General features: G+C 38.3%; 2 protein-coding genes across 2 annotated transcripts; one reads left to right on the forward strand and one right to left on the reverse strand.

Moving 5' to 3' along the window:
• The first annotated feature begins 27,433 nt into the window (after positions 1–27,433).
• sema3bl (sema domain, immunoglobulin domain (Ig), short basic domain, secreted, (semaphorin) 3bl) lies at positions 27,434–88,390 on the forward strand. The gene is made up of 16 exons (XM_072366655.1): positions 27,434–27,858; positions 49,407–49,567; positions 56,022–56,081; positions 65,271–65,390; positions 71,549–71,639; positions 73,762–73,878; positions 74,303–74,445; positions 75,741–75,855; positions 76,002–76,071; positions 76,222–76,366; positions 80,470–80,701; positions 80,823–80,914; positions 81,188–81,229; positions 81,357–81,582; positions 84,254–84,381; positions 85,873–88,390. Exons 1-16 carry the CDS (start codon positions 27,750–27,752, stop codon positions 86,383–86,385), a joined length of 2,364 nt encoding a protein of 787 aa, XP_072222756.1. The 5' UTR covers positions 27,434–27,749; the 3' UTR covers positions 86,386–88,390.
• A 14,517-nt stretch (positions 88,391–102,907) lies between these two features.
• On the reverse strand, positions 102,908–174,684 carry sema3b (sema domain, immunoglobulin domain (Ig), short basic domain, secreted, (semaphorin) 3B). The gene is made up of 18 exons (XM_072366337.1): positions 174,125–174,684; positions 124,556–125,087; positions 122,216–122,373; positions 120,897–120,959; positions 114,186–114,305; positions 113,671–113,764; positions 113,425–113,544; positions 113,144–113,286; positions 112,881–112,995; positions 111,011–111,080; positions 110,726–110,870; positions 109,056–109,275; positions 108,878–108,969; positions 108,616–108,657; positions 108,095–108,252; positions 107,947–108,002; positions 106,829–106,968; positions 102,908–106,557 (listed from the first exon to the last, which is right to left on the reverse strand). The coding sequence occupies exons 2-18, from the start codon at positions 124,737–124,739 to the stop codon at positions 106,045–106,047; spliced, it is 2,433 nt and encodes an 810-aa protein (XP_072222438.1). The 5' UTR covers positions 124,740–125,087; positions 174,125–174,684; the 3' UTR covers positions 102,908–106,044.
• Positions 174,685–232,287: the final 57,603 nt, after the last annotated feature.

Consider the following 232,287-nt stretch of genomic DNA (forward strand, 5'->3'; position numbering starts at 1 on the left):
TGTTGATAATCTATTTTTCTGCGTCGATGAATTCTTTAAAAAGTGTTCCCCTCTGACAGAATCTACAGGGTGTGTTTGAGCTGAGCAGTTGCTCAGTTTATTGCTGCAAATCAGGATCTCTGAGACCTTTAGTGAATCTCAAAGAAAAAAATGCTTGCATGGGAGACATTCCTATGAATGTTCAGGAAATACATGTTTCTCAAAGGTTGGCAGTATCTGTCAATCTGGGTGTGCATTTGTGGTGCCTTTTAAGGTGGCATTTTTATTCTTTATTATCACGCAAACGACAAGCCATCTTAACAACAGATTTTGGTGTAAGTGTTCATTTAAAACATACTTAAAATCTAAAAACTGCCCAAAGCTCCAGACTTCATAGTTAATTACTGCCCTAATTCTTTTATGAAAATTTCTAATAAATCACAATAGTGTTACCTAAAAAATGCTGGTCTGAAGTGAGTCTAGGTTTGAAAAACAAAAGGTTGCTCCAGGTTTAATGAGTTAAATGTGACGCAAAGGTGAAGCAGCCAGCTTGTTGTAAGTTTCTGCAATATAGTGATGTTTTTATTGACAAAAGATTGACAAAAGATTTTGCAATAGACCACCAACAAGCGGCTAAAGGGGTGAAACGCAACGTTAATCCTGAATCAAAATGGACAGAGTCCAGTTAGCAACTCTACACTCATACGGCGGATTGTTTTTCTCCTCTTGGCCACTTTCCAGTTTTCAGGGCAGAAAGGTAATCCTTTTAATTCGAAAGAGTATCCTTTTCTTTCTTAAGAGGTTAAAACTGATAATCCTTTAAAAGTGGTTTGTCTCTTGTTCTCTTTCTCTTCATCTCCACTCTATTTAAGACGTGTAGTGTAATCTGCTTTTAGTTTGCTGCCGGATTTTCATCCAGCTGATATTAGGGGATCTTAAGAGTTGGTCTATATAATGTATTGAAAGTATAAGTGGAGTGGATCAAAGGCCAATTTTTTAGAAAACGAAAGCCAAAGAGAGTAGGAGAGAACAAAAAAGACACAAGTACTATGCAGGTGAAACAGAGAAAGAAACCACTAAGGATTTTAATGAAATAGTGCACAAAAGGGTTGAAAGACATTAGAAGTAAGAAGAGTGGAGAGAAAGAATGTCAAATAAGCAGAAAAGGTTTAGGATGTAAAATGAGAGAACAAAATAAGTTCACAATCACACAAATACCAAACCACACAGGATATTGAGTTGGTGGTCAGTGGGAGAAGAATGATTTTTATGGAGAGGTGAAGTGGTTCAACAAAGCCTGCGTGCACGCATGTACGTTTACACACCTTAGGAAACTGAATCTCCCAGTAGGAGCCAGTGTGGTTTTAACCTTTGACTTTGCGACCTCGTCTTAGTTACGGCGCAGACAGCTTAGTTTCTAAAAAACTATCAGATACTTGTGGTAAAGTTGTGGCAGGGGAGTGATTGTATGTAGTTAAGCCATAAATGAGCCTGAATGAACTGCTGTTGTCGTAAACTTTTCACAGCGACTGGCATGTAGTGGCGTCATTTTGATTTTGTTGCGACTCTTTTGAAATAACCAGAGTTCTGCAGAATCAGATCCATTTTGCACACCGCAGTGAATTGGGTGGGCAGCCATTTAATAATTTTAGTAAAGACCCTTTACTAAAATGAATACCAAGCATATATGGTGAAAGTGGATGCATTAGACACTGAATTTTGCACAGTTTGTTCCACACATAAATTGGCATGTTAACATTTGTGGCACCCTTAGTCAAGATGTCAGTTCTTCTCAATATTAAAGGGAGAATTTATGGATTTCCAAAATAAGTTACAGATGAAACATTGTTTTAATCATTTTAACCGAGATTAGATAACCTTCATTTTTCTTTGAGCCGCCTTGTCAGGGCTTTGGCTGGTTCACAATCATTGCCGGGCAATTTTTCATAATTTAAATTGAACTTTTGGGTTCAGTCGACAAATGTTTGGATAAAAAAATAAAAAAAACATCGAAATATTTTTGGGGGATTTTGTGGCACTGAATTGACTTTCTGTACAAGAGCTGAAGATGAAAAAGTACAGAATGGTGATCTCAAATAAACTTTATAATACACAACCTCGAGGGGAGCAACTTAAAGGTTTTGATCTTATGCTCAGCGTCTCACCTAAACCTTGTCAAAACATGTGTGTAAAGATGCCGAAAGGAACAATGCTTAGAAGATATTCCTAGAATCTCACTGAACTATAATATTTTTTTTGTAGAAATACAGAAGATAAGAGTAGAATGAGTGTTAGTAGGATACAAAAAGAGGTGTAGTGAAACTTTTTAAATTGGTGTTACTAAGCACTAACCTCATAGGGTACCCAAACTTTCAGTGGGTCCTCCAGTCGATACGTGTATGTAGGTCAATTCTTTAAACAATCCCCATAAAGGCACCCTTGAAAGTATTGTTATTTCAAACAACAGGATAAACATATGACTTATATGAGTGTTTCTATATCAGACCGGACATCATTCTTAAATCTTTTGTTAAAAAGCCACCAAGTTCTCACCGTGTGCCTTTGTGGGATGTGAGATCAAGACCAACATATGACTGACCAATATTTTCTTTTCACTTCTAGTTTAGGTCTAATTAACAACATCACAACATTTTACTTCACCTTCTGGTTGGATTTATGCTATAACATTACTTGTTCAGAGGTAGAAAAAGATCATGGCAGGGGGAAAAATACATTCTTTTTACAACACAACCATTACCTTCAAGGGCACCGTTTTCACACTTTATGAGCAGCTGCTCTCGTGATCACAAGAGGGCACATAGTCTTTTCATGGTGATCAGAGCAAGTTTCTTCCTCTATAAACATGGCAACTCATGATAATGTTTTAGAGAGGAAGACAGTTTCCAAAGTTTTGCTTAACGTTGTCTTCCTTTTTTATAATTTTTAATTAGCAAAAATTCGTAAAGAAGTTTTCTTTTATGGAATACTAAAGAAATGTGTCTTCTTTCATGTCATGCCTTCTGGAAAACAGGTTAACTTTTACCCACTGAACTGTTCACATCTTTAGAAATGTCGTTGTTAAAACTTTTGTAAATACATTTACATGCAATTTGAGTCAAGAAGGCATACTTTTAACTGTACACAAAGAAATGTTGTTTTAAAAATTGTTTTATACAGGTTTGGCTTTGAACCTCTTTTGCTTGCTTAAAACTTGAAATTAAAACTCTATTATTTGTGTCAGCTAGGTTGCCAATGAGCAAACACATGCCTGCCAGGCATGGATTTAACTTTTCATTTAGAGCCGACATAGCCCAGAAGGCTTAAGACAAATTTGATAGTATGCCTAATATTCTCTTTGCAAGCATTCCTGTCGAGTCTGGGCGGTACATTGAAATGTGGATCAGTGACTGAACACATTTCAGAAAGCATCAAGAAGTATTTCTGCACATGGGTTTCTTTAAATGGCAGAAAGGTTAAGAGTAGAGCAGAGTGGTTTCAATGAAACCTCTAGAGACCAAACCCCTCACCTCTTGCTCACCGTTTCCATTTCTCATTTCTTGCCCTCTCTGAGGTCGATCCCCTTCACCTCTCGCAGACTAGTTTGAAGGAGAAAGCAATGAGCAGCATAAGGCAGTGCAGACGCACTGACTGAAGCTTGGCTTGCTTTTTGTGTGCATGTGTGTGAGATGGTTGCTGCACTCAGAGGGAACCTCTTTTCAAGGATAAAAATAAAAGCTCTGACACAACATTAGAACACCTACTCATCATCTAAATCCTGACAGACAAAGTATTACCTACATTTGTGAACTACATTGGAGTCACTGGGAGGTGGTTGAGTAGAAGTTTTTTTTTTATCAAGCAGGACTCCAATAGGGGCTTGTTAAAGGAGCTTGTTGGAAATTATAGCAATAGAGCCACAAGTCTCAATAAGGAGGAGATTGAGGTGGAAAAACTATTATCTAAACTATCAACACATTGATTTGAAAATACAGGCTCATACCAAGGTTATGTTTTATAACCCACATGAAAAGTGTGTTGGTGTATTTCTCTGTAGAAACAGTTTGCTTGTATTCTCCCAGTTTCTTCTTTCTTACTCAGGATATTGACAGTACGCTGGTGTAAGGACCAGAAAAACACAGCAATTACCTTTGCTCTACTCTCTCCACTATACTCCCTTACTTTACACGTCTATGCTATAGACATATATTTAGACTGTGTCAGCAGAACACAGAATTTCACATAAATCAGATGATACAGCACCTTCCTGCAGGATTCTGTGAGGATGTGTAAACATATGAATTTGTACTTGAAAACAGGACCACAGACAAATAATGGGCAAGTTAAATGTTATAAATCTGATTTACAATTCTGTCATGCGGCTGAATGCTGTGATTGCAACAAACATTGATAGAAACAAGTAATTTAAGCTTTTACACATGTATTGCAGCCTTAAAATGTGACACACAAGAACAGAAATGTCCACAGCGTTTGCTCCTTATGGCAACATGTTAATGCAACAATTCATCATCTATATGACCTATATGCTGCTTTCCACCCACTCATCAGTTCTGTAAATACATCCACATCATTGTGGTATTGAAATGAATATTAAAACAGTCATCAAGGAGGCTCATATGCCACTCTTGAGTGACCAAAACAAGGCAATTTCCACAGTAAACTTTTTGCATCATGTGCTGCATCTTCTGCACACTCATGTAGCTCCCTTTCTATTCCAGCAGTGAGAGCACATCTCCAGCATATGATTTTCTTTTATTTTTTCTAGCTGTGAAGTGCATGTCTGTACAGCAACTGCAGAGAAAGTCTGGACCAAATTCTAGAGGTAAAGAGAATCTCAGGTGTAAACTACTCTGTCCTTTTTACCATCTCAAATTGATGGGTTATTTACTTTGAATCATGAATCTTCCATAGCCTTCAATGTGTGTTTATATTTGTTATCATTATATTCGTGATCTTTTTCCAGATCAAACCAAATTGTTTCTGTGCTTAAACCTAACCACTCAGAGGTTAAACAAACTGGGTCAATGATTCAACTAGACAGTATGGGGCAAATAGCCTTTTACTTTCAGCATGGTTATTTGTAATATAATAAAGAGCTTGCTTCCAGGATACTCTGTTCTCAGGTGCACTGGAACAACAGTTAAAAAAGAGGAAGAAAAAGAGACCAACAAAAATGTGTGTGCGTGTGAGATTGTAGGTATGAGGGGATTAGTGGCTCTGGCCAAGGCTAATCTTTGAGTCCCCGGGGAGTCTGTGGAGCCCACCGCTGGACTGCGTTTGAGGAATGAATTGTATAACCTAAATGTGTGCGTCTCAGACGAACTACTCACCACCCCCAGCAGCCTCTTTGCCTGCCCTATGTGATTAAGACTTATCACATCACAAAGGGAAATACCAACAGTGCATCTGTCTGTGCCAACAGTGTGTATGTGTGTTGATATATTTTTAAGTCTGTGTGTCATAATTTCGGGGTTGTCACCAGTGTCATTGCTTCACCACCAACAGCATTTTGGTTTTAGATTTTTTTGACCATGACAAATTCTTTTGATACTGTCTTACAAATGGTGCTTTGCTTTTCTCTCATTGCTGACTATGCAGAGCATGGACATTATTTCATAAAGGATCTATTCACTCCTCACCCACTGAAAACATTTAATTAATTTAAAACAAATTTAAAACGGGGAAATGTTGGCAGTTTATTATTCAAACCATTTCTATCCAGTAGAATCCACAAGCCTTATTACACGTGCTGTATTGCACTAATGGGTGTGGTTGTGTTTGTGCTTTTCATTATCAACTGAAACAGGATTTTCATAAATAAATAGGTTTAAAAACTACATTCAAAGCTGTGCAATTATGTGGTTGCAAATTTTTAAAAGTGGCCACCAGTGAATACTTATGACTGGTGCATGGCTCAAATAGAACTCAATAAAAGTCGCTATTAAGTGATACAGATTATAAGTAGCCATAAAAATGTTGAAGTTTGCTTTGTTATCATGATTCATCATGTTACCTCAAAACAGTGTGAGGGTAATGAGTATTTGATCAATAATCAATGAATTCTAATTTAATTCTGTGAATTCATGCAACACAAACACGCCTACATCTGTGAGCAGATGCTGAACAGGCCTTGAGGGCTTCCTCAGGGGTGCTGATGGGAAGGTCGTACTCTTTATGTGTATTTGTGTATGAAAGACTGTGTTTGTGTGTATATGGTTTAGCTTCAGGGAGCCTTTTCAGCAGAGTCTAACCATGGATTAGGACAAGGCACCGTATGGAAATAGAAAATTAGCCTGAGGGCTGAAGAAGGGATTGTGTGTGTGTGTGTGTGTAAAGGTGCAAATTTATGTGTGGTCTGAAACAGGTTTGCATGAGGGAATTTTGGGCATCTGTAATGCTTGTTAAAAATAAAATAACCAAATATCATTCGCCTCACATATGATTTAAGACCTGTCACAACTGAAGCTTATTTAGTATCGAGGGTTACTATTTGTTCTACATCAAAAACAGATCTGGAGCCATTTTAACCACAAAAGTATTTAGCATCTCATTTATATTCCACTTTTTTTCATTAACTGATTAACTCTTAATCGTGTTTTCAACTGTGCACATTGTGAAGATACAAGTTAAGTGGAATTTTGCTAATCATGCAGTACATCACCCAAATCATCTTTTGACTGTACAGATTTATGGCTCATTCTGACTGGCTGGGCAAAATAGATAAAGTTAAGACACTTGTTGTGGCTGCGAGGAACCAAAACTTAATTTTGAATGTGTCATCAGAAATTCTTTTTGACAACATTACTCTTGTAATCCTTGCCTTCACCACTCCAGAAAAAGATGTGCTGCAGTGCCGAGTCTCAGCTCAAAATATATTATCGGTAAGTTTATCAACAGTTCTAAAACGTAATAGTGTCACTATCTATCTAGCAACATATCTCTAATGTTTTGTTATGTTTAGGGCGACGTCTGCATTACACAAAGAGAACCACGTCCAATAAATAAGAAATGTGTAACTCTCTGTATCTTTTAACCATAACCTTGCATTTTGTAACGTCTCGATTTACCATGTGTCCTAATTCCATTCGTCCTAACCATTCACAAGACAGAGCAAAGTAGGAAGGTAACAGGACGGTGGAAAGCTTTGTGTGGAGTCTGTCTCAAACTCTGCTAACACCCACATCCAGTCCTCCTTTTTTTTAAAGGTGTTTTTTGGCCAAGGTCATTGACGTTGTGATAAACAAAGCAGGACGTTACATCATCACATAGCACGATGTTTGCTGTGTCTATGTAGGGTAAAGACTATGGAATACAGTCATTGTACAACTATTGAGCACTGATTGGGAAACAGCACCATTTTGAGCTGTGGACCAACGCAACTATTACACATTCTATCCTGAGATCAAATTTTCACCTGTAACACAATTCAAGTGTTGATGATGTAACAGGACAATTGAATTTTAAGTCTTTATATTCTGATGTTAACAATTTGGAAGATGAGCAGAGTTTTATCTTTTAAACTTTTCTATGTTGTAGCTGCATCAGTAAGGTGTATGTTTACCTCACAGCATTAAATGCTGCAAACTCTTATCTGTTATCAATACAGTAACAAGAAGAATGAAATATCAATTAATGATCACTGTTCCATATAAACATCTTATCACTTCATGCAGAAGTGCTGCACGTAAGCTTAATTTGTCACAGATGTGTTTTGATTTTGTGCATATGGTTGGTGGTTTGTTGGTGCATGCACATTTTATATGTGCCTTTGTGTGTGTGCATGTGGATGTAAAATATGCCAACTATGTCATTTGTAGCTTTGAAACATTCAATTAATCACATGAGCTTCAGAACAGGCTTAAAAAGGCTTCAGTCACAAGATGAAGATGTTATGAGTTTGGCCTATGAGTTTGGCTTGTCGTAACATAAAAGCCAGACTTGAAGGTGAGATTGGTTGGAGAGGGGCTGTGAGGGATTAAAGGGGTGCTCTGTGCTTTATCAGCAGTGGCAGAGTCAGAAGAATAGTCAGAACCACAGAAAAAACAAACCCATATTTATACAATTAAAACCTTCCATCAAACGCACATTTATGTTTATGCGGGTAAAGCTGCTCATTAAATTGCAGATTTGGGTTTAGGAGGTTAAACCACAAATCATTAAATATAACTATGGAGCTTATTTTGTTAAAACCACTTATTAAAACACATTCATCTGTGTTTATGGTGGTTTAAATCCACAAATTAAGGTTTTAAAGTCATTCTTTATCAGATCCAGCCATCAAAAGGACAAGTGGTTACTCCAGATGTGTGTCCCAGTTGTTTTTCTTACTCTAGATTTTACCGTGACATTTTTATTACAGTCATTCAGAGACTGCAGTAACACTACAATTTTTATTTGAAATAAGAAATTACTAACTTCAGTGATCAGTACCTTAAAAAAGAAATGAAAAGTGATTGATTATGAAACAGCATTTTTTGTGTTTAAACTCAAAGAGACAAAAAATCAGCATAAGGGCAAATGTAAAGTTTTACCAAATACAGAGGATATGCCCTTCTCTCTGGGTGCATAGATTTTTTTAGTTACAGTTAGTTAAAAATCTGATACCTGCTTTGCACCCTTTTCAGGAGTGTTACTGAAGCAAGACTAAAAACATTTTCAAATACTTAATTTGGCTTGATTTATGTTGCTGCATAGGAGTGTAAAGATAAATTGATATGAATCTGAACCCAGTTTAACCTTGGAGATATAATTTCACTGGTATGTGGATGCCTGTATCAAATAGGATTACCATAAACCAGTTGATTTAGCCTGATTCTGCATTTTTAAATAGTAGACTAAGATTTAAATGCAGATCCTGCACAGTCAATACAAGATTTCCGCATCGATATCAGAGTAAACAGTGGGTTGAGCAGTGTCTGCACACCATTTAGAACAGCTGTTCGGCTTGAAGGCTTGCTGGATGCCAACTCAGATCTTGCTGTAAAAGCAGAGTACATGCCCACCTTTGTTGCATTTATGGTAAAAATGGTATCATGACAAATCTCAACACTTAACTGTTGAGACATATCGGTGAATCTCTGGATGCTAACACAGATAGCAAAAGTAGGACCAACAACAATGCTCGGGATAACGATGCAGATACTTTTTCCAAAAAAATGGAACTTTATATGTTAAGAACTGTATCAGGCTGCAGTGCATCAAAATTGCATGGAATCTAACTAAATTGTTCTGGAAAATATGTGCAATCCCTGATTACTTACAACTGAAAACTGCAACTGATAAAAGGTTTAGGTGGGGAAATTATGTCATCATCTCTTTTTCTTTACAGAGATTCGTAAAGCTTTTGAAGAAGCTACTCAATGCTCAACTACACCAGAAATCTGATAACTGTGACTCCAAAGTTATTGGATGGAACTATAATGAAGATGACAAAAGATTTTTTTTCTCAAAAAAAGTCATTGTCAGTTAACTTTTGTTAAACATTTTAAACCAAATGCAGTCATTAAAAGCACCTGAATGGTGCTGCTATTACTTTATCTCTGTGTCTTGGACAGTGGGAGAAAAATCACGCTTACTGCAGCTGAAAATTTAAATTCCTATTTTCTAGCTGTCTTTTCTCTTTCTTCATCACTTCTTCAAGTTTTCCTTTCTTGTGTTCTTCCTCTAACAATCCTGCGTTTGTAAATGTTGAATTTCTAGTCTGTTTGTCCAATATCTTATCTCAACTGTTAGTGTTTACCTCAATCCCCTGTTTTCCAGCTGTTCTGTTTTTTTCTACCAGTCATCGCACTCTTTTTTTACCCCAGGTCGTAAACCTTGTGACCTATGTCTCTCAGGTGTAGTGAGGGGTGCAGTAAAGTTTGAGAAGCATGTGCATCTGGGTGTGTTTTTGAGACTGAGTGTAAGAGACAAGAGTGATGTGTGCATATGGAAAAAGTAATTGGACTGGACACAGACTGTAAATCACTGAGCGTTTAGGTTCTTACAACGGGAGTGTATTTCTTTTTTACAAGCTCATGTAGATGTTAAAAAAACCCACACACCCGCTGGTATGATATATGTGTGAGTGTCAGTGGACATGTGGACAAAATGACTAGTTCAGGTGGTCAGGAGTGATGGTGGGACATGATCAGAGTTAATGAAAAGGTAAAAAAAAATAGATGTGATAAAAATGATTTCAAATGATCAGTTAATGTCTAGCAATGACTTTTCATGTGTAAAAAATGAATGAAATAATCTAAAGAACTGAATCAGAAAAAAAGATTAACAATATACAATCCTAACCAAATTCACAAAAACAAAAAGATAATCAACAAAAATAAAAGCATACTGTGCAAAATTCTGAATAGATGGATATAACCTCATTCACTTTCTTTAATTAATTCCATTCCCTTCCTCTTAAGCTGTCCAGCAGCAGGGAAAACGATTTATGTCATCTTTTATAGACATTCTTATGTGGACAAGTGCAGATTTATGCACACAGTAAATGTTTTTTATATGTATGATGTTAGAAAGAAATGGTCAGTCAGGAGTCTATCTGCAAGTGTTTGTATCCAACAGGGCTGATGATCTTAGATGTGAGAGCAAAATTCCCAAGGGCACACTAATAAGAATAAAGAAAATGAAAGTGGGGGGATAAAAAAGAGAGAAGGGATGAAAAGAGGAACAGGCACAGAAAGGAAGGAAACACTGAAGACATTAATGACAGAGTGAGCTTGTGATGAAAGGAAAGGCGGGGGGTGTGAGAGATAAATGGGGTCACAGGGGGGCTGGCAGTGACAAAGACCAAAAGAAAGACGACTTTAGCAAATTAAAAGGAGACAATAGCAGATAAAAGAGATACACTTTGACCTTCCAAAGGATCAAATTGCAATACAGAAAACTAGACATAAGCACTGACAAGACGCATAAAGACAATTAGATAAGAGCAGGGGAATAATCTAATGTTAAAAGAGCTTTTTATGAAATTTGTGAAAATCTAACATATGCAAGCAATGTCACATCAGTTTCTCAAAGTCAAATAATTGTTTCATTTTATTTAAACTTGGTGTTAATTCCAACTGTTGTGGCTCTATGGACCTTTGCTTTGCAGCTTTGCAAAAAATATGATTGGGGTGCAGGGTGTGGCTTTTAGCTCGGCAGCAGAGGGAGAAGCGGTTCAGACTGGTTCAGGGAACAGAACCAGGTGAGGCTGATTAGTGCCGTCAAAGTGTATTTTCTAATCAGCCTCCAGACGCCGTCCCGTGAGTACTTCGTTCTGCTTTGCGGCGCCACTAGATGGGCAGCTGTAAGCAACACAATGTATTTTGAGTTTGTATGACAAAATATTTTGTGGAAAAATAAAATGTATCATGTGTTCACAAAATTAAGAATCAAGAACTTTATTATATAAACTAATGCGGCAACAGTCGAGGATAATTATGGTTGAATCCCCCTTCAAATTTATTCCAGTCCCTCTTCATGGACAAAAAGATAACTTTAAACGATTAACAAGAAGGCACAAAGACAACAGCACACCCTGACAGACCATGAATCTCAGGAATCGTCAGTGATCCTGAGATTGCAGCTCTGCTGAAAAATGAAGAGGAAACGCTTTGCTTCCAAGGATAGAACCTCTTGATTCAAATGATTGTACACAAAAAAGTGGGTAGCCACCGTGGTGTCACCTGTTGGTTTGTAGATTGGATGCTTCAACTGCATATCATATGCACTACTATCTGCTCTCAGCTTTCTGAAGCTTCCTATTTCTTATGTATAGACAAACAGTCTACTTATTTCTTATGTGTAGACAACAAAAAACAAGCATAAGCAGTTCACATAGTGTTCATTAATGTGAAATATAACTGTTTAGGTAATTACCCTCATGTACTTAATTTACTAGTCTTACTTCATTACATTGTTAGAGGTTAATTGTTCATCAAACTATATCCCTACTTTTGCTTGTTTTACTGAGCATTTGCAAGAACCAGGAACAGTGTTTTTCATTTATTTACTATGCAGGTTTACTATGATCACAAATGAGTAAACACAGACACATGATTATCTAAAATAAAGGTTAAATCTGACATAAGTGACACGAGGGTTTGGTTTGTTTTGATGCAATTTTTGGGCAGAGAGAGAAAGACCATGACTACAGGTTTCTGTTATGCGGTCCTGGGGATGCAACATGGAGTTCAGAAAATGACCATCGGGGCAGGGATAGATTTTGAAGAGACCCATGAAAGATGTTACTACTGTCATCCGTCTCTTCAGCAAATATAGTACTTACCGCTGAATGTCATGGTTTCTCATCCTTTTTTTTAAAAAACAAGCAACATACAAAAGAAACATAATCAGTCTCCAGCCATGGATGATTAGTCACTCATTTTCTCCTTAATATGTATGCTTTACTTTTCATCCTCTAGAGTCTAGACCCACACAAAGTATATGAGCAGTTCTCTGAAAAACTATGTCGGCATGGAAAAATCCAGCGTTTTATATTCAAAGTCCAAGTGGAATATAGCCTCATATGGGCTTACTGAATGGTAAAGTTTCTCTTCCATCATTTGATTATATTTCTATTGGAAAGTTTAATGCAAAACATAAAGTTTAGTTTGTGTTTAATGTTATGAGGATTAGTCAAGGCAGCTTCATGGAACCTGCAGTACTAAACATTGAATTAAGGCAGGGGTCACTGACACGGTCACTTAGTGCTTGGCTGCCTGGTTTGGTTTGATTTCTCATTGATACTCTTTCTGTCTCATCATCTCACCTGCTGGCTCACTCTAAATGTAGTTGTTTTGGCTCACAGTTTCAGTGAATGGATTTGACATGTTTTGGTAACAGAGGAGCTGTCAACGAGAAGCTGCCAGGCTTTTGAAGCCAAGAAAGGGAAGTTATATTGTATACAGCAAATGTTAGATGATATGGTATGGTGTGTTATGGCATATCTCAGAACTGGTCAACCTTAAGCATGACTGACTATAACTGATGTAAGCGAGTGAGATCACTCTATTGATGGAAGTGGCATGTTCTGCTGTACGATAACATGACAAAGTCAGGATTCATCTGAAAAAACAGCCGAGTTTAGCAAGGCTGATAATGTGACCTTGATGAAGTGAGTCTGACCGTCCTAAACCGGTGACTGTACAGGAGATTGCCTGTCTAAGTCTTGCATTCACCCATTGATGGAAAGGCACTAGTTTCCAAACCACTGCTTAATAGTAGTGGAAAAAAACAAACCCCACTATGAGTCAGTTTGTATCCGTTTTTTGGTTTCTCAAATTAAGAAGTTCAGGCTTTTGCTGGAACCTTTTTGAAAAATAAAAAGGTTGGCTGATTATGTTTAGTTCGGCCTATTATTGAACTTGGCCTTCTTCTATCCATCACTGTCAAATAGATGCAAAAACAAGCTCCTGCGATCAAAGCCAAATCTGATGCTTCTTTTTGCTCAGTAATCTGTCATATTCACTTTTCTTTACAGACCACTGCCAACTTTGGGGAAAGGTCATAGAAGTCCTGTTCTGCCACAGTCTTTTCACTGAGAAGTGAAGTTGTTTTGCATTAAGAAATTATTTGTTGTATGGGAAGGGTGGGGCATGCACTTTGGATACACGCATTATCAATATCAAACACATGTTGTGATTTTGCCAACAGAGGAGCTGATACTTTTTGACTCATAGAAGTGGCAACTTTAAGTTCAGCTCGAAAGAGTCAAGCTTCATAAACTATTCTCTGTTTCATCTTTTAGTAAAACTGTGATCTTTCAGTCAGAAACCAGTGGAGGTTGTAATCGGCCTTCACTGGTCGCACACTGTAGCATCTGTTGGCTCAGTTTGTCGGCAGGGAAAGGCGGAGTTGGCTTTTAAGAGGAGAGGAAAGATGTTGCTGCTTGACTGGGCATCACCGAAGCAGAGAGACTTTTATACATGTGCTGAGAACTGAAAAAAGGAGAGTTAGAGGGTGGGAAGGTGAAGCAAGAAGAGAAGGACATCTATTTAGTCATCAGGTCACTATTAGTAACTACTTTTCTTCAGGGGTCCAAAGTGAAAGTATCAAAAGAAGCTGATGTCTTTGAATTCACCCTGCTTTTCCTCCTCATCTTGTTTCTTTTTTCTATCTGCATTTTCCCTGCTGCATTAACATAACTGTTACTGACCAGAAAGACTGAAGTTTTAATCTATTTTTGCTGCTAAAGGAAGATCTAAATGTATCGTGCCATGAGGTGAGATTTAGGAATTAGAAGAGGACAAAAGAAACAAAAATCTAATATCGTCTGACATTACAACAAATACTGTTGGCGAACACAAACACAATACAGTAGGGGGTGCAAAAATGTTCCCCTTTGTTGAAGGGGAAACACCAGCTGATGAAACACACACACACACCCACACACACACACACACACCTCTTTCTTGTGCCCCAGCCAAAACACCAGTTAAGTTGTTTTACAGGCGTAGTGATTATTTTGATAAGCCTAATGATGATGGATTGACTGAGATTTGATGGAAAAATCTTTTTTTACTTGTCATAAATTTTAAGGTGGCACCTTATTTTTCCTTGTTTCAGAGGTTTGAAAACCATTACGCTGTGAGGGTTACGGGACATTAAACAGCCACCTTTAAAGCCTGCAGAGGGACCACAGCAGGAGCAAGACTGCTGTTTATCACCTTCCAGAAAAACCGTGCATTTGAAATGAGATGCAGGAAATTTGGATGATTTGGTGATTCTTATTTAATCGAAAGTGAAAAGTTTATTCTAAATCACAAGCTTTCTTTTGTAAATACATACAACGAATTTGATTAAGTTGGCCAGAAACCACCAATGGTTTGTTGCCTTGAGACTGTGTGCTCACTGATCGCTTGTTAAGTTTAGAAAAATATGATAGAGTATGTAAACCAGATAAGTAATATTCTGGTCAATCTAATTTAGTTAGTTTGTTTTGAGATTGTGACTTCCAGACAGCTGAAAAACACTGAAGGTTAACATGTGGCATCAGCGCTCATTGACAAACGGGTCAGTGTTCTCAGGTGACAATTAACCAAAGCATACATTGATACAGCAACTTCATTATAAAAATATTAAATAAATAAATAAAAAGATAATAAGAATGATACCCCAAATAAACATTCTTAATGAGAGAAGTCGCTGATGCTCTATTAACCTATTCTGACTTTCTGTTATGACTGGCCCAAAACTTTGCCAAATAGATGACAAAGTGTTCCTTTTATTTTCCTCTTGTTCTAGCATGTTTTCTATTAGTCTTTCGAGAGTATTAAAAGTTTGTGAATTGTGTGTGTTTAGTCTTTTGGGAGTGCTTAGGATTTGTGCCTACAGGGGAGCAGTGAAGATGACTTACGAGATTAAAGAGATTAAGACATGTTTGTAATTTATCATACTTATATATGTATATATATACTGAAAGGTTCATGCACATAACTCTTTTCTTGTGAGGGCTTTCGTTAGCATAATGCATTATTTAACCCTTCATTCATCACAACTGCTGTACTGATCACACCTACTTAAAAGCAAAATTCGACTCTGACTTTTTAGAAATATCCTCGTTCTGGAGTCAAAACTTCAAACTGTCCAAGTACAAGAGCGCACACACGCTGTGACCACCCATGTCATCTCTTAAATTTTATCAGCACTAAATATTGACACACCGCATATCACTCAGCACCCATGACGCAGCATGAACACTCACACACCCCACCACGCGCGCTCCTCCATCCATCCTGACAGTGATGATGGATGTCGTTAAGGATGGAAGGAATCAGCAAATAAACATCTGGTGCTGTGATCTGTGGGTCAAGAGGTCACAGACCATGGCCAGTGTCTGCGTGTGTGTGTGTGTTGGCATCTTAATGACACCATAATACTGATCAGCCACATTAAGGTCCTGACCCTGGCATGCTGTAGGAACCACACAACAGTCATCACTTTGTCCTCACAGAGTGGACGCACACGACCAGGCTCTTTGTTTTAATTTACTGATTAAGTCTTTTCTGCTTCAGCAGAGGTAGGCAATGATGAGTGACAGGATGGGGACCACTGGGAGGAGAGTGTGAGACACTAACACAGAGGTAAAACAACCAAACAAACAACAAGCAGCTGTTGTAAGTTTACGTTTTTAAAGTAACTTTGTCTAAGCAGGCAGTGAAAACCGGTAATGATGCACATGTGCGCTGAAGCGCTGGATTAATAACTTTGATTACAATTAATGAACAGCATGTTGTATCATACCCAAACGCTGAGTACCACATTGTGCAGAAGCTCAAACTTCAAGAGAAGATTTAAAAGCAAATAGTGGTTTAATTCAAAGTTATAAGTAATATTAAAAGTATTATACTTTTGGCCTCTTCTTGTGAACCCTGTTGGCTCTGTATTTCCAAATTTTAATCAAAAAGGTGGTTTACATTCATCATTTTCCTGCTATAGTTTCTGTAGTTCATGAATTACTATCATGCATTATTCACGTCTCTCTCTACAGTGAAATCAAGGGAGCACGCTTTAAATCTTTGTGTGCTGAAAAATGCTAACTAAAGCAAAAGTTTTCCCAGCACACTATTAAAAAGAATTTATGTTGGCATTTCTGTTGATAAGGAAGTCACTGCTAGTTTGTCTCCTCACAGTCGTTCAACTGGAAACCAACTGAGTGCTCACTGTGGGGAGAACAGAGAAGAGAGGAGTGGATGATTTACAAGAGAAAGAGAAGCGTGAGGACAGGAGAGGTTTGTCCTTTGGGATTTCACGCTAGCAATCTTTGTGTACACGGGGGCATGTGCCTCTGTTTTCTGGTATGTGTGCAGAGGGGTAGGGCATTAAGACACGCCTCCGAGGCTATATTCAAACTCAGAATGAGGCTTAAGTACATGAGGTATTTGTTAGGGACAGGACAGGAACATCCTGTTTTTTTTCATGCATGACCTGATTTTGTTCCCTTCACCACAGAATACAGATGCTTCAAAAAACTGGGGTGAATTTTAAATTAAACCGGAATCATTTTAATTGTTTTTCAGTTTTATAATCTAAACACATATGTACATGACACCATTATGTTGGGAATTTTAGCAACTGTACAAATTTTAGCATCTGTACAAATAGCAAAAACAAGGAGCCGTATGGTATATGATATGATCCCTACTGAGAGTGATGTCCACTCATGCAGAATATACTTAACCTACTGCTTAGAGTTAGTCAAACACTGATTCTTGATATTAGGCAACACTTCAGCAATTACAAAATACACTCAGCGATCTTCTGCAGTGATGACATCTGTAAATGACCAAATCACACCCAGGAGAAAGAAGTATAAATTCAATATAATGACAATTGTTTGGAGCTAAAATGAAATCTGACTGAAGCCATGTTCTAAAAGTTTCTGAATATGCCACTATTAATCATAAAAGCATTTAATAAGTCATTCATTCGTCATTTAGAATCTTCCCTTTTGTGGTGAACTGGAATTGCAGTCAGTTTGAGCAGAACAAGAAGCTTTAAATGACTTCCTCATGCAGCTCCACAGCCAGGGTTTTTCATTTTTTTTCTGCATAATGGAAGTCCCCATGTGGTCTCTTAAGTATGTCAGCTGTGTTTTATCCTGGTCTGGGAGTGTTTAGTGTCCAGTGGTCAGTGGTAGGGTCACAGCTTAATCAGGACAGGCAGGAGTTCTCCCTGTGTGTGATTGTGAGAGTTCACTGCCTAGGTCACCCTCTAATCAGTCTAAATTGAGACGGGGCGCATGAGGTGTCCTAAAAGAGGCCTGTGGTGTATGTGTTTGAGCGCGGGAGAGCGGTCCCGAATGTCAGCCTTTTATGCACAGGCCACATGTGTTGAAAGACCTGTGTTTGAGAAGTTTTATTCATTCTTCTATCACTGTCGCCTCTCTGTCACTCCCTGCCATTTACGTCTCCCTCCTACATGGCTCTCTTTGATTATTCCTTTCTGTCTCATCAGTTGTCTTTAATCTTCTTGGTTCGCTCTCTCATTACTTATTGTCCTTTCCTCTGTCACGCCATTTTACTTTCTGCCCCCCTTCTTTTTCCTCATCATCCTCCCTCTGCCTTTTATTTAACTTACTCTTCTCCTCTATAGACGTCATTTGTCTCCTGTTTTCTATCTTTCCCCCCTTTTTCGACCATGTATTCTGTTTTCTGTTTTTTTTGTTGTTACTTTCATAGGTCTACTTTTCTTTTCATTCTTTCCTCTTCCTCTGCAGATTATGGTGTTGGTGATGGTGGCAATGCATGGATTTTTCATAAAGAAAATAAATGATATCAACAAAAATCCCATCTCACTTCTTCCTTGATTATCGTAAGGCTTCTTTTCTGATTTCCTTAACCCTGAACTATCTAGCTGTGTTCGTGAGGTTTCTTGGAAGCTTCTAGAGAAGCCAAAAAACAGGGCGGGATGTGATGAAGGTTGTTGGTCGTTTGGGTGTGTATCCTCATAGTCACGTTAACATGGTAGAATACTAAAACAGAGTTATTATTGGCTTGTTTGCCTCCCTGTTCCTTCATATCCAAATAGATGTCTACTCTGCTGGTTGGCTGAGGGAGAGCATACATACGTCTTCATACATTCGATTTGAGCCAAATGAAATCAGCAAAACAGCAAAGCAGAACGTAAGCAAACTAAGTTTCAAATGATCACGTCACAATCTGGGTGTAACACATGCAAGGAAATGACATGAACAGCAAGAAGGGGAAATAAAGATACAAAATAAACACCCAAAACTGCTGTAAAAATCTTAATCAAACAAAAGATATTGAAGTTACAACCCACTGCCTAAGACAGACTCCTTTGTTTCTAAATATGCAGCCAGATATTGGAAGGTTGTGAGGAAACTGGGTCAGTATGCTCCCTGCTTACAGATGCAGCAGCTGCTGCGGAACCATTTTCCTCGACTGAATTCTTTATTTCTGTCGAGTTTATTCCTGCTGCTTATGCTCATCTTACTGGCAATGTTTTCCAAGTCAGCTAGCCGTTCAAGAGAAAAAACAAACAAATGAAAAAAATAAGAGACTAAAGAGCCTTTAATTTTTTCTTTACTTTTACAGGTCTACGCGACTTAATCCTAATTGAGCACTGGAGGAAGATCAAGTTGAAAATTAATATATAAAATAGATTCATAGCAAAGTTATCCCTCCCAGTTACAGCCTATGACCCTTCAGAAGTGTATAGCACTTTATTTATTTGCAAAGATGCTGCCCTTTGCCTGTATTTTCTTTGTTTTCTTTGTGTTCAGGACATATTTTAGCTGTGGTGGTTATGTGCACACCAGCTAATGACAGCGTCCAGGTGAGGCAGCTATAAAAAGGTAGCCAGTCATTTAATTTCCATTTAATTTAAGCTGTTCTTACATTTTATTTTATTTGCTGACATGGGTGTGCGGCAAAATATCCTGAAAATACAGAATAACCTGGATGACTTGTGTAAGGTCAGGTATTTGAAAAAAGACCAACCATTCCTTTAGGTATGAATTTGTGCTGCTTCCATCAGGGAACAGATATTAAATGTATTACACAGTGCAATGCATTACAAATCAGTTGCTGTAATCAGTTTTGTAAATGGCAATATTCAAGTGCCATCTGTGTTTGTTGTGTGCTGTTGTTTACTCTTTTATATCAAGTATATCAAGTATTAGTTTGTTTGAGTTTGTTTGTTCTCACTTTGCACGTTTCTTTAACTCCTTATTCTAAAACTGGCCCTAGGTGTAAGTGTGAATAGTTGTATTTCAGAGTGATAGCCTGCCATAATCTTACAGGATGTGTTCCACCTATCTATTGCCCAATGCCAGCTTGGAAAAGTTCTCTAAGGTGGGAGAGGCCTTCATTTCAGGACTCCATTTTTGTTCAACTTGAATCGAGGAATACAATATTTTATTAATCTCTTAGATTACCAATTTCTGTCAAGAAATACATTTTAAAGTCTTTAGATTAGATTTATAAAGAAGTAAAAACAAAAATCTTGTACTTTGGAAGATAGAAAGCATTCATTTGTTTAACTGATGTTTACAACCTGTAGCACACACCTGAAAATGAATTGCATCTTAGTTTATTCTTGACTTTGTGTGCCAAATGTGCAATGAACACAAATCCTTCAGTTATCTTTCTTTTTTTTATAAACGAGTGCAACTGACAATGACACCCTTCTGTAACATTTACACATTTGGAGCAGTGGACTGAGGGGTTTCTTTGCTCATGGGAATTTTAACAATGATCATTAAAGAAGGGAAAATCGCTGGTCTCTCACTCCACACACTCACATTTAGAAACAAACAAACTGACAATCTTTCAGTTCCAAGCTCGTTGCTCAGCCTGTTGGCCATGGCTGACTTTGTAATCAGAATGCTTGTGATGTTACTCACCACAAAATAACATCCTTAACTTGAACCCACCATGACTGACTTAGAAGAGCATTTTCAAATGAATTTGGCTACTGGGGCATTGAATGAAAATACATACTGCACTGTTTAAGCAGAAAATGTGCCATCCTGACTGGATATACATTCATTTTAATGCATGAACAGAGGCCAACTTTGGTATCCTTTATTTTTCAAAGAAACAAGTATTCTACTGTAGACAGGTAATCTACTTCATCTGTTGATCTAGGAAATACTGATTCATGATTGTTTGAGCAACTGTCTTAGCCGTTGGAGCTGAAAGCAAAATGCTTGCACTGTCCTTCTTGATGAGCGTTAAAAACACTCTGTGCTTTTTACTGTGCTTTGATGCTTTGTGTTCAAAAGGAAAAAAATGACCTTTTGGAGTTTCCATCAGCACAACTTCACAACAAAACCCCAATGAGCGGGTACTGAGGATGAGCTAAGATAGGAAAGACACGCATCACCTTGGTAGAACCATACAGTTCCAGTGGAAAGATGATAGCTGTTCTGACATGTAACACCCACTTCTTTACAGCAAAATGGAGCAGAGATGAGGAAGCATGGCCTCTGGAGAGTATGAGGCCACAGTACTGTGGCCTACTGTGGCCTCATACTCAACATCCCTCACGTTCATCCTAGTGCTTACCTCACACAACAGAGACAAAGATACACATATGTTGAACAAAGTTGAGAAAATGTATTCATGTCACAATTGATTTCAAAACTAGTGTGTAGCATTGTGAGGACTAAGTTCACCAGCCTACGCAGATGTCTAGAATCAGCCTCATCAAAGTCATCCAGTTCAAAGTCCCTGAAGCTTCAAACAGAAAAGAAAACACAATTTTCAGATTTACTGTTCCTATCTTTCTGATTACAGTTAAAGTTGGGTGTATTGTGTGTATGAATAACTCACTGCACTCTCAATCACCTTAAATGAAAAGCTGTTTATTCTACTAAAACCTCAGGCATTCAGCCAGCAGTGCAATCTAAACAACAAAGATAAAGGCTACAGTTTGGAGATATTACCCCTCTATTTTGGTTTGGTGTTGACAGGATCCTTTAGAGGGTCTTACTTGAGACTCATGAGACCTGCTGATGTGCCAGCAGAGCCAGCAGAGCGCATCATTATGTCAAACAAGACCTGTGATGAATATACAATTATTTGGACTTTCCACATCTGAAACTGTTTACAGTCTAGTTAAAGACAGCTCTGCATACCCCGATGTCTTGTAGATTTCTTCCTTCAATAAACTTTATCGAAGTTCTGTTACTGTATGTGTATGTGAAAATAATGAACGTCCTAGCTGTGAGGGAATTATCTCTTCTTTCATAAAGGATGGACCAGTGTTTCCCATGCTAACGGGGATAATAAAAGAAGCACCATATCTACTTTCCCAGGTATTTCGAGAGTTTGACCAACTTTATATTCTTTTCACCACTTAGATTCTTCCTGGATATTTCACTTTGGAAGGTTTCTAAGCAAAATAGATAATTCCACCAGACCCTCCGTGTTCAGAGCCTTTACACAATGCTAATGATCGATAAAGAGACAAAGAGAAGGTGACTGATTTGTCATACCCTGCAGTTACACCAATCAGTTGCTCCCTGAACCACAAATCCATTTTTCTCCCCTGGCAACCAAGCTAGCAAATCTGTAATTTGCAGATTCTGTTATCCAAATATGGTCACTTCTGGCTCAAAAAACAAAGAAATTAACAAAAAAGTGGTGAAATCTAAACGCCAATTCTAAGGCAATAGAATTGTGTGTCTACTGACAGCTCCTGAGAGAGCAACCAGCAAATCCATGCTGCAAGATAAAATGGATCTGATTCACAACACTGAAGCTAAAACTAATCTATGATCTATTCGCGGCCACAGTGCCCAGCTTTTTCCATTTGATATAAAGATTGTTTCAAGATATACTATAGTGTCTGTTATGAAAAAAAAAAAATTCTCAGAACTTTATATGTGCAAAATCTTCTGATGCATGTTCTGTAAAGAGCCGTGACCACCCAAGTGAGAATGTTCAACGGCCTCTATTTTTATACATTCTCAAGGCTTCTGAAAAATACCAAGCTAACAGCCTATGATCACAACAGAAGCAATGTAGCCGTCATTTTGTTACAAAATATTGCTTTCCTGTTGGTGGTGCTGTGTGTTAACTGTCCCGTACAGTTCTACTGTGTTTCCCGTGGAGTCGAGTATTTGTTTGACTCTTTCTTATTGGACACTGTGTTCAACACTCTCTCTGTAATGGTCCATCTCTGAATATTGATATCTATCTTTACAGACCAAAGTACCTCTCCCAAGTCACTTTGTCCTTTACTGTTTCCACTCAAGCAAAGTCCATTATATTATTTTCTAGTCCTATTTAGCACTAAAGATGAAAAATTTATGAACCCTGAGGCACATACACAAACACACTGTCTCTTTGCCTTTTCCCTCAAAATTGTTCTCCATTCATTATTTCTGCCCTACCTCCCACATTGTGAATTCATGAACTTCTGCCTTGCCATTCCCAATCACCTCTCAAGAAGCGGCAGCCTGATTTGCCAAAGTGATGCAATGTCAAGATGCCGCAAATAGTTTTACATTTCATCTGTACTGACAGCCAGAAGAGCATAATATAATCCTGGGAGAATTTTGTGAGGTGCAAAGAAAGTCCTTCAGTCAGACAGTACAATTCTAAAAGAGACTAAATTATGAGAAGTATGGCGTACCTATCAGAATGAATTACATTGTTCAACAGTTTGGATGTTGAGTCTAGGACACAAGAGGATCTTTTGTGGGATTTTTGAGAGCAAGCAACATGTTTGAAAACCACATGAGTGTTGCTGGTGATTGGTAATGACGCTGAGGAATTTAAAGACGGGGTTATAGAAGCAAATGCTAAAACAGAGCAAAGGAAATTCAGTTTGTTTAATCATCCGAGCTACTCATGTTCCTCAGAAAACTTGAATTTAAAGTACCGGTCCTCCACTCAGGTCATTTCAAGTTACCAGTTCCTTTGACAAATACGGGGAATGGTTATCCACAATGGTGGTAAAATGGCTGCCGCTTTTACAAATTAATTAATTCAGCTCTTTAGCACTCACCCTACTTGTGGCCTCTTCTGCTGGGTTCCCACGTCTGTTTGCCTTTTAAAAAGAATCTGCATTTGGACAAGTGTTGTTCAGTCATGAGCCTCTGAGGTCTGAGAGCACTTCACCCCAGAAAGGGCGCCAATCAAAGCGACTTCAGTGAAAGTTGGCCACGAATTTGTCATTGATGGTTGTAAAATAAGCAAAATACCAGTGTATAGAATTTACAAAGTTTTGCGTTGTCAACTGTGCAAATTGTATCACATTTAGTTTGCAGTGTGTTGTTGTTGCAGCAAAAAAACATTGTGAACTATTTGAATTGATGCCCAGGTTCAAATTACTAAAAAAAAAGGCAATTTAGATCTTTAAAACTACAACACACCTTTTAAAAAATGTTTGTTCTTTTGTCTGCAGAGACAGACAGAAAAGGAAATTTAGCTTTAGTTGACTGCTTTTTCAAATTAAGTTTGTTCAACAAGTTAAACACAGACAGCATTTGTTGTTTGGGTCAAATGTTTAAACTTGTAGGATGAACTGAGAATCACAACTTTGGTTACACATGAATTTATTCTATATCATATATTTTTTATGGTCAATTCACGAACATCCCTATCCATCTTTTCATCGTCAAGAACACAATTAAGCTTTTACCACACCAGTGGTGACAGACAGCATATACAGTTCATTACTGGCAGCCTCCTCTGCCTTCCATGTAGGATGTATATATGCAAAGACCTATTTGTGTTCAATATGTCGGATTTTGCTCTGTGTCTGCTGTATCACTTTATGGAACAAAACAAAAAGCAGACACAGATAACGTTTCATGGTTTCTGGCAACATAAAACCAGAGAATGTCAAATGGAAGGATCCTTCAAACATGTTTTTCCACAAAAGATAAAAAAGATTGCTGAGGAGATATACAAGTAGCAACATCTTTTTTTCATCAGTAAGCATCAGTGTTTATTTGAAACACAATCTTAATTTCAAGAAGCGCAGTGTCAGTGGAATGAGATGGAGCTTACCCACTGTCAGTACTGTGGTCTCATTTGACAACAGGATGTTATATTTTATTCATTTTCTCAGTGATGTATACATGTTTAAACCAAGAGGTTTTTGTAAGGTATCCATGAAAAATACATTTGATATGTCTTTGTTTAAAAAGAAAGTCTTTTTGATGTATATGAGACTCTCTAAACTCCTGAGATACTGTTGTGCTGCACACAACTGACTTTTGTGGGACTCCACGAGATGAAAAGTTCTCATAACATGAATAAACACGACTTGAGGAGCACAAGTGAGTTTAAAAAAAAGTCCTCAGCACAGCTACAATATGAGATGCATTGTTGCTCAGAGCACCCAGCATTCCCAGCAACACCCTGACACCCCTCTCCTTTCCCACCCTCTGCCTGTTAGCCTGTATGAACCATGTATGGGAGTTTCTTCCCTGCTTCAAACAAGTGTTTCCAGAAGACACAGGGTTGCAGCAGCACTGACACCTTCAATGGTTCTTTCTCACTCTGTTCTTGACCCCTCTGTGCATTTATAAGCTTGCTTGTGAATAGATGCATGTAGGAGGGAGGTATTGAGAAGGTACCCCACAACTTAATTAAACTACTGAGCATGTCACAATGGTGTTGTAGGGGTTAAAGAAGGTCATTTGCACAAATGTTTAAGGGGGGATCAGATGGAGGTGCATGTTATTTTTAACTTTTTGATTATTTACAACCCATAATGCTATGGGACTCTTGTTGTCTTTATTATAATAGAAGTCTGATGGTGTCACATCTTCCCCCCCAATTACTGCCATAGCTCTTTAAACTTTGCTCTCAACAGATCACACCCCTCCACACTGTGAAGACCCTTTACAGTCCACTTGGACCGCACTTTGTACTGTTTAAGATTGATTTTCAACCTGCAGGGTAAATGTTATGGAAGGGAGAGTTTAAAGTCAAATCATGAGCTTTTCCAAACATCAACAGACTAATTTCAGTGCGTAAAACTAAACAAAAAGAAGTGACAGTAAACAGAGAAAAGCATGCAGGATTTCCAAAAGAATTTAAACACAGTTTCTAAAATTTTGGAGAGAAAAAATTACACTGTATTTCATATGAGTCTACAAAAAAAAGCCCTGAGACTATTTCCATTGCCACCCCTCCTGCTTCTCTATGCAAAATGTTGGTGGTTCATATTATTGTTTGCATGTGATATCAAGTATCGCTGCAACCAGTTCTTAACTAGTACACTCTGCGTATATCAAATTTTACTGATTTTGACAAAACTGCAGCATTTGATCCGTCTCGTCACACAGAAAAATGTGAAATAGTCAGGAAACAGAAAACGTTGTATTCATGCTGATAAAGGCAACATTTACTTTATTTCTTAATCTTTTTTTTTATTTGAGTCAGGTTGGACTTTTTAGTGCACGTGACCAACATATTTTGTGTATTTAGCTGACGGGGCAGGATTTTTCAGCCAGTAATCCATGCAAAGGATATTTTGATGCCATATTTTACAAGTATCTGTTTTAACACAATCCATGAGGATTTTAATGTCCAATCATAACCACAGTTTTGATGTCTAACTTTAAGTGGTCTCTTGTGTGTAAAGTAGCAATTGCACAGCAGCTAAAAGTACAATGACACAGTGAATGACCCCTAAAGTAATTCAATTCAATTCAATTTTATTTATATAGCGCCAGATTACAACAATTGTCATCTCAAGGCACTTAAGTAATATAGTCCAATTCAAGCCAATTGGAATTCAATTCATTGTAATCATAATCCAATTAATTCATATAGAGCCAATTCAAAAAATTTATATCCTAGCTAAGGAAACCAACAGATTGCACCGAAACTTGTCTTCAGTCCAATCTCCCGTCCTGAGCGTGCCTGAGGCAACTGTGGAAAGGAACGACTCCCTTTTAACAGGAAGAAACCTCTGGCAGAACCAGACTCAGGAAGGGTGGCCATCCACCTCGACCAGCTGGGGTTTGAGAAGACAGAAAAGAGGGAAAAGAGGGGGGAAATACACCATAACGCCATTCAAAGGATATCTGTTGGAACAGGGAAACATACGTTAATAACCACAATAATGTCACATGTACATAAAAATCAATTGTGAAATTAAACAGGGGGAAAAAGAGAGCAAAGTGAGGAAAGGTGTGACAGATGAGGTCCCCCAGCAGTCTAAGCCTATAGCAGCTTAACTATGGGATGTTTCAGGATTACCTAACGATTCAAAGTAATGTTTGAAACATGAGTGGTTGGGATGGAATTCAAGCTTAAGTCAGGTCGACAGTCGTTTTTGTTGTTTCATTCCCCAACAGTCCTCATCTTCAAATGTGGACTTTATGGCTTCTTAAATATGATTCAATAGACATTTTGTTACTTCTTTGCAAAGTAGTCACGATGACGTTGTGTCCCTTTAAGGAGTTATTTTATTGTCCTGTAGCACAACAAAACATGAAAAAAAAACATTTACTTTTTGTGACTATTCGGCATTTTGCTGTGAGATGGTTTGACACTCTGAAGATGAGAACTGGACCAGTTTAAGAAAAACACACGCATACACACACAGAGAAGAAAATATAACAGTAACTGATGCAAACAGGACACTTAGGCACATTCAGAAATCAGGAACAGTGTTACTATTTAAGCGTGGAATGTTCGGCAGTTTGTCGTGAGTTTGCCCTGAATCCATCAATATCTACATCAGCTTCAGAACATCTACCTCTGCTGTTCCTGTTATTTTGTGTTTCCGTGTGTTATAATTGATAGAGATTAGTCTTCTTAATGTTGCCTCTACAAAAGTTTCTCTTGCTGCAGCTTGCTGATATTTACCCCTAAATGATAATGAGTTTAATTTTGAGTCATCCGTGGGTGCGCTCCTCCAGGTGCACCTTGTTTGGAGAGTGCTGGCTTTTTTGCGTAAAGGAGGGGCGAGTTATTGCGAGCCACACGGCTCTCTCTCTCTCTACTGGAAAGGCGTGGTATCTCTCTCTGTCCCTGGCTGGAGTAGGCTTCTGTTGGGCTGCTGCTGGAAGTGAACTGTTAAAGCCCTTAGAGCCAACTCAGTGAATCTTCTCAACAGCCCGGTCAGAGTGGCAGTCACTCTGTGGGGAGGACATCCTGCCGCTCGGTCAAAGACCCCTTTACGCACCGGGGAAATCACCAGAAGACTCAAATGCAGGCACCGTGATTAGAAGGATCAAAGTAATTTTGCCTTTCAAAATTCCTTGGCTATATTTTGTTTGATTGCTGGAAAGTCAACATCAGTGAGGAGGAAGAGGACGTACAGTCAGAAGAATGAAGGGATTTACACCTTTCTTCTTCAACATGATTGTTATTGCGCTGCTTATCGCCACCGTCTCTGCAACCAAGATAAATGTGCCACGACTGAGACTGTCGTACAAAGGTAATCTATCATTCTTTCAGAGATGCTCTCATGACTTTTTCTGCGCGCGCCTGTCCGCAGGTGGCATTAATTGTCAGCTCTCTGTGAGGTGAGAAATATTTATTCTAAGTCATCGCCTCTTGATATATACAGTATGATTTTTCTTTTCCTCTGTTAACACTTCTACTTAACACCCAGCTCTTGTTTTAATTTGGACACTTTTCTCTTCGCGGTGGTCTGAGCTGGAAGCATTTAATCCGGGTCGGTGTTTTGGCTACTGTTTCGGGGGTTTATGTGTTTTAGGAGGCACAGATGCTTTGCAGCGCAGGCAGTATGTGCAGCCGGAGGAGATTTTGGCGGAGGTTCATCTTTCTGCGGTGAGATCCACCGGGGTGCGTCCGTCTCATTATACAAGTTTTATTAGGAACGGCAACCGCAGCGAAATGCTTTGGAAGCGCATAACTTCATTATCATTTAAACTGCTAAATTGTAAGCCCTGGAAACATATCAAACTGATATTTTCTTCCATTTTCATACATTATTTAGGAAGATTTTGTGCTGCTATTATGTTTTATTCTGATCGCATGAACCTTAAAAATGTCTTTTTCATATTTTGAATTCCAGTGGTTTTGCTTTTACACTGATTTGATTAAGATTTTCCAACTAACTTCATACCTTTACCAAACGTTGCTATTGAACCACTTCACATACCATGCCTCCTTTTCTCCTCACCCCTCTCTACTCTGGGCCCTGTTGTTAGTCATGACTCATTCATGTTTAAGGATAATAAGCCAGTAAAGTGTGTGTTTAAGCGATGTTGTGTGTTGTTACTAAGCTGGGCTCATTGTTTCATTTTATTCAGCCTGAAGCGGTTTAGCAATCACCATCAGTGCTATCTCACAGGATTTCCTCCTGTTGAGTTTGCAAGGTAGAAGTCACCATCTGAGCTTATTGGTCTTCCTGTTGGCTGGACTGGATGTAAACACTGTGCATTGGAGAGAGAGACTACATGGTCTAAAACGTGTGAAGAAATAATTTTGTTTTGATATCAATCTTGAAGAAAAGAATTACACCAAAGGGAATATAACTTTTTGGAGGATTTGATTGTCTTCAACTTTTTTTGTGCATATCCCAAAAATTTCAGAGTTTTCAAGTCCAAACGAGTCCTGAGCTGTCAGAAACACCTCGTTTTGATATATTTACTGTTATATTCCTACATCACTACGAAACACGTTTGCATAATGTCTGTGTAATGGCTTGTTTAACAGACCTCATACAGACAATTAGCAGCTGTCTTGATCACATCACTCCAGTCAGATCAGACAGGGCCTACCAGAAGGCAGACCATCAGTGTTTTATCTTGAAGGTAATAGAGGAGTTCTAAAGCAATGTACAGATGACAAAAATACTGTCAAATTCCAACAGTTGCCCAAAGTGAAATTAGAAACCTGTACAGGAGCTTCATATGGGCTCTTTACATTTTTGGATGCCCTATGATCCTCCATAACTCATGTGTTACTTGTCAGTTATTGCAACATTGTCTGATTGCATTTAAGCTGACTGCAGTCCTTTTTATATAATCATCAACATTACTTATGCATCGAACCTGCTGGATAAACCTAGTATAAATTTCATATTTTCATGACACTTCATTTTCCACTGTACAGGGTTTGACTGCTGCTCTAAGTCACAGCCACATTTTGTCCCCTGGCCCTACATCTTGCAGAGGTATTGTGCCCCTTTTCGTTCAGGAAAATTGGAGGAGTGGTAATTCAGCCCTTTATTTTTGGGCATTGGGGGCTATTGGGATGGCTGGATTACAACTGTATATTGATCTCCAAAAGAAAAGAAATTCCTTACCTCCACAAAAAACAGGGATAGGGCCAAGGGGAGGAATTGTGATCATTGTGCCTCCATCTTCTGCTGTGGTTAACAGCTGGCGCCACCAGCTGTTTATCTAGAGGCACTTAACTCATAGCATTTGAATGACTGCATTTTGATGAGTTATGGATTCAGTTGCTAAACCAAGACCGCTTGGTTTACATTTTGCCTTCAAGACAAATGAAAAAGTCTACTAACTTGGAAGTGATTTTTGTCAGATTGGCTGTGCAAAGGGGGCGCTCACACCTCAACTCTAAATCTAATCTAAATATTCACTGTGGACCCTGAATTCTGTGGTTTTTAAGCATACAGAGTTTACTGAATTATATTTTTGGTCTCCATTAGATAATAAGGAAGCTCCTGCAACATATTTGAGGAGTAGAGAGAGTGCAGAAACTTCCCTTATTGAACAAAGTCAAGTTCTGTGCAAACATGACAAGTGGAAAAAGCAGTGCCCATGATTATGAGTCACTGCATTTTACTCACACAAAGCGTCTTTTACAAAACTGTGATGGAACAAAAAATAGCGACATATAAAACAATTTCCTTCCATACTTGTGATCAGCAGCACTCAACTCTTGCGTCACGAGGATTGTGGGAAGATCTCTCCCTCAAAGATTCTCATTATAGACATTGCAGTTCCTTGCTTCCTGTCTCAATGACCTTTAAGTTTGACCTCACAGTTACCCTTTTTGACATAATTTTCCACTATATTAAACTCTTTCCTTACTTATCTTTCTCAGTAAACTCTTCTTACATCTCATGTATGTTGTGTTTTTACGCTTTGTTCAAATTTGTGTAAAAACAACCATCCTGTTCAAACTCAGTCTCACATTTGTCTTTCTCCTCCGTTTGCCTCCCCCCATCAGCCTCTTCTGTCAATCCAATCTTCAAAAGCCCCGGGGTGTTTGTACTCCCAGGAGGATGTAGAGGCAGGAAAAGCAGCCATTATCTTATTTCAATCAATTACTTAGTTGAACTTCTAGCAGGAAAAAGGGCTTTCTTTCTTTTTTTACCTCCCAACTATGCAAGCACTTGTGGTTCTCTGAGCTCCACTCCTTATCACGTTGTGGTGTAGACCTGGTACTTATCAGGAAAATACAACCTAAGAGGAATGAGGATTAGATATACATGCTGCATAGTTATGCAACAAAAACATTGAAAATGCAGAAGCAGCACGTACACCCTATGACTCAATAACCCTTCTCACATATTGGTTGCGGCTTCTCTGCAAAAAAAAGACAAATGAATAAAATGAAAAGATCTACTTGTTAACCTGCCAGTGTTTTGTAATTCACACATGCCAGACAGAGGGAGCACTTGCACACATCAAACTGGTGTCACAGAATCAGCTCAAGGATGACAATATTATTGCTTCGAGTAGCGAGTTATGAGATGCTGGCTTGTATTTGAATGACTTTTTCCAAAATATGTCCATTTGTAACTTGATTTGATTTAATCTTAGAATAGCTATTCACTAAATTTATCAACAAATGGTATGATCAGAGAATTTTACAACTTTTGATTATTTTCAAACCTAATTGAGTCTCTGTACTGCAACAGTGTCCTGTCTGTGTTCATGCGTTGTCATAAGGTGACACTGAAGATTCATGGTATCTAATGTGTGTGGGACTCCCAGCCGGCTACATTCACATACAAACCTCCCATCATCCATCTGTCTGTCTCACTCTTTCTGTCTTTCTTTTTTTTGTCCTCTGTTTTCTTCAATTTGCCTGCTTCTTTTATTCATTTAAATCTCTGTGTCTACTTGTGTGCTCAGAATTAACACACACCATCTTTAGTCACACTGTCTGTCTGATACAATATTCACTTTGTCTCTGAAACCGGGGGGGCGGGAGCACTTGAAAACACAAACGTTCAGATTAGTGTCCCAATTTAATCACATTGCATTCGCTTTGAGAGCGAGAGCGTGTTTGTTTTTGCTACAGCTTGTGAATTAATGAGTTTGTTTTCTCAGTTGGCATTACGAAGATGCTTATACAGACGGGTGTTAGTTGTTCTTGGGCAGAACCTGGTAAACCGTCTCCAGGAGTCAGATGGAGGCTCTGCAACTGTTGGAATGTAGGGCGTCTCTGATCCTGTCATCTTTCAACTCTTTTCTTTGTCCATTCTCCATCCATCTTCATCCATCTTCTCTGCCCTGGATCGTGTAATAGCTCATTCAATGCAAACTCTCCTGTTTTTCTCAAGTTCAGCTGAACTGCTCCCAGGGCTCTGATCTGATCTAAAACCCAGATCAGAAAAAAAAAACTGAACAATAGAGAGAAACTTGAAAGCTTAGTATGCAAGCCAACTGGCTTGTTTCACATGTTTTTCTCTTTCTTTCTTTCTTTATTTCTTTCTTTCATTTCTTTCTTTCTTTTACTAGAATGTGTATATAAGCTTGTTAGAGACGTAGTAGGTTTTAGTGTTTCTGTAATAGTTGACGTGTGTTTGAACTCTAAAATGTCTCTTTAAAACAAAATCTATAGTCGAGGGGATTTTTAGCCTGCAGGCTCAATTGCCAATATTTAAAGTTTACAATACCTGAACAATGGTCCAGAAAGATCCATAAAAGTAAGAACATGTAGAAATGGTAAGAAACACACTCTTAAGTGAAAGTAAAATGGAATTTTAACTGTATTAGAAGAAAACTTTGATACGTTCTTTAAAATTTCAAATAAAGCTTGTCTGCCAGGGCAGAGTGAGGGGCTTGTATATTTTTCTTTCAGGAAGATTAGAAATGACCAGGAAATTAGCAGCCCAGTCAGTAGCCACATTACACCTAAAGGTTCTCCGCTTCCTTACCCCCAGTGTACTACATTAAGAACAGTAAACACTCATTGGTGTAATAAACGCGTGGTATTTTTTAACAGTACGGTTCTGATGTCAAATCCTCATTACTGCTCGTATTCTTATTTCATGATTTTTTTAAAAATATGAATAAATCTGCAAAAAATCTTACAAGACATTGTAAGACAGTATTTTTCATTTAGATGCTCTTTATGGCTGTGCTATGTACTCGCAGTGCTACTCATGTGTTACTGTTTAAAGGTATATGCTCATATATTAAAACAAAAGTTACTAAAATCATTTGAAATACACATCCATATGTATGAAGTTCTGCTTCTGATAACCCTAAACCTGTTCTTGAAAATATCCCATATCTAGTTTGGAGGCTACAGAGACACCATGAGAGGTTTTCTTTCTGGTATGTAGAACCGCTGACAGAAGTAACACACTTCTTGTATCTGACACCACAGGCATGATGTGTGAGGTGAAGAAAGAGTGTGTTAGAGGCAAAGAGACAGACTCTATATTTGGTGTAGATATCTTTGTGTGTATCTTTGTTAGTATGTAGACCTTTTACACCAGTTTGTATGTCTTTGTTTGGGAGGGTAAGGCACCAACGTGTTTTTTTCATGCAAAATGTTCCTGATTAACATCTGTGTTTACTGATTTGCTAGAATGTGTGTGTCAACCATGTGTTGCTGTGTGAGAGTGTTGCAGGCATAAAGAGTTTTGCATTTGATGGGCGTGAACGTCTGGTGAACGTCTGTGTGTCTCAACACATCACTTGTGTAGCGTGTCAGCAGCATCTCTCATGTAACGGCTCTCAGATGGTGACCTGGCAAGTTCATAGACAAGATGCCGATGGAAGAATTAGAGGCAGGGGAAAGGAGCATTGACAGTAAATGTGTGAGAGATGAGGAGGTGGAGATAAACACAGAGCCAGATCAGAGATCACAGATGGAAAGGAAGCTGGGTTGGGAATAAGAATATGTTTGAAGGAGAGGCTAAAGAATAAAAAAGTGTGAACAAATGAAAGTGAAAAGGAAACTTTTCAAAAAGAAAAGGTCAGACACCACCAGAAGAACGAACCAGATAAACTGAAAGTGAGAAATCCTTGATTGTTTCTCTTTGAACTGAACCACAACTTCTCATGCTGATAAAGAATAAATCCCACTGCTGGAAGCTTTTCCTGCTTATGAATGAAATTAAATGAGGCTCATAACTTGGCAAAGCAGACTTTAAATAGACCTTGTCACAGTTTATTTTTATTTTTTCCACCTTAACATAAAGTGAAAGCAGGTGCCTTTAAGGCTGCTATACACACTATTTTATCTTTTATTTAATATATGAAAACTGTTTCTTGTTTTGTTTTGACTATCAATGTTATTTTGATAAATCACGGTTTCATATGAATATAGAATTACATTTGTTCAATGCTACATTAATACTGAACTGTTACTATTAAATTAATCTAACCTTCGATTACATATATTTCAAATTATCATGTGATAATTGCGATTCACTGGACACAAGTTTTGGTTTTCTTTTTGGCTTCATGTGAAGCATAATAGCATTTAAGAAAATGGTCATCCACTCCCACAACTGGATTTCTTGTCACTTTTTTATAGACTTATGGACTGTCTTTTGATAAACACCTACAAGCTAATCCTGAGAGATAAATCTAACACCATGGTACATCCCTTAAAGTCCAAGGCTAGACTGATAAACTCATGCTGGATTTAGATGGCTTAGCGTTGGTGCAAAGCATGTCTAGATAAACACTACATTGATACCCTGAAAGGTCAGAGTGCACAGGACCTACAAGATTCAGCTGCCTCAACTAGGACTGCTGCATGAATTAAAACATGTGCCCCTAAAGCTGGCAGGGATAAACAATCTGAGGGTTGAACTGAAGTGGGGAATGCCCATGAAAGAAATGATTTCAAACCGCAGCTGGGAAGGTAATGAATTAAAAGCAAATGACAGCTCTGTCAAAGACTGAATGTAGAAGGGGAAAACACTGAATGATAGGAGGAAAAGGGAGCCTCAGACAAGATGGAAATACCAGTGGAGAGTAGATTAAAAAAAAAAGGTCATGGTGGCGGAGAGATAAATGGATGAGGTTGAAAGAGTAGAGAGGAAAATGAGAGCGGTGGAAGAATGACAGATAGATGGATAAAGGAAGGAGAGGAGCTAACCTGAAGGCTGAAAGACACTGGTCTCTTTGAGAAGCAAAGGTTGTGGGTTCAAGTCCTAACAATGTGGCTTTGACAATCTGTCATGTAGATTACTAAGTACTCCACTTACACACAGGAGCAATGAGAAAAGTGTGTGTGTGTGTGTGTGCATCTAGACTGCAGTATCCTGTATCTTTTCTTTGTGAAATCTTTATGGCTATCCAATGTTATTTGACCAGTGTGTTATGTGAAGGGTAAAGAGATGCATGTGTGGGTGTGCTAAGAAACTGGCCAAAACCAACCTCAGTGTCCTCAGCAGTGATGGTTGTTTTTACATGAACCTTACAAATCACAGCAGTTGTCCCTCACCAAGGAGGGTTCAAGTCTTGGACAACTGTTTATCAATTCTTTCCATACTCTGCCACACCCTTAAAATCGCAGATAGACAGCAGCTTCTCTCCCAAGTGTCTTACTGTCCTTGAAAAGTCCCCCCCTCTCATCTGTCCATGTCATAGATTTGGCTTTTTGTAGGAGCATTATTGGAGATTCTAATATGATTACATTTCTACTTATTGTTGCCAAAACAGCACGTCATGGTGTTAAGACCTTCGTAATGATTTATTACAACTCAGTGGGTAGAAGCCAGCGTAAGAAGTTTAAATGGGTTGGATTTAGGGGGATCTGTTGGCAGAAGTGAAAAATCAGATTTATTTCTGTTTCCAAAAGAAATTAAGAATTGTTTTAAAATGAGCCATTTATATCTGGATAGCACTTATGCCATGGAGTTAAAATGTTAAAATACAGAAGCCCAGAATGAAAAGAAGAAAAAAAACTGCAGCTAGAGAGAGACATTTGTATTTTTAGCATCCAGCGTGGTCGTCCCTTCATATTTTAATGTACAAAAGGAAATTAGAGATTTCAATTAGCCTGCAGTCTACAAGTTTGCAGCGAGATGATACTAAATCCCACACATAATACAAAATTCCCATGGAGAATCACCACAACTTTTTGTCAAACTTTGTTGCTTTACACAAAAATCCGACTGTTTTGTATATTTTTAAACTAATAAGAACTGTTTTTTAAAGACTTTTCAATATCATGTATAAGAGGTTAAAAAGAAATCCGTCTCAAAATAGTGCAAATTACATCAAATTCACCAAGTTTGCAGTTTATAACATTAAATGGTTTCTTTCTTGACATGCAACATGAGCATGAGCAAGTTAGTCCTGTTTGATCTGCAAATTGGTGCGCAATTTGTGAGACACAAAGAGCTCATGTGGTGCCCATAATGAAAAAAAAGTTTTTTTTTTCATTGTCCTTAACTTGCCAACAAATACGGGATTTAGATGATCTGACAGCTGCAACACTGAAAATCTGTGCAACTGTTGTATCAAAATGAAAGTTCACTTAATCCACATGGCCCTTTGTGGTACATGATTCTCCCAAAGCTTCACAAATCACTTGAAAACTTTATGCTTTCTTGAATGAATGTTGATCTTGGACTTACATGTCACAGTCCGCCAAATGCATGCAGTGCTGTGGGGTTAAAATGATACATGCCTTGGCTGGTGTTTTATGGTAAGTTTTGCTTTTCCAGCTTGTGGAAGTAAGGACCTTCCACCACTTCTTTTCTCTGACTGGGATAGACAAACAATGTCATATTTGCTCACATATTTTCAAATGGAGACATTAAAGGATGACTGTGGGCCTCGTATAGTTCAGCTTGGACCCTAATGGAGAAATCAAACTCACAAAAAGTAAAGCTGAAAGAGAAAAATACACACAACCCCTTTTAAAAACAAAAATGTTCTTTGTGTCCTCTCATGTTATTTTATTGTCTTACCATTTGGCATTTTGGCTTAGAGCCAATGTAAAGGAACAGAGAAACAGGCCAGAGGTGATGGGAACCCTCTTTAATGCAAGAAGAGGGAAATTACACATTACACACACTAATATGCTGCACTGAAACAAATACACCCTTTCATGTAGAAATCAATTAGTTCCACTGGAACTGCAGAAAGCGGGGGCCAAGTACAAAGGACTCTACTATGAACTGATGTATCAATTAAACAGCAGCTGAAAGACATGCAAATATTGCAGTTAACTGATTCCAGAGGAAAAGCTCTGTTCAAGACTGTATGCATGAGTGAACCTATCTATCTTACTATTACTGATAAAGTGCTGCCAGATTTGTATTATAACCAGCTGTTTAGCGTTTAACGTTCCCTTTGCAATAATCAAATCCCGACTTTGTTTTGCTAAAACCAAACAAATCAATCTATATCTAGATAGATTTGTAATGCTCGTTGGATCCTTTTTTTGTGCTGAATATTTTGTTTTACTCATTAAATAGTAGTTTATTCTGAGCTCTTTCAAGCAGAAACTCCTTAAATCCATTAATGTGGCTTTTTAAAAAGTTTGAATGGAAATGATTCATTGAGTAACAAAGCTGATTATTTATCTTAATCAAAAACTTTTGCATTAAAAATTAGTCAAATAATCTGTCATGGACTGGCGACCCCGCCTCTCGCCTGATGACCACTGGTATAAGGCTCCAGCCCCCCCGCGACCCGACCGAGGGATTAAGCAGGTATAGAAAATGGATGGATGGATGAGTCAAATAATTGCTATGCAAAAGTATATCCATAAAACTTAAAGATCTGACTAAACCAAAGAACACAGAACTGAAATGTCAGACGTTCCTGCATTTAGCTGGTTTTAGTTAAACTGTGTGAGGTCTCTGGCTTTGGCTGAAAGGTCTGTCCTGAAACACTTCCCACAGAATTTCACAAGGAGTCGAAGGTCTTAGATGAGCCACCAAGAAGGTGATTAATGTGAGTAAAGTAATTTGTTAGAAGACTGATGTCCAAGAATGAAATCAGTGAGAGACAGTGCATTGATCTGTGTTTAGGGTGCATTATGCAGAAGTGAAGAAGTGAGGTGAAAGGGAAAAGGGAGTGATTAAGAAAGGGAAGATGCAGGGATTAGAAAAAAGAGGGAGGGAAGTAAAGGTCAAGTTAAGTGGAGTTTTTTATGGCTCATTTTGGATGAGATAGATGAATCGAAGAAGTGTGCAGTATGGTTGAGTAATGGTGTAAGAGTGGATTATAAAGGAGAGGAAGAGAAGATCAAAGCAGGCAAAAGAAGAAGATGGATCGAGAGAAAGCAACTAGCTGTCAGGGATGGGGGAGATAAAGAGAGAAAGAAGGCAGGCAGAGATGATGAAATAAGGGAGTGAGGAGAGGGTGAGGCTCAGGCTGAGGGTTGATGAGGACCGAGGGTGATGAGGTAACACCCTGTGCTGTGTTTTGATTGGCCCAAGAGGGAAGATCAGGTAACAGGAACATTGATAGGCGACCTGAGACCACAGAGGGAGTAGATGTCTTGAACATGTCAGTGTGTGTGTATATGTTTGTGTGAGAAAGATGGGAAACAAAAAAGAAGGAGAGAGTAGAAGGGGTAGAAAAAGTCTGATGTAAAGAAATGATACTATCAGTACCAGCTGTGATACTCATCTTACTTCTCATGTTGTTATCACATGATCATGTGTGCCTGGCTGTGTTAAAATATGAGCTGTGTGGGTCAAATGACATCTCCAGCGAGGAGCAGGAACAGTTTGGCAGGATATCCCAGGATTTACTCCGTCATCAGTTATCCGGCATGCAGTATTTCTGCCAGTACAATTCCCTGCAAGTTTAAACAATGAGAGCAAACATCTGCCGAGTCCTAATACCTGGGAATTAATACCTTCCAAAGATCTTTAGAAATAAATCTGACAGATATAGTTTGAGTGACAACAAAAAATACCTGATACTGTTTGTAATATGCCTGTGTGCATGAGGCAGATGGCCAGCATTTCTGGGTCTGGTCACTTCCTCTTAAAAGGAAGTTCTTCCTCTCTACTGTCACCTGTCGTCTCTTGCATGCTCAGGACAGGAGACTAAATCAAAATGAAGATTTGATGTGATCCGTTGATTTCCTTTTTTCATGAATCTGCAATTTTTTAAATAGCATCATAGGGAGGACTGTATTGAATGGATTTGAAATTAATTTGTTTTATATTTGTATCGTAATTAAATTGAATTGGACTGATATGTACATGCTTAAGTCCTATGTAAGAGTCACCTTGTAAAAAGAATGTATTTTATCTCTAACCATGATTGTTTTCTAACCTTAACCAAGTAATCATCTAAACCTAACCAGGAAGATGGAATCGTTTTAGTAAAGTGTTAACGTGGTATTGACAGAACGTATGTTGGTTTTGATCTCACATTTCACAAAGGCCCATGGCTGAAAGCACAGCACTTAGCTGCTCCACCCTACCCCTACTTCTTGTCATCTTATGATGATTTTGTGCCTTCTTAAATAAAAGAATTGAGAATGATGTCTGCTCCGATGTGGAAACTCTCATATTATCCATATTTACTGTCTAATAGGAGTGGTACTTCACAGGACACCGTTATGAGCTGTACGGAGGGGTATGAACCAACAACTTACGTAACAATTTCACTTGGAGGACTTGCTTCAATCATGAGAAGCCAGTCTAAAACAAAAAAAGTGTATATTTTCTTCACTTTAGTGAGACATTTTGTCACTTCCTTGTTAAGTTTGGACAATAAATTTATTTGGTCAGGGATTGAAATAAAAAGTACTTGATTAGAGTTAAGGAAAACAATATTTTCACGATAAAAAAAGGTAGACGAACACTAAAGCAGTCAAATTCACTGCCTGGAACCTATGAATGTATAAAGAGGGATTTTTGCCAATCCGTGATGAAAATGATGAGAAATATCACTACATAAGTCAGGTTTTCACCAAAAGAGACACTACAAGAAGAGGAAATGAAACAAGTCATTATGACTCATAGTTTGTGGACCACAAATATTTGTTCATGATATTATATTTGCCATATTAAAAACTGATCAACCTGTATTTGGATTTAAAACTCTGTTTATTAGTATATGGACTGTTTGTTCTAATCTCCAAATACCTCATTGTTCAGACATTTTTGATATTACCTTAATTCTATAATTAGCTCTCGCATACATTGATACTTGGCATATAAAAAAGATTAAACATGAGAAATTCATAGCCATGATTTAAGTGAGTTTTCTGCTCTGATACATGCTTCTCCAAAAACTATGCCATGAGGCTAAATTCAGGGGATGAGAGGCAATATGAGGCTGGGAAGAGGAGGAGGAGTGGGAGTGGTGATTGGATGTGAGGTTGCTTTTTGTGCACACAGCAGATTCCAGAAATATTTGACACTCTGCAATAATATACAGCCGAGATCTAATGATACCCTGGGAAGTCTGTCAGCGGTGTAATGAGTCTAATGAAACTTTGTGAGTATGTTTGTGTGTCAGAGCTCAAGAAAATAAAATGTAAAAGAGCAATATTTAGAGAAAAAAGCCTGATGGCGAGTTTTGACTGTTCAGATGTGAATAGGTGTGACTGAACTTATTGATTCATGATGGTGTGTATGTATGTGTCTCTGGTATGCTTTGCAGGGGATCTAATAGGCTTCAGATGTGTCCCTCTCTCCCACTAAGCCAGCAATAACACTGATTCTGATCATGTATGTGCATGTGCCTACAAATATGCATAAAGCTGTCTGCAGTTTTACATAGCTTACACTGTGCCTGTGGGCAATTTGTACATTAGAGATGTCAGCACAAGATTAGGGGTTCTTTGTTACTCTTTGGCACTGTATCAGTTAATCTTAGTCTTTTTTGTGACTTCTAATCATGCCTTGCAGTGAAAACCTTAATTCTTTTTTTACATTTTGCTAAATGCAGCCATAAATATATCAGCTGGAGTTTTTATATGGTATCTGTTGGAGTAGTTGCTGCAAATAAAACTATTTTAAGAGTTCACTACTGGAAACACCATAGATTATGTGTTGGTTTTTAAAAAAAAAAAACTTTTTAATTCGCTCAAAACATTGAGAAGTATCTTCTGAAGCTCTTCACAGAATCCTTTTGAATTCTGTGTATATAAATTGTACAAACTAGTATTTGTGGCTTGCTTAATTTTCCTTCACTTCAAGAGAATTCCAGTAAAACATAACAAGACCCACATGTAACCACTGCTGCATGTTTTGAAACAGGAAAAACCCCTCTGCTGTCCATTGTCTGTTGCTTTTTTTAGCTGTATTTTTTAATTCATTACTTTGATCTGAAGCATGCAATACTGCAGCACTTCAACATCAGTGTCTCTTAAGATTTTTTTGAGCAACAGATTGTTTCTTTATTCAAAATACAGTTTGACGTTATGCAAAATATTTTGATGGGCCTTCTAGCTGTGAGTTGGATAAAAGCAAGTCATCAAGAATTTAGAGGGGTGCATTATATTTGCTTTGTTAAGTCTTAGAAGGAGGGAAATAAGGAAGAGGATCTGCATGTAAAAGTTCTGGCACACTAAGAGATCTTACGTTATAGACACCATAACTTTCACCAAGTTCTCAAACCCAAAATAGAAAATCAAATCAAATCAATAGAATTGTGCAAATTGTGCAAAACTATATAAAAACTAAGCAGTAGGTTATATAACTTGATGAAGTGATAATAATTGATGATGCAAAGCAGAGGACGGTTTTTAGAAAAATAGCAAAGCATGAGTCGGGTAGGTGTTTCTTTACTTTGTAATATGAGTACTAATAGGTGTGGGTGATAGAAACTGAGGGAACTGCTTCTAGGAATATTAGAAAATGAGTGCAGGAAGATCAAACAGACTCTGGTGGCGCACTGCTCTACTGTACCATGACATCTCCACAAGAGGATTTTTTAGACACTGTGAGCAAAAGCATATTTTGAGGTCTAAAAGAATAATTCTTCAAAATTAAGTATGCTGACGTCTGCAACAGGATAGTGACCCTAAACCCAACTCAAAATCCACAGCGAAGGTGAAAAGAGGTGCACGCTGTGGGTTTTGGTACGACTCTCACCATCCAAGCCCTAAACATCATTAACAATTTGTGAATTGGCAGCACTGAGAAAAAGCAGTATAAGAATCTTACAGAGATTTATTATGTAGGAAGTTAAGAGAAGTAAAAGACTGGCTAAAAAGCTAAAAAACTGGCTTTAAGCTATGATGTTTATGTTACCAAATGTATATCTTATGTTATTTTTCATTATTTTTAAAAAAAATACAAAAGAAGAATGTCTTTTTCAATTGAAATCAGGTCCTTTAATCACTAATCACAGAAACAGACATTTTGACTGGGGTGCCCAAACCTTTATATACAATTGTTTTTTTAAAATATTTCTTTAAAAATTTATTTCAATCTCTTGTGGGTGCTTGATAACGATTGATGTGAGAATCATACCGACTGTTCCTTTAGGGATGACTTCCTGTTGGCAGAATAACGACCGCTCTGGATGTAGAATTCAACCTGGATACTTCTGCATGTGTTCTATAGTCACCAAAAACCTAAACCCCATGTTTTTAGATCAAAGGGTACACCTACGCAGACAAAAAGAATATCCAAACTCCATGCAAAGAGGTTATAAAATATGATGGAAATAACAGGTGCAGATTAAAGTTTGCTCCGAAAACTTTTTAAACTTCCTTGTTGGAGATGAAGTTCAAATTCTCCAGTACTTATGCTGCTCTCACTTTCCTCACAGCTGCAATGTGTGTCATTGCAATGACATTTCATCACAGTGATGTTCTTGTAATCTTCATTCAGAAGTTTGATAATATTTAACTTGTCCTTATGTGCGGCATTGTCCATGAAAGCTCTCATACAAAATGATTTAGGCAAACATCAGCAGTCTACTGGAGTGCAGTCCACATGTCTCACTCCTACATTTGACAGACAACAGGGCAGCCCAGTTAAGCAGAACGCTGACAATGTAAACAAATCTCTAAATTAATTATTGCCTACACATCTTTGTAGTTGCTTCGACTTCTTCATTCGATAGCTGAGGTTTGACACAGTGAAACCAGATGCTGTTTCGCGTGTCACTTTGGTTTGGAATGGCTGCTGTTTGTCGATGCAGCGTCGACCAGCTGCCTTAAGGGAAATGATACACATTGGAGACAGATGTTTCACCGTGGATGCTGTCAGGTCTTTGCAGCATGGTCTGTGGGTACAAGATGGATAAAAAGAAACACAAAGGAGAAAGATCAAGTTGCATATGGGGAAAGAGTCAGGAAAACAGATAGACGGACACAAGATGAAATGGAAGATATGGTATTTAAAAGCGACTTCAAAAGATGAGAAATAACCAGAGAGGGTGTTAAAGATGAATAGACATAGTATGATGGAGAGTTAGGAGAAGTTAAACAGATAGATAGAAGAGAGGTGGAGATAGATAGTCAGCAGGAGTCAGAGTTTTGTGGAAAGTGAGCCGTTGGTGTGATTTCCACCGTGGAGTGATAACAAGCTACAGATGGAAGCTGTTACCATTCCTGTGTGTGTGTGTGAGTGTGTGTGTGTGTGTGTGTGCTGTAATATTTATGTGCTTACATTTTTGTTTTGGTTTGAAGGAAATATGTGTATACATGTAAATGATTTAAGAGATTTGAAGGCTGAAAGGGAGAGAAAGAGACATCATGCAGGGATCTGCTTATGGGTCTTAGCGGGTTTGTATATGTGACAGAGCAAACTCAAAGGAACAAATTCTGCAATAAAAAGAAGATTATAAAACTTTAGCTTTGCAGGGGGATTAGATGAATAACATCCCAATTTATGGATGAAATTACAGGAAACTGGAACCTACACATTGCTGTGGCTAACATAGTGAGCAAATGATTTGTCAAAATCAACTTTATGGATAATGCAACAAAAAAGTTACCTCATGCGTCCCTTTGGTGTAACTTTGGACAAAACTTCATCCCAACATTAAAGCTCAAATAATGAAGCCTTCTACTGACTGAAGTGACAGCGACGGTTGTTTATCTGGAGCAAAGAGGTTTGACCCTAGAGACAAACCAGACGGCGGTCTGCGGTCTTCACTGCAACGCTGTTTTGTTCCATTCTCCACGTGGCTTCATACAACAGTGGGGGCTGTTTTAGATGCAAAATGCTTTCCCTGCCAGAATCTTCTGTAGGCACTGCTAGACGACAATCTTTTCACGACCAGTCGTGATGTAAGCCTTTCCGAGAGCATTCAAGTAGATGGGAGCGTTCAGTTAAGCACTTTGTAGGCTAACATCAGTGACTTGAATTTGATGTGGGAGGCTAAGGGTAGCCAGTGGAGCTCGACGAACAGAGGGATGACATGTGCTCTTTTAGGATGATTGAAGACCAGACACACCGTTGTATTTTGGACCATCTACAGAGGTATGACAGCACAGACTGGGAGACCAGTTAGAAGGAGCTCTTTGGTCTTTTTTTACTTCTTGCCTTTGATCAAATCCTAAAGACTGTTGCCACTGAATTTGCTCATTTAGGAATGATATTTAGTATCAGGGGCCTGCATAGGAAGTTTGAGTTTAAAAAAATGGACTGGATTCTGTATACTTCCTCATGTCTGGCCTCCTGCCTGTCTCATCTGTTCTTTGCAACTTCATGTGGCTACTTTTAAAAAAATGATCATGTGTGTGTCTTTGGTGAAGAGACGCTTGAAGAAACATACAGTTGTATGTCTGGTGGAATTATGAGCGGAATCTTTAGTAGCCTCACTGAACCTATGCAAACCATAGGATGGGAAAACAGTTTAAAAATGTATACATGTAATATGGTCATGTTGATATGTCCAGTGTTACAGAGGAAGGGGATTAGCAACACATTTAGATTTTATGATTTAGAGCACTTTTAAGGCTCACACTAGCTGTAATGCGTAATATTGCTACCAAGAATCATGAGAACAACAGGCAGATAATATATATACATTCCGAATGCAGTCAGAGTTCAATATAAGTGTGAAAAAATCTGTTTGTAAGTACTTTGTGGTTATTTTGGGATTTGGCATACTGTCTAATCATAAAGAGGAAATAGCAGTTTATTTGGTTGTGTATTAACTACTAAGCAAACAGATACCTCATATTTTTTGAGAGTTGTTGAGGACTTCATAAGGGATAAGCTACTTTTTTACTTGCTCACTTTTAAATGTTTTTCATCTTCATTTTTGAATAGAAGGGACACACAAGCATTTCAGAATGATGCCCTACAATAACCAAACAGTAACCATTCTTCCCAATCTTTGTTATCAGAACAAAGAGGTGTGTTGTGAACATTAGATCTCATCCCAACTCCAACATTATCTGTTAAAGGCTCACTCTACAAGTATACTCACTGAGCCACACGCTCTTGTTGTGAAGGTCAATAGGTTTTGTTATGTATCGCCTTTTGAATTTCTATGTTTAGTCTTAGTTAGTTTTACTTTCTGTTCTGGTTTGTTTGTGTTTTTTTCCCAGTGAAGTTTGTTGAGTTTGGCTTCCTGCTGTAGTTTCACACCAGGTCTCACTTGCTGATTACTTATTGTTTTTGATTGTTCACCTCAGTGTGTATATATACCTCTTGTGTTTCATAGCCCTGTTTTACATCCTTGTATTCTGCCTGTTTACCCCGGCTTGGGTTGTTGTTCTCAGTAACGTTGGATGTTTGTTCGAGCCATTTTGGATTTCCTGCTCTGCAGCGTCTTTGTTTTGTAACTCTCATTAAAGTATCATCTGTTCTAATCTCCTGCCTGCTGTCTGCGCTTTGGTCCTCCCTTAACCACATCCTTATGACGCTTGTAAGTTTGCCACAGTCTCTCTCGGAATGGAGGTCATCTCAGGGCTCAGAGCTGCTTGGACAGAGTTAAGCTTGTGGAGACTAACAGTTGGCTGAAGATGTGAGGTCTCTGTATGTTATGCTGATAAGCAATATAATAGAATTACTGATTTCTTCTTCCTGCCATGACTTTTGGCCCAATCAAGCAGAAAACCATGGGGTTATAACATGAAGCCAAAGCAGAAGTGCCAAAATTTGAAACTCTTGAAATGGCCTCTTGAGGCTTACTCCAAATGCTGGTTAGCCCACATTAACACCCCCCACCTCCCAAAAATGCAAATTTCCACTCTTGTGTCATAACAATTTACCCCCCGAATATGACCACAAACAACAGAATTAGATCCATTTTAGGATTTGTATGCACAGCAATGTTCCTTTTTGTAAACACTGTGATTTTCAATTCCACTTGTGAATAATCAGCCATGCCATTGCTTTTGGTCATATTCAAAATCCATGGTCAGGAATAATTTGAGGATCTGGTAATATTCTTACCATTTTTGAAAAATAATGATTAACATGGTTTGAGCTACAAAGTACTGCTATTTTGCTCCCCTGATGCTTTGTCAGCCAGAAAACCTTCCACGGTCAGTGTGTATCTGCATGGACTACAGGTGCTCCTCTTTAGGGTTTTCCATCATATTTTTTTACTTACCCTGTCAAGTCCAACAAATCCATCAGAAATCATTATTGCACCCACTAGCCTTCCCTGCATTTCCCACACATTATTTTCTTATTCTTTCCAGCTGCTGAATGTTGCATTACTCATCTACTATTCCAACTTTATCTTTTGTTCTCCAACTTTGTCTTACTCCCTCTCTTATCCCTGTTACCTCCCCATTTTATCAACCTCTTCATTGTTTTAGAGTCAAAATCTTTCCTACACAACTGTTCCTCTCAATTCTGTCTAAGGAGGATTTCTTTGTATCGATATTTATTAGTCTTCAACATTGGCAGGCCTCAGCAGAAGACAGTTTCACCAGTTATATTTTTTTTTGTCCAGCATTATGGCAGCAGAATTGTAATCTGAATACCATTTATGCCAAACAGATTTGCTTTGCCAAGGGAAGCTTTATGAATGTAAAGCTCCCCTTGATGTCCATGAACTGCTTATTTATTTATTTTTGTTACAATATTTTACGTAATAGTGCCGAACCAGACCGGGGGATAGGGAAAGAGGAAGAGCAAAGAAAACTAAACGGAACAGAAATAGAAAGAAACAATAAGAGAAAACAATGAAAAATCAGACAACCAGCTGCTACACCTGTAAAAATAAAAGAGAAGACAATCCATGGCCTCTGTGTGGAGTCCAGCCTTAGAGCCACCAGGAGCACCTGAAAACAGACAAGCAGAGACAAAACCAACAAGCAAACAAACATTTCATTCTGATTTTAATTTGCCAGCTGAGAAGAAAATGTAACGGAATAAAAGATGATAAAGTTTTGAATCGTTAAAAGGTTTTTTTTACAACATTGCAGCAGTTTCTTCTGCACTGGTAATGAAGATGATGCGGGATGAGCATTTTTACATTTGAATTAGTGTTCCTTAAGGTTGTGTCTGTCTGATGAAAGAGTGTGCTTTTCACAATCAAAATAATGTATTTACAAAAAATTGATTTAGAAATAATAATTGAAATTATTCCTTCAAAAGCACCAGTGTGTGCCTTTAACTTCTCCAAACCAAAAAAACTGGAAGTTTGTGATAGTTAATTTTACTTTTAAAAGTTAAACAACAAACTATTGATCTATCCATCAGCTCTACCTGCTTTGCCCTGAAGATTGAAGATTGTTGCTGTGGGCTGGAGTCTCTCTATGATGACTTTGGTTGAGAGGTAGTTCTAGAGAGGTCACCACTACAATAAATTAAGTGATCTAAAGCAAGCAAATGACTGAGAATAATCCTTACTTGCCTGTAAGGGAGTTTATGAGTGTGAGAAAAATAAATCTCTAATAAAAACAGATCAAATGTGTGTGAATGTCTGCTAGGCCCCATTGATGGACAAGGTGTCGTGGGGCCCTTGTACTTCTCTGTCAGTACCCTTCCTCAGTGGTGAGTGACTCAAGCCCTTTTCTCACCATGTGTGTGTGTTTGTTTCTGCATTTTAGCCTGTGTATATTGGGTTGAGTGGCAAAAAGTGTGACGAATGAATGATGAGAGATGGGCAGAAAGCCGATTCAGCACCACAGCTCCTCAGCCAGGAATTTGGCATTCCAAGGATGTCTTCTCTCACACTCACACTTCTCTCCTGATCGCTTTACCTTGACAGAAAGGGAGAGAAACTATGTGATAAAGAAGATGAAACTGGACAAAGAAGTAGGAGAGTCAGATTTGAAACATGTTTGAGTGACGTTTAAGTTTTAAGAGACTGAGATGCAGTGGGCTTGTGGCTAGGCTTATACTCTATTGTGTGCATGCCTGTGTTTGTGTGTGTATGTGTTAAGGACTGAGAGGAGACACCCTGCGTCTAGTTGAACTTCAATTCAACCCAATCACTACCACTCCTGCAGAGCCGTCGCATCAACCTTTTGACTTTGAAGCTGCTGCCAGATTGCTGTGGATTAGTTATCTTGATATTTTTAATGAATTATTGCCCATTTTTCTTACTTTCAATTAGAATTTAAACAGACATACCAAGACAGTGTTGACCGCTGCTGTAAATATTATTGGAAGAGTGTGTTGGGTTGAGCCACAGTTACAGTTTGACCTGGCCATTTAACCACAACACCGAGTATACATACGCAGGAGCAAAATTGCATAATTATTGACTGAAATATGTCCGATGCTGCGATGCTTTGGACTGTGTGAACTAACATTATCAGTGGGAGTTCAATGAGTAAAGCTGAATTCACTGGAGAGACGTGTTTCTTGACTGGAGATTTTGTCAGATGATGCTGTGGTTATAAGATCAGAATTTTATTCAAGCAAAGTGGCACGCTGGGAATTTTTTAAATGACTGCAAGTTGACACGTAGTCTTAATGGGCTGATTTTCAGTCACATTTTCTGATGCGTCTAGCTGCCTGACAAACAAAGCACAAAAATATGTGAATGGGTGCAATTTTATTGAGAATTCAACACTTCCAGCTGACTTTTTCTAAAAGAAGATGTAAAAAGTTGGAATTGTGGAGCATGTGAGGAGCATCTCGGCTCATTTGAGTGGAATTGAGTATGTACAAGCAGGAGTTATTCGACCTCCAACAGCACTGGTTGTGTTAGTCTGGCTTTCAGAGCTTCAGTTTAGTCAGAATTTGATTTGACTAACATGCTTTCATGCATGTTTAACTTTGGTTTTGGTTTGATTAATAGAATAATTCTCTTTTTTGTAGTGACTGTCACATCTGTATTCCCACAGGGTTATCGACCTTGCAAAGGTTTCCCATGGAAATCACAGTATCATAATCTGGTCCACATTGTGGGGCTCCAAGATATCAAATTATGTCCCAAAACCAAAAATTAAGATCAGTCAGCCTCCAGTAATGGTACTGACTGGTTTGGTGTGGTACTACTTGGTTCACCTTATCTGTTAAAGTTTGCCCTGATCTTGAGTGAAAGATGCTTTATCTAATGACCTAACTCCTTATTTATTTGTCTATTTTCTTAAAATGCCCTTTTGCAAACTGTTTCTATGGATGACTTCCATCTCATGTGACAGGTTTGATTGTCATCAGACAAAGGAGACAATTTAAAATTTGTTACATTACAAAAGGCTGAAGACTAAGAGTGAGTTACTTAACCCATTAACCTCAGAATTAAGATGCATCATGTAAACTCAAAATGATGGATGTGTTCATGTTTCTTCAGAACAACTTGGTACAAATTAGTGTGCCGAAGAGTGGATCAACAGCATTAGAGGATGTTGAATCTCATGAAATGTTATGGAAAGAGTATATCCTCACTGAGTCAACATGCACATTAACAGAACTGGGGCAATGGTTAAAGAAATGTTTTTGGTCGCCGGAGCTCATCCCCCTCTCCTCTCTCTCTCTCTCTCTCTCTGCAGACCTGCTGTCCACCAACAGGTCATCCATCTTCAGCGGTCATCATGGCCAGCTCTCTCTTAGCACCGTCTTTCTGGATGAGTACCGTGACCGGCTCTTCCTGGGAGGGAAAGACATTTTATATTCTCTCATGCTGGGTCCTGTCAGCAGTGAATCCAAAGAGGTGAGGTTTCTGAACACAGGCAACAATTTGTTATTAGATCTAGAGCTCTAATATGATTATGGATAGGAAAGTATTTACAGTATTTATCAATTTGTCTACATGACTTAAAATATGCTGGGTTTTTTCTTCCTTTTTTTCCCCTTAGAATTCTTCCTGAGTAGAACATCTGTTTAAACATTCTTTATTATAAATCAGGCAAAAATGTGGAGGATGAATGACATCTGTCACTTTATACAACTGCCCACGAAAGAAATGGTTAAAATATGTATACATATTATGAAAGTATAAAACAATGTAAGAAAAGATCCATATCACACATTTTTGGGGGATAGATTTGTAGCTCAGTCAAAAAAATGACATGCAGTATATCTGTCTGCACCACCAGTTCTTGCTTTATGAACAGGGACCTTCTAATCTAAACTTCTGTCAAATTTTATGTCTCGCTTCCTTTGCCAGAACATGTGTACCCTTCCTGATGTAGGAACACCTGTAAAAGTGCAGATACTCATAAATCAGTCAAGCACAGAGCTTTGCTTTTAATCTGCACATGTACTTGCTTTATCATTGAGGCCTGTTAAACACAGTAGTAACGCTGTTACAGCAAAAACAGAGAGACATGAAAGGCGAATTACTTTACAGTACGATCCAGATTTCCTCTCAAGCAGTCAGACAAACAAGAAGAAAGACGAGCAAGAAATTATTTTAAAATGTCATTATGATTTCATAGTGTAATCATTCTTCACACTGCAGTAAATACGGCAATTTTGTTTACTGTAAAATACTGTAAGGAATGTAATTAATGGCTATTGCCATAATACATTCATGCAAAACTGTGCATAAATGTGTAATATGTGTAGATTAGTGTATTAGATGGATGTACCCAAGAATATGATGATAAAATGAGGGATAAATATATCAGACATTGCCAAAGGCTTTCTCAGGGAGTAAAGTTGTATGGTCGAACTTTAATGTAGTAACAGACATGATGTGCCTGAATTCAGTAGGCAAAGAGTTTCACAGCGTTTGGGCTCTAATGGAAAATACCCAATGTTCCTTTGCCAAAACCTGTAACCTGGGAACAGTTAGCAGGGTAGAATCTGTGAATCTGAATGTTTGGGAGGGAACACATCAGGTCAGTAAGTCTGACATGTATATGGAGGCAAGGCCATATCAGGCTTTGAAGGTGAATAATCAGATTGTAAAATCAATATAAAAATCAACAGGAAGTTCGAGCAGAGAGGCAAGCAAAAGGGTGATGTATTCATGTCTTTTTGACCCGAGAGAGAGCAGCGATGCCTCAGCTTAATTCAAGAAGCCTTGATATGGCGTTTTAAAAGCAAAGGAGAGATTTATATCTCCTATTAGAACTAAATCAATAATTTGTTTAATTCATCCTGTGGAACAGCAGACCCTGATGAGCTTTGGTATGATTTGTGGAGTTAGGGAGAATTATCTTGAGAGCTTTCAATGTGTTTTTGTTGGAAAATTTTGTCATCAAGGAAATTCGTTCACATTGAAACAACATTTCATTTCACCAACGTGTGTTTCCTGGATTGTGCAGAACAAAAATAACAGTCTAAAACTAAAAGCCCCAGCATGCTCCAACACTTTAGTAAGATCTGCATTGTGTGCAGTTAAAGTGTGGCTACTTGTGACGGGTGAAAGAGGCTGTGATGACACAGAGTGCATGTGCGAATGGAGAATTCAAGTACACAAAAACAACAGATGTCCACCTCTTACTTCTCCCTTAGAACTCTCAGCTTCCTGTCACTGTGATATGTCTCTTATTACGGTCACACATAATGCTTGTTGACTTGTTGGGAATTATAACACACCATATGTCTGTCAGAAGCAGCTTTGTCAGCTCAGGAAAGAAAAGTTTATTAAAGGACACACATCTGCTAATAAAACATCTCCAGAAACAAACAGAGGAAAAAAAACACAAGATAATTCAAACAGTGTTTGTCTTCACATGGTGGGTTATTTGTCTAAGAAATGTTAATATTGCTATGACAACCACCATTTCAGCTGATCCCTGCATCATTTTGTGAAATTTGAGGTAATTTGCATTTTGAAATTTTCAGAATTTTTGGAAAGTATACGCCTGAGGTTGAAGTTTTCTGCTATTTCTATTCAATTATTTCAAAGAGTGAAGTTTAATAACTATGCTGACGCAGCGAGACTTTAATCTGTAACACTAAGCTGTGGTCCTCCAGCTCAAACTCTGCTTTTGTATCTGATATTTAAACCTAGTTTATCAACCTTTCCACTCAATACCTGAGCAGCAATGTTGTTATGGGAAATAAATGTAATTACCAACAGCAGGAATTAGTTTAACAAAAGTCAGATGGCATTAACTCAGACCATGCAGCCTGTTTCCACTCAGAACTGTTTCCACCCCTCTTATTCAAGGTATCGAAATTCCCTTGATGATAATTACTCTGAAAAATTAAAACAAACTGCTGATCCAGTTCATTGCAGATATTTCATCTGATGTAAAAAAAAAAAAAAAGTTCCATTTTGTCCGTGCTGAAAGATAAACACATTTGATTGGTATTTGATATCCTACCTTTGGCTTTTCTATGTGAACTGTTCAGTCTTGCTTTTTAGCCTGAAAATGTGATTGGCTATCACAGACGTTTCATATGTTTCAGCACATTCAGACAACTGCTTTACTTTCTCCAGTGTTTGGTTACGTTCATTGAATCGAGTGAGGTGTGCTGCTTTGGTGATTCTGGAGATGGCATCTAGCCCAGCTTACTTAGCATTGCTTAACTCCAGAGTAATCCCTCTGGCCTGAAAAGAATACGGCGTTAGAAGTGGAGTGTTGATAAAGGCTGAGTGTGTGTTGAAGTTTAATGTTTCTCTTTGGGTCCACTTTTCTTTTGTTTTTCATGTTTCTTGAGTGAGCTGTAAGAGTTTTACATTGTTTCAGTTCAGTGATTAAATTAAGAAAACCTGCCCATGTTTCATCCTCATGGCATATTTCAGTGTACATAGGGTGACCTCAAAAATACAAGAATTTTTGATATTCATTGTGCAAACAGAGACTGTCAAACCTCTGGCAGGCGATGTGCACATGCATATAGTTTTTCAATGACCAAGGTTTATAAAAGAAACCATACATACACTAAGCTTTATAAATCTGTAAAAATTATGCATATATACCTTATCTGCCTTTGTACTTACACACAGCTGTCATGAAACTACACACAGATATGTATCTGGCTCTTGGTTTTTGGCCTAAAAGTTCAAAGTATAGTGAAGGATTTCATCTATTTCATACTCTATTTGATGATTACTGTATCTTCATTGATCTTGGCTGATTGTCTCAAGTACTGTTTCTGGATCAGCTGTTCCTATAGAAGGTCTCGTTTAGCTACAGATGCAGTTTAAAGTTCCAGTTTGAAGTTAAAGGACAGTCTGTGCTTGTTTGTAAAATGAATAAAATGAATACACAGCATATGCTATAAAATGGATTTAAAATATTAAAGAAATTTCCATTGTGTATTATGTCTTAGGGTGAAGACTAAATTAAACAGACCTTTTTTGAGGTAGACTCAAAGTCATTAAATTAGATAGTCTAAAGCTTGCAAACTGAGACACTAGACTGAATGTTGCAAAACAACAAAACAGATCATTGCCAGTCAGATTGAGGGCAGGGCTGATTTCACAGTGTATCAGTACCAGTCAGGCATGCCAAATCAGAGTTTGGTGAGAGGCCGGCTTTTTGTCTCACACACAATAATATGAGGCAGGATCATGCCAAAGAAATTGCCTCAGAGATCCAACCTACCTCATCCAAGTTTTAGTTTTAGAATTCATTTCAGGAAACATTTTGTTGTTTCTCATTAATCTAAACTTTTGGAAGTCAGCTTACTGACAAAATCATGTCAAGTGTTAGACAAGCCAAATGATGCTCTGAAGGTCGAGCAACTCTACAAGCGGTGCTTCATCCTGTTTGTCTAAATGATCGTTCATGCTCTTTCTTTGATCCTGTACTTTATTAATGTTGTGTTCGTAATTTCTGTCTTCTGTGTGAGCAAACTGACAGCATATGAAAAACTTTTCCACTGAAATCATACAGTTTTTTCATTGAGCCTCTAGCCTTTTTATTAAATCTTTGATTAACATGTTTATTAGCCTGAAAATTAAACATTCAAGAGACATTAAATTATCTATGATACACTGTCAAAATTATGTTTCTCTTTTGCAAAACTCTTTCCCCAAATGCATCCTAACTGCACACTGAGGCAACCTTTTGACATGAAAAAAAGCACCATTTGAACTGTACCAGACTCCCAGGAAGCTTTTGAGCCGGAAGGCCAGTACTGCAAAGCATCCTCACGCACTGAAAGAAAATAAAATCTGGTTACTATAATGTTTCACTTCAAAATGTATTGATTTTTTTCAGTTGGTTGGATACAAAAGTGGTATCCAAGAGAAACGGTTGCTAACTTAGGTAAACAAAGACTGCAAGAGCTGGTCTAGTTACCAAAATATGCCTGCAAAGATCACCCATTCAACACTAAATGTGCTACATATTTAGTGCTTTTATTACCTTAGTGATTTCAAAGTACAATACACTGTTGTCAAGAGTTCAGGTTTTTTTTCCCTCTGTGTGTGTTTGTGTGTGTATGCTTTATATCACTACAATAAACTGTATTTTATTTCACGGTTAAGAAAAATTACCATTTCCGATTCATAGGATTCAGATTTCATGTCTTTATACACCACTAATAACCAAGTATGACCTTGAGCAATATATGTGCTGTTTTATCTTTCAAGCCTGGAGCGACACGCTCATCACATCAAGACACACTTTTTCATATTGTTTAACCTGATGGCAAAATCAGTTGAATAAAAGTTGAGGGTTTGAACTCTCCAATGGTTATTATTTCAAATTATTTTATTATTTGTAGTTTCTGTAGACGCTGTGACATAAGAAGTTTCCCAGAAAGCCCTCAGGATTTAGAAGGCCATTCTAAACACAGCCTTAGGTCTGAATGAGTTAAAGTTTAAGGTAGTGTCTTGCTTTCAGTGTCACATATTATATGCATATAGGAGTTTAAGCTGAAATGACTCAGATTTGTAATTGTGGAGGCCAGTTTTCAGTCATTCTGACTTACAGTCCACAGGGCAGAGTGTTTTGACTCCAGATTTATGACAGAGGAGATACAATCTCTCATACAGTTTTACTGCTGACATGAAGTACATGTGATAAGTTCAAGAGGATAATGTGGCTCAGTTTTTAAGCCAACAAGGCACTTTACTGCTTCTGATTCATACTCTCTCTTTAATATTATTGCAGCTACATGCATATACAGTCCATACGTACAATGAGTCAAAGTAATGTTAGTCAGCATAATTTGATTTCCCCTGGTTGCTTTTCTCCTGGTTGGTCAGCCAAAACAAAGGCAGTTTCCTTTTAGACCAGACAAAGACTTACTGTCTTAGGTAGTCTGCACGAAACAACACTTTTACCTACGTCATTGAAGTCCAACAGAGATTAATTCAGGCGTTCCTCTTCAAAGACAGTTTAATTTCATGTCATAAACACAGAGAGCAGTGTGAAAAATAGTTCCATTGTCTCTGGTCCATTTTTAATTCTCATGAAATGTTCGAATACGAGGAAGACTTTAAGGCTCTCCTGATCAGACAATGCGGGATCTCCACTGTGAGAACTTGATTTGAAAACCCTCAGGCTTATATGGTCACTTGAAATGGTACTATAAAGGTTAATCCTATTTTCATTTTTTGGCACAAAAAAGATGAGAATTTTAGGTCATCGATCGCTTTACTATGTAAAACATGTTGACCCGACAGCAGGATGAAATTTCAATGTAGGAAAAACAAAAACACATGCAAAAGATGAGAAAAAATGACTTAATTTATATTAATTATTGTGGGAATTATGGTTGTTCACTTTTGAACACTAAGTTTTCTCTCATTAAAACTTTGTCTTTGCATGAAGATAATGTCATCTGTGAGAACCACAAAAGAACTGTCTTTTACTGCCATATTCAAAAACTCAGTGAGTGAGAATATGTTCATTGGCGAAGGCCTCTGGAGTTAAGATTGGAGTAATACATCTGTCTTGTTTCAAACAAGGTTTCAGATTTGCCGGCCAAAAGTTCCGTCTTTGGCTGCTCCTTGCTCAGCCGTTGTTGCATCATAGGTTTGACGATCTGCTTTGCTCAATTTGGTTCTAATTTCCGAAAAACTTTAATTTTTCTTGAGAATAATTCACATTTAATGACACCAGGGCTGATTGTAATGTTTTGATTGCATCCCACAAAACTTGCGTGGCTCCCCCAAAGCAATTACATTTTAGCGTGGCAGAATAAGTTGACTGTTTGCATAATTTCACAATTATGATGTCATTAATCAACAGACACTCCTTTTCTTTTTCTTTCTCTGTTCCCTCTTTTTTCCCTTTCTTCTTCCTTCACAGATCTACTGGCCCCCGTTACCTGGTAACAGAGAAGACTGCATTCAGAAAGGGAAGGAACAGGTAAGCATTTGACTGTTTAGTCGTGCCTGTTTTCACATATTACTTCTGAAAGATGATTGAGGATAGTTTAGTTCATGGAAAACTGAATAAGGTCAAGCATTTATATTGCTTGACAGTGAGTTGAAAAATATGCACTGATCACAGATTTGTCAGGGTCTCAAATTTTGTCAACTCCACCTAGATCTAATCGCTTTGTGCTCACTTGTGTTGTGCCATTCATTCTGCTTCTGCTCTCCTTGCTTATAAACTTTCCATTGCAGTTCATATGAACACACCCAGTGACACTCACTAGTTTCCAGTTTCCATTTTCTCTGTTTCTGGACGTTTTCCTGTCCTGTCTTGCCTCAGCTATCCTGTAACTGCCCTCATATTACCATTTTTCAGAGATCACCTGCCTGCCAACTTGCTCGCCCTGTTTTCTACATCTACTTTGTAACCAGCAATGTTGCCTACTTCCTGTCTGCCTGCAGAATTTTGATTGGATTTTCTTGCATGCCAACATGCTCTTTTCCTATACCAAATTGATCTTTGTGCCTGCAGAACCTTCAACTCTTACTGTATGATGTTGCCAAAAACAATGCAACAGTTTTGTAAGTGAAGGGTCTGTGCTGAGCTAAGCAGCTGAACAGCTCTCTACTTGCCAGTAAAATGTTTCCATTGGAAGCATTCTCTCTATGACAACAGCTTGTCAACCTGGTGAAAGATTTTGATAGCTCACCAGCTGATTTCTACCTCTCACTCTACCTGTGTCTTTCCTTTATCTCCCAGTCCTTTTCTGCTGACTTTACTGAAAGGCATTTTATGCAGTTTGAAAATGGTAATGAAAGACATCCACTCACACTTGGCAGTGTAATAACAGTCCCTACTTATGAAGAGAAGAGCAGAAGGTTCGTCTGGCAGTACTGTGTATGCAATGAATGGGATATTGTAACACCTTAGTGCTGTGTTGTGTTGTACTGCTTACACTGCCCTACATTAAGTAGCTCTTTTATATCTACTTCTTCACATCCTAAACAAGGTCCAGTGGTCAGTTTTGTTGTTAATTAAGTTTACAACATTTATAGCGGAGCTGCAGGTAAAGACCAATGTTTCAGATGATCATTGCAACTGAACAACTGAAGTTATTTAAAGGGGAGGGTGTTTGATTGTATGTGCTCCTGTAGGTTTGGAAACAAAGAATTAGAAAAAGAACAGGAAGGACCTAGAGTTTGTTCAACATCAGATGCTTATGAAGCAGTCTTTGTGTGTGGATTATTCCGTCCCCTCCGTCGGGTATAAACTGTACCTAAACCAGGTTGTGTTCTGAGTATGCAGGGGGTTTAGTGGTGGTTTCAGTGGCACTACTGTGAGTGAGAGCAACGTGAGCATACAGGATTTCTCTTTAATCCGGTGTAGAATGTACATTAGTCTACACTGGTACTTTGTTTTGTCCAAAAGCTTTTTCTTTCCAATCCCCAGAAATTGAGAGTAACTCCAACTTAATTAAAATTAGTGGAAAAAAATGCCCTTTAATTTGTTCATGTCACCACATGAGTGATGTTTGTGCTACTTCAGTTCCATTCGACATTCCTCCTCCTGGTCACCCTTCAAGTCAGATTCAGGAGTCACATTTCTGTATCTAAACTTTTACTGGTATTCTTCTCTGCATTTGTTCTTCGTTGAGACACTATGATTAAGCAGGATCAGGTAATAGATTAAGGGGAAGAGAAAATAAAAGCTTTCTTTTCCTTGATGTGGGACATTTTATTTAATTTTATCCCAGTTGGAAGAGAATCTCTGAGCGGCTTTAGCTTTGCTTAGAATACATGAATGCTGTTGCTGTACTGATTCAGTGAATACACACTGTTATAAGCATTGTAATTTTCGTACCTTCTTGTGATCACAGCAAGAATCCTGACAGCCACTTCCATCTGGAACAAGTTAGACTTTGTGTGTTTCTGTGTGTGTGTGTGTATGTGTATGTTCTATGTTTTTGAAGTGGCAGGTGTGTCAGGGGTGTCTTATATCAGTTTTATTAAGTGTTTCCTATGTGCTGCTCACAGAGCTCACACAGTTTTTCTCGTGTGTGTGTGTGTGTGTGTGTGTGCTGTTCTACTGTCTGCACCGGAGTGGAGGAGGCACAATGCATTTTTAGTGAGGTCTTTGCTTATGTGTAACCTTAACTTACTTGTACCAAAAGAGCCATAAAGAGTGTGTGTTTGCGTTGAATAGATTGAGATGTTTGTCAGCTTTTGTTAAGTTGCACAGACATCTTTTGGCATTCCTTCACGGATCCTGTTTCGTGTGACTTCTTATTGTCACATGGATTACTGCTATACTTTGTACTGACATACACACGGCCACATGGGTTACATCTCATATGTTTGCTGTGCTGGTCTGTTTAACACAGACACAAACAGAAGGGTGAAAGATTAAAGTTTTTAACATTGTTTATTTTTACTTTTCTGTATGAGAGTGTGTGTGTGTTTGTGTACTTGGTGATGCAATGAAACATATGGAGTTTCATAAAAGAGACAGACAGAGACTTCTAAACTAAGAATGACTTGCCTTTAATGGCAAAAGTAAGGTTTGTGTGCAAACATGCATCTTGCCTTTCTCAGTTCTACTTGGCTCTCTTAAATATGTACATACATTATAATGAAAACAGGCATATCGTTTTTAATCTCTTTTCTTTTATCTCTTTGTCTATGTGTTTCACAACCTTCTGCTGACAAGTGTCTACCACCTTCAACATGTTTTCACTGCTAGAGTTTCCTCCCAGAGTCACAACCTCATGACCGCCATGATCATTAATCACAGTTCAGACAAATAAATACCAGGCAGAAGGAAGGCATTTAGTGACTTCAGCCAAACATGCACTGTCTTGCTCTGGCTGTTAACACATTTTTCTGCTTCATTTGTTTACATGTTCTGTTAGCAACTCGCTTGGTAATCAGATCAGCTTATGACATCCCTGCCTGTGATAAGACTTTTTGTCCCAGTCTCACCAGAAAATTTGTAATGAGGACATTTGTCCAAATGTCCAAAATGTAATGGTGTGACAATCGATGGCATAACACCACCTTCCGCATCCTCCCATTTCCTTTAAAGCATTTCTGAAAATTATAGTTCTTACATTTGTTCACTTTTGACACAGTGTTGCATGATATAAACTGTACTGTAACAATTTGGAAAGGAAAATATAGAAAATGTAATGATTGGAACTGAAATTACAACATTCTGAGCTCCGGACCAATTTTGCTATTCCACATTATGGGTGAGACTGTGCTAATTTTTGACACTTCATATTGTAATATTGTGCACCGAAAAAAAAAAAAAAATCAACAAAATATGGGTCTGTAAATTACAGTTTGACTGTAATTAAGAGATGTCCAAAAATGAATCTAATGAAAGTCTCACTTTCAAAGGTTCTGCTTAATTTCAGTCTCATCTAATTTCAGCAAGATATTAAAAGACCAGTGGAAAAAAAATTCTGGCTTTAAGTCAACATCCCTATATTAGGAGATTTCATTTGTTTATCATGTCAGCATCAGTAACTGAAATTACGACCTCACAATGTCAAGGCAGGCTTTGGAAATTTTTTATATTTTATTTATGATCTTCTTTAGACACAATTAATTCTAGTCAGCGTCACAGGGGGGTTGGAGTCTATTTGAGTTACCTTCGGGTCAGAGGCAGAGTTCGCAGGGCCAACACAAAGACATGCGAAACAAACAAGCATGCACACTCACTTCTAGAGTCAGTGTAGAATTAACCAAACATTTTTTAGCATTGTGGAAGTAAGCCAGATTATCCAGAAAGAACTCTACACAGAAAGGCCCAGAGATTCAACCCGGCTTGGTGTGAGGACGCAGTGTTTGCCACCACACCACTTTCCAGCCGCTCTGTCATATTTAACCACCATTTGGACATTTGTGTTAAATTAGAGGTAATCCCTTCAAGGCCGATTAAATTTGTACTGTATATGGATGGATAAACATCTTGGTTGTTGACTGTGCTGAACTAACTGAATGAAGCAGTTCCAGAATTTCTAATGCCATTTCAGTGCTATTAAAAGCGGATGCCAAATGTCAATGTTTCCAAGCTGAGACTGTAAATCTGTCTTGAACAATTATTAATTTTAAGGCAGGGGTGATGGTGAAACATTGATCTCTGGATTTGACTTAGCAGCAGCTCCTCTATATGAGTTTTCACTGCTTTTTAAAATATTAATCAGAAAAATATGCTACAATTTTGGTAAATGTTTCGTGCATTTCTTGTGTCTGCCAGCGTTTGTGGTTTTCTTTACTAAAATGGTGGATATTAGGAAAAATCCTCTCATTCTGTTTGGCAGGAGTTCCTTACCATGACTGAATATCATCAGTACTGTCTGGAAATCCATCAAGAAAACTTATTTGAAGATCAAACAGCTGCAGAGACCAAATAGACCAGTTCATTTAGCTGTCCAGCTTTGAACTGCTTTCATGTTGTGTGTGTGTGTGTGTGTGTGTGCGTATTCCTGTTAGTATTACAGAATCAGAAATTTATCTATTGAACATTGCTGTTTATACTGGAAACCACAGTGTCCAAACCTGCCTCTCTTTACCCATGTCAGCCATCATTAAACACGTTTGACTGAGGCAGCCTCCATTGCTTTTAGTTCCACATTAACTGTACCACTGCACTCCAAGGACATTGTTGATTGTGGCTAGGGACCACATGCATAAATTCCTCTGAGCACTGGTGACTCAGGCTTTCTGTGTCCCATCCTGGTGTCTCAAACTTCATTGTGCATAAAGTTAAGCCTTATGATGGCAGTGACTCTGAGCACACAGTAGAGGTGACCTTACAACAATTAAAAAACCTTAGTATGGAGACTTCTAGTTAAAAGTATGTATTTTTACTCTAATTTAGCCTGTAGTTGTTACCTAGCTCCTCATTGGTGTCAGCTTGGCAGGGACAGAGAAATATAAGGTGACTTATCATCTTAACATTGCAAAGAAATGTTTGGAAGCGATGATTCTTTTGACGCACAGTTAGGTAGAGGAACTATGTAGTCCACATGCTGTTGCTAATGCAGACACACTAGGAACTATTCCTTTCTTGTAAAAGTTGACTTATGTCACTCACACAGGCTATTCACAATGGTGCCTTTCTAAGGGGTAAAATGAAGGGTTGGTTACAGCTGAAAACACCTAAAAAATCCACCAAATAGCTGTAAAGTACAGGAAACAATGTGACCAAGAAGTTAAGTTTTGATCAGCCAAATTTAAATACTTTTTGTAAATAAATCACAACCCAGTCACCAAAATAAAAAAGTTGCCATACATATTTCAACAAGCTAAAAATTAGTTTAATTAAAAGTCTGAGCCCACTATTGTGTGCGAGGAGATTTTTAGCATAGATGTCATGATATACTGATCTTTGCTATGTTTTACAGATACAGCAAAGTCATAAAGTACATTATCTATGTACAGTGTCCTCATGACCCACTGCCCTGCATGTTGTTGATGTTTCCCTCAAATGAATGGCTCCTTATCTGGCCACTGCATTTGGTATCATTTGAATCAGGTGTGGTGGTGGAGGGAAACATCGAAAACATGCAGGCAGTGGGTCCCGAGGACCGGAATTGAGAAACATTGATCTATGATGTTCACATTAGAAGGCTGACAGTGGGCTGGTCGAATAAGTCATAGACTCATCTACAGGATGACCTGGGCTTGAGTCCACTCTTTCGTAAGATGAGATAAGACATATTTAATTGTCCCATAGGAATACCTTAAGCTCAAAGACCCTGTATCATGTAGCACACATGCAACAGCATCATCATGCTTAATCACATATTTAATGGGATTGTACAAAAGAAAAAAAGAAAAAAAGCAGACTCAAAAGCAGTCGAGCCTCCAGAGGAAGAACGCATTTACTTTATTAAACTGTAAAGTAAACTTAAGGTGCTGCTAAGCAGGTGTCTAAGAAAACAGAAAAATACTTTGCATGAACCTGATAGAAATAAACTAAATGTGGACGGAGTCGCGACACAGAATAGAATGATGACCCTGGCACGGAACAAAAGAAACATTTACTCAGAGGGAACTAATGACAAATAAAGGCCTTGTGTGGCAGTGGGCTAACTGAATCCAGGTGTGCATGGACTGAGACAACCCCAGGAACAGACTGAGGAAATTAAACAAGTACATTGGACATTAAACAAAATGGAAACCCAAGATGAACCTTAAAGCAGAAAGCAGAGGAATAAGAATGACAAAATAATACCAAAACGTTACAAAGACCCACACATTAAGGGAGAATATCTTCATGGGAAAAGGGAACAAAGAAATTCTTAAACTGGGAAGATTTACAGGTTGGAAGATTTTATTTTTCTCTTAGCCTTCTTCTTACTGTATTGTTTAGTTTGTTTTTGTACCAAAATGTGGTTTCTGATTACATAAAAAAACAACTGGGTTAGAGTAAGGAAAAGGTTGTGGTTTGGCTTAAAATGTAGCCTTATATAACCACTTCATTAAAGCATTGGCATGATTCTGAGCCCTTTTTTCATTTAGAAACCCTAAGATATTATGAATTTGTGGTCTGTAGAAATCCCAACATTTTCTTAAGCAATAGAGCTGAAAATCAAACCATAATTAAAACTATATGAAGTCTGTGATTAACTAACTGCTTTTGCTTATCGCTGTTTCCTTTTGCCCAGTTCACTTAGAAATGACAGGAAAAATCAATTTTAGAGAGGTTAGAAGATTTGTTATTGAAATATGAGAAGTCAGAGTAAAACTTACACATGCCAGACCTGATGTGATTTCTTAACCAGTAGCAGGCTACACTTGTTTGACTCTTGTGGGAAGTGACTTTGCTGTTGTATGTTTACCTGCTATTGAACTCTTGAGCTGTTACTGGAAGCACAATGTCTTCCTGTTGTATGCTCCAGATAAATCACCACATTCAAAGGGAACTCACTCATAGTGTTGTGAATTGTAAAGGCAAAGACAGGCTGTCAGAGGTCTTGGCAGTGTGCCTGTTTGTTTATGATAATGATTCATGTGCCTCAGAAGAAGTACTAATACTGTGTTTAAAAAGCTACATTGTGTAGTATGTACTCCAAGAAAGATGTCAAATGTTTTAACTGTGTACAGATTACTGTAGAATATTTGTGGTCGGCAAATATTCTCTCAACAATCAAAGATTACTAAAAGGAACATTGGAAGCTTTTGTTTTCACCAGCTTGCCCTGACCTTGGCTATTTATGCTGGGATTTTCAATTCTGGCTCAAAGGCTATACTCCCTGAGATCTCCCCGTGTTTTAGTAATCACACCCCTTCATTTTCTGTTAAACACCACTCCCTTTGCTGCCACTTAATCTCAGAAAGACCACACAGAATTGTTAAACCCAAAACCCCAGGCTGGGAGAGCAGAGACATATTTCCATATTTCATTCCACTCTTTGGTCTCCCAGGCCGCACAGATCCTCAAGACAACTCCCTGAGTGGCAGAACGGAAATGGAGGAGAGGCAGATTTTAACACCTTATGAGTCAATACCTTGAGTTAGACCTTGTATATTTTAGAACACAAAGTAAATCAAATTGATCAATTATTGTCTTAGTATTTATGTCTCTTTGAATCATTGGCCTGGTTTTGTTTGGTACATGCTGAGAAGAGGAACATTATGATGTCAACTGTGTCTCGGGGTACAGTTTCTTGGTTTATATCAGGTCTGCAGTGTTGCCAAAGCACTCGAAGAAATGATCAACAATGGCTGAGGGTCTAAGAGCAACTTTTAAAGGGACGGGGGGCCACACACAAAGTGATAGCTTTACTAGACACATCCACTTGTCAAAACAACAAGACTCGTTCTTGTGCACATGTGGGAATCAGGATGCAGACAGACAACACTTTGAAGTAATGTAAGGCAAAGAAACGCAACAATGCTCTGAGATCAAATTTAGTTTATCTCATTCATTATTTTCTCATAAATGTACGTACTTGTGTAGAAATACAGATGACAGTACACTGATTTACATTCATTCTCGAGAGAATTACCACTACTCACCTAATAATAACCATGTCTTAACCTTAAACAAGTCTTCAGCCTAAATTTGAATGATTTATGTTACGACGATTTGCTTCCCCCTGCTATGTATATTATGTAAACAGATTTAGGTCCTCACAACATGAGGAACTTGGACCACACACTATATGGTAATTATACTTATATGAGATTGACCTGGTTAGCTTCTTGGAATGACATCTGGCTGATCCCTTTCTTGTGGCCAGAAACAAATTCTGTAAGCTAGTGTTGTTACAAAAAGGAAAAAGGAAGTAGTCGTGCAGCCCTGCTTCCTCTGGATTTCTGTAGTGTACAAATGTCATGATACTTTTTTCCTTAGACACAACTTGTATTGTTCTTATTCTTGTTAGTCATCGGTGCTTCTGTGTGGAATGTTTTACACGTGTCCTCAATCTATTTTTTACCTACTTTAGATCTCAGGTACATTTTGAAGCAGTGGCAGCTTCTATCTTTGTTTGGCCTGTCGTTCCTCTGCTATATTTAATGTTTCTTTCTTTTTCATCAAAATAGCTTGACAATAAATTTAGATTTATTGTTGTCAGGGTAGGATTAAGACTATTACTATAGCTTTGTCATTTTCACAAGACTAACACTTGAAGTCAAAAGCTTGAAACTGTCTGCTGCATGCCCTGGAACACAAGCATTCTTGGTGTTTCTGAAGTTTCTTTAAGCTCAGGGCGTGTTGGAGATTGTTATTTACCATTAGCATGCCACTGATGACTGACATCCAAATCTCAGAGATATGAGTAGTGCTAGGGGAGCTATCACATTTCATCTGATAAAAATATTTTCTTGGCCCTCATTAGAACATGTGGGTTCAATAAACCTTGCTAAGAATCATTTTGGTTCCCTTCAATAGCATGAAAATCAACTTATCAGCATTTGGATGAAAGTTAGTATGTTTCAATTTATTCATTGGCTCTCCAATATTATGTGCATGTGTTTGTGTGTGCAATAGCGAGTGATTCATCCTGCACATGGGCAGAAGTTTTCTGTTAACTTAAACATTTAATGGATGCTGCGTTGACTTTTTTTGTATCTGTCAATACAAAAATCAAGAAATCAAGACCCCTAAAACTTATGGTAGTAATACTGAAGAAAAATGTTAATATATGTTTATATGTGCTTGCAGATGGAGTGTGCCAACTTTGTTCGTCTCCTGCAGCCCTACAACCGCACCCACCTGTTGGCCTGTGGCACCGGTGCCTTCCAGCCCATGTGTGCCTTCATCTATGTGGGGCACAGAGGAGAGGTAAGCAGAGAGTGAAGCTGGGCTGTGTGTTTTCGTGTTATGGGGCTCCCACACAGAACTCTGAGGGCCTGAATTTTGGTAAGACAATTGTCTCAAAACATCAGTTATTCACAAAACCACAGATGCAAATACTTTTTGCAATCAGTTAGTGTTTTTCAGAAAAAAACTGGGGGAGAGCTGTCAGAGTTGTGCAAGAAACATTAGAATATGCATGCTTAGCTTTACTTTCTCTACCTAAAGAATAAGTGATTTTCTCAGGCACTGCAGCCACTGCTCAGTTTGGAGTGTGCCTTTTAATGTTAGAAATTTAAAATTTTAATTTATATATAAAATATGAAATATAGAATATAAAAAAGACTTGTCATGTGCACACAGCTGGCCAATTAAAGCATACAGTGGTGGAGGACAAGGAGCTATTCAGTACTCAAACGTACTACAGACTGTACTCTTTCAACCAATCAGCATAAGACTTACACACCTTTTGGAGGACTGTGTGCAAGCTCGTCTGTGTTTGTTGAATACCCCAAATAATTTAGTTTGCATTTGATGCTGGGTTACCAAAGGCTGCCACTGAATTGAGTTTTCCAGCAATCAGCAGCCTATTGACTTTTGTTGTACCATCCTAATTCCCAAAAAGTTGGGATGCTGTGTAAAATGTAAATCAAAACAAAATGCAATGAAATGAAGAGGTTAGAAACCCATATTTTATTGACAACAGAAAGGAAACACATCAAATGTTTGCTTTTTCGTGAAAAATACAAGCTATTTATAAAATTGACGGCAGCAACATGTCTCAAAAAAGTTGGGACCAACTTGAACAATATGGCTGTATTTAATGTCGTGGGATAATAATGGATAGTTCAGTGTGAACTAGTACACATCATTCTACCCTGAATTATTGATGAATACAAAGATTAAAGTATCATTACCCAACAGGAAGACTATATATGAGAGGATATGCTGGTATGAGGAGGCAATGGTCCGGTTGAGGAGACTTGATGCTGATTGAACAAATGTAGCATGTAAAAGTATCCTTTTTTATAAAAACACTGTATAATTTGACTGGAATATGAGTACAGATCGCGAGGTTCACTATAGGCAGCTCTGCTGTGAGTTTTTCTTTAGCAGTACTCAGCCATGCTATGAGGATCTCTATACATCTTTTCAGCTGCACAGGCTGGCTCTTTTTCACCACCACTCACCTCAGTGGGACTCTCTGCAGTGTCTCACTCTTGGACCCATTTAAAGAACAAGAACCAATGAATGGGGCCATTAAGACAAACTCGTAGCTTTCTGTTTCAAGGCAGTTTTCCAGAAAGTTGCCCAGTGTGCAGCCATGCCCCGCTCAGTGGGAGGGGGTCAAAATTTGCATTGGGAAAAGGAAACGCTAGATGTTGGCAAAGAGATGTGTAGGGGAAATGAGTGCAGTGGGTGTGTGCCAATCTTTTAGAGAATGTGTAGTGGGTTGTGTGCACAAGTAAAGTCCATTACAGCATTTCTCATTTTCCATATTGATTTTGGTGCTCAGTACAGTGTTTGCTCTCCTTGAGGTCATTGTCATTGTGTTTTTTGGACTGTGGGTTTCATGGCACATCATTAAAAAAACTGCTTAAAAAAACTCTTGATGCAAAACTAAGTCTACAATTCTTAAAAAGTGTCACTGCCTTTTAGGATAGAGCTGACATGCTACAAAAAGTAGGTCACCTGCATCAGTTGTTGCCGTTGAATCATGTAGGAAAGCACTTGAACTTTTTTGGCAACAACTGATATCAAGCATATGTAGCATTTAAAGTATGATTTATGGTTTTATACTTTGTGGTATATTTCACCAAATGTCTGTATGCAGAAGTGGGACTACTCAGATTATCCTTTAGTATAATGCTCAGCCATGTTTCTGAATAAATAATAGTTTGACCTTATAGGCTAAAATGTAGAAACTGTGATGCTACTGATGCTACTAAGGTTTTTTTTTTTATGAATGTAGTGCATCTGTAATATATCATAATTACTGCTGCATTTGCTTTATTTTGTCCATACTGTATGTTTGTGTCTGTGTCTCTGTTAGAAGGTTGGGTTTGTGTGAGTATCTGTGTGTGCCGAAGTGTGTGTGACATGACTCAAACAGGTTGTGTTAGCTGTTTGTGTCAAAATGTTGCCTGACTGATCTTGAGGTACCAGCTGCTCTTCAGCTGCAAACGCATTGCAGGTGAATGTGTTTGCAACAATTATTCAGACCATAAGCACATCCTCTCAGGTAGTCAGAATGTCTGTGTGACAGGACAACACTAAAGGGAGCCTGTTCATTTATTTAAACAATCGTTAACTGGTGGAGAACACACATCAGGTCTGTTTGTGTGACCTCTCCAAGGAACCGAGGCTCGGAGGCCTTGGACTGGACTCTGGGTGGGATGACCTTTGACGTTCTAGGTGTTTCATCTCTGTTAGGGGTAGATGTACACATATTCTATCTCTCAGACACCACCCTGCTTGCCTCTTTCGAAGTCAGGTTGTTATACTGTTGTTGAAATGTCACAGAGGAGTTTGACAAAATCTATGAGAACTTGTGCGAACTCTGGGTTTGGTTCATTTCAAAACAGCTGGCTTTAAGTGAAGAAACAGGCTCATCTTCAAACAATGTTTTGTCAGAATACATTTCGATTGGACTTGCGGTTGTTGTTCTTTAGCATTAGGTAATCCTAACAATATTTCATCCTTTGTAAATGCATGCGACAATATTCTAGTCCACTAACCACTAGACACACCCTCGTGTGAAGGGGATGTCAGTGGTTTTGATATATCTGGGAGGTCATTGGGAACAGACAGCAGTTTGAAGCCACAAACAGCATTTTCTAACTGTTGTGTAATGAAGCTGAATTTCATTTGGCCTGTCAAAAACTGACATTATGGGCTAGTTTAGTGAACAGATATTTATTTCAAAAATTATTTTTTATAAAACCAATGTTTCACTTAATTGTCATCATATGGTATTCCTCTTTATCCCTCTCAACATATAAGCCCACACTGTGTTTCTTTAGTCTGTGTTTTGCCTACTTCTGTCTCTCTCACCCACAAACCCACACTCTTACTCTGACATAAAGCGGCGTCCCCGTGGTGACTGACGCTAGTGCCTGAGCAGCGTCATAGATGTGAAAATAAACCATCTTGATACTGTGACGACACAAAGGGGACAAGACCACACACACACACAGTCAAACAAAACAAATGACACCAATTTGGACATATAAATATGCGGGAACACAGACAGAAACACACACAAACATGATGAAAGACATATACATTGAGACACAAATATATAGAAATGAGTGTTTATCAGAACACCGATGCACACAAAGACAAAACAGATACATCCACCGACCAAAAGGTGATAGGACACGATGGAGAAAATGGACATTTAAAGACTTAAAATGCTAGAATTTTGATCAGTTTCACAATTTTTAATGAACAGAAATTGTTGTTGATATTCTGAATAGAAACTTGCCAACTTCTTCCTCAACTGTGTGCTTAAAATCATCCATTTATTATTCCATGTATATTGCATTTGGATCAGAGCTGTTCAAACACCAGATAATTTATGACCATAATTGATCTAATATGGGTTTAAAGCTAGTAGAATTGCTTTAATTTTTCAAAATACAAGGTTAAATAATGGATAAGGTGGGGTTAAAGAAATAACAAAGAGAAAGATTTTAAGAGGTTAAGTGATTATAATGCTTCTTGTGTGTCCATGTGTTAGAACGGACACTTGTCTCAGTGGTTTTGTAGTTGGGTTATGTTGCATTTTGCTTGGCAGAGCTGAGAACAAAGTGGCCTTAATGTTTCTCTGTATCACAGCACTCTTGTGTGTTTTGGCAGAGTTTGGCCCAAGTGACTCTGACAGTTCAATCTGCTGCACCATTCTTCTGGATCACAATGAGAAAGCACACACACACACACACACGCGCACACACACACACACACAAGGAATTTATAGAAGCAGTGATGTTATCTTCTGCAACAAGAGAGCAAAGATGTGTTGAAAAAATAAGTATGACTAATGAATGAACTAAATAGCACCTCTGCAGAAAAAGAGATGCACAGCAACTGTAAATAATGGGACATTTAAGGCATTAGTATTTGTGTGATGCATAGAATCATTCTTACACATGAAATGTGATTCTCTGCTTGCTTGTGTTTTATCAGTAAATTACTGAACTAAAAAAGTTCATGAGGTAGAGACAAATGAAACTTAAAAAAATCACAGTGATGGAGGACTGGGTGACAGGCAAGTCAAAACGGGATTCAGAGTACTTTTAAATATCCCTCATCATGTCAAATTCAATAAAGTGAAGCCTGTGTTTAAGGATACTGTTTGCCGGTGGGCTGTACATGTTCACTTTGCCACCTGTATAAGTCATTCAAACCTCCTGATGAACATTTAAAAGGTTACATGTGGATCGAACGGAAAAAGTTAACAGTGTCTACTTATTTCCTGAGGTCTTCCAGTCTATGAATGATCCTGCTGTATGTAGCATTTTACAGTATTCATGCTACTCAGTATGTATTGTTATATTTCACAAATGAGCGTCTGGTGCACGTACTAAACATTCGTGTGTGTCCGTATGTGTATTGTCCACTGTACTTTTATCAAGCTGATTTCTATGTCATCATCTCCCCTGTGATCTCTGCTCAGTAAGGACTCGCCCACTTTGTAACAATACTCCATTGTCTATTAGAGGAACAGAGACTGTGTCACAGGGTTCACTGTAGGGACACTGAAATTTGTAACATGGATTGCAACAAACTGGAGGTTTTAACCGTCAGTCTCGTCACCTCCCATTCCCCTTTTTATCCTGAAAGTGGACTGTATTTGATCACAGTCTGGCGTCTCTCGTAGAGACAGCCTGGCACATTGGTGGCATTGAAGTGGAAGAAGAAAGGCTAAACACAAAAGGTCCTTTGTCCATAGTGACCCTTTTTTAACCTGACAAATTACACAGTCCAAGAATGTGGAAAGTATTCCGCAGGTATAGTTGACCAGCTTGTGAATGATTAGAAAGAACCCCTTCGGTTATTTAATTACTTCCTTACTTCTTCACTGCTTGAAATTGAATAAAGATTGATGTAAAATGCAATCAATGAAATCCTTGGAAGTATCAGAGAGTTTTTACACTGTTTTGATACGTACACAGTACAAAGTGGTTAACAAGGTGACAAGCACTAAGTTTTATTTCAAAGTCCACTGTTGCTGCAGCCTAAAGCTGCATCAGTTGTCTTGGACCAGGGAAGAAGAAATACATCTGGCATGCTGCTGCTGAAATGAAACGGAAAAATATTTCACGATTAGAGTGCTAGTTCAATCTGTTATTTGGCAATGGAGAGTGGAAAAAAGTTTATCTAAATGTCATGCAATATGGCCTTACATTTATACTTTGTCAGTGACTGCAGGGTACTTGTTAAGTTGGTTTTATGCTTTCTGGAATCATAATGAAATCTGCAGCTATTAGCATTCCTAGTGTAGATAAAGTCTGAATTTTAAGTGGAGTTTTTATTAGATAGCAGTGTTATTCTCTGTGTTTTCCTTTATTATGCTGTTGGACTCCCAAGATCCAACACTCTGAGGACAGATCTGCTCTGGGAACTTGGTGGGAAACTTGTCTGAATTCTGGCGGCTTCACTGATCCTGCATTTCCTCTTATCTCTGACAACGCCTTCTATCTCAGACGGACAAGAGTTCGGTGAAAGGACGAACATGTCTGAAAACTTAACTGAAACTAAAAGAAAAGCTCATAGTCTGATTTGTGTGGACAATGGGAAAAAGAGGCAAAAGAATGGCCTGTCAGTAAGAAAAAGCATGGTAATGTTTTATAAAAGATTTGCATTGATCTGCTGTGCAGCCATAGATGCTGACCTTTCATTAAGCAAGATGATCAGCGGCAGGTGGTGGGTTGGGCTGCCGGTATCTATAAAGCTAAGAAAAACTGATGAAGAAAATATGATTCGGTTATTTGTTTTACCTCAGTAATCTGAACCATTTGATGCAAATTGTTACTATATTTATAGGGTTTCTGGAGAAGTGATTAACATCCAGTTGAAAGATCCCTTCTCAGGGACCACCTGCTGGAATTAATTACTCGTAACTGTGTCTTCTTCCTCCCCAGCATGTGTTCACCATGGACCCATTGAATGTGGAGAGTGGGCGAGGGAAGGTTCCCCACGACCCCAGCTTCCCCTTCACCAGCACCTTCAATGGTATGTCCCATTTATTGGCCTAGATTTCTATACATTTTCCCAGGTGGCCACATCTGAGTATTCAAAATGCCACACACAGATTTGTTCCTGCCCCCCCTCACCTCTCTGCACAGACCTTTATTGTATTTAGAACTATACAGAACTCTGCTAACAGCAGCTAGGAAAACTTTTTTTGGCTCTGACAGATATATAAATGCACACATTTTGGCCTGTGCCGACTACATTAAATAGTTCTGGGTGTTTCTTTCAAAATGTCAAAATGTCATTAGGTATTTATTGTAGCTTGTGAAATAACCTTGATTCATGCCAGTGACAGACAATCCTGGGATCTGTTGAGGGTGGAGATATGTATGGTGTGTGTGAGTGTGTATGCATCCCTTCCTCCCTCCACAGCTGGGTGACTCCAGCATCAGAAATCCTCCCACAGTGCTCTGTGTTTGGCAGGAACCTTTCTAAATTAGAGCCAGGTATTTAATAGTTTGGAGCACAGCAGTGATACAGTGGCCACATGGACTTTAGAAGAATTTAGAAGTTCACTGCAGGAGAAGGGACAGATATAGAGGGAGCCATACAGACAGAAATATATGATAATGAGGATTATAAATTCTGGGAGAGAGCAGTGATATGTGTTTAATCACTTTTACTATACACAGAGATAGTCTAAAAAGCTGACTCAGCAGCTTTCCAGACCTACTCCAGGTCAGTAAGGTTGAGTTGGACAAAAAGACTGATTAAACTCAAACTATTGCTACAGGACTGCCCCTGACTCTCTGCCCTTGAGTACTGAACTCTACACGGCTTGTCAACATGGGAGATCAATATTGCACAAAACTAAAATGTTTCAGATTGGTCTTTGCAGCTTATATTGTTAATTTATTTTTCTCTGGTGTAAATAAGACAATTCTTGAGCCAGTAAAAATGTCTGAAGGAACAGGAGACTCAAATAGGAGTAGATCTTTGAATCCCAGGATGAGAAAGATAAACAGAAAAAGAGATGCCAAAAAGGAAACAGTAAAACTTGATGAAAGTTCTCACCATCAGTTATCAGCTCAAAAATGGCTCCTATTAAATTTCAAGATCTTCTCCCAAAATACACAAAGCGTAACTCCCCAGGTCCCCTGTCAACTCTGTCATATTAGGATCTGTTTATATTTGCTTGTGAGATAATGTCAAAGCACATAAGTTTGAGGTGACTTTAGGTTTTCTGTAATGAGTATGTTTCTGATACTGTTATTTTAGCCAAATGAAATGAGTAAATCTTAACTGTGATGTCGCATGAGAGTGATCTGTGGCCAGATTCAATTTCTACACTCCCTGTAAAAAATTAAAAACAGTTGAGTATTTGAAAACAGATAGTTGCAATAAAAACTACCTTGAATAAATCTAATAATCATTAATCATCTGACAAGTGTGGTTTGGGTTTTCCTTCCCTGAGTAGTTTCCAAGTAAGCTGATTCAGCTGTGCTAACTAATGACAGATAACTTTGACAGCTACGCTGTATTGTTTTCTCCACATATAACAAACATGCCAGGGGAAAGATTTAGCTTTTAATTTCCACTTGCCGGGAGTCATTGAGTCAGTGAGTCATTGAAAGTGAAAGTTGGTCTATTCCTGATGGTCTCAGTGTAGAATGTACTGTGTGAAGTGCGTCTGACCTTCAAAGTGCTCCAAACTCTCAGTCTGTTCAGTGGTTGGTTTTCTTCTTTCCCGTCCAGCTTCATTGCCTAAACCACAAAATATTTCTGTCGCTCACAATTTCCTTCATGTTCTACTGCACCAGACATTTTTTTTTAATTTTCACAAATCTTTTCTTCTTTATTGCAGCTGTACCTAGGATAAAAAGTCTTAAGTTCTCCAATTAACGTGACTATAGATAACAGTATGCAAGATAAATAGATGTTTAATAAATTATCTTGTGCGTGAACATGATTTCTGTCTGATTCAGACAGATTTTCATTGGTACCATGGTAAAGAAAAATTATCATGTGGTAATTCAAACGATCCTCAAACTACATATTTGCCATGACTGAGAGATCGTTAAAAATGAAACACTGTGCTTTGGAATGTTTTATCTCTTTCCTACCTTTATGTCTATCTCTTTATGTCCCTGGTTCTCCACAGGTGGGGAATTGTATACAGGACTGACAGCAGATTTCCTCGGAAGAGACTCCGTGATTTTCAGGAGCATGGGCGGTCGCTCCACCATGAGAACAGAGACTGACCAGAAACTCCTTCATGGTAGTTCACAAATCATATTCAGTTTGAAAATCAAACAATGTAAACAAAATGATCTTCTTGCCTCTGAGTTGTTGTTTTTTTTGTTCCAAATAAATGCATAAATTTAATGAACTCCTACCAAAGGAGGTTAATTGATAAAATCTGCTCTTGCTCTGGTCACATTGTTATTTTCACTGTCTTTAAAGTTATAACCTGCATGGTAATAGTTGGCGACAGGGCACAATAATCGCTGCTGGTATAGCGCAATTTATTATCTTTATAGAAGCAAGAGAAGTACAAATAAAACATGGAAAATGGAGGGTCACTTGGAATAACTGTATTTTAAAATCTAACAAGACTACAAGAGTTGAGTTGAGTTATACTATTTAAATAGATTTTTCTCATCTATCTGCTCTCATCTATCTATCTCAATTTACCCGTGCAGACCCCAAGTTCATTGCTGCCCACCTCATCCCAGACAATGACGACAGGGACAACGATAAAGTGTATTTCTTCTTCACTGAGAAAGCTTCCGAGGCAGGGGACAGGGAGGGGTCCATACATACACGAGTTGGACGAGTGTGTGCGGTGAGATGCTCCTTAACTGTTTTTTTTTTATTTCGTTGATACTGCAAAGGATCATGTTTCAGACTGCTGATGTAAGCAGTAGACAGCAGAGTTAGGAAACTGCTATCACTTTGCAGGTGCTTTTTCTTGCTGCTGTTCTGAAAATTGACTTTGAACTGAATTAATATACTAATGAAAAGCTCATCCAGAGTAAAAGGTGCGAATAATTAGACTTAAGAACTCTTTTCTGCATGGTCACATACAAACGTCTACAGGAGTAACTTTCTACAACAGGAGATTATGGGTTTATAGGTTAATCCTTTTATTTATGACATTTACAAACCCTCTTGTGGAAAAGACAAATTTCTCTTAGGGTAATCTTATATTTACATTTCCCCAATGGAGTGTGAGGGTATCATCAAATTCCAACTTAGATGAATGTTTTCTCCTCCTGAAATGCACACAGCTGTCAAATTTCCCAACCACAGTCTCCATCTGCTCTGCACGCTCTGTAACATTCTTTCACGCATTGATTTGTCTTATGAAACCACATGTGTACTGTGAGAACTACACACATTTAAGGTATGCATGGGGGAATACACACAAATACACTTACACACACATTCAAACGTTCAGCTGCAGGATTTCAGGGGGTTGAGTCTGGTGGATTGTGCCAGAAAGGTTTTAGACAAACTGCTCCAACAAAATCCCACCTAAACCATCTAATTTTAACTTTTCTTGTCATCTTTATCTCTGCTCATGTTTCTCTCCATCTGTTTCTTTCTCTTCCCCATACTGTACGTGTGTTATGCCATTTTGTCCTGAGGTCTCAGTTTTCCCCTCGGGCAAATATGAGGAGTTGTCAGTACATCTATCACACACACACACAAGCACACACACTGTGGGCTGCATCGTTTTAAGCTGTCAATTGAAAATTACTGACACATTAAACGGGTATGGTTTGAAATGGGCCAGTGCTAATAACACACCTCCTTTTAAAGTTAGGATGTTTTAAATATCTGGTTCAAAGCCACAGCTTCCTTGTTGGTGCTCTTGCTGTTTTGATCTAAAAACTCATTGATTGTTTGGAATATGAATGCCTTATGTGTAGAAAAAGAAATAAGTCCTGCAGTGTTTAGATATATAGATGGGAACACCTAAAATGATAGCTTAGGCTGGAAGTCAACACTTTAACCTCAGCCATTGATTACTAAATCCAGTGTGCTGGAGCCCAGAGACAAAACAATGAATAACGTCTGTTTGGAAAAATATACACAGCTGTGTTTAATAAATTGTTTCTCTGTATTTTCTGCCAGAATGATGTTGGAGGACAGAGAGTTCTGGTTAATAAGTGGAGCACCTTCATAAAAGCCAGACTGCTCTGCTCTGTACCAGGACCTCATGGCATTGACACACACTTCAACCAGCTTGGTGAGATACACTATTAAATTCATATCAAGGGCATGAGAATTAGCATTTGCATGCACATCCATGCAGTACCTCCTTTTGACATATCAAATCTATACTCTCACAATACTGACACACACATTGACTAGCATTGTCTTAATGTGGAACAGAGGATATTTTCCTGTTAAGGACCAAGGATGAGAGGAACCCAGATGTCTATGCAATCTTCAGCACCATCAGGTAAACACACATACAGCATAATGTCTTATGTGCAGCTTGATGTGTTTACCCTCCTTTTCTTATCGATGAATAGACAGTAATACAACATGATATAACTTTTCTTGAAGTTTTTCATTCCCAAACTATGTATTTGCTTTCTTTCGTCTACAGCAATGTGTTCCAAGGCTTTGCTGTTTGTGTTTACCGCATGGCTGACATCAGAGAGGCTTTCAACGGACCTTTTGCTCATAAAGAGGGTCCTGACTACCAGTGGGGGGCTTATGAAGGGAGGGTGCCCTACCCAAGACCAGGCGTGGTAAGTGATAGTTTACTAGTTATATCACCTCCAAAACAAAATGTACTCCCATGTTGCCCAGCTTTAACTGAACCACATTTTGTACTGTGCTTACCATTATCAGGGCTGCACAGTTGTGTGGGGGTTAGTTTTGTTGCTTCACAACAGGATGCTACCTGCTTCCAGTGCCAAGTGGGGCCTTTCTGTGCGGAGTCTGCATTTTCTGCCCGTGTGGGGCTTCCCTCTGAAAACTCACGCTTCCTCCCACAGTCTAAAACTCTACATATTTGGTTAATTGGTGATTGTAAATCAATCCTAGGAGTGAGAGTGAGTGTGCATGGTGATGGACTGACAACCTGTCCAGAATGTTCCTTGCCTTTCACCCAGTGGGAGTTGAGATAGGCTCCAGCCAATTGGATTAAGCGAGTATAGAAAATAGGTAGTTTTTTTTTACCAGAATCATAGCATAGGCTGCTGCTTGGCAGTATTATGGGGAAACATAATTTTTTTCCTCTGCCCTCTGTCATCTAAACCTCTAAAAGTTACTTTTCATTCTGAGACATATCAAAAATTTATGAGGATTTACATCTCAAAGTGAAACTGGTTAATTGATTGACCCGGCAGTGGTCCAACAAACTGAGGCCTCTAAAAACGCCCATAAATCTGAATTAAAATCTTTCTAAAGTTATTTCAACAAAACCTGGAGCTCGATTAAAAAAAGTATTTATTGCTGGGCTGTTCGATAATGCCATAGCTTAAGCTACACCAGGTTTTTCCAAAACATTCAAGTTACTGCGTATATGGTAACAGAACTACTACAACAGACAGAAGAGCACTCAAAGTGCTGACGGACTGACCCTGTCAAATACAGGATTGTCCTCACCACAGTGTAATAACTGGTACCATTTCCCCCAAAGCAGTTTTGTGTAAAATGACTGTGATGACTCTATAATTCATGTTTCTCTGAACATGGTTACTTAAAGCAGCAAGTAGCTTATAATTCGAAACAGTTCCACATTATGTACAAAAACAAAAGAGAAAAATATTATGGGATAAAAAGGCTATGCAAACATCAAACATTGAGTGTTGAAAGTTTCCATATCGGTAAAGTAAACTACTGTATGTTGTAGTGCAGCTGTGGTGACTGTACACAGTGCAGACCCCTCTCCTGGTTTACATCCTGACTCTCAGCAGAGTTCTCTCATGTTCTCTTGACCACATCACCGTAACTCAGCCGTTTTACACACACAAACCCATGTGTCCACAACGCACGTACACATAATTTGGTTATGTGTACGATTCCACTTCATTACCAGAGTGAATAAGAGCGCACAGAGGAAGAAGAAGATGAATAATGTGAGAGCAGAGTAGACACCTCTGTGGTTTCCCTCTGCTGACTCTCTGATTAACAGGAATGTTTTGGCTTGAAACTGAGAGTGAAACAGGGTAAAAGAAAGAGGAAATGATGGTAGAGAAGAAAAAGGTGGTGACTCAGAGGAGGCTGGTGAGGAGGCACAGATGGTGAGAAGAGGTGGTTGTTTCTTTCCACAATTTGACATCCCATCTGGACTTTTTGGCAGGAGTTGAATTAGTTATCGTTATTAAATTGTATCAAATCAATTTCATTAACTCGATTTTAAGAGCAATCAAGCCCTTTTCATTTCTTTGGGTGTTTGATTGTAGTAGATTTAAGCTTGATACTATGTAATACCCATCACTGCATCTGAAGTTTCATTTGAGAAAGATATTTGTATTGGATTGAAATATTACTGTACATCATTTGATTTATATCACAAGTCAACAGAATAATGGGCTACTAGAGCTTTAGAAGTAACCCCACATGGACTAGGCAGGGAGTTTTTCCAAACATTACAAACACTTTAAAGCTCCATGATTTAAAATATATTTTACCCTGACCTCGATCTTGATTCTTGATCCATATAAAGCACTTGAGTTACACTTGTGTTTTTCCTGGACTGGGGGCTGATTCTTGACATGAAGGTAAATATAATTTTATTACAAATAAACAAACCATGTTATACCATGTTATATCAAGAAAATGAGATTGAATGTCAGCCAGGGGGAAAACATCTCTGCAACCTTATTAAAGGATTCAGTTGCATGGCATGGAATCCCACTTTGATTATTTTAAGCTTTTTATTGCTCTTGAAGTTCAAATAAATTTGACCAGAAAGGGATATTTTAAGGTGAAATAGTGTATTCATGCAAAACAAATGCTCATTTTCAGCCATACGTTTCTGCAAAATATACTTACCTGTTTTTCCTGAAAAAAAGCAGTTATCCTGCTTTAGTTTAAAGTGTGTATAGGTAACACTTTTCATTTTGCATATTTTATGAGCAATCCATACATGAAAGGTATTTAAATGATAGGCTGACATCAGCCATTAGCTAATCCATAATCAACTCCTTAAAGAAAATCACATATATATATTTTTTTTTTAATCAATTTATTATTTTTATTTTTGTTCCAGAAACACGTTTTGAGGCCTATCATTTATTTTATTCACGCATACATTTGGGCAGTTGATTCAGCAATTAGGTTTATCCACACAATTTTAAATGGGTTTCTTAGACGTGTACTTCGGTCATTACTTATCGTCAGAAAATCTGTGTTTGGATTTGACATTCTACATCTTCTGCAGCAACATGAAATAAAGCAACCTCAGAAGAACAGTCTATTATAGATCAATGATTTCATTGTTACTTGAATGCAACCTCTCTACACCGTTTAAATACCCTTTTGAATATAAATCCACAACACTTTTTTTTTATTGTGTGGATAATTTACTGATATGATACGCTGAAGTAACAATAATTCTTCCATACAAAATTGCAAACTCAAACAGCTATACTATAGCAATAAGATTGTATAAATACCCGTCCCTCAGTGAGATGATTAATTGATGAATTGCTCTTTTGTGTTGAAGAGCGTCTGTCTCAGTTATTTGCTTTCTTTTTCTAAGCCTCAGTTTATGATTTTTGGCTAAACTCTCAAGCTCATCTGTCATTTTAGTCATTTGTTACAATGTTACTTTTCCTCACTGATGGTGCTTCACTCAGCCAAACATCTTAGTCATCCCAAATACCCTTTCTATGAAATCACCTTGCTTGGGCTCATACATTCATGCTTGTATGAAATTCTGTTAAAATGCAATAGTCAAGCCTCAAATAAGAATATAATTGTTTCATGATAAAAGTTCATGATAAAAGTATTGCCCATGCCCACTCATTATGACTTGATATTTTCTTATTGCAGCACTGCAGTAAAGCTCCAAATGACACTGTTGAAATTAGCCTGACAAGCAGTCTTTGTGGGAGTCTTTTAGTCTGGTCCTCCTATAGATGAAGTGAAGGTCTGCTGACGACTGACGCTTCTAAATATCTCTGCTGGAACAAACTAGCCAACACTCTTGATGTCATCAGCAGAATGCATGGAGCCAATTTTGCTTGCTTGCATTTTTCTTAGCCCTCATTGTTTTAAACACACTGTATGTTAAGCACTCGCGCAGGGATTTATGAAAATAGCTCTGCTCACTAAGACTTTCGCTGCTCCACTAATAAGATCTGAATTACGACCAAAGTCAGAGGCCAAGTAGTTCATGTAAATGCTTTCATCTGGACATTGTTCAGCTCACTTGATTATATGAGCAATACAGTATTACTGCCAAGTGCCAACATGTTCATTTTCTCTTTCTTATGGTGGTACAGATTGGAGCAGTTTTTTGCTGACAAACTCTGCTTCTTCAAAGAGGTTTCTAAGCACTTAATGTCATAACATTAGATGTGAACCTTCATCCAAAGCTTTAAACTCTATAAAACTCCTAATGAAGGTTCTCAAAGAAAATTTTAGGACCGTAATTAGGTTAGTTTTTTTGGAAAGAACACCACCAGTTTGGTGGAAATGGTGGGAAATTACAGTCACTGTGGAAACAGTTGGCATTTTTCTATAGATTCTTATTTGTGTCACATCCTTCCTCTATTTTTCTTATCTCTAATGTGCATTCAAATAATCTGCCAATGTATATCAGTTTGAATTGTTTTCTCTGTGACTTGATCACATGTCCTTTGTTCTTTGTGTGTCTTTCCTACCCTTGTCTCTTCAGTGCCCCAGTAAAATCACCAACCAGCCTGGCAGAGAGTTTGGCAGCACAAAGGACTTTCCTGATTCAGTGCTGCATTTTGCCCGCAGTCACCCATTGATGTGGCGGCCGGTGTACCCGGCTCTGCGCCAGCCTGTGCTCGTAAAGGCAAACATTCCTTACAAACTGAAACAAATTGTGGTAGACCGAGTTGAGGCAGAGGATGGGCAGTATGATGTCATGTTCATTGGTACAGGTAAGAACGTGTACTGGTCAAACTACCAATTATGTTGGTAGTCATCTTTTATATCCAGCACAAAAGTGAGATTCTTGTTTTTCAGTGTTTCAAATTTTGTATTTATCTGCTTGTATTTCAGATGTTGGTACAGTATTGAAAGTAATTGCTCTGAATAGTGGAAATAGTTTGGAGACAGAGGAGGTAACACTAGAGGAGCTACAAGTCTTTAAAGTAAGTTTTACTTGTATGTAAATACAATTCTTTGCTTCCTCAGTCTTTTGCCCCTTTCTTACACAACAAGCCATTAATCATTATACATGTAGACAACACTTCTTTCTCTATGTCTCTTAAATCCTCTTTTGAGGCAGCAGATACCAACTCTGAAAGAGTCTTTTTAGTCTTTACAGAAAAGCTACTTTAAATTCTCATCACCTAATTCTCTTCACAAGAGTGAAGTCTTCTAAAAATGAAAACATCAGAAGATAATGACTTTCTTTATTGCAGGTGCCAACTCCAATTACATCAATGGATATATCTGTGAAAAGGGTGAGTTGATCCAATGTGGTTGCTGTGATAACTTTAATCCCCACTTTTGCAACCTTAAATCAATAAATAAAGTGTTGTCTTCATAATGTTTTACTCGCGTTTTTTCTCCACTCATTATTTCAAACAGCAAGCCTTGTATGTGGGCTCTCCAGCAGGTGTGGTGCAGGTGAAGCTGCATCGTTGTGAGACTTATGGCAAAGCCTGTGCTGAGTGCTGCTTAGCCAGAGACCCTTACTGCGCTTGGGATGGATCATCCTGCACACGATTTGTTCCCAACAGCAAACGTCGCTATCGTAGACAGGACATCAGACATGGAAATCCCGTGCTGCAGTGTGTGGATCAAAATCCGAGCGGTGAGTTCACTTCACTCATGTTTTGAGACCTTTTTGTTGGATCTGACCCTTTCTTGGCCAGTCACAGTGACTTTCTGAAGTATGTTTTGCAAGCCTGGCAACCTCATAGTGTTGGCAAGGATTCCAATCACAACTGTTTATGTGATTTAAACAAATGTGTTACTATGCTTTGATTAATTCTGGGAGGTGCACCTTTGTTCTTTTGACAGAGCCGTGTTAGCTGTTTCCAGACGTTCTTCTTAGCTGACATGTGCATATAATTACCAACATGTCAAACTATTTGTTTATTATTGGAGACAAATCTTCATATATAACTAGTCAAAAATGGATCTTTTCAGATTGACAGTAAGAAGACTTAGGTTAAAGGAATGAAAGGGAAATAAGTATATACTTTTTCAAGCCTTTTATCTTATTCTTTTTACCTATATTTCTTGTCCTGCGCTTGAATTAATTTCACAGTTAATGCACAGATTGTCTTGCTTTTGAGGTTGTGTTCTAAATGTTTTTAATTCTCTCAGTGCTTTGACATCATTTCTCACTTTAGAAGAATGTTTTGCCTGTTTTGAAAAGAGAAGAGCTTCCCTTACTCTATCTAAACTATTTAGCCGGAGAAAGAAAAAAAGCCTCTGTAGGTAATGCATCGTCAATACATCGCAGGATGTGTTTGTAGGATGTGTGTGTGTGTAAGAATGTGTTTGTATCTGTGAGGCTCTGTATCAGGACAGGAGTTTATCTGAGGAGGTCACTCTGTTTGTCTTGAGGTGCGTGAGACACATGCTTAAATGTGTTTCACCAAAAATACATGTCAACAACACATGCTCATTTACGTGTAAACACTACACAGATGGTGCATATAAAACAAAACCTAGTACTCAATTCACACTACAGTGGCTACATTTACATGTGCATTCTGACTATTGATCTTATACTACAAGTGTTCCAATTATGATGTTTACATGAGTTTTAAATAGAATTTTCATATTTCTGGAAATGTCTTACTCAGAGCCGTTATTGGAGGTGTTATGTGACATTTATGTTGAAGAAGAAACCAGGTAATAGACCATGAAAGGCAAACTTTGGCAATAGTCAACGCTCCTACTGAGAGAAGTGCACGGAAGAAAAATGTATAAAGAAAAATGTATAAAGCTGATTTTGAGTGTGAAGACAGACAAGAAAATGAGGAAAGAGTTTGTGAATGTGTTTTCTCACCTGAGTGCTTGTATGGAGGTGAGGTGATGATGAATGCATCCCTGAAAGCCTCTGGGTGAACCTCTGTTGAACAAGCTGTCTTTGTTCCAGGTGTCAGGTCTTTGAAAAGGTTTAAGAAAGGTCTTCCGGAGCTCTTTGTTTTGTTCCTGAGATTAAGAATTGAGCTAAATACGGACATTCAGTATTTACTCACAATTTGCACTCACATGGCATGGTGTGAGTGTTCCTTCCACTTTTTTTAAGTGAGGTCAGACTTTTAAACATTGCTACTGCAGAGCTTTTTTATGTGTGTGTTTGGGGTTTGTTTCAGGAAGCCATAGTTTTCGCACTGCAGTGGAGAACAGCAAAGTATATTTTCTGGATTTTTTTTCCACATTACAGAAAAAAAAGTGTAATTAATCAACTAAAAATTATTTTAATTTCAGTTTCCTGCTAATTTCTTATAATTTTGTATTTTCTCTGAAACAACGAGGCCACTGACTGATGTTTCTAACAATAAACAACCATAACAATACTATCTGGGTAAACTGATCTAAGTTCACTTTAATGGAACTAAAAAAAAAGGTGAGATCAGCAATCCAAAACACACATTTGATACAAAATATTGTTATGACTTTAAAGCTGTAGAAAAATGTACCTAATAATCAACTAAGCACACGAGGCATTTTTTACTTAACGGTGAGCAGGTAAAGCCGATGATGCTGCACCTGGAATGAAGGCTATGAGAGGATCTTGACCACTAACAGCAGCTTATCCAAGAATCCCATTTGTCTTCAGTTAAAGTTTGTAAATCTTCCAGGAGTAAACTGGCCACAGGCTGTATTTGCTCTTCATTAACACAGAGTGCTCAGAGCAAAAAGATAAAACCCATGTGAATGGAAAATATCCTTACTCAGGCCTAGTTTCCTCATACCTCTTTCATGTGTCTGCAATTCTGTTTGATGTATGAATTATCCACAGAGTTATCATTGTAAAGAAATCCAATTTTATTGAGTGAAATGGAAACCTCACTACAGTAAAGGGACAGAGGTCCTTTTGAGCAGCTTTTTCTTACAAAATGTGTTCAAAAGGTCAGATTGACCTCTATGGACAAGTCATTAGTTTGTTGGATGTTTGTTATACCATATTCAGTACATAATGTTTTTTTTTTCTCTTGAAAATCTATTAAAAAAGTTTTTTGATGAATGCTTTATCAACAATGATATGTGAAATGTGCCATTTAGTTTGAAGAAAGCAAAAACAATAACTCTCTACTAGTTTTTCTACATTTTGTTGATTTATTATAGACTCACAAAAAAAAGATTACTGACATTTTACTCAAGAAATCTTTGGGATACACACATATACATGAAATTTACAGTTTATTAATAATTCAGTGCTGTACCTCAACTGTGCTTCACAGACTAAGTCTTTATTTTCATCCTTTAAAATCTGTCCTTTCATTCTTTCTTTCAATGAGAAGACCCGGATGTGACAGAGGACAAGGTGGTGTATGGAACAGAGAACAACAGCACCCTCCTTGAATGTGTTCCTCGCTCACCACAAGCTACTGTCACTTGGCTAGTCCAGCGTGATGATCGCAAGGAAGAGGTAAGATGATCAGAGAGTTGCAAACCAAGATAATAAAATGCACATGTGATGGGAGGACAGAGGGGAAGCTTTAGGAGATGGTTGAAGGGTGGAATAAAAGCTTTTGGCAAACAGTGGCCTGAGTAACTGCCTGTAAAAGTGAGATTTCTGTGTGCATTTGGCACATGGCTGACACATTTGACAGCCATTTGACATATGGTTGGAATTAAGCAGTTTTATTTCAAAGCAAAAAGCACAATTACTCTGTCTCTTGAATAAACAGTGAATTCTTCGCAAACTTCGACCACATGCCACTGACAGATCACGTGTCACTCAATGTCGGCTGGCCACTGTGACTTAAACACGGAGCTGCAAGGTCGTTTAAGCCTATATGTAGAAAATGATGCTGTGTGTCTCTGCACCCACAGAAATCTCTCATCTGTTTGAGGTTATGTTCCTCCGGGCTCAACTGAGTGCCTCGGTCAGCCATGCAAGTATTAAGGCATTACCACCCCTCTCCATTTCCTTACAAATAAACATTTGGCTGCCACTAGCCAAGGTTGCCATGTTTGTGTTGGCACCAAGGGGCAGTTAGAGCGCCTGCAGCAAAGAATCTGAAAAGTGAGGGGAGGCAGATAATGTATGGAACAAGGGTATAAGGGTTGCAGAAAGGCATTGGTTGAGAATTGTAAGGAATGAAAGAAAAAAGAAACCATGGTTCCATGGTTCATTCCTGCTGCTGCAGTCTGTGCTGAGGAAATACCACCAGTCCCTGTTCTCTGTCTGTCTTTTTTCATGTCATTAAGTGCAGATAACTTGCGCTATCCCTAATCTTTCCTGATTTATATGCTTATACTGTATGAGACAGTGCTGTCTTCAATACTTTCCCTTCTCCAGACACATCAGATAAACATTCTAATTCAAGACAAACCAGGACCAGAATGGGAGCTCTTTTGAGGCTGCTTTTAAAAGAACCAAAAGCAACAACTTATTGCATGATAGTCGGACCTTCATAAAAAAATGTAGACAAATATCTCATCACAATCATTTGAAGGATAAATAAAATATGATTTCTTATAATATCAAACATGCACAGTCATTACATTCATTTATAAACTGTGAAATATGTAAACTGTGAAAAACTGAATGACGGATGGGAGAGACTTTGTGTTGGTTATGTTGAATTTTGAAAATATTTAACTTGGTGGAAACATTTTCATTCTAAGTGTAGAGTTGGGGATTCAGATCTGATCCACTTGCCAACAGATTGAACATGGATAGTTAAGTCAGGAAATTTTTGGACACCAGCACAATTTCTTTTTGTTTCATCCATTGATCAAAACTTACAGTTTAGACCCAGCTTTAACTTAAAGGCATTCCCATTTAAATGTGTGAAAACAACTCTTTAATAAGTAGTATTCAGTATTCACTTTTCAGTCTGTTTCAGCCAGAATAGATGTATAAAATATATCATTTAAGCATAAACACATATTCTCCGTCTGCCACTTTCAGGTGAAGCTGGACGATCGTGTCATGTCAACGGAACAGGGTCTGCTGTTTCGTCGTCTCTTCCGCCAGGATGAAGGTGTTTACATCTGCCGCTCTCGAGAGCATGGCTTCACGCAGACCTTGGCTCGCCTCACCCTTGAGGTGCTCCAGGGTGACACTGTTGACGAACTCATGGCACGTGACAACGCAGGCCTCTCTGATACTTTCAAAGACAGGTCTACAGGAGGATACAGGGCCTGGATGCCTTGCAGCACATACAGCAGGGGCAGCTCATCGAGCCAAATCGGCCAATCACGCACATGGTTCAAGGACATCATGCAGCTCATTGGGCCGTCGAACCTGGCACACGTGGAGGAGTACTGCGAACGGATGTGGTGCAATGACAAACTCAAAAGGAAACACAAGAGCATGCTGGAGAAATACCGCCAAGCACAGGACAGTGCGAGGAAGACTCGTAGCAAGAGCTCTGGTGAGCGGAACCGAACACCACGGGATCTGAGGGCATGGGAGGAGTAACAAAGGAGAATGCAGTGAGACACGATCAAAGTGGAAAAAAAGAGACTAAGGTTTGGGAATGAGATCAGAGAGGCAACATAAAAGACCACTCTATTAATCTTATTTGTACAGAATTTGGTAGATCAGTCTTCTTCGCCATTAAACTGAATACAAATTCTGAAATTATTGTAGAAAAAACTGTTTGATTCACCTGAATATATGACAGGTATGTAGAAGGAAATCACAGCTTAAATGGAAAAACTCCAGCAAAATGTTAATAGTCATATTCCAGCAGTAAGCAAAGCATGTGTTGGAGGTTTTCAGTCATTATGAAGTCAGTGCACTAAATTGCTGCATGCAGATGTTGTGGTCCTGGCTGTCACCCAAGAAAAGGAGAAGATTTCATTTGTGTGGAGAGACAGCTCAACAACAGGCCACAATGCTGAAGTGAACAGATCGCTGCAGATGTGATGATGTTAGTACAGAAGAAAGAAAATGTTCAGTTACACTCCAAGGATGATTTTAAAAATCTTAATTAAGGACTTTTTCCCTCACACACCTTTTGTCCTTATGTGCTGTTGTCACTGAGATGATTGACTCAGCTCTTGTTTCATCATGTTTTTCATCTCAGAGAAAATCGTCAGAACTTCTTGGACCTCAGATTTAAAAACAAATGCATGATTTTGGGCTGACTTTACTGACAACAGGCCCTCTCTCACGCTTGGTAGTTGTCCTCGTAGACTCTTTTATGATTAATTCTTGTTGGCTCATATTAAATTCTTTGTTGTATTTTGCATGTAGTTCAGACACACTTCTACACACGTTTCTTTTTTGGATGGTTTTCACACGATGCAATCACTGGATTAATTTTCTTTTCAGTTTATATTTAATGGTTCAAGTCTCTTACCTCGCTCCTCCTTGGACTTATTATGACATCAGCTCATACCCTGATGCTGCAGTATATTAATGCGAGATATACACAGTTTTAGAATGATAGTATATCTGATCTTATGCATGAACACACTCATATTAACTGAAATCTCTGTCACCCAACACACTGAATGCATAAGCTCAATTAGCTCAAACTAGAAGTTATGAGACGATTGTTGATGGTTCAACTGATTAAAGGCACATTGCTTTGTTTTCACTTTTGTTGATCAAACTTTCATTAGACACCAGCTGGGGTTCAAAAACCCAAAGGCACTAACCCAAAATGGAATTGTTAGTTGTTTGGGGTTTGGTTGAATGCCTTCCCACCTCCTGAAACATACACCAATAAGTCACAACATTAAAACCACCTGCCTGAAACAGCAGTGCTGTCAACACGACTCTGACCCATCAGATGGACTCAGAACCTCTGCAGCTGTCATGTGGTGCCTGACACAGAGATATTCAGTGGATGTTTTTGGTTGTGTGGGGTCTCTGCGGATCATATTTGTTCAGGCTTATCTCGTGGTTGCCTAGTTGGAGAGATTTGATGAGTTCCTCAGGCTGTCCTACTCGAGGAGGCTGCTGTTGTCACAAACTGCCATTTCTTTGGAGGTTTGTGCAGGTCTGCGGCAATGTTTAGGTGGATGATACATGCTCAACATCTTAGGGTCCAAAGTTTTACAACAGTACATTGCCTTGTAACAAGATGTCCAATGTTATTCGCTTCACCTGTCACTTCTGAACCTTATGCACCACAGTGCAACGAATAAGTCTCACTAAGTGACATTCAACATAGGAAGACTGTAAAGAGTAATTATTTTCTTGGCACACTAAATATATGCCCTTATTTTTTTATAAATAACTGTTTAGTCTTTGAAATGTAGGCAAGCATTAACATTTTACTTTAAGATTTTATTTCCAACCGCTGGCCAAAAAAAGCCATTTGAGAGGAAATTCAAAAGCAAGTCTCTTTGTTGTGACCTAGCCTCCTAATTCAACCATCCACTAAACTCTTTCCCAGTGATAAAAGAGATCAAAAGAGCGGGTCAAGTGTAAAGACAAGCTCTTCTTGCGCCCTCTGCTTTTTTTTTATTTTTTATGTTTCATGTCTTAAAAAGAGAATAATTCATACCACTGTTTAGTGGAACATGATTTTTGTGGTTACTTAAACCAAGCTACCTTTGCAAAGGAAAAGGCACAATCCTCCAATTTCGACACCGAAATTCATTTTGTGTAGGTCCTCTTTAACAGCACCCCTCATACCGGGGCATTATTTGCCTGTGCCTTTGAAAATCCATCACAAATCTGCTGAAAACGTTTACTTCAACATGAACATAGTTTAAGTGTTTTGGGATATTTGCTGTACAATCAATTCTGGCATTACAAAAAAAAATAATTGAAAGGCAAAGAGCATAGATACCAAGCTTTGGGTTGTACATAGATGGAAAGGAGGCTGTTGGAGCTCCCGTAACACAAGAAAAACATCAAAACAGTAAGACCAATTCATTTTGTTGCCTTCATGATTTGAGAATGGGCAGTAAAAGAAGTGTGAAATTTTGCTTTTAGAAAGGTACGTCAGTATAAGCATCTTATGAAGACTGTATTTGAAACTCCCAAAACCCTGTTTTTACCCTGAGCTGTACAGCACATTTAAGCACGTGTTTTAAAGTACTTGCTCTAAAAAATATTCAGATATATCTCCCAACTAAAGTGAAACAACATGAAACATTTGTAAGAAGGCACGATCTTCAAAGATCATTAAATAAAGTATTTCTTTAGTTGTGGTGCAATGAATTTGTTTTAACTTCAGTTTCTTGTTGTGAGTAACTGTCAGCAGAAAAAAAGAAGAAATGTGTTTGAATAACTTTTTAACCATGATTATAACATTGTTGTGCTAAAGATGCAAGTGTAAGACAAGCAAGATTTCATTTTACAACAGTTGTCATCAGGCAGAATTGCTAAAGTAAATGCTGATACTCACTGGTTAGTGCTTCGACAATGAACCTGTACAGTGAATTACACTAAATGCAGTTTTCTGTGCATGTTCGAACACTATGAAAATCCACCAAATGCAGTTTTTGTACAGTTGAAAGCATGTTGCTGTATTGCATGTGACATTTTATACTTTTAACTTAATCCTGTGTCCACTGTAGCTAGCTGTGTTCATTGTAGTTTATTTGCTTCGTAACTTTTTTCTGCCACTGTTTGGACTCACAGCATTTGTTGCCTTAACGTCCAACTGTGGTATTCTTTTGGTGTGTATATAAGAACAACTGATGGATTTTGTCATTAATATAGTGATACTGTATAGAAATCGGGGGCAACAGGTTTCACTCCAGCCAAATTGATTGGTGGTATTTCAAATACTTTAGGACTCTTTTGACCTTCACAACCGCTCTGCATTAACAAGAAAAAACACTAGAAAACGCAGTAGTTATATTTCAAATGGCATTAAAAATGTACATGATTTACCTTTAAAGTTGTGATTAGTCCAGCTATAGCACATAATCATTTTGAACCTTAGAGGTTCAATAAGCACGCCTTTTCCATCAAATACTGCTTTTCACAAATATAAAGATAACACTGAATATAGATTTAGACTACGAAATGTGAAGATCAAAATAAATATCTACTCAGTGAAATGTTTCATCATTTGTGGCAGAGATGTGAGCTGGTTATGGGGTCTTTTTAAGAAATTCAATGTGTATTTATGTTTTATTTAAGTATGTTTCTACAGTGCATGCTATGAGCTTGTATGCTATTTAACACAATTAAAAGTTGATCTTTGTAACATGAAGCTGATGCCAAACAGATTTTCTTGTTGCTTGTATGGAACAGATAGAATCCTATAGGCTTTTGTCTATTTTGATAAGACTAGACTAATGGCGCCAATGATGTAAACACACAAACAGCAGTCCTGCGAAATGAGTCATTCTTCTAAGCTGTGCCGTTTACTGCACTGACACACTCTATTTATAACAAAATCAACAACATGCAGACTGCACACCTGCAATGAGGTAATTTTTGGCATTCAGTGCTGGGGCAGAAGCAACTAGTTCCATTTCCTACGTGTTTGATTTGTTATTTCCAAATGTGCGTCTTCTGTGCATGTGAGGGGCAAGATATCCTTGAATAAAAAGCTAAAACAGAGACAACTTACGCTTCTTTCTTATAATGGGAATTGCATTTCGACTGATGGAATTATATGTATATAAGTCACCATACAGGTAATGGAGGTTCCACATTGTACTATAGAGGAAGCAGGAAGCATGTGTGGGAGTGATTGGGGAGTTATGGGCCCACTGTTGACTCATTACGATACCCAGTTACTGTGTCTGGCCATGCATGTGATTGAAGGGTAATTGGGCTGTAACATCTGTGTAAATGTGGGTAACAATGGTTGCTTGTCACTTCAACAAACAGACCATCTCATAAAAATCCAACCTGCAACCGAACCCACTAAACGACTTCACACCTTGTCAATGGTTGCAACCATGAGACACACACAAATCCAGAGTAGATGACTGCACGTGCACACAAGTAAAGAGTTGCATGCAAACAAGCCCAGGACTGACACAAGTGTGTTGTTGGGTTCTAACTTCAGTCACCTATGTGTAAAAGCCATTAAAGTGGCCTCAGAGTTGATGTTAGGCTGAGAACTTTCTCAAGCTTTCATGACAAACAAATGGGAGGTGGCTGGAAGCTCCGTGAGGTTCATTGAATTGTTGTAAAATACGTCAACACTGTGGGCCTTGTCTCATGTACAGTACATGGGCAATAAGTCATCAAACTAAGTGGAAAGGTGGTCCTTTAAAGTGTAAGACTATAAGAATATCTGTAAGAAACTGTATGACCAGTTTTCGAGCCCAGTCCAGAATTTGTAAAAGCTATCTGTAGTTTATCCACATTGCAAAAGTAGCAGTGTCAACCATAAAAGCTCAAAAATTTGAAACATGAAAACTCCAACATGTACAGTGTTTCTAAATTTGTAAACCTAACCATATAAATCTTTATATTCCATACATTAAACCTCTATTGTTTTTCTATTTCAAACCTGAAGCACGTATTTCTAACTTCCGTGAAACAAATTTATATCTATTTTTGAAATGTTTGACAAATAAACTAATAAATTATTACTATGCATAGCACTCAACACTACCTTAAGATAAAGTATGTCTTCTTAGAAAAAAGTATGTGGTCTGATCCATTAGATACATTCAAATTATTTTACAAAGTGGAAATATAAAAACTTGAAATGGCACAGGGCAGCGGATGTATATTAGATGGAAATATTGTCCATTATGATGAGTAAACAAGAAAAAAAGGGAACTGAATCAAAGGTTCAGAACCCATTTTTGTCTTCTCTTTTAAACAAAACATCTTTAAAAATCTAAAGTTTGCCAGATTTAAATACAAGCTAATATTTTAAGCAGAGTTGATAACTATAAGGTCGCAAACCAAAACACTAATTAAAAATGTGTCTTCGATTTTTAAAAAACAAAAAAACATATGGTGCAAATCTGGGGCAGGACATGGTATGCAGTCAGTCAGTGTGAGAACTGATGCTTTCCAGCACAGCAACATGAACAGAAAGCCTCATACACTCCATCAGGATCAATAAGTGCTACAAACTTCTACAGTGGGTGTCATCAGAAACAACATAACCTGTACAAAAGGAAACTTTATAGTTATAAAATAACTCTAGAGAGGTCAACATGCTGGTTGTAAACTAACTCTGAAACTATAATGCTGCCATAATCTACTCTAATAAACCCAAATCAGAAGTTATGAAACAACTCTGTCCCACAGTTTTAAAACTAAACTAATATGATATGATATAAGACATTGAAACTGATTGTGGCTTCATGCCTCTTGTGAAAATATGACACAGGAGCACAGCATAATGTAGGATCTCAGCAAAAGGTCCGACAGTAACCGAGTTAATACACATTTTTCTCAACACACATAAACTGGGGAGGAAAAAATTGTCCTGGGAACAGCTACTTTTCAGCAGTAATCATTATAGTCAATATTGAACTTAATTGTATGCATTTAACTGGGGTTTCTGTCAAATATTGTTTTATAAGCTCTTTTTATATGAAACTATTTATTGGCAAAAGCCCCACATTGCATTATGTGCTAAACAAAATGCGTTATTAAAGTAATTTAAAGTCCTTTCAGTTTGAGCCATTATGTCTATTAAATGTATCCAATGTTGAATAATTTAATGCTATTAAATGAGAATTATTCTTATAAATCTAATGACTAAACAATTTAAGTGTTTTTCCATATGCTTTCTTTAGGTTTTGACTGGCATAGATGGACTTTGGAATAATATGATATCATCAAATATGATGCTATTTGCTAAATACACATTAAATACACACCAGTTACATTTTTGGCCTGTCAAAAAACACGGAAATTAGGTTTAGCCTTAGGTTGAAACCTCAGTCAGAGATGTTTTTTTTTATGCTGCTGTTTTAATCATTTGTAAAAGACGTGTGACCTCAGGAAGTTAAAACCCATCTCCCTTTGGGTATTCATTGAAATCCTCAGAATTTTGATTAGCACCAAAAAGAAACAATGGGTTTATAAATGCAATGATGCCAGGTGTCCTGGACAGCTCCAACTACATGTGTAAACTCATTTAAAATGTAACAAGATGCACTAAGACTGGAGATCTAAGACCACATTTGGAAGTGGTCTGTGATACATTTATCGGCATTCTTATAACAGTAAAATGTGTGTGTCCTGGGACACACTGAGGGACCACCTCCTCACAAGCAGCAGGCTTTCTGTTCTGAAGTTATTCTGTGCAAAGCCCAGCTTAAATGCCTTGGATGCCTCATTAAAAGAAAACCTTTTTGTTTATGTTCATTTCTTCAGCAGCTGTGTTCAGCATATCTTGGAACACAGTGCCTAAGTCATAATATTTCATCATGCTTTGTGCATTCAGCACATGGGTGAATTACAAGCAGCAAAGGTACTTTTTACTGTGAGCAGAGCTTTAGACATTTAGACATTCTTTAACTTTCTGCAGAGTTTGGACCAGCAGACATGGACTGATCCTAAACAACCTTTCAAATTTTCAATAAAAAAGTGCATCTTTTACTTCTTTCTTGTATCTATTATATAACACATCCTATAAAGTATAAATGTGACTAAAGTGAAATGTGATCATATCTGAGTCTGCATTAAGATTCCATTCATACATGTCAGCATATCTTGGTCTGAGAAGATGAAGTCAAAGAACCTTTTTCTCCTGATTCCTATTTGCCTTGAAATAGCTGAGAACATAATCATTCTGCAGCTTTTAAAGAAAGTGGTTGAGCCTGTGTAAGCGAATGTGTGTGTGCACTCCAAAGTCCAAAAATGGGAAGCCCACTAGTCGTGGTGTTCAAAGACTCTTGTGGGAATGAAATAGAGTTCGAATAAGGTTGTGGTTAGGTTTAGAGAACAGGTTGGTATTCAGCTGTGATGGCAATGATGAGGGTATGGGACAGGGGAATGCATTATCCCTGTGGTGAATCACCACAGAGATAGAAAAACAAGTTTGTGGGTGTATGTGTGAGGGGAGGGTGTATGCGAACATGCACACACGTGAGAAGAGACATGCCTAAGAAAGCCACAGATGTAAAGTCTCCACTTCGACTGATGAAGATTAATCCACAAAATAAAAGAAAGATCCTGAACTGATGTTTTACTTAAAAGTATTAACTTTTCTACAGGAAGTTCCAAAGAATAAGGAAATATAAAGTTAACAATAAAACTGAATGTAATGTGGACTCAAAGCAGCAGCACTTAAAAGATAAAAAAATTGTATTTATGGCTATAAAGGATGACATTACTTACATTCTGTATTTGTTGTAAAACAGTAATGCTTGATGTGATGATTTTCCTTATTGTGAGTTTGGAGTTAAATGTGTCTCTTGCAAAGAAAACGCAGCATAGAGAATATCATTTTTATAATTCTAAACCTACATTTTACCTTTAATTTTTTTTTCCAAATGTAAAATAATGGAAATGATCATTTAAATGCACAGATCAACAAGAAATGTGAAACAAGTACCTCTCTGCTACTTAAGGAGACCTCTTGCCAGCTAAGTTCGAAAGGCCCTTCCTTGCCCGTGGTGTCCACCAGGAAGTAGGTTGCTGCCAACAGTAGGCACTGATGACTGAGCACAGCTCAAGCCAGTCAAATCTGCAATGGTGGATGTAAAAGTGGCAGTTCTTCTGGGATTCTTTTCAATATTAGCAGCATAATACACACTACTATGACATAGGATCATTAAGATGACAAACAACATGCAGTATGTGCTCATGGGGAACATACACTGAAACATACACTTTGTGTCCCAAGAGTAAGAAACAAGAGAACAGAATAGTATAATGTTATGAGAAGGCATTGATGAAGGGGAGAAGAAAGGAAGCTGAGGAAATAAAATGGAGAAAGAATAAGAATGTTTTGGTCCCAGCTTGTTTGAACTGGGTTTTTAAGGCCTCAATAATTAATCAGTGTGCATTTGTGTCACTCTTTCACTGTCTGTGAGGAAACACAGTCCATGAACATGCAGCAAACAACAAAACAGAACTAAGATGAGACTCAAGAATACAAACCAGAGTGAAACAATGAACCCAGAACCCCAAGACCAAAGTCCAAAAAATACTCAAACCCTAATACTATAAATTCTATAAAACCTAAAGTTTCAGTATTCCAACCCGCATCATTTATCACTCTCTCTTGCTCCTTTATGTTCCACACAGCTACAGCAACCACACTCTCTCATGCTGAGGTCGGGAATGTACTTGGCTGAATTGATTGCTTTCAAGGTTTCTGCACAAAAACCACAGCATTTCCCAATGCAGCCTGATTCTTAATTAACAATGGTGGAGAATACAGTCGAACGCAAGAAAATAATTTCTTTTGAAAATTAAGAGGGCTCATTAGAGAGACATTAGAGAGATAAATCTTGTAACAAGTTGGTTTCAATAAAGATGAGACTACAGCAGAAGAGTTAACAAAGGCTCTGAACAACAGAAATAGGTTACTATTGTTCCAGGGTTGCCTTAAACATAGCAAAGAATAATAACAGTTAAATCTTGTTTCTGGATGTGTAATCTCAAGCTGTGATACATTACATCACATCAATTTAACATTTGTTGCAACAAAATTAAAAGTAGCATCAGCACAGCCTCACGAACCCACTTAAAGACAAAGTTAAACAATTTGATCAAGTTATTACATTATTTAAAAGTTAACATCGAACATTATTTGTGTGTTGCTCTTGAATATTTCTCGATGCTCAACCTATGTCATGAAAAAGTTTGGAATTTGCAACCTGTTGAAACAATGTAAGCCAAGGTATACTGTAGTTTATCATCCAAGAAAATATTCTACTAAAGTGCTACTAAATGGCATTGAAATAAGTCAAATCAGATATTAGCTCTTAAAAGTTGTTTGAACTCCTTCATATAAAATGTTGATGCTGCTATCAAACTTCATTTCAACATTGGTCTGAAATGTATAAAAGCTACAGTAGCTGGTGAGTAAACCGACTGTACCAGCCCATTGTTTCTTTGTTTGGGTGAGCTGTTGGCTTGGATGAATCTAACCTACTCTAAGGTTCTGAGGTGGCATTGATGTTCAGTGTCTCTTATTTTCAACTTCATGCAAACTTTCAAATTCCCATTCCTGTAAAGTCAAAATTTGAGACGGATACATTGAGGTTTGGCCATCTACACATTTTTACTTTAATAATCTAGAATCTAGATTGTTGTATTCAGCATATGGCCTGTTGTCAAGAGACAGAGCTGATGATGAGGGGGCCTTTTAATTTCCTGGCATTAGCAAGATCCTTGGCAACAAATACAGGAAATCTATTTGACCCTTAAACAGATGTTTGTTGCATCACAGGGAAGAACATGTGTTTCCAAGTTTCTGAGGCAGTTATTCTTTTGGTTTATAAATGGATGAATTGAACACAAAGTGGTGTTTTCATCAAAAGCACAAAAAACCATCAAGAGGTGGACAAACACCTGATTATTTCAAGATGGAAGTAAGTTGCACGGTAACAATCATCTTGTTGCATGGGAACTCTCATCAGTAACTCACATACCACTGGTTGCTTACATTTACCTACACTTATGATTCACTTCCTGTTTAGGATCAGTGCTAAAATTGGATTTGGTCCCTTTCCAGAATGCCTGATTATGCCAGAGGTAATGACCAGGCTGACAGGACAGGCCAATGGTGAATGATGGCTGCAAAAGCTGTGCTGGATATTATAGCAGGCACCTCGGGAACTGCTCACCTGGGACCAAAACCTTTTCAAACAGACCCCTTATAGCTGATGTAAAAATGTTGATCTAATCCCCGATACAATACTGCATGATGTAGTTCAACCCCAATTCCAGATTGGATGCTGTGTCGAATATGAATAGAAACTGAACACATTTACAAATCTTATAAACAAATATTTTATTCAAGATACATCCTTAAAATGTATATCAAATGTTGAAGGTGAGATTTTTGACTCGTTTATGAAAAATCTTAGTGTTTCTTGAATTTGATGGCGGCAACGCATGTAAAACTAATTACAGAGCTACTGTGCAGCATCTGCGCCTCTGTTAACAAAAGTCCAAAAATGTCTGTGAGATGTGGTGACCAATTGCTGGACCTCTGGGACTGAAAGTTGGAAGTGTTGTAGAGAGAGTGAGAGAAGGGGCTGAAATCTTCGAAGATCACCATGAATGCACTGGGGTGTTGTGTTTGTCACCTGGCAACGGCTGAGGCGATGACATCACAGACCGCATTTGCAGCGGCACAGGGTAAGATTTACATTACTACTAGAATACAGAGGAACATGAGAACAAGAGAACACGGGTAAACCCTCTCAATAGATAATACGGATGTAAACTCGCAGCTAACAGTTCAGATAGTTTTCATGACCTATAAATATATCTATATATAGATATATCTATATATATCTATCTATATATATAGATATATATAGATACACGTAAAACAGGTTGAAATTCATCTTGAATGTCATTGAGGTAAAGAAAACCAAACAATTGCTGATACTCTTTCATCACATCTTGCTCTCTCCTGCTTCACAGTTTCCATTATACACACAATGTAATTCAATCAACTTGTCCCCCCAAACTGTCCCCCAAACAAACAACCCCAGCCCCACCTCGGCGTGACGCCTCACAGTAAATGAACAACCGCAAGTGTGTTTTGGAGTTCAGAGAAGTAAATTAGTTCTATGTGTATTCAACTTCCACTTACGTGCATGCCAGGAATAATTCATTTACCATGTGGGTAGGTGTATGTTTGTTATAGGAGCAGGAAGTGTCCCAATCCATTAGTCATTCAGCTGCTTCCTTCACAAACATGTGGCGACATCTTGACCACCAGGAATCTGTGCTCCCTGTAACTGGAGGGATCATTGTGCTTCTTGTTGACTTTCAGAGCTCTTGATCTTTTGAATTTTATATGATCAAGTCTTAAATAAGATAAATCCTCATTTTTTCATATTATCATCTTAGACATAGCTGACAGGCTTGTACAGCTTTTTCATGTTTTAGTTCCTATTTATCTTCCTTTTCATACTTATCTGTTCATTTATCTCTTATTCATGATGAATTGGTGCAAGTGTTTCTTCGAATAGTTATTCTAAAGAATGATTTGATTGTCCTCATGATTGTGACTTTGTTTTAAAATATTACCAGCCGCAGTGCTATCTTGGTAACTTAGTTTCACTATTCCTCACTCAACAAATCTATGTACAACACGATAGACACAGACTGTGGACAGTTGTAATCATATGTATGTAGAATAACTTCAAATGAAAATGTACTCTCAAAAGAATTCGTGAAAGATTTTGTTTGAAGAAAAGGTAGAGGTTGTGTGATTTAACAAAACAGAAAATTTCCTTAAAAGCTCTTAATATCGTTTCTGACCGTGGAGATCTCAGTATGCATTTATGTCCTCTAAAATGGTTTCTTTCAACCATAGACGTGATCTTTCCAAACCTTTACAAAGTAGCTGCAATAAAAGAGGCAGGAATCTTTTTTTTTGGAATGGTTTGACATTGATTTGGTAAGAAATGAAGAACCACCTATTTTATCATAGGGTATGAGGTAAGAACTCCTCCCCAAACCCAAGTTTTCCTCTTTAAAGAGGTGTTCAAACGAGGTGCAATTTTGGAACAAAGCTGTCCCTTCTCTGGCATGAATGACTCAATACCTTGATTTTGCTCAAGAGACAACTCATTTTGGCAGAATTTGAACATTACTGGTTAATTTACCTTTTAACAGAGCTAAAAAACCAAAGTTTTTACTTTCTCGTGGTACATGATACATTGTTTGGACAAGCCAATTTAGTACACATAGTGTCTTTACCATAAAGCCTTGTTTGAACTGTAATGTAATCCATTGGGTGTCGGTAAGCAGTAACTGGAGAATCTTTGAGGTGTTTATATCTGAGTAATGATAAACTATCCCGGACTGTCGGTTCTCTCAGAATGACAGGTCTAATAAAACTTTAGAGAAATTAGTCTAAATCTTTTTCTTCTCTTTTTCAAAAAATATCTTTCCTTATTTATATTCTTTTCTTTTTCATGTTGAACCCTCTTGTTTTCTGTAGAAACAATTGTTGTTTGTTTGGGATGTCAAGGTGGTAAAGTTCCATCACTGCTAATCTAAGGCAGTGCTTGAAGTCTGTGTTTGGGTGTTTAAAAGACTGGGTATGGTTAGTTAGTGTGGGGGCCCTGTCTCCTTTGTGTCAACATGCTTTTTCACTTGCTGAGGCTAATCACCCAGGTAATTGCTCTTAATCAGCCTCATAAATCATCAAACCTGTCCGTTTTCTTCACAGCGCTGTAGCCTGTGTGTGTTTACTGTGTTTATTCTCAGAAAGACTGGCAAGAAAGGGTTTATTTAATTTCAGATAGTATTTTTGAAGGATTTGAGTTCAGGGATCACTCAAGTCACTGTTTTAAAGTCAGAAAAAATAACACTTGAAATGAGTTTGCTAATGAAAATGAGTTTTTTGTGTTTCCACAGCTATCTGGGTCCAGAGGGGAGGGCGTTGTAACAGCAAAAAAACAAAAGAAAAACAACAGGGGCAAAATTTGACAAATAAATATGGCCTGATTTATTTAAAAATGTCCAAAGGGTGACAGTGATATTATATTGAGATGAAACTGAAGTTAGATAAACATCTAATAAAATAGAAATGTGTAGATTTACCTGAGCTTAAATCTAGTGATGCAGCACCTTTCAAGCAGAAAAGCAACACTTACAGAGCAAAGGGACATAGTTCACAGTTTAGTTTCAGCAATGTCAGCCACAGTGTGACTTTACTGCACACTGTTGACTTACTCTAAAAGGGGATTTCTCATTTAAAACTCAACAATAGTGTTTAAATTTACCATTTTATTCTAACAGCACTTTACTGCTACCTCACAGCTAAAAGATTCCCGGTTCACACATTTCTCTGAGGAGTTTGGATGTTCTTGCCGTTATTTCACAGGTTTTGTAAGCATGCTTTAGTTTCCTTTCACAATCCAAAGGCATGCATGTTAGGTGATTTGTAAATAGTCTACTGTATCTACATCCCTATCTGGCACTCTCACAATATTTGCATCTTAATTTATATATATTAACTTAAGGTCTCACATGATAACAAACCACTTGTTACCTCAATATCAGGTTAAAAGAGCCAAGAAGTTACATTAGACTCCTGATTATTGAGTTAGAACTGAGGAAAGCTCTGAGAAGTGAAATTAATAGGTTTATAGGTTTAGTTATTGGACCCTCTATTCATGCACCAAGAATCACAAAATAAGAAAACAGAATATGAACATATTAATTCAGAATGAACTCCATATAATGAACACATGAACATTTAACTTCTTATGTTCCATATATTCAAAATCCTTGTTTTATAATTCCATAAACTAAAATAATATTGCCTCAAAATATGTGTTGTGAGTTTATTGAAATACATGATATAAAATGACATGGCAATGACTTTAAAAAACATTCCTTATTCTTGTTTAAAGCAAACTGAAATGTAAACCTGCTACAGTACAGTACACATGCCACCAGAGTGCATGAGTGTTGGTTTCAGTGTTTTCATGTTTCATACAGAAGCCAATTACCCTGTTATGACTGAAGTGAAAATGAATATTTTTTGTTTGTCTTGAGAAAAACACAGAGGCACCTGAATGGCAGTGATAAACACACACACAGAGATATGTATCTGGGAAAGGGAACTTCAAGAGAAAAACACGAGTACATCAACACTTGTAAATTCAGATTATTGAACCTCATTTCTGTCATATTCTTGTGCAAAACTGCGTAACTGATGAGGGATAAAGTGTGTTATCACAACTTTATTTCAATTGGAGAGACAAGTCACTATTGATGTGTGGGATCTTTCTGTCCATCTGTTCACAACTTAATCAATTTGGACAAGCAAGGAGTGACGTGTCAAAGATATCCTTACTCTCCAGGTCTAAAAAGAAAAATGAGAATGGTAAGAGCTACCAAGTAAAATCAATGTATGGGAATGAGCCCTCAATTAGGGCCCCACAGATCATTTCAGATTCAACTGAACACGCATACATTGTACCGAAATGCACTTGAACTAATGGGTTGCAAGTGTGAGAAATACAGACCCTTTTTAATTTCCTATGAGTTTACGACTGGTCACCAAATAATGCATGTGTGTGTGCGTCTAAGCATCAATAAATGCTAAAACATATGTGAGTGATCATGTGTAACGGAATGCAAGTGCTCTCACTTATTGCACTGTGTGAATGTGTGTCTGTGTTCCCGGTGCTGACAGGCAGGTCATGATGGTATTAGTGTGAAGAATGCAGGTCTTAATGTCAAAGACGAAGGGGCTGATAAACAGATGGGAAAAAAGGTAGTGAACGAGAGGGGAAGAAAAAGAGAAAAATAAAGACTTACCCTCACCCTGCAAGGTACAACAATCCGGAGAAATTCTTTTGAGATAAGGCCGATTTTTCTACTTTTCTGTACCTTGATGTCATCTGTCGAATGGTCTGCTGGAACTTTGTCATCACCTAACCTTATTATGGAACAAGCCCGTGAGCAACTCTTCTTAAAGCGGAATTTTCCATCTGTAACATGGTATTAATTCAGTCAGTCTGTCATGAACTCATACAAATCACATGGTAAACTAACCTTAAAACCAAAAGCAAAATAAACATATTCAATTAAGTATGGAACTTGCACATGTAAAAATAAATGATAAAATACTGAGTGGCAGAAAAGGCATTTATTGCTTTCAGCTGAAGTGTATGTATTAATGCTTGGAGGCAACTTTTGATGTTGTCATGAAATAACTTAGAAATCCTGTTTATTTGTAACAATGAAAAAAGGTGGTCATATGGTATAGCATATTAACAGTCCTTCGCATTTCATGTGTCACGTATACTGTGTTTTATATCTGGTTTAGTGACTTTAACACAGTTTGGCTCAAACTTCCAATAGTTTTTCCTATACTGAACATTGCTTTTAAACTCTTTCAGCGCAGGCTTCCACTCTCTTTTATATGAATTGTTCTGAGATATAACTGTAGAATCTAATTCTAGGGTTTACACTGCCACCATGTGGTAAACACATGTATTGCATTGTCAACAATTTCTAGCTATTAAATGTTGTACTAAACTCAATGAGTCATTTGCTGATTAAAAGGCCCATGATTTATGCTCAGGTTATGTATTGCCCAGACTGCCAAGCAAACAGGCAAATCTAAAGGAAACAGATGACACAACCCCATAGAGATGACATAAACTGTGCTAATGTCATGGCACACACCATTTCCAAAAACCTTACACTTTTCCAGTCTTCTCCAACTGAGGTGGCAATCAACGCATTGCTGTAACGGTTGACTATTTCACAAAGTGGTCAGAGACTTACCGAAGAGCGAAATCTGCAGAAGAGGTGAACATTTTGTGATGGAAAATGAATACTTGCATTGTCTTAACTCAGTACATGGGAACATTTTATGTGACCTTCAGTCAGTGTCTCAAATCAACAAAGAACACTGTGTGAGCAAAGCATCTTCTCACAGTAACCGGCAACACTGTGTTATCTTGCCCAGCTCATGTATACAAACACTCCCTGCAGCTCACCCTTTGTCTCTCACTTTGCAGGCTGCCAGACTTTCTGTATGACGATGGACTTTTCTTGCAAGAAATAAATACCGGTATGTGAGCAACTCCAGCGTCCAGCTGTGCCTTCAAAAATCTCCTGAAGACTCATCTCATCTCCTCTAAGAACATGTCTTCCTCTAAAGATTTGAACACCGTCACATGCCGTGTACGCCCAGTTTGCACTCATTCTGCACATTGTCCAGATTTTGCTCTTAATGCATGCACCATGTTTTACCGTAAAAATGCCTGAGGGGTATACTTATTAGCCTTTTTAATGTTTAAATGCATCATAATGTAGTTTCTTACTACTAATAATTCCTCCTTTTTTATGCATTTACTGTAAGCGGTGACCTCTAATTCAATTACATTTTATGAAAATGAAAACATTTGGAGGGGCGTTCAAAAGAGTTACAAGCATATCTTGAAGTAACTGCATATTTTTTTTATTGTGTTAATCAAAAACAGTCTGACATGACATTTCACAAAGACCTGGGAGTATTACAGTGTACCACATTTACTTTGGCCTTCGACCTTTGAACCTTCAACTACATACCTCTCTACACACCACCGCTCCTTTGCCATTATATACAAAGCGCTACTGTCCCCTAAATCTCACACACAGACACACATAAAGCACACTTTTCTCTCTTACATGCACACACACACACACAAACACACAAGCCTCTCCTTGTGAGCTTTTGAACAATGATGCGTCACAGGGCATAGGATACAACAGGAGTGTGGATTGAAGAGCTGTTTGAACAACAAAGACTCTAATTGGACACTGTCTTTAGGAAGGGCTTTTCCATTGGCTGTGATGTACAAAAACTTTCAGGATGAATCCTCGGAACATGAACAATACAGATGTAAATCTACACTTATAAGAAAAATAAAAATCCACCACAACATCAGCTTATCTTTGCACATAAATACATAGGAATAATAATAATAATATTCAACATTGTGCTTTCTGTCCCTCGATCTTTCTTGCCACTACACCATTGTCAAACGCATTAGCCACTAACATTAGTCATGCAAATTCAAGCACAAAACAACAACTGGCTTAAAAGGGATACTCAGACACTTTGACAGCACTACTAATGTAATTATCTGTCTTTAAAGAGAATGTATTCAATAAGTAATAACACTTATCTTTCAATTTAGTGAATTAGTAGTCTTAACTAAATTGATCTTGTGGTTTTAAATAGAGGCATGGGCAATGCACTGCCCATGAGCATCTTTCTGTAATTAAAATCAGTTTATTGATTTTTATCACTTTTTGCAATGAATGCTGTCTTTCTGGATTATGTGTCAAAATGCAGAGTGTCCTTTTTGTAGGCGTCAATAAATTCATTTTAGTTTACTGAGTTAGTTACATATCTATAAGGAAGGTATATAAATAACAACGACAATGACTCCGTACATCTAAAATCCACACACAAACCTGGTTTATGCTGCTTTATTTTGCCTGTGTGAATCAATGAACCTGCCAAAGTCAAATTAGGCAGTTTCATTAAAAACGCAATACTTGGTAGCAGCAGCACAAATCAGATGATCTATTAAACATAAAAATCATATTGAGATTTTATGACTGCAAAACATGAATGCATGTAGTATCCTACAAGTTCAGCCAGTTGCTTTCTTTAATGTGGAAATACTATGATATATTAATGTATCGTACCACAGGTGGGCTATTCATCTAAGCCTATACACACAACAAACACTAGGGGGTAGGCTACACACACCATGTTAGCACAGATAAGCAACAAACAAGATTTCTTTCCAGATAACACACAGAGAGATTAGACTAAGACATGGAGAAGGAAGACATTATAGTATTAACTGTCCATTATGTAGAGATGACATCCTTAAGCAGCAAAAGTTGATGAAATTAATGACTGTAACACTACATTAAGAAGTGATTACAACAGTGTTTGAAACCATTTTTTTCTTTTTAGAAACCGTGGAAAATCATTGTGGGCAGCACAGAGGAACAGCTCTCCATGCTTTTGCGACTCACACATTTCATATTACTTGCATATCTATCATCACAAACAATTTATGCAAGAACAGTGTAAAAGAAATTAAGTACCACTTAGAATACCAAAGAAAAAAATCATAGTTTCACTCATAAATATCATGCTAATATATATACTGTACTGTAGCCCAGAAACATGGGTTGTCATACTTGGAGTCCGCTAAAATCTCCGCCTCTTCCTCCTCATCCTGCTCATTATAGTAATCCTTCTCACCCCAACCGCTGCAGTCATAGTTTCTCTTTAATGTTAATGGCCAAACTGTAGTGAACATAACAAACTTTAGGATTAATGTTTTGGATTGTGTCAAATGTCTTTTATCTAATTGCACTTCCAGGGCTTCTTCTAAAAAAAAAAATAAAAAAAAACATCTACACAGGAGATCCTATATAAAACGTTTAGATGTAATGCAATTCTTATTCAAGTATCTATCTTGCTTTAAGGAACTGATATTTTTTCTCTTTTTGCTTTGACAATGTTATGTAAACATCTCACCTTTTTCTCATATTCTGGAAAGTGAGAAGATTTTTCATTACTCACGCTCTAGTGGTTTGGACTGGCAACATGACGTATTATATCTGGCCCTATGTGACTGCTCTCTAACTATGACCACCTGCACTGTCTTGTGGTATTTATTTTGCTATGACATACCTAAATGTGCCTCAGGAAATTGCTAAAAAAAAAAAAAAAAAATTACAACATGATATAGCCAGTTTTTCAACATGCTGATTTGTTCCACAGGTGCTTGCATCTCTTTTTGACTGCAGACAAAACTTGTGAAAAGTGGCATTAATGGAAATATGTGCGCCAAAAGGGCAACAGGAAGATGGTCATCAGTTAACTGGGTTCCAAAAAATGTTATTCTGTCTGCATGCTTGTGCAATCAAACATAAATGGTCACGGTTGTCCGGTTAGAAACACATTGCTCCATTTCGTCTCCACTTGAGTCAGCCACATTAATATGAAACCTTCAGATAAAAACATTTGTGAGCAGTGATCATCCAAACTTCAGAAACAGTTTTTGAGTGGTGCAATCCAGAGAGTAGGTGTGCATACTGTGACCCACTAAGGACATGAACCGTGTGGTTGACTTGTAATAGGCAAAGTTTAAGAAGTGCTCATCTTTTGTGAACACACCTTCCAAATACAGTCATTGGCAAAAGGAATGGCAGGTGAGTGTAAGTTTATTGCCTGCAGATAATGATGCATATCCGCTAGTACTTGACTTTACTTGAAACCGTGTAAAGGGATCGTGCAGAATCAATTTGGGCAGTAAGGCAGCACATGCAGGGGCTGGTCAGAAGGATGAGGACTCAGGGAATGGTGTACCATATAGTGGGGGCATCCATAGATAAATATACACAGTACAGGAGGTGCTGTGTGTGAGAGTGTGCATGTGTGTGTGTGGATCTGTATGTGTGAACACCTCCATGAGTTTTTCATCTCTCAGTCTCTTTCTTTCACATTCCTCCCTCCTGTATCAGTCACTTTTTTCTCCCTCCATCTTTTTCTCTGCATCGCTACTCCCCTGCACTACGTGGTGCCCGAGGGTTCGGTTTCCCATCGTGGGTCCTGCGGTTTCTCCCCTTCCTGATCTCTTGGAGATGCTTCCACTTCTTATTAGTTGGGCGGACAGCGGGTCCCACAGGCAGGGTGTCCTTCCCTGGAGCAGGTAAACCCTTATTTGCCGGGTCACCACCAGCGTTCTTGCGTGCCCAAACTTGCTCACAAATCTGATCAACGGTGCTCAGGTTAGGGTGGTCCACCAACTGCATAAAATCCCTGTACCAAAGCTTTTGATTGGTCATTGAAGACCCACCTGCACTGCGGGGTTCTAATCGGGCAGGAGCATCAGAGGGTAGATTAGAGATGGAGGAGGATGTTGAAGGTACAACTTCCAAGGTGATGCCAAGTAATGTTTGGGTAAAACCATGCTCCATAGCATGACACTGGTAGACACCAATATCCCTCTTTAGGACACGACGAATCAGGAGGCCCCTGTCTGTCTGGAGGACTCGTTCATCCAGACGTACCTGGAGGATAAGAAATATGTATGCCTCAGTCAAAATACAAAAGTTTTTTTAAGTGTTCTGTCTTAATGTACAAGCGCATGTTTTAACACAAAGCCGTGCAACATCAAGATCTATGAATGACTGTAAATAGCACCGCCCATCTTTTGCTGATTGTACAATAATGGTTTAAAACCTGTGATTTGATGCTGACACCAGAAGCCTTTTTTGTGACATCAGACTAAATCATTACAAAATGTCTTGGTCATCATCTCTCATCCACTATTCTTCTCACCTCTTCTCGTGGGTTCTGTGGATGTTTCTGGAAGGTCCAGGTGACTCTGGCTTGAAGTGATTTGGGGATACACTCCAAGAAAGTACTACTTCCCTCAACTCCATACAGCTTCCTCTCTGCAACACGGTGCTTATGGTGGTCTGTGGGGGGCAGTAGAGACAAAGACATAATGGGTGGGCTTCACACGAGGAAGTGCTCACTGATAAAAATACAAGTCTTGGCGAGTGTGGGAACAGCTGAGAATGATAAGAGTGGACAAATATGTAAATACGTCAGGAGAGGAAAAGAATAGAAAAGGCTGGGACAAGAGGAGGATGGGACATGCTAAACATAGACTTCAGGGAAAGAATGGACTGACTGACATCACAAGAGAACTGTAATGACTGGTGGGGAAATACGCAACAATCCCTCATTATGACGGCATTCTGTTTGAATAAGCGTCAGAACTATCACATGTTTTATGTGAGATTTCTTTCATGTAATTCGTTTTGTCCTGGCAGCACTTATTCATTGATATTACTAACATACTAATAAAATGATATTAGTAAATTTACCAACCTCTAAAAGTTCTCAAAGAATTAAAGAAACTGCACAGCTTATAGGGGTAACAACGGTGTACAATCTGCCAAACAGACTGATCAGCGGTTTGGGGCAGGGCCAATCACACCAAAGACAATTACTCTGACCTTTATTAGTTTTACACAACTCGGCTTGCATGCCATATGATGTAATCGTATTACCAGGAGCTGCTTCAGTTTGAGCGATTAGCCTGATTTGATTGTGTGGCAGAAAGACAGATAGCAGCAGAATACTGGTATTGTGATCTAAGAGGACAGAGGTCACTGGGGGTGAAGGAGGAGGGGATTTTTGGATTTTGGATGTTTTGGCAAAGAGACAGTAGGATATCAGGTGACAAAAGTTTCTGTGAGTCATAGCAGGATCAAACTACTGCTCTATTCCTGTCACTTGAATCTATATCTATAGCTGCCAACCTTCAAAGACAGTTTTAGTCCCGAGAAATTTAATGTTTTACTACCAAGACTAAGAATATTTTTACTGATAAATCAACATACTAGAAAAATGTTTTAAAATATGTGGCAATTGTTAATTGGTTTTACCTCCAGAACAAAGGGTGTTGGGGTCTCCGTTCCGTACATCCTGGCGGCGGAAACGCCTGTAAAGAGTTCCACAGTTTACAATTCAGTTCATCGTTTGTTTTTAATTGAGGACTGATCATGTGTATGCCATATCGTTTGTGCCTCATGCCTCTTTGTGTTTGGCAGGTAGCGAGTACAGGATGTTCCGTCCCAAGCACAATACGGGTCTCGGGCCAGGCAGCACTCAGCGCAGGCCTTCCCATACACACTGCAGCGGTGAAGGGGAACTTGGGCAATGCCTGTGTCAGAGCCGACATACAGCTGTTGCTGTGAAAACACAGTGAGCAGAAGAAAAAAGTTTGAAAAGAGGGTTTCAGGAATGTGTTCTTATCGAAGCTAGAAACAGCTTGAGTTGTTATCAGCCATCAATCTAACCATTCAAGTCTCTGGGACTGTGACGACTTTTGTAATTTACGATGCCTTCAGGTTATTTTGAATGTATTTTTATTTAGTTTTTTTTTTTTACATTTCTATGCAGATATACAGTTTCTGATCCATATCTAGGATTAAAATCATGTGAAATAAATTTTTCTAGGACTTTTTTTATTGCAAAGGTGAGTATTCTATCAAAAAAGAAAGCCACAAAATTCCATGTTTTCATTGGGATTTTAAGGATCAAAGCATACATACCCGTTTAGAAGAGATCTGCATGTTGATGATAGATGAGGCATCCTGAAGAACAGAGCAGATGCAGCAAATTAATGAACGTGCTATTTACAGATGCTGTCAAAAATGTAAGACTGGAAAGGGTACTTTAGTCATGTAGACATCTATAAATAAACATTAAAAAGAAACTATTTATATTGAATGTATATGATGTATTCCCACAGGTACACAGTAAAGTACAAGTGTGATTTTATCTAGACAGAAATTTGCATCATAATGTTCTTACTTTGAAGACTTCCAGCTCTTCCAATAAAAGTTCCTCCATGTTGTTCCAGCTCTCCTTAGGGACATTGATCACCTTCAGTACCGTCCCTTTGTCTAAAATAACACACACGTAATCTTTCACTATCATTTTATCACTGTAATGATTAAATTTAAAGGTGAAAGAAAAACAGATCATTAACCTGTGCCAATAAACATGACATCATACTGTCCGTCAGCAGCATTGACCCTGTCCACGGCGATCTGTGTGAAGCTATAGTCCATGTTAGTTCTAACGAAGATGGGCCGTCGGCTCATGGGGTAGACTGGGTTGTACATTAGTGGGTGGTGACGGGCAAACTGTATCACATCGTCTGGGAAACCCTTTGTGGACTCAAAGCTGCCGAACGTCTTGCTGGGACACTAATGGAGTAAAGTAAAGTAAAGTTTAATTTCTGTACATATTTAACTTTATTTTGGTACACAGTTTGGTGAACTTCAGTGTGGACACAAGCACCATGAAAAGATTAAAAAAATCAAAAATTGAAGCCACCATCCAAACACATGTTGTGTCAGGCTTTTGCCACTGAAATAATGTATCTGTAGAGGACTGAGTTAGAGGACATGCTAATCTCAGACACTCTTTACAATGTGTGCGCTCACCCATTCCAGAGAATAACTTGGCTTTGCTGAGTAAATTTGCTTTGGCTCTGTACATGCAAACTGAAATAAAAATGACTGACTTGTCAGCAGTTCAATTGGCCTGAAATACACTAAGCCACAGTTCAGCATACCAGTGAGGTGATTATAGTGTGATGGGTCTCAGGGACTTGAAAGAGATTTACTCCAGTTCAGAGTCCAGCCTCTCTCTTTAATTAAAATTCCATGCCTGGATTTTCTGAATGCTAAAGTGAGCTTTTGCAAACTAAACACACTGTTATGTTTTACTTTCATTAATGGGTGCATTTTGATCTTGTAAATTCTGTCGCCTACTGTTGAAAATTTGCTCAAGGGGTTTCACCTGTTTTATGCATTTAAAGTCAGAATAAGCGTTACAAGCAGCTTTGGCTCATTTCACTTGTGAGGACCATGGCTTTCTTGAAATTTGATTTGTTCTGCTATTATTTTACAGCCCATTGAGCTGATGATAGTGTGACAGAGGGTTTACTGTAGGCCAAATACGTTCTCTATTCTGCACTCATACAACGGGGTCTGTTGCAGTAAAAACTGAAGCTCAGCATCACAAATCCTGCTGATTTGATGCTTGTGTGCCAAGCAGGATGTAAGAGCTGTAATATTGATTAGCTGAACTGGGGAGAAGTTTTGAAAGACAATAAGGTCTAAAAGTAAGTACTTAAGTACTTACAGTACAAGACTAATGACATAATGATATTACATAACATCAGTCTATGAATAAAAAAAACACATCTTTATAATTTACAACTGCAAATAGAAACGACAGAAACACACAGACCATAAGTGAATGAAAAAGTCTTAATAAGGTACTTCATAGCATATTTATTTGTTCTTTCTCAATTTCTTTAATAACTTTAAAGTCTACTAGAGGGATTTTTACATTAGGCTGTTATATTATTATCTATGTTATATAGGTGCTACACTATGTTTTATGAGATGATATTTCACTCAAGATTAAAATTTACAATGCAACTACAACTGTTTAATGAATGTTATGTAGTGTAAGTGTAAAGATGTAATAAGTGCATATATCTCATAAATTAGTTTAAAACAAAAGGGAAAACTGTGTGTAGAAAGACCCCAGAAGAGTACACAAGTAATGTATTTACTTGATTATATATCATCTCATCACATTGGAAACTCGTGTTACTGTTGTTGGGTCATTTTGGTGACATACCATTCCGGGGCGGGGATAGGGCACTTTTCCCTGGAAGGGGACCCACTGGTAGTTGGGTCCCTCTTTGTGAGCAAAAGGCCCCAGGAAGGCCCTCCGGATGTCATTCATGGAGTAAAGACACACAGCTGAGCCCTTAAATACACTGCTGCTGGGACACAGGGGAAGCAGGGTTAGATACAACAAATACAAACATAACATGCATGCACTTTGTTGTCTCTCCTTGCACACATACAGACACATGCACGTGTGTAGAAACAAACACGCAAAATGTGAATTGACACTGACCTGGAAGTAGAGAAGACTGTGTAGACCAGGGGGTTCTTTCTGTCCCTTGTCTGCAGCAGGAACACGTCGCCTGAGGACGGACACACACACAAATGAACACACTGAGGTCAGGTGGCGTTAGTACAGAGGTCAAAGGTTAGAAGAAAGATAAATAAAGCCCAATGGACATGTCTAACCACTTTAAAGAGACATTTTACTGATTACTGAGGATTATAAAAAGGAACAAAATCGACTGCAGCTTCATGAAAGTGTTTGCTAAAATAAATTTTGACAAAGATAAGTGCTACATAAACATTTCGGTCCACTTGCCAGGTGTTTGGCTGCCACACACAAACTTTAAACTAAGTCATTTTAAACTGACCATAAACTTTTGGCCCGAGAAGAAAGAAAATAATAAACTTTTAAACTATTCCATCTGGTATGTAGCAATTAAAAAAGGAACAGATTGCATATATTTTAGAAGATTTGCTTCATATGATCACAAACTCATGGCCAAGATAAGAGACTCATTGGTTATAAGGAGGAATGTGACTGACAGATGTTGCCTAAGGTGGGGTTAGAGTTTGGACAAGGTTTTCCACTTAGTTAACCTTTCACTCTGTCATGAGATGAGCACAAAGGCAGATCATGTTATAGCCCACAGATAGGGTCAGACAGATCTATCAGAAACATCTTTAGAGATGAAGCTCCTGCAGCTCCTGGGCAACCACATGACTGAAGGTTTGAGAAATGTTATATGTTACATAATAAAGTCCTAGTCCTTTCAACATTGAGTAATGATGCCCTTAAGGACGGCTTACTTTTCAGACTGAGGTAAACTAAGTTTTCAGTTGACATACAGTAACAGCACTCTTTCTTTTTCACAGATGTAGTTAGCTTTTTACATTGACAAAGTTAACATTGTTCTAGATATTCAGTTGAAAAGCTGTCTAATTCTTTGTTTTCAGTTCAAAACACTTGTTTTATGTATATGCCAATTTCTTCTATCTTACTGTCCTTCCTGCTGTAACATGATGAATTTCCTCACTGTGGGACTAATAAAGGACTATCTTAATAAAGAATTATCTTATCTTATCTTATCTTAAATACTGGAATCAAATAGTTGTACCCCGCACAGTGGGTTTAGGACAAAAATAACTGGCTGTATAACTTGGTGCATAACTATGTACTTGTACACTCACTGTTCAAAAGAGGGTTTTGGTGAAGAGTTCAATTTTGCTGAGGAAAACATCAATAAAAAACCTTTGAGCAGTTTCTGTGTTAATCTACTCAGGCAAATAGGCTCCAGACAACTGTGGAGGTCTCCATGTGAGTTTACTGTGACGTTATCTCTTCTTTATCTCAAAGTATTTCCTCTAGCCTAAGTCTATGATTTATACATCCTCACTTATGCATCCCACCTTATGAAAACACATTATTGTTTCTTGTCATGTGAGAATTCACCAGAAACAAGCCTGTGGGTTACTTTGAACCCACAGCATTAACACTGGCTTCTGTTCAGGACAGGATTTCTAATCATTGAATCCTTTACTCATGGTTTCTTAAAGTCTGCAGGAATGAGAGACAAGAAAGAATAATTCATTATGCTCTCATAACAAGCCAACTTTTAAATTCTGCTTTGATTTTTTTTTTTTGTTGATTCTGATTGGACAGTTCTTAGACCAGTAGGACATCTGCTGAGGCAGGTGGGAATTTAGAAATGGACCTTCTTCATGATTAAAGTGACTCATGATAACTTTTACATGAGTTTTCCACAGAACATGTAGTTCACACTTCACTTATATTACTTTATAATTTACCTGGCATTGCATAGTCATAAATGGGATGTTAAGAGAATTTGTGCCTCGAACTGTGTGCACAGTATACTTACGCAGCTCGTCAAAGTATGTGTCACTGCCATCAGCTCCTGGTACTGAGCAAATCAGACGAGTCTTGAGGAATGTTGTCCACTTGTTAACCAGACTTCGCTGACCGCCCATGTCATTCTGAATCAAGACGTGACAGTTATTCAACAAGAGATTGTGTTTGATTTGTCTTATCTGCAATTTGACCACCTAACCAGCTAAGATTTCTTTAAAGACTATGATCTGATTATGTTGATTGTTGGACTTGACTGGTAAAACAGTCTCTCACCCTGCACAGTTGTCCAATACGAGAGTAGGTGGACTTTCCCAACCCTTGAGCCTCAACCGCCGTCTCCCGGAAGAAGAAGAATACTTTGTCATCGTCAGGATTTTCACTTTCAGGGACCCAAAAGGAGCCAACGAACTTTGGTTCTGAATGACAGAATTAAAGAAGAAACAATGTCAGTCTGTCCCAACAACAGACACATTTTTAAATTGATACTCTTTTATGTTAACTTGACTGAATTAGTTAGAATTTGATCTGATAAATAAAGAGAAAAACATACACACCATTCAGCCAGCGCGAGTCGTGCTGCTCAGTGCGAATGGAAGGACGTTTTCCTAAACTCCTGAAGATGGTGAAGTCCCGTCCCATTAAGTCTGTGGCCACACCTGCATATAGCTCATCACCTAGGAGAAAGAATTACACAATGACGGCTGGTCTTTTGATAAATTAGAAGATTTATGTGACAGACTATAAGGCTTTTATCAACATCAGCACAATAAATCCGTGTTAATGTATGTTGGTTCAGTTACCGACGAGCACAGATGCAGCATTATGTCGAGGATCATATGGACTCTTCCCTTTCCCATCTTCCACCTTAGAGGGGTCAATCCTGAACACGTGGTCCTGAAGGAGAGCAAGGACAGAAAAATGAAAGGTTTTGAGATGCAATTACTCTTCATCGCATTTTTCTCCCAGAAATGTATAGTAAATGGGGTTGAAATTACAGGTTTAAGATGTTGAGACCATGTGGAAATGGAAAATGATTTCAAATCAAAGCTTCAGCTGAACACAGTGGAATTTACCTTCACTGCAGCATCAGTCCAAACTACAGCTCTGCAAGCATGATTTACTGCTGAATGCCAGAAGTAACTTCAATCTCTTCACAAACATAAATCTTCTGTTTTTAGGATCTTTCTTGCAGTTATCTTTTATCTTGAAATGAACATGATTGTGATTTGGTTGGCATATGCAATATGTGTCATTACTTTTTCGACTATACACCTTATATTTAATTAAAGATGGTTTGGTTTAGTTTATTTCTCACCTCCATCCTGTGTCCCACCTCCACAAACGCACAGGTAGGGTGAAAGGCCCCAGTTCCACAGGCATACAGGTGGGTGCGGTTGTAGTGGTGCACAATTTTCACATAGTTCACACAGTCAGACTGAAAGAGACACACACAGAGATTCAGTGTTGTTTTAAGTATGAATGGGAATGTTCTTTTGACCTTACATTTATGATGTTAATCCTACCTCAGAGCATCGCAGGCAACATATGAAGAACACACTTGTACACTGTCAGCTGTACCATGCTCAATTTGGACTGTCTGTGCTTTGGTTTAGTGATGTACATTCCTCACATAGCTGATCACACTCTTGTTGGCTGTGACAGCCCCACTTCTGGCACACTGTTGTGACACCCTTTGTTTTCTGGCTCAACACACACGTCTGCAGTTTGTGTTGTTGGGAATGTGCATAACTACCAGTATAATGGTCACTTGAACTGCCATGCAGCACTCAGCAACATTTGCTTGGAGTTTTATTTAGATTATTTGCCTTTCTTTTATTTAATTACATTTCTTGTTAGTTTGTTAGCCTTTTATCCCATTCATGTTGTTTTTTGTGCATTGGTCAATTCTTTCTAAGCTTGTCTTCCCCATTTGCCCTTCTTTACATCGATAGCTTTCAGTCTCCTGACCTCTTTATCTTCCCTCCTTGCCTTTGCATGTTATTGGTCCACAGGTAAATCTGTCCATCTCAGAATCAAGCTATAATATACTCCACTCAGTATACACTAAGAGGCTACAGATGGTACATCATGTTTAAAATCTTAGAACACAAGACCTCAAAGAGGGTTGCCCGTAAAAGAAAATGTGGACCTAATAGTTACCATCATTATTACCATGATTAATATTGTCCCTTTATTCTAAGGCTCCGTCATACATAATGAGCGAATGAGAAAAAAATGGTCAGTTTTTTAAAAGCATAATTTGAATAGTTCAATGTTTAAAATAATTTCAAATAACTGCATTCTACACTATGATGAATATCGCATTAGCTATCCCTTATCTTCTCTGCTGTCAACATCTGCCCTTACAGGACACTTTAACTTTTTGTCAACTTTAACAGTTGTCAAACTGTTGAATTGCAGGAGGTTACTGGAGACTCATGAAGACATAAAACTGACCATTTATCACATAATAACTATATGTCTGAAGTTCTGGGTGGGTGAAAGTCTGATGATTCTTTCAAATCTACATTGTGAAAGTTCCCAGTTCAATGAAATGATAACAAACGGCATGTTATTTAGCTTTGGTCTTAATAGGGTCTTAATAATTAAGATAATGGTTTGGGTTAAAATACAACCTTTTCGCAACTCAGCATGTTCCCATAACATAAGCTCAAGATTTATTGGTTAATAAGATCTGGCTGTTTACCTATTAATTAATTTGCTTATTGATGTCATATTGTATTGTATATAGCATATGGCATTCTGTTCATTGTGTTTTCAGAAACTCACAATGACGACATGTTGTCTCCTAACTAGGCTGCAAATATAGCATTTATTTTTATTTTATTTTTTAAGATGAATGATTAGTGCTGCTTATAGGAAGTACGTTCAAGCTGGAATCTAAGTTTTAATGAGCGACAATCAGTTTATTTCTCACATTGCTTATGTTACCCCCTTCTTTCATCTTGTGAAACAAGCAAAACAAGCTGACCTGTAGCTCATTAATCCCTACATGTGCACAACAAACACACACAAATATCTTTCACAAATGTCTTTCAACCTTTAAAACCCACCAGGGATTTAAAGAGGTACGTGTGCAAAAAACATACATCAGCTTGGGTGTGAATGTTTAAATTTGAACATGTTTCAACAATCCACAGGTTTGTTAAGTTGCTGACAAAGACATGAGACAATGAAAGATAGAGGTAAACAACCTCTCGCTTTCACATGGACACTACTTCCCTCTTTCAAGCACACACCATACTAAAAAATAAATGTGCAACGTTTCAGTTAACCTTTTCGATCTCCAGATTTTCAGTGTCTGTCTGAAGCCTCGACCTCCTTCTTCTATCTCGCATTGTATTTTAAACCATGTTTTGTGTGTGTGTCTGTGTGTGTCAGGGAGCATCAAACAGTGAGGTGGTATGAAGAGCAGCAGCTCTTTGATGTGACAAAAGAGAAAAAGAGCAGGAGGGCACACAGAGGATGCTTGAAAGACTTTGAAAAGATCTGAAAGCAAGGAAGAGAACAAGGAAGGTGAATTATGCCAGCAATTACATTTGTGTGTGGGCGTGTGTGTGAGAAAAAGTGTGGTAGTGGTGGGTGTGAAAGGTTTCCGTGATTAACCTTTGACCTACCACTGACTCATTAGTTGAAACAGTGAGCAAAAAGCTGGCTGTGACCTTACTGCGGCCTGAGTTTTAGGTCTCTGCGTCGTGTGTTTTAAAGCCGTATTATTTTGTTGTGGACGTCTTTTTCTTCTTTGTCCTTTTGTCTTTCCTAGAGATGATTAACCTGATTTGTTTTTTCAGCTATTCATCTATTCTGTCCTTTCTCCCATGTGTCCAACAGAAACTAGAGTTTATAAAGCATTTTACATGTTAACTGTTATTAAGGATTATAAGTAACATATACTGTCATGCGCACCAATGTAAATGAATGATACAGTTCACTTAATTCTGAGGTCATTTTTTATTCCTTAAATTCCTTAAAGTAGGGGGGGTCGCAGGGGTCTGTGTTTGCATGGCACACATTATTCTTCATAATGGTTTCATTTGCTTGTAATTGTTTCTCTCCTTCTCTTATTTTTATCTGTCATTATATTTTTCAATCAGTTTAAAATGCATTTTTTAAGTTATATAACTGTGTCTTGATAGAAAGTCTGTCCTCTGTTTTCACTGTGACTCCTTATGATTCAGGAAACTTTAATAAAGTTGATGGCTGAAAGGGTTTGACTGGACTAGAATGGTGGAGCACAGTTGATATCCATTAAATACACAACACAGCACAGTGTAATAGCCTAGGAATGCCTTTGATCGCTCCCGCTGATCAGAAAAATGTAGTAGTGTTGACATTTGTATGACATATTTTTCCTGGGGTTAACTAATTTCTGGAATCTGACTTTCTACAAACTGTTCATATGGTTGATTTCTTATTTACTTTTATTTCCCATTGTTTCATGTGTTTATGTATCCAAAGATTCAACATGATGCTGTAGACCAGCGTAGAGACACAGAGTAGAGACACTGGTCTACCTTAACACTAACTAAGATTGGGAAAAACAGCAAACAATGTTATTTCTACTTAACATAACCATATAACCGTTGTTACTGTGCACGTCTGAGATTGTGAGTGCTGACCCACTGAGCTGCCGTTGTCTTTGCATACTTGCTCTCGAGATAGATTATCAACCATTTGTATGACAAAATAAACAAATCCTGTAGATCATGAAGATCATGACCAGAATAGGGACCAGACTTGAATATTCAGAGATTTGTACAGCCATCAATATATAGCCCTTCATTCGTGCTTCATTCGTGCTGCTGTAACAATGTGAATTCCCCCATTGTGGGACAATAAAGGAAATCTGTGGTTTGTACCAAGACCTTATAAGCTTATTGAAGATTCTGCTGTTTAAAATCAATATTGTGTTTTGTTTGCAAGTGAATAAATGAACATCTGTGCAATTTCTATACAGAAGATTATCAAAAGCCATCAAAGTAAATGTGCAATGCTTGTTTTTGTAATGAGGGCAGTTTAAGACTTTCAACACTCTCAATGAGTCTGTCTCCCAGGACTTCTTTTTTCTTTTTCTTCCCCAGTAGGCAACCAGGTTTAAAAGGATGATATTCAGAATGCAGATTGTAAAGCGTAAATTGCCGTTTTGTGAATCATCCATCACCCAGTGATTGTTACTGCGGGGGTGTAGTTTTACCCATAAATGGTTTCTGAAATATGTACTCAATGATGAATCAAACTGTGCTATTAATTTCTGCTGAATGATTTCTGTGTGGATCTTGGAGGACGGAGAAAATGGCAAAGAGGGTGCTGACATGGCACCATAATCACACGATCCATCACTGCTGTGGACTTGAATATAACAGTCTTAAATTGATGCCTCAGAGTTCTGAGTCAGACTGAGTGTCTGAGTTATGTGTCAACTGTTTACCACCACTGTCTGTGTTTATGGATATGATTGAGTTTGTTTAAGTGTGTCTGTGTGATGTTAATTAGCTCTCTGGTTCTATATGTTCTGCAAACATATATACATACATATAAAGTCTCAATATCTAGGGCCATTACTGAAAGGATGATTATCCTTCACTGGATTCCCACCTGAGAACTTTATACAACGGAGGATTGCAGCAAACTCTAAGCCTCTAAGAAACTTAATCCTTGTGTTGTATCCCAGTATATAAACACAATATGATGTCATGACAGTGGAAAATTGTTTCCCAAATACTTTGTATGAGTGTAACTGTACACAATGTGCTATCTGTCAAGAACAGATACAAATATTTGTGATTATTGCTCAGTATTCAGATCAAAAGAAGTAAATGAGAGTCAAAAGAGGGAAACTGTATTTAAAAAAAGGAGAAGAGAATTACACATTATTTAGACTGATAAGAGAACGTTGAGGAACAAACTTGTAAAAAGCAGAGAAAAGGACTGAGGGGGGGAAAGGAGTGTCGAAAAGAAAAGATCCAAAGAGACCTATATAGAAATACTTCTCTATAATTAGTGTCACAAGGGAGAGGTGAGCTGAGTCCTTGTGTGGGTGAGTCTTCACCCAGAAAATTAAAATAAAGAAAGAAGAAAAGAAGAAAAGAAGAAAAAAAATCAAAATAACACTTCACAAGCCATAAAAAGCAGGAATAACTGACCAGGGTCAAAGACGTTTCAATGCAACCTTTGTCCTCAGAATTACCCAAAACCTTTATTTTCTAGTCTCCTTCTTGCTTTCTCATCCTGCCTTCCGCCCCTAGATTAACTTTACTAATTCTCCTTTCCATTCACCGTCTTCACTGTTACTCTCTCTTTCAAACACACACAAACAAAACACATACACAATGAAACCTGAACACATACGTATTCTCCTGGTCAGGTGAAATTGGAGCCTGGATTTTCGAATGAATGGAGCTCGTTGTCTGTCTGCTACAGCTGTGTAATCATACTGATGGTGGGTTTGTTTTACACACATACAAAGACCCAGACATCCACACACACACACTGGATATTTTCAACATACAGAGGATAAATAAATGTAAACACACACTGTCAAAAACTCAGTACAAACACAGTATGAACAAACCAATGGGCGGCATGTCTTTACATGCTGGTGGAACAATATCATTCTGCACAGAAATATACACACAAAAAGCACTTTTAAACACATACACACATATGCACACAAACTTACACGAATATATAGGGCGGTGTGTAATGGAATCCTGGGTGGTCTATTGGCTTTTAGTAGCCACCACTTCTTGACCAGTGAAGCAGAACCCGAATTAAGGCACCTTATCATCATAAGCTATCTTTATTCAGCATATTACTGGAAAATGAATGTTATATCATAGTTCAAAATAGAAAATCTTTATGCTAAAACACAAGTTGGTAGCCAAAAAAAAGACCACAAAGGTGGTTCACATGTGGACAAACTGACCACTGCAAGGGGTCATGAGTGTAGAGTCTGCGTATGCAGTCAATTCTTCAATGTTAGATCAAATGTTGAAGTTACCCAAGGTTCTCACCCCTTGTGTTTTGTTTAAATTTCCATTATGTTGACTCCTTGTTGCTTTTCATGACCGCAACATACTTTTATAGCCACAGCCAAGTCTTCACAGCAACCTAATGTAAAACAAATCAAATTTCTCCCACCCATGACTATATTTTGTAACCATGATTAATGTATTTAGTATATTACATTTATTACTGATATGATGCTTCTTTATCCAGCTGTGAATAGAATGTAATGGAGACAGAGTTTAGAATTCTAGAAACTACTAAGTGCCATTTCAGTATTCACATAATCCTGTCTGAGTGCTGTCAATGCACCTCGCTGACATTTCTGATACCCATGTCTTCTTGCAATAACACTGACCGAAACTTAGTGGTGTGGATAAGCTGTCAATGAAGTCTTTACCAGCAATAATGTGCCAATCTCTCTCCTTATGTCTTTAATCATTTAAGCCAGCAAAGAAGTTTTTCTTTTACACAATGTGAAAAAACTATTATATCGGATACAAGTTTGGTTTGCACAGTCCAACTTTTAAACACCCTGAGTCCTAGCTGCAGAAGAGTAATGAAACAAATGTCTGTGACTTTGCAATAAAGTCCGTAGATCATACGGGAGTTTGAAAAAACAAGATTTTGAGGAAGTAATCTCACCAGATGGCAGGTCCAAAAGTGGGAGTGCTGCACCTAGTATTATATGTTATCGGTTTATATGTGGGAATTCTGTCTTGTGATGACTCCCATGACTCCAGTGGATTAAAAGGTAGCATTGTGTTGGGCCTTGTAGGAGTAGACAGTTAAATGGGAGCCTTTTATTTCTGTGTTCTATGTAGGATGATGTCTGAATGCTGATAAAGAGTCTCTCTTTAGGTTTGAAATAGGAGGTTGTGTTATGTTATACTATTATTTGAATTGATAGCTAATAATTCAAAAGCTTTCAGGTTATAAACTAGAAGAAAAACTTGGTGGAATAACATAAAGCAGGGTAAAGAGTAATGAGGAGACTTACAGTGATATCCTTGCCAGCCCAGTTACACTCCTCTCTCCAATCAACAGGGGCGGGCCAGTAGATCTGAAACATGGCAGGCAAAGTTGAAGTAAATCTGTCACAATTCATTCCACAAGAAATATCAACTTTTCAAAATCTCCAACTAGTATGACTAATTTGACTCTTGAGCAAGGTGCTGGATTTCTTAGAAGAGAGCAGTCTTCATAATGAGACTCTTCATACCTTTATTCAGCTCACTACTTTTTTTCTTTTCCCATCTGATTCTTAGTCTGACATGTTAACGTCTTCATCCCACCCACAATCGACCACTCTACATAAATTACTTCAACTATGATGAATCTGCACACCCTAGTCATAAAACACACTTGCATATATACAGAAAAAGAAGTTTCAGATCTTACTCCCCATACATATAGTTTACTCCAAACTGCTGTGGACAGCTGTTTCTGGTGGACTGTATTCATATATCATAGCTATAGTTTTCTCTGTGTCTCTATACATTCTAAATGGGTCTGAAAGTGTTTGAAGCAGACTGTGTACTTCAGTGTGTAGTTTTAAGATTGTGTTACGTGTCCCTCAGTAAGATGTCGGACCGTATGCATGTGTGCATGCTGCAGAATTAACATGATTAACATGATCTACATCTTGAGCTCTTAGACGTTCTATAAAAAAGTATATTAGGACATGTGCACACTTTAAAGGCAGTCATCTCAATTTCTTTTCAACCAATAATTTCTTTTCATCCCAGTCCAGTTCCTTGAGTTTCCACCTTTTTCTATCAATGCCACATTTGTCTGTCATCCCCTGAGGTTGCTCTCTTGAGTCATCTCATATGCCCGATATGCACACATGTCCACACTTTCTGCCATTTGTTTAGGTGCACGTGAATACAAAGAAATGAAGCACTTCTGGCCTGGCTTTCATAAGCAGGGTAATAAATAATTCCAAGAAATCAGACAACATGGCACCGGTTGTAAATAAGATCTATTTCGGAGCTTTCATCTATTGTCAGTATAATCACTTAATCTATTTGGTGATTAACACAGAAGAAAATAATAACGAAATCTTATAATATAATATATAAGCTATTTGAGTGCATCTCTTGAACATGTAATACAATGGTTTCCATTAAGAAAATGCAATAAATATGCAGGAGCATTTGTATGTTTTAATGGACATTGTTGAAAAAGTCCAGAGCACTTAAAACCAAATGTACCTCATTCCCGAGTTCAGAGTTTGTTGAAATCTCAGCCATATAAAATTGAATGGATCAACAACCTTCCCTCATCCCCATATATCTGGCAAATATGCATGTTTACCTTGTGTTCTTGTTTGGCAATGTTGTCGAGCGAGAGTGACAGCAGGAAGTTCTTGGCCCCCACAAAGAGTCGGCCCCTCTCTTCATCCAGCAGCAGGGAGCTGAAGCAGCAGGACCGCTCCAGCTCAAACCGCCGCACTCCGTGGAACTGCTGCAATTCTAAAGAACAGGAAGTGAGATCACAGCCAGCTCAACAATATACTGTTAACACCCAAAATTTTACAAAAACTGATAATTTATGTGATTTTAGCTGTCTGCAGTTTAAAGAGGGTTCAACATTTTAAGAGAAAGATTTTATGTAAAATGTGTGTTTGTGCATAAAAATGTCTGCAGTGATTGTGTCCCTTTGTTGCAGTTTGTTACCACAGGCCATGCAAATCTCAGTCACGTTGGGACAAATGAGCAGAAGATTGTTATATACAACATGAAACTTAATCAAGATGTTAACAGTTCGACCTTTTTTTTCTGGCCAGCACACAGATGCTCATTTGCTTCTTGATAAATTAATAATAAACAATGAGAAAGACTCTGTGCTCAAAGTACCAATGAGTCTTTAGATCCAAATCAGCTGGATGGCTACAGGCCTGTAACAAGTCATATTGTTGATGAAGAAGATTACAACATAATTTTAAGATATTTGAATAACATTTCAAAGCTATGTCCTAAAGCCAATGACTTGTGAAGAGGCAGGACAAAATGATTTCAATGGAAAAAGTTAGTGTCCTTGCTGTTTCCAAACTGGCAAAAACCAATTCTGGAGGAACACTGCCCAGGAAAATTCATCTTGTATTTGTAAATTATAGTTAACCAATGGAAAAAAAAGGATTCTTGGCCTGAGAAACCAGAAAAAAAGGACTTTATCCTCCTCTGATGTCCCAGCTTAAACCATGAGCTTAAGAAAGGAATACAAAGCCCTATGCACTTACACATTTAAAAGGCTTTATTAGTCTGTTATTGTTCTAACTCTGACGCCACCTAATAGCTGCCTGCATGACATCAGGGACCTTATTACTTACTCCCACTACACTGCGCTTAAAATAACCTTAGGCCTGGGGAAGACACATATTAAAAATGGTACATGCTGAGGGTATCTATAGACGAGTAAACCAAAAAGAATGATGTTGTCAATTTTTAAAAGGATGCGAAAAAAAATTGCATTTACCTGAAGACAAATGGATGAATGAGGAGCTAAAAGCTGATAAATCTTTAAATAGTAACTATCTCCCAATCAAATGAGTGAATCGTGAGTTTACAGCTGATTGTTAAAGACACGAATTAAAAACAAATCAAGAATGAATACGAATCAGACAAAAATATTTACAAGTCGTTATGTAGTACTTTCCCAATAATTCCAAATGGAGGACTAGTAAAAAGTGATCTCACTTGGAGATGTTATAGAAATCGAACCGCTTGTAAAGAAAATGATCATTACACTTTGATTTACTGACACTGATAAATAACCAGCTGTACATGAGCTAAATTGTATTTAACTTGCATGTTCACACTTTAGTACTGCATGGACTTGTCCTAACTGGCTTCATTGGCTGCTCCCGTGAAGGCGTGAACCGAGCATGTTTGACATGTCTTGCAGGGAGATCATCACTTTTGCTGCTTCTCATTGTGTTGTCATTTCTTTTGGTTATGGCAAATCTTTTAACTTTCTGGGGTTGTTTTTTGTCTCCATTTTATGTTGCAGCCCAACAAGCTGTGTCGTAACAGACAAAAACTTCCTGGCTTTATATACTTAAAAGCTATTGCAGCAATAACATGGGTCTTGTTTTGACCTCCATGAGTCAGAAAAAACTTAAACAAAAATTAAACATATTTCTACTGGGCAGACAACCTTCAGTAAGCCTCTTGTCCTTGGTGAGTAAGTTCAGGCTGTAATTGCCAGCTTTCAGTGATGGAATATATCCTGGGTTTATGTGGTTGAGTTGGCTATTGAACTGCCTTCTTCTAACATACAAAACTTTGAAATGAAACACGAAACTATGCTACTGTGTGTTGAAGCTCTGTGTGTTAAAGCTCTGTGTGTTGAAGCTCTGTGTGTTAAAGCTCTGTGTGTTGAAGCTCTGTGTGTTGAAGCTCTGTGTGCATGTTTGTGGTTGTGAATCACACCAACCACAAATTACTGCTGGCTACTGCTCAGGAGTGTTTACCTTGAAAAGGATATGGCCAGCACATAAAATGAAACAGATGAAGTGTGTGTAGGTGTGTGTGTGTGTGAGTGTGTGTGAGTGTGTGTTTGTAGCTATTTGGGACAGTGGAGAACACAAGGACTCACACACATTTGTGAACAATTGTCTTTTTAGCTATAAAATGCTGCAGCTTTTGTTCTTACCTTTGTAGGAAAGCTTCATGCGTGGTGAGGAGGATGACGACGAAGAGGAGGAAGACGATGAAGAGGAGGAAGAAGAAGTGCGGCTTATAGTGCTGGAAGACGCATGAGCAGCGGCGAGCCCCAGCAGTAACAGAGAGCTGCAAGTGACCATCATGGCCACCATCATCATCATCATGGTCATCATCTTGGCACAATTAAAAGCAAACTCCTTTCTTTGAAAAGTTAGGATTAAGAAACCTTCTGTGGCTTTCAATGCCCAATATCAGTGTTGACATATGTTTTATTTATAAAGTTCTGTTCTGGTTCTCGTCATCGATGAAGGAGAAATCCACCTGCCTTTTAAGGATTTTTTAAAGCTGAGTTTTCTAGTTCGTGTCTTTTTCAGCTTTCTTTTTCAGGTCTCAATCAGTGTAATCTTTTAAACACTTTTAAGAGTTCTCTCTCTTTATTTACTGGTCCTCTTGTGAAGAACGATGCAGTTCACTTCTCACATCTAAGACGGGAGATGAACATCACACATGGGCATAAAGACCTAAAAAAAGAAACAGAGAAGGAGGGGATTTAGAAATGTACACTTCTTTTGCCAGGGATGCCCTCATGCACACACACACACACAGACACACAAACACTCTGAGGTATATTTAGTCAGAGTCAGATTGATGCTCGTGCCAGGCTGTGTTAATGCCAGCCTCCATTATGGCACCAACACTATAATCTCTTCACATTACAGCAAGACTCAGGGACAGAATCCAAAATAGACACACATGCACACACTGACCATAGTGATGAAGACAGCGAGTATGAGATAGAGATATGCAGAATCCACTGCCAACACAAGCACAACCTCTCTGTGTCTGTGACACTGCCAACTCCATCCACACTGGCAGACTGTGTCAGATCTCTCTGTTGCTGATGACTGATGAGCCAAAAGTGATGTGAATGGATAGATGTATGCATTGGTGCTTTGTCACTTGTGAACATGTCCAGTTACTTAAAGTGAAAAACTGCCAGTTGGTAATAAGACTTTGAGATGAATTACACAGTAAAAGAAAGAAAAAAAAACAGAATTACAGGTTATTCTGATTTCTGAGTGTGTGGGGGACTTGCTCAAATTGAATGTAATAGATTTCTTCATTGTCTCAAAAAACACTACAAATAACTTAATCCCTAGATTATGTACATACCACAGCTCTTTCACAGCCAAAGCAAGGTCACTGGTTTGTAAGTCTGCACATATATGAATGTTGTGTGGTGAGAAGTGTGCAGAGGACACACACACACATACACACACACCTCTTTCAGTACTTTGGACTCTGCAGCCAGGCAGAACAATAAAGCCTTTCACTGAAAGCAGTCTACTTTATTATATTGCACCTCACAGTTGGCACTGAGTAATGACAGACAGTCAGCTTTTCCTTCCTTTTCATTCTTGTTCCTTCTGCCCGTCCTAACAATTACTCCTGTCACTGCCCTTCATCTGTTATGCTGTGTAGACATCCCTCCTGTGTTTTGGCCTTGAGATCAGCATTTTAATAATACTCTGCTCTGCATAGCAGAAGAAGATTCCTATTATTGACTGAGGCAATATCAGACATAGAATAACAGTATCTTTCATTATAGGGCACTTTTTGATAAAAAAAAAAAAGGTTTTGCATGTTTAAGCGGAATCATATTGACAAAATTTAAACAGTAGTCTTACTTAAGTGACACCTTAAGCTGATTCTTAAACGATCCCTTTAATCAAAAGAAAAATCATCCTTCAAGTAAAAGATGACATGATTTCCAAAAGACACTCAGTTTAAGAACATGTCTTTAAAAGCGATCTCTGTAGAAAAGTTTCAAACATCTAAACTGTAACTACAGCTATGAACATATTTGGGAAAAGTAATGCCTTTGAAGTTCCATCCATCCATTTTCTATACCCACTCAATCCATCAGTCGGGTCGCGGGAGGGCTGGAGCCTATCCCAGCAGTCATCGGGCGAGAGGCGGGGTACACCCTGGACAGGTCGCCAGTCCATCACAGGGCCACACAGAGACAAACGAGACAAAGAACCACACATGCTCACACTCACTCAGGACAATTTTAGAGTTACCAATTAACCTAGCATGCATGCACGGTGGGAGGAAGCCGGAGTACTTCGAGAGAACCCATGCATACACAGGGAGAACATGCAAACTCCACACAGAAGGGCCCTAGGTGGGGATCGGACGTGGAACCCTGTCACTGTGAGACGACAGTGCTAACCACCACACCACCTTTGAAGTTATATAAAAAAAACAAAAAAACAACTCTATACTATGCAGCTGAGATGAGAAACTAGGGTCGGACGTGGGACAATCCTGTAATACCACTTTGCGCAGATAGATGGGTCATGAGTCACCATAGTCTCTAGTCTGCACAGGAGCCAACAAAAGAACAAGAATAAGCAGCAGTTGGCACTGGTAGTAGAAAACAAATAAACCGCTGGCCAAAAGAGCATAGAGACGAGTAATAGATTGTGAAGTAGTTATTCTAGTAATTACAACAATGGAAGCAACTGCTGAAAGTGAACATTTCCATTGTCACCCCTCCAACAAATAAACCACATTCAGCAGCAAAGATATGAAATTACAGAAAAAGAGATAAAACAAGTGCAAATTTTGGTGTTTTTTTCTTCATTGCTGAAAGATTTTGGGCAAGAAAGGATTGAAATTTGACACAGAACTCGAAACCCTTTTTCTGGTTTGACAAATCGAAAGTTTGTATTGTTAACATTGTGGATAAAGCTTATAGCTAACTAGCTATAACTTTTGTCCTCGTTTTTGCATGCCCACTGACTGGAGGGTTCGAACCATCAACTTAGTTTAGGTGGCTATGTGATGCCCTATGTATGATGTCATATTTTGAACTATAGTTACATAATGATGACCCAAAATTTGCTTTCTTTACGATAATACAAGATTGTTTGTATGTGTGTAGTGGTGGTTTTTCTCATATCATTTCTCTAGGAGTTTAAATGGGTGACTGGCATCAAAAGTTAACTTTTTTTTTCTTAGACTTTAGTTGTTTAAAGTCAGCCAGGTTTCTGAGAAAACCACATCATCATTATCATCATCTAAATCCTCTTCAAATCCTGCTGAGTTACAAACAAATCTTCCACTTTTCTTCTTCTTTTCCTCTGGGACAAATATCACATTAGTTTGCAAATTTCTGGTTGAAGTACCACTGACAAATGTGGAGATGACTTTAGAGTACTCATATGAATACCAAAAAAAACACACAAAGATGTAAAGATACACACACACACACGCACACTCACACACTCAAAGCTGTCAAGGCTGTTGGCATGGAGTTTTATGAATAATGGGGCTATTGAAGCGTAGAGACAGGAGAGCTCTCATAAGCTCATGGCTGCCAGGCCACAACACAACAGGACAGAGCTGATGGGGAACATAAACTCCTTCATACCCTTCAGTATGTAAACACACATGAATAGACAAAAGTGTACATGCAAGCACTGGCCAGAACACAACCTCCCATCTCCTGTTTAAGGATCTGAAAAGGCCTGGGGTACTTTTACAGACATGGCATGGCTGATGATTGATGGGAAAAAAAACAAAAAAAAACAGCAAATTCTCCCACCATCAGAAATATGAATGAAGTTATAATACATGCAGTTAACAGCATGTTTGTGTGTGATGCAGACAGAGACAGACAGTGTGGGTATGTGGGGTAAAGGTTCTGCACTCAGCTGCAAAGATGCTGCAGTGTTTCAAAGAGAAGGACGTCAGCACTCTCGTCAGCTGAACAGAAACAGGCTCTTGCACAAGTCTGCACAATTCACGTCACAGTCCCACAGTAACGAGGCAGCAGTAAAGCTCTTACACTCCTGTCAGCTGCTATAAAATGACCGGTACCATTGTCCCTCTGAGGCTCCTCTAGCTGTGTGTGTTGCAGTGTTGCAGTGTGTTCTCTAGATCTGTGATCATGAGTTGAAGGGACCATTATTGTTCCTCACACATCCTCATCTAATTGCAGAGCCCTGAACAGGGACACAGAGAGCAGGGTGCTTATATTCATCTACAAACTTCTTCCTGTCAGCAATTAGATCTGAAAACACAGTCATGCTCACACATATGCAAACGTCTTGCATGTTTCATAATGCATTTTAATAAAAAAATAAAAATAAAGGCCACTGGGCCCACTGACACTTGCATTCATTTCAGCTTCAATGGACATGAAGCAGCACTATGCCAATAGGGAATGGATTAAAAATAAAGACAGAGACAGAGATTCATGAGGGGACATGGGGCCAATCCTGTCAAAAACCAGGCTAAATAGAGACAGGCAGACAAAGCCGCCCCCCTTCAGGGTGAGACAGGCCTTAGAAGAGTGGTGTTAGAATGCAACTCTATAATACTGCTTGTGTAATTGAATAAATGGATATCAGCAGATTAACCTGTAGCGCTCCACAGGTCAAGCCAGAGAGGAAGAGTGGGAGTGGGAGACACTGATGGTTGGGTATATTAAGTGACAGAAGGGGAAAGAAGGGAGAGGAAGGTAATGATGAAACAGGGAAGAATATAAGAAGAACAGCGCTGCCGATGGGGGCATGACTGAAGGGTGTAAAGAGAGAGGGCAGACACTTGAAGGAAAATAAAAAGTTCAAGCTACATAAAAAGTTAACAAGAGGAGGCAGGAGAGAAGTTAATGAGGGGGTTACGATATGTGATAACTGGGGGAAAGATTAATGGAAAGAGAAGAATAGGAAAGCAAAGAAATTTTAAAAAGTAAAAGGGACGGGGAGATGGGCATGAAACAGTATGGAAAAACAAATAAAAGAGAGAGGAAGGGAGAATTGTTAGAATATGGTAAAAGAAACAGAAAGGAAGAAAAAATTGAAAAGGCAGGGGAAAACAAAAGGAGCGAGTGAGAGCATAAGCAGAGGGAGCCTCTGAAAGCACAAGATGTAGACATTTAAGCACTTAAACCCTGCAGCATGCCTGCGTGTATACAGTCCCACGAAAAGAATGGGAATTTGATGGAAGGCGGTAGGCATAGAGAAGAAAACGAGTGAGGCGAGAGGTGATGGAGAGAAAGGAGCCAATTGTTTTGCCTGCGGAGAGAAAAGAGTTTCCCTGGCTTGTGACCAACAAGTCTAAGCCTCGCTGAAACAGAGCAATGAAAGGCGGGAGGGATGGGTGGATGACGAGGAAGAATAAGATTGAGATAGAGGGACAGAAGGAGGGCTCTGAGCTTTACAGAGCAAAATGACTGGAACAGCAGGTAACTGGTGGCTTTTGCACTGATTTGATTGGCAGGAAAGCAAGAAAATGGGGCAATAAGAGGGTGGAAGCAAAATAAAAAAAACTGTGAGTTAAAGTGGTAAGATTAAATGAGATTTCACATCTTTGTTCAATGATTATATGCTATCATATGCCCTGCACTTTGATTTTTTTTTTTTTTAATTAAAAACTTATAAAAAAGTGTGTGGTGGGGGGGTAGGAGAGGAAGAAGAAGAAAGGAAAGATAAGAAAGATGACAACATGAAAGAGCTGGGATACACTCAAACAACAAGTCCTAAAATCCAAATGACCATTAAGGTTGTTTGTTCACAACCTTTATCACAACCCATATCACGTCCTGTAAAGTACCGTCCATACAAGCTGTACGTGGAAAGTATGACTGATATGAGCTTTTACACATCAGACCAAGATCCATTCATTCATTCAACTATTTCCTTCAACAAGCAACAAAATCCTTATAAAGAGGCAGGAGGGGTGTTTGATGGCATGGTCACACGCAGTGGTTATGAACAAAAACTACTTCATTAAGGCTGATCACGGTCAGGGATAAAGTACATCCTTTGTTCAATGCAACTGTCATCCTCATGTGCAACATTTAGCTGGTTGCCTTGGTTACATGTCGTCACAGAACTTTATCACTTCCTTGATTGCGTTAGGGAATAATATCACATGATTAGTGTTAATAAAACAATCATCGGTATGGCTAAAATACTTTTTACAATAAAAGTCTTTTTATAACATGAATGCTACCTTTGTGTGAGCTATTTTTACAATTCATATGCAGTTGCTCCCAGGTCACATTTTCTTTCTTTCAAATGTAGTTATAGGTGATTTTGGCCTGCATGAGCAAATGACCCATGGGGTCATATTTGGGAGGAGGTCAGTCTTGACTCAATAGGGTGAAAAAAAAGCTGTATCCTGAAAGAGAGAAAGTAAGATGGATAGCTAGCAACTGCTGCAAAGAAAGCATCAACTATAGATGCTACAAAGGTTCTGGTTTTGGGAATGTGTGGTTGCATAATCACAGTTAAATAGTTACATACTGACTGAACAGTTGAATTGCGGCCCAAAGTTCATGCCTCTTTGTGTTTTCAATCTTGTAATTTATACTAAAAGGCCTGTATTATGTTCACTTATGGCTTTATGGTTCTGTTTTGGGAATTTAACAACATAGGTTTACATGCTTTTCATTTTATCAGAGGCTGCACGGTGGTGTGGTGGTTTGCACTGTTGCCTCACAGCAAGAGGGTTCCAGGTTCAACTCAGAAACATGCATGTTAGGTTAATTGGGGTCTCTAAAATTGTTCCTAGGAGTGAATGTGAGTGTGTTTGAGGTTGTTTGTCTCTGTGTGGCCCTTTGATGGACTGGCAACCTGTCCAGGGTGTACCCCACCTCTCGCCCAATGACTGACCAACAGATTATGGATGGATGGTCATTTTTTCACTCTCTACATTGCTTGGTGCCTCTTATTACCTTTTGTATAATACCCTCGCTTACAGCGCAATTTGTCAAAGATTTGTGAGAGGCTGTATCTCATCCTTTATTTGAGGCAAGTCAAACTCACTAGGTAGGCAAAATCAGAAATGGTTCATGGAGATATAGACAAGTTGGAGAAGAAATGGTTGGACCATAAATTAGTCATCATGGGAAGTCCAGTAACAGTGACTATTATCATAAATTGCTTTGCCACAAATCTTACATGAGTTTCCATAAGAGTGCCTCTATAGCACGGTACAGTAAAATGCAAAGGATTACTAGTATGTATGACATTGGTGATACCAATTTGATTTAAGTGTGAAATGTAGTACTCACAATGGTATGTTAGGTTTAATGTTTTAAATAAGAGCTAGTTTACTACTAAAGAAGAAGTTGGTGTTCAGCCTACGACTGTGATAGCCAATGTTGGAGAAACCATTCAGTGACCGAGTGTTATGTCCTCACAAGCACTGCAGTACAAATGCAGCAGGCATCTAAAAAGTTGGAAATAATCTGTTAAAGAAATTCACATTGTAGCCACATTCTTTACTGCATCGTTTTGTTTTGGTTGAGCTAAGGTGTTCTGTATAGCAAGGTGACGTGGCCGCACGTCGACATACTGCACACTTTTCCAAGCAATCTCTAGAGGGGAGTAGAAGAATGCAACAAGCTTGAACAAAGTGAGAGTTTTTAACCTCTCTGATAACATTGTTGGTTCAAAGAAAGAAAGAGTTTTGTTTTATCCAGAGTAGCAGTGTGGTGAGCAGTGCCTCATTTCCCCTGAATGTTGAAGTAAAAAAACAAAGATAAAGACAGGGCACTGATGGTGAGAATAAAAAGTAATTCAGTGATGTTTAGTGTTATCATTCTGATGTAAATGACTCATTCATGTTATTCGAAAAAGATTTTAAAAGAGAGTTGGAATGAAAGTAAAAGCTGGGTTTAAACAGCCTGTTATACTGAAAAGGGCAAAGCTCATGCAAATACATGAAGTCATATGAAGGTTCCGTAGAAAATCTAAAAGCAGGCTCTGTATCCACAGCGTAATGCAGCTTAGAAATATAGTCTTGTTCTCCAAGATGAGTCTTGGAGCAATACTTGGTACAGCAGTAAATTAAAGCTTCACTCGCAACATGCGAAGTAAAGCAGTATAAGCCAAAAGTAACAACCAGTGTTTATAGGATTTAAGTTGAAACAAAGTGAAACAGAAAAAGTGAGACAAATCGAGGCAGAGACCCTGGTTGTCCTGAAAGAGACCCAATGAATGAAGGAGCCGGGGAGGCTGTAGCACTCTGCTGGTTGCTGGTTTTGAGCCATCTGGCCCAGCATCAAGAAGGGAAAGTTTCCCATCCTGCAAACTCGTGGCTAGCATTTGTTCACTTTGGATGAATTATTCTTAGTATTCAAAGTCTGAATGAGAAAGAGAAATATTACAACTGGAGATGAAATCTGCTGAGTTCTGCTTCTTTACAAGTTTGAGGTGATACAAGTCTTACTCGTGATAATAGATAGATTTTTTCAGTCAGTTTTGCTTGCAAGGGGTTTAATTGTGGATAAACAGATGTAGTACAAGAGAGAAATGTATTAAAATACGGGGAAATTGCCTTGCTGTTTAAATTTCTTGTTTGGTACAATAAAGTAAAAAAATAGAGACAATGAAGGAGCCACGATGGCGAGGGCAGCCTGCTGGTCACTGGTCGCCAGCCATTTGGCTCTGTTAAAACTAGAAACAGCAGTGAGTCAGGACCTTACAGAGCTGCCTCTAGTCTCCTGACTGGATCTGCTCCAAAGTGCTCTCAGAGGAAAGACAACTCACTCGACTAAATGAAACAACAGGGCTGATTTCAACCCAGTTCTCCGAAGAAAACCCCCACAGGTCATCAGCATGACTTCTAAAGAAATATATTTTGGTTTGTAATAGCGAATAAATAACAGAGCTTCACAAGTTCAGGTTAGAAAAGAGCAGGCTAAATAGAAATTTTACTTCAATTTTTTGGTTGGCACCAGTCATAACTGCCCCTTTCCTTCCTGTAATATATGCAAACTAAACTTATTTTGTGGTGTTGTCACATATAATACAATCTTGCACTGTGTCACAGTAACTCATATTAATTGACAACATTAACTTAAATTCATACATGAAAACAGTTCAGGGATATGGGCAGTAAGTTTCTGACAGGGCTATTCAAACTTACCTTCCTGTCCGTTTCCAAGGGAACCAAAGCCCACAGGAGCTCAGAACATTCCAGGTTTGGATCAGCATCCACCTGAGCCCAACATGCCTCTGACAGCATAAACAGTTTTCATTGTGACAACTGTTCTGTTTCTGTTTAACGTCTCACAGTCTTTCCATTGCAATGTAAAAAGAAAGCAAATGTGCCAACATGAGTCAAAACTTCTTGCTGTATGCACACCTAAATACACCCACAGAGCTCTGGTTATTTGCTTCCAAAACACCCATTTTCAATTTCTAAGAATAATAAAAAGTTCTGGAATCAGGTGAAACTGAATCTTGAAATATGACAGTCCAGAAAAAAGAGGGGAAAAAACTAACTTCAAGACATATAGGAATTCCTTTCTCAATCTGTGAAATAAAATATAAGTAATTCCAATGATGGGAATGTTGCCTAGAGAGCAAAAAAGAGCAGCAGCGGAGTCCCAGTTTGGTGCAAAAGGAGAAAAAAAGTCCAGTGAGTCTTAAAAGAAGTCCAATAAGCAGCTGGTCTGTGAGTTAAAAAGCGGCACAGTGAGATCTGAGTATTCCCCTGTCTGCAGTCAGCTTCACTGATGAACGGCTGCACTTCAGCTCCACTTAGAAAAACACACAGCCCTGCGCACACACATAAAACTCCCCTATTAACACACACACGCAAGAAGTTTAAACACACACACAGTTTTCACGGGAGTTGAGCAGAGTAGAAACGCTTAGAGGGAGAGCAAGCTGAAAGAATGGACTTAATTCAAGAGGGGAGGAACAGGGAGGGAGGCAGGGCAGGAGGGAGGGGTTGAAAAGAAGAGGAAAAGGTGGGAGATGAAGAGGAGGGGCGTGGAAAGGGCCAGAGACATGTTGTGTGTTGTCCTCAGTGTCTGTGTAAATGCTACTGTATATCAGTGCTGGTACCTGAGTAAAACCATTTCTTCTTCACAGTCTATCATTGTAACCAACTTTAATCAACTTCTATTGAAAGCATTAAGCCTGAGTTGAAAAGAAGATACTGTCTGCAATATGCACTTGGGACTAGGACAGCAGCCACTGTTACATACAATGTGCAGTTTTGTCCTAATTATGAGAGAGCCATTGGAAAATCTTTCAAAAGTCTAAAAAGAACAGTTCTTCTATCACATCCTCATCATAGTTTCCATGTGGTTTCCATTGTTTTGGGGTTATTGCTGTTCCTTAAATCATGCAATTTCATTGTGGTCTGTGCAATGGCTTAACACCACGGAACTGGAAAATTTGTGCGTGGAAATACATTAATTTGCTTCTCTTTTTTCTCTTTTTTTTCTTAGAATTCAAAACCTGCATCACATTTACATGAATATTTGACTCGATATGTCTCTCTCTATGTGTGGCTTTCAAAAGAAATAGTGATGAACGTCAACACGCCTCTAAATGATGTTGTCTGGAAAAGATTGCAACTACGATTTTCCGAGAACCACCGCACACAGTGTGACATGCAGTGAACTGAGTTATCTGCGGCACAACTCTCATCCCTCGAGGCTTGCAACTTGGCTGTGATTGCTGTAAGACGTGACTTGACACTTATTCTCACTGACTCATGACTGGCTTCAAAAGTCTTTGTATATTGATGGATCAAGATAAGACAGACATTTAGATACAAATCACTATAAACATACAGAGAAAAACAGAGATTTCCAGATACATAAGAATGACTTACAGCGACACCATATTGACTGATAAGCTACTGTCAGTACAGTAAGGGGGTAATTTGCATACATTTTTAGCAAATGAGGGTATACGTCATCCTGTGCACATGTCAGAGTTGAAGTATGGGTCAGCCTTTCATGATGCCCAGCTTCTGTTCGCATAAATGTATGACAAGCACAGAGAAGTAGATAAAAGTTTGACCAAACACATTTGAAAATTATATGGAGGCATAAAATAATACTTTCACCCATGTTTAATACCACGGTTCTTTAAGGTTGAAGTTATTAAAGTTCTAAGCAAAAGACAAGGGAAACAAGCTAAAAAAAAAAACCGAATTTTCCTTTGAGTAAAATATTCATAGGCAAACAGATCTTTGCAATGTAACCACCTAAATCAGCTGAATATTCAGCCATGACATGTAAATTAATTAAAGCTACCAGTTCCCATACAATTGCTAATATTAATGTGTAGGTTAGATTAGAATCAGCATAGTTTGTTCTGTTGGAAATATCACATACAATTCATGAAATGCTAATATTAGAAGAAATTAAACAACAAAATGGCAAATCACTTTCAATGATGTTGCAAATCCGTATTTTTTACCCTGATGCACATGCTTGCTAATTTCTCAATATAGCCAGCAACAGTGTTTACTTCAATTATATGTTTTATAGAGAGAAATAAATCCATTCAACATGTCAAAAAACTCCCTAAGTTGGAGCCAGTCTTCTACTTCCCATTCGAACAGCTCAGAATATTTCAAACACTAGTGTCACAGCTTTGTGGTGGGAGACAGTTGCCTTGCCTTGTTACTTTTTGGTGATGTTTTAGTGAGCAAAATACAGTTAGCAAAACCGCATTTCACTGACAAACCAGTGAAAAATGTTACAACTGTAACTTTAGTAAATGTTACAATCTCAGCAGTTTTGTGCTGCATGATTTTTCTTCTTTAGTCTTCATTCCTGTAGCAGGTGTTGTACTGCGCCTGGCAACCCTCACTCACACATACATCCACAAAACCACTCTCACCAGGTCATAGGTCTCACATTAGGGGGGTCACTAAAGTAAGGATGTATGTTGTCTCCAAGTTTGCTGGCATTTTTCACACAATGCTCACTTATATTCAGGTCTCTAAGCACTTTCATGCACTTTAGGCGTGTGCACAATTAAAGCTATATGTATGTCTCAGCCCACTGGCCACCCCATGCTGACCTGTCTGTCATAAACCAGTCTGATGTCTCTACAGGCTGCGGAGTAAGCTCTGTGATGCTGACAAAAGCTTTTGTCTCAGCCAAAGCCTCTGTGCTATTGAAACAGATGAGGGCTCAGTATCCTAATAGTCTCCTACTGAATCTTCATTTTGTTAGAAGTCACTGAACTGAGATGATCTTTAGTTTGCAGTGAGATGACTATCAGACCAGTGTCTGCATGTCGGAGTCCTCCTGCGGTCATATTGTCTGATCATTAATCAATTTAAAGGTTACAGAATTAGATGCTTAACAATGAATAACAAGAGATACTAACCTTAAAAAAAATGTCTTGTTACAACAGATGGGTCTGATAAGTTAAAAACGGTCAGCTGGGCTGTATTTTGTAAACGGATAGTGGGACTGTGTTGTGTTTTTTCGTGTGCTTCATATTGCATAATCAGAAGGGCAAGAATGCTCACATGGCAGCTCTAATTACTGTGCTTATTTTAGACTTTAAGAAATGCCAATTATGTGTTTAAGAGTGCTCTTTAGCAGTGTTGTCGTTCAGTTTCTCTTGAGGAGGTTTTCCTTTTTACACCTTTTTTTCACAAAAGGAAAAGAAAAAAAAATCACAAAATACAAATAATTCTCATCCTAGACCTAATGAAACCTGTAATTCCAATAGCCCATCTTTAACAGGGAAACAATCTACTCAGCAGTTACTGTAACACTAATCTGAATGTCACAGCACAATGGAGACTGCCAAAAGGCTCAGCAACCTTCTGCTTTTGCTGCTAAGAGGAAAATACAACCAGGCTGGATTTTGGCTTCTAATACCTAGGACCAAACCTAACAATAGGTCTAATAAGCATTTAGATTTTTTTGTGACATTAGCCATGCTTGTGTGCATATTATAGAAATGCTAATGTAGCATCTGAAGGCAACCTTTAAACAAAACATCCAGGATAATAAGATGAAAATACCAGCAGGAAGTGTTGGAAGGTCATGCTTCACTGAGCTTAATGATACCATTTTTGCTTTATAATGCGCACCAATTAACATGAGTGCTGTGGAAGCAGAGTGTTACTGTTGGAAGAGAGACCCTCAGCAAAATATTGAATCCAAGCTTTCCTTTCTGCATTTTTTTTTCAAGATGCTTTTACTTTGCAACGGAGTTGGGAAACTCAACCCATCAGTGGCTGGATTCGCTAAAGACAAATGATGAATTCAGAGGTAGGTATACCTTTCAAGAACTTTGATATATTGTGATTACACTTTCAAATAAAGGTTTAGTATAACTTTTAATTGAATTATGTTCAGATGTTAGAAAAACTGTGAAGTCCTGGGAGACAACACCTTGATGTAATCTACAATACATTTAGTTATGTAAAACTTGCTTTGTTAAAGCTATGCATCCCATAGAATTAACATTAACTCATTTTACTCTGCTGTGCCCAGACACAATCTTCAATGTCTCTTTCAAAAGCTGAGATGAATCCACACAAACACATTGTATTGTTGCTACACCCTAATGAGGAATGTTGTGAAAAATCCTGGTGGACAGATGCGGAGTCAAGCAGACTTCAAAAAGCAAGATGGGAACAATAGACTCGAAGGGCATGCATCAACAGCAGACCCACCATCCCCATTAAATGAATCTGACATTGAGATACTTGCCAGCACATTTGCTCAACAGTTGCAGAAATATCAGAGCCTGGATGCGATGTTGGTAAAATTAGTAGCATGAAATCAGACTGACCACAACAGGAACTTTTCTCTGTGGGTTTTCAGGCCTCTGTGGATGTTAAAAACTACATAAAACAAATACCAGCACTAAGTGGATCATGTGTTTCATAACAGCTATGAAGCCAGTCTTCACGTTGTAATGGCATGCTAATCTCATCTATCAATGTGTATATGTTTGTGCATGTGAGCAGTGAATGTATCTCTTTAAAAGCAAGTGTGGCAGTGCATCAAGGAAATAGAAGACAACAAGGAAGTTTAGATTCTGTTAATAAAAAAAATGCTATTTTGATGCTTTTGTCCTAGTTTTTGCAATTCCTGGTATCTATTAAGAGCAATGCCCTTGTTGTGTTAATCTTTGCTTCCTGTCATTGTCTGTTTCACATTCACTTTGACTGTCTGATTGTTCACACCTGTATCTCATCTCCTCGCCGCGCCCTTCTGTATGCTGCATTTGTTGGGAACTGATTATTTGGAATTTTCATTCTCCAGAAGTCTGGTAAGTCATTCGTTCAAGCTGGTCTATCCCCCACTTTCATCATTTGCCCCTGCTTCACCCTGAGTGAAACGTGTCCTTTTTCCCTTTTCCCCTTTGTCCTTTGCAATTTCATCCACCTGTTTACTCACATACATGTACCCAGTCTCTTCCTTCATTCCTTATTTCTTGGACTTTATTGTGGACTTGCCAGCCTCTTTTGCCTCTCCAGTATCACTACCCATTAACTTTTCTTTTCGCTTGCTGCCTTTTTGCCTATTTGGGTCAGTGTTTTACATAATGAACATAGTAATTATAACAGGTTTTGGTGAAGTAACAAGTGGGTATAAAGTGGAAAGAATCGGAAGTAAAAGAAAAAGAACATTAAGCACAGAACATAAGGAAATGTTATCGACAAATAAAAACAGAAAGACATTCGACTTTAGCATACAGCAATGCTAACTACCCATGTAGCATTTAGCTGTATTATATTGGTGCTGATGGGTCGTCAGTGACGTGGTCTCCTGACCCCTGACACCAAAGGGATTATGGGGGCCCTAAGGGAGAGTGGCAGGAATGAAAAGGGGTGTGAGTGTACGACAGTTAGAGAGAGGGAGAGGGGTCTTGCCTGAGACCCCTTGGGACACAGAAACCTGTAATCCTCCCTGTTTCACTTTGATGTGATCACACCCAACTGAAAGGATGGAGGATGGAGGAGGGGGCGGTTGGATTGGCGTGTCAGGAGGGCAGCCAGGGTTGGACGTACATAGAAACTGACTGCGGTGCCAGGAGGCTCAGATTGGGACTCACTCACACACACTCTCAAAGGCATGCAGTCACACACCATCTGGTTCAGAGGGTCATTGAGTGGATAAGACCACCTTCAAACACAAGCATGGCTTTGGTGACACATTTGCACATACACACAGAGCAGGTTCTAGAGGTCACTGAGTGGATTATAGCACCTTGCATGACCACAGCTTTGTCTATTTCACACAAATATACATTTACACACACACACACACTCGCAGTGACAGCATTTTTCAGTACAATGCACATTGCTGCACTTGTTCCCACCGTTATTAAACCTAGTTGGTTGAGCAGAACATAATGAAGGCCTGTTTCTGTTTAGGTGCTTTGCTCCTAAATCAGAACAAACCTGCCAAGTATTGAGGTTTTATTGATAATTTTCTTAATTTACTGTTGTTTTTGTGTTTGCTTTATTCAATAATTTTCAGTAAATGTCTCTATATATATACAATAGAGTTGTAAATTAATATGCGAATAATTAAGAAAAAACATTACATTAACAAAACCAGACAAAACAATAATTTCTTCTTTAAAATCAGACAAGGCTTAGATGTGCAGCTCTATGCAGGTTGTGAGTCAAATGTACTGCAAAGGGACCTGTAATTCTGAACTACACTCTAATCAAACATTGCATGGATCACAAGGAAGTCAGATAAAAGACAGAAAACAGGGAAATCACCTATTAAAAAACAGTCTATAAACCTCAGCCCACACACAGACTGTGCACTGAAAAGTACCTCATGCATCCATTACTTTCTTCACGTCACTCAATCAAGCAAAAGTCTGCTTTTATTTGTGTAGATGGTTTGAAATCATTCCTTTAATATGTTAAACTTGTTGCAACTGTAATAAACATTGCATGGCCTATTTCCTTTAAAATACACATCCCCTGCTCCTAAGAACCAATCAATGTCAAGGGAACTTGTGGTCTGAATCAAGGTGTATGTTTTTATGACATTGCATATCAAGCATAGGTTTTATATAGCAATTATGCAAAAACAGTAAAAAACTTTATCAGATATAAATGACCAGTTGTCATACCCATATGGGCTCCATCTCATCATGCTTGATACTGATTAGTTTATATTGGAGATGTCGCAGTATTCTGGAATTAAAGAGGACCATGTTATTAAAAGATTAAATGTCAGAGTAGTGTCAATTCTAAGGATGTCAACACATTAAAAAATGTATGATTGATTGCATACGAAAAATATATATGTATGAACCAACACTCCTGGACATGCTCAGATGTTCTTTGTCCATGCCCTGGCCAGTAAAAGCTGTTTTTCAGCATGAAGGGCACCTATTCAGTAATAGTTGGGTGGTCATAATGTTATGTCTGATTGGTGTAGAGGGTGGACTTGTAGGTAATCTGGTTTGTTGGCCAGTAGTTGCAGAGGAAGATAAAGAATATCTGTCAGTAGCTCCTTTAACTGTAATGTAATGTAAAGTTCTTCACATTTAGCCAAACAGTAATACTGCAGTGAACAAAGTAAAAGGAGGTGGATTGAAAATGTGTAATATAATCTGACAGACATTTCTTCTCAAAAGAAAAGCCTCAAAATCATTGAGACATTTGGATTTCCAAAGACTTGGATTTATGAACACATTTAGCAGATAAGATGCACAGGGTGCATGTGAAGACACACACACAAACACACATTGCAGTGCTGCTGTGCTGGCTCATTAAGACCTGAGATGTGATGGCAGTGAGCAGACCTAACTGATCCTGACGGGCACTGATCCAACCAGACAGGCTGCTCTCAGCACCATCGAAGATTAATAACGCACTCACACAAACACACACATGCAGAAACATACGTTTCCTCAAGGGGCTGTTGAAACACTAGATTGTGCAGTTATTAGTGTGCTAGTGTGCACATGCAACCCCAGGGGAAATCGGAGACAAGCTCAGCATTGAACAGATTTCACCAGCACATTAATGGTGCTCGCTCGCACAGGTGATACTGCAAGTAACAATATGTAAAAACATATGCACACTACACCCTCTGTTCGGCAGTACATGCTGCAGTGTGGACCAGCACAGTCTCACAGTAAAACATGAAATAGACATGTAAATTCAATTTACTGATCTGTGTCCACAGTTACAATTTTTTATTTCTTTTTTGCTACTGAACACAAAATAACCTCATTGAGTAACACAGCATCAGAGCAGAACCTACTTACTATGACTGGTGCCCCCATTCATAACAATTCAATTCAATAAGGTTAGAGTAATCAAATTACTCTAATAAGGTCGCAGTAATCAGATTACAGTAAAAAATAATACTATAATCAGGGTAATCAGATTACTGTATTCAGCTTACTCATTACTTTAATCAGATTACTGTAATCTGTAATAACTCCGATTACTGTAATCAGATTACTGTAATAAGGTTATAGTAATCAGAACACAGTAATAAGGTTACAATGACTTTCGATGATGTAGTTGTGTAGTGCAAGTGTTTTGTGTGGTGAGGGGGTGTGAATTATGTATGCGCCTAATCAGTAACTTGTCTCTGTTATTGATCATATCATTTACACATGCAGAAAAGCTGTTAAATAAAGAAAATGCCTACTCAAAATTATTTTTAGTGCATACCCACTTTTTGCGCCACGGTGTCAGAGCATTTAATGAAATAGTCCTATTTTGACTATTACATAACATTTAATAAACTCAAAAAAGTCTATATTTGGAAGTCAGCAGGGATGGGGGAGGTGGGTGACACGACACACTCATCTGTCAAGTCAAAGAGTCAAGATCAACCCGTCCTAAACCACTGCTGCCTTCAAGTAACTTAATTTCAATGTGGTTTTTCCTTCAGTCGCTGTTTTCCATATTATTGTGAATGCAGCAGATAGAGTTGATTAGCACTCTGTGGTTGTTGTTGTCTGATTCTCCTCTTTATGATGCACCGTACGTTTTCAATAAGACACAGATCAAGCACACACACAGTAATCTATTAAATCGCGCTTTTGTAACTTGTGCAGACAGAATTGTGGCATTGTCCTGCTGAAACAGCCACTTATCTAACAGGAAAATAAGTTGCCTTGATGGTAGCAGAAGTTTCTCTTCCAGTATACACCTCTGCATCAATGATACCTTTACGTTTTACCAAGTCATCTATGCCATATATACTGATGATCTCACTTACCATCACAAACACTGGCTTTTGCATATTTCACTTATATTAGCCTTGAAGGCTAAACTAAGGTAAAACCATGATGTGTAATTTTTTTTTTAATCAAAGGCAGCTGAAATGTGGACTTATCTGAACATAGAACATGTGTCCATTCTGTCCGCCAAGATAAGCTTGTGCCCAGGGAACTGGGCAATGTTTTAGCGCAGACTTAATACATGATTTCCTGCTTGTGTAATACAGTTTCAGGTTACATATCTGGATGAAGTGGTGGACTATGTTGAGTTAAAATGGTTTGCTAATGTACCCAAGCCCAGTTGGCAAATGGTTTGCCATCTGAGGGCTCAAAGGTCATGCCCATCCATCAGTGGATGGCCTTTAGATTTCCCCAGAATATTTAACATCATAGATGTTTAAAGCCAAGTTATTTGCAATCTTGCATTGAGAAATTGTTTTTCTTTTGGAACTTACTTAGAAAGACCAAATCTCCAAATCTCCTTTTAATACCCAAATCTGAAACCTTTATCCCTCACCTGTTTGTCTGCTGATTGAAGAATCTCCCAGAAAGCTTGCACTTGTATATTCTTTGAACTTTTATGTCTGTGGTTGCTTCTCTCCCAACATATTTGAAAAAATGTGTTTCGATTTTTTTTAATACAGTGAAATTAGTCAGTTAACACACTGAGAAGTATTTCCTTCTGTTAAATAAAATTTCAAACAAATAAAATGGACAGTTTGAAGTCTTTAATGCATTTTGGAATACAATAAAAGCTTTCTCAATAAAATCATCAACGTTACTTTTATTAATATTTGTGTCAAAACAAAACAGCAGGAATTTATCACACTGCTGAAAGAAAACAACTGCCTTTTTTGATCCCTTGTACACACCAAAACCCTAAAGTAAACATTCGCAGACAACTTTTCCAAAGTGAGGCATGCAAAAAATGCAGCCACTCACTGCAAGGCATCCAGAGCAAAACCCACACACACCTAAAGTGACACTCTCACTTTGAGCTTTACCATAATTGTAATTTCACTTTTTGATGTGAAAGCAGCTGCTCTCAAACAAACCTTTAGTTCCGCGGCACACACACGTATGCACATACATCACAGGTGCGCTAATGGCAGTTTGTGTCTGGTGGGTCAGAAATCCCCACCATAAACCAGCAATTGAGCATAGTTAAAGTGGGAAGGATAAAAAAGAAGGATGATATAAATCATGAGAGGGAAGGTGCCAAAAGATGAGATCATATGTAATTGGTATACTACCACTGAATCTGAGGTGCAACTCCTCTTTACCAACAACATTTTTATAGTAAAAAACTGTAACTACATACTTTACACACACACAAACATATATATATATATAATATGCAAAACCTACTACACTAACAAGAAAACATAATAAATTTAAACAGGAGAGAAGAGCAAATAAAAAACAACACAGCTAACACACTAAAACTACTTTCACCTTTTTTTTCATTTTGTTTTTTTCAGCTCATATCACTGTTTTGTTAAACAACTACTACTTCCTCCCTCCATCTCAGATCCATCATGGCTCGGGAAGCGAACCAGCAAGAGATGATCTCTCAGTCAAGAAATACAAAAGGTAAATTGCATTCCAATTCTCCTCAATAATCCAATCACCATCAACCGACTGGTGTAAGCTTAAGATTCCATGAAGTAATGAGAGATATCAAATCAGTGTCAAAATGAGGGCAAGTCACTGCTGGGTTGTCCTCTTATTATGGTACTGTTCAGCTAAAAATATGGGAAACGATAAAAGCTGGCTTTAACTATGTCATTGTAAAACAATCTGAGATTTCAGTGCCGTCTAGAATTATGTTTATTTTCATATTACTCAATGCTGTCCCATGAATTTACAACAAATAGTCAAAAACTCATGAATAAACCCAGCCAGGCAGCATGAAATCGAAGTTTTGTGATTTAAAATAAATAAACTTGTGCAAGTAAACGTTGATTAGTGGTGGCATAGTTGGATATGCCATTAGATCCGTGCGTAGAGTGGAAGCTGCTTAAAGTTAAGTCCATACTGTGCCATTTGGGATGTTCCAGGAATCAAGAGATCATTGTGATAACTTTGAATATGACTCCAAAGCAGCTAAAATACTTTTCACTTTTAAAAAAGAAATGTTAAAACAGCTGTTTTAAACAGTTCCAAAATCCAAAAATCCAGTGATAACATTGATGACATTGTCAAAAATCAAGGTTGACCATATGTAACTGTATATGAAACTTCCTGAAACAAAGGGAACACACGCTGAAAAGTACACTGAGTACACTGAGGTCAAACTTTGAAGGGGTTTTCTTTCCACATCAAACAATGAAGAACTTGTAGAGATTGCTGAAAACCAGATAATCTGTGTCAGCAAAATCCTTGTATGTTTGATGTGTTTGCAAGCTGTTCCATTACCACACCAAAGAGCAGAAGAATGTGTCTTAGACAACAACTTGGTAGGTGTAATGATCATATAGTCTGCAAAGGTGAAGTCCATACTCAAGTTTATCAAATTGAATGATAATGAAATGATTTTTTGAAATCTTACAATATGATGGCTTTTTATGAAAAAAGAAGTGTCATCATTATGCAAAATACACTTTACTTTAACATTGTAGATTACTGTGGGGTTACAGCAAAGTAACAGAACTGGCTAACAACTAATAGCTGGTAACAGAACCAGTTTCTTATTACAGGGAACTCAAGAAAAGGACCAGAAAGACTAGAATTTTTCAGCAAATGGTTTGTACTGACAATATTAGACAACAAAGAAATTAAAGTACTGTATCTGAACATCCAGTGGGATTGAAATATGTGGTCACCTGAAAATCGCCTCCTTATGTTCAAGAGCAGTATGAAGTATTCGGACACCACAATTTTAAAATCAGATACATAGTACTGGTCTTAAGACTTTCAAATGTAAATTGATCCCAGACTTAAATTGATCAGCAGTGATTTTTTATTTTTTATTTTAAGAGACATTTTTTTCATGGTGTATTATGAAATGTATTATTTCATGGGGTATAATACATTTGACTTATTCTGTAAATCCTTGTGAAACATGAAGAGGAAAAACTGCTGTGTCGCTTTCACTGACTTGCTGTTGACCTGCAAAGGCACAAAAAACGACTCACAAAAACAAGAAATCTTACCTCAAATTATAATACAAATTTGGCTTTCAACAAGAACAATTCACTATGTTAAGGATTTTAAACACTTTATAATTGAAAGATTGTAGAAATTCTGATCAGAGAACAAAGGCTTCTAACAACAGCATACAACTAAATGGTAAGACCGTTAAGGAACAATAGGGTTCATATTTAATCCAGACACAAAGCAGAATAAATAAGAGACTGTCAGCCGCCTTACACACACACACACACACACACACACTCACCCACACACACACATCCTAACAGTACATGACATTGGGTGTGATTTTGGGTTACCAAGGAAACCTGGGAAATCACCTCAATTTCACAGAGGCAACAGCTGTCATTAACATATCCCCCAAATCACAGAGAACAGACACATTCACACACATGAAGCTTAAACACAATAAAATAAAATCTGGAATCTATGTTCATGAAGAAATATGCACCGTCTGTTATTTCATCTGTTGCCAACTGTTTTTTTTTTTTTGCCAACAGCAAAAAATAGTAACCTGTTCTGCTTTAGGTCAGCACATCAACACAAGATGTCCAGTCACAGCTGCTAAACAGGAGGCATTACTCAGGCATCAAAAACAATTTGAAGCTCTCTTAAGGATAATGTTCATATATTGTGATTCTGCATTAGTTTATCATTTTTGCATAGCCTGAGTAGGCCATTGAGTCAGCCCTTTTCCTCCTCATTTGCAGCTGTGTTTTACCTATTTTCAGACTGAAAGTTATGGTAATATGGTGCTGTGCCTATTTCAAGCAAGGCCTGGTAGTTTATTCTATTCAAGCTCCTAAGCAGGGTGAAATATACAAGTTAATCCACAAATACACAGAAATGAACTCATCTCTCCACCACAGCCTGTGTGTCCAAGCTCAATCCATCCATCCTGTTTGAGGTTACAGGTAGTCGGCCAAGTGGAGGAAGATTAGAGTGTTCTAAGTAATAGACTGTCTTGACAAACCCTCTGTTTTGGCTCAACCCTTCTTCTACTTCTTCTTCCACCCCTCCTTTTACTCCCTCCCTCTTTTTGGAGCCAACGTGTCAAGGGGAAAAACAAAGCTGTTTCAACTGAGAAGTGCAAAATGCTAGGAGGAGGGAAGAGGGAAAGAAGAAAGGTTCAAAGAAAGAGCTTGAACAGGGACACAAAGTTAAATGAAAATAACCAATAAAAAGAACACTTATTCCTCCAGAACAAGCTTTGGAGGTGACAAGCTGCAAAAGCAGAAAACCGAAAGTTTAAACAATAATACATGCATGTCTTACAAAATGAAACCACCTTTGTTTTCATAACAAGTCGAATTTTTCCCTTTTCAGTCTTTACAGTAAATATATCTCCTTGTGGAGTGCAAGGACACCATAACATGGGGCATCTGAGAAAATCTATTGTTCTAAGGTAAATAGAGATAAATCTAAAAAGTGTGGACATGACATGTAACAACTAAAGTACCAGGTCTTAAATTTGGTTTAAGCACATTCTGTTGTAGATTTGATGCTGTATTTGGGATCACTGTCCTGTTGCTTGACCCAATGTGACCCAATGAGGCAGATGGCCTCACATTTGACTCTAGCTTACTTTGGTATAGAGAGGATTTCATGGTCAACTCAATGACTGCAAGGTGTCCAGGCCTTGTGGCTGCAAAACAAGCCCAAATCATCACTCCTCCATCATGTCGCTGAAATTTGCTATGAGGTGTTTTTGCTGAAACACTGAGTTTGTTTTTTGCCAAACGTGGCACTGTGCATTATGACATATCATCCCCACTATGATCTGGTCTGTTCAAAGGATATCGTGTTATTGTGATATTGTGTAAAATCTTGTGGTTTATCTGTATGCAACTTTGGAAGCCTAAGCTGTGCTGCCATATTGTTTTTTTGTTTTTTGTTTTCAGGCTTCCGTTTGGCAACCCTTTCAAACAAACCACACTTTTTTATTCCTGTTCTAATTGTACTATGATGACGTTTAACATTTCATGTGCTACTATAATTAGTTTGGCACATACTGCTTATGTCTTTTGGCTTAGTTTTGGTGCATATATGCAGACATTTGTTTTGTGTTTTTGTTCGCTGAGGCTGTACTTACCTAATTTTAAGGCCTGGTAACGGCCAGGTGATATTTCATTATGTCCTGACACTCAAAACCTTATAATTTAAAGTGGGTGTACTTCCTTTTTATCATGGTTATATAAGACAAAGCAAAAAGAACTATCATGCAAAATGCTGCAGTCCACAGGAAACAGGTGACAAATAGAGGGATGTGATTTTAAAGCCTGTGCTGATCAACAAGTACAGTACATCCACACAGAGATTTAGGACCTAGAGGAGCGGGCACAAACTCATTGTTCCCGATGGGATGGATCAGGCTAATGCTCTATAAACTACAGTCAAGTCACATACACACAAACACACTATTACGTCTTTTATTTTAGCTCTTAAAAAGATTATTTGCAAAACACGTCATCAGTCCAGTCAGCCTGCTCTCTGCAGAGTAAACGTGTAGATCCTGTAGGCCACTGTTCTCTTGTATAAAATTTATTTTCCCTCAGAGCTTCATGCAGCAGCAGTAACACATCTGTGTTCAAGTTTGTGCCATCCTTTGAGTATATCAGTGTTGTATCAAGGTAACTTTTCTTTTGTTAATGAAAAACAACAAAATTCCACAGCTGTTCCACTGAGCAACCCACATATTAAACACATGCTAATGAATTAATGCAAAGTATTTCTTCAGCAATGACAGTTGATCTGTTTTTAAGAAGAAAAAAAAAACGTGTTTAAATGCGTTTAAATGCGTGTTTCCATCTAAACCTCGTTTGCCATTGCCTCAAATTCTCCCAATTTGGAGAAGTAAATGCAAAGACACAATGCCCTCTTAGGTGGATACTTGGCTACTTGGCTACATTTAGATACTTTACTGTAGTGCTGATATATTCAGGGAAAGAAGACCCAAGGTCCCACTAATATCCCAAGGCCATTTATGCCAACATACTGCAGCCAGCTTGGATAACAAAACCTCCCAAAAGCATAAAATCCGCAGGCTGCAGCCTCCCTCTTGCAACTACAGCACACCACATAAATACAAAAACACAACAGCCACTCTCCTCATGTGCTATTGCTTAAACTTGAAATTGCTATGTGGGCTAAAATCAAATAATCCTGCCTATGGCTTCCAAAAAGATGAAGTTGAAATAAAATAACATAAGATGTTTTGGAAAAGTAGAGTCTGTGAGTATGTATGGAGTGTTTTTATATGAAACAGGTAAGAACATTATCTAAAAGTGAAGTTGAGGGTTGATTTTCGGTATAAAATCAGATGTAATAGGTTTATAGGCCAAATTTTGTTGTGTGTCCTTGAACCGCATTATGGGGACTCTCCCATGAGAGAAAATGAGCTTGTTCTTACAAGGTCAGCTATTATTATTTATAAGATACTTAGGACATTCCTGCCTGCTGTAAATCACTCCCACTTCCGCATTTTGGTCTATCAGACCATGTTTTTCTGCTTCCCCTATCAACTGACTCCCAGCTGAAAACAAATGTGTTTGTTTTTAATTATTATTTTGTCTTTGTTCATTGAGTGACTTTTACTTTAATTTCCACTTTCTTTGTCATTGCGTATTATTATTATTGCTATTAACTAACCGTGTATTCCAGCTGGTTTGGTACATGGAACAATTTGGAAAGTTGTCCATTGGGCAGTATTTGGAAAAAATGGCCACATTGAAACAGTATTTAGCTGGTCATTGGAAGAACTATCTGTGTACCAACCAAATAGAATTTTGAAAATCTACCAGAGTTACAGAAGCCATCTGGTAAATCAAACCATTTATAAAAGATAATTAGGAAATGAGCAATAATTCCTTCTCCTTGGAAACAAAAAGCAGGAATGCTCTCAGATTCAACATAAATGTTGCTATTCATTTATGCTAACCACTTTAGAAGCCATAGGTGTTGCATGTCATTATACCTAAAACCTGCCTGTAGTTGTGAGTAAAGGACATTCATTGATCTGAACCACTGTGAATTAGACACAGGCTCACATCTAAAAGCCTGCCAAGATGCATGCTTTTGTGATCATCAACCTGCAAATCTCACAAAAATCTGGCTGGCTCGCAGGACAAATCCACCAATTAACCACTGAGATTCTAAATGCTCAACTATATTTACCGGCAAGCTGTTACCTTTATTGTCTGCCCTTTAACAACCCGAGAGAAGGTTATCACTTTTTAGAACAAGTCAGTAGCAAAATGAAGTTTTCCCTTTGTGCGTGTGTGCAGCTGATCATTCTCAGCATCAGACTGGTCTCATACATCTGTTCATCATTAGTGGGATTCTCCCTCTGATACTTTCTCAGTCCTGCTCTCTGTCTTGCTGCACGTTCCACTGCTTGCTACAGTTCCCTTCAACCTCTTTTTCCCCTTTGGCATCTGTGCTTTTACCATTTATCATATTAAATCTCTTTGATAGGTGATGTCATATTTAAATATTTTTGTCTCTCTTGAATGTTTCTTTTCTTTTTCTCAATTTGCTCCTGCCTCTCAATTTTCCATCTGAGCCTCTATGCTGTCCAAAACCACAATGTGTTGTGCTTCCTTTTGGAAAGGATTTGAATTAATGTGATTTGGGTAGACTGCCCCAAAGAAAAAATATTTAACATGACATATAATATTTATTACAGGTTGCTTGAAAACCTTTTGCTGACAATGGGACACCTGACATAAGAAGGTGCACAAGGAATGAAAGACGATGCACAAGATGTTTTTCAAATATCTCTTTTTCAGATATCTCTTTTGAGACTCTCCTCTCAAATTTTACCCCACTGTTCGTTTTTCCCTGCAGACAGAAGCAATCTAAAAAAAATTTTTAAAAGCGATATTCGGCCTCTTCTGGTCGTGAAAGAAACTGCATGTGAAGTTTGAAAATGGTGTCCATTGAGGAGATGGTGGCATTTTACAAAAGATGTTTTTCAGTCGTAAGCATGATGATTTTTGTACCTTCACCAAGTATTTTTGATTTCTGACTCTAATCCAATAATGTTATTGTCTGAACCCAACCAAGAAAAACCAAGTGTTTTAGTAAAGTGTTTTCATGTTACTGACTGAACGTTAGCCCAGAAATGATAAAGTTAGTCGGTAAATGTCGGTGTTGAAGGTGTGTCTTACGGTTGAAGGTGAATAGTTGGAAGATACCCGCATGTAACCATACCATTCACCTCTCCTCCATTTCTGCCTCCTAATGAGGGCTTTGTGCCTTGTTAAAGGAAACATTGAGAATATGATCAAATATGCTCCAGAATATGCTTTTATTTTCCTATAAGTAATTCTCATAGGTGCAGAAAAGGTTTGTGAAACTATCTAAATCTACCACTATTTCTTTAACTTCTACCCTCATCCTACTCCTTTGATGTGTCTTTTATTTGTGCCAGAAATGTTTGCATCATACACCAGCATTGAATTGACACAAATGTAATTATGATTTTGCAGTGAAATCAGGCTGTAAAACGAGTGAGTGTTTTTGCATCTCTTAGGATCACACAACCAATTTGAAATTTCCAGCAACCACAAGAGTGTGTTCACACTGCATGTGTGTGCTGAATGTAGCCTTTGTACCATTACCAGATTCTGACGAGAGGTATCAAAACAACAACTGTGAATTGTGACGACAGAAATATTGTGCGAAAATTTTCATGTAAAATTGTGCTGTGAGATAATTATTTCCTTATCAAGTTGCCCACCAAATTTGTCTTTGTTAGATGTGTAAGTGTTTACATTGAGCCTGCCAGAAAAAAAAAATAAAGTGGTTTAACTGCAGTGGGTTAATTCTTAATGTAAGGCAGCTGTGTGAGGGGAGACGTCCCACGTGTCAGTGCCACCACAGTGAACCCTGCTGCATGTTGGTCAAACTTGCCTTGTGCTTGAGGAAAGATTGTAAAATAGGTGGTGCCCTTCAACATTGTAAATGTGTGGTCAGGGCTTCACCAAGCACTGGTTTGAGGAAAAAATGAGGGAACAAAGTTGTGAATATAAAGTGTACACTGGTTGGGAAACCACACACACACTAACAAACATACAGGCAGAGTGTGGCATTAGTCCACAACCACAAAAGCATGAAGCTACGAAGGGTAGCACACAGTACGATTGCCTCCAGTCTTTTCTCATTCCTGTTAATTTTCCTCCAACATACCCTATTTTACTGTATTTTCTTCAACTGTTGCCTCCTTGTCATTCCATATTTCCCTCTTCTTCCTTCTCTCTCAGTCTTTCTTCTCATTTTTCTTCTGCACTCACTGATGACTGATAAACATTCTAGGCTCCATGGCCTTAAATTAACCCTTCTTGTTTGATATCTTCTAAAATAGTTAATGAAATGAGTTTTAAAAAGTCTGAATTGAACTCAATGATAATGCAGCCCATGCCCATTGTGGTTAATTATTTTTCTCTCACTCATATCCCTCTGCAGCTTCTCAACAACACGATCCTCAGATGGGAAATGCATCAGGCACCATGAAAGCAGCTCACTCTGACAACCAGTTGTATCTGCACTCTTGACTAAAGCTGGATAAACAAACTACACCTGCCAGAAAGATCTGTCTGGGAAATCTGCACGAAACACAAAGATCTTGAAGATTATAAGAAAATCAGTTGAAATAAGCTTCACATTTTGTGACTTCCCAACTGGTATCACTTACAGTATAATGTGTTTTAAAGCCATCAAGTAAATCAAATTTTCCACTTTTAAGAAGACTAAACTGAATCCATTGGGGAAATTCAAGATAAAGGCACATTTACACTCATTTTATGTGCTGCAAAATAAACAACAAGCAAGAAATACTGCATATTATTGAATAACTTACAACTATGTCAGTGGGTTAATTCATCAGTGTATAAAAACTAAATTTCCATTGCTCTTTAGCCATTTTATTATTTCAAACCGGGTTTGTGTAGTTCATATTATTCAGAATAATACAATGATCTAGATACAGTGATCCAAGGAAACGATATGTCATGTTTTATCTGATGTGTTATTACAGTGTCTGTTTGGACACAAGACATCGTTCTTTCTTAACCTTTACCATGTGAATTAGAGCTGTTCACTCCACAAAATTTATTCATGTGGCATACGTCCATGCAGGCAGATATAGCCAATAACTCCTTTGAAGACATGGGAGCAGTGTTGTTGCATTCAATAGCTTTAACTATTAATGTTTTCTAACCTTAACAATGTGATGTTATTTTCTAATGCCAAACCAGTTTGTTTTATCCCAACATAATGGCGTCAATGAGGGTTATGTTTGAACTGTAAAAAAGTTTGCAACCAAGTCGTGTTATTACCTCAACTTAACCAGGAAGTGACAAAAGTGTTTTTGTAAAGTGTTGTTGTGTTATTGCCAGAAGGTAAGTTGTAAACTGCGTCTCTGATTTACATGGACTGAGACCATACCCCTCATATATGGGAATATTTTTAGCCGAAGACAATGAGGCACTTGGTTAAGGAAAAGCTGAAACTTTGCTTGCTCGTGTGCATAAGAGACTTTTGAACCTTGTCTTGTAGCCTTTTCACTTTTGTCAAAGTGGTGATATTAATCATATTCCATGAGTATGAAATGCTTTTTTTCAGTAAAAGGTTACAAAGCCTTGAATCAAGACAGTCTACTGCATACTATAATTATCTCCTCACTATGACAGCTCATCCGAAATGCTGATCTTTGGTTTGATCTGTAATTTGATCTCTTGTGAGGGTTTTAAAGTGGCTCATGCGTGACATAATGGAGCTACTGTGAACTCTCATCAGAGAGGGTTTCAATAAGAGTCTGAGCTGTAGGCCAGACAGTTAATTAGGTTAGTCAAACAACATGTGTACTATAGACAGCTGGGAAATGATAAGGCCATGGAGCAGAAAGAAGAAACAGAGAGGAGAGGGATGGATGATAAAAACAGTAGAAAAACGAGTGGAACACAGCTGAAGAGAGGAAAGCGAGAGCGAAGACCCTGAGGAGTAACCGAAGAAAGAAAAATACTGCCTGCTCATAAATCATTTAATTTCTTTTTTTTCCCCCTCCCTCCTTCCTGACGACACCTCTTACTCCTCTGCCACTCTGTTGCTCTCTGGCTGCCAAATACCAAAGTCCCATTTGGAACATCACATAATTACACCAGTTAGGGAAATAGTCTGACATTTTACTATACATTGTAAATGTCTGGATTTCTAGTTTCTTTCACCAGCTGGTATAAACTGCACATTAATCTACACCCAGACAGATTTAATGGCCAAGTCCTTTAAAACTCAAGTTTATTGCCTTTGCTGTGAGTGAATATCTTCATTTATATTGAAGATAACGATATCTATAACTGATTGTAACACTTGTGACCTTGGTAAATAATTAGGGCAATGGTCTGCCAGTGTGTTTGGAAGTTATACTTTATGATTTAATTTGGGTTTTTTGGGAAAAAATAAATAAAACAGAAAATTACGGAAAACTGCGCCAGTATAACCTCCAAATTTGACTGACATGTGCTGCCTGGGACTGAAACACCACAGTATGAGCTCATTTTATATCTCCTTTCAATTAACTTTGTTGATGTCAGCAGTAATGTTCGTACAATGCTTATCCCAGACATCCAGCACCAAAGAGCAGAGAGGAAATATCGCAAATTCTGAAGGCAATAGAACACACAATAGAACACACAAACAGGTCAGAGCAAAATAGGGTCAAACCAGTGTTTCTCTCAGATCTTCATGCGTATTTAACTTAAACATTCACAGACAACAAAACTATACTTTTTTCTGTATCTGTACTTCACTCCCAAGACAATCAGAAGCATTTAAGATGCACTCGACTCACTTTAATATTGTTTTCTTAAATCAGTTTTGGCCCTTTCATTTTCTCCAACAGTTAAACATTTGACTGAGCATATATTTGAGAAATATCAGTCTCCTCATTGTTCACTCAAATCCATGCATAGCTAGGCTTTGCCAGAACCCTTACTACAATACAATTAAAATTTAACTTTCACAATGTAGATGATAATATTCCAGTAACATTGTTTCCCTGTCAGATATTTAGTAGAAGGTTTTGATAACCACACCCTGATATAAAAGGCATATAGGAAGGTGGTGTAGTTGTTTAGAAGTGTATAGTCATCCTTCCCAATGCAGCAGAACCCTAAATGGAGGGGGCTAATTAAGCGTTTTAGCACCCAAAAAAAATTAATAAATAAATACAATTTTTTAAACATACTTTGAACACTGTATGTACTTGTAAATACATTAACCTAGACCCTGTTTTGTGATCTATAAATCTGGAAATAATAATATGCATTTGCACTTCAATTTAGTCTCTGGTGCTTAAGACCAAGCTGTGTGAGTTCACCATTCTCCTGCTCCTCTCATTTACTCTGCCTCATTAATCAACACACTTAACGAATTCATACTTAACAAGTTCAGTCTGTACACAGACACTAATTGGCCGTGTCAAACTGCATGTGTCCCATGCTAATTGGCTCTTTGATAGGGGCTTCATAGAGTTAATTAGCCAATTAACCAGTTCAGTATGCCAGTTCAGTTTCACTGTGGCTCATGTCCGTGATTTTTAGCACTGCAGGGGAAAATCGAGAAAATATTCCGCTTGACCTGGAACATTAGAAAAATGGAAACATCTAGACTTTCTCTGAAAAGTAAGGTTTGGTGGATAGGAGAGCTTAATAATGTACAGGAGATATATGTAGCATGAAAAATTAATGGATCAAAAGGTTATTTTGCAATACTTTAAGACAAGTCATTTAAGTCTTAACATGAGCAGCAAACTTCTGAGAAAGAAACATTACATGTTTCTACTAATTCCCACAAGCTCTGCAAACATAACCAAGATGCCTTACTGAGACCAAAAGGGACAGCTAGGGGCTAACATAGCCCAACTGTCCCTTTGGTCCCCATGAGGAATGCTAACAATGAGTGCAAGCCTTTGTGGGCAAACTGAAGGTCACAGTGTAGCATCACATTGTGAAATGTACTTGATCCCTTCCATACCAAACACACCCGTTAAGAATTCTTGTGAAGTCATCGCATCTGATTTTAAACCACGGCCATTTAATGACCGGAATTTTATAATGGGTATGAATGTCAGTGCCATGGTGGTGCAGTGGTTATCCCTGATGCCTCAAAGTGTCTTATCATGGCTACACAAACTACACAAACTACAAAAACCGTTAAAAAAAAAAAAATTACTTTAACGAGGATCAACAGATTTGAATTTGAAGAAACTTGAGCAGCTGGCAGATGAGATTCCATCCAAATCCAAAACAGCTCTGGCTCATCTAATTTCCTAAAGTGACAGCATGTGTGAAAGATGGTTGTATTTGTAGAGGTTGCATCACTTGAGATGTGACCCAGGAGTGTGATCAGTTTGGAATAAGCACATATCTGTGTGCTACAACTGAATTTATTTTCCAGACAGTAAAATGACTATTTGAACCGCTTGGGGCAACATTGTTTTTTTTTTGTTTTCTCAAATGCAAGCGTATTGTGTATATTCAGATCACTAGATGATTAAAATGAGCGTATGTTTATTCTGCTAGATTTCTCCACACCATTACTTTTGGGGATGTCACCAGGTTTCAGTTAGAATTTAGCTTATATAGGCAGTAAAAAGTGAAATCTGCACCTGTAGATGGCTTCAGTCATACTACAGCTCATTATCCTCTCACTGGTATATAATCCAACAGTGCAAACTGGGATTTAAGACCACTTAGGAAGATGACAGATGGGATTGGTAACAAATCCCCTTATCCTCAGCTCACTTCATTACCATAAGTGTCAACATGTTTGAAATCATGAGGGAAAGGAGAAGTTACAGCAAAAGAAGCTTTAATGCAGGGGTTTTGTGAATTAGACCAAAATACACAAAGCTAAGTGCAGCATGCTGGAATATCTATGCTGTGATGTACATTAGTGAGATTCAGTACCACCACAGTTTGTTTGTTGTCACTAGTGTAGGAAGGGGCTGTGTACAGATGAGCATGTCTTTAATGATAAAGTCACTTTTTACTGTGAAGGGATCTGAAATCCCTTTTTAATAAGAGTTGAAGGGAGTTCTTGCATGCAAGCATGGCACACACAAACATACACTGAAACAAGGTGGATATGAACATTCACAGAGGAATGCCAGGAACACACACTAATTGTGCTCTGTAAGCAGCGAGAAGGTAATATGCTTCACCGTGTGTGGTGCTGTCATAGTGAAGTGATTCATGCACACGGGGGAACGGATTAGAGGATATCAAGTGTCTCCTCTGCGATCCCTGCCTCTGTTTGCACCACTGTCGATACGTATGGGAGTTTTTCAAGGGAGAAAGAATGCAGTCAGGAATTCTTTTAATTGTCCAAACTCCGCCTCAGTGCTCAGCCCACTCAGCCATCTGACACACACACAGCCACATGCACACACTAACTGTCAGTACATACACATAGCAGTCATTCTGTCTGCACAATACTCCATTACCATCCTCCATAGTACTCTCTATCTCTGGAAGCTTTTCCTGGCCAGCCTACAATCTCAGCTCAAGACACTATTAACAAAAACGATTCTATTGAATATTTTTCCATGGTCTCATCCAAGTCAAGTCAGACTGATTTATGCAACTATCTCAACACAGCAGAGGACAAGTGTGTGTTTTCATCTGGTGGCTCCCATTTGACGTTCCTTGCTCTTTATTCAGATTTCAGATTTGTTTTTATTATTTTTTCCCCCTATTTTCTCAAATAAAGTCAACTATTAAACAATATATTTTATTCTGTTTAGCTTTTTAACTGCACCCAGTACATCTACATAGAATATGATTTGAGTCATTATATCCTGAAAACAAATTAAACAGACATTTTTTTTATCACATCTCTATAATACTATTTACATTATTATTTAGTCATAATCCTTTCCAGTTAATAGTTGCTTGTTGTTTAGTTTTCCTAAATATTTGTATAAATTGCATGCAATTAACCAAATTTCATTCATTTGATATCAATCAACTTGGAACAGATTTATAGTTAGGGTTATTAATGGGTTATTAATGTTTATTGGTTATAGGGAGATGAAAACCATACAGTGTTATGTGCTATTGCACATTCAGTGAAGAGGTGTTCAGCTTATCCAATGTTTACAGCAATGCTTTCCACTTTGTATTTTTAATTAAAGAAAAAAATGTCTGAAGCTAAAGCAGCAAATGTAGGCAAGCTTAGCATTTGTGCTTTATCATTTTCAGTGGCAAAATTATTATTATTTTTTTTTAAAAACAGTGGTGGCAGATTAGATCAGCTTAACGGCTCACTTATGGAGCCTAAGTAACCCGAACTATTCGTGGTTGAAAGTGAAGGTAGAAAGAGAAGCCTGCAAGTGAGAGAGAAGCAGAAAGTGAAAGAACTGTGAAAACATTTTGTCAGATGGTGTCGACCATGTGATGTCTTGCCTTGAAGTATCTGAATTAATGTCCTCCTTCCACTTATTAACGATGAATGACGGTGTATGAAACAGTTGTTATCCTCACATATTGAAGAGCCGTGGATGAAAAACATACATACATACATCACTTAGTGAAAAGTATGAGTATGCTGTCATCATGCAAAAACTGTTAGTGTCCATACTGAAAAAGGGAAAAGAGGAAGAAAAACATTGTCATCGTACAATTTCTATGACTGGGATTTTTTTACACAGTGGATCACAAAACTTTTGCACATTCTGCTGTGATATCGGGTTGGATAATGACAGAGCAAATGACTGAAGAAGCATAAAGCGTAATCTTTGATTTCATCATAGCAGTTGTAATGATTCATAATTGCTGAATTATCACAAAAATAAAATTAACATCACGTTCTCGTTTACACTTATTTATTGAAAGTAGTATCAATAAGTAGGCTACAACTACTGGTAAAGGCCTACTGATATCTAGCTGCCCTGCTGCTTGCTCTGATTTGTTGTCTATTCAGTTATGTCCTGTGGCACATTGGTTTGTGCCCTGTGATAACACCCCTTGGAAATCTTTTTTTCAGTATTTGCACATTTTTCTGACAACCCCAACTAAAAGTATGAACCATTGCAGAAAGCACTACATTTCTCACACACAGCAGAGTGAAGTTAGCAGTAGGAATATTTTAAATCTCACACAGTGGTATAAATATAAAATGTTAAGAGGCTTTCAGTAGTGCCTTCACTTTGCATCTTTCATCAGCTTTAATCAACAGTCTCACCAGATTTATGGTACAACCAGCAGTCATAAATTTACACATACTATTTAGTAATGTTGTAGTCAAGACTACTTAACCAGGACCAACTTGATACCAAGTGAAGACTGATCTGGAGTAGTCCAACATTATCATTTAGCTCCTCCTGTAGTTTGCCTTGGCTTTCTTCTCTACTCACAGCTGTCCCACTTAAAGCTGCCCTTGGGGTAGGATTCATTTTGCCCAGGTGTGTGTCTCGAACTCTATGTGTGTGCTGTGTATAGAGTTACCAAAGGGCCTCTGAGTACAGCTGTCTCAGATCTGGTTGAATCAATGAAATGGAATACTGGCAGATAGGTGACACTTTCATTTGACACACTGTCATTATAAACTCAGCATGATGCTGAGCAGAGCACATCCACTTCATCAAATACAGGTGTACCTTTGCTTTGTTGTTTTTAACGTATGCACATACATTTCAGTTGTGACATAAAGGCATGCAGCCTGAAGTTAGTTAAAAGGCAGTGGTCTATTATGCAAAACACAGTACATACGTAAGTTGGAAGACAGACAAAGAGGAGGCAGTGACAGAAACCTGACATCAGATGTCACCTTGTGGTGTCGTTCCCTCGTGTCTGACCTTCATCCATTTTCTGCCACACCCCCACCACTCTGTGTCTCTCTTTGTGACAAGAGTTCATGTTTCAAAGGAGAAATTACCTCATTTATACATAAGATGCACAATGCCAACAAACCATTATTATGCCCTACAGCGCTGTTTCTCTCCCGTTCTTCACAGCTCTGCTCTGTTCCTGCTTCGTAATGACAGAGATCTATTGCTGCTACTGCTTGGCACTGCTCACAGCAGCTAAGAAATGGAATGAAGTTTTTATAGATTAAATAACCTAAACAAAACAAGGACATCTAGAGGAGAAAGTGATGATTGGAGTTCAAGGTGAACAGACTTTTCTCTATCAATTTTGTTCTCTTCTTTTCCGTCTTTCCTTCTTCTGCTCCTCCTCTTCACATCCCTTTCTTGTATTCTTTCCTGTCCTTGTCTCTCCTTCATGTATCTCTGTCTTGTCTACTCCTCTGCTCCTGCTTGTTCTTGGTGCTTTTATTATTTAGCACCTGTCGACCATAGAACAGAAAACCATGTCATGCCAAGTGTCTGACGTAAAAACACACACTTGTGCTCCAAAGCTGCAGACCTGACAAAACCACACACTTCAGAATGATGACACACCAAGACCTGCATATAGAGGATTAAAGATACTGTATATATGAACACACATTACACACATACAGACAGACATACACACTCCTGACTTCTCTGATGTACATTAGCTAACGTGAAAAGACGGCTGTGCTGAATTACCACTACACCTAATGACTATTTCATGTCTGGATGGAAACAAGAGCAGTGAAGAGGACGAGAAGCCAGAAACTAAATAAGGGGTTAGATTCAGCCAATGTGACTCTCTATTTCCTCTACTTTTTCTTCTTTGGCTCTTGTTAAAATGAACCAACCCCAGAACTTGTGTGTCCTTTTTTTATTTTTATTTTTCTGACTGACTGACAGACGAGATGGTGATGACTGATATTTAGTGGTTTCGTAATTTTCCTGAACTCCCTTCCCATTAAAACATTAAAAATCACATCTCAAACTTGTTAATGGGTCGATGAGAAGTTTTTTTTAATGTATTTTATATGTTACAAGACATACAAGCCAGCACTAGCCGCTAGCTGCTTCTGGCAAAGAGAGATGTAAGTGCAGTGAATTGGCATAGTTATTGATCTCCATTCACTGGATGATGAGAAAGGTACAGAGTTATACCCAAGATGTTTAAGCCATTTTTTTCAAGTTAACAACTTTGCTATCTTCGTCAAGCCCTGCATGAGTCAGGCATGGCTGCCAGTAGATCTCCCAGTCTCCACACTGACCGCATTACAAGTGTGCCACGTGGCTCCCAGCAGGGATAATAGATATATAGTTAAACAGAAATTGTCTAAAAAATATACTTTTGGCTATGTGTTTAGACCATTACTGTTGTAAAACAAATCACTTTATAGATAGTGTATACTTTAGTCCTGTTCTCACATGATGTTCAGACCAGAACAACTGATTGTAATTGTTTTTTTTAGAAGTCCACAGACACCTTAGTCTTTCTAAATTTGTAGATTTATCAAAGTATAACATCATGCCCAACTTTACTTCCTGTAAATTATGAAGACAGATATGCCACCAGATACACCAGAATTATCTGAAGCAGAAATAATTGAGATTAAAAAGCCAATCATTTGGAGCCGTATCATTTTAAACCTTTGACTGTGGCCCCAGGTGACCCAAAGCCAAAGATCCTGAGGTTGAGGCGGAGTCAGCTCAAGAGAGAATGGGACAGGGTATTTAAGTGGTTAATTAGATTGGAAAGAACATCTGTACTGCTGTGAAAAGTACAAGTTTAAACCATTATGCATATTAAAATATTTAAAAATATAATACATATTTATATATAATATATATATATAAATATTATATATAATATATTTGTGGAATATAAGTAAGTCAGCATGTTTAAGATAAGATGTGGGGAAATTCATCATTCATTCATCATTTGACGACAATCCTAATGTTTTCAAAATTCTCACTGAAGGGTGTGTGTTCACAGAGCTTGATCACCCTCATCTGACTAAATAGCTTTAAATTTGTTTTGTGCAAAGTACATTTGATTACTTTTACAAATTTAGCTAAAACGTCTACACAAGCGCTGATGTATAGTTTATGACTTTGTTTACAACACAAAAATAAGGATGTTCTTACTCTTTAGTACATCATTTGGCTACAGAAATTATTCAACAGATTTAAGAAAGATATTTTAAAGTATAGTGTTTATTATACCCACTTGCAGTGTCATTTCAAGCACAAATTACTTTGGTAGCGGGAGTTCACATGGAGAATGGATGACAGGACCTCCCATAAGGCTCACTAAGAGATCATAACACACTGATGGATGTGGTTTAACTTTTACACACCATTGGCTTTCATTGACGTCTCGCTTGCTTGGCCAATAACTGTGCTTGACATTTTTTTTTCCCTGTTCAGGAAGAGAACATCAGTGTGTCAGCATGTAGTCATACCCTGCTGTTCAACCTATGCTTCTCCACTGAAGCCCTGCAGGACTGATGACACGGTTTTAGTATGGTGTGCGTTTTCTCTTTTTTTTTTTTTTTTTAATTTAAATACAGAATATCCCTGTACTGTTTTCAAAAAGCTGTATGAACTAAACTGTCACTTTAAGCTATCCGAATTATAGTGTCAAAAGTTATTCTTGTCTTGTCAATAAAAAGCACACATAATTTTACATGCTGAGACTGAGGTTATCGTACACTTTTATATTTTTTTCATATTTTTCTACACAGGTGACTTCTGAAAGACCTGTATGAGCTTGGTTGGTTTTGGCGCATCTTTTTTTTCTGTAGTGTGAAGGTGTGTTCAGGTATGTTGGTGAAACATAACATGTCGCAGCTTGCCCCTCCCCCACCACTAATATTTTCAGAACACAGACTAAACTCCTCGCAGCATGCTGGCCAACATTGTGTCCAGCAGAACACCACATGCAAATAGAAGAAAAAAAAACAACGAATACCTCAAAACACCAATCTTTGTAAGTTCTAAAAAAATCTGTTCAATTTGGAGATATTTTTGCATTCATGTACATTTCTGCCAACAAAACAAATCTTTTTCCTAACATGGACAGTCTTGGACAGAGAGCAGAAACTCAGTCTCATTAAAAGTTTTATGTGGCCAAAAACTGACAGTGAAAACAGTGAATGAAGAAGCAGGAATGAATGATGGAGGACCATGAGTATGTGTTGCCCTCAGGTAGGTATCACTTCTTCCTCTGACCCTATCAATAAACAAGTACAAATAATGATTTTATGACCTCCTTCATTACGCCTCCTTTGCAGCTGTGTTTCCTTCCTCTGACTCTTCCCACCTATCCCTTTCTCAAGGCCCTAAGGTGCAAAACACAACAGTGGACAAACATACCAATACCAATATCAAAAATACAACATTTCAGAAAACAAAACAACAAATCTGAAAATAAATCTTAGAAAACACAATGGCAAAACAAAATTCACGGCATTTCAAAAAAGATTTTCCTTAAATGTGTTTTTTCCTGAAATATTGATGCATTTTCTGAGATGTGCTTTTTGTTTTGTTGTTGCGTTTTTTGGAATATGCTTTTTGTTCTTTTTTGGGGGTGTTTCTGAAATGGGGTGATGTTTCGTTGTTGTATTTTCAAATGTTTTTTAGTTGCTTGTTTAGTTGTTGAGTTTAGAAAAAAAAAAGAATAAAGGAAGGAGTCAAGGAACGAAGACTTAAGCAGGTCCTGCTTCAAACAAGTGAACAAACTGGCTTTTTTTTTCTCGGATCAGTATCTGTAACCACACTGGTGTCCAATGTTATTGCATCGCAGAAATAGTTTGAAATGTATGACCAGAAACAACCTGTTGCAGCACATTTCACAGTAATCTATCACTGTTTTCAAAAACTGTTCTCGTCTCCAGCTAAAAATCTCATCTGCCTATTCCTGCTCTCCTTCTCCTCCTTCTGAGCTATTCCTTCTATAAGCAGTCACATTCAACATCTAAGTAACATGTCAAACATATTTCCCAGCATTGAAAATATAGCATGAAAATGCAAAGTCTATGCATGTGAATATTCATGTGCATACATTTAATAACTAGCTGCTGCATGAGACTTTCTCCTTTCTTATCAATAAAATTCTAATTTTACGTGCCCATTGAAATGCATTTACACACACAAAACCAAAGCTAATGAGGAACATAATGGCAGTGTATCAACATATGGGGTCTGATGCATGGAAGACTACTGTTTGAAGCCTCCTCAGCCTCACATTAGACACCATCCAACTCTCTTTTCCATCTTTTCGTCAGCAGCCACATTAAACACTGTCCAGCACATGAATATCTACTTAATTTCGATGTGAATTTGTTCATTGCTATTCATGTGGGGTATCTAAATAAATTTTTTCGGGCCAGTACAGAAACATGAGGGAGGTAAGTAAAAGAAAATGCATAAAGAAAAATCTCCAATGAAACAGCAAAGAGTCAGGTCTTATCATATATGTACAAGCTTAGTCCACGTGAACCTTCCATTAACTTAATTATTTGCGTCACCTCATGAAATAGTTTAAACTTACTGAAGATGACAACTGCACATCCAGCAAAAAGATCACTTTAGATCAGGTTGAAGCTACAATCTCATGTTATGGGTCTGCTTTGGGATCTTCTTGAGTTTTGCCAAGGAGAAATCCAAGAGACATCCAAATCAGATGCTAAACCAACTCAGCAGTCTCTTTTAAAAGAGAAGAAGCAACAGTTCTACTGCACACTCCTTCCAGATCTTATCAGCATTATACTTATCAGTAAAACGTATTAGTTTCCATCAGGAAATTAGTGTGGGGTTTGAAAGCCCCAGTCCCTCATAGTTTTCCCATGCACGAGCTGGGCAACTCCATCTGGTCATTTCTGTTTCCAAAACTAGTAATGAGACATGCATATCCAGTTCATACGCTGACTGATTGGCCAGTTGTGTGGAGGTGAAAAGGCAACTTGAAACTGCCCTTCAGACAATATTTTGCCTTCCATCATGGGCAAGTGGCACATTGTAAAGGATCCTTTTCAGGAACACAAACTTGCACCTACAATCATATATTCAGAAAGTGATATGCAACAATAAAATGGGACAATCTAGCTCCAACTCTGACAGTTAGAAAAAAAATGAACACAGCTGTCTTAACATCACCAAGTTTTTTTTTGTTAAAAGTACTACTTCTGAAATTGGCCCCCTGCTGTGGTGGCCAAGAAAAAAAACTTACCCACTCCACCTCACGGCAAACTTAGAAACTTTGTGACTAATTGGGCCCATCTAATACATCTATAGTCAGTAAAACAGTAAAAGGCTTTTGGAGCCCATTGTGTTACATACAGCTCTCCTGTAACACTAAATTAGAAAAAGCTAATCCATATACAAACTTATTACTCTTCCCAGTGCTTACATATTATTTACATTCAGGGATGCATTTTCTATGCTTTTGTGAAGCTGTAGAGTAGGTCTCATGTCTCTCTGCAATCTGAACTGTAGACAAGCCTTAACTGTTAAATGTCTTTTCCACAAGATCAGACGACCCTGTGCCTTTGACTAAAATACCTATCTGTCCATCTGAGAATGTAATTTTGCAAATGGACATAGCTACATACCAGCTTTCCTTCCTTTAAATAATTTGTCGGGGTGTCTTTGAGCTGTGCCTTTTGTGTGCATGTGTGTAACTGTTAATCAATGTTAAGTCATTGCAATGTAAAATTCCTTCTTCGGCCAGTTCTCTTAAGGTTCATTGTACCTTTTCTGGCAGAGACAGTGCACATTCTCACCCTACCTCAAATTCAAATAATTTATATTGGACATTCAATGCATGCATACAACCACTGTTAGGTAGACTGAAGTACAAATAGCTCCATCGTATTCAGATGAGCAAAAATACTCATTTAATTTGTTTGATGTAGAAAGGTTGAAAGTAAAGAATTCTGATTGTTTTGGCTGATTCTAAAGATCACTAACAAAGTGGCTTTGTTCTCTAGCAATGTCTGCTTGTTAGTGCAGTGAAGCTTAGTTTTTGCACACACATGCACCAACATACACACAGCTACGCCCTTTAAAGTCCCCAGGTGTGGTTTGTAAAGATGGAGGCTCTCTGAAGGTGAACCCCATGGTGAGCAAAGGCGGGCTGCTGTGATTTGTGAGTGTGTGTGTGTGTGCGTGTATCAGTCCTTTCATGTATTCACTTGTCTATAATGTCTGTATTTGGGGCTGACTGTCATGTAGTCAGTCAGCTTGAAAAAAGAGGCGTACAAAGGAGAAAGCCTGAAACTGGACAAACACAAATAAATGATACGTTTTTCACTCTGTTAGTTTCCTTAACTGAAAAATAATTGGAAAAAGCAAATAAAAATTCTGGAGATTGAAAAATGCAGCAGATTTCAAGAAAAAGGTGGGGGTTGAAGGATGTAGGGATGCAGCTTTTATCTAGAGGAGGAGAAGCCAAATTAGAAACGTGGCATGATCCCCCCCTCCTGGGACTGAGTCAATTAGCTTGCCTGGAAGAGCTGCCAAGAGGCTAGGGCTGGGGGATGGTGCTGATAAAGAGGGTGGTGGTGGGCGTGGGATGGAAGTGTGGGGACGGGATGACACAGGACAAGGCCAAGGGCCTCAGCAGAAAGGTTTTCATGGGATGGTGGGAGGATAGCAATTATACAAAATGTTGTGTGTGGTTCTGCAGGTGGAACAGGCTGCTCACTCATCTTGTCATTAGACGATCCAGAGTCCCTAAGCTCTCTGTATTTAAGTGTTCAGTAAGAGCCAAGATAATGATCCCCAAATTATTCCAGATTGTCAGATTATCATTTAAATAATACATGATGACCTTGTTCTAATGAGGATGGACCACAAGAACTGTGGATGAAACTACGGTAACTGGAAGATACAAAAAGGAATTATGAAGAAAAAAAGGACTGCAGGTCTGATGGTCGATGTGTGACAGCAGCTGTGCTGCAGGATAAAACTGGAGTGGAAGGAAAAAGAACAACGAGAGGCTTGAAGCTCTGACAGAATGCCTTTTTTTTTTTTTTTTTTACCAGATCATGCATCAAATCACAGCTGGAAATGTAGAAAAGCTTCTGCCAAAACTGTCATCGAAATATGAAGCATTACCAATGAATATGATATTCAAAAACCTTAGAAAACAATCTATTTCCTTAATTCTTTGTCTTTTTCCATCTGTGATACTGAGCAGTTGTAGAACTGCAGTAAGCAGGATTACAGGTGGTGATAAGGGGGGGAGTGTGTAAAAAGCTGGGATGTGTAAAGTAGACAGGGAAAAGGGAGGAGGCAGTCCTGAGAGTAAGGGAGGAGGAGGGGAAAGGAAGATAAAATACAGGCAGGCAAATATATAAAAACAGGGGAGCAGTAGAGACAAAAAAGGTTGAAAAAATTAGAAGTTAGGAAGTTAAAAAAAAAAGAAAGCAAAGCTAATGGTTATGCTCCAAACAACAAACCTTTTACTTACTGATAAAAATGAATCAAATCAGTCTTGTGGACACTCATCGATGAGCTTCTCATTAGGACACCCACAGTAGTCAGTGACAAAGAGAGGAGGTATGACGGGATTCAGCATAAAAATCCCAGTAAGACTGAGTATGTGTGTGTTTATCAAATGAGATGCCAGACAGCCCATGTATGTGGTATCATCACCAGTGGCAGTAGAGGGTGGCAGGCACTTGATTGACAGGTTAAAGAGAGAAAAAGAAGGAGAAGAAGCTGAACTGCACACGCTCAGTAACGTGTCAGCAGGCAGGCCTGCGTCTCCGGCCTTATCTGACAGGCACACTGCAGAACAGCAAAATCCTCTGCATAAGCCCCTCAAGCACTCCCCTGGGACATACAGTGTGTGTTTGCGTATGTGTGACAGAGATGGTGGGAATCTCGTTATTTTTCCATCTTTCTGTGTAAAGCTATTAATTCCCCCTTCACCTTCAACACCACGTGACTGCTCAAGGTGATGAGACAGGAGAGGCCTGGAGTCCAAACTCACAGGTATCCCTATGCACATAGATACACAAATTGAAAGTGCAATTACAGGTCAGTCTGGCAAAGGAAAGGTTGTTCTGCACCAGCAACTGATCATACTGGAGCATTCAGGGAAGACAGAAGATATTAGAAAGGAGGATAACTGTTCAGGAAGGGAAAGTGGAGGGCAGGAAGGCTAAAGGAAGAGACAAGTAAAGGACAAAAAGCATCAGGGGAGCAAAAAGACAATGGTGGAGACATCTTTGGAGGGGAACTTCTTGGTGCCAAAAGAAATTCTTACTCATTTTCAAAACAGTACATTAATTTACCTGTTTGAGGTGAACTTGACATTTTTCATTAGTGCTGATACCAAACAAATTTTATTACAGACATGATGTTACAGTGACATATTCCAGCATTTTTAAATATTGCCGATTTTAGTCATATCTTAGTTACAGTGTTAGAGGAAACAGGATTCTATGACTCTCTGCTGATAGAAAACTCTAATGATTTTACTTTATCAATAATTTGGATCTTTAGATGTTCTTAAGATCAATTTATAATGGTTTTCTTTGACTGTTGATTCCAACTTGAGCCTAAAATATATCAGTTAAGCTCTGGATGGATCTATCAAATTGATCTATGTACCCACGGAGTTACAACTGAAGCAGGTGGACCTGCTTCTATTCCACCAGATCTCCAGATCATTGTAAAAGCAAGACAGAACCAACGTTCCTGATAACAAAAACACAACATTTCAACCATAGTATGAGAAAGTGACTGACTTTTCTTTAATTATTATACATTTAATGTTTTTGAGCCTATGGTTTCTAAAATCACTTGCATTTTGACCATGTTTTATTCACATATTTGGTTGAATTTGGAGCAAAAAGGGGGTCTCCAAAAGCGGGTGTGTAACTTAAAATCTAACATCTGGGTTTAACAGAGATCTATTTTATTCTTCACTCTGCTTATTTAATGACAAGAGAAAATCTGTAACTCCCTTTATCTAACACATTAAGGCCTTTTTGCCAAATAAAGAAGATACAGATTTATTTCACTTCACTTTTTCAGTTAGTCTGAAGGCTAAAAAACATTGGATTTTCATATGATTATTTATTGTTGATTGCCTACAGTATTCAGTGCATGGTGTCACTTGTCTTTATAACGTCTCCAGAGAAAATTCATTTTTAAACAGCACACTCTCTGACTTGTTAACAAGTTATATATTTACAAAAACATTGTGCAACAATGTGATATTTTACATATTTCATTAGGTCTTAATTTGGATTCACTGCTCCATCACATTGTTAGAAACCTGACACCGAGATATATTTTTGAACACTCCGTTTGTTATCCTGGAAGATCTCCTCACATTAAAAGCTTGAACTTGAACATTCGTCAAGGTACTACCTACATCCTTTATCTACCTCTTGAAACAAAGTGATGAATTAGGAAAACTATCCTTTCTGACCTCAGGCTCAACCCTTTAGTTACTCATCCATCCATCCATCCATCCATCCACTGGCTCAGGTTATCCACACATATCAAATGACACCTTTAAAACATGAGATGTGTTGTTTTCTATGGTGTCTATATCTTCCTTTATGTTTAAAACTATTGACTTGGTTATCATGCACACTTCACTGATCGGTTTCTACTCAAAGTAGTAAGAACCAGCAACTTATTTGTAAAAACACAATGACCAGCAAAAAGATCATAATCTACCAGGAAAACTCCAGAAAATATGTGCTTTATTTATATTTATTCATTCTATTCCTACATTGGAATATTCTGAGCTAACCATGCCATTAAGGTATCAAATGTACTGGAGACTACAGACAAAATGTTTGTGTATGTGAATATAGTTCCTCTCTTTTACCTTTAGCACTCAGGATATGAAAACTGCACATTTTGCATGAAACTGCAGAGAAGCATTGTACACAAAGTTTTCAAGCTCTGAACACATTTTTTTTTTTAATGGTAACTACACAGAGAAACGACAGTTACCCATTAACTTTCTAGCACACACACACACAGACTCACATTATACCCTTCATTAGTTGTGGCTTCCAAATCCAAATTCAATCCGTTTTTTTTCCAAATCAGAAGGTTTGAAAAAGAAAACCAAAAATAAATAATAAAAAGAAACTGATGAAAGTTTGATGCTAACAGCCTTTTGCTTTTTATTTGAATGAGATAACAACCTCCTCTTCCGTCTGTCCCCTCTGGCTATAGGGGGAAAAGTCAATATTTTAAGAGAGCAGAGACATTCATTAAATATTTCAAACAAAGGAAAACTGGCATTGCAGCCAGCTCTCTGCAAACAGGCAACCAACACAGAGAAACAGACCAACACTGGCAGTCCATGAGAAGATTTTTATCATCTGGCCAACCCAGACGGATTCAGTATTGTAACATACATTATTTCTTTAAATATTTTATTTCTGCTTTGTGCATTTGCTACCCACTTTCTTCTGAACTTGTGGATATTTTGCCGTCTGAGCCTAGGGTTAAGGGAAAGGTCAATGTGTTTTTTCCGCCTTGGAAGGGTTGAGTGAGAGGTTAATGGGTTTCAAGGTGTGACAGTGGATCAGTCTATAGCCACTTTAACTGTAGAGTTACCCCGGTGGTCCATTCATCACCTGACAATCAGTACACCCAGCTTGAAACCAGAGAAGATGCTCCGTTAAATAAATGTCCACTTTGCTGCTCTCTGATGTTAAATGACTGCACAGGTGAGCGAATTCAGCCTGTGAACATGTGGTCAAAACGATTATACTGAGCATTTGCTCTTAGATGCACTGAGGCTGTTTGTCTGAGGCAGAAATCCTGTGACACTAAATAAACCGTGTATTTTGAATACAGAGCGTGAGAGAATGATTACCATGAGTAGCAACAGACCTCACGTTGAACAAAGATTAATCAACTATCACCTCCAGATACTCAAGAGAAACAAGCTGTCCTTTTTATTTATTTGGAGGCCATCATGCATAAATCTTACCACGATTTATCTCCTTGTGACTTTTACTTTGAACAGTAAACATGGGGCACAACACAGTGGAACACAGTAAGAGCTTTACAGGCCACCATTTCTGTGACACAATAAGTCAATTAAAAAGAAAAAAGAGATTAAAAAAAAAAATCAGTATTTCAATTGCTCCAAGTGGTTTATCTGGTTTTTAAAAATGCCAGAAATGCAATAGAACCACCAACACTTCTGATTGTGGCAGCTTAAGCCGAGAAATAAGGTGCAGGTTTTCGAGCGCACTCATTTTAAAGGCGGCTACAAAGTGTGTGCTTTTCAGCTGTCCAAGCTGAAGAATGCCAAAAGTTACAGAATCGTGGCAGTATCTTTGATTGTGGCTGGAATTTTGTTGTCAAGCATCAGTCGGCAATAGAGGTTCAAAGACAGCTATTGCATTATGCAACCAAAGATAGCAAGTGACAATTTTCTAACTGCATCAAACATTTAGGATGATGATCCTGTAGTGTGACTGCTGCTATGACCTAATCTACTAACCAACAAATACAAATGTGGAGTGGTGTGTTGATCAATGCAACATTGGCACTGTTGACAATCGAAACAATCAAAAATCCCAAAGTGTGCATTCAGTGTAGACTCTAAGCAAAAGATAACATGTGGAATTCCAACAACCAAACCTGGTTGAGTTGAAGCACCAGAAGACTCGTCTGTGATGTTTTCTCTAGCTCAAACTATGACCACAGTAAAAAGAACCCAGCGGTGACAACATACGCTGTAATAAACAGAGCAGTCATTTTTCTGTCTGTCAGGTCAAAAAAATCCTTCTTTATGTAAGTATGATGCTTGAAATAAGTGTTGCTTTTCTGTCACACAGCCTATGAATTAGTAGGTATCCTAATCATACAGTCTGCATACATCGAACATGATGTTGTAGCTAAGTTCATTAGAAGCTTCTCATGTATTGCGGCTTGCAGTGAACTTATAAGACGGCAACAACTTCACAAAATGTTACCGCCTCAATGCTAACCAAAGATTATTCATTTCTGGGCTAAAAATCTTTAACTACAACTGAATCATCATCACATGGTTGGATGGTCATCTTTCCTATACATAGAAAATAGAGAGGATATATCCATTGGGATACATTGATTTGTCAACTGACATTTATCTCTTGCCATATTTTTAAGCCAAAAGTGAGCAGCACTAAGTAATGAGGTAGTGATACCACGGATGATTTGGCTTGTTTAGCAAGCTGTGCCCATGATTCACGGATTTGACATCAACTGAGATACTACTATCTAATTAACAACTCTAATTAACTGAAGAACATACAGCAAACAGAGGCAAACTAAAAGCAAAATTGTAGAAAAGAATATATAAAAAACATAATTTCAAAACAATGCGCATGTGTCTAATGTTTCTGTGGTATTAACCTCCCGAGTTGTAGTCTATGACTCCCAATGACTCAAAGGCATGTCAAGCCAGTCACCCTCCCACTGAATTATGGACTTATTTTCAAAAGGACCACAAGCACACTAAGCAGTCAAAGGGCTTTCAGCTAATGGCACCATAATGGCATGTGGCAAAAACTTACCGGGAGAAGTTAAGGCGTTTTTGAATGGGGGTATTTTTTGGGACAGCAGCCTTCAGTGGTATTGTACTTTATGGAGCTGCAGACCAGCTAGCTAAATCATTTTTTCATACGGCCTATGATTGAAACAAATAAAAATCATTGCAACCAAAGAACCATTTTTACCAGCGTCCACTTTTGTGAAGACATCTGTAAGACTGAAAAAACAAGCCTCCAACTAAAAGCAAGGTCAGCTTTCAGTCTTTTTATTATATGTTTCATATTTATAAAACTTCCCTCTGTTCTAGGATATTTATGTTTCAGTGACCTCGTTCCAAGAAAATCTATGGGCCAACCTTTATCTGCAGTGGTCCGCATAAAGTGCAACAAAACCTGATAGTTAGAAAACTTTATTCACCAGGCAAGAAGATCTCATACAAAGTGATTCAGTGCCATCTTGATTCCATTGTACAGTAACTACAAACACATCAATGATCTAAAGCAAATGAAAACGCTTTTAAAAAAGGCTTTATTTACACAGGCAAAGGGAACCAAAAAAATAGCTTGCATGATGAGCTCTCCTTTAAAGCCAAACTATATCTGCAGTGACTCACAGATACAATCATCTAGATAAAATATAACACTTCCGAATATATGAAAGTTAACAGATGACGCAGTGAGTGTTATGTAAGCAATGTGTTGGGCCAACAACAAGTGCAAAGTAAGGGTTAATATGCGGGCTCAGTGGCATTGTAATGGGAGTTACTGTGCAGGTTAAGAGAGCTTTGGGGTGGAGGGGCTATAAAGACGAGTGAGACCATGGATTATAGGACTGAATAGATTAAATGACACACCTGTAGGACAGAAAACATGTATACACCTATTTGCACACAAAACAGAGGATCTTCTGATTGACAGGAAAATTAGAAAGAAGGAGCTAAAGTACATAAAGGAGGACAAATACACAAAGCTTTATATAGGTAGGTAAGTGAATAGTTAGAAAGATAGTGATAAGGAAGAAAGAGGAGAGGGTGGGAGAGAGGATGAGAGCGAAGCAGAGTGACATGGAATAAGCCTCTGTCATTATTTGGGGGATTTTGGTGAAAAACTGCAGAAAAGACTGAAGGAAATAAGATTAGACAGAAAAAGTAAGAGTGTGGTGGGATAAGGTGAGAGGTAGATAATGATAGACTAACAGCAGGTGTAAAGAGAAAAAAACAATGATTTATGATCTTTAAAACTCAAAACATGTTTTATTGCTAAAGTAGGAATTAATGGCTCTCAACCTCGTTAAAACTTGTGATGTTCTTAAGCTAAAGAAGAAGTTTAATGTTTCATACCAATGCCACATGGAAAAAAAACTGTCTGCAAAAGCAACAATAACTCCCTCCAAATCTCCCACTTCTACTGGTGGACCATCAGGAAATAAAACATCCAAGACATGTTCCTGCCAGCATGCAGACTCCTTGCCTTTATGCTCAGATAAATCACCAACTGATCAAATTCAATCACAAATAACAAACCCACAAAATGCTCCCACTTGTATATTCCCTGTGAAAATGAGTCCACACATATGCTGTCCAGCAATACTATTATGCTACTCATAAAAATCCCCCTTGTGAATAGCACAGATCTGAAACAACAACTACAACAGATCTGACAGATGTACATGTGTATAATCCATTACAACACAAACCCACATAGGGTATTCCCCAGCTTCAAGAGACTACTTTGCAGGTTCTTTTAAGTCTCAGTTATCAAGAACTGTTTTGGAAAATAAAAATTATTTTTTTAAAAACACCCATGCACACATCACTATGTCCCAAAGTCAAACACACACTTCCACAAATCATTTACTCATTTAACTGAAATCTCTGATAAATACATTTTCCTGAGACAATACTGTTGTGAAGGACAAAAACCAGAGCCAGAGCTTCATGAATTCTGTAATTCAATCACAATCTCACCTTCATCAGCTGCTTGCACTGCTTGTGTCCCGTCTCAGTCCTCAGCCCCTCTGAGTCATTTTCCCTTTGGCAGGTGCCGTCATGGTCAAATAGTCCAAAGGGCTGGAGAAGCTATTCTGTGTTTATTTTTCTCTGACTCTCTTATTTCATTCAGTCCTTCTCTGAGTCCTGTTGTGATTTGAATCACCACAAGAAAAGCTATATTTATTTGTAGGTGTGTGTGCTCACAACTCCAAAGATCCTGGAATTCCTGAGTCCTGCGCTAAAGAGAGAGCCTGGCTGAGCTCCCTCTCTGTCTCTCTTTCTGCACTCCTTTTCTTTTTTTTTCCTTTCCCTCCCGTCCGGAGAGAGAGGAGGGGAAGAAACTCAGGGGGTGGGACGGAAGACAGAAGCTGCTTTCAGCCAACTCTTTCTCTATCTGCTCTTCCTCCCTTGCTTTCTCTTCCCATGTCCTTTTCCCTGCTCTTCTTTCTTTTTGCCTTACTTTTACGCTCTGTCTTTTGGCTTGTCCTCTGTGACAGATACTCTTTCACCGCTCAGCAAGGCGTGAAAGCAAAGCTCTCTCTGTCACACACACATGCACACACTTCCCTTTCTTTCAATGCCACTCCCTCATCCACAGTCCAGAGGTAAAGTCGGTCCCTTGTTCTGTCACACAGCCACAGGACACTATAGTTTGAGATATTTTTAATCTCTGTGATACTTTTCTGGTTAACTAAAGGTTAGATAAATAAGAAAAATAAGCTTTGTTCATCTCCTGCTGCTGTGCACAATTTATCCCTAAATGGTCAGTTCATTGCGAGTTCATGAGTGCTCGTCATTGTGTGACTTCAGTCCAAAGTTCTGTCTAAAATATCACACATTCTTTGAAAGATCAAGTCATCCGTTAGTTCTTTGTTCTTTATTGAGTCTGCTGTATTTTTCCAAATTGTAAATTTTGACTTGCTGAACATGTTGAAATGAACAGTCAGTATTTAATAATCAAACCCATAACACTGCTACACTTGGTATTTTATCTGCAGACTGTTCTTCTCTGGACTAAATGAAATGTATTATGTTATATTTATGGGAATATTATGTTATATTCATCATATTTGTGGAGGGAACACTGAGGATGCAATTTACTCCAGTGAAAGTAGATACCGTATCTAAAAAAAACAACAAAAAAAACCCCACTTAGTTTTGATATTATTGATATTACATCATTAGTGACGTTTCTTGGAGTCAATGGATGTTTTAGGTCTTTCAACATCCATAACCCTGTAACCTACACCAGCTACAAAACTCATGTCCTGGCCTACAGGCCCCTGTGATGACCAGGATGCTGAAAGACCCACAAAGGAACTGACCTTGCCCAACCCCTAAGGGCTTGGGTGCTCAGTATTAGGAGCTCAGTATTCTTTGCCCTCTTTCTAATATTGCTTTCCCAGACATTGTCCACCCAAAGAACTGTGTGTTAGAAAAAAAGGATTATGGAGGGTTTCTAAAATTGGCACAATGTCTGGTCTTTGCAGAGTTATTATAGCAGTTTCTGAGAACTTCTGCTACTTCTTTAAGTCAGCCTTAAGTCCAGGAGAGATGGTCCCATCAGGTGTTGTTCTTCTTCAGCCACACAGAGGGTGATGGTCAGACATGCTTGCAGGTTTCCGTTATGGCTTTCAGGACTTGATCATGGTACCCAGGCTAATGCCTTTCAACAAGGGCTTCAAAACAGATACTGAGGTTGGGTTCCAAGGACCATATCTTCATGTATAGAGGGTGAGCAAATGACTCGTAGCCTCAGTAAACGATCTTATCTACTCTTACAGATTTCCACATATGATGACACCAACATCCACACTACAATATAATAAGTGTCAAAGAAAGACTGTGGTTATGGCAAATTATTTGCTTTGCAGTGGCTTGGTGAGCTTGAGGTGATTAAAACGCTTTAATCTGCTAGTTTGGCCAAGTTGGGGTTTTTTTTGTTTTTTTTTTCCATATTTGGTCCTTTGTTATTGGAACCCCTTGTTTATGGGTGAAGTAGATACACCAAGCTTAAACCAGAATTTCCTGTGGCAATTTTTGGAGCATCAGAGGACAGGTGGCTGGCAATTTCCTGCTCTAAAGTGGCAGAAGGAATAAGAAGCTAAACATTTTTAATATGGCTTTATAGAGATATTATTGCAACAACACATCTTCACAGCAGTTATTGATTTACTTACACAACACTTACCCTCTGGACCAAAGCAGTTTATCAACATTTTTTACAAAAGTGAATTATGATAGATTTTAACTGAGGGATGACCTGAAAACGAATTTAAAAAAATGGAAAATAGTTCATACAACCATGGTGAAAAGTTACACCTTGTGGGACACACTCATACAAAACAATGACCAGTTTATTGCATTCACAATCAAACCCAGACAGTGGGACGCGACATAGTATCAGTGATGCACACACACCCACATTATCATGTGGACACTGACATTATGGACATTCTAACTGACACTCGAGGAGCCACATTCATGCTGGTACACACCCAAATACACACCCATGAGAGCTCATAAACACTTGCTGAAGATACTTTAATCTAAACAGCAATGCATGCAACACTTGACACAAAATGCACACACATACACAGACACACTGTAAGCCGCCTCTCTGGCGTCGAGCTGGCACCATTCAGACGGCCATCTCTAGAGGCTGAGGAGGTAGCCAATCACAACTGTCAGTCAGCAGCTTTCATTATCACACACACACACACACACACACACACACATAGGTCCTTAGAGACTCCACAGTGGGAGAAGAAATGTGTATACATGGGTGCGTGCTTTTCATGTCTAACATAACAAGACAAATCAAAACAAAAGAGCACAGAATTAGATGTGATAATGAAACAATTCAACTGCAGGAAAGGGACAGTTATTACAAATTCTTACAATATGGACCAAACAGATGTGCTTTAAGCTGGTGTTTGTTTTCTATTTCTGCTAGCATCTGTTTTCATCCAGCTGTGCGGAACGAAGCTGCAGTTCATTTCCACATTTCTACATCTACATGTGAAAATGTTTTTCTGTTTTTTTTACTTTAAACCATGTAAAATGGTTCTCGTAAACATCCAAAAATGACACGATGAACTTGTACATGGAAAAAGAATGCTTACATAATGAGTGTAGTGTCCCTTAAACACAAACCATTTGTCATTTTCTCAAAAACGGGCCTTTTCTACTTGCCTCAGCTCTTCACTGTTTTTGAAAAACAGCTGCTTTTGTTACGCAGCAACCAAGCAGATTTACCACAAAACAAGATCTCATTAAGCAGACAGTGCCAATGCACTTCTTAATAGTTTTATTTGTTTACAGAAATCAGCCCTTTTCAGTTTGAAATTATTATTATTATCATGAATGCATTTATTACTGAATAAATATTGCTGGTAGTATTTTTAACAGAATGTGTAGCTCTACTCCAGTTGTCCCTCACCATTATTCAAATCCCCTCGTTGGACTTCAGTTCTTTTCTTCCGTCCTTCCCTTTCATTACTCAGCTGCACGCCTCTGAATGAGGTTTCACGGAAACTGATATCTGACACCTGACACATAGCCCGATAAGCCTGTGAGTAAAACACTCTCTGATGTCACAAACCGGACATGAGCATGTAAAAACGTCACGCCATGCTGAAAACATCAACACCTACACAACTGAGCCGCCACATATTTTCCATCGCAACAAAAGAAGCAACACACACATAACTCTCACCCCCTTACACATGTGCACTATGAAGCCCCCATACACTCATTTTTTCCCTCTTATACCGCATGAGTGCTTGGATCATTTGGTTTTCCTGGTTCCTTTTGAAATTTTGTGGCTGATGATTTATTTATCAGTTATTGATTGGCTACTTCTACTCCACCGACACACACTCGCATACGCATTGGTTTCCCCTCATATTAACTATCACACGGAAACAGTGAAGTATGTGAAAGGCAAAAATATTCTCTCGTCCCTTTGTGTTTCTCTTTCTCTCACACACACACACACACACTTGACCCTGTTGCCACTTTCTTCCGTCACAGCTAACCTTTACTCAGAAAAGCCCGTGGTTTTTCGCTCTTCTCTTTATCTAAAATTGCTTGCACACCTTTAAATCCATCCGTCCCAATCATTCTTCCAGTAATTCTCAAACTGCCTTCCACCCCTTGTCCTCCCTCTCTCCCTCTTCTCCACCTATCCCTCTTTTTTTTTAATCATCTTGTTTCATATTCTGACTTCATCTGCCCCCTTCATACCTCTTCCCTCTGCTGCCATCCTTCTCCCTCTGCTTCGCTACCTCCCTAATCCCCCTCTGCCTCCACTTGTCTCAGTTTCATTTGTTCAATTTTCCCATCTATCTCCATTTAATTTCCCGTTTTTCACCCATGAACCCCTCCATGCAATCCTTTTCTCCCTCCACAATTCCCCAAAATGCCATACATCCACATTTCCCCAATTTGCACCTTTCCCTCCATTTTTCCTTTCCCTTGTCCCCCACCAATGGTTGCCCTTGCACACATCCCTCCCGCCAACCTTCCGTCTCTATTCTCTATTTGTTCAAGGCCTCTTTTAACGAAGCCAGTCTCCTCCCAGGTCTTAACAGGCTATTGTCAATACTGACGTCTGGCCTCACATGCACACTCAATGCACACAGTGAGACTTATGTGTGAGCACGAACACACAAACTCACAGACTTATAAATACGCTCACAAAAGTACACAGGGCTCTCTATAAAGGTCTCAACCTCTTCTGTCCTTTGTCCTGCATCTCAGTTCCTCAAGTTTAGCCTTTAACACTCTAACCCAAAGTAAACGACAGTCAAGTTCACCTGTTCTGAATTCTTTTCAAACTTGTATCCAATGGTTTAGATGGACAAGACTGCAGAAAAATTTGGCACCAAATTACAAATACTGGCTAAATAAAAAAAAAGATGTAAGCAACATGTAAGCTACCACTCTGAAACTTAAAACTTTACACATTTATCTTGCTGAAAGGTGGGACAGACAATTTTTTTTCAGAACCTGGCAACCTGGTACTCATTGACAAACAATGTTGAAGGCATATAAAGGTTAAAAAAGAAAAGGTTTAGTGTTTAGGAAGTAAAGAAAACTTTATTTTAAAGATCTAAATTACAGATTTATCCCCAATTTCGTTAAAGCCTGACAAAATTTCTGAAGACTTTGAATTAGACAAAATAATATGGCAAAATCCTTTAATTCAATTCAGTAATGGACATGCTAGGCTCTCTGGATCTTTGCTTTTTTGTTGTGTAAACATGAGTTCATCCCTCTATTCTCTTCTCTCTTTCTCTCTAATCATTCTCCCAAAGCATCACTCCTGTTTGTATAAATATTTCACATCCAAAAGTTAAAAAGGCCTGTTACTTTACACTTCAAAGACCCCAGTGTATGCATCACACACGGCACATGTGTATATGATAAAATCAAAATGGCATGGCAGCAAGCAAAGAGACAATAATTTATTGTATACAAGCATAGAGAACGAACAGCACACTTGTACACCGATACTTAAGCACATGCAGTCTCATGCACAAACACACACACTGCAGGCCCAGGACTGGCCATGGAGAGGTGTAGGCAGATCCACACATCTCATTAATGTTTCATAATATGAGGATGAGAAGAGAGGAGCCGATAGATTCTGCACTCCAAAACATTCCTGCAGCACCCCGCTTGGCCAAAAAAACAGATACTGCAGAGGGCCTCGTATGTGCTGATGTTGATAGCAAAAGCAGCCAGTGAATCACCTAAGAATGAGGTTTCCTACAAAGCATCACTATGCAGGGTCTTACATTTCATAGCAATAAGAAACAGAGAGGGTTCCGTGTTTGTAAGTTGAGCCAAAATGTTAAAAAAGAAATGTCCAGATTTATTTAGTGTGCTAGCTTCATTTTGTCATACTGTCTCAGTAGGAGAATTCAATACACTGATCCTTCTTAGGTCTTTGGGAAATGAGTATCATGTAGTTTTATTCCATGCCTCTCCTATAATTATACAAAATTATTCAACACTGACAAAAATACTCTTCACACCAGCTGACAGCAGATAACTCTCCACTGACCATGAGATGTAATTTGAGTGACTTCAGCACTCTGGTCTTGGGTTGGGGTTTGTGTGATGAGAATATGTCATAACTGAATTCCTCAGAACCTGTAAAACCACAAAATTATATAAAGGTCCACTTTACGAAAGATTTTGGGATCAAGGGTTTTTCTGTTTTCGGATGTTTGAGACCCCCCCCCCTGCAACAGACTGAAAAATAATATTTCAGTTAGAGCACTAATTCCAACCACACAGAGAATAACAAGACTGAGTGATCCCAACGATAACATTCGTCACTCATGATAGCGAGTACTGTAGCAGTGTTGGGTAATCATACTTGAATGTAACCAATTACAGGTTTACTGCCATTAATATTTAACTGGCTGCATTACTACATTAGCTACTGAGAAAAATAACTAATGAGAGTACATTTGCATTAACAAATGTAAACGTCAGGCTAAAACATCAGGGTACATCTACCTTTGAGGATACTTCACCTCATTATATAGCCAATTATATGCTGTAAAATCCTAGACTCTGGAAGCTAATAGAAGGAATAACAAACATATAATTTATAGTTCTTTATCCATGCATATAGCTGAACAAGTTCAAGGTATTTGGTTAATGATCTTACAGAATGATGGTGACTCTGCAGTTGGTATTGATTGCATGACAGGCTGTTTAGCCAAGGTGAAATCCAATCATTATTGCTTTAAGGCCGTAGCCCTAGCATCACTTGTGTTGTAGAGGTGTGCTTAACATGGCGGCGATTCTTCAAATACGAGGCAGATTGCTTCTCTGCTGTCAGACACTATAAGTCAGGCATAATTTACATTTTAACATGAAGTTGTGCTTGTTCTTTTCCCTCACAAATAGAAAAAAAAAACAAAAAAAAACAATGACTTCCTCAAAGTAAACATCATCCTCCCTGCCATCATGCTAGCTGAGTGAGCTACACAATTTGTTTTGTGGCAAAAAGGTGCAGGCAAACACTGTAACATTTGCACATAAACAGATTGCTTATAACCATTGCTTAAATGGTTGCCTAATAACTGGAATTTAAAAACTTTTTGATTACATTAATGGTTCCATGTGCTTTGAACTTTCCTTTAGTCCGGTCAGCCTTTTCACATTCATCTTACAACAGCGGGTATCTATTACATTTTCCATCTACAATGTCACTGGAATAATGTTGCATACTGTCAAACCACAATTACACATGGTAGAGCTGCTTGTTAAATTTTCTGCACCAGACTTTTGCAAAACATCCACAGAAACCCTTGATTTTAAGTACACATCAAATTGTTGTGACATTTGACCCTAATTCTCCACTCTCTATTTCAAATCAGCAGATGTGCTGAATACTAGCCCACTAAAAACAGTCCCATCATTAATCAATTAAAAACTTCTCCGGCCACTAATCACAACTTATGGACCATCTATTCTTGCTAGTTTCCCATCTACAGTGTCAACACGCACAATCTTGGCCTTAGTCACAGTTACTTTGGCCACAATTTTAACTTGACTGCCTAAATTTGCTAAACTGTAATTCGTTTTTTCTGTTATTTTGACGTAAACTGAGGCATACAATACATTTATATATGGATGCAAGTGATAAGATGATGGAGCCAGATGGACAAAAATATCACTATACTATTTGCACTAAATGTAAGAAATTTTGCAGTATTTTGCTGTTGTTCAAGGTAAAGTTAGGAGGATTACAAATTGCAAGTGCAAATTATGAAATAGTTAAGATATGTAAATTACATCTGCTCCAATCCTTCTGTGGACTGGATTTGCAGTTTTCTTTTTTTCCCCCACCAGCAGCAAATTTGCTGTGTTTTCATCTTTTCATTTCTTAAAATCATTACAGAAATTCAAATACCTTATTTCATCGCTGGTCGGCTAAGGATATTTTTCGAGGCAAGCAAAGAACCACTTACTTTTCCCCTGTACTCTCCCATGGTCTTTAGACGTACACAAAAATGTGCTTGATGTGTGAGTACACACATACTCACGCACAATCAAGCAGGTGCATTTGAAGTGCCTAATAACAGTCAAGCAGCCGTTTGTCACAGTCTTTGTAGGCAGATAGAATGAACCACAAGTCAGCAGTGTGTTAGAATCATCAAAGCCTGCCAACAGTGGACCTAAAATCATTTTACTGCTCTGGAGGACACACAGCTGCGTTGATCTGAAAACCACCTGACTTCACAGAGTGTGTGTGTGTGTGTGTGTGTGTGTGTGTGTGTGTGTGTGTGCGTGTGTGCGTGTGTGCGTGTGTGTGTGTGCGCGTACAGTCCTCAGTGTGAGTGACAGGTGGTCACAAAGTATGCATGTGGGTAGATTTGGAAATTTGGATTTTTTTTTAAGTGCAAATCTTGTGGTTAGACGGTATGCTTCTGCTGTAGTGATTTTCTGTATGTAAATGTATGCATGTCTGTCAATGTGTGTCTGTGTGTGTCTGTGGGGGGGGGTCTGTTTTCCTGCAGTCTGTAATTGCTTGGCTGGGAAACCCTTGACTTTCTGACATTTGAACCCACAGTAATCTGTCAGTGATCCATGCAAAAAAAGACAAAGAAAGTAAAAGAGCGAGAGAAAGAAGCTGGGAAAAATGAAAATGGCAGGATGGAGAAGAGAGAAGGACAAAGTGTTCCCTGTACTCCCTCATGAATCCCAGAGTTCTGGATGATTCTCCCAAGACTGGAGGGTCAACCAAGGTCCAGAACCAAGAGCCAAAACAGGACTAAAAGAAAGTGAAGCTTAAAGAAAAATTTAAACTACCAGAAAAAAAAAGGCAAGGCAATAAGACAATTTATTGGAGAATTACTTGTAAACGCTGTGACCAAATGGTCTCAGGTACTGGGGAAATCCTTTAAAAGAGGAGGCACAAGTAAGCAAAAAACAAAACAAAAAAAAGATTACTTTAAAAGCATTAATGCTAAAATAAAAAAAAAATAAAAACATATTTGCACAAACATGCATACATCTCAAAATATTACATTCTAAGTGCCTGGAGCGTCCATTTTCTTATCAGTGACTATTTCTATGTCTGAACCTCCCCTTTCAGGGAGAACAAGAATTCAGATAGGTCCATAGGTAAACACACTTGACTGATCATGCTTCACTCCCTTCATAGTTCACTGCACAGGGCCCCTTTAATTAGATAAACTGCCTGTCCAGGCACCGAAATGACAAGCTACTGTATCTAAACTCTACCCTTCCCATGTCCTCAGCTCCTCTTCTCTCACTTTGTCTTTCTCAACTGGTAGTCTCATGAATTTTCTCTTTAGCTTACCCTTTGAACCCTTATTTGCCACAAATCCTCCTTATCGAGAGCGCCTCTCCAAGGGGAATGGCAGCAGCACTTATTTCAGGAAGCATGTTTAAATGATGAAGCCCTCAATCAAATGTAATGCGTATGACTGGAACTGAGGCGATGTTACTTTAGAAGAGCAAAGTCTAAGCAGAGAGGGAGTCAGAGCTGATGGATGGATTTCAATAAAGAAGACCACCATAATGTTTAAGAGAAATAAGTCATTGACCAGCTTAAACATGTTTATTGTCATGATGTCTGCTCTGGATGATAAGTAAAGTTACAACATTCCTGGAACATGATGATGTTTCTGTGAGGTATAAGCCAAGAGAAGACAACTTTTCCAAAATGTTAAACTCTGCATTTTATTTTTTTCAGTCCGTATTCCTCCCACACTTTTCCTCTCCATAACAGAAAAGCTGTTAGGGCATCACTGCCACGTGTGACAGTGGCCTGATGATCAGTGCAAGATGATCCAGAGGCCTTTCACTGACATTGTGCTTCATTTTCCATCGGTTTTCTTTTTTCCACCTGCACAACTCAACTCATCTCACTTTCTGAAGAAGGGTTTCTTTGAGTCTGAGATTTTAGGTGAGTGGAAAATAAAAGAAAAACATATTGAACATAATATAAAGGAGAGTCACTATTTTTTTTTTTGTCTGCATCATTTTCTGTCTCAGCTTACTGTTCTCCCGTCAGTCAGCTAGCAACAGCATGGAGACATAAAGTCTACAACAATAGCCTTTGATATATCACATTTACACACAACATGACCCGTTTACATGGAAGTGACCTTGTTCCCTCAGTGTAGAGAAAAATGGAGATAAGATTCATTTATTGCTGGCAAGCCTCTGTTAAAAAATTAGATAAAAAGGCACCGGATATGAAAAATGACTTCTGTAAGCTTAAGTTATACCTTCCAAACACTATCAATTCCAAATTTAAACTTATCAGATCTTATTGACAGCCATCTAAATTCACCAGTTTTGATAGAAAAATCAAGACCTTAATGTTATTTTTCTGCAGCAGAATGGGCAAAGTATGTTCACTCTAAAACCAAAATTAAAACACAGAATAAGAATAAGCTAACTGAAGCGCCAACATTTAGTGCAAAGCTCAAAGGAAGAATGTGAGGGAATGTATTTCTGTGTCAACCCTGTGAAAGAGGAGAGGGCACGTGTGTCAACTTTTATTCATCAGCTTTTGCAAAGAGCTGAAATGTTTCTCAACCAACGTGAGCAAAATCTCTGGTAGTTGACTGGTAGAGCAGTCGCCTTCCAAGTGGAAGGTTGACAGTTTGATTTCTTATGCATTCACGTGTCCAAGTGCTTTAAAACTAAAACCCCACATTGCCTGTGATACGTTCATCTCCGTATAACTGTTGAAAAAAAACACGCTGCATACTGTATATGGAGTGTGTATATACTTAATGAGATTCGCTGTAGAAGTAACTGTGCGACTGCTGTAGGTAAGGTGCCGATGACTGAAATACTTCAAACAACCCCCCAAAAAAGAGAGATTTGAGATTGCATCACTTGGACTCAATAGCTCATTATATAGTGAATTAGCATTGTACAAAGTAAATGTGTGGACGTGTTTGCATTTCTAGATGCTGTCAGGAAGTGCTGCTATCTTTATGTGTATCATTACTTCCTGTATAAGACCCTCTTTGACCTTTCAGGAGCCAAGTGCCCAATCTTTTCTGCATGTCAGTATGTTTGTGTTAGCATATGTCCTGCTGAGCAAACACACACAAACTTACAGGGTTGTTATGACACCACAGACAGATAAGCCTGACGCTAACAGACCAAATACACACGCCCTTCGCCGTGGGAACCAAGTGAGGAAAATAAAGCCTACATGTCTTTATTTTCCACAGTACAACCAAACTCTCTTTGTGTGTGTGCGTGTGTGTGTGTGTGTGCGTTGTTTATCCTTACATACTCATCCTTTTTGTGCATCGCCTCTTTCTTACTGAAACATGCCCAAGGTGAACACAAACTTGCTTGCAAAAATATGTGAGTCAGCCAGGCATGCATGTGTGTTTTTCAGTGTTACTCAAGGACACTTAAATGCTGATAAGTGGCACAACCCAACAGCTCTACATCTAGAAACCTTGAGAGCAGTCAGCCAAAGTGTCTCACACGCCAACAGATAAACACATACACCTTCACACCAACACATACAAGGACACTGACACTTAAAATGGTTATAAAGCAGGCTGCTACTGGGAATGAACACAGTTTTTAACACAGGATGGGATAGTGGAACATAAAATATATTTATGTAATGGGTACCGTTTAAACAAGTAAAGACACTCACGCACACATAAGAAATGTCACGAACACTTCATATGTGCATTTTCCTCAGTAAGGCTAATGTGATAAACAGGTTGATGCAGCACTAATATTAAAAGATACAAAATAAACTACCAATATGATACAACTCTCCTTGACGCAAAGAGATTTGATAAGACTTATTCATATGATGCTAAAGAAAAGGGTGTTAAGTAATTGAATGTGTTACAGATTGATTTCTTCACTTTGGTTCTTGAATGGTCAGAAAATGAGAAATTGACTTATATGTCATTTGTTCTTATGATTTCCTTTATGCCATTTCATTTTTGCAATTAAGGCACCAGCCTGCTGTATATATTGGAAAAATATCCATACATTAGAAACCTGGACATTCAAATGACATCCACATAGCAAGATATCTGCACAGAGATGATCATTTCAGAACTATTGAATATCTAAGTGGTGTGTTTATCTCCAGGTGGCAATGTTTTTAAAATGTGTAAAACAGCCAGACCAACTCAACGACACCCACATCTTGGACTAGCTGGCACAGGAGTTCCACACAGTTTCATAATTATGATTGCTGTGATAATGTGTAACTGAGACAATAGGAAGATAATACACAGTTGTGATCACATTTTATTTTTTAAATTTAAAAATTAAATTAAGCTGATGGACAGTTTCTGTTAGAGGCAACTTCCCTGTATTGTATATATGAGTTTATGTTTGTGAAGACATTTTGACACATGGGAAAACAGCTAAACTTTAAAACACCAAAAAAGGTTAAGTGTGCAACTTAAAGTATGAGCCTATGCTTTGCCGACTTAAAGCCAACATAGAAGAATAAAGCATTTTTTTCTTTACCCATTCATTTTGTATTCCATCTGGATCTTTGTTACCATGTTATCTCGTTCCTGAGGATTTGAGAGTTTTTGTCCTCAAAAGTGTAAAATGAGTAATTAAATATACAAAAGCTTAAGACTATTTCTTAAATATGAAGGTAAACAGCCTATTCTAATGTTTAAACGTAAATAAATGCAATGATTGCAAATTAGATGCTAAGTCTCAAGAAAATCTAAAATAGTATCTGAGGTAATCACTTTAATCAAGTCACTTCCTTCTTGAAATGCTATTGCACTGATTCAAATCTGTGAATCTTACTATCCTTGATGAATATACACAATAGGTGCCACTCTGCTGTGTCTTTTTCTCTTCCTATTTTCATCTACTTGACTATTGTCTGCCAATATTTATTCACTCCATACCTTCTCTTTTCCTTTTTTGTCCTGTCCTTGGTTTTAATGTGTCCTCCTTCTCTCAAACCACTTTCTCTTTCATTTCCCCTCTCTCCTACCCTGGGCTCTCATCCCTTGTCCTGTCTGTTCCTATTATCATCCAGAGCTTTGCCATCTCCTCTGCTTTATCTCCACACACAACCACCATGTACTGAGACTGCACTGTGTGATGGCTTATTACAGGTACAGAAAGTGTGCAGCTGTGTCTGTTTATGGAAAAGTGTGCATGTAAAGTCCAAAAAAAATTTGAAAATAAAGATGGAGAGGTAGAAGCCAGAGAGGGTGTGAAGAGAAAAAATAAAATATTCCAAACTGAAGTTTTGGAGACCAGCATAAAAATCTACAAACTCACAAAAATGATGCATCATTTCTTAACTTGTACAACCCTGGAATTAAAAAAGTCCAAGTCTGCTCCAAACATCTTAAATAATTTTGGATTTTATTTCAATGTTTTCAGTGACAAGGATTAATCCCATCTGTGTTCTCTTGGAAAACTGCAGGTTTTCCATTTTTTTTTTTAGGTCTTGGCTCATCAGTGTGCCATTAGATCTCTTCAGTACTCGCTGATGTATCACCTCTAACCTCAGACATCTATCCATCAATTTTCAGAACTCATTTAATCCAATTCAGGGTTGCAGGAGGGGACTGGAGCCTATCCAGCTGGGTGAGAGGCGGGCACACTCTGGACAGATCATGTGTCCTTTGCAGTAGCCTCATACATTATTGAGAAAAGATAAAAATGTTTTTGAAAATAGACAGATGTTCAGTCAACAGAATGATATGAATAGCTTACTTTACAGAAGAAACACATCTACATCACTCATCCACCCTCATTATACCGACATGGATTGACTGAAAATGATTGAATCCATTAAGATGTTAATATTTTGTGATTTAGATTTCAAAAAGTGTACATGTAGATAACGATAAGCTCATAATTCTCACTAGCCCATGCAAGTAGTGTACTGCAGGCAGGGTTGGGAGGGTGGACAAGAACAAGAGACTACATTATCATGTTTGGTTGCCAGTTGCAGATGCATTTACTTTGAGTTGTAAAATAAGCTTTCATTTTCCTGGGAGATTTTGGACTCAGGCATAAAAAAAAAAAAAAAAAATTGTATAGCAAAACCGCAGGCTTATCAAGAACCAAACTGAAATCATTTACTTTATAAAACATTTATCTCGTACGTTTAAGTGTACAAAACTTATCCGTTGCCATTTCTATTAATTGAAAATAAAGAGGAATTTTGTTTTGATGCAAGACTCAGGACAATTTGCACAAATTTAAATATTCTTTTGAATTCATCAAAAGATGTAAGTAAGGAAAGTTAGGCAAGAACCATTCAATAGGATACATATATCCCTGGCTATAAGTAAACAATGAATAGATATAAGTAGGGATTCATTCACACATTGTTAGGGAAAGCAGCTGGATGGAGGGATTGGTTGGGAGTGCTTGAGGGAGGGAGGAGGAAGGTGAATGTGCAGGAGGATGAAGGGATAGAGGCAAAGGGTTGATGAATGGGGTTTTATGGAGGATGGGAGAGCTTGAATGTGTGCAGAGGGGATAAGAAAGTGACCTAGAGGGGAAAGAATAGTTGCCAGACGGATTGGATAAGAGATTGAGACAGAAAATGAGATGGAAAGAGGAGAGACAGGATATGAGAGATGGAGCTGTACTGGGGATATATATCACTATTGTTGAAGACTGGATTTGTGCCAAATATGATTAGAAACTTGGCCAAAAACCCTTAAGCATGGGTAAAATCTTTTGTTTAAGTCTATGAACTAAAGGGATGAGTGGGCGGGTTAGTAGGATCAGGAGTTAAAAGAAGGGAATGAGGAGGAGGGAGGAGAGTGAAGCGTTAGGTGAGGATTCCCTTAAGAGGCAAAATAGGTTTATGTAAGGCCACTGCACAAGAGTCATGACCATTTACTTCTGTTTAAATGCACACACATGCTGGCTAGGATCCCAGAGATCTCTCCTGAGTACATGCACACAGTGATACACTCAAACAAAAGCCTGGTTCTGCAGACACACTCTCTGCAAATACAGAGATCCATAGACAGTTGGGGGAAAGAATATAAATCAATACCAAGATAATGGCATAACAAGCAGTTGTGCAGAAGCCCATAAATGCATTAAGTCCAAACCTAACTATTTACATTTAATAAGGTCTTTGGTGAAGAATATATCTGCTGTGTTAGCTAAGTGGTTGCAAATAAAGAATTTTGAAAGAAGAGTGGGAAAATAAAAACACAATTCCCCTTTAAAATTACAGCAACCTTTAAGTTATTTGGACACTGACAAAATGTTTCGTCACAAAACTTATAACATTACAGTTATGTGTAAATATTGGCTTAAACTACAGACTCCCAGCTTTGATCTTGTGGGTATTCCTGGAGGAATCACTATATTAGAAGTTTTTCCATGAAATCAATATTCAGTGACATGTGAACATCTGTCCGTAAGATGCTTAGATGTAATTTGACAAAGAAACCCAAAACCCATGGACCTCCACAAAGAATAGTTTTCCTCCTTTGCAAAATGTTAACAGGCCTTTACTACAGCTGTCTTCACTTGTTGTTTGTGGGTCTTCTTCCATGGCTTTGTGAAATGCTCCGGCTGAAAACATTGGTATCTACATGTGCGAAATCTCTGTCCACCATTGGAGACAGCATGTGCTCTGGATGAAGGCAGGTGCATGTTCAGCTGTATCTGGGATTGAAAAATTCATGCTTACTTCACGATGAAATAAAGGAAGAGTCCATACCTTTTCATGTAACAGCTTCTAAGTAAAGTGACTGAATACTGTTGAACTATGAGCTCCTACAATTTAAAACTCATTAAAAAGTGCAACTGTAGATTTTGGTAAACTGTTAAAATAACAAATATTTAATTTCCAATCATTTTAGGCAACAGGGAAGGATATAACTATTTTCTGGGCAGAATAGTTTGAGGTAACTTGTAGTGCATTTTCATTTGCCTAGGGTTATTTTTTAGCCTTAGTATGGTTTTGCTTCCTTCCGTCACTTGTTTTAAAGGGATCCTTTGTTATTTTATTTTTTACATCCAACCTCATTTCCTATTCAGCAGGAAGTGAGAGGTGTGACTATGACTGTTAATCTTGCAGTAAACCGACACACCTGCAGAAACTTTTAAGACAGGCAAAAAAAAATAATGGAAAAACAAAGGAGAAAGGAGGAGGTGCAGCTTGTGTGAGCAAGTCTTTGGTCTTGAATCTTGGAAAATTCCCCAAGCCTTTCACTGAACTGTTAGTCAAAACCATAGCTCAGTCGCCACGTCAGTCTCAGCTCCACAGCCACAACATGTGTGGTTATAATCAGTCAAAGCAATCAATCTGTCTGTTTTCTATACCCATCCATCCATTTTCTTTGCCCACTTTATCCAATTCAGGGTTGCTGGGGGGCTGGATCTCCCAGACAAACAAGACCAACAATCATGCAGTCTTACTTCTACTGGAAATTTTGGAATGCATATTTTTGGGCTCTGAGGAGCTGGAGTAACCAAAGGGAACCCATACATGGAGCTACCATGCAAACATGAAAATGCCCCAGCCAAGAGTCAAACAAAGAATCTTTCTGCTGTGAGGTGACAGTTTTGTCCACCACAGCACTATCCAGCCCAGTCTCACAGTATAGTAGAATATGGGCCCTGTGTCAACAGCCAGTCATTCATGTAATGATGATGAATGTGACAACTTTCCAGGGCAGCATACACAATGTAATTCATAGATATTAGCAAATTAATAGCAGAGGAAACAAATAAAAAAAATTGTTATCATTCAAAAGGTCAAACGGGCAAAACTGTCTTTATCATATTAGCTCAAACAAAACTACAAAACTGATTCCAAATGAGTCATGTTTGTCATCTGTCTCCATGACAACCACATGTACTCTGCTGTACATCTCTGCTACAATGCTATGCATTAATGTGATCCCACCGCAGTAGAAACAAAGAAAGTGTTATGGAAGACACTGTTACAATAAAATCAGCTGTAACTCACCTAATTTTGACAAATCATTTTGATTAAACATCTTGTGTTCAAAGTTGGGAAACTAGATATAATCATGTTTTCTTTATTTTTTTGTTAAATTCAATCACTGAGGGGACCTTCTGAACATAGCCACAACTAAATGTGAGACATGTCATATTCGCTCTGTGAATACATTAAGTGTATATGCTATATCACCTGCATTAAAAATTAAACTCAAGTAAAGTGGCGCATCCACTCGGTTTATCCTCACACCCAGACACACTTACAGTCGGCCAACCTCTACAGGGTCAATCTTTATACTTTCTGGCCCAAATCTCTTGATTTGTAGAGAGCTAAAATTACTACCATGTACGAGTCGTATGGGTGCACACATCAACAATAACAATTTAACCAGTTCAGTCACAATTTCCAAAACTTAAATTTTGTTTGACAGTTGGACAGAAAAGATAGTAACTAAATAAAAGAAGTTTATTTTTGCAGCTGCACCACAAAACATGCAAAGCAAAGCAATGACGAGAGAAATTTTCCATCATAGAAAGAAGCAAACATCACATCAAATGTTTTTTTTCCAGATACACACCAATGCATACATATGCGCTGCAGATCTCCCATGGAGTCAACAAAAAAGCAGGAATAAATTATGTCATTTTCAAATAATAGAGAATGCCACACAGTTTGCCAAGAACCGTTATTCCTGTGAGTTACGAGATGAAGTAGAAGCTAGATGATTGCCAACAATGGTCATAACACTTGTTTATTCCTGCTTTTTTCTTCATGTTATTTCCTCATTCTTCTTGTCTGTCACGCACACACTAACACACATCTAGTCACACATCTGCCTTCTCAAAAGACTTTTAGATGAAAAAAGATTCGAAGATAACATAGAGCAAAATAGATAACTGCCAGAGATAACTCGTGATTAGGGGTGAGCTCATCCCCTGATGTGCACTCCTGACACTGATGAAACACAATGGAGTCGACAAACTAACACCATGGAAGTCAGAAATGACAAAGTAAAGCCAACGTCAAATTAAAGAGGCAGCATTGCAAGGCAGGATGTAATCACCTGTAACCTGTCATTTTGGACAGCACAGTTTGTTGTTGCAAACATGATGACTGTGTAAACATGATGACTAAAGCTTCGAAACTAATTCCAGTCTCATGAGGTGGGAGGCCACAGGCTGTCTTTTCACCTCAGTGTTGATAACGTGACTTTGAAAATTCCCATAAACATCCAACAAACAATCAAGACAGAGCATTTTAAAGAAAGACTGAACATGATGTTTGAACCAGTTATTAGTCAGTGCCACCCAAAAACCTTGTGACCCATGAGACAGCCATTTCCACCAAATGACCTCAGCAAATGCAGGAAACAATGCTTCATTGAAAGAACTCCAAAGTGTCCTGTTTTGGCTAAAACTGTTGCTCATTTTACGCTCCTTTTACTTTCCAATTTATATCCCTTCACCTCTGTAATCCCTATAAAATGTTTTTTTGTTTCCTGCAGCCTGTTTGAGTGAAAGACACGTGTGTCCTTGTGCACATGTGTTACATTATGCTCACCACATAAAGGTGAAAGCAGCTTTTAATTCTAAAATGTAATTCCAGATGACAGATTTGTAACTGCTTAAAAGACCCCATAACAACCATTTCCTTTTGGAGTTTGACAGGCATGAAAATTTGATCCAGGCCTAACCAGAACATCAACACCTCTGGTCTGAGCCTGCGTGGCAGCCAGTGGTTTTAATGAGCGCTAACCAAAAGGCCAGACTTCCAAACAAAGCCACACTAAGGCTTTTTTTTTTTTTTTTATAAAACCTCAACGTGGTAAGTTCATCATGTCATCATAACAGCTCACAAAAATTATCAACACAGGACAGGAAGTATAAAACAAGCCATAGAAAGTAAGGAGATGTGAGAGTTTTTGAGCAGAAAAGGCTATGATTCCCTTTTGATAACAACATATTGGTGGTATATTAATTAATTTACCATGTTTCTGGTGGAGAACAAGAAGAGAACAAGAAGAGAACAACAACTAATTCTGTCACTCAATTAAGGAGGTATATAGACTCAAACATTTAAGTTTTGGCTACAGAGATCCGAGTGAAACAGAAAACAATGTAAGACTTTATATAAATAGATGCTTCTTAGATTATTTGAACAGCAGAGCCATTTCTTTATTTTCACATTTATTTTTAACTTTTAATTTCAGACACCATCTAGATTGGTTTAGGCAAAAGAACAACTCGATTAGTTGGCTTGAAAACATGAATACAAATCAATTTCTTCAGCATTTTAACAGAATCAACGCTGCCGTCACCCTGACAACTGGCATTACTCCTCTATATGTTTCAGTCAGATGCTTTTCGTAGTATTCGTAGTAACAAACCTTTAAAAAGGTGCATTCCTGCACAACAAAAATTGTTTTCCAGAAATCATGCTCATTTCATGATGTTTGGAAGAGACAGACAAATTTAACAGTAACATATTTGGTTTGGTTTTCTACAATTTACAAGTTATAAAAAGGTTCATAGTGCTCATATCAACCCTGACCCAGATTGATATATAATTTAATTCATATTTACATGTAAATAAACAAGTTGTGGATACCACTAAACTTACTTGGAAATAAATATGTACCCTGATGTTGTATCAGGGTACGTTCCCTGTGCCTCCTGTGATGTCAGCCTGGTTTCACGGAAATATGCAAATTACCTATACTGTTGTATTGATTGAAGGACTTGTTGGTGTTAAACCCACCTTCATGCCCTACTACGTCATAATAAAAATTCATGCAGCTCATCTTCAGTCCCTGTATCCCTTCCTCTTCAGTGCCGAGCAGGTGAAAATGTTTGCAGATCCCAAATCATAATAAACCCTTATGACCTTCTGATCCGATTATTCCTCACTCCTACAGTCCCCCCCTCCTCCATCATCTGTGCAAATATTAGCATCGCATTCCAGTCATTTCTAATTTTTGTAACCTCTTTCACTGTTGAACCGTTTTTTTCCCTCCTCCCTTAATGCTTTCCTTAAGTTCACTTTCCATTCTAACCCTCCTGCGATTACAAATCAAACACTGACACGCAGCATACTTGAAAGCATTAATTAAGATTGAATTTAAAAACAATAAAATATTCACAAGTTCTGCATTAAATTTCCAGGCAAATATTCAGACAGGTACAATTAACACACAGAGCTTGGCTCTAAAACTACCAGCACTGTGCCATGTGGCTGAAATTTTAAAGCATGAGACCACTCATCCTTGCCAATGAACTGTGACAAATAGCAGCCAGTTAAGTCAGTATAACTGATGCCCATGGTTCCTTCATGACCAATTGGAATCAAGCCTCTAAAGGGGTGTTTTTGTTCATGTGGCTGATTGAAAGAACACAATAAAAATCAGTGTGCCTTATATTTCCTATTTAATTTGCACTCGCTACGCCCCTCATGTTTGTGCACACTTGCATCTCTTCTCTTTTCCTTCACTGAATTATGAGTTCTATCAGATTAAAAACAAACTTACAAAGAGAAGAATACAATCCAAAATGTCTTGTTTTGTAGCTGCTACTGCTACTAAGGTCATGTATCATATACTGTGGTCGTGTAGGAGATGCTGAAAGCACGATTTTCCTGATCAATATTAATTAAACTTTAGATTTAGAATATTTTTACTTCAGATAAAGATTATTTGAATAATCTGTTTTCTGTGAAAAGCCCTGCAAACATATTCTGATCATACCAGTGCAGGGTTTCTGTCTCAGGTGTTTCAGGTGGTATGGTTTGCTGCCCTTCACCTTCACCTGAACTCACCTGTTAATACCTGGTAGCTTTTACCTTCCGTTTCTCTATTAGAGGTCTGGGTGTTCAGGAGAGTTGCGTTTAGTTTGGTTGTGAAAAATCTTCACCTTGTGAGTGTTATATCTCACAAAAACAAGTTGTAGCTTCACCAATGTTGTGTGCCACAATTGACTAATTATGGGTAAATTGTGCTGTGAATTTAAATTCTGGCTTACATAATTATTGCTGTTAAGACTTACTAACCAAATACAGAGTAAAGGTTGCATCTGGCTGCACCAACATTGCTGATGCTGATCTTCTACCATTTTCCATATCCATGGCACCATATGAATATTTTCATTTTACTCTGGATGACTTTCATAACTGAACAATATCAAACTGAACCTTCCAGTCTTTTCACTCATTCAGCTGCCCTTCACGGTGGCCTTCTTCATTGTGTTCTGTGCTACCTGAACTCCCTGGGCACCGCAATGCCACAAAACTGTAATGGAAGCTGGAAGCCCTTGTCCATGCCCACTGTGTCACATTGTTGTCACGGTGCTATGTTTAGCCTGTCCTGCGCAGGAGAAATTTCACTGTCAGCAACCTTTCACTAACCTTTACCTCTCAGTTTCACCTGACCGGATCTTTTTCTGGTCTCTTCCCATCCGGGTGGCCTCTTTGTTTTTGCCTGTATATTCCATGATGTGTGTCATGCTGCTCTTCTCTGGAAACTACACACTCAGCAGCCTCTGTCTCACTCTCTTTCACCACATTTTAACCAGCAGTGGAAAGAAAATGACTACAGTAACTTACAGCTATGGATAATATCAGTATTTAGACTTTCTGAATAATATTAAACTCAGACTCTTTACATGAGATTTTAAGAGAATAAGACAGCTATGCACAAGCAATTTTCCCATGGAAATTTAAATACATTCAAGTCTTATAGACTTTACACAACAAATATTTTTTTAACAAAACTGTAATGTGCTCTGAAACTACAGATAGAAGAAATCATTCCTCTTCACATACAAGTCTGACATTGACAAATGTACAGTATACAAACACTGATCTGTTCAAAAATACATGATGACCCCAACTTTCACCCTAATCTGTTGCAGTATGATGGTGTTACACGCTCCACTAAGTGGAGATCAAGAATTTGTCCAGTCAGCAGCTTTAACAAAACCTAACTGATTCTTAGTCATGCTGACCGCTTGGATTTTTTCTTTCTACTCTGAGGATCGTTGATCCTCATGGCATTGCGGTGGCCTCCATTATCTCAGCAGCCTCAGAATTATTATAAGGATGTTGTAGAGAGAAGAAGGATGCCCTGCCCTTGTCTTTCTTACACCATCAGTTCGGCCTAAATGGGAGGAGAGCCCAGCCCTAACACAAAAGCCATGTTTCTGTCAGTCTGGTATGTGCTTATTTTTCATTACTTCTAAAATGTTGCTCACTGTTCTGCATATTTAGGACCAAACCCGAAGTGTATTCAACTTTATGCTCGTCTTACATAGTTATTTTCAACATGGATTTCCGTGTCCTTTCCTCTTGTTTTGTCTTTTACTCCACGAAGATGAATCCAGATGGCACTTATTTAAGACACCAGGCATGGGGACCACAACAGTCTAGCTGTGGGTATATCGTGCTACGAATCTAAATGTTGGCTCACTGGGTTTTTGTTGTTAAGACTTTCAAACCAAACACATCAGAGAAATGGTAGCATCTGGACAGAGTTTTGAACTGAATTGTTCAATAGAGGTCAGTCATTTGTAAAGTGATTTATTCCACATGCTTGCCAGTCTCTGAACTCCTGTGAACTCTGTCATCTAATGTCTTAACTTTCAGTCAACTAAATATCTGTCATGAAGCTTGAGTAAAATTTTTCCAGAACCCTGCTTACTGGGAAGTACTAACAACTGGAGAATGAATCATCCTAATTTTACTTTTGTACCCTCTATACACGGTCCTGCCTCCACCTTCCTTCCCTCCGTTGACTTGCCCTGTATATATTGTGTTTGTGTTTCTGAATCTGACTTAATTCATCCCATCGTTTTCATAGTTAACCAGTTAAAATCAGTAAAAATACAAAAAAAATACAGACATGACTTCACTACTGCCCTCTGCTCTCCACTTGTTTTTTCTTCCACTGGGCCAGTTTGCAGCACCTGGGCATCATCTGTAGCCAAACCTTTTATTTTCTGCATAGAAAGTGGATGTGAAAGTGTTACTTACCCTCATAATTCACTCTGTGACGTTGTTTTGACATTTTACCACTCTTTTTGCACTGTGCACTGTTGCCATGTTCTTCTCTATGCTTCAGCTGTAACTCATAAAATAGACTTGAAGATAGTTTTTTTTTAATCCACTTCTCTCTCTCCATATGAGCGATATTTAAATTTTCTTTAATGTCAGAGGTGCTTTCCAGCTTTCACATTTTCTCTGCATTCCTCATTACCCAACATATGGTGGCATCTCTGTGTTTTCACAGTTAACCTGCTCTGAAATCTCACACTCCCTCCCATGGCTAAAGCAGATGTGTGTCTGCTCCATTCATTAACAGTAATGGCAAAAAAAAAAAAATTTCTTACTGTAAATTTCCACTCCCCCCTTTCATTTCACCGAGGAACAAAGTAGCATGAAAAAGACTTGCTTAAGATTTTGACAAAGTTTTTGCCATAAACACGTGTACCATTTATAACAAACTAAACAGTTTGACAAACAACTGATGGCTCTAGGATTTATAATTCAATTTTATACCTGCTCCTACAGACATTTGCATGGAGTCTGGGTGAGAGGCAGTTCAGAGAGCAATCACATGGCTTCTTCCCTGCACCTCAGTTGCTCCCATTGAGGAAAAGAACTTGAAGACACCAAGAGAAAGAGGAGCCACACCCACAGTCCTGTTTTAGGACTGGTTTAGAACAGAGAAACTATAGTATGGTCAGCTAACCTGCAAAGCCATAACTCTGGCAGCTTTAGCCCTGTAGCGTCCCCTCATCGTCCAAGTCGTCAGCACTATCCATGGTCTCCCATTGATGCTAGCAGATCTGTAGTTCAGGTTTTAAGTTAAGAAGATAGAATTCTCAAAAAATAAGCCAAATTAGTTTTCCACAAAGTTCATAAGTCATCTTTTGGAGCTCAGTGGTTTTCCCTTGATCATCTCACTGGAACTGGCATCCTCTGACACCTCAGCAGCTGAATCTCATTAAGTAAATTAGGAAGTTACACAGCCTGCCGTATACACCTCACCAATGTTGTGATTGAGACTCCAGGTTAACACAATGACACTATACAGATACACCACACATAGTTTCTAAATTAAACCTGTCCAAAACATTTAGAATTAGGTGGATTTACAACCCTCCCCTTCCCTAAATTACTCTAACAACAAAGAGATGGAACACTGTTGTTAAGGACAATGAGTCATCTGTTTGGAGTGAACCTGTTGTTAATAGTCGTCAAGTTTTTTGCAGCTTGGTCATCATGGAGCTGCTACCTGCCCACATTACATTTCTGACAAGTTGCTGTAGATGGAAGCTGCATGTTGTGGCACAGAATGGCACAGGAGTATCTTCAAGACCCCTCTTCATAAACTACACAAGTAGTTTGACTGTATGCATGAACGCTCATGGCAGTGTTCTAAGTATCCAAAATGAGACGCAGTGTCTAATTTGCATGAACTGATGGACATGTGGTTTTCATTCAAGGCTCTTTTTATGACTAACCAATTTAATGTCTTGACATTAAAAAATAATTTAAATTATTTGCTCTGTGATAGCAGGAATTTGCATACATGCCTGAGTCTGCTAATGCATGCAGACAGAATTGTGTAGATGATTATTTAATATTTCATGCTAAGGGAATTCGCTCATGCATACATCTATGGAACTGAATGGTGACCTTTGGTAGATCTGACATTCAGGCAAACAAGCATTCTCACAAATAAATTATTTCGTCTAGACATCAGTGTTTGCGCGCACATTCATGTTCCTTTTTATAGGAACTTTTAAACCCTTAATCCTTTTGTCAGCTTGTACCATGTGGTTGACTTCCTCATTGTATTCTCAGTCTATTTCGCACTTTACATTTTTCATTTTCCTTCATTCTCTTCAAGATTACTTGTTCATGACACCTCTGACCCCACCATGAACGCTTGCAACAATCTCTCCACAAGCTGCACAGATTAGCATCCTTGGAAGTTATTTTCATTTCTTTTCTTCATTTAATTCCATCACTTAGCTTACAGCCTGCTGCCCCATCACTGATGTACATTTGTGTACTTTTACCTCTTCAACATCCAAGGCCAAAGCTATGTTTACAGTGAATGTAGAGCAGAAATAAATGAATGATCATATTCAATTAGTACATATGAGTTTCATTTTATAAATTCTTAAGTTTAAGTCTGTTTTTACAGCGATGTTACTGCCATTTGAAAACTGAACTGTTCATTAGTTACTGAGCAATTACTTTTGAAACTGCCAAACAGATTTGTAAAGATGTTTCCAGTAAACTGATTGGAAATAAAAATAAATTCTTATTTTTTTTACATTTGTTGACATGAGACAGTGAAGACAACCTCTGTTGAAGAACAGACATTATTAATATCTGTCTTCACATCACTACTGTGAAAGCACCAGGACAGAGACAAAGGCATGAGCAGATTGTGTATAAAGCACATGTCCATTCAGTGAAGTCCATTCATGGTTAACTGCCCATTGCAGAGTGATGGAAACAACCTGCGCAGGTGTAAAAACGTAGCCCCCGAACCAGCCGTATGTTGTTGTGTCTGAGGCAAAGAAAAAACTAAAATGGTGTGTCATCTTCAAGGACAAAACAATCTGCTAATGACTGCATCGATCTTGACAGATAATTACCTTGATTGTTCTTCTCCATCAGTCATGCCATATTTTTCTAATTCTTTCTAACTATTGTCCAAATTACATTTTCCTGTACTGGAAACATTTTGTAGAATTCTTGGTTGATTCCTCAGACTGACCATTTAAAATAAAACTCATTAATTAAGCTAAATTTCTACAAACTGAAAATACCTGCATTACATTTAACCTTCCCAAAACCAGCATGTTTGTGCAAAATAAACACTGAAGGTGAGAGTTGATTGACCTCCTAAAACATCCAATTATCAGATCTCATTTTTTAAAAAAGGTCTGATCATATCTGTCATGGCATTCACAATAACAATATAATCAGGATATCAGTAAAGGACTTGAAAAGAAAATGCTGCAGTAGGAATAATTCATCTGTTTGTTTCTTTGTCTCTTTCTTAAACTGGGATGCAAATTACTCAGGAACTAAAAATTGTACAAAAACAATTTGCATTCAACAATGTTTTGAATGTACTAGCTGAGATCAAATCCCAATATTATGTGTGTAATCACCACAGTATCAATGTTTCTTTAGTTTAATATCACATTCATTATCACATCCAGTATATGTAACACCCCTATGATAGATAGACATTGATAACTGCCACAGATATGGATGCAGGCTTTTTTAGAGCAAATTTTTAGGCATTCTAAGCTTTAAATAATGAGTCCCTTCCATACAGAGAAGACCTGCGAGAGAAAAGAAAGAACAGAGAAGGTTAATTGGACTGTCACTACAGAGGCTATTCTGACCTTAGATCCCCTTAACTGTAGGCTAAATTGTACTGGTGAAGTCTTTGAATTATCTTCCCACTTAGGCAGCCTCAGAAATGAAAATATCACATTCCAGGAGAGTCAAATGGCCAACCAACTCATCCAATTTTCCAATTGGAAGCAATTTCAAATATGCGATTTGTCAGGATCTATGTGTGGTCTCTAACCCTCTGCCTTCCACATGCTCCTGTCGTGGCGCTCCTTGGGGGAGGTTTGACCCCGAGTTCCTGCTCTCACCCCTAAAGCACATCTCCTGCTGCTCCTTTATCACACATTGTTTCCCCTCTCTTGTCGGGGCTTTCACCTCTCTGCTCTCTCTTTTCTGGATCACTATTCAGTCTGCCGTTCTGCACGGCTTCGCTTCCCTTCTAAACAAACAGCATTTCTCATAGTTTGTGAAAAGAAATTTCTCCCATTCTTGGTGTATGCACAACCCGCTGACTATGTGAGAGCAGTGAACCGTAAAAGACTCACAATATGTCCGATTAGGAAAGAAACTATAGCTGAGCAGTCCCTACACCTGCTTGCATTCATGCCTGTTAGTCAAAAATAAAAACTAGATAACATCACAGCGTTATTAGTGTGGTTTTATGGCTTCTATTTGTGTTGATATTTCTGTAGTTTCTTTTGAAACCAAAACAATATCATAGATATTCTTTTCACTATCAGCTCATGATAACCAAAAATAACTGCACCTTGATTACTCACTTGAAGATAAAAAAGCTCTTGCACAAATGAACTGCGCAGCTTTAGCAGTTGGTACAAAATTAAACCAGTGCAATAGTCACATAGCATATCAACTTGGTACAGTAGGTGACCTCCCAACCATTGAGATCTGATGGAGCCCAGCTGGTTAATACCAGGTCATAGTTTGCTATCCTCATTTAGGCACAAGTCTCAGGTTTTTTTCAGATCTCTTCACAAAAACATTGGTCGCATAATTACTCATCGTCTGCCTTATCTCACCCGTTTATCTGTTTTTTATTTTATTTTAATCTTTAATCTTTTTAATCTTGTAAAAAAAACAGAAACTTAGATAATCATATTCAAGCATCTTGGAATCAAAATCTTTTTAATTTAAATTTTACACTTCACTCTCACATCTTGAAAATATCGCCGTAGTTACTCTTTCTTTTCATTAAGGTGCTTGTGTTGTTAGTGCAACAAAACAGCCTGTGTGAGACGGGGAGATGAAATGGTGCTGCAGCGGTCAATAGCATAGCAGTGGTCTAGGAAAAGTGTTTTTGTAAAGAAAAGTTGATCATTTAAATGTCATGATTTTGAATTATATCCTACGTAAGCAAAAACCACATCCACAGTGGGAAATTGGTTTAGAAACTCCTTATGAGTTTGAATATAGGTCAGGCTCTTCCGCAGACTCAGCGTTCAGGTCTGAAATATGCACAGACCATAGTGCTTAGTCTGTATGAAGTGGCCAGGCCTAAATAAGTGTCATAAAACACTTTGCATCAAGATTCTAGTGAAATTGTTCTCCTCTCTATGATTGGACAACACTGACAGTGTTCTGTACAGAGCAGCTTGCTCACTTGACAAGATACAGCCTAAGAAAAGAGCCATCTTGATTCTAAATCTGTGGCATCTCCAAGAAAAGCAGTGTTAAATACTTTAAGTCATACATTTTTTATTAATTTGCTAGATTTTTAAAGGCAACACTAAAACAAATGTTAGCTAATGTACATCTATTTTACTGTCAGTCCACAATTAAAATAAATGTCCAGTGCATAATCCACCGTTTTGTCTCCTCACCACTATTGCAACTCTTTACATATCAGAACAGATGAGACTTAGCGAGTGTTTTAAAGGAGATTTGGGTCTTTGTTTAACACATGATACTACTTAGTACCTCAAGAAAAGAGTTTCTATCTGTTACTGCTGCCAAATATTTAAGGATTTATCGAGAATAGAAAGCAGTCAGTAGCATCAATTCTCATGTCTCAAGTCTCATGGCAAAATGTGAAATCATCATGTGGAATAGTCGTGTAAATATAGTTAGTGTCTTTGTTTGGAAAACATCATGGCTTGCAATAAAACTTTCCCTATAATCATGTCATTCAAAATATTCAGCATCAAAATATCCTTTTACAAGATTTCGTGCCCACATGTTGGCCTATTGTTCACATGCAAACACTGGTTTTGGACAGTGGGAAAAAAAGAATAATGTCTTGAGAAAAAACTCTGTTCAGGTATTTAAAAACCTGTTCTTAAATATATGCTATACACAGCGAGAATATTTAGATTATTTTTTAATGTATATGATTTTAAAAGTTGATTTGTAAACTCTCTCCTTCAAAATCCTGCACACTGTTATCTAAACTATGTCACTGAAATTGTTATTTTCCTGCTCTTACCTTAACTCTCCAGCCTCTGCGCCCACCTTACTGCTTTTGTCTACTTTCTACCCTGAGGCAGTTCAGCCGAGCACCGCTTCACATTGCACACACTTATTACTGGTCAATAAACTAGAAATGGAAACTATGAGGAAAAAAATGAGAAGGATGGAGGCAGAGGAGGACAAAGAATGATAGACAGACAGTAGGTCAATAAGTAAAGTAGGAGGAAGAAGCTTGAATAGACAAGTGAGGATTTGCAATGAAAAATTAAAGAGAGGAATGCCAATGTAAACACAAAAAAATTGAAAGTCTCATTATAAAATATCTTGCTGCTTAAAAGCAGGTTCTATGGTAGTTCATCAAAACATACTCTTGAAGCTGGCACAGTAGAGGTTTTACATGACAAAGAATGCTCCAACACATAAATGTGAGCATATGTTTGAGTATTTCTACAGAATACAGCATGTGCATATGTTTAAGCATGTATGAGCATATCTGTACTTCTACATGTGAACTCTTGGGCCCCTCCCCATTTTTTTCCATGATGTTACTCAGATCTTTCTCATGCTGCTGGCCTGAGCCATGAGGCTCCATAAACCTCTCACTACTGACGGGACACTGTGATGGAGAGGGTGGGCATAACTGACAACAGGGATGCAGCTCACGTGCATTCACTGAGCAACTGTTCGTCTAAGCTTGCAGATTCTTAGAAAACAGACAAAACTATGACCTGCTTTGTTAAAGATGTATCGTTTCTGGTTTTAAGCCGGAAGAATAAATGAAAAGAGAGCATTTAGTATTGCAGTTGAAAAATTTTAAGCCATTACTGACTGCAGTGATATAAAAAGAACAGATTACATAGTAAGTCACATCTAAGGAATTCTTTCAGACTGCCGTAGAATGTTTTCAAAGATACAGATAAATTCCCATTTTTGTCTGTCAGTTTTAATATACATGTTAGATCCCGGGAACAACATCAGAGACCTTTCTCCAGAAGAGCGCAGTTCTAGTAACAGCTAAGGTACTGCATGGAACCATCAAGCTCCCAAGCCTCTGGTAGAGGACTCGAGTTTGAAAACGGGGGTATCGCCCTCAAGAGGTCGAGTGTTTTGGTATTTTTTCAAAAATGTATACATACATACATACACACCCACAGACACACACACACAGATGCACAGCTTTATTTTAATATTGTAAGACATTTGCACATTCACAAGAAAAGTTTTTCCAAACACAAATCGCTTTGTCTTTGTTACTTAGTCTGAGCATGTATTAAAAGTGCCTCCAGACAAAAGAACCAGGGAAAGCAACAAAGACACATGTTGATTTAGTAGACCAAATATCTATTTCCCCATTATTTAAGCCACGTGTCAAATCTCAAACAAATTTTCAGCGACTGTTGTTGAGGCAAAAGACCTCGAAACTTTATACCAGAGAATGGCCCCACACACACAGCATGACAGAAAGTGGATTACTTTACACTATTTTGAGGCCAGCTGCCAATCACTGATGAATTAAAGAAACCTGTATGTGAAAATCTTTATAAGAGGTTACAAAATGTTCTCGGATTTCAAAAGCAGAGGGGAGTAAGTTGGCCCCTAGTCTTGCAATGTAATAACTTAATGGAATCAGTGTAGAAATACAAAGACTGTGTAAACAGTATGACAGAGGATAGAATTACATAACTACTTGTTAATACAGTAGATGTATCATTAAAACAATGTTGATATTTGCAATCAAAGGCAAGAAAATTTGCCAGTAATGAAAATAAGTGTAATCTGCTTTGTCACATTTACCTAAAATCTGTTCTCTTTTACTGTGTTTCACACAAATGAAAGTTTTTACAAATCAGAGCAGTCAGGTGATTAACAGTATTAATGTAAATGGATTGCAGTTTAATCATAAATTTATTGAATTTTGTGTTTAGTTTAAATCCTTTCCAATCTAAATATTTTCAATGCAAAAATATCAAACACAAATGCCCTGTATACCAATCCAAGAACTGGCTACTGGACACGTGTGGAGTACTGGTGAACGTCCGTCTCTTGTATTTTTGCTGTGTGTGCCCCGTCACCGTTGTCAAACGTCAACGTCTTTTTTTCAGCCAATTCCACAGCTGGAATGCATTTGTGAGGAAGCTGAGTCCTATTGGCCGTTCATTGTTCAACTTAACATGTCTCACACAATTTCTTCTGATTTCTTGTCTCCATTTTCATAGCAACGCATTAGTGTGAAGTGAAGAAACAAAAGACCAACTGATAATCATGACTCAAGAGAAAAAAAATAGTCTTTGCGGTGCGTTCAAGTGCTATTTTGTTTGTGCAGATGCTGGCAACGCAAAGGGGACCCAGCAAGGTGCCTCTCATCTACGCTGCTTCTTGTTGTTGGTTTGATACAGAAAAAAAAACTCTTGCCCTACCAGATGAGCCTTCCCCTTTAGGAAGATGACTGTGTAGAGTATGTGTATTTAAGCTGTTTCAGGAAGTTTGATGTAGTTGAGAAACATTTGTTTAGATAAGGGCCAGATGGATAAAGGATTCATAATAAATGTCATCTAATTGTTGTTCACCATGTCAGTTATGGAAATAAAGAGCCTGCTGATGCAAAGTGTGGTATAAGTTTGCTACATGCTGTAGTTTTGCCCACACTAAGATTAGGAAGCATGTCCTAACCTTAGTGTGGCCTTAAATTACTTAACATGATCAGTTAGCTGGAAAACCTTTTGATTTGGCCGAGGTTTGTGTTGTTGTCTTCGACCTTGCACATTAAGACATTTGAATGATTGACAAGACTTGTTTTTTCCTTTTAAACAACTGCTAACGAATTTGTTTGTGTTTTTGCACTAGAAAAACCATAACCCTCAAAAAGCTGTTGTAAACATGTTGAAAATGTGTGCCTTTAAGAATATTCCTTTATTAATGTTTATAAATGTGCAGCTTTCTTGCTTTTATACCATTCCTGGTTTCTATAGGGTACAACAGACAGTGACAAGTGACACAGGTGTTGGCTAACCTGGACAGGTAGAGACCTGTTTTGGCCAACAGGAAGAGGAGAAGGGGGAAGGAAGAGGCTGTGGTTACCTCTAACCTCATTTTGCCTAAGGCACCACTTTCGAAACTCAACAACGAAGGAGTTGCGAGAGTCGGGGGGGGTTGTCAAGATGTAGAGATGGATGGAATGAGTGAGGGTGTAAAGAATTGGGAGAAAAAAAAGTTTTAAGACCCTAATTTCACTAAGTATACAATGTCTTTGTTTTGATGTAAAATAGGAAGACAGTTTTAACAAACCTTTAGTCCCGAAGGTTAACCTGTTTGGCTGTCAGTGTATATTGTGAGGGATTAAAGGTCAAAGGTTGAGGGTCAGGGGCCAGAGAGATGAGCAAGCAGTAAAGACAGATCTGCACAAGCCTGCCTCAACACCCTGAGGATATGGTTTCATATTCAGTCTTTAAACACAGCATGTGAAGTACACACAGAATATAGACTGCATGACCCACTGCCCAGACACACGATATACACATGTGTAAAAAGTAGAAAGGAAAGCACAAACATTAACCTTCCACTCATACAATGTACCTGTGTGAACTGTGTATAAGCCAAACCCTCTGCTACAATTGCAATTACAATCTTTGCTGTTCTTGCAGAGGGAATGTAGTTATAGCTTGTGTGTAAGACAATCATTGTTTAACTATGGAACACACACACATCCACGCCCTCAAACATGCACATGTAAGATATACACACAATGACAAATTCAATCATAAATCTGTCGTGTTGACACATGTAACATTAGCCACAAGTAGGTTAGGTAGTTTTAAAACTATTTGTCATATTTCATTTGATGTGGCTGTGAAGTCACACTGACTGCAGTGTATACTGTTTCTTTTTAAGAGACTGTTTGGTTGCATTGACCCAAAACTAGTGATTACAGAAATGAGGTTATTTGAGCACCTGAATCTGCCAGTCTGCCAGAAACTCAACATACAAATCCAGACAGGGAGGCAAACAGGTATATAGGCCTATGTCAGCCTCAAAACAACAGGCCGCAGAAGGCTAAAGGTCACAGAGACTGTGAGGGGGCTGTAAACACACCTTGACTGGGAAAACAGCAGTGATAGACATTTCAGGATCACCCTGGTAACTGGCAGGTTTTGACTCCATCATCACAGTGACTGACAGACATTGACCCAAAAGCTATTAAGAAGTATGTGTGTGAGTGGTTTACTTCCATGTAGTCCCTCAGTTGTTCAGTTTATTTTCATTGACATGCAGAAGTTTGCAAACCTCTGATCAAATTTTCTCCAACTGCAAATAGCTAAGCAAGTAAACATGATTGGATTTGAGTAAAAGGTTAAAGATGGCTCCTTGTTTAAAAATTCCAAACATTAGATTGGATTACATTTATTCATATCTTATACTTTCAAAGAAACAAAAAAGGAGAATAACACAAAGCCTGGTCAGTAGTTGGCAACATCCTCCTTGTTCCTGTTAAATACTTATGGTTCTGAGACATTCTTGGACCATCTTACATGAGCTGCTTATTTGAGTTCTATCCAGAGATTTTAAATTATGTTAAGGGAAGTAGACAGCGAGGGGCTTGGAATAACCTTTAAGTTTACTATTGTGGGTTTTAAGATATGTCAAAGAACAAGACATAATTTTCCTCCCTGGGTTGATTGGATTTATTGTTTAATAGCAGAAAATGGTGACTCATTCATGGGGGTAATATTCATTCTGGAGTCACTGCACAGTAGAATAGTACACCACCACTCCAGAGTCTTGCAGATGTTCCCATAGAAACAAGATTGTGCTTTGTCAATCAAACAATTCAACAATCAGCTGTCTCGGAAACTTTTTATTGCACTTCCAGACATCAACTTGACCTTCGTTGGACCTGTCATTTCCATTCTCCAAATGTCATTAAGTGAGGAAATGGCTTCTCAAAAATCCATTGCCATCTTCTTATGGCCTTCCTCTGCTTTGTGGACATCAATTATTTTTATTTTTGGACCGCTGTGTAGCTGCTTAGAGGAGCCCTTGGCTGCATAATAGATGGAAAAGGTTTTATGAGTTAAAGTATTTAAAAAGTTTTTAAATTTGCATGAAGTGGACTCGCTTAATGATGTTTGAACAAACCAAAGCCCTAACAAGTTAGTTATGGTTTGAGATCAGTGAGCTCAAATTTCAGAACTTTTGCAGGGTGATATTTCCTTTTACCATTTTTCCAAAACAGAAATGACATGCTAAACTTGATTAAAATGTTAAAAGAGAGGTTTATCTTTAACAGTGAGCTTCCTGGAGACCAGTTCATGTTCTATTCACTTGAATTATCACAGCAAAATAACTTTTGAATTCTGCTGTTCCTTAACCATTCGCTGGTGGTAACCAACATAACCTCCAACAAGAAAGGAGATCAAAGATGGGGATTCATATAATCATGGGAACACTGTGAAAATTAAAGTCACAAGAGGAAACAAGACACCATGAAAAGCCACACACAGCTGCTATGTACAATTCACCTTGGAGTGCCAATCAAATCAAACAGTCAGTAAAAACTAGCTTCTGAAGGCATGCAATTTCTCAGCACATTTTTTTATGATGGGAGCAAAACATTTTGTTGGGAACATGTGACTGACATTTAAGTAATATACCAAACTTTTGGGAGGGGAGCCAAAGAGCAAATACATATTTCCCTCTGCCCTGTGGCCAACTAAAACAGTCAGTAGGTAATTTATTCATATATATGATAACTAGTTCTGAATTATGTGCAGTTAATAACACAACAAAACTTTATCAAAACAATTATGCAACTTCCTGGTTAGGTTTAGGTGATAATTACTTGGTTAGTTTTAACAATAATGTTAAAAACATTATTATTGTAAAAACAATTGTTTTGTGGACACCTCATGGACACCATTTTGCTGGTTGCATTGGTAACATGTAAACACAATAACTAGCCAATTATTAGCCAAAAACTTAATTTGGTTATAATTAGAAAATATCCTAATTAGGACTTAAATACATTCTTTTTACAAAGTTACCAGTAACTTCATGGACACCATTTTCACAATTCACATGCATGAGGTGACATATTCTTCAAGTCATGGATCATTTTGGTTTGCATAAACAAACACCTCATGGGGATGGATAGTATTTGCGCAGAGGACAGTCTCCTGTTATGCCATTTATTCGTTTAGATTGTATTAGCATGAGCTGCCAAGTTTTGGAGATATTGGCCATAGAGATGTTTGCCATATATTGAACATGGTTGAACTAAGTGGCACTCATAAAATGTATTTAGAAAATCCAACAACAATGTCTGGACAATTCTCAAACCTTGGAATCAGTTTCGTGTAGGAATTATTTTCTTTATACCTACTACAGACTTTAATCACATCGTTGTGAAGAAGAAAACATGCATTTACAACCTGATTCATTTTGGATTGCTTTCATGACTTCCAATTAGCACATTTGTAGGCTGCTATCCTGACTCATGAAAGCAGCGTAATGATATGAATTAAGAGCTGGTGAATACGTGTATGAGTCTGACTCCTGTGTGTGCGTTACTGATGGAGAGTGAGTGCAGTGTTAGTATGTGTGTACATTCAACAAGGTGTGGCAAACCACATGATGCTACTTGGCCCAAACAGCATACAACCCACAAGCTGGCTCCCCTCCACATGCTACAAACCACTGCCAACACTTTCCTGGTACTCAAAACACAGCTGTGAACCCACAAACATGCACATGCATAGTAACCAAGCAGAGCAAACACACCTGAGAGTGATGACACAAAATCTGACAGTACAACCACCATCTGGCTCAAATACATGGGAGTGAGGCGCAAACAAGTAAGTATAAAAGTCCACATAAATGTTATTATACATCAGTTATCAGCAACTTGATCAAATAATATCAGTATTATATATATCAACATTATAAATATTGTTTCTTCATTCTCTTGAGCTTCATTAAAAAAAAAGGTTGTGAGTATGTCACCGCTCTGAAAAAAATAATAGCTATTCCAATTTGTTTTTGTCGTTCTATCCTTCATTGATTTTAATCCAGGCACCCGCTCTTTTCCTTCCTTTCAAAAATGGAAAATAGAGAAGGATCATGTCACACAGTAAAGCTTAGAATTATTTGGTTTAAAATCCTCCATGTCTCAACTAATCCTAAGTGTTTAAATTCTGCTAAGCTCTATGAAAAATCAGTGTGTGTGTGTGTTTGACACAAAAAAGTTGCTCTGATCCAAGTCCTAATGAAGCTCTGCTGGTGGTTTCATACCTTGCGTCCCAAAGCTGACCAATGGCAGGCAAGGTCACCGTCCAGCCAGAGGGTGGGCTGATCCAATCAGAGGAAAGTGCAACAGGGGGACCATGAGGTGGCCAGAGGACATGAGGAGAAAGAGGAGGAGGGAGTAAATTTTGTCTCTGATATAAAAAAACATTAAAAAAAATCTCAAACTCTTATGATGGAGCATAATTGGATTCAGAGAAGATTAGTGGGAATTTGCCCAGAGAAATTGTCTCATTATTATGACTTCTTTGTTTAGCTGATACCCTTATCTCAAGGCTGAATTAGGGGGGATTATTCCTTTTTTTCTGTCCTTCACTTCTTAATACTGGGAAACCATTTCCTCAGTAATTAGGTCCAAGTGCCCTTGTTTAGTTTGCCACATTACCAGAGTACAGCCAGCAGCGCAGCTTGAAGTGTTATCGTGAACTTGTAGCCCACACAACATGGCTTGGAAGGTTACAGAAAAGTACCCCAGCGTTTTGAATTCTAAATGTTTTTCAGCTGGAGCCCCACACACTGTGGGAAAAGCTTCTCCATTGCTTCCCTACAGCGGGTCAGCATTCATTAGTGAAACCACCAAGCACAGTTACAACGTGAAAGTAAGAGTAAAGAACAAAAAGGAGTGTTAATCAGTGCCCCTCGGACAGGAGAAAAAATGTCATGCCTGTAGCTCTTCAGTGGAGTACAAGAACAGCCTTATCTTGTGTCAAGCAATAAATCTCTCCTCACTTTGAAATACGTGTCTGTTCATGTAATTCATATCTGATGCCAGCATGAGTTTGTTGATCTATATATGCCAGATGCTGACATTAATAGGAGCAGGTGAACTTTCTTACTGAAAAACGAAAAGAATCAGAAAAAAAGACAAAAAAGTTTAATGAATTGTCACTATTTATCTTTATCTTCAGATCTTGAAACATACCTCTCGTCTAGTACAACCTACTTAAGTAATATTGTGAGTTTATAGTTGAGAAAAGAATTTCCGTCATCAGTGATGGTCTCTGGATGTAATTGTAAGAGATACGAGTAGCTTGATGCTTAACATATGATATGTTACGCAGGGGATCTGGGATGGTTTGTGTCTCATCCAGGATACCATCACATTAGATTACATAAAAAGACCCTTAAACCCTACTTTCTGCATAAACATGCATTCAAGAAGCATTAAGTGAACTGGAATGCAGGGAGGAGAAAAATCTTAACTACAAAATTGGTGGTGTAATGGTGTAGTTGATTTTTACAAATGGTCTGAGCAGAGTTCACTTATCCCTTTTTAAATCGCACGCACTGTAGTGTAAGTTCAGGTATTTGTTGAAGATAAAGTGGAAATGATCGTCCACTCCTAAGGTTCATGACCCTGAAGGAATTTGTCCTTTAGTACAACTGTGGCCGTTAATGTTTTATACCAACGCTAACTGTGTGCGTGGCTACAAGATGTTTTCTTTGTATCCAGGGAATGCTGCAGAAAAAAGGTTGGAGGGAGGGAAAGAAAAAAAATTGTTTTTCATGGTATAATGACGGCAGTTCGAGTGTTTTATCTTTTGTCTCTGTCTTTCTGCATCCCAAGGACAAACTTTGGAAGGCTAGTCACAGTCTGTCGGCTAAAGCCTTGTTTCTCTGCTAATGACTTTAGAGCTAGTATCCATCTCCAACCACACCAAAAGGAACACAAATGTCTATGTGCTCCATCTGTAACATGCGCATGAATGCCTTGTGCTCACACATGATGATGCTTTCCGCTGGCTCAATGTCACCATCGGTCTCTAAATGGTTTTCAGTCTACCTGTCCTTGTGTTCTACTCACCCCGACACATTTAAAGACAAACTGCAACAACTGTCCTGCAATCTTTACCACATTCCTCCTGCAACACTTGCTACATCTTCACCTCATCTCTCTTTCTTTAATGCAGGTAGGCCAGTCCAGCACCCGGACTCATCTATTATGAAGCCATGCTGTTGTAATAAATGTAGAATACATTTAGCACCATCTTATGTGGAAGTCCTTCCCTAAAAAAGACATCTGGATGGGAGCATAAGTTGCTTTAAAATGTATACAAACCTTTCACCATTGATGATGCTCTTCTAGATAAGCAAGCTGTTGCTTCCATAGACACTGATTCACTCACATACCATAGATGCAGGCTGATAACAAACCATATGGTCCCTCTCCTCTTAACTCTGGAGGTTGAAGATTTTTAAAATTAATTTCAAATTTCAGTTTGCCCACAGAATAGCTTTCCACTTTGCTTCAGTCCATTTTAAATTCGCTTTGATCCACTGAAGACAGTGGTGTTTCTGGATCATGCTCAGATATGGCCTCTTATTTGCATGATCAAGCTTCAGCCTGAATTTGTAGATGGCAGAGTGAACCGTGTTCACACCAATGCAGTGGTTTTCATGACAGAATACTGCCCATTGTTAATGCAGTGCTGCCCGAGGGCCTGAAGATAATGGCTAGTCAATATTGATTTTAGGCAGTGTTCTTTGCATGCAGAGATGTCTCCAGATTCTCTGAATCTTTTGATGATACTGTGTACTGTTGAGGAGTTGTAGATAAGATCAGTTTGTAGACAGTTTTTTTTTTTGGTAGATTACTGAGCCTCTCTCCGTCTTCACTTCTGAAAGATTCCTTAATAACTTGCAACATCCAGCTGTTTTCAGTACCTTTTACTTTAGATGACCCCGTACCAAGCTTTTTGAGACTTCTTGTTGACATCCAATCCAAAATGAGCTAATATTTTTTCATGAAATTGCAAAATATTTCACTTTAAACATTGATGTGTTTTCTATTGCAAATAAAATATTGAGGTTCTCAAGATCTGTAAAGAACTCCTAAAACAATGGAGTTGTGCATTCTATCGTAGTCACACACTAGCCTCAAAAATGCTGATGTTGGCTGGTGTGTTTGTTAGTTTATATTTTGATCCAAAGTAGAATATTTCAATTAGATTAGATAAAAAAAAATATATATATTTGTTTTTCCGTTATCCAATGATTTTTTCAACAATTTTTTTGTTACCAGGTTGTCATAAACTAGGACGTATATTACTTGTTAATTAAATTATTTTTAACTACCCCACTTTATGCTTTTACCATTTGTTAGTCACTGATGTTTGAAACTGTACGACACCGTAGATGGATGTACTCACCATTTAAAAAAAATAAAGCCAAGCTCAAAAGACCTTAAATTCTAATCTCTGTGACAACCTAGCTGCAAAACATTTCTGGCTCCAATAAACTCCTATTCAAAAAGCACAACATCCTCCCACATGAGCAAATGTTGATGAGATTTTCCCTCTTCATTAGGATCCCATTATTAAGATTCACTCCTTATGATCTATGCGCTCATGGTCATTCTAAAATAATTTCATTATCAAGTCAAATAATTACATAAGAAGCATTCATATTTTTGCCAAATCAAGTTTTAGGTAACACCCTCCTGTTTGTGCAAGTTTCAAAAAAGGTTTTATGGAGGAAATGAAACCAGATAATGTAATACTGCTACAAACCTTCCACACAAAAAAATGTATTCATAGTGAGCCAAAGTACCCACACATGAAGTCAACCACAACACAAACAAGGTGTGTGATATGCTACAAATAGAGAAGATAAAGTGGAGTTGAGTGATGGCGTAAAAATATCTTTTCCTGCCTCGGCAGGTGTTTTCTTTTTGTACAAAGCGCATGCTGAAAATGACTGGGGAAACTATAGAAAATTACTGTATAGCTATGGAGCTGACACATAAAAAGGTGGGACTTCAGTAGGTGTATCAAAACTCACACAAACGCATATCAAGATGCAACTTTTATACTGACTGAAGTAGACACACGCAACCGTGTCTTTAATCAAACTGAGTGTATCTGTCAACAACACTGAAGACACGACTTCACCACAACTGAGAGGCTCCCATGTGCGTTTGAACAGACATGACCAAACACATCCCTCCACCTCATCACATCAGCAGGACAAAATAAGAAGAACTGTTTTATGCAAACAGGACACGTGTACTGTAAACCGTTAGCCTAACTTTAGAGGAAGGACTGGAATGCAGCATTTGTTTATTATGAATCCTGCATGTCCCCCCTCCCCCCTCCTCCACCCCCTCTAGATCTGTGAAAGAAGACAAAAACAGCTAACTTTTATAGCACAGATACTTGAATAAAATGCACACAATGGGTTTTTTGGCACACAATCAAATGCAGGCGGAGATGGTGCAGACATGCTTTGATGTGGAAATCAAAGTGCTGGTGATGATCTAGAAACAGATAAAGTACATTAAAACTGTCACATTAGTGTACATTTCAAAAAGGATCTATCAGACTATAAGGAAAAAGAAAGATGGATGGCTTATGACTAGGCTGAAGTTCAAATATAGTAAAATGGATCAAGATAAAATAGCAATGCTTTCAATTTCAGGTGGCTTTTCTGTGTCCCATCTAATGATGAAAGCAACTGAAAGTCAAAGGAACAGAATAAAAGGAAATACAAAGAAAGCAAAAACACAAAACAAATGGCAAATGGGCAGCCAGACAAAAATATTTTCTGTATCAAAATCATTTGCTAAATAAAGATGATGGAAACCAGCATCAAAAAGTGTGCAGTTTTTTTGCTGTGGCTGGAGCAGCAGTGTTGCAATCAGAATGTGAATCAACATCATGATTGCAGTCCACCTTCGCATTCCACTCTCGTTACAGTTTCCTCTGATTAGCATGTGGGTGAGCCTGCAGGGTGTGTGAGTGTAGGAAACTGCCCATCGGCCTCTACAGGCATGCTGATCTTTAATGACTAAAAGATTGTGAATCTGACTTTGTGAAGAAATACACATGTGGACACAGCGAAGCGGAACTGAGTAAGCAGTTCTGACAATGCAACACACTTTGCATTAACAAATTTTATACCAGCATTTTCCTCTTAGCAAGAAGAAATTCAAAAGAAGCAGTTTGTTTGGGTTTTTTTCTTAATAGTATCAGTGATCTGTTGTGATCTGAAGAAGCCTTTCACCACACTCAATGACCTAGAATTTTGGCATGGTATTTTCACTATGCAGTGATTTAAAATAATGTAAAATAAAAATAAGAACAAGTGTTTTGGGTTTTGTCTTTTTTTTTAAATAAAAATCTAGTTTTAGAGGGACTCCATCTGGCATCATTGGAGATGTCATGGATCTCTGGTCATGTGGCAAAAAGACAACTGACTCTGTAGCTGTGGGCCATTTGGCCAGGGCAGTAACAGAAAAACATTGATGCACAACCAATTATACTAAGAGATTCAGCAACAAGCTTTTTTTCCTCCAACTTCTAAGAAGTGAAGAGACCCAAATGTCTGACTGCAATTCATAGAAACAACTGGAGCCCAGACCAAGAAATGTGGATTTGCTGTGAACACTGTGTTTGGTAGATTCTTGGTTAAAAATCATTGTGCAGCTTTTTGACAAACAATAGAACAGATTATTTTGTATCTCCTATCTACGACAGTCTGTGGGATAGTCAAGTTTTTGCTCACATTTCTTCTTTCAGCTTCTCCTTTTATCAGAGCTTTCCACAGCAAGTCAGTCTTGCATCATTGATTTGCCACATGTTTTACGCCGGATGCCCTTCCTGAAGCAACCCTCACAATTTAAGTTTTTTCTCATGGGGGATAGATGTTAGTGAGTCATGGCAACTTTTGTCACATTATTAGTGTTTGAGTGAGCAGGTAGTATAGTCTGAGAGCTTATACTAGTACAAAAAAACTCACTTCTACTAACCATCATGATAGAAAGCACAGCAGGTTCTGATCATTCTTTAAGGCAAAATATTGACACGAGTCATGTGTTAAACTGATGCAGGTTCTTCAAAATACTGCACCGCAGATACGAAAGATGAAGAAACTTAGGACCTCAAAACTTGTCTTGTAATTTCTTAATCTTAATTTCTTGTAAAATATCAGCATCAGTGTGTCCATCTGTTTCGTTTACGTTTTTAGCAGCTAATGTTAAGAACTGTTGCGTAAGTGAACTACTTTTAACTGAAGTCTGCATGTGTATTAGCGTTGGGTAGCACATTCAATGACTAGTTCAAATGGTAATTTCTAACTTCTGGCTTGGAAAAATTAACAATTGCCATTAGAAGTCAGATTTATACCTGCTTGTGGAGCATTATTAGCTCATATCTTTCAAAAGTTAACTACTGACTGGTGGTGAGAATTTGCCGTTAATAGCAAAAAAACCTTGAACTTTCCAGTTCTATAGTACAAGGAATTCAGCGTGATTTGACGTTGAAGTTGGTCAGAGATATAGGCTGGAGAATAATACTCTGGACTGGGAGTTGTCACGTACTTTTGTCCAGCAAATCTGAATGACTCAATGACTGACATATTTTTAAACCTAGGAGTTCGAGTTGTGACATCAGATACCCAAATATATGCTTTCAAACACAGAAAAGGTTTTTTCCACTCATAATATATGCCCTTTTAAAAAGGTAATACTGATAATCCTGCCTTTTTAATCCTGATCCAATTCACCAATCAAGTGTCTTCCCAATGTAATAAATCAGGGGAGTATCGGGAAAAGACAAGACTGGCCCCAAAGCAATTTACTGTATCATGGCAGTATAACATGACCTACACAGTAACTTCTATACAGAAATTTCATCCAGCAGGACAAAAACTGTGTTAAACTGTTCATACAACCTGTTTTTAATACAACCAGAATATCCATTTATATCCAGGCTTTTATACGCCCTCAGACTTCACTACTGGACATTTTCCCAAATGAGCAGTCAAAGAGTAGTTTAAATTGTTATTTATCAGAGCTCATATCCTGTCAATGTTTCTGTCAGTGCAGGGCAGCTACAGGTGCTAACTTGATGTTACAGTCTAACTTGGTGTTTTAAGAGAATTACAAAACAGTTTACTTTAAAGGAAATTACCTTATGAATTTTGATTGTGAAAGATAATATTGCAGCTATTTTGAGTCTCATGTAAAAAAAAAAAAAAATATTTTAAAGACAGGTATACACACAGCAGTAGAAGGAGAAAAGTTAAACTATCCAATGCGTTTTAAGTGGACGATCAAGTGAGCATGTACAAAGCAGGCTGTATGAGTGCATGTAGCTACATGGTATCCTGTGTGTTTGTTAAAATCACTTCCAAATAATGCTGAGGACCAGCATGAAACAACAACCAGTGTTTGAAACAGCACCTGGATCTCTACTGAACAGCTCCTGTACATCAAAATCTGCCTCAGGTGAGGGTGCAGATGTTAAGCTTTCTGTGGGTTTTGAAGGATTACCTGCATTACCCCGACCTGATTCCTATCACTTGCATCAGCTCTCCAACACTCAGCGTAATCTCTATCAGATGAAAGATACTCCATGTGAAGCACATCATCATCATACCTGAATGTCATCCAGGATCACTGTTAGAGAAAGTTTAAAATCTTTCAGGGGATTCCACATTTCCACTGCAGAATGTATTACATCATATCTAAAGCAGTCATCACTGTCAACTGCTTAAGGTTGCTGAAAACAAATCGATTACTTGGGCCTTTATGTTAATGCGTTGCTATATAAATAAATTTATACACGAGAGAGATAGAGACAGTCAATGTTCACTAGGAGTCTTAAAGAGAAGCATGACTTCTACACTCTGACACACTCATCTTTTTTATGGATGTGGTGATTATGGATAGGACGGGGGGGATTCACAGCCTAGAGGCTTAAAGCTTATCTTCTGCAATGAAGGGTCATGGGGGGCAATAAGGAGAGAAGTGGGGGAACAGTGCACAAAGGTGGTGTCAGCAACATCAGCTAAATTAAAATAAAAAAGAAAGGTACTCAAAGCAAGAGACAAGGAGGAGGAGCATGAAAGCTCTCCCATAAATCTGCAACCATTTAGATAATAAACTGAGTGTCGAATGAGGAAAATGAACAGCGAAGACTTTTCACTTAACCTCTCACTTAATCTGTCTTCACATTTAAAAATGGCTGCATTCTCCATTATTCAATTTCATCACTGAGGCTTCACATCTCATCACAGAACTCTGCTTATTACTTTCTCCATCCATCCGTCCACGGGGCCTCCTCTGCACCTCAGGTCTGTTGAGTGCAAGAAGGCAGGTTCAAGCAAGCCTTCCCCACTCCAAGTGTAGTCTTAGTAAGGTTTAATTGGCCCCATGGTGTATATGAGAAATATAGTTACTATATTAAGTCCTCAAACTACCGTCACAAATCTCCAAACAATCTTTCTTTGAACCAAGAGAACCACAACCAAGAGAAGAAAAAAAAACACTTAGTACTACATGTTCTACTCAAAATAGCCCAAAATCAGTCATACTGTATATGAAGTACAGTACACAATGTTTGAATATTTAGATCATCCACAATACACAAACAGGGAGAAATCTGATTGGTCTGCAGTACGTCATTGACTTCAAGTATACAGCAGCTGTGACAATTTCTGATAAAGGTGATGCTTTCATAAGAAGTTTTCTTTATCTCACTTTGTGCGTTTCAACCATTCTCACTGTACTAGTTGCCCAGGAATTTTATACAGAAGTGCATGTTTTGGGCTTGTCCTCGTTTATCCTGTGACACATTTTCCTTTTAACACAACAACAAAAAAGACTACGATTATTTACTTAGATTATTCAGTTTGTATGTTGCAAACCATAATTTTTGAAAAAGTGCATTTTGGTAAAAGGGATTAAGCTGCTGCTCTGATAAAGAAGAATTATTTTTGTCAGCTGAAGCAAAACTGCTTTTCCCTCATTCTTCCCCTTTCACAACATTATGTCAGCCTTGCAAGGTGTGTTAAAGTACTGCAGAGGTAAGAATAAAATGATCTCATGAGCACAAACAGAATCTTATATTTACCTTTCAAAACCGATGTTACAATAAATCACAAAAGGCAGCAATATGAAATCTGATTTTATAATTAGGCAGATAAAACCGAATCCAAATGGAACACAATCAAAATAGGGCTCTGCATCTTTGAAAAATGTATGCAAGGATAAAAAGAATAATCTGGATAAAATGTATTACACTTTTTTTTCAGAGGAGACTTAAATATGAACCTACCAACCTGATCTGCTCGGGCAGGTCCGTCTTCAGCCTCAGGGCCTTGACTGCAATCATTCCATCCTTCTGTTTTTGGCTGACAAATTTGGAGAAAAAAAAAGAAAGAAAAAGGAACGAAAACTCAGCCTGAGGAGTTAAAGCTCCACACAGTCTTATGTGGTACTAGAAGATCAGATATAAGAGACAAAAAGGCTGCCTACATAGATGTGTAAAAGTTATCAGTATAATCTTAAGATTAGTGTTGTCCCTTGTGGGAGACCTAAACCTATATACTGCTCAAAGGCTGTATTTTATTCAAACAGATCAATAGATTTGTGGTTGAAGTAAGCAGTCATTGCTCTGATTGATGGTTAGATACAGACCACCTTTAGGTGTTCAAATTACTTTTAAGTTATTGACTAAACCTGCACTAAGAATATATTCAAAGAATTTTTTTTCTTCTCAGTCCCTGTTTTTCCTAAAGTACAATATTATGACTGATTATGACAAACTGGCTGAGTGTGTGACAAATGTGTTTGCATGACAGCTTAGCTACTGATTATCAAGAACCCAGTTTTTGTTCTTTTTCTCTCGATTTCTCCTGTTGTGGAGTCATTAGGTCTCAGTATACATCCAGATTTTACGCAAGTTGAAATACATTTGAAGTTAGCATCACCAACAAGTAAATTTTCACCCATTTCAGTGATGGGAATTCTGGCTCTTGTCAGTGATCTGGATCATTTCACAAAGCTTGGCAGAAAGAGTCCAGTCTATCAGCTCTCAAGTCACTCTTCAAATAGTAATCACCACAAGCGTTTGTAATTTAGCAAACTTTTGACATAATTAGTATGTGTGCATGCATTTGTATGTATAAAACTAAAATTATTAACTAAAACCTTCATTTGTTTTTTTAAAACAATGCGTTGACACGATGTTTGGGATAAAAACATAACATGTCTAGGCTTGAAAGATTTATTAATTCTAGACTTACGTTCATACAGACTCGAGCACAGTGTGTCTCGTCCTTATGTATGAATGCCACTGATATCAATATCGTCCATTCAGTTTTCAACATTCCTTTTAATATTACCGTTGTTTTCTATAAAATACATCCTGATGCTACAGCGTTTTTGACTCTCACTCATCTTAATCGCTGCCCTCCCCTCTGCCCATAGACTGTACCATTCTCTGTTGCATTAAAACTCCCTCGGCTTTTTAACCAGATGGAATGATCTTGGTCTGCATTGGATTGGTTGCATATGGTTATGCATATTGGTTGCATGTCCGTGCCGACGTTGTCGGAATCAGTCCACTTCAGATGTTGAGGGACCAGGACACACTTATGAGAAGTGGGCTACTGGAACAAGACATTTATGAACAAGAGCAGAGAATATCATATCGTTGGAATGCTAATCTATCAACAATCTCAATGACGAGGGATACATTGTTTGCAGGGAGACTACTGGATGCTTAGAAAACTAACATCTGAAATACAAATAATTTACTTCTAACTCAGTGTTTTAATGTTTGGAAACAGAATCTGGTCTCTGGTATGAAGAGTTGGACTGCACCAGGCTTCAACATGATACAGCTGCTGAAATGTTATACATGTATAATTTACCATTATTATAAAGGAAACATGTTCATTTATGAATATATACTACAATTAATGTATAGCCAGCAGCTACAAACATACTTAAAACATATTTTCTGTGGTAAAATCGTGTTTCTTCTTCCACTTTTGTTGTGGGAATCCAACTGTTTGCTACACTGAAGAAAAGAAAAAATAAATACCCCATAGTGACACATTCAAGGCATTTCAAAATTTAAAGCCATGTTCTTAACCTTTCTTAATGTCCAGATTGAAAACAACTATCTGACCTGACAGGTGCTGACGTGGATGGGTATGGATATGGATGTGCTATAAACCCTGTTTGTGCATGTAAGCAGTAATTCCCTTCACAGCTGAAGTGGAGGAGGAAGAGGAAGGTATGATGGATGGAGAAAGTAATTGGAGGGAAGAAGATGGGAAGATATGAGAGTGGAGGACACGGCTGTGTCTCCACTAACTCCAGCTGGGAAAAAGAAAACTGCTGACTTGAGTAAAAAAGTATAAGTATAAGCGAGGTGTTTTGTTTTTGGAGGAAATGTCGAAGCTGAACAACAATTTGTCAATGTCCAATGTGAATAGTTGGGAAAAAAGTATGAATATATCAACTGACATATGTGATGTTCAGCATATGTCAAGGTTACCGCTTTGTGCTAGGGGTGGGCTACAAGAGTAGCATTTATGAAGTACATGTCCAAGGGAGACTAATTCAAATTCCACTTAAGTTAACCAACTGATTCCACAGTTTGAGAGAAAAATACCTTTTTACTGGCCTTTTAGATCACACAGTTCAAGGGAATTAGTGGAGGACAGCACAAATTAGCTAAAGTTCTAAAATCTCATAGCTGTTACCGCTCATCACATGGATACTACTTTGATTGAAATCTGTTTCCAAAACCAGGCTTTCCTCCCGGAGCCTTGGTACAAATGCAGACTTGTGTCATAATTCATGGAAATCTGACCACCAAGTCATATGTTTCCAGCTATTTCAAGAAACCACTGGACCTTTTGTTCTTGTGACTGACAATGTTGCATCAGTCCCTGCACAGAAAAAGTAGAAATGTATACCAAATCAGAGTTAGCTTTATTTTTTACTTTAATGGCAACAATCTGCAAATTTTTCTTTTCAAATTAATTTTAAAATAATGGCTATGAGACCACTACAAAGACTTTGGCTGAAGCAGCTTCTGTTACTTCATCTGAAACAGGCATTCATCTGAAGGAATTACTTTAAACAAGCCGCAGAGGAGGCTGCTTCGGGCCCGATTATCTCTTTTTATGTGTACTCATTTATCTCACCTTCTCTTTTTGAAGCATACTCACAGAGACATATTTATAAACACAGAAAGCAGGAGAATCTCACTGGCCACACAGCCTTTGCAGAGAACTGATTTCGCTCTGGGCCTGATGATGGTTTGCAAACATGGGCCAATGCTCCAGAAGAATGCACCAGCAATAGAACAAAGTGACGCCCAACAATATTGTCCTTGAATGGCCGTGAGTGCATAAAACTCGTCTCTTAAACTTTATTACTCTGGGCTACTTTAATAGAAAAAGTCTTGAGTGGGTATTGTCATATCTTTCTCTATTTTCAAGAGAGAGCCTTGGGTTTTTATGTGGTATTTTTATTTAGGTTTTATATTCTTATATTTCTTTTTCATTGGCCCTGTTGTGTTAACACCATCTTCTTTTAGATGACAGCGATTAAAGTGTTTATCCAAGTAAAAGAAGGTACAAGTAGGTGCGACAGAAATATGAAGCATCAAATTTGGTACTAAATAATTGAACATGGACAAACCAGAGAATGAACTTAAGCAGACTTACATTATACATCATTATACTTAATCTTTTCTGCTGCAGTGCAGCAAGGTGAAGAAGCATCCTGCAGGACAAATGAGAAACCATCCGTCTGTCACAGCACTGATTCTATCCCAACCAAATTTTCTGTGGAAAGAACAAAACCAAAAGCACCACAAAGTTTAGAGGAACACAAAAGGAAAACAAGCAGGTGAAATTTCACAAACATAAACCAGAATACAGCAAGATTAAACGAAACACTACAAAGTACATTTTATAAACTAAAGCATTCCATTTTGAATTCTTGCATTTGTGTGTTTTGTGTTGGATGAAATGTGATGTTTTTAGTGTTTTGACCATCAGTGTTAAATTGGTACAAGTTCTGAACAAGTCAGTTTAGAGAATTGCTGATTAGCTCTGGTACAAACAGTACCATGATTGTTGTTTATGCAACGCACATTATATTTAATCCAAATTCTATTGATTAATCTGTTGCTGTTGAAGCTTATGTTTGACTCACATTTTTTATTATATCCTGTGCTATTCAACTTGTGGCCATCCCAACATTGTCCCAACTGGAACACTTGTTGATAGTAAAATAGGTCTACAGTCATCAACTTGGGACACAATTAGCATTGGTTTTAAGCACTTCTAATTCAAGTTCCAGAGTTAGCATTCACAAATTTGTTAATTGTTAACAGAGGTCTGACACCGAAGTTCAGCCAGTTATTCATCTCCAGATGAGTAAAAAAGAGCAGATAAGAACAGCAGTATATTCACAGCTTACTCTGAAAGATCTGCAGCCCTTCTTTTCAAAGGAACTGAGATGGTTTAAGTCCCCATGAAATTGCTGACACGCTGCCATTTGCCTCTGCATTATTAAAGATTAAAAGAAAGCCTAATCTGTTCAGATTGGTCAGCTCCGTTGGCCTGAGCAGAAACCCCTCTCTATTCTGCATCAGTTACGCTGAAATTCTAAAGAAATATACATATAGATGTATATTAAAATCCCTGGACACACTCAAGTGCAGGGCAGGTCAAGAACATTTACCAGGTACCAGTTTATTGGTGATATAGTGCAAATTAAAAAAAAAACATTTAATTTCATAGGGCAGTTTGCTCCATAGCTAACAGCTAAATCCTAACAGTATGTAAACCAGGGATGTGCACATCCTGTCTTCGAGGGCCGCTGTCATGCAGGTTGTAGATGTTTCCCTGCTTCAACACGCCTGATTCAGATGAAATGGATCTCTTCAAAAGCTTGTTAAGTTCTGCACAACCCTGCTAATGATGCATTGATCTGAATCAGGTGTGCTGAAGCAGGGAAACGTCTAAAACCTGCAGGACAGCGGCTCGAGGACCGGGCCCTCGAGGACCAGATGGGGACATCGCTGATGTAGACCTATCTGTATTGATACAGGCATACGTAAATTCAGAATGATAACCAGTTTTGTTCTGTTTTTGTAGTTTCATTGGGATTTCTGAAACGTTATCGTCAAGGTGTTTGTAAGGTTGAGAAAGGTGAGGACCCAAAAACAGATTCAAAGGACTATGTGGAGCATTACTCATTTGAGAAACTTCAAAATCCAAAAAACAGAACTGAAGCAGGGAACTACACTTGACAGGGAAGGTTACACAAACATATCAATGACAAACATACAGCGACAAAGATAACTTAGGAGTATCAGTACTTGACTGAGGTAATCAACTGATTAAGCACAGGTGCAGGGAACCTACTAAGATAAGAGTGAACTGATAGAGGGAGGGAAACAAAGTAGGAAGTAAGGTAAAGTGGGACGCAATATTTGAACAAAAACAGAAAACATCACAGAATCTCAAGATTATTACACAAGGACCAAAACCCCTTAATGAAGTCACAAAAAACATTAAATCCATAGGCTAACAATTTGTTTTCACAGCTTAAGCCAACAGTAAACATCTGTACATTCATTGACATTTACAGCCTGGTTAGATGACCCCAAAAAACAAACCTCTCTAACATAAGAGAGGTCACTTTACACTCCACAGTTTTACGTGTAGTACAGCAAGCCCTGTATGTATGCATGTGTTTGTGCACCTATGGGGAAAAAAACTACAATGTTTTGGTGCTAGAAACCCAAAGGGCACCTTCAAAGAATCCTTACACAGATGAAATGATGATAACATAGAGTCTTTCATGCCAGCTGGCAGAGACCCACCGTAACCTCTACACACCGAGGAAAAGCGTGTCACAACCTCAGGGTCTGCTCATTTTTCCATTTTGAGTTTCAGGGAGCACACTGCTAACAGTCATTAACTACCAAATGCAAATAAAACCTTGTACAAGCATGGAAGAAAGGCAAATACTGGTTGTTCCACGTGTAAAAACACAAGATACCACATGATAAGACTGAACTTTTATTGATGCAAAAGGAAAAATGTGTTATGCACAATGACAAACATACAAACCGCAGGTGTTTGCCAAAGAGAAATCAGTTATATCTTCATGCTGACTCAAAGGGTTGGAAGGCTTTCAAGGTTGAGCTCCAGGGTCTCGAACTGTAGTTGAAAACATCATCTATTTTTTTTTAAAATCATGTTTGATGAACATGTTTGATGAATTTTACATTTACAGAGCACAATGAAAAACATCACTCATAGTTAAAGAAAACCTTTCATAGGCTGCACCAGTTTATGTTCTTTAAACAAAAAACAAGTTTTGATGATTATCAGCTGTAGCACTTTCCATAAAACAAATTTGATGTTATCTGAAGTGAATCATTTCCTGTCTCTTTTTAATAGTTGCACATTTGAAATCATGATCATCTGACACTGTTACGGAAAACTCTAAGCGTTCCATGTGTTCAAACATATACGTAAGGGCTTTCCACTTTGTTTCAGCTTGTTATCATTAGCCCTTTTCATTCTGTCTGTTCAGAATGGGATTGTTGTTCCTTTGTTGTGCTTTGATGTTCCGTATTTATTATCGAGGTGGAAGTGTGAGGGTCAAGGTTGATGGACGTATGAGCCAGCAGTTGAGGTAGTCACGGAGCTGCCACTCGAGACACCAATGTTACCATTGCTCTTCAAATTTCACAATGCCAGCATTTTTTTCAAAGGCCCACACTGATGCAGCGCTGCGCCACCTTTGGTCGGTATGAATAAGCAAAGACAAACATCAGCAGTGCACTGAATGTGTCTTCTTTGCTGCTATATATCTATCACTACTGAGATTATACATACAAATCTGCGTGAAAAGGGCTGTTAGAAAAAGTTAGGGGTGGGTTAACTAGCAGATAAATGTGATCTGTAGGCCGATAAATTTGGACACCTAAACACAGCGTGAAACAACCAAAGGTTTTCAAACACGCTTGAAGGGAGACAGTCAGTTCTGTATGTGGGTCTGAATTTTAAAACTGTCTACAGCTTGTTCTGTAGAGTTTGTACAAAACTGTATATCAAGAACGGTGTCCTCATTCTGTAGTGTGTTTGTGTGAGTCTCCTTACTTTTTTTTTCCCTGAGTCAGCTGTTCCAGTGATCCAGAGATCAAAGTGCAGTGTTCACCGAATACTGCAGTAAGATTTGAGCAACTGCTGAATAAACATGAGGTGGGACATTAAGGCAACATGCACATAAGCACATCTCTTTCAGTGCACACACTGCTGAATCTTAACATACATGCAGAAGGATTATTACACACACACATTCATAAGTAAAGCTTATCTTTAGACAGTATTCACATTTGTTGCATAATAATAAAAAAAATGCTTAAAGATCAAGAAGGTAAGGTAATGCTATGTTTATGAAAACCACATATACTATACATATATGTCCTCATATACCTTGACTGTCTGAAAACCACCACAAATAGGTCAACATACACCAGCCAAAACAAATGTACCTGTAGTCACACATACCCCTAAAATGAATGCACATGCACATATGAGAGTTGTCCCTCTGCACCGAAAAGGCAAAGAAGCCTTTGGCAAACACTGATGGATGAAGTGAAATGGACTTTGTTGCAGGTGTCCTGCCACAGCAAACAAAGAACGTATATAGTAGACACAAGATGGACAGATGAAAACTATTTTTAAAAGACATAAAGAGAGACTAAAAAAGAAGTTCCAATCAAAAATCTGTATCTCTGCATGTTTAAAATGAAGCAAAGATGAATAAACATTACATATGTGTTCTCACTCCTAACTCGTCACATACTGATGCTTGTTCAAAAGCTGTCAGCATTATGTTTCAAGGTGGACGTTAGCCTTATTTTTCAACATGCAGGATAGCCCAACAGACTTCAACAGAAGTCCCTCAAAGTCTGATAGAAACCCCATGAGTGGTGATGTCCCTGTCGTGGGTCAGGAAAGATTTTTTTCATTTTAAACTTAATTTTTGTTTCATTTTCACTCACTGTTTGGTCAGGTTCAGGGAAGGAAAATAAAGAGAAATAGAGGAAGATAAAAACAGCAATGCCACTGTTGGTCTCAAACAAGAGTCTATTGCTTGAGAGCCGGATATATCCCCCTCCTCCCCTCAAGCCTTCTTACACAATCTGTGTTACTTATTGACAAGCCAGCACTATAGAACAGTGTTTCCTGCCAGCATTTACTATTGCCTCAACCAGTGCATCGCTTGCTACTGCAGTGGGATAACTGGCATTAGGCATCAGTAGAGCAGTTCCCTGTGCATTTGCTCCCTATACAAAACAAATCACTTAAGGAGTTAAAGGATTCACTGTTTTGCCATTGCAAAAAAATGTTATGTGCAATATACTCACAATGGAACAGTCAAGTGTTCTCACACACAGCCACACACACACGTATATGAGCAGTGCAAATCACTGAGCAGTGTAATGATAGGTGGCGTTCATGGCAGCATCCCATTTAACTAATGAAAGAACAGCCCATTTCTTATCAATGAATTATGCATCACACATATAACAAAATGCTCCACTGCATAGATTATTAATACAAACACAGTCTGCATTTATGCAGACAGGCATGCACACATGCTGACACGAACACAAAAATGCTGAAACTAACGGAAAAATAAAAATATCAAAAGATAGTGCTTGATGAGGGTTATATTATTCAGATGAATAAAATTGTTGCGGCTTATAGCATTCATTAAGGTGGAGAAAATAATCAATCCTCTGGAGTTTCATTTTCTTTTTTTAGTAAATATGATATAAAACTACCTGAATTTGCAGACAGAAATTGTAACTCCTTTCCTGACACAGAATATCTGGTAGTAAAACAAACTGTTATGTTCTAGCAGAACAGATGAAGCTACTTTTGCCGATATGAGTTTAAGACTTAAGTGTCTAATCTCTTGATGAGGTTCCTGTTTATAGGGAATATAGACTTAGTCTTAAGGTATCTTAAGAGATACCTTAAGACATAGTCATAAGTTATCTGACACACAAGAGAGGGAAACACTGTCAAATCTAAAATGTATTTTGTTATATAGAAGGCTTGAAGAGACCTGCGGAACAGATGTGTTGTCATTCGGAGGGCAGCATGTTTTTACACTTGTAAATCAAGCAAGAAACCCTTACCCGCTGATAGACGAGCAGAGAGAAAATACCTGAAGTGATTGATGTTGCACCAATAAAGTACAAGCTGACAACTTCAGTCTTTTTTTTTGCACACCATAAGAGTATAAATAAAGAGTAACCTGCAAATGAATCAAATCTATACAAGTTGTTTTAACTATGTAAAACAAAATTATATCTAAGACATGAACAATTAGGGATTAAATTCCATCCATCCATCCATCCATCAATTTTCTTCTTCTAATCTGAGGTTGGGTCCCGGAGGCAATAGGCCGAGGAGGGAAATTCAGACATCCCTCTTCCCAGTGACATTCTCCAGCTCTTCCTCGGAAATCCTGAGTTGTTTCCAAGCCAGAAAGAATATATAGTTTTCACAGTGTAACAGTGTTCTGGGTCTGAACTGAGTCCTCCCAGTTGGATGTGTCCCAAAAACCTGCAAAGGGACATGGCCAAAAGGAAAGGGTTGGAGTAAAGGTAGACCAGGGAATCAAAACCTTCACAATGGACCAGTGCAAAGCCCTCATTACTACTGACAAAGCCCTAATCCATCTGTCCATCTCTCATTCTAACTTGCCATCACTGATGGACAAGAATCCTGAGATCCTCCTGAGACTCATCCCTGGCCTTGGGTTTGGAGGGGCTGACTTTCATACCGGTATTCATACCGACCACTCGACTGCGAACCATTCCAGTACATGCTGAAGGTCCTGGCTTGAAGAAGCCAACAGAACCACATCATCTGCAAAAAGCAGCAGCCTTGAGATTTAGGTCTAACCCTAACCTAAAACCAGACACTATCATCCCACCAGCTACGCCTCAAGATCCTGTCCAAGAACACCACAACCCAGGATCTGTGACGTCTGTGACTTTGGTTTTGATTGGTTGTACATGCCTGTAATGACAAACTTGTTCACACTTTCTTCTCTGCAGTTTTTCCTGTTTTTCAAAGACATCGCTCAAGCAGCACGTACCTGGTTACAAAAATCAGGAGTTGCATGATTGGATGAAATGACACCAGAGCACCTCGTGAGACTGTGTTAACTCTGGCACTCGCCAGTGTTTGTGTGGGCGAGAACAGCAAGCATAAGTCCAGTACTACAGAGCCATGAGATCAGAGGTCATATTAGATTGGGCTGTACTGAGTTTAAGAATTAGTCAGTCGACAACTGAACAAAAATAGGGGGAAAAAAGACACCTCAGAAAGTCTAGGAATGATTTAAAGGCATGTGGAATTTGTAGAAAATGACAATGTGTTACAGGAAAAAAATTATATATTCTGTTTTAATGTCTATTTTTGAATTGGTGTAATCATCTCACAATTGGTTAATTATCCTGAAATAAAACCACCTGCCAAGATTTAATACTGAGGACTTTTTTTTTCATTCCCATGTACTTTACCAAGGAAAAGAAAGTTAAAATAAAGCCATTTACATGAATACCCTTTTCTGTGAGTATTTAACAAACTTTTAGTGGCTCAAAAGCAGCTGATAGTCATGTTGTTTACCTCAGTGTTTCCTGAGGCTGACATTGTCACATCGTGAGCCAGCAGTGGCGAGATGAATGCATGATCTTTCGATGCAAGCAGCAAGACACTGGAGATCTTGTGTCTGTCCTATCTTTATTGGGGATTATCTGCCGAACAGATCATTCACACTTGCTTCCTAATCGTATCCACAACAGCAACACAACTTAAACAACAGAAAAGTTCTGCTTTAATAACGTATATCCAGCACAAGTGGTAGATAAGAGCTAAAAAAAAAATAAAAAAATCACTCCCAACCCCCTATTATCCTGCATGGCACTGTTACAAAAGTAGCTTAGACGCAGCATGGGTATAGGGAGATAGTTAAATGTGACAAAAGGAAGATGGAGACAAGCCAAATGTTTGGAGAAGGAGAGATGAAAGAGCTTTGTGTGTGACAAAGTTCAGACACCTCCCACAGCTAAAGAAAGCATGGGGGGGTGGGGTTTATTCCCATGGCATGTTGGATACTGTGGACTTGGACAGTACAGTAGATTTAATTCAGGCCGTTGCATGCTATGTGGTTCAACAGAAAACAAAACAATATGGAGATGACTTACAGGTTGTATTCAAATTTTCAAGCTATATTCCTCTCAAGTCTGCCAGGTTCATCTATTTCACATATTTTTGTAAGATGTAAGGGTTAATATGATCACACACTAACATCACTTCACAGAGTATATAGATGACGAGAGAAAGCTTTCCCCAAATAAAGCAGACGAATAGAATAAGGGGAGAAAATAGATAAAAAGAAAGATGATTTTTTTAAAAAGATGACCACATAAATGGCACTTCTACAATAATAGGTCACTCTCTTCCTATGTGGGGCCCTTTTTGTTCGAACAACCTTTAACAGTCAAAGAGTGAACCAAAAGGGAGATGGTACAATGCTGCTGCCTTTCAATAAAGGCCTGTTTTATTAGGCTTGTGAATGCACTGTACACACACATGAAGAAGACAAAGAAAGCGGATTAAAGGCAGGAAGAAATTTCAGTGGCAAGAGTCACAACATCAATATAAAGAGGTATGAGAAGCTAAGGGCCACGTTTTATTGAGTCATGTGTGGTCAAACAATTAAAAAGAGCCATTTTACAAACACACCTCAAATCACACGTAATGTCTTGGCACACAACCAGTGTCCATAAGTGAAGGTCATGGCTTGAGGGTTTGGATGACAGAAGGGGAAATTACCATTAGTGTAAAGAGATGCAGATGTTGAAACTTTGTAGTTGGAAATTAGATTTATTCATCTGGAAATCCAACTTTTGCAATTTTTCATCAGGAAATGAGTGGTGGGATAACAAGTTTCAAGTCATATGACGTAAACAGCTATTCAACTCCAGTGTCAACCAATTCCAGTTGAATGCAGTCAACATTTTTCTTTGTTCTTTTGATTGCAACAGCGCGGTAGGTTTCTTTTTAAGTCAAATTGGTCAAATTTAATCCTGCATTTGGGTAAGCCAAATTAGGAAAAGATTGGTCAAAACCCCATAGTAAGAAGAACCAGGTTTCAAATATTAAACTTTACTCAACTTAAAAGGAATTTCCATCGGGGTGTGATTATAATTCCTCAGATTAAGCTCCATGTCTCCATTAAAGGTCAAAAGCCTCTTAGGTTACTTTTAATGGATCACACAAGCAAGACACAACATGTCACATAATTCTTTTGAGGTGCTGGTAGCCAGATTTTGTTTCCTTTCAACAAAGCCAGGCTGGTTGCTTTCCCGTGTTTCCTGTCATGCTAAACCAAACGGCTGCTGGCATTGACTTCAAGACTCAAACCATTCCTTTAATTCAAGGGAACTGATACAATAAATAAATATTAGATACAACTAATGAATAAATGATTGGGGCCAAATATGTTGTGGACACCCTGAGACAGCAATGAAGGGAAGGTTAAGGAAAAAAAAAACTAAATGTGTTAAAATATTAAGAGCACTGAATCCTCATGTTCTGGCGATGCCTCAAAAATCCCAATTCAAGCAACACTTTGTACTTTTTAGCAAGAATAAAATCACATATGTTGTCTCTTCCTTGAGCTTAACTGCGGCATCATTCTGGGGCCAAAATTCCACATTTGTTGGTGTGAAAAAGTCCTGCTCCCAAGAGGTTATAACACCAACAACCCAACACCACATGACTCTCCTCTATTTATTATTATTTTTCTTTTTACTTCTTGTTCCCATCCACCTCTGCTTTGCTGTGTTCTGCTCAGTCAGTTTCTCTCTGCGGCCGGCTGGAGAGGGGAAACACCAGAACAAACCAACACCAAAAGGCTCTTTGTTCGCCAACATCAAAAACCACACTTTCAGTCTTTCCTCTCTTTGTCTGTCTACCTCCTACGTACAACCAGCCTGAGCATTAGTCTTTCCCCCGGCTCTAGTTTTCGACAATGCTTCATCTCTGTGCCCCAGCCCACACGCCAGAATACCACAGAAGGGCGCCGTGAACCTCTCCTTCTATCTGGCTCGCTCATTGTCTCTAACAGCCACTCGCCTCTGCCTCACTCCTCTTCCCCTTATTTGTCACTTCCTCATCAGCACAATCTCCATCCTTCCCTCCA

The sequence above is a fragment of the Leuresthes tenuis genome, unplaced genomic scaffold (genome assembly GCF_036924035.1).
Source record: "Leuresthes tenuis unplaced genomic scaffold, fLeuTen1.0.hap1 SCAF_16, whole genome shotgun sequence".
Taxonomy (NCBI): domain Eukaryota; kingdom Metazoa; phylum Chordata; class Actinopteri; order Atheriniformes; family Atherinopsidae; genus Leuresthes; species Leuresthes tenuis.

Coding starts and splice junctions, on each gene's coding strand:
- sema3bl (XM_072366655.1), top strand. CDS start 27,750: ATGAAGGGATTTACACCTTTCTTCTTCAACATGATTGTTATTGCGCTG. Junction 75,856..76,001: donor CACACACTTCAACCAGCTTG/GTGAGATACACT, acceptor AATGTGGAACAG/AGGATATTTTCCTGTTAAGG. Junction 81,230..81,356: donor TGGATATATCTGTGAAAAGG/GTGAGTTGATCC, acceptor TATTTCAAACAG/CAAGCCTTGTATGTGGGCTC.
- sema3b (XM_072366337.1), bottom strand. CDS start 124,739: ATGATGACCATGATGATGATGATGGTGGCCATGATGGTCACTTGCAGC. Junction 114,306..120,896: donor GGGCTGGCAAGGATATCACT/GTAAGTCTCCTC, acceptor TGTCTCTTTCAG/TCTGACTGTGTGAACTATGT. Junction 113,545..113,670: donor TGCTGCATCTGTGCTCGTCG/GTAACTGAACCA, acceptor TCTTTCTCCTAG/GTGATGAGCTATATGCAGGT.